The sequence below is a fragment of the Bos javanicus genome, chromosome 11 (assembly GCF_032452875.1).
Source record: "Bos javanicus breed banteng chromosome 11, ARS-OSU_banteng_1.0, whole genome shotgun sequence".
Taxonomy (NCBI): Eukaryota; Metazoa; Chordata; class Mammalia; order Artiodactyla; family Bovidae; genus Bos; species Bos javanicus.
The window spans coordinates 8,770,715-9,059,072 of record NC_083878.1 but is presented as its reverse complement, the minus strand read 5'-3'; the positions used below and the strand labels follow the sequence as shown (position 1 = coordinate 9,059,072).

The window sequence follows — 288,358 nt, the reverse complement described above, 5'->3', positions numbered from 1 at the left end:
GGGCTCTGGCACTTGTTGATTTGTGTAAGATACTACGTGAGTTATGTGCTCTTGTGGGTTCAACTCTCCTTGTCTCTACAATGGGTATGAACATGGATGGGTGGGAGGGTGTGGGGGGATGCACAAGAAATACCCCCACCAGCCTCAGGGAGTGTGCACAGCAAGGTACATGGTGCACCAAGGATTTAGTCTAGACCCTCCCAAACAGTGCAAATATGGCAGCTGGCACGCATTAACCCTCCAGAGCAGTTAGGTTTGGGACCTCCCTGGGGTCCAGTGGTTAAGACTTTGCCTTCCAAGGCAGGGGGTGCAGGTTCATTTCCAGTTTGTGCAGCTAAGATCCCACATAGTTTGTGGTCAAGAAAGCAAAACGTAAAACAGAAACAATATGGTAATAAATTAAATAAAGACAAAAAAGGGTCCACATCAAAAAAAAAAAAAAAGAACAATTAGGTTTATTATATACCGTTACCTTTGGCCTGTGTAAGAGTCTTCCCAACACTGACATGGGTCATAGGAAGACTAAAAATACCCCAGATCTCAGAGATGCTGACCTGGGCTTTGTCCTTCTAACTTTTGAATTTCAGCTGTAACCCTTACAAGTTGTCTGATTTTAGAAAAATTGTTATTTTTTTTCCAGACCTCAGCTTCATCATCTGTAAAATGGTTCCAATGAAACCCACCTTGGGGAGAGTTTAGCAAAAAAACTGAATGCAAACAGTCAACTCTTGGCACAGAGTGGGAATTCAACAAACAATTCTTTTTGTTTTTTTTTTTTTAATTTGACTGCTCCTGTGTGGCCTGTGGGATCTTAGTTCCCCCACCAGGGATCGAACCCATGCCCCTTGCACTGGAAGCACGGAGTCTTAACCACTGGACTGCCAGGGAAGTCTCCAATTCTGCTTTCTTAACATCATGATAAATGAATGCCTGTTCATAAATAAGCTCTGATCACTTTTCGAAAAGAAATCAAGGAAGATTCTGTTTTTCCTACTTTGTTACTCAAAGTATTATTAGATTTTAAAGAAAACAGAGTATAGCCTTCATCCCATAAGAAGACTGTATTTACTGTTTCTTGGCAAAAGAGAAAAAGGCATAAACACAACTGACATCAATTCTCCACGCATGTTGCATTGTCTCCCCGGTTTACGGTTTCTGAAAACCGAAAGTCCATCTGTCGCTAAAGACCTTTCGAGTTTCTAGAAAATACTTTCTAGATGTGGTCGTGCTGCTTAATCTGGCTGACTTCATGGTGCCTCGCACGAGTGCCTCCTGCTGGCACGTGTGGCCAGGATGCTGACTTCCGGCCGCTTCTGCCCTGGAGGGTTAACCCCAGCACGGGTCCCCCGTCCTGTTCACTTAATCACAACCTCCCCTGCCTGTTGGTGCTGACATCACAGCAGAGGCAAGCATGCGGCATGGCACATGGTGCTCGCTTATGCCCACCTGGAAAGAACAGCCAGGATGCCCTGGACTCCTCAGCACTTACCTTTGTGGTGTTCACACCATCCTACACTCGGGCCGCAAGCTACCCCTCCATTAAGACTGTTACCTGGACACACGCTGTATTCCCTGATGGAGAGTCTTGCGCTTGAAAACAGTAAAAATTTGACTTATTCTTTCAGCACAGGCTTTTTTGGTCCCCCTTCTCTCATAACTTCTAAATGATACACTTCCTATTTCAGTGCAAATGTTCTCTTACTCTGTAAAAGGCAGAGACAGCAGACTCTCATGCATTTTGGCCATTTGTGGCATTTACCACTTACGCTGTAAGCAGAAGAAATTCTTCCTGTTTTCCATCTTTAATGATAAAGCCATCAAATGACCAAAGTAAGGCAGATTGAATTCAAATTTCAAGTAATTTCTGGGCCCTCAGAGAGGCAGGAACGTGATGCGTCAGCCCCAGGTCTGTCTTGTGTGGGGTTGGCCCCACCTGTGAAGACTGAGCCTCCAGCCCTGAGCCTCCACCCCGAGCTCAGAAGGCAGGAGGAAGGCAGAGTGGAGGGGTGCCCTGGAAAGCTGCTGCAGACGCCTCCCCGCAGGCTTGCATCACAGCTCCCCAAGCTCACCTGTCCTGCTACCCCTGGGCAAGGTCTCAGTGAAGCCCAGTCTTCCTATACACATGCTTCTCTTGTGGTGTGGTTGGCCATTCTCCTCCATTGGAAACACCAAGAATACCATCTTTCATGGCTTCTGTCTACAAGCTCTTATGAAGAGGTGACTCAGTAGTACCTACTAAGGCTGGTAAAAGAAGACAACAGTGTAACTGTACAGCTATTTACAAAAATCGCTGCCAATTAAACAATAGATGAGCTGGAATCCCTGGACAAACTTGGGATGCTCAGCAGTTGTAGTCACAGGGAGTGGGGGGCTGACCCCTGTCAGATGGCCTCCCATCAGTCTTGGAGGATAATGGCATATGGACCAGCTGGGTGTTGAGGGTCACCTGGCTGGAGCTATTCCCCACTCCTTCCTTCCATGCTTCTTTGCTAGCCTGGGTGTGTCAGCAGGCGTATTTCTCAGACCCATCCTGGACAGCCCTGTGAAAGTGAGAGGTGGGTCCTGCCCTCCTGGCTCCTTTCTCTCTTGAAGTTTTGGTGGCTGGCAGGCTACAGAGAAGTGAATCCGTATCTTCAGTAAGAGAGAGAGGGCATGATGGCTGGTGAGGAAAGAGGCTTGACCACCCCTTGGGCCTCAGGGTTTTCTCTCTGTCCTATGTATATATATATATTTTTTTTTTTTAATTGAATTTAAAAAATATTTTATTTATTTATCTTTTGGCTGTGCTGGGTCTTCACTGCTGTGTAGGCTTTATCTAACTGCAGTGTGTGGGAGCTACTCTCCAGTTGAGGTGTGCATGCTTCTCATTGCAGTGGCTTCTCGTCTTGCAGAGCACGGGCTCTAGGGCCCTCGGGCTTCAGTAGTTGTGGCTCGACGGTTGCAGCCCTTGGGCTCCAGAGCACAGGCTCAATAGTGTGGTGCAGGGGCTTACTTGGTCTTCCCTGGTGGCTCAGTGGTAAAGAATCTGCCTGCGATGCACATTTTGTGGGTTTGATCCCCGGGCTGGGGAGATCCCCCAGAGGATGAAATGGCAACCCACTCTAGTATTCTTGCCTGGGGAAATCCCACGGACAGAGGAACCTGGTGGGCTACAGTCCATGGGGTCGCAAAGAATCAGATACGACTGAGCGACTAAACAACGTGGGCTTAATTGCTCTGCAGCATGTGGAATCTTCCCGGATCAGCTATCAGACCCGTACCTCCTGCACCGGCAGGTGGATTCTTCACCCCTGAGCCACCAGGGAAGCTCTTTTCTGTCCTCCACTCTCTGATGCTGTTCCTGAGGACAAGGGCGTTCCAGCCACAGAGGGGCAGCTGGTTGCATTTGGAGGCCTTCATTCTAGTGATGAATCCGAACTGCTGGTGAAGGGGCACGGGGGCAGCCCACTCACTCGTACCATCTGCGGTGCGTTTAGAAACCCCCTTGATAGAGAGGGAAACACCAAGGAACTCTGGGCTAGAGAGTGTTCTTCTTTAAAAAGGAAAGCTCTTTCTAACTGCTGGACAAACAGCCAGGGGGTCTGTCTCACTAAATGCCACCTTTCTCAGCTGATTTTCGGAATTTCATTTTCAAAGAAGAAGACTGTCCTGAGCTGACACCTAGTAGAGAGGTAAAGGCTGGTTTTCACCCCTTGATGAGGAGCGTCAGGCTCTGTATGTGGATTAGGTGACCCTGTCTTTGGCAGATGAACGTTCATGGGACCCAGGGGCTATGACATTCATTTTCCGGGTGGGCGGGCTGGAAATGAGACATTTACTTGTCTTATTGAGAAAAGAGAGCAAATAAAAAAAAATCTTTCCCTTTTTTTTCTCCCTGGAAAGAGTCCCAAATGCCTGACTCAGAAGAGCAGCCGCCTGTGCGTGAGCCTGTGACCCTGGAAAATTTCCTCTTCTTTCTGTAATATCTTGTGACGGCCACATTTTCCACTCGTGTGACATCCTCTCAGCTTTTGAAATGGTTGACTAGAAACTAAAGCTATTCTAGCAATGACTGTGTGGTCTTGGGGTTCCCACAACGAGTTTTCCTCCAGATGGGTGCTGGAAAGAGTTTGGCAGCGAGCTTTGTGACGGGGAAGGAGCATTGGGGGAGGGGTCAAAAGATGTCGTAAACAGGGGCAAGTACCTCACTTCTCCGAATCTCAGTCTCATCAACCGTTGAGAGGAAGGCAGACTGAACAAGCTCCTAACTACCAGATCGGATAAATCTTAAGAGAGCAGAACACACATACTGGAAAACATGCATTTGTCCGCTCTTGAGGTGTGATTTTGTAGACTGGTTTGGAAGAGCTCTGAATTCACTAATTACACTATCTTTATTTCATAGGAAGACAGTTTCAATAACTTAACCATAAGATCTGCACACTAGCTGGCCTCTAGCCTTCTCCCAGCAAAGTAGATTGATTAATCCAGACAATTACTGTCAGGCCTCCACATCACAAAGCAAAGGAGAGAGGTTGGAAATTTTCTGAGAAATTTGGTTTTTGTACAGCTGATATGGTTAATATGAGAGACCTCAGTGGAATATTTTCATTAAGGATTTTGGTAGCTATTGTATTTAGATAGTGCTGATTGGGTAGAAATCTATTAAAATTATTGTATTTGTCAATTTATCAATGGAAGGAGAAGCATCATTTTAGTCATCTTTTTTTTTCTTTCTAGCTCCATAGCAATTAGAGGAATCATATCATGAAACTGGGCTTGTAAAGTCAGCCAATCTCAGTCCAAAAGTAGTTAAGAATTAAACCATTAAAACCATCCCCAAATCAAACAGAGGCTTAATGGAACATAATGTGTTAATATAGCACATTTATGAATTAAAATAGGATATAAAATTTCCATCTACAATCCCTCAGCAAGGGCTTTTCCTGTGTATGTCTCCGTTACCTTGATAAAACTGAGAATGGACCAGCAGCTAGCTAAATTTAGAGTAAATATGGAGAATTAGGTCCCCAGGGTACATCCTTATAACTCCCTTACTCAGTTTAGAGTCATAATTTTAGATTTTTCTTTATATTTCCATGTTTATGGTCCTTAGGGGAGGCTGAATACTGCTTTTTAACAGAGGATCTGGAAAACCTACAATTCTAATTCTGTAAAATTTTTCTTGACCATAGACATGTCTTAGTTTTTCCATTGATCACTGTTCCATTGGTCAACCTCTTTCAATGGAAAATATGCTTTATGGAAAGGTCAATCCCCAAATTTTGTATAATTGAGGTGCTTTTCACATGTTCAAATTATGGATGGCTTACTTTATGTACTTTATCCCCAAATGAAAATTCTGGCCTTCTCATTATCCTTCTCACAAAGCAAGCCCTTTAAAGCTTCCCAGCACATGTGAAAACCAAATTTTATGAGGCTCCAAGACCAGCCAGGAAACTTTAACAAAGCCTAGATTTCAGAGAAGCAAACTTGAGTCGTGTAAAGGACATTGGGTTGGAAGGTATCCTCATCTACCTGGTTCTGTTTATGAAGCTGCATATGTGCTTTGCAACTCCATTTAGATCCAGCTCCATCAGCTGGAGATGGAAACCATATGTGTGTCTAGGGCCCGTATGTTAGGGTTTGGAGAGCCTTCGACTTTTTTGATTGCCAGCTCAGCATCATTTGCAGATTCAGAGGCAACCTGGCCACATTCTTGACCCCTCTGTGTCACGAAGCAATATTTTTATTATCCAACAGTTTTCTTCTGAGATGAATCCCATTTCATATGCTTAGAAAGGTGTGGTCTTTCGTTCTCAAAAGGTTGTTCTAAGTGAAACGGAGATTTGTGGTAAATTGGTGAAAACTTCAGGCTCACAGTCTTGTACTTGGGTAAAATAGCGTTTTGTTTATTGTTTATTTGAACTCATTAGATCCTCTTTCCTTGATTTCCTGTAGCTTTTGTGTAGGGCGGACTCCTGGTCCACGTTCTTGTAACCAAGAATTGTGGGTATATCCTGGTGTGAAGGTGGTTGGCTGCTCACCAAATCTATTTTCCCATTCTTCCAAGGTGATAATCTAGCTGTAGGCATGTGTGTGGCCTCTGGGCTGGGGACTGTATTTTAAGTCTTAGTCTTGTGTTTAGGTTCTTGCCAATGAAATGTGAGCAGAAGAGATGGGAGACATTTCTAGGTCTGTGCCCTATACAAAGCCTTTCTCTTTGTGTGTGCGTGCTCAGTCGTGTCTGACTCTTTGCAACCCCACGGACTGTAGCCCACCAGGTTCCTCTGTCCATGGAATTCTCCAGGCAAGAATACTGGAGTGGGTTGCCATGCCCTTCTCCAGGGGATCTTTCTGACCCAGAGATCAAACCTGAGTCTCTTATGTCTCCTGCATTGGCAGGTGGGTTCTTCACCACTAGCACCACCTGGAAAGCCCATGCTCATTTCAACTACTGCCAAACAGGAGTGGGAGAGAGAGGTGAGGTGCATCACTGCGGCCAGACTCTGCTGAGTCTGTTCACCTCTGGAATGTGGGATTTCCTCCTGATGTCTTCTGGGCAATCACGATTTTTTCATTAGGCTCCTGTCCTAGGAAATCTCATCCATTCCAGTGGTTTCTATTTCACTTATATTCTAGACCTGACCCCTTTTGTGGGAAGCTTTCCCTTAAAATTCAGGTGCATCTTCAGATTTCCTTCTTTATTAAGATCTTCATTTGAATCTCTCATAAGCCCTCAAATTCAGGGTCTAAATCTCACTTTATCACTTTATTTTTCGCCTCTTCCTTCTAAATCCACACCTTCAACAGTGTTCCTTCTCTGTCTAGACAGCCAAGAGTTCCCTTCTCTCAACTCCCCACAGTCCATCGGTTGATGGATCAGCTGTGTATCAGTCAGACCCTCGTCTCCCCTGAGACCACTTTGTCTCAGGCCTCCATCATTACCTCCTGGCCTTTCCTTAAAGTTTCCCACTTCACCTCCTGCCCAGACTTTCCCTCCATAGCATTTACCTTGGTTTATACACATGGACATCACCAGATGGTCAACACCAAAATCAGATTTATTATATTCTTTGCAGCCAAAGATGGAGAAGCTCTATACAGTCAGCAAAAACAAGGCTGGGAGCTGACTGTGGCTCAGATCATGAACTCCTTATTGCAAAATTCAGACTGAAATTGAAGAAAGTAGGGAAAACCACTAGACCATTCAGGTATGACCTAAATCAAATCCCTTATGATTATACAGTGGAAGTGAGAAATAGATTGAAGGGACTAGATCTGATAGATAGAGTGCCCGATGAACTACGGACGGAGGTTTGTGACATTGTACAGGAGACAGGGATCAAGACCATCCTCATGGAAAATAAATGCAAAAAAGCAAAATGGCTGTCTGAGGAGGCCTTACAAATAGCTGTGAAAAGAAGAGAAACAAAAAGCAAAGGAGAAAAGGAAAGATATAAGCATCTGAATGCAGAGTTCCAAAGAATAGCAAGGAGAGATAAGAAAGCTTTCCTCAGTGATCAATGCAAAGAAATAGAGGAAAACAACAGAATGGGAAAGACTAGAGATCTCTTCAAGAAAATTAGAGATACCAAGGGAACATTTCATGCAAAGATGGGCTTCATAAAGGACAGAAATGGTATGGACCTAACAGAAGCAGAAGATATTAAGAAGAGGTGGCAAGAATACACAGAAGAACTGTACAAAAAGAGCTTCACAACCCAGATAATCACGATGGTGTGATCGCTCACCTAGAGCCAGACATCCTGGAATGTGAAGTCAAGTGGGCCTTAGAAAGCATCACTATGAACAAAACTAGTGGAGGTGATAGAATTCCAGTTGTGCTCTTTCAAATCCTTAAAGATGATGCTGTGAAAGTATTGCACTCAATATGCCAGCAAATTTGGAAAACTCAGCAGTGGCCACAGGACTGGAAAAGGTCCGTTTTCATTCCAATCCCAAAGAAAGGCAATGCCAAAGAATGCTCAAACTACCACACAATTGCACTCATCTCACATGCTAGTAAAGTAATGCTCAAAATTCCCCAAGCCAGGCTTCAGCAATACATGAACCGTGAACTTCCAGATGTTCAAGCTGATTTTAGAAAAGGCAGAGGAACCAGAGATCAAATTGTCAACATCCGCTGGATCATGGAAAAAGCAAGAGAGTTCCAGAAAAATATCTATTTCTGTTTTATTGACTATGCCAAAGCCTTTGACTGTGTGGATCACAATAAACTGTGGAAAATTCTGAAAGAGATGGGAATACCTGACCACCTGACTTGCCTCTTGAGAAACCTATATGCAGGTCAGGAAGCAACAGTTAGAACTGGACATGGAACAGCAGACTGGTTCCAAATAGGAAAAGGAGTACATCAAGGCTGTATATTGTCACCCTGCTTATTTAACTTCTATGCAGAGTACATCATGAGAAACACTGGGCTGGAAGAAGCACAAGCGGGAATCAAGATTGCTGGGAGAAATATCAATCACCTCAGATATGCAGATGACACCACCCTTATGGCAGAAAGTGAAGAGGAATTAAAAAGCCTCTTGATGAAAGTGAAAGAGGAGAGTGAAAAAGCTGGCTTAAAGCTCAACGTTCAGAAAACGAAGATCATGGCATCTGGTCCCATCACTTCATGGCAAATAGATGGGGAAACAGTAGAAACAGTGTCAGACTTTATTTTTCTGGGCTCCAAAATCACTGCAGATGGTGATTGCAGCCATGAAATTAACAGACGCTTATTCCTTGGAAGGAAAGTTATGACCAACCTAGATAGCATATTCAAAAGCAGAGACATTACTTTGCCAACAAAGGTCCATCTAGTCAAGGCTATGGTTTTTCCAGTGGTCATGTATGGATGTGAGAGTTGGACTGTGAAGAAAGCTGAGCACTGAAGAATTGATGCTTTTGAACTGTGGTGATGGAGAAGACTCTTGAGAGTCCCTTGGACAGCAAGGAGATCCAACCAGTCCATCTTAAAGGAGATCAGTCCTGTGTGTTCTTTGGAAGGACTGAAGCTGAAGCTGAAACTTTGGCCACCTCATGCAAAGAGTTGGCTTGTTGGAAAAGACTCTGATGCTGGGAGGGATTGGGGGCAGGAGGAGAAGGGGATGACAGAGGATGAGATGGCTGGATGGCATCACTGACTTGATGAACTCCAAGTTTGAGTGAACTCCGGTAGCTGGCGATGGACAAGGAAGCCTGGCGTGCTGTGATTCATGGGGTCACAAAGAGTAGGACACAACTGAGCGACTGAACTGATCTGAACTGAACTGATAATCATAAACTTGCTGCTGATCTCTCTGTAAACGTGGGCTCCCAAGAGCGGGAACTGGGCCCATTTTGATTCTCATTGTCCGGCTATCTGGCATAGAATAGAAGTTAACTTTGTATTTTTGTTGGAGAAGTAATTGAATCAGTTTGACTTCTTGCTATGGCCTAATAATCCATCTCTCTCTGGGGTCTTGCTCGTCTTTTTAAATTTTTTATCAACTTTTTTTTAATTTTAAAAATTTCGTTTTTAAGGAGGGTCTTGCTCTTCTTTTTAAATTTATTATTTTTAATTTGTTTTAAATTTTTTAAATTCATTATAAAGGAGGGTCTTGCTCTTTTTAAATTTTTAAAATCTTTTAATCTAAAAAATTTTGTTATCAAGGAGAGTCTTGCTCTTCTTGACCCCATCTGCCATTTTGCAAAACGGAATGAGCTTTTGAAGCGCATCTAAGCTTGGCCTGTCCTTCTGAATCATCCATCAATGCATGGTGAAGTCTGAACCTCTCATGGTTTGGAGCCCACCAGTGTCTCCAGCCTCATTTCTTTTATTTTTGTGGCTGACCTCTTTCCCATCTAACCCTCCCAGTCTTAGAACCTTAGAACCTTCTTTGCGTCTCCTAGGTCTATCTAGGTGTCACCCTCCAGGAATCTTTTCTTGACTTTCCAAGGTGCTTCACAACCCTGCTTTGTGTCTCTACCATAATTCACGTGTGTCCCAGCACCTTGGAGGATGATTTTGATCTGTTATGTGTTTCTCTCCCCATGCTACACTTGAGGGTGGAGTCCAAGTCTGGGAAAAAGCAGGCAATCAACACGTTACCAAGTAAACAACAGATGGATGCCTGGCTCTTAGCAACAAGTTGCTTGGTGCTCTGGTGGCTGAGGGTTCTGCCTGAGAGGGAGCTGAGTTAGGCTGGTGTTGTGGCCGCCTTGAGTCAGTGGGTCTTGGAAAGGTTCTCTTAACTTAAGTGGGTTCTCCTGATTCTGCTAGGACCCCTACTTTAATAAATTAATAAGAAAGGGTGAGGAGTGAGGGTAAGTAATCAGTGCTGGAAGGGGAGTGGGGGTGGAGCCCAGATAAAAATACACAGCCACAGCAAAGGAGGCAGTGATAAGGAGCCAGGTGAGTCATCACCCCTTAGAGTCTGGGTGATTTGTGACCCAAATTGTCCCACCTTGAGAGCACGGCTGTGTGACAGCGTTCTCCGACTGTGTTATGGGGATGGGACTGCGAGATGGAAGTGGCAAAATTCTTTGTTACATTTGGGAATAAGGATCTCAATTCCAATTATTATTCTAATTCTTAATTCTAATTCTGGCAAATCACAGAACGGCCCGCTGCCTCCGTTCCCGCTTTTTCACGGACGGGCTTAATTAGAGTTGGGTTTGCAGCAATAACTTGCCCTTCTGGTTCTCAGGTTAATTTTCAGAAAAGCTCAAGCTTGGTTAATATTTAAAAATTTAAAGTAACAGGCAGCAGAACTCCCGTTTTCACTTCTTGGTAACTTTCAGGAATTTATGCCACTTGACTGACACTTCCATGCTTAGTCACAGACCAAACTAATAGTTTTTAGGAAATACAGAGTAACCTTAAATACTACACAAGGCTGAAGACTTGTCCAGTGTCATATAGCCAGATAGTAACAACACCAAAAGTAAATGGAGATCTAACCCCTTGCACAAAATCTTTCTTTATGTATACCATGTTCACAAAGTGTGTGTGTTTATCCCAAGATCAAGAGACAACCTCAAAAGTCACCCATGATAGAAAATAACTAAGCTGTCTGTTTTTTCTGAAGCAGATATCTGATGACAGTATTAATAAAACAATATATGTTTTAATTTGTAAAACAATTTTAGTCTTATAAAAGTGGTTATCTCAGAAAAATTAAGTTGGTAAAACAATTTTTTAGGAAATCAAGAATTCACCAATTTCAGATACTTTTTACTTACCTCAAAGAGGGATAGTGTTTGTGATTTACTAACATTGCAGAGAAGGCCCCTGTACCCCCTCCCCTCCCTACCCCACCGAGTCTCCCCAGCTAGTCTCCTCCACTAGTAACATCTTGCATTAATGTGGTGCATTTGTTAACATTGATGAGCCAATATTGATTGGTTCAATAATATTGATAATATCAATGATATTATTAACTAAAGTCCACAGCTTACATCAGGGTTCACTCTTCGGGTTGTTCATTCTTTACGTTCTGAAAGGTGCATAGTGACCTGTTTTTCTTTTTTGAGATTTTCAAAGCAATGGAAAAAACCCCTCCATGATATTTACAGTGATGCTTGCCCCATGCCGTTTCAATGCCATGGCCGTTGCTAAGCTCTGCTTCATGCCCACATGCTCTGCAGCCCCACCAATCACAGACCGGAATCCCAGCGCCTGTGACAGCACAGGCATCCTTACTGCCATCTGACTGGCTGGTTATCCAGCTCCCAGGTCTTCTTCTGAGCCTCTGCTCTCCAGGGCTGCCCTGTCACCAGCCATCCCAGCTAAGCCAAAACCAAAGGCTGACATACAAGTTCTTTCTGGGAGCAGGATTGGGAGGTTGTGGGGAGAGAGGCCTGGTAGGGGAGAAAGAGCTCCCACCAGCAGCTGAGGCTCCAGGACCTTAGGCCATGCAGGATCTCAGAACTGGATGCCTCTGACCCAGGGTGGTCCGTGCTCTCGGCTTCTCAGTTGCATATGGCGAGTGCTGAACTGGGTTCTGTGGGCTCTCCTTGCAGCCTCAGGGAGGGCCTTGGGGCCAGAGGTCAGAGGTGTGAGGAGCGGGAGTGAAGTGCTGCATCCACGATGAATGGCAGTTGGGCTGGAGTGGGGATGCTGCGGATGCTCACGGGGTGGTGTACAGTCAGCAGGTAAGTGCTCAAAGCACTCTAAAGCAGCGGTCCCCAGCGTGTTTGGCACCAGGGATGGGCTTCATGGACAGTGTTTCCATGGTCCAGGACAGGGATGTGGTGGGGGGGGGGGGGATGGTTTTGAGATGACTCAAGTGCACTACATTTCCTGTGCACTTTATTTCTATGATTATTACATCAGCCCCACCTCAGATGGTCAGGCACTAGATCCCGAGGGTTGGGGACCCTTGCTCTACAGGAATGTTAGCTGTGACGGTGATGATGAAGGTGTGGTCACTATTCACACCTGGAGCAGAAAGAGCCAAGTGTCACTGGACAGACTGCGTGCATGTCCCTCCCCTGGGAGGTGGTCACACACTCTGGAAGTATCCTGGGTGCCGCTTCCCGATGTCAGCCAGTTGGGCAGTCCCCTGTCTGAGTGCCATCCCCACTACAGGTCAGATTTGTGACACATGCGGCTCTGAACCCGCACGGTCCTATCTACGGGGCTCATCAGGCTCTCTGGCTGTATGGATGCTTCACCCGTTTGCCCTTAAAGGTCATGCACACTGACCACATCCAGAGGTCACACTGGGTGTCCGCAGCAGTTGCTGGTTGTGTAGAAGAGTTAAAGCTCATGTTGTCTGGGGTTGCCCATACACCACGTGATTCTGAGTGCAGCTCAGGGCACTGGGGCGGTCACCACAACACCCTTCCTCCAGCCTGTGTTTAGGCCTGAGCCTCTGAGCCGAGTCTGGGTCACCTGGGTGGGGAGCTGTTCCCGACCTGCGCTCTAGGGGGCGCCATGCACGCTAGACTTCAGGTGAAGGGCATCTCGGGAGGTCAGCGGTGGCCAGTCTGGGCAGGTCGCAGGAATACCTGCGTTTTTCTGGTCCCCTAGGTCTTGTCCACAGGACTCAGCAGCACCCTGTGCCTTCTGTTTTTTGTTTTTGTTTTTTCTGTCAGAGCCAAAGAGGCTTCTGCTGCCATTTCAAGGGAAGGACAGTGGATTTTTTTTCGGGGGTGGGCTACTGCTGTGTGGGCGTTTCTCTAGTTGTCCAGAGCAGGAGCTGCTCTGTAGTAGCTGTGTGCGGGCTTTTCATTGTGGTGGCTCCTCTTGTCGTGGAGCATGGGCTCGGGGGCATGTGGGCTTCGGTAGTTGCTGTGCACAGACTCAGTAGCTGCAGCTCCCAGGCTCTAGCTCAGAGTTGTGGCGCATGGGCTTAGTTGCTCACCGGCACGTGGGAGGTTTCCGGGCCAGGGATTTCACCGGAGCCTCCTGCATTGGCAGGCAGATTCTTTACCACTGAGCCATCAGTGAAGCCCTGCCTCTGTTGCTTTTGCTCTTTCAAGGTCTTCTCTTTCATGGCCAAGTAGCTAGCTCCAAACCCTCATTACAGACAGTATTTTGTTTCTTCTGGGTTTGGGAATTCTGGTATTCTGTGCTGTGGCAAGTTTTTGTTCATCAGAAAAAGACCAAGATTGGAAGACCACATTATTACTGAGTTTTTTTATTTTGGCTTAATGACATGCAGAAGCTAACTTTTTAAAAGAATATTTTCAAATATTTCTAATTTTCTTATGATGAACTTAATCTAGTGGATTGCTTTTTAAAAACTAAGTTTATGAAGAAATAAAAACATGTCATGGTTCACCACTGTAGGCATTAGTTCAGTTCATTTCTGTTGCTCAGTCGTGTCCGACTCTTTTTGACCCCATGAACTGCAGGACGCCAGGCCTCCCTGTCCATCACCAACTCCCAGAGTTTACCCAAACTCATGCCTACTGAGTCGATGATGCCATCCAACATCTCATCCTCTGTCGTCCCCTTTTCCTCCTGCCCTCAATCTTTCCCAGCATCAGGGTCTTTTCAAATGAGTCAGTTCTTTGCATCAGGTGGCCAAAGTATTGGAGTTTCAGCTTCAACATCAGTCCTTCCAATGAACATTCAGGACTGATCTCCTTTAGGATGGACTGGTTGGATCTCCTTGCATCCAAGGGACTCTTAAGAGTCTTCTCCAACACCACAGTTCAAAAGCATCAATTCTTCTGAGCTCAGCTTTCTTTATAGTCCAACTCTCAGATCCATGCATGACTACTGGATAAACCATAGCCTCAACTAGACGGACCTTTGTTGGCAAAGTAATGTCTTTGTTTTTTAATACGCTGTCTAGTTTGGTCATAACTTTCCTTCCAGGGAGTAAGTGTCTTTTAATTTTATGGCTGCAGTCACCATCTGCAGTGATTTTGAAGCCCCCAAAAATAAAGTCTGACACTGTTTCCACTGTTTCCCCATCTATTTGCCATGAAGTGATGGGACAGGAGAACCTGGTTAAATACAAATGATAGGAGTTTAAAGATTAAATACAAATTGTAGGAACTTAAGATGTATGTGCTCACAATACATTTTAAAGATATAATATATAAAACCTGTGATATAAGATAATTTGATTTTAGATCATATTGTCTAGATCAGTTAGAAATCTTCTTTGCTGGTGTTAGAAGAGTTGCCAGGAAAATAGAAATCTTCTGCCTATTTCACCAAAATACTGTTTCTTTTTTTCTGTTAAAGAAAAGAAGGAAATACTTTTGTTAGCTATAATGAGTTTTAAAGCGGGTCTGTAAGTGCAGGTATGCCTCGAATTAAGAAAGTCAGACATTTAAATAGTTGACCTAGCAGAGCACGTAAATTAGAGGGTAATTACTTAAATGGTCTTCAGTTTGTGAAAGGATTTACAACAGGTTTCCTCTAAATAGCTAACTCTCTAGTGAATTTAAATTATTAGTGTGTTTTTTAAAATTAATTCCTTTTTCCTTTTTTAAAGGAACACACCTGTTGCATTAGACAGGGTGTGTCAGAATGAAGAACAGCAGAAGGGTTTGTCAAGCACATTTGTAGACTGAGTTATAACTCACTTTACTAAGCTTTCTTTGGGAGGGGAGGGTTTCTCAGCAATGAACTGTAAAAGCTGAGCTCACCTTGGCTCTGGCTTCTTAGAATTGATGGGGGGTGGGTATGCGGGGCCTCCAGGTACATATGGGTGGTGGGGCTGCCCTGACTTCCTGCTTTGGACTGGGGAGAGGGGAGGGCAAATGTCTGTGGACCCCAGGGCCACCCCAGGCTGATCTTTCCCATCCTGAAGTGGGAGGGAGTGTGGGGTGGGCATGATCCCAGCTAGTGTAAGAGCAAGAGGGGGAGAAATCTTGATTGGATCTGACTCTGTGACCTGGAACAGAAATGTTACCCCACCTGGCCTCGGTATGGTTGTTGTTCAGTCACTCAGTCGTGTCTGACTCTTTGCAACCCCATGAACTGCAGCATGCCAGGCTTCCCTGACTTTCACTATCTCTCAGAGTTTGCTCAAACTCATGTCCATTGAGTCAGTGATGCCATCCAACCATTTCATCCTCTATCACCCCCTTCTTCTCCTGCCCTCAATCTTTCCCAGCATCAGGGTCTTTTCCAATGAGTCAGCTCGTCACATCAGGTGGCCAAAGTATTGGAGCTTCAGCTTCAGCATCAGTCCTTCCAGTGAATATTCAGGGTTCATTTCCTTTAGGATTGACTGGTTTGATCTCCTTGCAGTTCAAGGGACTCTCGAGTCTTCTCCATCTTGGTTATGCTGCTGCTGCTGCTGCTAAGTCGCTTCAGTCGTGTCTGATTCTGGGTGACCCCATAGACAGCAGCCCACCAGGCTCCCCCGTCCCTGGGATTCTCCAGGCAAGAACACTGGAGTGGGTTGCCATTTCATTCTCCAATGCAGGAAAGTGAAAAGTGAAAGTGAAGTCGCTCAGTCATGTCAGACTCTTTGCGACCCCATGACTGCAGCCCACCAGGCTCCTCCATCCATGGGATTTTCCAGGCAAGAGTACTGGAGTGGGGTGCCATTGCCTTCTCCTATCTTGGTTATATAACCCTTCAAATTGACATGGAAATTCAGCTAAGATGAGAATTTCAGCCACAGTCTTTCCTTTAAGACTATGTTTCTCAATATATGCACTTAGATGTACATTTCATCTAAAGATGAAATCCCATGAACGTTATTCCTCAGTCTTGACATATTCCTGCCCTCGGTACCTTGCAAATAGTTCCTGGGTGTGCCTGTGAGATGTGTGTCTAAGTTGAGGCTCTGTGAGGCCATGGATTTAGTTCACCATGCATGCATTCAGCTGGACCAATTCTGTCCTTTTGGTTGTAAAGAATGATTTCAGCTGTGCAGCACAGGGAAGTCTACTCAGTGCTCTGTGGTGACCTAAATGGGAAAGAAATCCAAAAAAAGAGGGCATATATACACATACTTACAGCTGATTCACTTTGCTGTACACCAGAAACTAACACAACATTGTAAAATAATTATATTCCAGTAAAAATTAAAAAAAAATGAGATGGAGATAGAAAATAAAATTACACCATTTTATGTATAGAGTAAGAACTTCATACTTGAATAATCATCCTTAAAAAAAAAAAAAAGAATGGCTTCAGGTTGAGGCCCAAGATCACTGTTTTGATCTTTCATCTGTGGCTAATTACCAACCCAAGGTAATGTGTTCATCATTCATTCATTTGAGGAACGTTTCTATGTCTCCTACTTTATATTCATGACTGTTGTTGCCACGGGGTATCTAGCAGTCAGTTAGAGACAGAATACCTGTTCTAGCTGGGGTAATAGGTGATGGTAAATAAAGCCAGCAGATACAGACTTGTTCTTGGCAAAGTTAGAAAAACAAGGAGAAAGTAATGTGTTTTTCATATAGCTGTATGAAATTAAGGTGGAATATTGCTCACATATCAGTATTATATTTTAGCATTTTATAATTAGTTTCATCTGTATTTATGAAGCAATTGTGACATCAGATATTAATAAAAGATTCAGCAAAATGAAAATTTGGTGCGCTTGCCAGGCTCTAGGATTGCCCCCGATAAGCCCCACCTCATGGCGGTGCCCCAGTCTTGTGGAGAGTTGGCATCAGGGTGGGTCTGCATGAGCAATAGACCCCAACAGAGTGATGGTGGTCAATTTTGAGACTTGTGTCTAAGACACTGTGGTTTCCATCATGGTCACCTGCTCTTTCTTGGGTCATCGGATGGGGTGTGAAGCCAGCTGCTCTGTGGCCAGCAGTCCTGTAGGGAAGGCCAGGCAGTGTGGCACTGAGGCCTCTGTGAACAGCCAGGGGAAGACTTGGGCCCACAGCACCTGGGTATGCATGGGAGCTGGTCCTCTGCCCCAGACAAGCCATCAGTGGACACAGCAACTGTGTCCTCACAAGAGATCTGGAGCCAGACCTGGCCAGCCGACTCCCTCCTGGATGCCTGAGCCTCAGAAACTGTGAGATGATCAGTGTTTGTGGGACAAAACCATAATTCGAAAACATACCTGCACCTCTATGTTCATAGCAGCACCATTCACAGTAGCCAAGACATGGAAGCAACCTAAATGTCCATCAGCAGAGCAGCGGATGTGGCACAAAGATGCGGCACATACATACGGTGAAATACTACTCAGCCACAAAAATGAAGCGGTGCCATTTGCAGCAACACAGATGCACCTAGAGACTATCATACTAAGTGAAATGAGCCAGCAAAAGAAAAACACCGTATGATGCTGCTTGTCTGTGGAATCTAACATATGACAAAATGAACTTATCTGTAAAACAGAAACAGGCTCGCAGACATAGAGAACGGACCTGTGATTGCCAAGGAGGAGGGGCTGAAGGAGGGATGGAGTGGGGGGTGGGGGTGAGTAGATGCCAACTATTATGTAGAGGAAGGATAAACAACAAGGTCCCACTGGAGAGCACAAGGCACCATATTCAGTACCTTGTGATAAACCACAATGGAAAAGAATGTATATGATAACTGAATCACTTTGCTGTACAGCAGAAATTTACATCGTAGATCAACTACACTTTACTTAAGGATAAAAGAAGAGAAGAAGATTTGCTGAGAGGGTCCTAGGTTTGCAGAGTAATAGGGGTAAGGAAGGTGGAAGCAGACTTAGCTTGGGACTATGTTTTAGGAGGGCTCACCTACGGAATTCATCTATGAAGTTTTAGCAAGAATAAAAATTTCCTCTGAGCTTATCAAGGCAGACATGCTCAGGTTGAAGGATCGATGGAGCTATTTCCAACTAGGACAGAAGGCAGTTGGTTCAACTCAATCCCTAATTGGTAGCTCAGAGAGTAAAGAATCCACCTGCAGTGAAGCGGACCCGGGTTTGATCCCTGGGTTGGGAAGATCCCCTGGAGAAGGGAATGGCTACCCACTCCAGTATTTCTTGCCTGGAAAATCTCATGGACAGAGGAGCCTGGCAGACTACAGTCTATGGGGTAGTTGTACAAAGAGTTGTACATAACTGAGTGGTTAAGATATATAGCCTGATTGTTAGATCACTGTAAGTCAAGAGCATCAGCTTATAATACTGGGGCTGCTGCTGCTGCTGCTAATTCGCTTCAGTCGTGTCCGACTGTGTGACCCCATAGACGGCAGCCCACCAGGCTCCCCCGTCCCTGGGATTTTCCAGGCAAGAGTACTGGAGTGGGGTGCCATTGCCTTCTCCGAAAGGTATTGAAAGGTATTGACATAATATTTAGTTATGAATTGATATATTGCTATGTAATCAAGAGAGCAGGTAATATCTAGAACTGTTAAATTGGATAATTAAGTGTAGTTACAATTAGGATGGGCTTCCCTGGTGACTCAGTGGTAAATAATCCACCTGCCAATGCAGGAGATGCAGGTTCGATCCCTGGGTTGGGAAGGTCCCCTGGAGAAGGAAATGGCAACTCACTCCAGGATTCTTGCCTGGGAAATCCCATGGACACAGGAGCCTGATGGGCTACAGTCCATGGGGTTGCAAAGAGTCAGACATGACTTAGCAACAACTATTGATATTAGATTATTGCTCTGTGATCATGTTATTTTTTTCTGGAAGATTAGTCCTTTTCATTTACCTTTCTGTCTTTCATTTTAATTAGCTTTTTAATTTTGTTAACTTCTATACTCATTTAAGATCATCCACAGAATCCCAAGTCACTTACCGTGTGCTAATTAAAATAAACATTATAGGGTATGTTATATCTATGGAAAATACATTTAGAAATGCCCATGTGTTTTAAGTAATGCTATACACTATGAGCACTTTCTATTGGGTATAAAGTCTTTATTAAAAGAAACTTTTTGCTGTATAGCACAGGAAGCTCAGCTCAGTGCTCTGTGACGACCCAGACGGTGGGAGGTGGGGTTGGGACGTGGTGGGGGAGGGAGGCTCAAGAAGGAGGGGCAAATGTATACATTGAGCTGATTCAGGTTGTTGTACAGCAGAAACAAACACAACATTGCAAAGTAATTTTGTTGTTATTTAGTTGCTAAGTCATGTCCTACTCTTTGTGATACCATGGGACTGTAGCCTGCCAGGCTCCTCTGTCCATGGGATTCTCCAGGCAAGAATACTGCAGTGGGTTGCTATTCTCTTCTCCAGGGGATCTGTCCAACCCACGGATCGAGCCCACACCTCCTGCATTGGCCCATGGTTCTTTACCACTGAGCCACCAGGAAAATCCCAATTATCCTCCAATTAAAAATTTTAAAAATAAAAATTTAAATAAGACCAGAAAATGAAAGAAGCTTCTGAACCATAGAAAACTCGGCTGTGTCTTAATTTCTGAGATCTTAAATTTCATTGAAATAAAATACGACGCCATTTGTTCAGGTCAGGTTCCCTATCAACACCCTGTGCCCTGGGACGGTCTGTCCAGTTAAAAGACTTTATTAATTTCTCTGTTTTCAGAGAGTCAAATCCAAATCCGTGGTGTAAAAGTAATTAGATATTTTAAGCAGTGATAAGAACATCACAAATAATCAATTTCTATGGCATCACCAGCTACTTTGTCAAGAAAAAGCCTATAAACACAAGAATTTATTACTGAATATCTGCCAGTCTATCAGGCTTTGATTCTCCAGTCTGCACAGACTGCCTGGTGCAGAAGGAGATCTGTGATGATGCTCACCTCTCATTTTTCCCTCAGATATAAAGAACAAGAATGCAAGTTGCCCATAGAGCCCTCAGTATAAGGCATAAGTGTCTTTATGGTTTTAAAGATGTATTGTGAGACTTTGCACAAAAATAGGAAACCAGCGAACTGCTAGGGAGTAATTAGACGTAATCTGATGCGTGCCACCTTGTAAGAGGCAGAGCTAATTACAATTATAATACACCATGCTTAGAAACATATTTATTATGCTTATTGCATAGATGTTTATTTCACCTGAAAGAAAAGGACTACAAAGGCATTTCTGTGTAATCAAAACAGAGATCATCTTCTTTTACCGACCATATTTATTTCAATTTCGCAGGTTCATGGCAGACAGCATTTTTATATGCTTCAACCTTTGGGCTCCTTACATACATAAAAAGAACATAGCTTAAGAAAAAATTCGCACATCCACCCTCAGCACCCTCTTCCCCGTCAGTGGAGACAGAATGAAATATAATAATTTGACACAATAACTTAGCCATAGTTTCCAAAATAAATTCAACACTTACATATTCATTAAAAGATGAAACACACAGTTAATTCTCAAAACTGAAATGAATCACAAAGATCCAATAGAACTTCCCCAGCACACTTTTATATGTGCTGCCCTCATAATAAAATGTGAAACATTCATTACCCTAATTAAAATAACACCAATCGGAACCAAAATGTAAGTTGTGACTTAAAGTAGAAAAGTGGAGATAGATTAATAATATCCCCATTATTCAGGTTGACTTTGACTTATTAAGATGAAATATAAGGCAAAAAACGTCCATCCTATGCTTCAAGTTAATTTTCCTTTTCATTCAGTCTGGAACGTGACTTCCGTGTTATATAGAAGATATCTGAAATTAAAGTTTAAGTAGTAGAAGAAGGAAATTAAAAGAGTTAAAGGGGATAGTCGTAACTTTATAAGAATTTGGTGGTGATGCTTTTCTTTTCAGGGCATGATTTTCTAGGGCTGGAAGCTGGGCAGGAGCTGAATGTTTGTGGTGACCATTCTTCCCAGGGAAGCAGGGGCGTGTGCTCATAGGCAGACATGTGTAAGGTAGGTCCCTGGGGGTCCCAGACACCCTGATCCTGGAGTGCGTGGGGTGTTTTTGTACAGTAAGGAGGAGAGCTCTGTAGTAAAATGCTCTGGGACCTTCTGATTTCATGTGACCTTTGCTGTGATGTAGCCTTTGAGACCTGAATTAAAATCTGCTCCCTGGAAAGGGCAAATCAGTGAAGTTATGTTTAGTCTAAAAATGCACTTTTCAAAAAGCATAGTTTTGGCATATGCTAAGCTATTCCTTTATCAATCCAGGTGGCCCTAGTGGTAAAGGACTTGGCCTACCAATGCAGGAGACACAAAAGACGGGGGTTCCATCGCTGGGTTGGGAAGATCCCCTGGAGGAGGGCATGGCAACCCACTCCGGTATTCTTGCCTGGAGAATCCCATGGACAGAGGAGCCTGGTGGGCTATGGTCCATAGGGTCACATGAGTCAGAGACGACTGAGGCGACTTAGCACGCATGCAAGCTATTTCCTTACACAGAAACCTCCCCTTTGCTCATAAACATCAGCATGCAGATTGTTGCCAGAGGATGAGAATTCTGTGTGTCCTTCTGATTCTGGAGAAAGTACCAGCCATGTTGAAAGATGCTGACCAAGAGTTGTGACCACAGGTCTACTTCGGGGTTCTCCCCACGTGTTTTTGCTAAGTTACTCAAACAACTGACTTTTTTGTGATCCCATGGACTGTAGCCTGCCAGGCTCCTCTGTCCATAGGATTTTCCAGGCAAGAATATTGGAGTGGGCTGCCATTTCCTTCTCCATGGAAGATTTTAATTTAAAGCTCATTAAAAAAAAAAATTTAAAGCTCATTGAATTAACATTTTTAAACAGTGTTTCATCGGTAGTTGCACGATATCTCTCAAGTTTATCAGTGACTGAACCAAAGGATGTGTACAATTTCTCCAGTTTTGATTCTTAAAGATTTAAGTTGACAGACATATTTTCATAACAAAGAGCTACAATAAAGCTCTGGTTGAGTTTACAAAAATGTCAGGATATGCAGCAAAAATCCTTTTCAAAATACTACAAGCCTTGTTAAAATATCGGCCCCCATTTTTTTTAGGGGATTCTTTGGTTTATTCAACAGTTACATTCTAAAACTGTGGAAATGGTAGAACCCGCTTCCACAGTAGTCCTGAGTAGTGAGAAAAACAGTTTTCTATAAAGCACCGGTACCACCTAAATCCGCTTTAGGTCAGCACTGAGACTGCAATAAGTCAGAATTCAAAGAGCCGGGCTCCACTCGGGAAGGTCCGGGCTGGCTGGGAAGGACACGCTCCTCACCTGGAGAAGCAGGGCTGCGGTGAATACATCAGACAGAGAGGCAGAAACGACCCCTGACACCCAAAGCCACATAAATGGGAAGCACTCTAATGACACACACAAGATTCCTGCCCCTCTCTGCGTGTTCTCAGTAGCACACATGTAACACGACAGCCTGGACAGAGCTTAAACTGCCGGGAGAAATGAGACTGTCTGTGCTGCTCAGGAGTCATGAGTTTTCCCCAGCTGTCTGGATCTGTCCGGACATGTTCCATTGCTCATCCTGTTACGACTGGCAATTAAACACAGGGTTCCAGCTAGGAGACCCCAAATTTCATTCCATATTCTCTTCCTCTTTGTGGAACCCAATTTGACTTTTTTCCCTACTAAAATACTTCATTTGTCCACATAGCTGTCTATGTGTGTTTATGTGTATTCCTAATACACCTGAAGAAATGTGACAGCCCTATAATAAAATATGGATTCCCTACTCTGAAAGAAAAGGGAGTTTACAAAAGTACAAATTCTCCATGGTTAAACACCCATGTGTTTAAAAATACACCTACTTTGATATGCTCTTTGAACTCTGTCTTACCTACCTTTGTTGGCACAAGAAGTTCCAAGATGGTTAACCCTTGAATGTATGGAGAGATGAAGCTTGAGCTTCAGGAGGCTAGAAAGGAAAACAAATAGCGTATATTAATGCGTATATGTGGAATCTGAGAAAATTGGTATAGACAATCTTATTAAATATTTACAAAGCAGAAGTAGAGACAAAGATACAAAGAACAAATCATGAATACCAAGGGGGAAGAGGGAAATGGGATGAATTAGGAGATTAGTACTGACACATGCGCACTATTGATACTATATATGAAATAGATAACCAACAGGAACCTACTGTTTACCACGGGGAACTCTACTCTGAGCTCTGTGGTGACCTAAACCGGAAGGAAATATAAAAAAGAGGCATATATGTGTACGTATAACTGATTCACTTTGCCATACTTTAGAAACTAACTCAACACTGTAAAGCAACTATACTCCAATAAAATTTAAAAATTTTCTTTTTAATTAAAAAAAATTTTTTTAAGTGTTTTTTTAAAAAAAATTACAAAAGAATAGTAATCCAAACACAAGTCAGTAAACAGGAAAGTCTTGAGAGGCAACATGTTGCAAAGAGGAAATACAAGAAAAATCTTGGAAATGGTATCAAAATATGAAAGGAAACTTGGGAAGGAGAACACTGAGCATTTACTTAAGTCAACTCTGCATTTGCTGGCATGAAAAATGCATTTTATCGAGGGCCTGTTGGGATCTGGAGATTGTCAGGGGAGCAGGAATGACCACCGTTAAAGAGACCTGATGACTCGTGACGTCTTGCATTAAAAACAAACCCCCCAGTGGGAAAAAAGAATAAATACCTTCAAAAAAAAATCACTCACCAATTGGTAACTCAGATTTTGCTTTATGAGTGCGGACAAGCCAATTTTATGTGATAGTTTGTTGTATTTAAAGACAGTGTAAAACTCTCATCGCAAACAGTTGTTTACAGTGCGTTTTCCAGCGCCGAGCTGTTTTAAAGCTCAATTGTGCATTTTGCAGATAAAGTGGGAAAACTAACTGAAGGCTGTATTGTAAGCAGTGGTTGCCGTGGAAACCCCAGTTTCAAGAGCTGGTTCTCCATTACCACTTAATTTAGGCTTCCTAATTGCATTCCACTAAATCGGTAGCGACAATATCTGCAGAGCAAAACTGCATGCCCAGTCTAGCGCAAACCTCTTTGAAACAGGCTTTTTGAAAGCCAGGAACTATAAAAACTCAGCAGGGCGCGGACCATATGAGAAACCTGCAGTTCAAATGCACTCCTGTCTGCTTTCTCATCCTTGGTAACTTTAGCGCGTTCCACACCAATCTATTAGTTCAGTCTACCTTAAAGATCATAAAGCTCTGCCATGTGGAAAGTCATCTGTCCGGCCACACATTGGTGCAAAATAGATTTAATTGTCCTCCCAGCCCAGTATCATGTCCATCTTATTTTACTCCACACCAGCAGGTAGCCACGCACAGTCTCACTTTCCCTGAACTGCCCTTGTTCCACAATGCAAGGAGAACAATCCTTTCTCAGTGGAAAGGATGGGCCGCCGTTGGGCTGAGCAGAGAGCCAGACCGCCCATCTGCGACTCGGGGAGAGACTTGTCAGAACCACTAGATGTACAAGCATCCCAATTATCGACCGCGCTGCTTTAATAGAGGAGGCAACTAATATGATAGTGCAAGTGACGCTCAGGCGAGGAGCTCTCCGTCACTGTCAGATTAACACTTGAGTTAAACTCTTGTAAATCAGTCACATTATGTGGCCGTGGGAGAAATACACACAGATCTATTAGGCTTCAGATTCCACAAGGCTCTCTCCACCCCAGGACCGATGCCGGATGCTCTATCAATCTGAATTTTGTCATGTTTATTATTTTGCAATTACTAACATGGGCCTTATTGGAAAGATGGAAGTTGCCTGTGATGCGATTCTGAAAGAGAGCTGTGTATCTTTGGTGGCAGAGGAGGAGGAGGTCAGCTCTCCCGGGAGCATGCGGTGGCACCCCCGTGTAATACCCAGTGGGAGAGGCAGACGGCTCACCCTTGACCAACAGCCGAGTCCCACAGTCCCTGTCTGCTCTCTGAACAGCAAGTGCTTTCAGGCAGAATGCCCCACTGTCCTGCGGTCCACGGCTTCGTGCCCATCCGCGGCAAAGCTCATCATTTTCTAGGGGTCCCTAGGATCTGGCATCTTTATTCCAGGCAAAGAGATGCTTTTGCTCCAGAGAGACCAGTAAACAACCGTGGCGTTTATCTGCTCCCTGGCGTTGGCGCACGTTGCTAGAGCAGCCTTGGGGCCGCTGCCAAGACTCCACTATTGTCCTCCAGCTCCCAAGGTTTTCAATGCCCCTGCTCACCCAACTGCGGGGCTTCTGCAGAAATGAATGAGGCATTTCCCAGGACAAGACTTTATGAATGAGACAGACTGTGTATTACAAGACAAGGGGCTCCGTGCATCCCTTAGATTAAGAAAGCAAATGTTAATGGTGTCTTGCCTCTCTGTTCTAGCAGGAGTGTGCAGGGAAGGGAAATAACATTCCTGATGAGGCTTTGCCAGAAGTCTCTCCACTGAGTCACGCTATACAAAGGGCAGGCATCTGCGAGCCCTGGTCCAGGTGGACTCTGATATGCGAACACGCGTTGGTCCCATGTAGCCAGGAGGTATCATGTTCTCGGACCAATTCAAGCTGCAGGAGAACAAGGCCACTGTGTGTGCTCGTGGCCGGCTGCCCTGTGGTGCAGACTTACACGTTACCTTTGCTTTAAATACACTGACAGGCTTCTGTGAGTGGGAACCTGTTATCTCGGAGATGAAGTTCCAGCAAAAGCATGAGTTATAGCTCTGGGATTTTTGCTACCCTCAGTCATGAAGACCTAAATCAGTGCATTCCTGTCCAATCCCCGAAAGGACTGGTCCTCAACCTTGTTGGCACCGGAGACTGGTTTCACGGAAGACAATTTTTCCACAGACTGGGGGCGTGCGGAGGATGGTTTTGGGATGATATGAGCATGCTACATTTATTGTGCACTTTATCTCTATTATTATTACATTATTCCCACCTCAGATCATCAAGTGTTAGATCCTAGAGGTTGGGGACCCCTGCCCTAGAGCACCTTGAAGCTTCCTAGGCATGCACCTTGAACTGTGAACACACCTCTCCCATTCTGCATCACTCTGAGCTTCAATATCCTTCTAAGTCCGTGTCCTTTCATTTTGTCCTCACCAGAGAGAGGGAAAAGTCACTGAGCACGTTTTGTGTCATCACCTTGATGTTGCCATCCTTCAACTAAGCCAGGAAAGCCGAACCTCTCCCTCAGCCTGGCTCCCAGATCCCGGCCCCGTGTCCTCATCTGCAGAAATGCAGTAGCAGCTCCCAGACGAGCCAGCAGCCTTGAGGTCAAGGAAAAGTAAGAGACAACTTTGTTCAAGCATCAGATTCCTGCTCATTTCCTCTCACTCTGCCCTCATGGAAATGCTCTGATTTTATCTGCGTTCTCCCACTTTGCCACTGCTTATCTCTGATCCACCTCACGAAACTAATAAAAGACTAATGTTTCCTTCTCATCCTTAACGATGACTTCTAATTCTAAAACTTCCTTGATCAACTCTCTGATTTCCTAAAACAAAACCCCAAATCTTTGGGCTTAAAATCAAGCCTCGTTTCGGGACACATTCTCAGTACTCTATGGAAAGCAAATTGCAACAGCCACAGACAATGATTCCTGCTGAATTATAAATCATGGGGGGCTGCATAAATAGTTATGAGGGAAAATTGCAAGCTAATACTGCTGATAGGATCAATAGCATCCTTGATAGTAACATACCCAGGGGTTCTATAAATTATCTATCCACTGAAATGTCAATATAATAAAACCTCGAGGAATTTATATCAAGATCCATTCTCTGTTAATTCCCAAGTGAATAATACATCAAATTGGATATCTTAAAGATCTTCTCTAATTGACTTAAGAAACTGGTTGAATTGGTCATCACACTGTTTCAACTCATGGCTGTTAGCAAGCCTTTTCCTCTCTTTTCAAATTTATACACTGTTTTAGCAGAATACCCAGCATAGCAAAGAAAAAAAAATGGACCCTTGGAATATTCCATAGGTTGTTAGGACCCACTCAGTTATATTTACTAGGAAATATTTTATATTGATATTATTTCTTTCTGAATCTCAGTGTTTAGTTAAGGGTCTAGAACATAGAAAATGTTATTGGAATAAGCAACTATACATCTGAGAAATGGAATATTTCCTGCCGTATCAGTAAACAAGGATGTCACACTCATCAGCTATTTCAGCCCCCTAAGGTGAGCTAGTGAGCTCTGAGGGCACTCAGGAAGGAGAATACCTGCCATCTAGCAGCCATCAGACTTCAGCCACTCCCTACAGTGAGCCCCAGGGGAGGTCAGGATGAAAAAAAAAACAAAAAAACCACGGGATACTGGCCCAGGATTTCTTTGATGTCAAAGGAGCCCAGACTCTTACATCTTCCCACACACAGAAAACAACTAAATTCCTTCAGTTGGGAATTCTGGTTTTCTTTAAATAACAATAATCTTTCGATGTTCAGACTACCTGCCTTTTATTATGAAACCTCTATATAACCTGGCTCCTCCCCTCACCTCCTCTCAGGGTCACTTGAGATGCTGTGTCCTGGGCTTGAAGTCCTGAAGCCTAACTCTCAGCTTTTAGGTTGTAACTATTTTTAAGTTGACCCATCGATTGCGCTTTTAAAATCTTTAACTGATGCTGTTCATTTTCTCTCTCTCTTTTTTTCCTCTTGCCATCTTTAAATTAATTACTCAGTGAATTTTCAAATGTTAGATTGCAACCTATACACATTTTTGGATAAAAATTAGAGCTACACTGTAAGTGGAAAGCTTTTATGATCTTAAGATGACAGTCAGACTTCTCTAGGTCTCCCTGTCATGTCAGGTAGCTTTCAAAGTGGCAAGGACTCTCCTTGCTCACTGGCAAGGTGGGGGGAGGGGGGTTAGTGGGGGATGGCTGATTAAATCTTATGGACACAAACAGGGCTTTCATATATGGTTCTTTATTAAAAAAAGATTTTAGAGCTCCGTATGATGGTCTGTCCATGTGTGGAGTCTTCTCTTTTGTTGTTGGAAGAGGGTTTTGCTATGGCCAGTGCATTTTCTTGGCAAAACTATTAGCCTTTGCTCTGCTTCATTCTGTACTCCAAGGCCAAATTTGCCTGTTATTCCAGGTGTTTCTTGACTTCCTACTTTTGCATTCCAGTCCCCTATAATGAAAAGGACATCTTTTTTGGGTGTTAGTTCTAAAAGGTCTTGTAAGTCTTCATAGAACCATTCAATTTCAGCTTCTTCAACATTACTGGTCAGGGCATAGACTTGGATTACTGTGATATTGAATGGTTTGTCTTGGAAACGAACAGAGATCATTCTGTTCCAACAACACAAGAGAAGACTCTACACATGGACATCACCAGATGGTCAACACTGAAATCAAATTGATTATATTCTTTGCAGCCAAAGATGGAGAAGCTCTATACAGTCAGCAAAAACAAGACTGGGAACTGACTGTGGATCAGATCATGAACTCCTTATGGACAAATTCAGACTTAAATTGAAGAAAGTAGGGAAAACCACTAGACCGTTCAGGTATGACCTAAATCAAATCCCTTATGAATATACAGTGGAAGTGAGAAATAGATTTAGGGGACTAGATCTGATAGATAGAGTACCTGATGAACTATGGATGGAGGTTCGTGACATTGTACAGGAGACAGGGATCAAGACCATCCCCAAGAAAAAGAAATGCAAAAAAGCAAAATGGCTGTCTGAGGAGGCCTTACAAATAGCTGTGAAAAGAAGAGAAGCAAAAAGCAAAGGAGAAAAAGAAAGATATACCCATTTGAATGCAAGTTCCAAAGAATAGCAAGGAGATATAAGAAAGCCTTCCTCAATGGTCAGTGCAAAGAAATAGAGGAAAACAATAGAATGGGAAAGACTAGAGATCTCTTCAAAAAAAATTAGAAATACCAAGGGAACATTTCATGCAAAGATGGGCTCAATAGAGGAAGGAAATGGTATGGACCTAACAGAAGCAGAAGATATTAAGAAAAGGTGGCAAGAATACACAGAAGAACTGCACAAAAAAGATCTTCATGAACCAGATAATCATGATGGTGTGATCACTCACCTAGAGCCAGACATCCTGGCATGTGAAGTCAAGTGGGCCTTAGGAAGCATCACCACAAACAAAGCTAGTGGAGGTGATGGAATTCCAGTTGAGCTATTCCAAATCCTGAAGGATGATGCTGTGAAAGTGCTGCACTCAATATGCCAGCAAATTTGGAAAACTCAGCAGTGGCCACAAGACTGGAAAAGGTCAGTTTTCACTCCAATCCCAAACAAAGGCAAGGCCAAAGAATGCTCAAACTACTGCACAATTGTACTCATCTTACATGCTGGCAAAGTGATGTTCAAAATTCTCCAAGCTCAGGCTTCAACACTATGTGAACTGTGAACTTCCAGATGTTCAAGCTGGTTTTAGAAAAGGCAGAGGAACCAGAGGTCAAATTGCCAACATCTGCTGGATCATCAAAAAAGCAAGAGAGTTCCAGAAAAACATCTATTTCTGCTTTATTGACTATGCCAAAGCCTTTGACTGTCTGGATCATAATAAACTGTGGAAAATTCTGAAAGAGTTGGGAATACCAGACCACCTGACCTGTCTCTTCAGAAATCTATATGCAAGTCAGGAAGCAACAGTTAGAACTGGACAACAGACTGGTTCCAAATAGGAAAAGGAGTACGTCAAGGCTGTATATTGTCACCCTGCTTATTTAACTTATATGCAGAGTACATCATGAGAAACGCTGGGCTGGAAGAAGCACAAGCTGGAATCAAGATTGCCGGGAGAAATATCAATAACCTCAGATATGCAGATGACACCACCCTTATGGCAGAAAGTGAAGAAGAACTAAAGAGCATTTTGATGAAAGTGAAAGAGGAGACTGAAAAATTTGGCTTAAAGCTCAGCATTTAGAGATCTAAGACCATGGCATCCGGTCCCATCACTTCATGGCAAATAGATGGGGAAACAGTGGAAACAGTGTCAGACTTTATTTTTGGGGCTCCAAAATCACTGCAGATGGTGATTGCAGCCATGAAATTAAAAGACGCTTATTCCTTGGAAGGAAAGTTATGACCAACCTAGAAAGCATATTAAAAAGCAGAGACATTACTTTTCAACAAAGGTCCGTCTAGTCAAAGCTATGGTTTATCCAGTAGTCATGCATGGATCTGAGAGTTGGACTATAAAGAAAGCTGAGCTCAGAAGAATTGATGCTTTTGAACTGTGGTGTTGGAGAAGACTCTTGAGAGTCCCTTGGACAGCAAGGAGATCCAACCAGTCCATCCTAAAGGAGTTCAGTCCTGAGTGTTCATTGGAAGGACTGATGCTGAAGTTGAAACTCCAATACTTTGGCCACCTCTTGCGAATATTTGACTCATTGGAAAAGACTCTGATGCTGGGAGGGATTGGGGGCAGGAGAAGAAGGGGATGACAGAGGATGAGACGGTTGGATGGCATCACTGACTCAATGGACATGAGTTTGGGTAAACTCTGGGAGTTGGTGATGGACAAGGAGGCCTGGCGTCCTGCAGTCCATGGGATTTCAAAGTCAAATATGACTGAGTGACTGAACTAAACTGATGATGGTCTGTGCTCAGTCTCTTAGTCGTGTCTGACTCTTTGCGACCCCATGGACTGTGTAGCTCACCAGGCTTCTCCGTCCATGGGGATTTTCCAGGCAAGAATACTGGAGTGGGTTGCCATTTCCTCCTTCAGGGGATCTTTGTGACCCAGGGATGGAACCCATGTCTCTTGCATCTCCTGCACTGGCAGGCAGATTCTTTACCACTAGTGCCACCTGGGAAGCTCCATATCATGGCCCACATATTAATACTCAAGTTAATAAAATTCCAGGAAAATAAACATTTTCCTTTTTCCTTTTTTAAAAAAACAAACCCTGTATTAGGCTTTCTTGTTTTTTAAAAGGTTTCTCGCCTGATTTATACAAAGGAGCTATGTCCCGCATGTTTTAGACACTGAAGAATATTATCTACGGGGATCATCAGGTACCCACCTGCTCATGGCCCAGTGCTGGGGCCTAAATCTGGAGAGGCAGTCAGAGTTCCCTGAGGTGGGTGTCAGGGTTTTCAATGCATCCGACCATTTTTTTAAACAGAGCCTAAATTATCGATTCTATTTGAAACAAAATATGTTCAAGAAATCTTGCTTCAGTACATCTTGATTTGGTACTTTAATTCTTAGAAGAGAAAACATGGAGTTTGGATGGGTCTGATTCTGTGGTTGGTGGGGCTTTGTGCAAAGAGCCTTTTTTTCCAAAAATAAAAAATCTAAACAAAACCCAAACCCAAACCAAAAAACAAAACAGCAGAGTCCAGAACCAAGCGGGGGTCCTTTTAAGTGTGGGCTGGTGTGTCTGTGGTCCTGGCTGGCTTCATTGCACTTCCCTGGCGTTGGTTTTCTGATCTTCTCCTGCATCCTTTATTTTTTCCCCTTTAAACATTTACTCCCTTTCCCCATAATCCAAAATAATTTTTTTAAGTCTTTATTGAATTTGTTACAATATTGCTTGTGTTTTGTGTTTTGGTTTTTTGGCTGGGAGGCATGTGGGATCTTAGGTCCCAAGCTAGGGATCGAACCCACACTCCCTGCATTAGAAGGTGAACTCCTAGCCCCTGGACTGCAAGAGAAGACCCTGCCTGAATGTCCTTTACACTTGCCTCCCGCACACTCATCTCCTTGGCGTGAGTAACACTGTGAAAATGCTTCGTGGATTTTAAAACACAGTACAGAGCTGTGTCTTGTGATTTCATTTCTTTTTAAAAACATTTTTATTGCACGATATTTGCATTACAATATTGTGCTGGTTTCTGCCATACATCAGCATGAATCAGCCACAGATATACATATGTCCCCTCCCCCTTGAGCCTCCCTCCCACCCGCTCCCACCCCTCTAGGCTGGCATAGAGGACTGGGTTGAGCTCCCTGAGTCACACAGCAAATCCCCACTGGCTCTCTATTCCACACGTGGTGATGTATGTTTCCACGCGACCCTCTCCATTCGCCCCGCCCGCTCCCTCCCTCACCGCGCCCGTGAGTCTGTTCTCCGCGTCTGCGCCTCCACTGCCGCCCTGCAGACAGGCTCAGCAGTGCCATCTTTCTCGATTCCACGCATGCATGCATGCTTAGGTGCTCAGTGTGTCTGACTCTTTGCGGCCCCATGGATTGCAGCCCGAGGCCCCTCTGTCCAGGGGGTTCTCCAGGCAAGAATACTGGAGTGGGTTGCTATTCCTTTCTCCAGGGGATCTTCCCAACCCAGAGATTGAACCCGGGTATACTGCATTGCAGGTGGATTCTTTACTGTCTGAACCACCAGGGAAGCCCCTAGATTCCATAGACATGTGTTAATATACAATATTTGTCTTTCTCTTTATGACTTATTTCACTCCATACAATAGGCTCTAGGTTTGTCTACCTCCTTAGGAATCGTGGGCTCATGTGTAGGGCTGAAAATGGACAAGGTGATGACAGTTGTATCCATGTTCTTTCTTTCTCTGGCCTAAATGTTATCTCCCTGGGCTCCATGTCACCTGAATATGACATCTATTTCCTGTGGAACAGAAAGGACAGCCATGACACACTCTTTCTGCCCGTCATCCTAGGGCTCTGCTCCTGCGGTCACTGGGCTTCAGCATGTTAAAAAGCAGGAACAGTTAGCATGATCCAAGGGTGGAGTTTTCAGCTCCTGAAATCAAAAGGTTGCCAAGTGCCCAAGAGCTGAGCCTGGTTGTCAGCTGTAGTAGCTTAACTGAGTCTATGCAGCAGTTTCTCAGACTTTTGCACAGAACCTCACTGGTGTGCTGGCTTGGCCAGAGGACACTGGGTGTCATCTCAAAAACCCACAAAGGCTTACCGTATGGCACAGGGAACTCTAGTTAATATCTTGTAATAACCCACAATGGAAAGTAATCCGAAAAGTAATATATGTGTACATGTATAACTGCATCACTTTGCTGTGCACCTGAAACATTGTAAGTCAATTACACTTAAATAAAATATATATATTAAGGACAAAAAAAACCCCATGTGGTCAGAACCCACCACACACAAATTCAAAAGACAAACATGGCCAGCTGGTATCCTAAGCAGCTGATACTGTTAGTAGCAAAGAGCTCCTAAATTCTGAGATAAAAAAGATGAACAATCTGATGGCAGAGTGGGTTAAAGAGTTCAGCAGACACTTGGTAGAAAAGATGAAATGGCCCTTAAACACATGAAAATGTGATCAGCCTCCTTCATGGTGAAAGAAAAGCAAAGTCAGACAATGTTTAGACATAACTAGCAAAAAAAAAAAAACCAAAAAAACTGTGTCAGCATAATTTGTGGGTGAGGCTGTAAGAAAACAGATAATACATTCATGATAAAAGTATAAAGTGGTATGCAACCCAGCTGTCTCCATTAACAGGGCCTGTGGGAATAAGTGGGCTTCCCAGGTGGCTCAGTGGTAAAGAATCCGCCCGCCGATGCAGGAGATGCCTGAGAGGTTCGATCCCTGGGTTGGAAAGATGACCTGGAGAGGGGCATGGCAACCTACTCCAGTATTCTTGCCTAGAGGATCCCATGGACAGAGGAACCTGGTGGGATGTATAGTCCATGGGGTCGCAAAGAGTCAGACAAGACTGAGCAACTAACACTTTCACTTTCCTCTAGGTCAACTATATTCAACTAGAAAAAAGAAAAAAAAAATGACTGGCTCTGCCTAGAAGCAAAGGCTTCTCTAGATGGTGGTCTCGAAATGAAATTGCCCATCAGAGGGAAACCAGTTCTGGGACAGAAAGCACACCAGTGAGACGGGACATTTTGGTGTGCCAGGAAGAAAGAAAGCTTTTGAAGACTATTGGACTCATGGCAAAATGACCCACTGGATATTGTGAAGGGGCACCACTGATCCAAGTTACAGCCGTTGAAGCATCCAAAAATCGTGACCTGGGATATATTCATACAGGGAATATGAAAATGCATTAATTGTCAGTGATACTAAATATAGCGGTGGGAGCCCAAATCAGCAACAGAACGGGACAAAAGAAAAAGCACACGTGTTCAACAAAACACAACAGTTTCTTGGTAATCGTTCCAGGTAGTTAGGACGGCAAGTGGTCTATCTGAGCACTGGCAACAAAAGAAAAAGAATCATGTGCGTATCCTGCTTTTTGTGCACAAATGTAGTAGCTTTTGTGGATGGAGGAACACTCTACAAAATGTCTGGAATACTGGCCTGAATTAGAATGTCACCATTTTGCAGCGTATAATGAATGATGTGACTCAGGCCAAGGTCATCCATGGAGGAAACCACTCGGTCAAAGTGTGATGGGAACTTTATGCTGGAAGGATTAGCCTGTCACCACCTGGTCCACCCACACACTGCTGTGACAGATTGTGCTTCCAAGGGTGGCCTCAATAACATCTCCCAGCCTCTTTGGCAGGGTGGCCTTGTGAGAGAAGCTCTTTCCAGCTCTGTTGATCTAGGCTGGGCTCAGGACTGGTTCTGACCAATAGATGAGGTGACAGTCATGCTACGTGGCTTCTGGGACTGGCCCTTCAGAGACCTGCAGCTTCTTTGTCAGCTGGAACCCTCCGTCTTCAAAACCAGTAGTCTTGTAAAGCCAGGAGTCTTGTAAAACCAGTAGTCTTCAAAACCAGGAGACTTGTAAGTCTCCCCAGGGACCAGGGTGCCATGGGAAGCCCAAGCCAGGCATGTGGAAGGAGACACCAGCTGCATGAGAGCTAGGACCCTAGCAGTGTGTTGACCTCTCCAGCCCAGCCCAGCTGAATCTGGTAGGATGAATGACCCCAGCCAGTGCCACGAGAATGATCAGGAAAAACTGCCTGCCTGAGCTCACCCAAACTGTCATTCATATTAAGGTGAGCAAACAAAATGGTTGCAGTTTTAAAGCCACTAAGTTTGGGGTTGTTTGTTATGCAGTAGCAATAACTAATTGTAAAGTCACTGTTTCGTGGTCTCTCGTGACGCATCCAGTTCAGGCACAGAGTATCAAGGAGGAAATCAATATGCACATGAAAGGTGGGTAGGAATTTTTACTCTGGAAAGAGCAGACTGTCACCATCTGAACATCAGATGTTCAGCAACTAGGTGTGAGGCAACAAGAAGGAAACAACCCATGAAATGTTCTCGTGAAAAATGCAAAATGCAAAAGATTTGGAGTTGACCTGGATGGGAGGGGAGTCTGGGGGAGAATGGACACATGTATATGTATGGCTGAGTCCCTTTGCTGTCCACCCGAAACTATCATAACTTTGTCTGTTATTCGGTTATGTGTGTGCTAAGTTGCTTCAGTTGCGTCCAACTCTTTGCAACCCCATGGACTGTAGCCTGCCAGGCTCCTCTGTCTATGGGATTCTCCAGGCAAAATTACTGGAGTGGGTTGCCACTTCTTCCTCCAGGGTATCTTCCTGACCCAGGAATCAAACCTGTTTCTCTTATGTCTCCTTCACTGTGATGGGTTCTTTACCACTGAGCCACCATGTTATAACCCAGTACAAAATAAAAAATTTTAAAAAAGAAGCAAAAATTCTAAGGAGCTCAGAAATATTTGGGGGGGTGGGTGGTTGTCTGGTTCTATCACTGATGTTTAATAAAATCTTACTGCATTAAAAAAAAAAAAAGATTCAGAGTTGAACCTGAACCTGATGGATTCCCTGGAGCCCACTTCTGAGTTAGAGAAAACACAGCCTTGGAATCACAAATTCAAAGACGGGAAGAAGTGAAGAAGTGAATTTGGGGAGAGAGACTTCTACAGCATACAGACCTGGCTGATCTTCACAGAGCCAACCACAGAGAAAGATGAGGGATGATTCTAGATGAAAAGAGGGACTCAGCCACGCTGTGTACAGATCTTGTGGGAACACCCGAGACACTCCAAGAGATAGAATATGGATTGTTTCATGACACCAAGAAATTATTTTCATTTTTTGAGGTTGTGATAATGACATGGTGGTTAAGTAAGATGTGTCTGTTTTTCTTTTTAATTTTTTTGTGTAATAAAGTTTTATTAAAGTATAAAGGAGATAGAGAAAGCTTCTGACATAGGCATCAGAAGGGGGCAGAAAGAGTACCCGCTTGCTAGTGTTAACAATGAGGTTATATAATCCAAAGAATGTCTGGAGGTTGTAAAGACCTCCTCAGACCTACTCCCATAATTTACATTTTAAGATAACACTGTCCTCAGGCAAAATACATCCTTGTAAAGACCAGGTCTACTCCCATAATTAACATTTTAAGATAACAGAAGGTTGAATCCAAAGACTGTCCTTAGGCAGGATACATTATTGTTATATAATCCTAAGGAATGTGGAGAAAGAAAAAAAAGTTTGTCTTTTCTTCCTCCTTGAGAATTCCAGACCCCTCTTTCCTTGGGAACCCCTAGACTCCTTATCAACCTGCCTAGGAACTGACTCTCTCATTCCCCCCTTTTCTTTTAGGAGAATTATGTTGCCTAGGGAAAAGGGGCGTCGTTCTCGTTCCATAACTGCTTCTGAGCTGACAAGGGGTGTTGTCTCTAAATTGGTGAGGCAATATATTCTCCTAATCCTCATATTGAGGAAATCTTATCCAGGGGCCCCAAATAGTAGTTGGAGGAAGCTACAGCAGTAGCAGGAGTTTGAGCAACCATTTGTAACTTAAAAGCTTTCATGCGGCTAGAAACAAATCCAGTTATACAATTACGGATGCAGGGAGCAAACAGCAAAAACACAACATTCAGAATCAAAATTAAAAGAAAACAGATATATGCTAACTGTGTAGTGGTAAAAGGATCTGCCTGCCAGTGCAGGAGACATAAGAGGTGTGGGTTCGATTCCTGGGTCCGGAAGATCCCCTGGAGGAGGGCATGGCAACCCACTCCAGTCTTCTTGCCTGGAGAATCCCATGGACAGAGGAACCTGGTGGGCTACAGTTCATGGGACTGCAAAGAGTTGGACACGACTGAGCAAATGAGCAGGAATGAAATGACATGAGGATTGAAATTTATTTTGAAATTCCTTTTTTTTTTTTTTAATTTATTTTTTTATTTTTAAAAGAAAATCCATCCTGAAATTTTGAAATTCTTTACCAATTAAAACAAGAAGAAAGGGAGTCAGGAAAGGAGGGAGAAAGAGAGAAAGGAAGGAACGAATGATAGAAACGTCTTAATTTTTAAAAAATTTTGGCCAAGCAGAGCAGCATGTGGGATCTTATTTCCCTGACCAGGGATTGAACTGCACTCCATGCATTAGAAACGCAGAGTCTTAAACACAATGACCACCAGGCAAGTCCCCAAACGTCTTGATAATAGTCGAGTCTGTAAGGATATACAGGGATTTATTATATTGCAAGCCTCTCGACTTTTGCTTATGTTTAAAATTTTTCACAATATAATTTATGTAATGAATAGCTACAAAGCATGAAAATCCATGTATCTTTTACATTCTAGCTTGAAACATGTCAGCACATGTTCTAATCTTGAAGTGTGACTTTGCCAATGAAATAACCTGGAGTTTTTCCCCAAAGATTTGAGTGAAACTGAGCTTCCAGAAAGACCTGCGACTGTTGATACTCAGGATAAGAAAGCCAAGACTTTCCTCCTCAACACAGCTATTTGCTGTCTGTTGCTCACTCTTGTTTTAATAGTTTTCAGTGTTATGTGTTAGTTGTTTAATTAGTTAATTGTAAAAGCTTGCTGGATATTGTTAGGGTATGAAGAGGAATTCAATGTCAAGTTGACAGTATTTGACAGCCTTACTATCTCTGCGTTTATTAAGTGGATCAAGGCACAAATCGATGACTGATGTGGGTTCGGGATTCCATCAATGCTGGAATCTTTTTTTTTAAAACTGCAGTAAAATATATATTGGGCTTCCCTGGTGGCTCAGTAGTAAAGAATCCACCTGCAAATGCAGGATGCGCAGGTTCAATTCCTGGGTAGGGAAGATCCCCTGGAGAAGGAAATGACAACCCACGCCAGTGTTCTTGGCTGGGAAATACCATGGACAGAGGAGCCCGATGGGTTACAGTCCATGGTGTCTCAAAGAGTTGGATACAGCTTATTGACTGAACAGCAACAACAAAATATATATAACATAAAACTGACCTTCGTGATGATTAAGTATACAGTTCTAAAAAATTAAGTATATTCACACTGCTGTTCACATCATCACTATCCATCTCCAGAACGTTTGCATCTTCCCAGACTGAAACCCCGTCCCTGCTAGACAGCAACCCCAGGCCTTCTCTTTTCCTCAGAATCACCATTCTCCTTTCTGTCTGGGTGAATCTGACTGTTCGAGGGACCTCCTATAAGTGGAATTCTACAGCATTTGTCTTTTTGTGACTGGCCTATTTCACTGAGTATAATGTCTTCCCAAGTGGTGCTAGTGGTAAAGAACCCGCCTGCCAAAGCTGGAGACATAAAACACTCAGGTTTGATCCCTGGGTCAGGAAGAGCCCCTGGAGAAGGGCACGGCAACCCATTCCAGTATTCTTGTCTAGAGAATCCCATGGACAGAGGAGCCCAGCAGGCTATGGTCTATGGGTCACAAAGAGTCAAATACAACTGAAAGCAACTTAGCACACACCCACAATGTCTTCAAGGTTCATTTGTGTTGTAGTCTGTGTCCGAATTGAATTCTTTTTTAAGACTGAGTAAAATTTTAAATGATGAAATCTTGACCTGGTAGTAAGTCTGAGGGGTGGAAACTTGGGGAGTGTGGGATGGCCTCTCTTGGGGAAAGGGTATGTTTTTTGGAGGTTCATAAATTACACTATGGAGTTAGTGGTCTATTTTGCTGCTTTCTGAAACCACCCCTGGCTTAGTTTTCAGAAAAAAGTTCATAGCATTTGTGAGGTATGGAAGATGGAGGAATTTACAAGGGGTCATTGAAACAAGCATGGATTGAGGACCGCTGTGTGCAGAGTTCACGCCAGCCTGCTCTAAGGGCTGCAAAGAGTGAAGCCAGCTTCCTGATGTCACACTTGCTTCTGACATCACACTTTTTCAAAGGATGCCTGTTCTTGTTGGCATTCAGCGTGCTTACATACATTTCAAGACAATTTTTGGTCATGAGAGCAAATATTTACCAGGTTATTTGCCAAATGAAAGGAAAACAAAACAGGGCCTTTCAGGGCTGAGCCCATATCCAGGGTGTGAATTTAAAGCAACATCAGCTCCTCCCCTTTTAAATCTGATTCATTTGGGTACCGGGCCTGAGTGAATCAATTGTGTGGGGATTTTTTTCCTCCCCGTGTCACTAATATTCAAGAAAAACAATGATGTATTTGAAAACCCAATGAGATTAGACTAAAACCCAGAATAAACAAGGATTTTGGTATCATCCTTTCTGGACTCATGTCTTGCATGTTATAAATTCTCCTGGTCCCATAAACACATTGCAACTAATTACGGCTGAAGCTCAGAAGGCTTGGGGGCTGAGTTCATAGTACTCATGGTACTCTTCATTCCAAGGCATGAAAATGGAGCTCAATTTCTTCACATTGGCAAGGGCATGCTCTTACTCAAGGTCCAAAAACACTGGGAGGCAATGGAGTCTATGCAGCCAAACGCAGGGGAAGAGGAAAGAGAAATAGAAATCAATCATTCCTCATCACTTGGGGTTTTGGTTTTCCTTTAGTTTGTTCATTTATTGCAACAGCTGGAAGGGTGAGCTCAGCTGATTTAAAGATATTTTGTGATACAAACGTATTTGGTGACAGTTCAACTGTTGGGTGTGTGACAAAAGCAGAGAGATTAAAATCATGGCTCTAGGTTTGAGAATTCTCTGACATCATAGAGAAGTACTGGAGGTTTTCATTCTTTGAGCTTACATACGGCATGCCTGCGATCAGTTATCAGTTTTGAGGACGGAAACACAGCAGCAAAGAGCCACGGGGAATACGGCCAGAGCAGGGACCTCCCGAGGCCAGGCCTGAGGACCCTACTAGGCACATGGGGATGAGGGTGGGGAAGGGGAGCTGTGCCTACAGCTCACAGGGCTTTCAGGAGCTCACAAAAATGTTTTCAGTTCTTAAGTTCAGAAGAAAAAAATAATGAGCTTTTGAGTCAAATAAAGTATTTGGCTATACAGTATTAATATATTTGTTTGGGGGCTTCCCAGGTGGCTCAGCAGGTTAAGAATCCACCTGCAATGCAGGAGATGTGGGTTCGATCCCTGGGTTGGGAAGATCCTCTGGAGGAGGGCATGGCAATCCACTCCAGTATTCTTACCTAGAGTATCCCATGAACAGAAAAAACCTGGCGGGCTGCAGTCCATGGGATCCTAAAGAGTCAGACACGACTGCAGTGACTTAGCATGCATGCATATTTGTTTTTATATTAAAAAACAGTTGGGAAATGCAATTTTTTAATCTTATTTTTCTGGAGGAAAAATCCTGTGAAGGCAAAAACGTCTGATCCCCTGAGGGCCACGATGAGCTTTTGTGGGATGCAGAACCACACGAGCTGAGGGTGGGCTACGGAATGAGAATGTAGGTAGAGTTTGGCCACCAGTCCTGGACCCAACGCTCTGTGGATACAGAGGGGCAACTGCAGCTGTTCTGTGTGCTTCAGGGGTGCTCTCACTATTTGGCATATACTCTTTGAGAAAAATGGTATGAACTCTCTTCCTTCCTGCAATAAATATTTATTGAGCAGGAGATAGGACTCAGGAATCTGAGATAGTCTTCACACTTAAGGAGCATACAATCCAGTAAAAACACACAATACTTTTATGTAGCCACATGACTTTTTAATTTGTCTTGAAAATTCCAAATGTCACAAGCAAATTTCTCTGCAAACTAAAAGACAGTTTCTGATGAGTGTTCAGGCATTTTGTCTTGAATTTATATTATCAACTTGATCTCTCTGCTGTGTTAGGAGATACTCATGAGGCAGCTGAAAGGGATAATATTAAAATAGATTAGGTGATTGTATTCAGTGTCTATAAAAAGCTATAATCTAAAGGCCTAGAAAGTTTATTTCTATAACTACTAAAATGTAAATGGACATTCAAATGTGGCATTCATATTTTTAGCCAAACATGGCTTTTATCACATATAAACAAACAAGTAATCCAAGATTGTCAAAGAAGTTGTTAGAAGTAGAAAATGACTAATTAAAATAAGAAATACCGGTCTTATTACCCTGCAGTGGTCTGGAACTGAATTGAATGCTGTTTGATTTAGGAATTATAGCAATTCATATCTTAAGGGCTCTGGAGTCTTCATCAAACCATGGAGAATATGGCACATTAACTCTGGAGACCATACAGAGGGATGCTAAGCTAAGGAACATTCTAACCAATGGGAATTCCTTGGGGGGCGGTTCAGCTTCTCTCCTGCATTCCATTATTGATCTGCTTAGTTCTGCGTAACCTTTGTTCAACACCCACCATTTTAGTCAAATTCTTTTTCAGGATTGGTAGCAAATACTCTTTATTTTCAGGATGCCACCTATTCAATAAGCATATTTCTTTGTTCCTCCATATAGGGTTTTTGTGGACCCGAAAATGAACAAGGTGATTATAAACTTGCAGAGAAACTATTTAAAGTTTTCTCAGGGGCTGAAAATGTAGGCTTGAATTGCCAAGAGCCACTCCCCAAATTTCTATAATTTGATATACTTTGAGTTATACCTATGAATAATCAGTCATAGATAACAATTTTGAGAAACAGAAGAAAAAAATTAATCCCTTAGAAAGACATCTAAAAACATTTCCCTTGAAGTCTGTGGGTAATAATTCCTGTAGGAAATCCATCATTCCTTGTATTTGACTTAGGATTTGCTTTTCAAATCAATTCAATTTATTCCATTTTTATTGAGTCCCTACTATGTGATAGATAAGGAAAAGAAAAACAATGTGTCCGAATGAAATACTTTTGTATATCATTTCAGGAAATGGTGCATGCCTTACTACTGACAGTGAAAGGAAGTTTTAGTTGCTCAGCCATGTCCGATTCTTTGAGATCCCAAGGACTATAGCCTGCCAGGCTCCTCTGTTCATGGTGATTCTCCACACAAGAGAGTACTAGAGTGGGTTGCCACATCCTCTTCCAGGGGATCTTCCCGACCCACAGATCGAACCCAGGTCTCCTGCATTGCAGGCAGTTTCTTTACCATCTGAACCATCAATGAAGCCTACTACTGACAGTAACCTAGTGCTATTTAGAAAATATTAAACTCTGTAATTGTAGAAGTGGTTCTTTTAGAGGGAGCTCTGGTGTGTGTTTTATCGGGCACACCTCGTGATACTGCAAAGAGCTAATGAAAAATGGCACCAGGATACCACCATGGGTTGAAGAGCCGTATATAGTTCAATCTTTAAATCTTTGCTACTTACACCTAATCACACCAGAAGCCCAGAATCAATGGGCCTCAAGAAACAGCTGATCACCTTTAGTTACCTGTACTCTGAGTGGTATCCTTGGAAAGGATTCTTAGAAATGTCTTTGATTTCAAATTTAACACATAGCACATTTAAAAACTTACTTTACTTCTTCCTCATTTTTTTTTTTCTGGATCGATTCACAGGTGAAATTTCATGTTTTTATTTCTTGCATTATTTGAAAGTATCTGCAGATGTTAACGTTTTCCTTGCACCCAGGATTCAGTTAGAAAGCAAATATTAGCAGATATGTGTAGCAAGGATGTAGCTGAACCATGTGTAAAGTAGATAGCTGGTGGGCAGCTGCTGTATAGCACAGGGAGTTCAGTTAGGTGCTCTGTGATGACCTAGAGGGGTGGGATGGGGGTGGGGTGGTGGGAGGGAGGCACAAGAGGGAGGGGATGTATGTATACATATAGCTGATTCACTTTGTTGTATGGCAGAAACTAACACAACATTGCAAAAAGAAAATAAATAAACAACAAAGTAGTTGTGAACAAATTCAGTCTCTAGGGTCCAGCTGCCTCTGTTTGTATCTTGATTCTTTCACTCACCAGCTGGGCAATGCTGGGCAAGTTACGGACCCTCTCTGTGCTTCTGCAAGATGAGGTTAGAGATAGAGCTCACACATAGGGTTGTGAGGATGAATATCTGGAAAGCTTTGAAAGCAATTCCTGGGACATAGCAAGTGCTCAATAAATGTCTACTGTTATTATATTTAAATGTAAAATGTAATTTTTACTATCATGTATTAAAATATACAGGCGAATTTAAATCTCTTACTTTATTTTTGGCTACACCGTGTCTTCCTTGCTTTGAGAAGGCTTTCTCTAGTTGCAGTGCAAGCGCTTCTCATCGCCGGGCACAGGCTCTAGGGTGCTTTGGTTCTGGAGCCGTGGCACACAAATCTTAGACGATTCAGTGTGTGGAATCGCCGCAGACTAGGGATCCAACCTGTGTCCCCTGCAATGGCACGTGGACTCCTAACACTGGACCATCAGGGAAGTCCAAATCCTAGTGGATATAGTCAAATTTATTCTCACAGTCACACTTCAGAGAAGAGAATGGATTGTGGATGAGGAAAACTGACAGGGACTCTATTCATTGTTACCAATCACAAAGGATATTTAAATACAGACACTTAGCAGACGGCAACAGAGGGAGGTCAGGAGTTCTGTCTTGATTTCCACTGTTTTGCCAAAAGTTTTTCTCACTGTGGAGCTACTTGGTGACACTGAGGTCCTGGATCTTGAAGGAGGTTTTTGCTCCTTATTTTCAGTGTCTAATTTTTCCATCAACTTTGCATCTCCTTCAAGGTCTAAAGTGGTCTCCTCACTCCATTTGGTTCCTTTATGGTCACCTTCTTTCAGCCCGGAGCCCTCCCCTTACACTCTGCCTGTTGGACTGAGCGAGGGGCTAGTAGCGCTTCAGGGACTCAGCCAAGGAGCCTGAGGTTCAGCTGCCTTGCTCGTGATGACTGTCTGTGTCTGATCGCCAGTTCTTGCTGCTAAGTCGTTATCAATATGTTGAGATGAAGGAGTTGGATTCACCACGTGGACAATTGGAACTGAAGAAACATTGAATCCCAATTTTCTGAGCTTGACCTCAGGGATCTCCACATTGCTTCTAACTGGCTCCTATGGCTCTTTGGACTGAGAATTACTTGGGATTGGATCTTAGTTTTTGCCGCATCACAAAATTACTTCTTGGCAAACACCAGAACAGTGGAGCAACCTTAGGGATGTATGGTTACAAATCCTAGCGGTACCTTGCCTGTCTCTGCAGTACTTCTCTGTTAACCCCCTGCCTGACATTATTGCTATGTCTCTCTCTGCCTTTACAAGATTTATACTTCAGTGAGGCAATATGATTTTGTTCTTTACTTGATGAATTTCATAAAGGTTGGGTAGAATTTTCCCTCTTTAAAGTTAACATCCTTTTAAAAATGTTTATATTTTATATACAAGCCATTTTATATTAACATTTTCAGTTTTGTAGTTAGTTTGATAACAAAGCTAGTGGAGGTGCTGGAATTCCAGTTGAGCTATTTCAAATCCTAAAAGATGATGCTGTGAAAGTGCTGCACTTAATATGCCAGCAAATTTGGAAAACTCAGCAGTGGCCACAGGACTGGAACAGGTCAGTTTTCATTCCAAGCCCAAACAAAGACAATGCCAAAGAATGCTCAAACTACTGCATGATTGCACTCATCTCACATCCTAGTAAAGTAATGCTCAAAATTCTCCAAGCCAGGCTTCAGCAATATGTGAACCGTGAACTTCCAGATGTTCAAGCTGGTTTTAGAAAAGGCAGAGGAACAAGAAATCAAATTGCCAACATCCTCTGGATCATTGAAAAAGCAAGAGTTCCAGAAAAACATCTATTTCTGCTTTATTGACTATGCCAAAGCTTTTGACTGTGTGGATCACAATAAACTGTGGAAATTATTCAAGAGATGGGAACACCAGACCACCTGACCTGCCTCTTGAGAAACCTGTATGCAGGTCAGGAAGCAACAGTTAGAACTGGACATGGAACAGCAGACTGGTTCCAAATAGGAAAAGGAGTACGTCAAGGCTGTATATTGTCATCCTGCTTATTTAACTTCTATGCAGAGTACATCATGAGAAACGCTGGGCTGGAGGAAACCCAAGCTGGAATCAAGATTGCCGGGAGAAATATCAATAACCTCAAATATGTAGATGATACCACCTCTATGGCAGAAAGTGAAGAACTAAAGAGCCTCTTGATAAAAGTGAAAGAGGAGAGTGAAAAAGTTGGCTTAAAGCGCAACATTCAGAAAACTAAGATCATGGCATCTGGTCCTATCACTTCATGGGAGATAGATGGGGAAACAGTGGAAACAGTGGCAGACTTTATTTTTCTGGTCTCCCAAATCACTGCAGATGGTGACTGCAGCCATGAAATTAACAGACACTTACTCCTTGGAAGGAAAGTTATGATCAACCTAGATAGCATATTCAAAAGCAGAGACATTACTTTGCCAACAAAGGTCCGTCTAGTCAAGGCTATGGTTTTTCCAGTGGTCATGTATGGATGTGAGAGTTGGACTATAAATAAAGCTGAGCACCGAAGAATTGATGCTTTTGAACTGTGGTGTTGGAGAAGACTCTTGAGAGTCCCTTGGACTGCAAGGAGATCCAACCAGTCCATTCTGAAGGAGACCAGTCCTGGGTGTTCATTGGTAGGACTGATGTTGAAGCTGAAACTCCAATACTTTGGCCACCTGATGTGAAGAACTGACTCATTTGAAAAGACCCTGATGCTGGGAAAGATTGAGGGCAGGAGGACAAGTGGACGACAGAGGATGAGATGTTGGATGGCATCACTGACTCAATGGACATGGGTTTGGGTTGACTCTGGGAGTTGGTGATGGACAAGGAGGACTGGCGTGCTGTGATTCATGGGGTCACAAAGAGTCAGACACGACTGAGCGACTAAACTGAACTGCACTGAATGACATTAAAAATTATATTTCAATGGAGCCTGCCCATCTAAAGAGAGATGCTCTCATCGAGTGTTGATGGAAGACCACTTTTGGAAACACCAAAGCGATAGTGTCACTGCTTGCAGTTGTGCTGCTCTTTTCTCAAAGCTCAGAGGCAGGTTCAAACCTCGTTTATGCTCAGTGTCACTCAACGCAATGACGTGAATGTCATACTGATAATCATTGAATTTGATCCATCACTGGGGCAGAAGAGAGCCTTCCTGAGATGGATTTGGAAATAGAATGAGGATACACAAATTAGCCAAAGCCAGCACCCCAGAACTGAAAGTGAACCTGCTCTGAGAAACCAGTTGCTGGTGGAAGCACACAGATCTCCAAGTGGTACATGTATTATGAGAGTAACATGGAATATTACTCAGCCACAAAAGGAAGGAAACAGTGCCACTGGCAGAGACGTGGATGGACCTAGAGACTGTCATACAGAGTGAAATAAGTCAGAAAGAGAAAAACAAATGTCATATAGTAAACATATATGTGGACTCTAGAAAAATGGTACAGATCAACTTATTTGCAAAACAGGAATAGATGCACAGATCTAGAGAACAAATATATGGATATCAAAGGGGAAGGGGGTGGGTGGGATGAATTGGGAGATTGGAATGGACACATATACACTATTGATACTATGAATAAAATAAATAACTAATGAGAACCTACTGTATAGCTCAGGGAACTCTAATGCTCTGTGGTCACTGAAATGGGAAGGAAATCCTTAAAAAAGAGGGGATATATGTATACCTGTAACTGATTCACTTAGCTGTACAGCAGAAAGTAACACAACGTTGTAGAGCAATTATACTCCAATAAATGTTTAAAAATGATATTAACAAAGCCCTGTATTTTTCAAGATCTCTGTCCTGTGCCAACATCACAGTCTGGGTGGGTTGGGTGGGGAGGAGAATGACAATTCTACCAAGATTGGAAAGGAAGAAACCAATTTAATGGTAACTGTCTGGTAATTAGTTTACTAAAACCTAAATTGAATCATGTAGACACAGGAGTATGTTGAAAAGATTTTTAGCTTTCGAGAAAGGAAATCCATTGCAATAAAAAGTCAAACAGCCTCTTCAGTGGACGGCAAGAATGCCTCTCAGTTTTCTATGTGTGAACACAGTCCCGTCACATCAAATTATCCAACTAGTTAATAAAAGCAAATTCCCTTGAAACTGCACATTATTTAAGCCCTCCAAACGAGCAGCAGTCAGCTCAGTCTATGCTTGATGGTCCCCGGGGGGTGGGGGGTGATGGATTTACCCACTGGCTGGCTCCACTGCAGGCTACCTGGGGGCTGTCTGGGCCACAGGTCCAGTAAGCATCCTTGATGGTATGGAGAAGAGTTTCTTTGTGCCTTCCCACACCTCACCCACGAGCCCGAAGTTAGCCGGTTCACACACTTCCCTGAGTTTCTCCATCTCCTATGCCACTGGCCTGGAACCAGAGTTTACATCTACAAATCCCCACTCAAAACACAGAAGGGACAGGGCCACTCACTGGGGAAAACGTTTACTTTCCTCCTTCCTTTGTACTGTCCGGGGAAGCGGCCAAAAATGTGCTTTTTGTTTACTGGTAATGGGTCCTGTTGGATTAAATGACTTAAGAATGTGTCTATTGCAATTAAAAGAGGTATCATGTTTATATTAACATTTTAAAGTTTGGTTACTCTGGGAGCATCAGTTTACACGAGTGTAAATGGGCTGTAATGAATACGATGAAGGATCCACATTAAGAGTGTAGCCCTCTAGAAAATACCCTGTGTTTAAATAGCCTCCCCAGGAGCAGCTGGAGGATGCTGGAATGGAGTACTTCAGGGTGTGGGTCTGTATGGCTTTGTTGTTGTTGAGTTGCTAAGTTGTGTCTGACTCTTTGCAGCCCACGGACTGCAGCACACTAGGCTTCCCTGTCCTTCACCGTCTCCTGGAGTTTGCTCAAACTCATATCCGTTGAGTTGGTGATGCCATCCAACCATCTCATCTTCTGCTGCCTTCTTGTCCTCCTGCCCTCAATCTTTCCCAGTATCAGGATCTTTTCCAGTGAGTCAGTTCCTTAAGCAGTAGGTAACAAAAGATGCTCTTGAAATTCTTCCCCCGTGAAATCTTCATGACTGTCTTGGCTTCAGGTTGCTTAAGATCTGATTGTGCAGAAAACAGATGTAAGAAATGGTTGTGGGGAAATAAAACTAAGTTTTTAGATTTAAATATTTTGCCAGAAATGTTCAGCTTGAATGGGAAGGGAGTTTGGGGGGAATAGATACATGTATATGCATAGTTGAGTCCCTTCACTGTTCCCCTGAAACTATCACAACATCGTTAATAGGTTATATCAGTTCAGTTCAGATCAGTCGCTCAGTTGGGTCCTATTGAGGTAGAGGTTATATACCTCAATACAAAATAAAAAGTTTAAAAGCAAAATAAAATAAATATTTCACCAGAAATTTTGATTGAGGTTATAGCATTCAGGAGAGGAGGAGGCTAGGTCTGCCCTCTGGATTTAGGGCCCAGGGTTCACGGCATCTACTTCTCTGCTTGGTGACTGGTTGTTGTTCGGTCTCTAATTCATGTCCAACTCTTTGCATCCCCTGCGTTGGCAGGTGGATTCTTTCCCACTAGTGTTACCTGGGAAGCCCTAATTTCAATCATTGTGTCAATTACTCTCTATACACCATGATAAACTTTTAAAAATCTGGTTACAAAAGTAAAATGCTTATTGAGAAAATTTGGACAGATACAAAAATAATAGGAGGGAAAAAATAAGCACTAGAACGCAGGGTGGAGAAGGTTATGTAGGACTTAGATTGTCTAGCATTCAACACTGACTGACTGCTCATTAGCTGTGTGATGCTAGACAATTGAATCTCTCTTTGCTAGACTTTCATCACTGTTGAAATAAAAAGCAGAAAAGTATCCCTCCTGTGACTTATTTTCATGACTAAAAGAAATAATTCCTTCAAAGTTCTATCGTATTCTTTGGTGCTTAGGAAACTCAGTCTGCTATTTTTATCCTTTCTTCCAGTTTTTACATGTGCATATTGCGTATGATATACATGTGTATGTATTTACAAAAGAGGGGTCACACTGCAGTGAATGTGCCATGGCCTGCTTTTTAACTCAGTATTATCTCGTCAGCATTTCCCTGAGCTATTTCATATTCTCTGAACACGTGGCTTTTAATGGTGGAATAGCATTCTATTCTATGTATTTAGTATAATTTCCTTAACTCAGTCTCTATTGTTGGTTAATTAGGCAGTGACGATTTTTTGCTATTATAAATAGCATCGCAGTGAACATCCTTGTACATAATTCTTTGTTTCTCTGATAATTTCCTTGGGATAAATTCCAAGAAGCGTAATTATTAGGTCAAAGGATCAGAACATTTGTAAGAATCTTGATCCATGTGCCAATCTGAGTTCCAGGAAGTTTGCCCTAAATTTATATTCTCTGCAGTAAGACAGAGGAGTTTTTATCACACCTTGACCGTTAATGAGCAATGGACAGAATCTGATTTTGGAGGCCCAGATGGGTCAGCAGTAAAGAATCCACCTGCCAATGCAGGAGACACTGGTTTGATCCCTGGGTTGGGGAGATCCCCTGGAGGAGGAAATGACAACCCACTCCAGTATTCTTGCCTGGAAAATTCCATGGGCAGAAGAGCCTGGTGTGTTACAGACCATGGCATCATATGCATGCACAGCTTAGCGACTAAACACACACATCATCTTCACGACAAGAGACCTGATAGAACTTTCCATTTGTCAGTTTTGATTCTAGGAGTGACTTTTGGATGATCTCAGGAGAATAGACCTTCAGGACAGGTTTCCTTTGGAAAATTATTCTGGAGTACTAAAATGAACTTGAAAGTCTATAAATATGTAAGTATGAAAAAAATAAATGCAGCTTGCAATTATTTTATGAACAGCATTCTTATTTTTTAATTTTTTCATTATTTTTAAATGTTTATTGAACTACTATCGTTCACTTGGTGATTAATCTGCACCCCTTGGCCCTAGGAGTCCCACTTTCCCTGTTGCGTGTGGGAGGACAGTGCATCCCCAGGAACTAGGGAGCATGGTTTCTGCTGCACGGAGACCCCCTTTAATCTCACTCATGCTTGGGTACCAACTCTGGGTCCATGCCATTGGCTTTGCCTAAGAATTTGCTCTTGACATTTAAATAGGAATCAAAAATGACATCTTTTTTTTTCTTTTTTCTTTCTTTTTTTAAATTTACAGTGCTTCCCAATAATCCATGGCAGAAAAGATGCTGGTAATAGAGTTAGAGTAGTTGAATTGAGGAGCACTGCCCCTTGTCGTAAGATGCTGTACTTGCTACTTACAGATGCCCTGATATTTTTGAGTCCCTCTGATCACCTGCTCTTTACCTGATCAGGCTAATATGAAAAGTTAAATTCACCATGATGATGGTGCATTTTATATGAATATATATTGGGTTGGCCAAAAAATTCATTGGGTTGTTATGGGATGTTATGAAAAAACCAGAAACAAATTTTCGGCCAACCCTATACACTGTGCATTTATTCGGCCAGGGCTTTTTGTTTGTTTGTTTATTTGTTGGAAGGAGTGTATACTGTTTTTTTCAAAGTTAATTGTTGATGTATATTTTTTAAAGGTATTCAGCAAATATTCTAAAGCTGAGGTAAGGGAAAATCTTTACATTCTCAGTGCCTGGCACACAGTAGGTGTGTTGAATTACTGATATCATTTTCTTATAGCTTTATTTTAAAAAATTTTATTGGAGTATAGTTGAGGTACAGTGTTGCGTTTCAGGTGTACAGCAAAGTGATTCAGCTATATATAGAGATACATATGTGCATTCTTTTTCAGAGTCTTATCCCATATAGTTGTTACAGAGTGTTGAGTAGGTTCCCTGTGCGATACAGCAGGTCCTTAGTAGTTATCTATTATATACAGCAGTGCGTACACGTTAATCTCAATCTCCTAAGAGTGAACACCGTTCAGAAGAGACAAGACTCACATGGGACCGTGAGATGGAGATTTGTGTTGAATCTCAGCTTGTGTACAGGGCAGGGTGAAAAGGAAAATCCCTCCTTTTGCTATGAGTGTGATGGCTATTCATACATTTGTGTGAACCAACGAGGAGTGGTTTCTCTGTGCTGTGAGCAGTGATGGGCACCTTGCCCCCTCAGACTGGACAGTGGGTGGCGTGGGGGTGGCTGGCGTGGGGGCCGCCAGTGCTCATGTTGGGCCTGACAGCCCAGGGCAGGCTGGACTGGAACGTAAATTCTTCAGGAGGGTGAAAAGCCACGAAACAACCCATCACCGAGACGCCAAGGAGAAGGCAGAGCGTGGGTAAACAGAACTCAGGGCTGGATTGGTTAACAAAACGGTGCTGTGAAATTAGATTTCCCTGGTTTCCTTCCTACTTTGCTTAACTTGTGTAACATGTTGTTTTGGTCACAAGTTTGAGTTTCTTCAGTCTACAAAGTTTTATGAAAATGAAGCCCCCAGTTAGATGTTGTCTTATATCAACAGGGATGAATTTTTTATCTTTATTTTTTATTGGAATATAATTGCTTTGCAATGTTGTGCTAGTTTCTGCCTTACAACAAAGTGAATCAGCTGTAAGTATCCATAGATCCCCTCCCTCATGGACCTGCCTTCCAGCCCTCTAGGTCATCACAGAGCACCCAGCTGAGCTCCCTGGTGCTATACTGCAGCTTCCCACTAACTAACTGGTTTATTCGTGGGGCTTCTGAGGCGGTGCGTGTAGTGAAGAATCTGCCGGCCAATGCAGGAGACATAAGAGACATAGGTTCAATCCCTGGGTCAGGGAGATCCGCTGGAGTAGGAAGTGGCAGCCCACTCCAGTACTCTTGCCTGGAAAATCCCATGAACCGAGGAGTCTGGTGGGGTATGGTCCATGGGGCTAAGAGTCGGACACGACTGAGCAACTTCCCTTTCACTTTTCACTTTCATGCATTGGAGAAGGAAATGGCAACCCACTCCAGTGTTCTTGCCTGGAGAATCCCAGGGACGGGGGAGCCTGGTGGGCTGTGGTCCATGGGGGTAAGGGTGGAACAGGACTAGTGGCTGAGCAGTTGGTTATGCATGGTAGTGTATATGTGTCAGTGCTATTCTCCCAAATCACCCCATTTCCCCTTCCCTCCCTGCAGTGGGGCTGGATTTTGACTTGAACTGTTTGGTGACAGTCGTGCTTCACCTGTGAAACAATGACTGTTTCCCAATCACACAGTCATCACTGAGTAGCGAGGGCAGGCTGGCTCACGCCGCAATTGCTGTGCGTCTTTGGTAGCGTTGTATGGCAAATCTTCTAGAACACGTGACGCTTGGACGAATGCTTTGATTTTGGTGTAGACCGTGTTTCGACTCGGTGGCTGCCGGGGACCGTCGTCCCTGTTGGCTCGCTGTGTGCCCCTGAGGCCAGCGACAGCGGGGCGCTAAGAGGCCCTGTCCCGGGGAGAAATCGCGTGAGTCGGTTCAAGCTGGGACTTGGGACTCTGAATTCCTCGCTCAGCCTTGAATTTCTGCTTTTGGCATATGAATCCCTCTTGATTCTTATCTCAGTCTGTAAATAGCACAGAAATTGCACATGGAAAAATGGAACAAATCATACTTTCTTTCAAAGGGCAAATTAAACATTCCATAGAATAAGAGAAGAGTTGTTAGCAGGGGGAAAAAAAATGCACCCTTACTAGCACCAGTGTGAAAAGAGAACGGAGTCAATTGGACTCCGACTCAACCTTCAAGAAAGTTTTGAGCATTTGCACTTTTTTTCTTTAACCACCCTCTTAGCCCTCCTGCCAAATATCAAATCCTGAGTTTTCCGAAGGTTTGAAAATATTCCCATTAATTTTTTTTTTCTCTCCTAGCCCTGTATTTACCAGGGCTTGAAATGGAAATACTGAAACCTAGTAATAAAGGGCACTATGGTATTCCTGGTCTGTCTGAGGCCAAGCACTCCTGGCAAAACTCTCAGGAAGTCCCATTCCTACCAGGCTACAGTGGAGGTTTCAGTTCTGGACTGTTTTGAAAATTCAGGTAAATTTAGAAGAAGCAGTTTACTTAAAGAAATGAAGTGAGGTATTTCTTTGACTGAAAAACAAATACGTTTGTGAAGGAGATTCAGAAGCTATCTTCTTGAGAAGAAAGAGGAGATAAACCTGCTGTGAGGTTGACCTTGTAATTAGAGCATCTTCTCCTCTGTGGACAGGAGACACTAAATACGTTAGCTATGATTTAGCCAGAGTTCATGAGCACATGCGGATTGCTGCTCACCTGTGGGATCTGAGAATGCCACCATCTTATTCTGCCCATCATGCCTTCACGAAGAAGCTGTTATGTGAATGCTTCAGGCGGGGGGGTCTTCTGACCGTGACCGTTGCTCAGTGGATGACTAGACAAATTCGGATGAGGGAAAGATGAGGGGGCTCAGCGCAGCTTTGTAAGACAACCATACTCCAATAAAAATTAATTTAAAAAGAAGAAGAAGAAGAGAAGACTCAAAAAGAGAATGCCTGGCTCTAACATGCATGAAGCTGCCATTCCGGAGGCTGGGTCTTGACGACGTTCCCAAAGCTGGCTAGTGGTCCCTGCTGCATCTCTCAGCTTCTCCTGAGCTGCATTTCTTCAGTACCCTCACTCCGTGCCTCTAAGCAAAGCCCCTTCATCCATTTGCCCTTTCTTTCTGGGAAGGGCGTCCCTGTTCCTCTCTAGGAAGGAGATGCCTTCAGTGAGGGTCTCAGCCCCACCCTTCTCCTCCTTGCAGGGTAAGGGCCCTCCTCCTTCCAGGGTAAGGGCCCTCTCTCCCTCTGGGCCTGTTGGGTCCCGAGTCATTCTCCCGAGCAGGCAGGACACCAGCATGCAGCTGGGGCTGCTCAGGCCTCCACTCCTCTGCAGGGAGACCTCCCCTAGAGCCTCCTTTCTCTTTTGCTTATCTATGATTTCATGAACATTTGCTCTTAGTATGTAAATTTATATATTAAGCAAAAATTCCTTTTAGAAAATATGGGGAAAACACATCATACGATAAAGAAAACTCACCATAGTCTTTTCCCAATGTTCTCAGTGCATTTAGTCATTGTACAAAATTAACTTCTGTCAGTGAATGAGGTACAGGGGAATCACAAAAGTAGCAATAACTAAATAAATAACAAGGGAGATGTTATTATTATCACAGAGGCTGTTTATGCACATTCTGTTGCAGGCTATTACAATAAATCAAATATTATAAGACAGTCAATCTTATGAATTTTTTGGTTTGCCAGTGCATACAAAACTTATGTGGAGGTAGGCCTGTCATTTGTCCATATTTTACCAATGAGCAAACTCAGGCTCAGAGAGGCTAAATGACTAATAGCCACACAGAGACAATGTTAGAACCAATGCAGAAGAAGCTGTGGTACATATATACAATGGAATATTACTCAGCCATAAAAAGGAAAACATTTGACTCAGTTCTACCAAGGTAGAGCCTATTATACAGAGTGAAGTAAGTTCAGAAAGAGAAAGACAAATATCATATATTAATGCACATATATGGAATCTAGAAAGATGGTACCGATGAACCTTTCTGCAGGGCAGCAGTGGAGATGCAGACACTGAGAAGAGACTTGTGGACACAGCAGGGGAAGGAGAGGGTGGGGCGATTGAGAGGGTAGCATGGAAACGTACACATTACCATATGGAAAATTAGATAGCCTGTGGGAATTTGCTCTGTGATGCAGGGACCTCAAGCCCAGTGCTCTGTGACAACCTAGAGGGGTGGGATGGGGTGGGAGGTGGGAGGGAGGTTCAAAAGGGAGGGGACATATGTATATCTGTGACTGATTCATGTTGATATATGGCAGAAACCAACACAGTATCGTAAAGCAATTATCCTCCAATTAAAAATAAATACATTTGAATTAAAAAGTTTTTAAAAAGTTGAAAACAAAAAAATGACAGAGGTTCTAGAAAGGCAGTGATGGGAGGAGATGTTAGCTTTGATAGAGGTGGCATTATGAATTGAATCTTGTGGTGAGTAGGTGAAAGAGTAGAGAGGCTTCCAAGGTGGAGAGCCAGAGTAGCTAGGATGGCCGGGCTCAAGCATGGAAGGAGAGTAAGACATCTGGGTTTGATCAGATATATGGGCAGAAAGGCGGAGTCACTTTTCTTATGAAGTTTGTAATGCCCGCTCCTCCAAAGTCAGCCATTGGCTCCTGTGTCTGAGCAGCAAACCACATTACTCTCTGCTCCTTCAGAATCTACTGCCCTCCTTTAATTCCAAATTCAGGGAGACCAGAATACTACCACTGAAGGAATAACAGAGGTGATGAAGGCAAAGAATGAGCAGAGAAATCGGGTTGCCCATGGTTATTATGGGAAGGGCTTTCATCACCCATATTTAAGTTAATATCTTTTAAACAGTTAAAAAAAAAGCCTTGAAAGTATACTTTTAGTGCATTTATATTCCTTTAAAAACTGTTTTACTCTGAAATATTATAAAATTTACAAAAAAATAGTTGCAGAAAGAATACACATTTCTGTATATCCTTTGCTGAGCTTACCCAGATTTTAACCTTTCACACAGTATAATGATCAAACTCAGGAAACTAGTATTGATATAATAATGTTAATTAATCTAGGGGCATTATTCAAATCTCAGCAGCTGTCCCATATATGTTCTTTTTTGGTCCAGGATCTAGTCCAGTTTATTTGTTGCATTTTGTTTCACATCTGTAGTCTTTTCCAAACTGCTACAGTTTCTTAGTCGCTCATAATCTTAACAGTTTGGAAGAATCTGGCCGCTTAGTTGATAGGATGTCTCTCAATCTAGGTTTCTCTGATACAGCCTCATAGCTCAGGTTATACATTTTTCTCAGGAATACCACAGAAGTGATATGTTGTCCTCAGTGTATCATATGGGGAGGTACCTTGTGTAAAAGTAAAATAATTATTAGTGATCTTAATCCTCACTGCTTGGTTAAGGTATTGAAGATCTGAGAACAATAGTTTACAAATGAAATCATTTAAAATGATTGATTTTGAAGGTATTTTGCTTCCCTAGTAGTTCATTTGGTAAAGAATCCGCCTGCAATGCAGGAGAGCCTGGTTCGATTCCTGAGTTGGGAAGATCCCCTGGAGAAGGGATAGGCTACCCACTCCAGTATTCTTGGTCTTCCCTGATGGCTCAGCTGGTAAAGAATCTGTCTGCAATACAGGAGACCTGGGTTCAATCCCTGGGTTGGGAAGATCCCCTGGAGAAGGGAATGGTAACCCACTCCAGTATTCTGACCTGGAGAATTCCATGGGCTCTCCCTGGGGTTGCAAAGAGACTGAGCGACTTTCACTTTCACTTTCACTTTGAGGCACTTAGTCTAGCAGACGTGATGGAAACTTTTGACTTTTCAATAGGAGGGAATATGCAAAAACAAATCCTTTATTGAGTGCAAACATGCACATTATCAGAAAAATGTCAAAGTTAATAAGAGGAATTTAGAGAAACTATGTAAGTGTAGATGAAACACCCTTTAAGGTTTATGTATGAGAGTCGTACACGTTGTGGGGTTTTGTCAGGTTTTAAATATATGAACCACAGTCTGCTGTTAGAATTCTGCAAACTTTCAAGGCTTTTGCATGCCTAATGCACTTTGTAAGTGTTATCAATTAATAAAATGTATGTCATAGCAAACATTTGGTAAATATTTGCTATAATTATTGAATTGTACTTACCTCAAGTTTTTTTCTCCTTCCACTTCTGAAAAAGCACGATATGATTGCCGTAGAAATTGGCAGCCACACAGATGTTGAAGTGTGAATTTTGGATGTTTGCAGGTTGTAAATATGTGGAATTTTGATCTTGAATGGGAGTTTAACATTAGAACCTTACATGGTTGGAAAAATTCTGCAATAGCCACAATTTCACATTTGCATAAACAGCTTTATTATCGTTGGAGTAATATATATAGAAAGAACACAAATTACTCTGACCAGAGTTAAACCTATAAAGCAATCACATTTGAATGAGGATTTTACTTAAAATCATAGACTCATCAACTTTAAAGTGTTTTTATCTTTCACAAGAGACAAATTTAGCCTGTTATGAATAAAATCCCGTAATATTGGCATTTTCTGGCGGCGTATGTGTATTGCCTCCGTGGAACTTTAAAATCAGACCACACATATGAAAAAATTAAAAAAGAGGCAGAGAACCAAAACATTTGACCAGATTTTTTTTTTATTCCACATAGTAAAATAATTGAGTCTAAAGTGTTTACTTTAATTGAATTTTAAGCCTATAATCCATTTCAATTCTTGATTTCACTTTGAGGTGCACGGTGCACAGAAACTGCTAGAATCTTCTGAGGTTTATCCTCCTCATCCTGGCTGTTGGTACTGGCACTGTTCCTGTCCCTTTGCTCCGTGGAGGTACAGTTCTGGTGGTGTAATTTTACAAGTATTTTGTTAAAATATTCAGGGAGTTAGGTACCTACATTCCAAACATAACAAATTACAAGGTGTTCTTCTTGATTAATCAGAAAACTTTACGACACACTTTTTTTAAGCCTAAGGCTGAAAACAATTTGTATATCACCATCAAAGGTGTGATAGTCATTTGAAGAAGTCTGTACTTCTGTTCAGCGTCATGGACAAATGTTGGACTAATTATTTGGCTCCTAGGAAGTTTCACTCAGGCATGTCTTAGTTGCCTATAGTTTGAAAATAAAAAGCAATTGAACTGAGAAATGCAAACATAGTCTTGCATGATATTGCTATTTTTATTGTAACTCTAAGTCGGTTTTATATAGCAAAACTCCAAACTTCAATTGAGGAAACCTTTATTTTTAATATGTTTTAATGCAACTGGTTATTAATGCCACCTCTTAAAAATATTAATTTGTAAATTTGGAGGGAATGAAACAAAATTGTCTAATCGTTTGAAAGCTGGTAAAACCATTTAAAATGAAAACACTCATCTACAGAATTTCATTTCTCTAGTCTCATTCAAATTGATGTTAACTTGTCAAAGCCATTCTAATTTTTATATATTCTATTCACTCTTAAAACACGGAATGGTGCTTGGTTTCTTAAATTCAGCAGTGGAGTGTTGATTTGGGAGATAGAGCTGCAAAAATGTGAAAGTCTTTGTATTTTTCTCCTTACAAATCAGTGGCTTGCGCAAATATGAAGAGGGGGAGGGGATAGTTCCAAGGTAGAGTTCTTTGTCTTTCTGATTTATTTTTAATTGGAGGATAATGATTTCACAATGCTGTGCTAGTTTCTGCTGTGTTGTGCTACTGTGCTCAGTTGTGGCCGACTCTTTGTGACCCCACATGACTGTAGCCCATCAGGCTCCTCTGTCCATGGGATTCTCCAGGCAAGGGATACTGGAGTGGGTTGCCATTTCCTCCTCCAGAAGAACTTCCCAAACCAGGCAAAGAATTTGCCTGCAGTGTAGGAGACCTGGATTTGATCCCTGGATTGGAAAGATCCCCTGGAGAAAGGAATGGCAACCCACTCCAGTATTCTCGCCTGGAGAATTCAATGGACAGAGGAGCCTGGTGGCCTATAGTCTATGGGGTCACAAAGAGTCCCAAAGAGATGGACACGACTGAATTTCTGCTGTACAACAACACAAATCAGCCTTGTGTGTACATATGTCCCCACTCTCTTGAACCTCCTACTGCCTCCCCTGTTCTCCCACCCCTCTAGGTCATCACAGAGCACCTGGCCGAGCCTCTGAGTTATACAGCAGTTTCCCACTAGCTATCCATTTTACCCATGGTAATGTACATGTTTCAGGGCTACTCTCTCAGTTCGTCCCACTCTCTCCTTCCCCTGCTGTGTCCACAAGTTCGTTCTGCAAGGTAGAGTTCTTTTAAGGAGGAAGGGATGAGAAAAGATGGAGGAAATATACCATCGTTTCCCTAAACATCAGATGGAGATTGGCACATAGCTGGCTGACTTCAGTCTTTATTTTGAATTTGAAAACAGGATTTTTGCTTCTTTAGAGATTTGGAGTTTTACACACAGCCCTGTGGAAACCATAGGGATATTATCCCCATTTTGTGGATGGATCAGTAGAGGAAGAGAGGCCACACAACCTGTCAAAGATCGATCTGCCAGCAATTCAGACCCCAGTGGTCTGCCTCCAGATTCCTGGGTGTGTTACCCTGCTGTCCTGGAGCTGAAATTAGTATGGCTGTGTGTTGTTTCGAGGCCTTTGCAAAGGATGTGGCAAGCAATCTTGACCACTATTAGTTTCTTAAAGATGATCTGAAAATAAAAATAAGTGAAAGGAATGAATTTGAAATCACATGGGGTCCCATTAGCAAGTGATGAAGACAAGAAAGCTTCTGGAGGGTGTAATTCCAGGTTTTTCAGTATGTTTGGACTGATCAGAACACAGACGTACATTTGCTGAGTCTTACCAGTCCATCCTAAAGGAGATCAGTCCTGGGTGTTCATTGGAAGGACCGATGCTAAAGCTGAAACTCCAGTACTTTGGCCACCTCACGCGAAGAGTTGACTCATTGGAAAAGACCCTGATGCTGGGAGGGATTGGGGGCAGGAGGAGAAGGGGACGACAGGGGATGAGATGGCTGGATGGCATCACCGACTCGATGGACATGAGTTTGAGTGAACTCCGGGAGTTGGTGATGGACAGGGAGGCCTGGCATGCTGCGATTCATGGGGTCGAAAAGAGTCGGACACGACTGAGTGACTGAAATGAACTGAACTGAAGCTTTCGTTTGGGCTTCCCAGGTGGCTCAGTGATTAAGAATCTGCCTGCTGATTCAGGAGAGGTGAATTCGATCCCTGGATAGGGAAGATATCCTGGAGAAGGAAATGGCAAACCACTCCAGTATTCTTGTCTAGAGAATCCCATGGACAGAGGAGGCTGGTGAAAGTGAAAGCAAGTCCATGGGGTCACAAAAGAGTCAAACATGACTGACCAACTGCACAACAGCAACGACAAAGTTTTCTTTGGGAGAAGTGGGGCCATCCATCAACCGGCCGATCCCCAGTGTGTCTGAGGGTGAGTATACTATGGGGACGTGCCCAGGTTAGAGAGCAGTTCACCAGCAAAGCAGACTGAGCTCTCTGCAGAAGTCTGCCCGTGTATGTGTGTCTTACATTTTTCCTTTCAAATTGTTGCTGCTCCTTTTTTCCCTTCTCTATCCTGGCTGATATCCTTCTTTCTTTCCTCAAAATAGGATTGTACCTTTTGCCTTGTTTCTCTCCAGTTTTCCATCTAACACATTTCAGGTCTCCTTCCTCTCAGCATGCATTCTTTAAAACCACGGCATCTTTTCTTCTCGTTAGATAATAGTTATTTATACACATGTCATGGTTGTGGTTTGCAATCACACAGTACAACAGGCAGTGCTGGAAGAGTCATCCTTATAGTTAAATCTCGGGGCAAAATAATATTTTTTAACATAAACTCCTAGAAGTGAAGGAGTCAGAATAAAGGCCCAGCACTTTTTATGGTGTTTAATAACGACTTCTGGTTAGTCCTCAGAAGGTGTCAGGGTATTCTTTTGCACCCGAGGCGTGGCACAGAGTATTTTAATTATTTCTTATTAAGGTTAACATTTTTTCACATGTGAGTTAGACAATTGTACGTTATTTTGTTAATTGCTTGTTCATGTCAGTTGCCCTTTTTCCCCTAATACATTATTCATTAAAAAAATCGGTCTGTAATAATTCTGCCTGCATGCCTGCTGTTAACTTTTAGTTGTCATAAATAGTTAATATGTTCCTAAGTTGTCATTTGCCTCAAAATTGAGGTTTTTATAAAAATAGAAATATGTGACTTACATTGTGCTTTTAAATATAACTTGCCTTTAAATCTGGTAATTTTGATTCTTCAGAAGTAAACCCAAGTAAAACATTATAGAAGATATAGTTAATCATTAAATGGTCTTTCATCCGCTTAAAAAGCTGCATGTGAAACCCTTCTCACTCACAGACTAGATATGCATTATAAGTACTAAACAAGATCTCATATTTTTAACAGAAAATTCTTTCTCTAATTGCATATGTATCTTCCACATGCAAACATAAAGCACCCATCCAGTATTTCCACAATAATGTTAGATTAACTGTATTAAAGATACCTCATGGTTTGTTGTGCCAAAACTGTTTTTTCGACAATCATTTACATGAAAGAAATGAGAGTTCATTCTCCTTTTCCTACCACTGACTCATCATGAATTCTTTCTAAAATATCCTCTTGGTTCTAATTTGCTTGGTGGCCGCTTATTCTTGTTATCATGCCACGCTTGCAACATCCTCTTGTTTCTGGAAAAGTGTATTGTGAACTACAAGCTTATGCTATTTCTTAGCCCTTGTATGTCATTCTTAACACACACAGGATGATTTGCATTCATTTGTAATCATTGTTCTTTGCAAAATACTGGTAAGAGTGCTATTATAATAACTGCCATTTTGCCCGTGGGGAACCTGAGAGCCAGAAAGGTTAAGTGACTTACCCAAAGGCATACAGAGCACTGCCGGCAGCTCCAGGATCTCGGATGGGAATCCTTAGAGGTTCCCTATTGTTTAGACCGAGCAGCAGTAGGGCCCCTTGGCTGCGTTTCCTTTCTTCCACCTGTCACGTTTTGTTACTCCTTCACTCTGCCAAGGATTCTTTAAGAACACGTGACATGCTTATAATACAAGGTCGGAATAATAATATCCTTTCTTCTATTTTGTCTTTCTCTTTTAAAATGTATTATTTCAACAACTTGGAAGTAGGTGGGAAATGGAGAAGTCATTCAAGCTTTTTTACATGGAATGCTTGAATGGAATCATTGAAGAATCCAGAAGTGGATCTAGTCTTTTTCCCGAGCAGATGGGAAATGCACTCGAGTGAGAAAGCTACACATGCACTCTACTCACATATGCTTAAAGAATAGAGGGGAAGAATGAATATTAATGGTGTCACAAATAAGTGCTGTGAGTTCAAAGGTTCTTTTAATTGTTTAGAGTCACTGCAGCAGAAGTCTGTAGGAATATGAATTTCCAGTTACCTTTCAGGTTTATTTTGTAATATAGCGTTTTAAAAAGCTACTCCAGGGTACAGAAATACTATTAAACTGTTGCATAAAGGTTGTTAGTTGAAAAGGATTTCTTGGCTTCACGTCTCAGAGAACAGACTCTTTTCGATGTCCTTCTAAAAGGAACACTGGAGCTTTCAGTGTACGATTTTGGGAATGGTTAGAGAATTCTGCATTTGGGTATGTTTTGGAGAAATCAATACTGTATTCATAAATAATGTGTGTGTGTTCACTTGTGTCTGTCTCTTTGTGACTCCATGGACTTTAGCTCACCAGGCTCCTCTGTCCATGGGATTTCCCAGGCAAGAATACTGGAGTGGCTTCCCACTTCCTTCTGCAGGGGATATTCCCAACCCAGGGATCGAACTGTGTCTCTTGCAACTCATACATTATGAGGAAATGTGATTTTTATAGGGATCTTTGAAAAGCATCTGAAGAATGTGAGGAAGATGGTTATTCAGCTTAACGTAGGGCCCAAATGTGGAACACAACCCTTGTTTTTTGCCTGTTTTTTTCAGCAATCCTTTCCCTGAGAAGATTTCAGTTATCAGGAAGCAGCCATGTCTTTGAAGGTAATCATATTAAGAGGGGAACCCAATCCTATTTACCTTGGAAGTAAGTTTTCTTTTTCAGATTTCCAGAAGTAAGACTCAAACACATATTTAACTAATTCACTGGCTCTGTATGAAGAGAAGGAGGGCCCATCTCTTCCTAGAGAAGCTCCTCCCACCTAAATTCTCTTTCTCTTTATTTCAAAGTGCTCTTCCTGCACCAGGAAAATTGGAGATAGAAAGAAAAACTCACCTTTTTTTTTTTTTTTTTTTTTAAAGCAACCTTAGGCCTTTGATTTCAGAGAGTTATAAAACTGGAAAACCAAGCAAGCAAGCAAGGCATCCTTCAGCTTATCCCTAAGTCAAGAAGATGTGGCACACATGTAAGACGGAATGTTACTCAGCCAGCAACAGGAACAGAGCAGAGTCATTTGCAGGGACGCAGATGGACCTAGAGTCTGTCATAGAGAAGTAAAGCAGCAAGAGAAAAACAAATATTGTATATTAAAGGATGTATGTATGTGGAATCTAGAAAAATTGTACTGATGAACCTCTTTGCAGGGAAGGGACAGAGACGCAGATGTAGAGAACAGACTTGCGGACGCAGGTGGGGAAGGAGAGGGTGGGGTGAACTGGGAAATCAGCACTGACATATATGCACTGCCATGTAAAATAGATAACTGATAGGAAGCTGTTGTACAGCACAGGAAGCTCAGCTCAGTGCTCTGTGATAACCTAGAGGGTGGGATGCGGGTGGGAGGTGGGAAGGAGGCTCAAGAGGGAGGGGATATGTGTATACATATAGCTGATTTACTTCATTGTACAGCACAAACACAAACATTATAAAGCAATCATATTCCAGTAAAACAAAAGCATAACTCCCTTCTTTAGCTACCAATCCCCTCCTGCCTCTTTGCCTCACCACTCCTAGCTTTTCATGGCCACACACCCTCTCTACTTGACAAAGGAGGGAGGTGAAAGATGCAGTTTCCAGTGGGTTTCCCCTGCCTTCATTCTGGGGGGTGGTGGTGGGGATAGGAGGGTAGATGACATCACATCCCTGTCTGCCTCCCCTCTGCCTGTGTCCTGTGCTAAGGCAGGTGCCTGCAGCTGCAGGTAGGGCAGGGGAGGGGTCAGCTGCTGCATTGTCTGCACCCTGACCCAGGGCAGTGGAAACCTGTGGGTCCCTTTACCCGGGAGACAAGGGAGGTCAGTGTCTGCAGACTCATGTCTCAGCGGCGTGATGTGAGTTATACCCTTTCAGGGGAAAAGACACGGAGCTGGGTGGGGGGGTGCACAGTGCTCAGTACTGGCCTGAGTTGTTCACACCCAAGTCTTAGTGTTAGGGCTTCCCAGGTGGCTCAGTGGTAAAGAATCCACCTGCCAACGAAGGAGATGTGGGTTCCATCCCTGAGCCGGGAAGATCCCCTGGAAAAGGAAATGGCAACCCACTCTAGTATTCTTATCCAGGAAATCCCATGGACAGAGGAACCTGGCAGGCTACAGTTCATGGGGTCACAAAAGAGTCGACACAACTTAACGACTAAATAACAAGAACAAAGGTACAAGAAACCTACACTGTCATCCCCACGTCCAGTTCTCAGCTGACCCTTTGTCCTCCAAGGGTCACATTCTCATCCCCAAAAGAATGGGATAAAAGAAGATGCCTCCTCTAGCCAGAGCGTGCAGACACAGTTTCAGAGATAAACACTTACTATGTTCAGCAATCAACTCTTGGGCTCATTTAACTGACATTCCTGAGTTTGGGGACGGCCTGGTGTAGGATTTTGGAACTCCTCCCATCCCCCACTCCCCAGCCAGCAATAGATTGAAACACCTGAATCATCTTATTTAAACCAGCTATCTGGCAACATTTATTGATGTTGTTTTGGCAAACGTTTTAAAAAACCCACTTTTTCAATGGGTTGAAAATCTCACTTAAATCCTCTCCCTGTAAGCTTCCCCTTCTTTCCCCACTGTTTCTGCTTCTTTTGCTCTTTCTGTTCCCTGGAGAAACAAAGACCCCTATTGATGCAAAATAAAAACCAGAATGAGCAACCTGTTGTCATATATTTCCCTGAGATTGAACAACAACAACAACAAAACAGTATTTTTTCCTTAGAAAACTGTTTTGGTTTAAAATAAAAACACTTCAAAAGGTACTTCACATTATATGTATATCTTCCATAAGGGGGAAAAAACCCCACATACAACACCCAATCTAGTGATTTTTCCCATCTTGTCCCTGTCGGACAAGATCTGTACTTAAATACTTTTCAAAAAAAGACTGGGCAAAAAAAGATAGAAAGAAAAAGGAAACGAAAAGAAAAGAGAAGAAACCCTCTTCGAGCAGCAGGATTCTCCTGCTTAGACTGGGGCCAAGCTTCCTTGGGGTGGCGCAGAAGGCTCACCCCAGGCTTTGGGGCCAGGATGGCCCCCTTGGTCCCTGGACTTCAGCTGTTGTCCTCTGCATTCTGCTCGACCTGGGAGCCCAGGGGGCCCGCTTCCCCCGGGAATTCGCTCTTGGATCCTGCAACTGTCCCTCCTGTCTAACCTCTGCTGCTCTAAGTCCCAAGAAGGAGATGTGGAAAAGCGCCGCTTCTTTCCAGGCAGGCGGGTCCTGACTCGCCTAGTCATGCCCTCAGCGGCAGTTTTTGGTCCCTGGACTACCGAGACCTCGGCTTTGCGCAGCCAATTTCGAACACGGGAGGGGGTGGGGCCCCCGAGGTCCCCGCAGCTCCGGCGCGCCCCCTGTTCCCCGATCCCGGCGGTCAGGCGCGCGGGCATCTCTCCTCGGCGCGCGGGGCCGAGCGCGCAGCGGGGATGGAGCCGGAGGCTGTGTACCCCGCAGGCGCCGCGCGTCTGGATGCGGGCTGCCCACCCCCGGCCCCGGGCAGTTGGCCGCTGTGGTGGTTCTTACTGGGGTTTAGTGCCAGTGCCCACCGAAGATCTGCCGTAAAAAGAACTGAAGCACAAGGGACCAAGAACCAAAAGGCAGCCGGTGAACGTGGGCACAGGGGCTAGGGCGGCCCAGATAGGAAGAGGGCTGGGCCCCGCTCTGCGGGAGAGGGGCCGTGGCCCCGGCGGGGCGGGCAGCGGTGGCTTGGCCGGGAGATGCGCGACTGCAGAGCTTCTAGGAGGAGGCGATACTGTGGGCAGCAGGGTACCACTCCAGCCTCGCCTCTGGAGCCACTAGCTTTCTGCTTCTTAGTGGTTGTCCGGGACGTGTGTTGCTGCGGTTCTGTCCCCGTGAGAGTGTTTCCCAGAGAAGCGAGGGAGGCTGGCCCCAGATGCCACACTCTTCACTTTTCCTCCTGGAAACGAGGAAACCAGCCCAACTCACTCCCCGCGCGGTCCCCCGCCCGCGCCTGTGGCCTGCTCCATTGAAAGGGCCTTCTCTAAAACTGCAAAGAAAGAGCCTAGCTTCAGAGAAACCGGGCAGAGGCTCAAGGGGAAGGGACAAAAAGGACCATCTCTGTCGTCCCCTCTTAGATGTACACAAAAGGCTATGCTTGGATTCTTAGGTCTGTGAAACGCTGTTTGAATTGAAACACAATACCCGCCTCACAGGGCGTGCATGGGAAGTGGTTTCAGGCTCGCGATAACTTAGGGTAATTCATTTTATTTTATAAACATCATTAACTCATGCTATGATGCAAAAATATTTGACATTTTTCTTTTGCACTTTTCTAAAAGGCGGATTCTGGAAGTCATTGTATTTATTAGCAGGTGATTCAAAATTGTGCACCAGAAGGAAAACCGACTTGAAGTTCAAGAAAAAAAAAATGCAGTTTCCATTTTCACTTTGAAACTCTTCTCAACACAATGTTTTCAAATGGCGAGTAGGTTTATTCCTGTAGTAGGATGTAAAATTAGTATTGAAAAGAAAAAAGACTTTATATTTCAAGATGCTATTTGTGTAAAACATATATTCAAAGATATCAATTGTCTGTATTTCAACGACATTTAAGAACTCTAAGTACTCCAGAATTGTAAATTATTCCTCAAGCAGAACTAAAGATACTTTCATGATTGCAAAATAATGCGAATTAAACTTCTTAAAAAAGATCAAGTCTCATCTTTGAAGTGTGTCTTGTTCTATGATTTTGTCTAAGCTACCAAAGCTTTCTTGACAAAATAGAAAGATTAATTTGGTTGTGGCAGTTTTTCTGTCTTGCTATTTTAGCAGATGGCTGTCTGTTAAGCTTAGCGTCAAATGTGTAAAGCTTTTTTTTTTTTTTTAAATCATGGTCTTAAATTGAGGCACATTGTGTGTGTTCTTAAAGTTGTGATGGCTTTTTTTTTTGGTGGGAGGGGCAGTGTTTCTTTTTAATTTTTAGATTTCTCTAAGTCTCTTGAATTTCACTGTTCTTGTAGCTCTGAGCTTGTAAATCTGCACTTGATCTGGGCCCAAACATATTTTGATTGTAAATAAAAAGTCTTCTTTTATGAGGATGTTCACTTCACAGCTTGAGCAGTGTAATTTTTATACAGGTCTCAGCAATCAATAAAAAAGCCACAGGAGGAATGATTTATCTTGTTGGTTACAGAGACTGTCACCGAGAGAAATTGTAAAAGATCAATTTACACAACCTGGTGTGAGAATGTTATTGATATAACACGGTTGATCAGTTTCTGGTTGTCTATGCACGGACACTGCAGAGGGGGCACCTCCCCACGACAGGCCAGCTCACCAAGGTCTTAATAGACTCCTGCTCCATAAAAGGACACAGAGCCAATGGCCCCGAAGATGGCCGGGTGGCTCAGGGCTCAGGGGACCAGCCCTGGCTGTGCTCACATCCTGCATTAAGGGGTGTCACGCTTGCTCCTCTTCCTCCTCCTCTTCCATCTCCTCCCTTTCCCCTCTTTTCCCCTCTCCCTTTTCCCCTCCTACTGTGAGAACCAGTTCACTTGGAGACCCCCTGTCTTAATTACAAAGAGCCCTTTTAACCACAGGTCACAGGACTTGGCTCTCTTGACAGGAAATAAGGAAAGAAGTTACCTTCCTGGAAAAAAAAAAATTAAAACTTCCACTTCTCAAATTAGTTAAATGAAGCTTATCAACGGTTGAGCCTTTGACAGTTGGCTAATTGCAGTTGGTACATTAACTATGTTTTAACCAGAGCTGCTTGGGATGTAAGAAAATAAAAAAATAAAGAAAGCCTAGGCTCTTACAGTGAACGGAGAACTGCTCCAACAGTGAAAAAAAATTTTTTAAACACACTGAATCTTGGTCTTAATTGCTAGAAATACTTCAATACAAAACGGAGTCCTAGGCCTCTAGTAACTTCAATTAAATAGATTTATAAGCATTAACATTTAAAAAAATGACACAAACTGTTTCTTTATATCTGAGTCCTCTCTCTTTTAGTTCTACCTTCAAAATATTCTCTGCTTAAACTTTTATATTAAATATACTGCAGAAAATCTACCTAGTGAATGTCTGGTTCCAAGTCTGTGAGCACCGTTCTCAAATACTGAACTTTTAAAAATGAAGATAAACCTTAGTTGAACTGGTTTATTTTCTGACTCGTATTTCTTTAATATTATTACAGAAAATGAAATACAAAATAACAGAAAACACCCACTCTAGTGGTTTCCTTACTGAAAAACTGTTATAAGGTGAACAGAAAAAAAAAAATTTAAAAATATAATAGTGTTTTTGTGTATTTAATTTGCTACTTACACAAATAGTTAATGCCAGAATGGTCATTTTAATGTGCCCTGAGTTATGGGAATATAAAAGAATGAAAAGTCTAAGAAGAGAAATTATTTCATATTTCTACCTTTGACTTTTAGCTGTGACTTCAGTAATATTCTCACGCTGTTTTGCTTTCTAACAGATTCATTTTTTATATCTCTCTCCATGTGTGTATATATGTATATCAGATACCCATATATATATATTTATATATATATAATATTTGAAGCCTGACTTTGCTTTTTTCATTTCTTCAGAACACACATGCACACACACCTTTCACTCGGAAAGCAGATGAATCCCATACTTTCTGAACACCTATTTAAAAGGTAAGAATCAACTAGTTCTACTCATTCTCTTAGATTGAATTTTAATTGCTGAATGTCCAATTAGTATTTATTTGCTTTTGTTTACAGAAGAGTGAATAAATGTGATGCTGCTTTCATATTCCTGTATATTAAAGTTCCCTAACAGCTCTCATTGTCTTTTCATTAGCTAAAATTAGTCCTCAAGTCTCTTACCACATTCATTAGAAATTCAGCACAAACAAAAGACCGCTCACAAAAATATGCTTTCCCTTCATTTCTCCTGCATGCTCCTTCCTGGCACAAAGATATTCCTATCTCAGTATCAGTGAGGCCTGAGATCTGGCATCAAACAACTCTGCTTATTTTCTCTTCGGAACTATAACTGAGTCAGCTCTCCTATGACGTAGCTGGTAAGGAGCCCCTGATCTACAGGGGGACCCGTGTTCCCCTCCAGAGCTGAAAACAGCTCCTCAATTTCTTCCCATCTGGAGAAGACAATCTCGTTCACATCTTCAACCCAGGTCTTCTGTTTTGTTTTTTAAAGCAGTTTTTACTCCTGCTGAGCTTCTCATTGCCTGAGGCCCTGCAGTGGTCTAGCACTGACTGTTCTCTGCCCTGGTCCGCCTCCCACCTCCACCCCCCTCACCAGATCAGCCCCACCCTGGCAGGCTTCCTACAGATCCAAGTTAAAATACAATTTCCTGCTTTTGATAAGCAGACACTATCCAGCCAGAACAAAACAGAACACTCTGATACAATTGTCTCCCAGCCAACCGGGCCACCAGCTCCCACCCTTCAAATCTCCCCTCTTGGATGCCAAGGAGGAAATGCAATTTCTGATCTCTATTCCTGTATTTTTCACCAGACTCTCCAGAAACATATTGACAGGGTCTGTCCATGCAAATCAGTCAGAGAGCTGAGGCCAAGAGCTCAATCATGGGCATGTCATAGACCATCCAATCCACCCTAATAATTTGAACATGTATGGATACGTACAATCTTAAGTAGGCAAATAATCAGAAGAACTCTAGCTCAGCAGCTCCAAAAATGTATTTTTGGACCAGACATCATTTTCTATTAGAGTGAGGGTGTCAAACTGCCTACAAACGTGGCCTGACTTTTTGCCAAATGACTTTCCCTTGGAGCGATCCAACTGTGTCTCTCTCCGGAAGATGGTCAGTTCTCGTTCAAGGATCGTTCACATTATTCGCTGCCCTCTACTATCCTTGGGGGACCTAGTGTATACAGCAGGACAGTTGGGAGGGAGCTGAGGGATGTGTGTTACTCAGCATGTTTCCTCCACAAGCAAAGTGCTCTGGGTGCCCCAAAGTAGAATGTAGAACGAGGACTCTCATGTGAATGAGTTTATGAATGGGTTGGCAAGAAAGTATACTTGATGATAAAGGGTCAGTATGAGACTGGATTGAACTGATTCAATGTTTTCCAGGGGAGTGTGATGTCAACAGTGTTTGGAATTATCAGGAAAGTTTTCCCAGGTAGAAGTGATTTGGATTGAAGAAACAAAGAATAGAGAAGATTAGAGGTGAAGAAAGAGAAGAAGAGATGGTGTTGGAAGCAGAAATGAGTTCAACATGGCCGTGAGTCCCTATTATTAGAGTCCATATTATTGTGGAGCCCTTATTATGATGGAGACCTTATTAATATGAAGCCTATTTTATGGTGGCCCATATTATGATTGAATCCATATTATGGTGGGGTCCATATCACCTTTTGGGTCATGATGAGAAGCAGGCTGGAAAGACAGAAATTGTAGGTATATCAGATGTTTAATAAATGGCCAGTGACTAAGTAAATGAGCTCAGATTCCACATGGTACAATGTGAATGGATGGATCTGGTAGTAGCCTGACTTAACAAGAGACCTTTTCAAGATACTGTTTAGCCATGGGTGGATTTGCTGTCTGCTGGGGTGTGTGGGGGGGGGGGGGGGGGGGGGCTTGGGGGATGGAACTGAAAAGGCAACAATTGCAGGAATCCAGCAAGAGGGGATGGGAACCCGAATGCGAATGACAGGAGGAGTGAGGAGAAAGAGATGGGTTCTAGAAACTTCAGAGGCAGAATGAGCCTGGTACTCCCTAGACAGTACACTGGATCAGTGACAGACTGATGTCATTGGTCTGATACTGGGATTAAGGAATGAATCCAAGAGGGCACGAGATTTGAAGACTAGGATCACAGTTGTGTCCTCGGAGGGGACAGACTTCCTGATTTGGTTGGGGAACATACCCACAGTCTGGGACATGGATTGGGAAGGAATTGTAGCCATTTTCAGCAAAATACCCAACAGGAAGTTAAGCATTGACTGAACCTTGGTTGAAAGACTAGGACAGATGATACCCATGTGGAGTCACAAAGATTTTATTTTAATGGGTAAATTCAACAAGCCATGAAGGTAGGCTGTATCTGTATGCATTTATTCTGGGTTTCAGAGGGAAAGGGATATATTTAGTGGCATACTTTTAATGTTTAATTGTAAACATAGTGTATGTAAATTAAAGGGGCAGAGACATAGCATACAAATAGAATGTGTCATTTAAAATAAGTAAAATGAAATCTTTTGAGACCAAATTCTTTGTATGACGTTGTTGAAAGTAAGGAACTCATTCTGTTCTAGCACATTTATTTTTTTAAACTGTAAAGATGTGTGCACAGACAAACGTGAAAAAACCTGCCTCTCTTCCCAGTAAACAAAGTTCCACATCATATGAGGTCTCCACATGGAACTCATGTTTCACAACCAGGAGTTTGTGAACACTGAAAAAAAAATCTTTTGAGGAAAAAAGGAGTTGTTGAGTGAGTGATTGATGTAATAAAAGCAGGACTTGGGGTCAAATGATCAGGCAACAAATTTCAAGCATGTAACTGGGCACCAGGGTGCTTGTCAAAGGCTGGCTTGTTTCGGAGAGCTAGGAAGATTTTCCTCAAATAGTACCTTTAATTTGATCTGTGCCAGAATTAGCTATGAAAATAAAGAAAATAAGCTCTATATGTAACAAACATTCGAATGACAAAGAATTTAGCTATTGATAGCATTGTCAGCTCAATTATGAAATTATTTTTCAATCACGTGAAGGATACTTTAATTGACTTGAATTGGCGTGGCACAAAACAGCCCCAAGAGATGTCGTCTGAGCAAACTGAGAGCTGAGCATAAACTAGTTACAAACATTGACTTTGGAACCCCTTGCAAAACCCATGTATAACATCGTAAGTGGCGGTTTGCTCCTTTCTAGAAGGTTTGATCTGGTTTTGGGTGACAGAACTTTAAATCATTTCTGAATTAATGCTGGGGAAACTAAGGCTATGGTAGGCCTGCTCTAGTGGATATAAGTACCAGAATAAGGAAACAAGGAAAGAACAATTTATCCGTGACAAATGTTTCGGACTCACGGAAAATTCTGACAGTGGATGAGGACATTGACTTACGGAAATTGACAATGCCTTTTTAAAAAAGGATTGTTTTTTTTTTTGATGTGGACCATTTTTAAAGTCTTGATTGAATTTGTTGCAATATTGCTTCTGTTTTATGTTTTGATTTTTTGGCCTCAAGGGATGTGGGATCTTAGCTCTCCCACCAGGGATGGAACCCATACCCCCTGTTTAGAAGGTGAAGTCCTAGCCACTGGACCGCCAGGGAAGTCCCCAAAGTGCTTTCATATGACTAATCTAGAGCTTATTCTAAGTGTGAGAAAACTAGGTCATATGAGTATCTGAAGAATCTTCATAATCAAAAACTGAAATCATGTGAATCCACAGAACGCTGGTGTCCTCAAAGAGGAACAAATACGTTTTGATTCATCAGTTTAATGGAACCAACTGTCCCTGCTTAACGTGGATTTTTAGTACATTGGGAGTAGCGAAAGTGTCCCAGACTTAAGGAGGACTTTTGAGAAACTAGCCCTTGGGTTGTCTAGAGGCAGCTTCTTTAGAGTCAAGAACAAGACCAGGAACCCTCTCAACACTGCTAGTGGAGGTAAGGCAACAAGACAGATGTGGCCAAAGAGAGAACAGGAAACAGAAGAAGTGACAAAAATATTAACTTGGGCTTATCATCTTGGGCACACTTTTATTTGGATCAAATAGGACGATCTACTCACACTGGATTTATTTTCATCATGAGATTTCAGTGAGAGGTGGCATTGGTCCTTTATTATTGTGGAGAAATATGTGTAACATAAAATGTACCAGTTAAATCAGGTTTAAATATACAGCTCAGTGCCATTAAAGATGTTCACATTGTTGTATAACTACCACCACAATCCAGCTGAGAACCACTTTCTTTCCAGATTGAAACTGTCTGTTAAACACTCTCCGTGTCCCTTCCTGCAACCCCTAGCACCTACCCTTCTATTTTCTGTCTCCGTGGATTTAACTACCACGGGTACTTCATATAAGTGGAATCATACAATATTTATCCTTTTGTGACTGGCTTATTTCACTTAACACAATGGTCTTCAGGGTTCATCCATGTTGTAACACATGTCAGAATTTTCTTCCTTTTTAAGACTGAAAAATACTCCACGCTGTGGAACACATACTGTTCATTTATTCACCTTTCAACAGACTTTGGGTTGTTTTAACCTTTTGGTTCTGGTCAATAATGTTGCTGAAATGAGTGAAAGTGTTACTTGCTCGGTCATGTCTGACTCTTGGTGACCCCATGGACAGTAGCCTGCCAGGCTCCTCTGTCCATAGGATTCTCCAGGCAAGAGTACTGGAGTGGGTTGCCATGCCCTCCTTCAGGGGAACATCCTGACCCAGAGATGGAACCTGTGTCTCATTTTTTCTTCACTGGCAGGTGGGTTTTTTACTGCTAGTGCCGCCTGGGAAGCCTATATCTATATATTTATTTATTTGACTGTACTGAGTCTTGAAGCTTCCCCTGGGGGCTCAGGTGGTAAGTCTGCCTGCAATGCGGAAGACTCGGGTTCAGTCCCTGGGTTGGGAAGATCCTCTAGAGAAGGAAATGGCACCCCACTCCAGTATTCTTGCCTGGAAAATCCCATGGACAGAGGAGCCTGGTGGGCTGCAGTCCACGGGGTTGCAAAGAGTCAGACATGAGTGAGCAACTAACACCTCCACTGCACCGAGTCTTACTGTGGAATGTGGGATCTAATTCCCTGACTAGGGATTGAACCTGGAGCCCTTTGCATTGGAAATGCAGTTTTAGACACAGACCACCAGCGAAGTCCCTTATTTAGGTGTATTGTTTTCTTTGCATGATTCTATACCAATTCCCAATATTCTTTCAGTCAAATGACCACAAAGTCGAGCTGAAGCATGAGCTCAATATCAAAAGTCAGTGTATTTTGCCACAGAACAAGAAACTTTCTTCCATTTTTTTTGGTCCCAACTGTATCTTTATCCAGGAACCCTGGGAATCTAGCCATTCTGACCAGCCTGGGTGCCTGGTGCATGAGGAATTCAATACGTTACTTGGAAGAGAATGTGCTGGTCCAAGAAATGATGGAGAGGAGGCAGAGGGAAGGGGTAGAATCTGATGGGGAAGCAAAAACATTTGTGGAGAGTTTTGAAAAACAGAATCCGAAGCCCCCAGGGAGAGACCTCTGTCCCTGCTTCTGATGTTTGAGTCAGGGTTAAGACTTTCCAAAAATGAAGACTTTAAATCATCTATCATATGAAAAAGGGCAAATTGGGTTCATAAAGAACATATAAAGATCAGATATAATCCTTTGTCTCACAAGTCCACAGTGTAATAACTAAACGTCCACATCCAATTGAAGTCTTGCTAGGCATACTGGGTCACAGAAAACTAGTTTCCATGTAAATTCTTAACACAACATTTAACAAGTACAGATAAAAATCTACTTCCTTGAGTTGTGTAATTGAAGCACATCTTAGGTAACAATAGAGATGAATTTTTAAAATTTCAGTTTCTTCATCATAAAGAAAGGTTGTGTTTTTGAATACTTATGAATGATATTGATAATACTGTTATAAATGTAAATCTTTTGTTATTGTTTGTGCATTTTTTTCAACATGGAGAACCATATTGGAGAACTTTTGCCAAGCTATGCCTTTTATCACCAAAGAGAAATAGTCAATACAATCATTTAATAAGTGTATTTATACCAAATGTTTAAGAAAATAGTTGAAGGACTTCCCTGGTGGTCTAATGATTAAGACTTTGACTTCCAAGGCAGGGCGTGTGGGTTCGACTCCCCATTGGTGAACTAAGATCTCACAGGCCTCGTGGCCAAAAAAATCAAACCATGAAACAGAAGTAATATTATAACAAATTCAGTTGAAGACTTTAAAAATGGTTCACATCAAAAAAAATCTTAAAATAATAGTTGAAATAGTACCTTGCTATTTTCTCTATGAAACTTGAGAATTGCATTAAATATGGCAGATAAGAATGATAGCTCTTATGTAAAAAGAAATGCATGACATTAATGGGAAATGCTGATTCCGTTTATTTTAATAGCACAAACATTTAAACCTTATTTCTAAAGATAAGAGAGGAAGAGAGTTAAGAGAGAGATTTGGGGGATGGGAAATTGAGGAGGCTACCAAAAATCTTTCACTTCCAATAGGTCTTAATGTTTAAAATCTCTGAAGTTTCCTTGTGTGTTATGAAAAGCTACCAATTTATCTTTTTCCATTTTCCCAAAGGAGGTTGACCCAAATCCAACAGCAGCAGTTGAAAAATTTCTCGCAGCTTTATCAAATGGCCCCTACAGAGCCCAGCTTAAAATTAAAAGCTCCTCTTACCAGAGGGAATATATGTGACTCTAATAACTGAAATGTGTTTTTACTTTCTATTACAGAGGTCAAAAGGTTTCTAAACAAACTGAATTTATCAATTATTTAGAGTTGATTTCGTCTGAAGTGGTATTTCTGGGATATTATTTGGGGGATAAATTCAATGTTCTAGAGCCAACAGCAGTATTTTATTCATAACAAATTTCCACGAAACTGAATTTGCTGGGGCAACTTAATTTCCACTATCGTGTTTGCACTGTAGAAATATCAACCGAGGTGTTATAGGGCCTAACTAGTGGGCTTTTCAAAGGAAAAATTCCATCTAAACACGTTTATTCAGCACCTCCCTGCTCTCTGTTTATTGCTTAAGAAATGAACTAACCTCTCTATCTACTGGGATTAAATATATATATATATATACACATATATATTTAGGCCCTGAAACAGTCTTCAGAACAACAGAGATATATTGAAAGTTAAAAACAATATCTTAAATGACATTGTCATTCTAGCGGCCAAAGAAGATGAGATTGTTGTCAAGATTTTGATTAGAGTTTTCCTTTTTTTTAAATGAAGGAGATCCAGGTCTGTGTGCTTACATGCACATGCCAACAAGCATGTGTGTGTGTGTGCATGCGTGTGTGTGTGCGCGTGCATGTACTTGGGGTGGGCCATGTCTCTCTGCAAAAATTCTCCTGGGATCTTGATGGACCACTTGGTGTAGAGCTCTATGTTATAGAATTCAATGACAGTTTATAGAGCATCTCCTCTAGATTCTTAACACAGTGCATCGCCCATGTAAATATTATGTTTATTATATACTAACTAAACATATATTGGGTTTCTGCCTAAAGCCTGCCATTTGGTGTATGCAGAAAACATTATAGAACAGTTCATAAATTCATTTGAAGCTGTGTTAAATGAAAGCAGCCATCCAGAAGCTGAAATTTTTTCATCTTTAAAATAGCAGCTTTCCCAGCTCACAAGCAGTAGGTTTATTTACGCCGGTGAATGCAATGCCCCAAAGAAACCTAGGAGCAAGGCTGTGCGTCCTGTTTTCATGAAAGCCAAAGATTTAGTGAGAGTTCCCTTATCAATATGGGTCTTTATTTTATTGTTTTTATTATTATAATTATTTATTTTATTTTTGTGGGCAAATTTAGGGAGAAGGGGGGAAAAAAAGCTTTTCCTTTCCTGATCCTTATTAGCCTGTTCAAGATGGAAATAACAGCAATTAAGTTTTCCAGACATGCACTGATAAAGATAAATGAGAAATGAAGGCAGGAAGAAGGATGGGCATGCACAGGCCAGCCATTCTACCTCTCCGGGAACTGGAGGGCTGGGGGGCTAGTTGGAGGCAGAACAGCTTGCACCTCTGAATGGCTGGCTGGCATCCAGCTGGTACTCTCGGAGACCCCCAAAAGCTACAGGCCACCCTTCTGAGGGTGTTGTCTGCAGAGGTAAGCTGCGAGATTTTCGAATATGAAGACGGACAGAACTGGTCCCCACGTGGAGACTGACTGGGGGGTTTGAACCCTTACCTGGGCACCTCATTCCTGGAACTGGTTCACGGTAGGTTTGGCTGAATTCAACTCCAAACATAACATTTGGGATTTTCACTGGTTCACTGCGCTGACAATTCCAGCCCCACAGAAATAGTAGACTAGTGTTCTCTGTCCATGTTGCCATTTTTAATCAGCACATCTTGAAGTGCTTATTAAAGTGCCTTTGATTGTAAGCAAAGTTTGGAGGCCAACACTGCGTGAAAAAGGAATTGGGTGGTTTTGGTTAACAGTCTTCACAGGAATGCTGGGGTTGTGGATGTTGTTGTTGTTTAGTCGCTCAGTTGTGTCCGACTCTTTGTGATCCCATGGACCGTAGCCCGCCAGGCTCCTCTGTCCATGGGATTCTCCAGGCAAGAATATTGGAGTGAGTTGCCATTTCCTTCTCCAGGGGATCTTCCCAACCCAGGGGTCAAACCCGAATCTTCTGCATTGGCAGGCAGATTCTTTACCACTGAGCCACCAGGGAACCAAATCAATAACCAATATCTTTTGCTCCTTGAGCAAGGGCTTCTGCCTGTTTGGTTCACTAACTTATCTCAAGCACCTTGAGCAGAGGTGGATACACAGTACGTGCTCAACCAACAGCACAGCGACGGAAGGGTCCAATTCCTTGTTTGAACAGTGATTTTCAACCTCAAAGCTATGAGTGTCGCTTTCTCCAGTGTTCACCTTTGCTCTGGGAATTGGGAACTGAGCACTTCTGGTTCAGACTTCAGAAGAGCTGAGCCTTTACTCTTTGTACGGAAAAAGGGAACTTAACCCTATGTGGATAGATCTCTTCTGACCCTGTTTGTGGAAAGTCATTTCTAAAGAGGCACAGGGGCCGTCGGTTACTGGCGTATCAGGTCAGTATCTGATAAATTCTCCTATGTGGAGAACTGAGTGGTAACAAAGGGGAAAACTTCAGCTCTTTCTTTTCTGGTTGCTAACTTTTTTAAGAATGGACATTTGCAACTGCTCAGATATGCAACTTGGAGTCTCATGGGGGTGGTTCCTTGTGAGGTTATAGCAACTGGGTTCCTAAAAATATTTACTACAACTCAGAGATTCCAGAATTTTTACTTTTTTTTCCACTGATGCTCCTCCCACACATCATTTGAATGCTCTGGTAGAGTAAAATTCATCCTGAGAACTGCAGACTCCAAGTCCTCAATGAGCTAATTAGGAAATAAAGACTGCACTCTTTCATATACAAAATAGATAAACAAGTTCTTACTTATAGCAGGGGGGACCATAATCAATATCTTGCAATAACCTATAATGGGAAAAGAATCAGACTGTGTGTTAGCTGCTCAGTCTTGTCTGACTCTTTGTGACCCCATGGACTGTCACCTGCCAGGCTCCTCTGTCCATGGGGATTCTCCAAGCAAGGATACTGGAGTGGATTGGTAGCCTATCCCATCTCCAGGGGATCTTCCCAACGCAGAAATTGAACTGGGGTCTCCTGCATTGAGGCGGATTCTTAACCAGCTGAATCACTTTGCTGTATACCTAAAACATTGTAAACCAACTTATAGTCAATAAAATTATGTAAAATAATTATCCTCCAATTAAAAATAAATTAAAAAAAGATTCCCATAAGGCCAAAATCAAAGAAAGTTCTAGGAAAGTCCATTTTAGGGTTCTCACAAAAATAACTCAAGAATTCTAAATAAAGTAATAGCAAAGAAAAAGAATAAAATAATTAAAATGGAAAAAGTTATGAAAGGCTTTTTAAAAAAAGAAATACACCCTTTTAAAGCCAGGAAGAGTATCCAGGGGCTAGATCTGAATGCTCTTAAGATGCCACATGACTTTGGGTCCTTCCCTGTCCCAGTCTAAGGGTCTGCAGTGCCTACACTCCTGAGTGTTCGATTTTTGAGATATGAGCAAAGATTGCGAATGGAATGATTGTTTTATCCTCCACAGCTCTTGCAACTGTGGTCCACGACTGTGAACAGGGTGTGGGCATGCGGGGTGCAGGCCATACCAGTGCTTTCAAAGTCTCAGTAGAAGAACAATTTATCTGAGCAACCTATGCCTTTTTTGCTGCTTTAATAGGAAACACTACATCCCAAACAAGGATGACCAAGGTGGGTGGGTGAGGACCCATCTTGGTTTATGAACCTGCTGGCCATGTGACTGCAGGACAAACAGAGGGAAGGCATGGCCCCCACCTATGATTCCCTGCTCACCAGGTCTGTCCTCAGGGGAGGACTCAGAATATTGAATATATTAACTATTGTTACTATGTAGACAGTTACTATACAGTTGCAGCTATAGGCGCATCTGGTTAAAATCCCCATGTTGTCCCACTGCTTGTCCTAACAACTCCTATGGAATTGTCAGTCCTCCTCTGGTAGACACGGCAAATAGAACTAGAACCTGAAAACTGGAGGTTTTCATAAATTCTCACCTGCTCGCTCAGTTAATCCTTCTTTTCAGTCTTGATTGTAGGTACAGAGAGACTGGACCCTGGACAATGTCATTTGTCAAGGTGGAAAAAATGAAAAGACATGGGAATTCATTGTTAAGCAATGTGAGGGTAACTAGACAAGGCAGTGTGTGAAGACAAAATTGAGATGTCAGCTTTTGGAGTGATGCTAATTATTTTTATTATTACTCTTATTATGATTTTCCATGGAAAGAACAGTGTTCCTAAGTATGGGGGAGAAAGTCAAAGATTTGCGGTCATTGGGTTTAAAAATTATCTTTAGTTATCTAATCAGTAAATAGTTAATTAGCATATTTATGCCCCAGCATGAAGAACACATGCCCCCTCACCCCAGCCCCCGTAACACACACTTGCAGACACACAGGTCTACTGTCAGGACAAATATATTGTCCCACCATTATATATAAAGAGGTTCTTGGAAACATACACAGCCTGTGAACCTGTAAAGTGCTGACATGACAGCCCCTGTCAATGTGAATTCTTACTCTTTATTTTTGTTCTCAGATCCAGTTTACGAAACATGTCCCCGATATTTATAACAGGGGAAGATGCTTGCTTTAATGGAGATCTTATGCTGCATTCCTAACAGTTTGTAAAAGTTGTTCAGTGAGTGTTTTGGTGTCTTTGGATTGCACTTTCTACTGATAAATATTTTACCCAGTTGTCATGATTATCTTAATGTGGAGACAAGGAGATACTAGATTAATCCAAGTGTTTTTGGAGACAAGCTGATATCGTCTAGAGAGGTGTTGATTTTATTTGCAACACAGAACCTGTAAGCCATTCAGTTTTCTAAGACTTCCATAGTGGAAATAATAAGTACACAGACACCAGCCAAAACTTCCTATGCCGTTGTGCTTTGCATGTTTTTAAAAGTGGTAGGAATTCTGAGAGAGTATAGCTTTGTCTTTCCTTTTTATCAATTATTTAGAAAAAATACCCCCAGGTTGGATGCTATGGACTCAATGTTTGTGTCCCACCCCAAATTTATATGTTGAAGGCTTGTTTGTTGTTTTAGTCACTCAGTTGTGTCTGACTCTTTGTGACCCTGTGGACCGTAGCCGCCAGGCTCCTCTGTCCATGGGATTTCCCAGGGAAGAATACTGGAGTGAGTTGCCATTTCCTTCTCCAATGGTTTTTCCAGTAGTCAGGTATGGATGTGAGAGCTGGACCATAAAGAAGGCTGAGCACCAAAGAATTGATGCTTTTGAATTGTGGTGCTGGAGATCAAACCAGTCAATCCTAAAGGAAATCTATCCTGAATATTCATTCAAAGACTGATGCTGAAGCTGAAACTCCAATACTTTGGCCACCTGATGCAAAGAGCCGACTCATTGGAAAAGAGCCTGATGCTGGGAAAGATTGAGGGCAGGAAAAGGGGAAAGCAGAGGGTGAGATGGTTGGATGGCATCACTGATTCAATGGACATGATTTTGAGCAAACCCCAGGAGAGAGTAAAGGACAGGGGAGCCTGGGGTGCTGCAGTCCATGGGGTTGCAAAGAGTTGGACACGATTTAGTGACTGAACAACAGAAACAACAAGCCTTAATGTGATGGCATTTGGAAGTGGGGCCTTGGGAAGGTGACTGGCTCCTGAATGTGCAGCCCTCATGATGGAATTAGGATTAGTAGGCTCAAACTACTGCATTTAGAGGGTGTCCCTGATAGCTCAGCTGGTAAAGAATCCACCTGCAATGCAGGAGACCCCAGTTTGATTCCTGGGTCAGTAAGATCCTCTGGAGAAGGGATAGGCTACCCACTCCAGAATTCTTGGGCTTCCCTTGTGGCTCAGCTGGTAGAGAATCTGCCTGCAATGCAGGAGACCTGGGTTCGATCCCTGGGTTGGGAAAATCTCTGGAGAAGGGAAAGTCTACCCACTCTAGTATTCTTGCCTGGGAAATCCCATGGACAGAGGAGCCTGGTGGGCTACAGTCCATGGGGTTGCAAAAAGTCTGACATGACTGAGTGACTAAACACATTGTATTTAGAATGGATAACTAACCTGATCCTACTGTGTAACCCAGGGAACTATATCCAATCTCATGGGATAAATCAAAATGGAAAAGAATACTAAAATAGAATACACACATACAGACACAAATTGGGAAAGGAGTACATCAAGGCTGTATATTGTCACTCTATTTATTTAACTTATATGCAGAGTACATCATGGGAAATGCTGGGCTGGATGAAGCACAAGCTGGAATCAAGATTGCCAGGAGAAATATCAATAAGCTCAGATATGCAGATGACACCCCCCTTATGGCAAAAAGCAAAAAAGAACTAACGAGCCTCTTGATGAAAATGAAAGAGGAGAGTGAAAAAGTTGGCTTAAAACTTAGCATTCAGACCATGAGGTATCATCTCACATTGGTCAGAACAGCTATTATCAAAAAGTCTACAAACGATAAACGCTGGAAAGGGTGTGGAGAAAAGGGAGCCCTCTTACACTGTTGGTGGGAATGCAAACCAGTACAGCCACTATGGAGAACAGTGTGGAGATTCCTTAAAAAACTGGAAATACAACTGTCATATAACCCAGCAATCCCACTACTGGGCATACACACTGAGGAAACCAGAATTGAAAGAGACATGTGTACCCCAGTGTTCATCGCAGCACTGTCTACAATAGCTAGGACATGGAAGCAACCTAGATGTCCACCAGCAGATGAATGGATAAGAAAGTTATGGTACATATCTACAATGGAATATGACTTAGCTATTAAAAAGAACACATTTGAATCAGTTCCAATGCTGCTAAGTCGCTTCAGTCATGTCCGACTCTGTGCCACCCCACAGACGGCAGCCCACCAGGCTCCCCCGCCCCTGAGATTCTCCAGGCAAGAACACTGGAGTGGGTTGCCATGTCCTTCTCCACGGTTCCAATGAGGTGGATGAAACTAGAGCCTATTATACAGAGTGAAGTAAGTCAGAGAGAAAAACACCAATAAAGTATATTAACACATATATACAGAATTTAGAAATATGGTAACAATGACCCTATATGTGAGACAGCGAAAGAGACACAGATATAAAGAACAGACTTTTGGAGTCTGTAGGAGAAGTCGAGGGTGGGATGATTTGAGAGAATAGCATTGAAACATGTATATTTCCATATGTGAAACAGATCACCAATCCAAGTTCTATACATGAAACAGGGCACTCAAAGCCAGTGCACTGGAACAACTCTGAGGGATGGGATGGGGAGGGAGTAGGGAGGAGGGTTCAGGATGAGGGACACATGTCCACCCATGGCTGATTCATGTCAATGTATGGCAAAAACCAGTACAATATTGTAAAGTAATTAGCCTCCAATTAAAATAAATAAATACGTTTTAAAAATGCAAAAAAACAAAAACAAAAAAAATGCTCAACATTCAGAAAACTAGGTCATGGCATCTGGTCCCATCACTTCATGGCAAATAGATGGAGAAACGATGGAAACAGTGAGAGACTTTATTTTTGGGGGCTCCAAAATCACTGCAGATGGTGACTGCAGCCATGAAATTTAAAGATGCTTGCTCCTTGGAAGAAAAGCTATGACCAACCTAGACAGCATATTAAAAAGCAGAGAGATTACTTTGCCAACAAAGGTCCATCTAGTCAAAGGTATGATTTTTCCAGTAGTCATGTATGGATGTGAGAGTTGGACTGTGAAGAAAGCTGAGCACAGAATAATTGATGCTTTTGAACTGTGGTGTTGGAGAAGACTCTTGAGAGTCCCTTGGACTGCAGGGAGATCCAACCAGTCCATCTTAAAGGAATTCAGTCCTGAATATTCATTGGAAGGACTGATGCTGAAGCTGAAACTCCAGTACTTTGGCCACCTGATGTGAAGAGCTGACTCATTTGAAAAGACACTGATGCTGGGAAAGACTGAGGACAGGAGAAGAAGGGGACGACAGAGGATGAAATGGTTGGATGGCATCACTGATTCAATGGACATGGGTTTGGGTGGACTCTGGGAGTTGATGATGGATAGGGAGGCCTGGTGTGCTGCAGTCCATGGGGTTGCAATGAATCGGACACAACTGCATGACTGAACTACACTGAACTGATGTAAGTGAGTCACTTTTCTGTATAGCAGAAATTAGAACTGCATTGTAAGTCAACTGTATTTCAGTAAAAAGAGAAGACACATAAGAGAGATGACCACTCTCTCCATCACATGAGGACGCAATGAGAAGACAGCCATCTCCAACCCATCAAGTGGGTCTCACTGGAAACTGAGTCTTTTACCTGAACCCTCCAGCCTCCAGAATTGTGAGAAATAACATCTGTGGTTGAAATCTCCCAGCCTCTGGGTGGGTGGAGGGGGGTGGTTTTGTGACTAAGATGCTGGCTAAACTTGGCTTGGGTTGAGAGGTCCCTTCACAGAGGACCACACTCAGGTATAGCAATCTGAAGGTCACTCTCATTCAGGGTGCTCAAAGAAGTGAATTTGCTTGATCCCTTTTATTTGGAGAATGCTCTATTAATATAATGAGATCATTGTGATTTCTTCACGGTCATGTCCTGAGTACCCTGCAGGCGTCAGGTCCTGGGGACCTCTGTGTAGGGATAAAGGTCCACGCCCCACGTCAGCCCTCCACCTCCTTGCCCCCAGTTCACTGCCTCCAGGAAGCAGCTGTTAGATATTGGTCTTATTGTAGAATGAAAAAAGCAGATAAGACCACTGCAAGTTATTAATAAAACTGAGGCCCATGGATTCATTATGTTCTTTCTTTCCTGCTGGCTGCAGAAAGGGTGCTCAGGCAACTGGTCTACCTTCCCTTCATCAACCCTGCCCCCACACCATTACACACACACACACACACACACACACACACCTGGTTCAGCCTTCTCACTTCATCTCTTGTATCTGCTGCTCTCCTTGGAGGCAGCTTAGTCTGACAGATGGGTTTTGAGCTCCAGCCTCACAGGGTGTAGGGAGGGGGAGGGTTATTTTTATTTGCTACTGTCACTCAAACATATGTCCCTCAGGGACTTGGAAGAGTTACTATGGAAGAGTTACTATGTTTCAGGCAGGATCTAGGCATTCTTGGAGGCTCTTGGGCTAGTTCTGTCAAAGACTCATCGAAGTCTTTATAGAGTCTTGATCTTCACTCTCCCCTAATGGTCTAACAAGGTGTTGGCATCTCCATTGGATAGGTGAGAGAGAGCTGAGGTTTAAGACTTGCTCAAGCTCACCTACCTGGGGAAACAGAAAACAAAGAAGCCAACAACCCCAAAAATACAGTTTCAGTATTTATCAGTGCTATAATAAGATGGGCAAGGGCAGAGTCAGTGAAGGGGTGGGGTTGATTAGTGTGGGCTGTGGGGGAAAGCTTGGAACACATAAAAGATCATTCTGGCTTTCAGTTGAATGGGTCCTGTGTTGCGGTTACATTGGACCAATTTAACCCTCAGCAGGGCAATTCAGTTAATAAATATTTCCAAAGAATTTGATCCACCCACCAAAGTATAAGCTTTGCTTTCCTTCATGAAAACTTTCTCACACGTGAACATTTATATTATTGTGAATTAAAGTTTAAGGCTAGAGACTTCCCTGGCATCCAGTGGTTAAGACTACGAGCTTCCAGTGTAGGGGGCCCGGGTTGGATCCCTGGTCAGGGAAACTAAGATTCCCACATGCCACGTGGCATGGCCAAAAGTAAACAAATAAATAAAATCTTAAATAAATAAAATTTAAGGCTGTGTTTTCATGGGCTAAATAAATGTTTCTGCTCAGTGTTGTGTGGCAGCCTGGATGGCAGGGGAGTTTCAGGGAGAACGGGTACATGTCAACATGTGGCTGAGTCCCTTTGTTGTCTACCTGAAACTACCACGATATTGTTAATTGGCTATACTCCAATGTAAAATAAAAAGCAAAAAAAAAAAAAAATGAAATAGGAAATAGCATTCTCAGTGATATTCTATTCCAGTTAAATTATCTCTTAATGAATCACGTTTTTAACCAAGATGCAATTTTCTAAGGTAGTATAAATTGGTGTCAAAGGCCAATATAAGGTATCATGGAAGTGGGTAAAATCTCAAGGAGTTATGGAAAACACTCAGGAATGGAATGATTCCAAAAGCTGTTCTTTATTTTTCTCTTTTTTATTTTTTAAATTATGAAAGTATGATAACGCATTTACAGAAGACTTGGAAAATACAGAACAAAGTTACACATAGTTCTACTTTATATTACAATTATTTTTTAAAGTAGATAAGAGTTTTTAGTTGGAGTTTCAACATCAAACTCTCAAAAATTAATAGAATGAACATACAGAAAAGTAGAAAGATATAGTAGACCTGAAAAGTACCATGAACTGATTCAACATAATTAAGATTTATACAATTTTCACCCAACAGTAGGATACACATTCTTTTGAAGTTCCCAAAGACTATAAACTAGGAGACACTGGAACATATCCAGGGACTTAAAACAAGATGCAAAAAATTTCATGGTCTAAAGGTATTGAAATAATATAGGGTCTATTCTCTTATCACTGTGGAATTATGTTAGAAATCAATATCAAAAGATATTTGAAAATAACCCACATATTTTCAAGTGCAATGTGATATTTACCAAGAGAGATTCCAAAGCTGTTCTGACAGTTTGCACATTTGCACACCCTATTGCTTCCTCGTGTGGTGCCTTTGTGCAAATGAGGAAAGTATACCCCTTACTCCTGGGGTGACCCAGCCCCTGTCCCATCACATAGCTTGGTGAACCAGGAAAGTGCTGTATTTCCACTTACCATTCCCCTCCTCAATCAGAGACCCTTAAGCAAGGCAGATATAGTGTCCATAACCCTGCAACAACCCCTGACGTTTCAGGCAATAGTAATAATAATTCCTTCTACTCCGTGGTGCATCAAAGCAACTGTACAAATACCCTTCATTAATTTCCCAAATCACCTTGAGTGATGGATGGAGCAAAGATCTTTATTTTACAGTCATGGAACAGAAGTACAGAGATACTCTGTGACTTTCCCAGAGTAACACTGGTCCTAGTTAGCTCTGGTCAGAGGCAGAGGTTAGTGACCCTTGGTCTTTTTCTTTCTGATGTATTAGCATCATCCAGGCTAGAGATATCCATGTGTTCACAGCCTTCATCATCAGTCATTCAAGATTGCAAGTTGTTGAGGAAGGGCTCTCTGCCTCCTTCATCTGTGTGTTTCGCAAACCCATCATAGTATTTGACACATACCAAATATGCAGTGAATGTTGGTTACATGAATGACAGAAAGCATTGGTTGTTCGGGTTGTGTTGTTACAGACGTGTTCTGCTGAGAATGACTGCAATGCTTCACCACCTTTTTCTGCTGCTAAACCTGGAGGCGTGGTCAGCACCCCACAGGTTTGTCTGTTTTCCTGCAGAAGCCAGCTCACAGCTGCATCGGTCAAAGCTCTATGGGAAATGGAGGAAGGCAGGGGAAAGATCACCCTGTGACAGAGACGAATGCAGGTCTGAGAGGCTGCTCGGCAAGTAATGAGTCTACACCTTCTGCTGCCTTCAGAAAACTGATGTCATAGAAGGGATGACATCTGAGAGCCTGGGCTCCTTTAAAGATGCCATGTGATCACTGAGGTTTCCTCCCCTGCTTATTGCCTGCTAGTTTCCCTGTGATATCCATCAGGCTCTTTAGAAAACAGAAAAAATAAGCTTGCAAGGCTCAGAGTAAACTGGCTCAGACCCCTCCCTCAGCCATGGGTTGTGTTATTAATAATGTTCAGTTAGAGACTTTGGAGATCCCATGAGGAGATTTGGCTTCTCCTGGTGTCCCCAGCATCATGAATTCCCATCTGAAGATGCTTCCAAGATTGCAGGGTGAAGCATCAGAATTCATCAGCCAAACGGGTATTGTCAATCCTTGTAAAAACCAAGGGCCTTCTGTGAATAACTCCCAGTTGAAATCATGAAAAATCACACCCAAGTTGATTTTCCATAGGTCTAAAAATACGGGGAGCCAGTGAGTTACTCTTATCCAGCTCAGAATAATGTCATAATTGAACGATCTATAAACGGCATTATGCAAAGGAACATTGAACAAATGCAGCTGAATGCTCTTCTATTGGAATCTTTTCTTTCTCACAATTAAATGTCATTATGAGGGATTCTACTCCATTTTATACGTAATCAGGACTTGTAAAGTCTCAATATAAACACCATTTTTATTTGATCAGAGTTCATTATGAGAAGCAACTACTGTATAGAAAAATGTCTTAAATTATGCTCTGGACTCCAAGTCAGGATTTAGTAAATGGGAGGGAAAAATGGCTGCCTTACCAGGCTAGGCATACCTTTGCAATCTGGTACATTTCCTTACGTGGCCTTGCTCAGGCTTATAAACCCCTGGAATCAATTTCTTTTAAAAACACGTTTTTCAGAAACTTATTACGCACTTTAGAGATATATTATATACCTTCAGCAGCAAAAGAAGAAAAATTACAGGTGCAAAAGCAGCCCATTTTTCTAGCGGCTGCAATGATGCGGTGTACCATTCCCAGGGGAACAGTAAAAATTACGCTCCGACAGCAACAGGGCAGAAGCCCACAAAGGCACAGCCGGGCGAGTGGCACGGCCAGGGAGTGTGCTAATAAATCAAGATAATTCTCTGCCTGCCTTGAACTTAGACCCGGCTACAATTCACTGGTACAGCCGGGAAAAAAAAAAAAGTCTGTTAGTGGAATTCAGCTTTACTGGGGGGACGTGATTAGTCACTGGGCAGATTGAGCCTCGATTGCATCTAAATGGTCCACTTTATGAACCATTTATCTTCTGCTCAGACCATTTTCATTACACCCAAAACTGATGCTGAGCCACCAGCTGTAAGATACAGCCTGGTGAAAATTAATAACCTTTCCCCCCCTCCCCTTCTGCAGGACTCCTGCATATGTGAACAGGAGCATTTATCCCTGTTTTGTTGCTATTTGCATCCCAGCTTCCCTGGCACTCTTTCAATTTTCTCAAGTCTCTTAGCCTTTGCCCCCTGTTTTGCTTTTGCAACACAAACAATCCATCCTGTGCATTTAAAATTCTCTTAGCGCCCTGACATCGCGCTCGAGCCCTAGAGCAGGAAGCAGTTTGCACAGAAAGGGCTCTTATTAATTCCTCTGTCCTGCTTTCCTGCTAAAATATAGGGATCTTGAGATTACTGCTGGGTCCCTTAAAGACCATTTAGAGCTGTGCAATTTAAAAAAGGAGACCTTTATTAATACCTGCTTAGGCTACTGACTGCGGGGAGGGCAGAGGAGGGCTGGCTGTGATGGAAGATAGTCTCGTGCTGAAGCAGAGTCATGTGACCTGTAATTCACGGCAGCCTATTGAGCGTTGCCTGGCCACTGAGATATATGCTGATATGATTACAATAACATACAATGAAATTATGGAGTTTTAATGGTGCTTAACCACTGTCAGGCATTAAGCAGAATTAACAGAAGTCTTTCTTGGAGCATACATAGTTTTGAGAGGGCTGATTAAGGATTTGGTTACCTAAGGAAGCTTGTTATAGTATTAATTGGGACACAGTGAGCCCAAACAGTGCTGTTTTGGCATATTTCTGCATGGGGCCATGTGTATCGGTGAGGAGTTTGAGGTTCATCGCCTGTGCCCCGGAGATGAGGGGTGCCATACAACTTTGGTTTCCTGGAGCAGGTTTTTGTAGAAGCTTCTATCTGTTTTTTTTTTTTTTCTTTTCTTTTGCTGTCTGGAAGCTCACAGAAAAGATTTTGATAACTAGTTTTCTTTATCTGTAACAAAGGCTAGCCTGGTGCTAGATTACTAATAAGTTTACATAGAAATATTTTATGTATGAGAGGAGGATTTTGTGTTGGTTTTTGAAATTCTTCAAAAGAGATTTGTTATTTTTTTTTTAAGTAGTGTAAAGTTTAGGTCAAAGGCAGAATGATCTGTTCAATGGCATTTTAAGTTTGTGACTGTATTGCACTTTGCAGTTTTAAATTCGATATAGGACACCAATTAAAGCGGTTTGAGCAAACTCAGAGAGATAGTGAAAAACAGGGAAGCCTGGCGTGCTGCAGTCTATGGGGTCTCAAAGAGTCGGACATTACTTAGCGACTAAATAAAGTGGTTTGGAGTGGAAAAGCAGATCCTGGAAAGTATACAGATAAGGATATCTTTTTCTATTTGCAATAATATCCTTTATGTAGGAGAAATTACTATTCCAAGGAGGGCAGATTGAGTGGATAATGTTTTGTGTGTCACTGAGAATTTTCCTTAAAGCATTTTAAAAAAATTAAGTAATTGTTAAATGCCCAATTTTGCTCTGTGTTTACCTGAAGTTTTCTAGGTGGACTTCTAGAAACCAAACCAGTACTTGGGGAGATTAGATGTGTGTGTTTCCAGGCTTGGTGTGTAAGAGAGGTTTTGCTTGCTTTTTGGTTGTATTTTCCTGAGGAGGTTTGAATCTTAATCAGTAATTGTGCATCTTTTTTTTAAGTGACTTTTTTTTCCCCCTCAGGTAAAATTATGAACACTTTCAAGGTCAGGGCATCAGTTCTAGAGATTGAAGAGTATTGTAGATTGTGCTGTGTCTTCCTGATGTGTTTCTGACTACAGGTTTTTTGTTTTTTTTTTTGACAACTTGAAAACTCAGAAGGGACATTTGATTAGGTTATATACTGTACATCAACATATGCATAATAAATGCATAAATGGCTGTTTGTTTTCTTGAGCTTAATTTTTTTTCTGTTTTTGCAGAAATTTTTTGTATTGATTGGTTCATAAATGGTCAATTTTATACACAAACTAAGCAATACAGAACTTGGTCAGAAATTAGTGTCAGTTCAGTTCAGTCGCTCAGTTGTGTCTGACTCTTTGTGACCCCATGGACTGCAGCACATCTGGCTTCCCTATCCATCACCAACTCCCGGAGTTTACTCAAACTCATGTCCATCAAGTTGGTGATGCCATCCAACCATCTTATTTTCTGTCATCCCCTTCTCCTCCTGCCTTCAATCTTTCCCATCATCAGGGTCTTGTCCAATGATAAGTACAGCATTGCTTAAACTTTGTGTATTAACACCAGTTAGACAGCATCACCTACTCAATGCACATGAGTTTGAGCAAACCCTGGGAGATAGTGGAGGACGGGGGAGCCCGGTATGCTGCAGTCCATGGGGTTGCAAAGAATCGGCCACAACTGAACAACAACAACATTAACATCTGTTCTTTGCAACTGGGCTCAGTGGTGTATTTTGCAAACTCCATAACTACCTGGAGTTACGGTTTTTAATCTGTCAGTAAATGTCCTTTAACTTAAAAAATATGTATATGTCACATGATGACAGTTGGGAGAAAACTCACTACTTCCTGCTTTTAAAAAAGTGTTCCTTTGACATATACACACTATTGATATAATGTATAAAATAGATAACTAATGAGAACCTACTGTACAGAACAGGAAACTCTATTCTATGCTCTGTGGTAAACTGAATGGAAAGGAAACCCAAAAGGCAGGGGATATATGTGTATGTAAGCTGATTCACTTATACATATTGCTGATTCACTTTGCTGTACAGTAGAAACTAATACAAAATTATAAAGCTGCTATACTCCAATAAAAATAAGTAAGTTAATAAAATAAAAATATTCCTTTTCTATCATGGCTGATCTTTGATAAGGAGATTCTTGCCTTTGGAATGTTCATTTAGTTTCTTCTAACTTCTTCTTCTAAAGCATCCTTCTAACAAGATGCTTTCAGAGATCACATAAGGAGCATGCTTTTGGAGATGGGCCATTTGGTGATGGGACCCGAGGCCAAAATGAGTCACTGATCAGCATGGACGTGGACAACAGGCTTTGGCTTCAGGCCTTTTCTTTGTCATTACTCTGCATTAAGCCCACCCCGGGCAGCTGGCACCACGGGGTGACTGTCAACTCCACTCTGATGAACTCCATGTCCATCTCTGCAGAGGTGATGAGCCCCAGGCTGGTCTGCAAAATGGCCACATGGAGACCAGGAGCTATGTCATTAATTTCATCTAGACGTGGCCTCAGTTGACCAGCTGGGGTGTGTGGTCCTTCCACTTGACAACTGCTAATTGTCAATGGGCCACATGAAGCTATGGAAAGTTGCAGACTTTGGGACACCCAAGGGCATGGACCAAGCTCCTTGGGGAGAGAGGTTTTCACAAGGATGTCTCAGGACTCAGACGCGCCTACTCTCATTGGTCTCCTTTTTCATAAACTTCTGGCCAAAAGGAAAGAGCTGAGCCCCAACTCAAAACCTTGGCTAACAAACATTGTCAGAACTATGTTATGTATTAAAGTTTCCAAGTTGGGGAGAATTCGGGAGATTGCACACATGTTGAAGTCTTTGTTGTGCTGGCCTCAGATGTTTCTTCAAGAGTTTAGATCTGGTTTTAAGTTTAGAAGTTGAAAGAGAGAAAGACAACTTTTTGGACTCTCAACATACCAAACTAGCCAAGGCTGTCTCCAGTGAAAGAGTGTGAATGACTATATTTTTTTAAAAATAAATAATTACAGCATTAGATTGAGGGATGTGAAGAAAGGATTAGCTTTGATCTTGCTTTTTGGGGCCAATGCTTTCCTTTATATCAAGTTGACAAAACATGAGGGCCACTTCCAAAGAATATCTCTGCTGTGTGATACAAAATATGACAATTGAGGAATTATCTTCCAGTAGCTATTTTTAAAAATATTTTATATTTTTGGATGTAATGGTGCATAATCTTGCTATAGAGTTTATAAACCTATGTAGTTGTAGTATACATCCATTTGAAGTTCTGATTTCATTTCTTTTGGATAAATACTCAGGAGAGGAGTTGCTGGATCATATGATAGTCCAATTTTTAATTTTTTTTGAGGAACCTCAATGCTATTTTTCATAACAACTGCACCAGTTTTCATCCACACCTACACGGCATGAGAGCTCCAATTTCTCCTCATGTTCGCCTTTGTATTTTTGATAACAGCCATTCCAACAGGAGATAGCTCATTGTGGTCTTGATTTGCATTTCCCTGGTGATTAATGATGTTTACATACCTGTTGGTCATTTGTATGTCTTTGGAGAAATGGTCCAATCAAATCAGGTTATTAGTTATTGTTGCTATTGAGTTGTAACAGTAACTTGTAGATAATTTTAAGCTGCAAAATTTCCTGGAGAAGGAAATGGAAACTCACTCCAGTATTCCTGCCTGGAGAATCCCATGGACAGAAGAACCTGGTGGGCTACCGTCTATGGGGTCAAAAAGATGACTGAGCACCTGAGTACATACACATAACAATTTTAAGCTTGGCCTGACAGAGTGGGCCTTACTCTCATAATTTAAGTTGGATACTTTAAAATTTTAAGTTTTTCTGTTATTATAAGAAAAAGCAAAATATTTGTGGCAACTCACTTATCAAAACTTTAAGTGCCAAGGGCCATGTTGGATGCTGGGTGGAGAGAAAGCAAATAAAAAGGTTAGTGAAGGTCCGAGGCACAGCTTTCAATGACTCAGCCTCCATGCCATTTATCCAAGAGGACAGCAAAGGTGTAAACTTAAGTACCCTCACTGAAACCAGCACAGACTATGGAAGACAGTTTAACAAGGAACCCAGCATATATTTTGCTTATTGCACTGTGTGCTCCTTCATTAGGTTTATAACGGAGGGTCTTCCCTTAGAGATCATACCAGCATTTATTTCAAATCAATGCTGAAAATTAAATGGTAATCCTCAAGGGGAGGTAGTCTCTTCCATAACCACTGCTTTCTATTGGAAATCTTTCTTTCATGTTTCTGCTTAGTACTCAATCCAGGGTTTGAAATTAATTAAAAGATATCCTTTCTCTAATCTTTAGATAATTAGCTTCAAAGATTTTCTTCCAAATGCTGTAATAACTTTATCTTTTATGTGTAAATTCAGAACTGTTTCTATCTGGACAATGGTAATTCAGGGGTAGTTCATATGAAGGGAAAGAAATTTTTGTCAGTTATTTGAGGGGTTGGGGTTCAGTCATGGAAAATAAGTATTTATTAGGAAGCAGTTTTAGATTTTTTGTACAAGACTTTACATACAAAGATGAGTAGAGAGTCCCAAATAACTCCTAAACATTGGAGTTGAAAAGCACTACCTAAGTTCTAGCATCTCATTTTGTGGTTAGGGAAAATCTAATCCAGATAAGATGCAGACACCTTTCACTATAGAAACTACTGATATCAAAGGAAAGCTTTCTACTAATGTCTTGAGTATCTTCAAGAAGACAGAATAAGGAAATGGCTTTAAATTACAATAAGAAAATTTCAGTTGGGTGTATAATTCAACCGTTATTTTTTAAATTAATTTTTATTGGAATATAGTTACTTTGCAATGTTGTATTAATTTCTGTTGTACAACAAAGTGAATCAGCCAGAAGTATACCAATATCTCCTCTTTTCAGAATTTCCTTCACATTTAGATCACCAAGTGTACTGAGTAGGGTTCCTTGAGTCTACAGTGTGTTCTCATTAGTTATCTGTTTTATACATCTATCACTAGTGTGTAAGAGGCAATCACAGGAAGTCCAGCCTTTTGAAGACATTTTTCCCCCCCTTAGAGAAGATGTGAAGGATGAAAGTGAAGCGAACATTTTTAGATGCTCCTCTTAGTGAGAGGCAAGGTCTAGCCTGTTCCCATTCCCTTAAATCTATTCTGACCTGATCGGCACAAGGAATGCAGCAGAGAGGACATTTCTGAACTTTGGAGACCAAGTCATAACAAGCCTTGGGATTTCTGCCTGGGTCGCTGAGAGCAATAAATTTGGAGCCAGTGTCTTCCAAAATCTGATTATCCCAACACTGCCATAGTGTGGGGGAGCCCAAGGCAGCCACATGGAGAGGTTGTGTGGGGCCATGCCAGACGTGTGAGAGCTAAAGCTTCCAGAAGACCAAGCCACAGTCACATCTACATGTAAGTGTATGAAGGCCCCCAATGGCTCTCTTTGTTTAACTGGGAGAGTTATAAATAATTGATGATTTATGCATAAATGTAAACTAATTAATGATTAGTTTATAAATATAAATTTGTTGTTCAGTCATTAAGTCACGTCCAACTCTTTGTGACCCCATGGACTGCAGCATGCCAAGCTTCTCTGTTCTCCACTATCTCCTGGAGTTTGCTCAAACTCATGTCCATTGAGTTGGTGATGCCATCCAAACATCTCATCCTCTGTCATCTACTTCTCCTCCTGCCCTTATGCAAATGTTGCACTGGTTTGTTATGCAACAATAGATAACTTGACTAGTAGGCATTTTGAAAACTCAGAAAAATATGTTTTGGAGGAGACATGGTAAAATGTCCTTACGTGGAGGTTAGGGATGAGTAACAACATCTGACTTGAACAGGTAAAGCATGGCTTCTTCTTATCTGGGGTAATTTGGATAGAATATTAATGATTTGAGATGATGGTCATTTTTCTAAGGATGTCTGCACAAGAAATGTTGATTTTAGTAGGAAATAATGAAAAACATTGGAAACAATATAAACGACTACAATTAAGCAGAACTTGGTTGCTTGTGATGGGATACGAAGAAACTTTTAAAAAATATGTTTTTGATATGTTCTTTTAGCTATAATCCCACCTTAAATAAACTTCATTGGCTATAAAACTGCCACTGAGCAAAACTTGATACTTTCCTGATGTCAGAGAAAATGGCTTTGATACTACGTGTAACAAAAAAGTGGTATTTATAATAGCAGCTGTACCATGATCTAACCCTTAAGTAATTATAAAAATATGCAAAACTTAACTTTTTTCACCAGTTGATGGATGTTTAATAATGATTTTACTTATATCTTTATACACTAATGTATGACATATGTTCAAATATTTCCAAATCAATTTGTTTTACTTTAATCAGAAAAATGCAACCTAAAAACATCGTAACTGAACAGATGCTTGCAGAGTGTAGGCCCAGTGCCTGGCATGGTGAATGCTGAATTCACTATGGTGGTGGTGGAGGCGGGGTGCACAAGTTATCAGTGTTGTTGTTATCACTGGAACTTCAAAACCAGCTCATCAGCTCAGCTTTGTTTAACTTGAAGATTAAAATTAACCTAGGTTTGTTGACCTGGGTGATGCTGCCTTAATGGTTTTTGTATTTGGCCAGTTAAAGCAGGAGTCCAAAGAACTGTGAAACATTGAGCCTGGGACCGTCATGTGCTTTAAAATTTCATCTCATTTTATGCTTTGAAGCAACATCATTGCTGAGTTCTTTATCATAATAAAAATGCAGGCCATAAAAATGAAAAAGAAAACAGCATATTAACAAATAATCTTTCACTTCAGTTCAGTCGCTCAGTCGTGTCTGACTCTTTGCGACCCTATGAATTGCAGCACGCCAGGCCTCCCTGTCCATCACCATCTCCCGGAGTTCACTCAGACTCATGTCCATTGAGTCGGTGATGCCATCCAGCCATCTCATCCTCTGTCGTCCCCTTCTCCTCCTGCCCCCAATCCCTCCCAGCATCAGGGTCTTTTCCAATGAGTCAACTCTTTGCATGAGGTGGCCAGAGTACTGGAATTTCAGCTTTAGCATCATTCCTTCCAAAGAACACCCAGGACTGATCTCCTTTAGTATGGACTGGTTGGATCTCTTTGAAGTCTAAGGGATTCTCAAGAGTCATCTCCAACACCACAGTTCAAAAGCATCAATTCTTCGGCGCTCAGCCTTCTTCACAGTCCAACTCTCACATCCATACATGACCACAGGAAAAACCATAGCCTTGACTAGATGGACCTTTGTTGGCAAAGTAATGTCTCTGCTTTTGAATATGCTATCTAGGTTGGTCATAACTTTCCTTCCAAGGAGTAAGCGTCTTTTAATTTCATGGCTGCAATCACCATCTGCAGTGACTTTGGAGCCCCCAAAAATAAAGTCTGATGCTATTTCCACTATTTCCCCATCTATCTGCCATGAAGTGATGGGACCAGATGCCATGATCTTCATTTTCTGAATGTTGAGCTTTAAGCCACCTTTTTCACTCTCCTCTTTCACTTTCATCAAGAGGCTTTTTAGTTCCTCTTCACTTTCTGCCGTAAGGGTGGTGTCATCTGCATATCTGAGGTCATTGATATTTCTCCCAGCAATCTTGATTCCCGCTTGTGCTTCTTCCAGCCCAGCGTTTCTCATGATGTACTCTGCATGTAAGTTAAATAAGCAGGGTGACAATATACAGCCTTGACGTATTCCTTTTCCTATTTGGAACCAGTCTGTTGTTCCATGTCCAGTTCTAACTGTTGCTTCCTGACCTGCATATAGGTTTCTCAAGAGGCAGGTCAGGTGGTCTGGTATTCCCATCTCTTTCAGAATTTTCCACAGTTTATTGTGGTCCACACAGTCAAAGGCTTTGGCATAGTCAATAAAGCAGAAATAGATGTTTTTCTGGAACTCTTTTGCTTTTTTCATGATCCAGTGGATGTTGGCAATTTGATCTCTGGTTCCTCTGCCTTCTCTAAATCCAGCTTAAACATCTGGAAGTTCACGTACTGCTGAGGCCTGGCTTGGAGAATTTTGAGCATTACTTTACTAGCGTGTGAGATGAGTGCAATTGTGCGGTAGTTTGAGCATTCTTTGGAATTGCCTTTCTTTGGGATTGGAATGAAAACTGACCTTTTCCAGTCCTGTGGCCACTGCTGAGTTTTTCAAATTTTCTGGCATATTGAGTGCAGCACTTTCACAGCATCATCTTTGAGGATTTGAAATAGCTCAACTGGAATTCCATCACCTCCACTAGCTTTGTTCATAGTGATGCTTTCTAAGGCCCACTTGACTTCACATTCCAGGATGTCTGGCTCTAGGTGAGTGATCACACCATTGTGATTATCTTGGTCACGAAGATCTTTTTTGTGCAGTTCTTCTGTGTATTCTTGCCACCTCTTCTTAATATCTTCTGCTTCTGTTAGGTCCATACCATTTCTGTCCTTTATTGAGCCCATCTTTGCATGGAATGGTATCTCTCATTTTCTTGAAGAGATCTCTAGTCTTTCCCATTCTGTTGTTTTCCTCTATTTCTTTGCACTGATCGCTGAGGAAGGCTTTCTTTCTCTCCTTGCTATTCTTTGGAACTCTGCATTCAGATGCTTATATCTTTCCTTTTCTCCTTTGCTTTTCATTTCTCTTCCTTTCACAGCTATTTGTAAGGCCTCCTCAGACAGCCATTTTGCTTTTTTGCATTTCTTTTCCATGGGGATGGTCTTGATCCCTGTCTGCTTTACAATGTCACGAACCTCCGTCCGTAGTTCATCAGGCACTCTATCTATCAGATCTAGTCCCTTCAATCTATTTCTCACTTCCACTGTATAATCATAAGGGATTTGATTTAGGTCATACCTGAATGGTCTAGTGGTTTTCCCTACTTTCTTCAATTTCAGTCTGAATTTTGCAATAAGGAGTTCATGACCTGAGCCACAGTCAGCTCCTGGTCTTGTTTTTGCTGACTGTATAGAGCTTCTCCATCTTTGGCTGCAAAGAATATAATCAATCTGATTTTGGTGTTGACCATCTGGTAATGTCCATGTTTAGAGTCTTCTCTTGTGTTGTTGGAAGAGGGTGTTTAATCTTTAAGAATGGCAAAATGCTTACCATATTTATTTATTTATTTTATTGTATTTATTATTGCATCCCTGGTGGCTAAAGATTCCACGTGCAGGAGACTTGGGTTTGAGCTCTGGGTAGGGAAGATCCCCTGGAGAAAGAAATGGTGATCCACTCCAGTATTCTTGCCTGGAGAATCCCCATGGAGAGAGCAGCCTGGCAGGCTACAGTTCATGGGGGTGCAAAGAATGGGACACAAATGAGCACACACACACCCCTGCCCAAACACATCTATCTATTATCTATTTATCATCTATCATCATCTGTCATCTATCATTTATCTATTATCTATCATGCATTCTCTATATTATCTATCCATATACATATCTATCTTCTATTTATCATTTATCCATGCATAAATTGTATGTCAGTCTGATAGTTACCTTGGGTTTTTTTGCTGGTTGAAGATAAATGAAAACTTCCCCCCAAATTGTAGAAATGATTTTGCAGGTATATTTCTCATTTTAGAAAGGCTATTCTAGTTAACATTGATATTAATGGGTGGTGTTAAAAAAGTCACTGACAAGAAGTTCTTCTAAACAGATAATGGGACTCTTTCACTCTGCCCCAATCCTTTGATAACCATGGGATGAAAATGAAGTGGTTTGGTTCACATTCAGTCCACAGTAGCCTCCTGGTGGCTAGCTGGGCTTTGGAATTTTGTTGGATACTGGGAACAATGATGTGGCTGCTGTTGGCTCCTACGCTGAAGCCTGGTAGAGTGTTTAAGACCTTCTGAACAAATGGCAGTTCTCGAAGTAACATGTCACATTAGTGAGTGTGTCAGGGTCTCCTGGGCCAACTATTTATCTGATCAGCTATTAGGAGATGCTGAATTGTATGCACAGAGAAGGCATAGCAGTAAAGTCAGGGTGTTCCTTGGAATAGATGGAAAGATTCTAAGAAGTGATTTGTATTGCATTTTAGATCAACTTCCCAGGAGTAATCAAACCTGAAACTATAATAGAAATCAAGGTGGAAATATATCTTTTGCTCTCTGTATTTTGTTTTATATGTGATTTCCTCACTATTTTGACACAGTCATCTGTAAGCATGGTTGTCTCCCTCTTTTTCCCAAAACAGATTCTTTTCTTTTCCATCCTGAGCTGCTCCATGAAGCTTTTAAATACCTGAAACTCAAAAGGTGTTACATAATTAAATAAAGCTGTCTTCTCGCTTCTCCTGAAACAGGCAAGAGAGGGAATCAAAAGAAATCAGAATCGAGGTCTCGGTTTTGTGTTTTCCGCCCTCAGGCAGACCACTCTTCTTAGCGTGAAGTTCTACAGTGAGTGGATGATGGAATATTTGGCTGCAGTAGCTTCTGGTGTTGTATGTGACAGCCTATTTTAGAATGCTTGGGTTTTTTTTTTTTTTTTTTTATAGTTTCTGGGACTCATATTTGTGCTGAAACAAGAGGCCACTTTCCTAGGACAGACTAATTTGATTGCATAGCTTTGGAGCTGGCCACCCTGCCTGTACTCTTCTGCCCACTCTCATCACCCAAGGATTCATAAAAGCTCAGCATCACATCAGCCATTCAGCCTGTGTTGCTGTTGTTGTTCAGTCATCAAGTCATGCCTGACTCTTTCCGACCTCATGGACTGCAACACGACACACCCCCCTGTCCTTCACCATCTCCCAGAGTTTGCTCAAATTCATGTCCATTGAGTAGGTGATGCCGCCCAACCATCTTATGCTCTGCCATCCCCTTCTTTTGCCTTCAATCTTCCCCAGAATCAGGGTCTTTTCCAATGAGTCAGCTCTTCACATGAGGTGGGCAAAGTATTGGAGCTTCAACTTCAGTACCAGTCCTTCCAATGAGTATTCAGGATTGATTTCCTTTAGGATTGACTGGTTTGATCTCCTTGCTGTCCAAGGGACTCTCAAGAGTCTTCTCCAGCACCACAGTTTGAAAGCAGTGTATCCTGCTTGTGTTTGCACTCTTCAGGCCTGGGAAGAATCACACTCTGTGAAATACAGCAATCTTTGCATTCACTCATGCTTTCTGAATACTTTTGGACGTGTCCAGTAGAAGGGACAGTAGAACGGCTTGTCCCATCGCAAAGACAAAGATTACACAACTGAGGGCTGTGCAGCTTTCAGTTAAGAAGCCATATGTTGGAATTAGCAGAGAACACTGCTGTGATGACCTGGGTGTGTGCTTAGTCACTCAGTCATGTCCAACTCTATCCAAACCCATGGTCTGTAGCCCGCCAGGCTCCTGTATCCATGGTATTCTCCAGGCAAGAATACTGGAGTGAGTAGCCATTTCATTCTCCAGGGGATCTTCCCCATCCAGGGATCGAACCCCAAGTCTCCTCTGTCTCCTGCATTGCAGGCAGATTCTTTACCTGTTGAGCCATCAGAAGAGGGGGTGAGTTATGTTGTTAAAATCTCAGCCTGATCTGTTACTGTTCCGGCTACTGTGAACCCAAAAGCGTTTCTGCCCTCTTTTGATTCCCTGTATGAATTCCTCTTGGGCTTCCTGGTGGCTCAGTGATAAAGAATCTGCCTGCCAATGCAGGAGATGCAGGTTTGATCCCTGGATCAGGAAGATCCCCTGGATAAGAAAATGGAAACCCACTCCAGTATTCTTGTCTGGGAAATCCCATGGACAGAATATGAGCCTGGTGGGCTACAGACCATGGGTTTGGATAGAGTTGGACATGACTGAGTGACTAAGCACACACAGGTCATCACAGTCTGTGGGGTCACAAAGAGCCAGACACGACTTAGCGACTGAGCACAGAATGAAGGGAACATTCCATCTTATAAAAAGAAAAAGTTACAATTTCAAAACTATGCAAGTCAAGAGAGGAATGTGGTCTGTATAAAGCTACAGCATTAACAGTATATTTTTATTCGGTTTTCAAAGTGCTTTCAAGCATTCCTCATGGTTTACCTGTGTGTGGGGTAATGTTATTTCTACTTTTAAGTGAGGGAAACAGGTTTCAAGAAGACAAATGGCTTGTTTAAAGATTTCACAGTCACTAAATATCAAAAATCAGAATTCAAACTTGGGGCTTCTGATTTCAGATAAATATATCTCCCCTCTTGAGTGTAATAGATCCCATGAAAACACAAATGTAACGATAGACACAGCATCTTCTCCATCACGAAAGCAGTAGATTTAAATGAAAAGGCCCCCAAGCGCCATACATCCTGTTTCTCAAACCCAGTGTGAGTCCCTTCCACCGAGAATAGACTTCCCTGTGTTACTAATTGAAGGAGAGGGGGTGATGCAGGGGGACATTCACTCTGAGATCCTGGGAAGACCTGCAGCTTTGGCATTAGGGTCATGGTACCCACACTCTGGAGTGAGGCATCCTCTTAGAAGGAAATTTGACCATGCCAAGGTCACCGTGCCAGGAGCAAGTCCAGCTCCTAATCAAGGGGCCACACACAAAGAGAAATAGCTGATTCCAGTTCATGTGTCAGACTTGGAAGTGAAGAAGCCTCTAAAGAACTCAGCCTTTGCTACCACGTGGCAGCAACCACAAGAGAGGTTCTGAATGACATTCAGATGAGCCATGAAAAACAACAGTAAACTAAGTCATTATGTTGTGGGTAGCTTGAGAAATAGCCATCGATAACTGGCAGAGTGATATGAATGAGTTCTCCTATTTTCCTTTGAGAATGCCATCAAATTTCTATTCTATATAGTTTCAAACAGGCAAACATAAAACGCTAAATGAACATTTTCCCAAGTTATTTTTTTAACCACTTTTCATCCATAAAAGGTATATAACCTGAACAATTTCAGAGCACACGGAAGGCTAAGAACTCTGAGTCATAGTTTTCAGAGTATCTAGGCTGGGCACCAGTTCTCCATGGGCTCTTGTGTTTTGGGACATCGTGTGAACAAAAGCATTGACTGCCTTCCTTCTGGACCATCTCTTCAAGGATGTTGTAGAGCAAACAGCATCTCCATCTGGAGCGAAAAGGAGATTTCCTCTCACTGGTAAGCTAACAGATTAGTCCACCAGCGTTTCACAAATACTGGTAATAAAACGAAGGTGGTTTACTCTGGAGCAGAGAGCAGGCTGGCTCAGTCGTTGTTGTTTAGTTGCTTAGAAGGACTGATGCTAAAGCTGAAACTCCAGTACTTTGGCCACCTCATGCGAAGAGCTGACTCATTGGAAAAGACCCTGATGCTGGGAGGGATTAGGGGCAGGAGGAGAAGGGGACGACAGAGGATGAGATGGCTGGATGGCATCACTGACTCGATGGACGTGAGTCTGAGTGAACTCCGGGAGTTGGTGATGGACAGGGAGGCCTGGCGTGCTGCAATACATGGGGTCGCAGAGTCAGACACGACTGAGCGACTGAACTGAACTGAACTGTGCTGACTCTTGGCAGCCCCATGGACTGCAGGACGCCAGGCTTCCTTGTCCTTCGCTATCTCCTTTAGTTTGCTTAGACTCATGTCCATTGAGTCAGTGATGCTATATAACTGTCTCATACTCTGTTGTCCCATTCTCCTGTCTTCAATATTTCCCAGCATCAGGGTCTTTCTTTTTTTTTTAAATTAATTTATTTTTTTTGATTGATGGCTAATTACTTTAAATATTATAGTGGTTTTTTACCATGTGTGCGTGCTCAATCATGTCCGACTCTTTGCGACCCTATTGACTGTAGCCCGCCAAGCTCCTCTGTCCCTGGGATTCTCCAGGCAAGAATACTGGCTCGCGTTGCCAGTTCCTTCTCTGGTTTCTGCCATACGTTGACATGAATCAGCCATGGGTGTACATGTGTTCCCCATCCTGAACACCCCTCCCTACTCCCTCCCCATCCCATCCCTTAGGGTCGTCCCAGTGTACTGGCCCTGAACACCCTGTCTCATGCATCGAACCTGGACTGGTGATCTATTTCACATGTGGTAATATACATGTTTCAGTGCTATTCTCTCAAATCTTCCCACCCTCGCCATCTCCCACAGAGTCCAAAAGTCTGTTCTTTACATCTGTACATCTTCTGCTGTCTTGCATATAGGGTCATCATTACCATCTTTCTAAATTTCATATATATACTGTATATATGTATATATATATATACTGTATTGGTGTTTTTCTTTCTGACTCACTTCACTCTGTATAACAGGCTCCAGTTTCATCCACCTCATTAGAACTGATTCAAATGTATTCTTTTTAATGGCTGAGTAATATTCCACTGTGTATATGTACCACAACTTTCTTACGCATTCGTCTGCTGATGGACATCTAGGTTGCTTCCATTTCCTAGTTATTGTAAACAGTGCTGGGATGAACACTGGGGTACACGTGTCTCTTTCAATTCTGGTTTCCTCGGTGTGTATGCCCAGCAGTGGGATTGCTGAGTCATAAGGCAGTTCTATTTCCAGTTTTTTAAGGAATCTCCACACTGTTCTCCATAGTGGCTGTACTAGTTTGCATTCCCACCAACAGTGTAAGAGTGTTCCCTTTTCTCCACACCCTCTTCAGCATTTATCGTTTGTAGACTTTTTGATGGCAGCCATTCTGACTGGCGTGAGATTGTACCTCATTGTGGTTTTGATTTGTATGTCTCTAATAATGAGTGATGTTGAGCATCTTTTCATGTGTTTGTTAGCCATCTGTATGTCTTCTTTGGAGAAATGTCTGTTTAGTTCTTTGGCTCATTTTTTGATTGGGTTGTTTATTTTTCTGGAATTGAGCTGCATGAGCTGCTTGTATATTTTTGAGATTAATTCTTTGTCAGTTGCTTCATTTACTATTATTTTCTCCCATTCTGAAGGCTGTTTTTTCACCTTGCTTATAGTTTCCTTCATTGTGCAAAAGCTTTTAAGTTTAATTAGGTCCCATTTGTTTATTTTTGCTTTTATTTCCATTACTCTGGGAGGTGGGTCATAGAGGATCCTGCTGTGATTTACATCAGAGAGTGTTTTGCCTATGTTTTCCTCTAGGAGTTTTACAGTTTTTGGTCTTACATTTAGATCTTTAATCTATTTTGAGTTTATTTTTGTGTATGGTGTTAAAAAGTGTTCTAGTTTCATTCTTTTACAAGTGGTTGACCAGTTTTCCCAGCACCACTTGTTAAAGAGTTTTTTTTAATCCATTGTATATTCTTGTCTCCTTTGTCAAAGATAAGATTTCCATAGGTGCATGGGTTTATCTCTGGGCTTTCTATTTTGTTCCATTGATCTATATTTCTGTTTTTATGCCAGTACCATACTGTCTTGATGACTGTAGCTTTGTAGTATAGTCTGAAGTCAGGCAGGTTGATTCCTCCAGTTTAATTCTTCTTTCTCAAGATTTCTTTGGCTATTTGAGGTTTTTTGTATTTCCATACAAATTATGAAATTATTTGTTCTAGTTCTGTGAAAAATACCATTGGTAGCTTGATAGGGATTGCCTTGAATCTGTAGATTGCTTTGGGTAGTATACTCAGACACTCAAGACACTTCTCAGTTTTTGAGAATCAGTTGAGCTCATTTGTTAAATTAGGTAAATGCAAGGCCAACTAATTTTAGGATTTTAAAATACACTTAGAGACTATCTGGCTCCACTCGAGTTCTTTCAGATCTTGTTCCACTGAACTTAGTGGAAATGGGTGAGCGCTTGAATACTTAGCAATGCTAATGAGAAAAATGAGTCCCTTCTTGGACTTTCTATCCCAAATGGTGAGATTCCCTTTAGTGGGACTCAGACCAGACTTCTAGGAAGCTGACTAGACAAGTTGGGTTTAAAGAAAGGTAGAAAGGGCAGTGGACAGTGAAAGTAGGAAATCAGGACTTTCAGTGAAGAATTTCATCTCTTGTCTTTTATATTTCCCATGAGCTGACTTGTTTTCAGATGCTAAGAATTGCTTTAGCTTCATCCTACAAAGGAAGCCTGCTGTGCTGCAGTCCACGGGGTTGCAAAGAGTTGGGCATGATTTAGCAACTGAAAAACAACAAATTTTGCTGATTTTATTACACATTATACATATGTAACTTGGGCCTCTCTTATGGTTTAGAGGTAAAGATTACCGGCAATGCTGGAGACACAGGAGATGTGGGTTCGATCCCTGGGTCAGTTCGATCCCTGGGTCAGGAAGATCCTTGGAGCAGCAAATCATAACCAACTCCAGTATTCTCTCCTGGGAAATCCCTTGGGTAGAGAAGCCTGGTGGACCACAGTCCATGAGGTCACAAACAGCTGGACACTACTGAACAAGCACAAATAGATTTTTCCAGAATTGAAGTTCCATTAGCATTTTTTAAAGACCTTTCCAGGTACAATCAAGTTTGAGAACCTATGACTTTCATAGAGGGAGATTTCATGTCAACAGATTTTTGAAGGCTTTTCCTTATTTATTCATTTATTTTTAATTTATTTTTTGTCCGTGCCAAGTGGCATATGGGATCTTAGCTCCCACAGATTGAACCTCACCTCAAGCATTGCAAATGTGGCGTCTTAACCACTGAACTGTCAGGGAAGTCTCCATAGAGATTTTTTTTTTTTTTAATTTTGGTTGACCAGGGCTTGAAGCTGCACCCCCTGCACTGGAAAAGCGTGGCTTCTCCACCAGGGCCTTTCCTAACTTTGTTACTAGAGTCAGTACATCTGGTGGGTTCTTTCCACAGCAGCCCCTTTGGGAATACACTCATATCCGTCTAAGGTGCTGCATGACTCTGTGGTGCTGTAACTAAGTTCTGCCTGCAGTATCTGCATCTCTGGGTGCTTTTTCCACCTCATGGTAGTTTCCTGCCCAGAGGTCCAGGAACTAAAATTCACAGAAACAGTCCTCAACTACCAGGTTGGAATGGGTCTATACATATCCCATCTTCTTCAGTCCTCTGTTGAAATAACTCTAGGTACTTCATTTTCCATAATTTTCCTGCTGGGGTGTATGTGTGTGTGTGCATGTGCATGCATGCAAGTGTGCATGGTGAGTCATGTCTGATTATTTGAGATCCATGTAGCCCACCAGGCACTTCTGCCCATGGAGCTTTGAGGCAAGAATACTGGAATGGATTGCCATTTCCTCCTCCAGGGGCTCTTCCCAACCTGGAAATGGAACCTGTGTCTCTTGCATACCCTGCATTGGCAGGCAGATTCTTTACCACTGAGCCACCTGGGTAGCTCTTTCCTATTGGATTAAGCTTCATTTGCCAGAATGGCGGTTGTTTGGTTATTTAAAACTTTTGTTGGCTGCCTTGCCCTCTGTGTCTCCTGTCCTCATTCCACAACTCACGTTTCTTGCACCTCCCAATAAACACCATGCCTTTGAGCCCCTGCCTCAGGGTCTGCTTTCCAACTTTCTATTCCACCCCACTTCACTAGATTCAGGCAGTATCTCAGTGGTTCGCACCCTGGCTTCTGTTTTTGTGGAAACGATGAAAAGTCTTTCTCTTTCAAACACAGAGATGTCACAGATCCAAGCTAAGGTGAACATGTTAGAATCCTGGTTTCTCTGCTAATTTGCTACATTACTGTGGGGATGACCCTGAGCATTTCTGAACCTCCATTTCCTCATTTTAAAAATAGGGATAATAATACCTGCATCTTAGTTTGAGAGGTTTCAATGAGATAATGGTTTTAAAGTACATAACATAGTGTCTGGTACACAATAATTGCTCTGTAATACTACCCTATATTATTATTAGCATTCATGCTCATTTCTCATCCTGTCCCATCACTTCATGGCAAATAGTTGGGGAAAAAGTGGAAACAATAACAGATCTTATTTTCTTGGGCTCCAAAGTCACTGTGGACAGTGACTGCAGCCATGAAATTAAAAGACCCTTGCTCCTTGGAAGAAAAGCTATGACCAACCTAGATGGTGTGTTAAAAAGCAAAGACATCGTTTTGCCCGGTAAGGTCTGTATGGTCAAAGCTGTGTTTTTTTTTTCAGTAGTTGTGTGTGGATGTGAGAGTTGGACCATGAAAGAGGCTGAACACTGAAGGATTAATGCTTTCAAATTGTGGTGCTGGAGAAGAGTCTTGAGAGTCCCTTGGACAGCAAGAAGATCAAACCAGTCAATCTAAAAGGAAATCAACCCTGAATATTCATTGGAAAGACTGATGCTGAAGCCCCAATACTTTGGCCAACTGATGTGAAGAGCCGACTCATTAGAGAGTCGCCAGTCCAGGTTCAATGCACGGTACTGGAGGCTTGGGGCTGGTGCACTGGGACAACCCAGAGGGAGGGGAGGGGAGGGAGGAGGGTGGAGGGTTCAGGATGGGGAACGCAGGTATACCTGTGGCGGATTCATTTCGATATTTGGCAAAACTAATACAATATTGTAAAGTTTAAAAATAAAATAAAATTTAAAAAAAAAAGGAAAAAAATATTAAATAAATATTAAATTTAAAATAATAAATATTAAAAAAAAAAAGAAAAGACACTGATGCTGTAAAAGACAGAGGGCAGGAGAAGGGGGCTACAGAGGATGAGATGGTTGGATGGTGACTCAATGGACATGAGGGCATGAAAGTTCTGCACCCCCACCCCACCCCACTCTGTACCTTGACCCATGTATCTCTTCTATTTCACTGTTTCTGAGTTGCATCTTTTGTAATAAATCACTAATAGTAAAATAAAATGCTTCCCTAAGGTTTCATAAGTTGTTCTAGTGAACTGTGGAACCTGAGGAGGGGTAGAGGAAATCCTTAAATTTAGAGCCAGTCAATCAAAAGTATGGGTGGGTGGCCGCAGGGACTTTTGAGTGGCTTTCGAAGCTAGGTCAGTCTTACGGAGTTGAGCCCTTAACCTATGAGGTCTGGGTAGTTAGTGTCAGAACTGAACTGAATGGATGAATTAGTGTCAGAGAATTGGTGTGAAAACATGACAAGTATTTGATGTCTGATAAGAACCTCACACATTTGGTGACAGAAGTAGTTGCATAAAGAAGATATCACAGATAAATAATCAGACTTTCTCTAAACAAATTCTGCAGCCTTAAAAAGGAAGATCATCAGACTATACAAGAGATAGTAGGACAGAATATTTTGGGAAAAAAGAAAAATACATTCAAGAAATAGAGATAAAATTTGGATAACAAAAGCAATTTAAAAATAACTGTGCCTGTAAAATAGGAAGTAAAAGATGAGAGAATAAGAAAACATTGAATTAAAAAGTAATTTCATTGAGATGAAGAAAATATTTTCTGCCATAGCCATAGCAGAATGGGGGGCAGCTAAGAACACTGATATTGCAGAAAATTGATCAGTTTTATGGAAGATGAATTTGAGAAAATCCCTCAGGATACAGAGGTAAAGAACAACCATACGAAAATAATATGATGCAAATGAAGGCAAGGTAATGAAGAACAAATTTATATATAAAAAGGGTGGCCAAGAAATGAAATGGAATGAATAGAAGAATTGGAAGGGAAACACTGTTCAAAGTTTTAATCAGAAACTGGATGTAAAAATGTTTTTTCTCAGCTGACATTTTTCCATCAAATGAAAAGATATACAAAACCCTAAAAGGGAGTCAAAGGATAAAAATGGAACTGTGAGGACCGAAAAAAGGCATCAGAGGCTTTGAAGGTCTGCATTTCATCCTCCTGAATCTTTAATAATCTTCATTTAAAAAGGCTTAAGTGAAATACCAAACAAACACTACAACTTAGAAACATTTTGCTGAAACAATTGAATTTTATGGCCATAGCAGTCATTCAAGCAGGGAAAAATGGTAAAATATGATAAAAAGAGGTTTGGAAAAATGTGAATAGTCTCAGTCTAGCCATAATATTCTACACATATTAAATGCCAGAAAACCAACAGGGCTTTGTCTGCAGAGTTTGAGGAAAAAGTGATCTGATTTCTAAAATCTATACCAACCAGACTGTGTTTATGTGCTAAAAGAACAGAAAGACATTCTCAGATGTGGAAGGAACCTAGGAGGAAGTTTATCAATAATGTTTCATTTCTGAAAAAAGTATTTAAAATATAATAAAGTCAACTAAGACATTAAGCATAATACATTTTGAAACTTGTGAATTAAGAAGCTATAATGCATAAGAACCTGTGGTAAACATAATACCACCTAAACAAATCAATAAGCAGCACATTTTGATATCAGGGACAGAAGAATACAAATGTTACGAAGCTTGAAAGAAAAAGATGTAATAATAGAAGCATAATAAGTCTGGATAAATGTCTCAGAGGAAAAAAAAACCTGTGAAGGGATCTGGGGGAAGTGGGAAGCCCTACGGTGATGCTGAGTTTATTTTTGTGGAGAATGATCTCTGAAACAGACATGTGTTTTTAAAAATTTTACAGTGTCAGTGACTAAAGATAGATACATGAATCCAAAATTATAAAGAGGAAGAAATTAAAGAAAATACTGACCAGATTTTAAAAATGCAGAAAGCAGGAAAATATCAAGAAAGCATTAAAAAAACCAAAGACACAAAATATGATGTAACAGCCATACGCTGATAAGTCTATCTGTCATGGCTTTAATATGAGGGGAAAACTCACATTTTAATACAAATAAAGCCTTAATTAAAGGTTAAGATGTTAACTCTATGTTGCTTATGAGTTATACCTAATACAAAGTGATAAAAGAAAATGTTATATTAAAGATGGCTAAAGATATACCAAAATATGCATTTGTTATGAGACAAAGTATGATAATTTGGATATGATCTAATGTGAAATGTTAAATATTATGAACCTTTGTTTGTAAAATCACATAGCACTGAAATATGTGAAAAAATTATTAACTGAAGGAGAAATGGAGAAATACAGTAATAGCAAGGAATATTGGTATACTTATTTTTCTATCTTTTCACACAAAGAGCTTACAAGAGAGGTATAAAATGTAAATAAAGAAAGGCCAAAAATATGTCAACATAAAAAATAATTTTTGAGATAACAGTGTTGCTAATTATATCTGATAAGAGTATAGTAAAAATTTGTAATTAAAAATAAAACTATAGAAACTATCCTGGTTAGTTTTTTAAAGCAGTCAGAGGAATAAAATCAAAGTGTATAATACCTTAAAATAATGGTGGTAACATTATTACATCACATCAGTTCTTACAAAACATAGCCATAATTGTACTCAGGTAAAAATTCATAGTTTTTTATACTTTTCCATAAGTAAAAATGTGAAAGTATAGTAAATAAATGATAAACATTTTACACATACATTAGTATTATAAATAAGCTCAATGGAATAAAAATAAAAGTGAAAAATGAACTCAATAGCTGGCTTTTTGGAATAGACAGTACATAACAGGGGCTATAGACAATTAAAGAACTGTAAGAGAATATTTGTGCAACTTTATACAAATATATTTTAAATACTGAACAAAGTACATATCTTTTTCAGGGTTCAAATTATAAAAGAGTATTCAGTAAGAATTAGAAATATTAAAAAAGTCAGTAACCAAGAGGAAAAGAATGGAAAAAAGCTAGTTCTAGGCCCAAAGGGGTCTTGCTAAAACTTCAAAGAACAATTATTTTCCAGTTCATATACACTGTTATGTATTAATAGAATAAAAATGAAGCAAGTTTTTATTAATTCTTTTTATCAAGGTAGCATAACCTTTTAATCAAATCTTGCCCAAAATTGAACAAAAAAGAGAAAACAATATATCCATATCACGTTTGAATATAAATGAAAAACTCTTCAGTACATATAAATAGAAGGAATTCAGCAGTATTTAAAAAACATACCCACCTTGACCAATTAAGGTTTATTCTGGGAACGTAAAAATGTCTTCACATTTGTTAGTATAACTCATGTCTATAGAAGGAGAAAGGAGCTTCTTTGATGGCTCTGTAATAAAGAACCCACCTGCCAAGGCAGGAGACTTGAGTTCCATCCGTGGGTCAGGAAGATCCCCTGGAGGAGGGCATGGCAACCCACTCCAGCATTCCCGCCTGGAGAATCCCACGGACAGAGGAGCCTGGCGGGCTATAGTCCTCGGGGTCTCAAAGAGTTGAACGAGATTGAACAACTAAACAATAACAACTACACAGGAGAAGAAGAAACATTATCTTATGAGGTCCAGTGAACTGTGCTTGATTATAACAACCTGAAGCAAAACACACATAGAATATCTCAAACTATAAAACAGCATCGTGTTCTGTGGAGAAGAACTGAAAGTATTTCTTTAAGCACAGGAGAAGGCAAGGCTACCCATCAGTACCATTGTTCTTTATTTTTCACAAAAAGTCAATGAATGCAATTAGGTAATAAATAAAAATGTGGGGTGCAAATACTAAGAAAGGAGAGAGAAAATTATCTGTCGATGACATGATTATGGACCCTGATGCTGGGAAAAATTGATGGCAAAAGGACAAGAGGGTGGCAGAAGATGAGGTGGTTGGACGGCATCACCAATTCAGTGGAAATGAACTTGGATAAACTCTGAGAGATAGTGAAGGACAGGGAAGCCTGGCATGCTGCAGTCCATGGGATGGCAAAGAGTCAGACATGACTTAGCGACTGAGTAGCAACGACAATGATTGTGGACTGGTAAAATTGAAAGGGGTCAATCAGGGACAACAAGCAATCAGGATTAGGAAGAAGCTTTGGCAGGTAAGAAAATAAAAATCAAATGTGATAACTTTTCCTAGAATTATAATAAGTATTAAAAATGGTATGATAATCTCATATCCAGAAATATGCTTGGAAAGAAAAGTAAGTGGCTGACATGAAAGAGTAAAACTACTGAACAACATGATAAAAAAGGCTTGCATAAATGAAAAGATTGCAGGGCTCTGAGATGGGAAGACTCAGTAATAATAAAAACACTAACTTCTTCCAAAGTAAAAAAAAAAAGTAAATTGAATAAAATTTTAATAAAATCTCAGAGATTGGAATTTACCATTATTCTAAATAATCCACTAGTAAGACTTAACACTCCAGAATGCAAAGAGAATTTGGAAAATAAAAATGAGGAGAGATTTGCTTTAACAGATACTAAAATATACTATAAAGCTGAAGATAGTATGGGCCTGGTGCAGCCATAGTCAGATTATTCAGATAAACTGTTAAAAGAAAATATAGATAAATATGCAGTTTTGGGGTGAGTGCAAAGTCTACCTTAGCAGAGTACTGAAGGCAAAGTGTGCAGGGAAACACAACACGTTTACCATATGGTGTTGTTGTTCGGTTGCTAAGTTATGTCCAACTGTTTTGGGACATCATGGACTGTAGCCTGCCAGGCTCCTCTGTCAATGGGATCTAGACAAGAAGACTGCAGTGCGTTGCCATTTCCTTCTCCAGGGGATCTTCCCAGACCCCTGGGAAGTTCAGGGATGGAACTTGAGTCTCCTGCATTGGCAGGCAAGTTCTTTACCACTGAGCCACCAAGGAAGTCCTTACTATATTAAAATAAACACAGATTAAGCAACCCACTCCCAGGTTCTATATCATTATAACAAACTAAAACATTAAAAAATAGTTAGAAAGCAAACAACAAAATTGAAGAATGTTCTTACAACTAAATAATAAAAGTTAACATGCTTAATATAATAAAGAGCTTTACTATATCAATAAGAAAAAAGCTGAACATCCCAATAGATCCATGAGAAAGTCATAAAGTATCCATCAGAGAAAAATACATGTGAAAATTTCAAACTGTGGCTATCAATGAATTACAAAAAAAAGGCACAATTTATCACAGATTTAAAAGAAAGAGAATAATCAGCATTTTCCATGTCTGGGAAAAAAGACAGGCCCTCCTAATTGAATGTGAGGAGTATTAACTGGTACAAGCTTTTAGGAGTATCCAGATGTAAATGTGTGTGTGTGTGTACATAAACAAAAAGTACTCTAAGAACGTATTTTTTTTGTTCATCCAGCAATTTCATCTATAATATTTTTTTCCTGAGGAAAACAATTTAAACAAACTAGTTAACTAGTTTCTTTATAAATACTAATGTCTTTTACCTCTATGTCTTTATTTTTTGTAACATTTCAGGTAAATTTATTTTTAGTCATACCACCAATACAATTCTGAATGACATTTCCTTCTTTAGCATTGTTTCAAGGGCATAAAAAATGCTAATCCATGCAGCTCAAAATCCATGGTTTATAATTTCCCAGTATTTTCAGTGATGTTCATTGAATGAGAATTACAAACATAAAGACAATATTAAAAAACAAATCCAGGAAGAATCTAAAACGGTTCTAAAAAAAAAATAAAGTCTATTAAGAAATGCACCAGGATGTGATCTGGGCTTTAATATGAATTAAAAAACTAAACTAAATTTAAAACAATGATTACAACTTAACTTCGGCGCTGGACACGGGGTACTAATAAGTGCTTGAGTTAGAGAGGTGAGTGCCAAGACTATCTCTTCTCTGTTACACAGGGACATCAAGTGGGCACATCCTAGGAAAGAGTCCATCAGAGGGGACAGCAGAAAATAGAAATCCACGCTGGTGACTCAAACTCCAGGAGCTGTAAGATTTTGAGTGACACCTGTCACCCCCTCTTCATGAGAGAACTGCAGGGTCCACCTGGTGGCCTGTTGAAGGCAAAAGTACAGCGGCATGCAGGGGTGTCCATCCCTGGTGGTGTGGTAGTGGGGTATGGCAAGCAAACAGCTATTACCAGCTTTCATAAACCGGACAGTTAATGGTATCGTTAGCTTTTTACAAATTTTCAAAATAAATGGCCACTTAGTAGTTGTTTTGAAATGCTAGTGAATTACCTCGGGATCCTCTCCAGTGAGTCAAGTTTATTTCTCCAGTTTTGCAAACCCTGTTTAAAACCCCTAGTGACATTGCTCTTATGTAGACTTTTTCAACAGATATTAGGTGGAAACAAAGGGGTCTTGGGAGGAGGAAATGGCAACCCACTCCAGTGTTCTTGCCTGGACAATCCCATGGACAGAAGATCCCACAGTCCGTGGGATCGCAAGAGTCGGTCATGACTGAGCAGCTAAACCCCCAACCCCACCATCACCCCCAAAGGGGTCTTGATTGAAGATCCTTCCTTACTACCTCCTCAGGCAGGGTTCCCTCAACGAAGTGGGAGACATTTCCCAGTTGTTTTTAAAAAAACAGATTCCATATTGAAAGATAATTTGACAAAATGATCTATAAACTGGGGACAGAAGGGAAATAAAGAATAAACACACGAGTGGCATGGTGAGATGGAATTAGCCTTTGGGAAATATGATGGTACTTAAATTGGGGGCATTATTTTCCCTTCAAGTGTTAGCTAAACACTAACCCTTCCCTGTCTGGTTGTTTTGGGAAAGAGGTGCCTATAAGGAAGCTTTCATGGGGTTTGAAACTGTGCCCGTAAATCCCTTCTTGTCCCTGCACAACCTCTACCTCCTTGCCAGTTGCTTCTAGCTCTCCTCCCCGAGTTCACAAAACACACACATATATTTGAAAAATTAAATAACCCCAAGCAAACAGAGTTAGTGTCCCTTCTTCTCTCTTCCCTGTTGCTGTGTCTCCCTCCTCCCTAGCCCACCCACCTCACCGCCCTCCCCACAGAACCAAACGAAGGGAACAGGCTCACTCCTTCTGGAGTCGCTGATGCCAGGGTAGATACATCTGTGAGTCATGATGTTAGTCTGCCTTGGCCAATCCACAGCACAGGCATAATGGGAAAAGGGTTTGTTTGGAGTCTCTTGGACAGCAAGGAGATCAAACTAGTCACTCCCAAAGGGAAAAAACCCTGAATATTCATTGGAAGGACCGATGCTGAAGCTGAAACTCCAATACTTTGGCCACCTGATGCGAAGAGCTGGCTCACTGGAAAAGACCCTGATTCTGGGAAAGATTGAGGGCAGAAGGAGAATAGGGTGACAGAGGATGAGATGGTTGGATGGCATCACTGACTCTATGTACATGAGTTTGAGTAAACTCTAGGAGATAGTGAAGGACAGGGAAGCATGGTGTGCTGCAGTCCATGGGGTCTGCAAAGAGTCGGACACAGCTTAGCGACTGAGCAACAACAGAAAGATGTGGCAAGGACCCCTATTTGACTGTCTGAGAGATGAGGCTGGTGTGGGAAGTGGGGAGGCCTGTCTCACTAATTGACTTCATAAAAAAACTCTATTGCCCTTTCCGGTATCAAAAATGGCTTTTAACAAAATTCTGTCACAGAAATGTCTATAACTGAAAAGAAACTCAGAAAACCAGGGGGTCTCCATTTGTCTGATTTTTAGTTTTCTTCCTTTATTGTTACAGCTCAATAAATTAAAACATACTCATATTTTCAAATGTTTAGATTTCATGATAATGTTTCCAAACAAGAAATTTTAAACTCATTTTCACTTGCTGAGAGCTAAATGGATATTTTTGAATGTGCTTCATTTTTAAAAATAATTTTCAATAACTGACTTTAAAGAGAGTTTTCATTTTGAACTCTCCTGTTTATGGTAAATGTACATGGGCACACAGACACACACACACAGACACACACACGCTTCTCCAACCACCCGCTCAATCCTTTCTCTCACGTGTTTTGAAATATTTCCCCCACTTCCATCTATTTCAAAAATCAGCGCTTTTGTGCAAACCTATTCGGTAGAGCCAAGGCCTCACTGTTTACCATTGAAGAAATCTGAAATAAACAACCTTGTCCCCAGCCCCCTCTGGCTCCTTCAAACCAATTACCAGTTGAGCACAAATATGCCCAGTGAAAAACAAATAAACAAACAAAAAAAAACTCAAACCGTGGAGCCATCACTTCGGGGGAAGCAACAAAAGCTTTTATTTGCAAAGGCCCAGAGCTGGAGAGATTTTTTTTTTTTTTTTAAATGAGCAAAGACACACTGCTCCCTGGGAACAGAGAGGAAGCCAGGAGCCCCTGGGACACGGGGCCACTTCCCTTACCTCCCTGGCGAAAGGAAAAAGCCGCTTTAATTGCCCGAGTTTATTTTTTCACAGCAGTCTTTAGAGGAAGACCCTTGGCAATCTGCACTTTGAAGATTTATACATGGCAGTTACCAACTCTACTTTTATATATTTGAAATAAAAATAGCTCAGCAGCAATTTGCTTCTTTCTTACCCTTGTTTTAAAACTCATTTCTCTCCTACCTTTGAAGTGAAGAGGACTCTCTTAGTCACCAGCCCTTTTAGATGGCAAAATGTTAATCATAAGAATTTATTTTCTGTGCTAACAAATGTTCTCCTTGGAGATTTTTTTTTTTTTGTCATTTAAACAGAACTTTAAAAAAAGATATAAATTAAATCAGCTTGTTGAGAAACTTGCCTGGGGAGCAGCGCCTTCTTTTATAAGACTCTCCTGATCTCTGAAATGCTCAGTGAGAGCTTAGAGTTCCTACAGAGAGAAGAAAACACTCTTCGCTGAGACCTGAAGTCAAGGAGTATTTTCTTCTAAGGACATTTTATTCCAATGATCCAACAGGCAAACAGTAATAATGATAGCAGTGGTCGTAGTGGTTTAGTTGCTAAGTCATGTCTGACTCTTTCTTTGACCCCATGGACTGTGGCTATTAGGCTCCTTTGTCCATGGGATTCTCCAGGCAAGAATACTGGAGTGGGTTGGCATTTCCTTCTCCAGAGGATCTTCCTGATCCAGGGATCGAACCTGAGTCTCCTGCTTTGGCAGGAGGAGTCTTGATCTCTGAGTCACCAGGGAAGCCCGATAATAATAGTAATAAAGTAAAAATTTTCAAAAGAATCACAAATCACCCCACACATTTTCAGGGCGTCCCTTCTACCCAACGTTTCTTCAATTACACATGAAGATAGTTAGGCACTTCTCCAGCTTACTCCAGAGCTCTGATCAGCAGATTTGATACGTGGATTTAGATCAATTTTTTCTTATGGCAAATCTATATGCTATTCTCTGTCTTCATTTGGCTCTATTTGCTGAGTGGCTGTTACCTGGGAGCAAAGGTCGCTCCCTGGCGGGTGAAGCAGCCCTAGTAATCTTTTACTCCTCCTGAGAGGAGTGTGAGATATTAAATCACACTTGACGTACCTGAAGCATAGCACCTTCATCCATATTTTATCTGCTGTAAATTTAATACCACAGCACTTTTTAGGGTGATGTATTTATTAACTGGCTGGGGATGAGCAGTACAGAAATTCAGTTTGTTCAGGAAAATAAAATGAAGACAGTCTGACAAGTTTATGAAGTAAGCACAATAGCTATTTATTACTTTTTAAGCACACAGTTTGCTGAAATGTCTTTAGCAGTGTTTGTTCAATAAATGCATAATGCTTTCTAAATCATCTCGGCTGATTTTTTTTTTCCTTTGAATTTTAATCAAATTCTTTTCTCTTAAGGCCATCAGCAGGCCCCCACTCCAGGTGGCTGTTGTCGATGGCTCACCTGAGCTCGTCAGAGAAAGAAACGCATCTTTGTTCACAGGGGCCGCCCCGTGGGACTGTGGGAAATGGAATCACACTTAGACCTGCTGTAACTGGTCTCTGGCCCCGTAAGTCAGAAGATAAAGTATTCCAGAGTGACACCAGGAGCAGGACTGCTCTCAACCTTTTTTCCCCTTTGCTTAACTTTTCATTCCTTTTTTCATTTGCTTTCTCTCTTCCTCCTTCTCTTCCCTCCCCTCCCGTGTCCCCTTCCTTCTTTCATTCTCTCTCTCCCTCTTTCTTTCACATTCCTCTTGTTTCACAGCATTTGTGCTCCAAATTCCCTCTTCTCCCTCCAGATTAATCACAGGCTTTGCTCTCAGGACCCACAGCCTGGCCCCACTCTCCCTTCCTCTGTCTGGTGTCCTGAGCTGTCAGCTACTTGTTGAAAGGAAGAAGGAGGTCAGCTCTGCTTATTTGTATAGACATTCAGTCTGATAAAGCTTTTTCCTTTCCCTTTTGGGGACGATAACATCTTGAGAGCCTGGGCTGAGTTTTAAGTCTCTGTGAGTTCTAGCGGAGCAGGGCAGCGTTCTCACGGCTGCCTTCCTGTTTTCATTTGTGGGTCACTTTCATTGGTGCCCCTAGCTTTCCGTCAGTATGCTCATTATCCTGAAGCTGATATCTCTATGGAGATCAGGACGGCTCCACACTTAACCTCAGGATGAAATTTAAGGGTGCGAGTTCCACAACATGGGACTCCAGCAGCAGTTCTCAAAGTGTGTTCTGACTGGAGCAGCATTAGCCTAGCTTCACCCCCTGCAGACCTGTTGGATGTGAAAATTCTCTAGTCCTACTCACTGACTCAGGACTGTCGCTGGGCATGGGGGAGGACTCAGTGGTCCACATCCTAAGAATCCCTCCGGGTGATCCTGATGACTGTCCAAGCTTGAGAATCACTGGACTGAAGTCTTGATGTGTGCTAGTCGTTCAGTCATGTCCAACTCTTTTCGACCCCATGGTCCAGGCAAGAATACTGGAGTGGGTTGCCATTCCCTTCTCCAGAGGAGCTTCCCAACCTAGGGATCAAACCTGTGTCTCCTGCATTCCAGGCAGATTCTTTAAAATCTGGGCCACCAAGGAAGCCTAAGTAACCATAAGTTTGTTTTTGATATCTGTGGGTCTGTTCCTGTCTTGTAAATAAGTTCATTTGCACCATTTTAAAAATTAGATTTCACATACAAATGATATCATATGATATTTGTCTTTCTCTGACTTACTTCACTTACTACAATTGTCTCTAGGTTATCCATGTTGCTGCCAAAAGTCCATTGATAGAGACGGATAAAAAAGATATGGGACAGATAGACAATGGAATATTACTCAGCCATAGGGGTGGTTAGATAGCATCACTGACTGAATGGACATGAATCTAAGCAAACTCCAGGAGATGGTGAAGGACAGGGAAGCCTGGCGTGCTGCAGCGCATGGGGTTGCAAAGAGTCGGACATGACTGAGTGACCAAACCACAAATAGGGAAAGGGTTTTGAAGACCAGGAGTCAGTGAGAGAAATGCTGGGGTGTGGACTTTCACGATGTGCAGTTGGAAGGGCTGCTGCCCTACAGGGGAGGCCGGAGGAGGGACGAGAGGAGTTGGGGTCATTTCATGGGGGATTTTATTCTGCACACTGGGTGGCTGGGATGAAAGGAGACACTCAAATGCATTGTTTTATGAAGAGGCTTTTGCTCTAGCATCTACACTAAAAGAGGAGATGTGATAAAATGCAAAGTAAAGTGTTGCTCACCTGCTCACCTGCTCAGCTCACTGGGACCCTTGACCCAAAGTGACTTTAATCTTAAGTGTGAGGCCAGGTCTTGCTGGTCCATGAAGAGAGGGAACCAGGGTGTCATAAATAGAAGAGCCCCACAGATGATTGAGTTCTTTTATTGTACCATCAGTTTTGACCTCTTTCTTCAACCAACCTTTGACAAAAAACTGCAGATGTGCAGCAATACAGACTCATGTGAGCCTCCTCTCTGTTTTTCTGAGTCTTTTGCAGAGGTGCTAATAAGGACTCATCATTCCAAACGTGGGCAGTGGTGAGGGGCTTAGGGAGAGTGAAGGAGCCTGCACTGTGCCCTAACACAATCAAGGTGTTTTCTAAGTTCTGTTTGCTTTTAATTTTGTTTTTAAAATATTTATTTATTTGGCTGTGCTGGGTCCTAGTTTGGCACTCAGGATATTTAGCTGTGGCATGTGGGACTTAATTCCTTGACCAGGTATTGAACCCTGGCCCCTGCATTGGGAGCTCAGAGTCTTAGCCACGGACCACCAGGGAAATCCCAACTTCTGTTTATTTTCAGAAGATAATCACAGTGATGTAGAAAGGGCTGCTGGTGTGAATATTGGCATTCTACCATCGTTTGTCCTATCAGGCTGTGTTTTCCCATTGATGCTGTTGGACCACTGAGCTCAAAGAAGAGCTCCCAGGATGGATGGCTCCCATTGGGTCCATGTCAGAGTTCCTCCAGAACCTGTATACAAGGTTGACCCTTGGAGGGATCCTGCTTCAGGCTGTCATCAAGACTCAGAGCTTTTACACACCTGTTCCCTGGTTTCCCACCAGCTTTCCTATTTTGAAATGGGGTGGGATCTGTTAAAACGCAGGAGGACGTATGGATGAGAGACCTGAGGAATGGCTGTAGCTCGAACGGCACCCCGCCCACATCACTGCCCACGTCCTTACTTTGAATGGTCTCCTGTTTGACTTTCAGAACCAAGAAATCTCTATTTCTGATGGTTTCAAATGGCAACAGCTACTGCACTGTACCTCTTATGAAGACATCGATTGTTATTGTTCAGTCACTGTGTCCAACTCTTTGCAACCCTCTGGACTGTAGCCCGCCAGGCTCCTCTGTCCATAGTATTCTCCAGGCAAGAATACTGGAGTGGGTTGCCATTTCCTTCTCCAAGGGGATCTTCCTGACCCTGGGATGGAACCCCTTCTCCTTGGTCTCCTCCATTGGCAGGCAGGTTCTTTACCATTGAGTCACCAGGGAAGCACTGGAGACATCCATAGAATAAAACAAAAGGCCGATTTGAAGTTAATTCCTTTGGGCAGATACAAACTCTGAAGGGATTCAAGCAGTTTAGGGCCATCTTCTCCTTGGTTCATGATATTTCCAGTAGCACGATGTGAATCTTCCTTGATGATTGGATGTTGTAAACCCTCTGGGTGAAAACGTGAGTGAAACCATGGCACAGAAAGTCCTGAATAAAGGAGTGTACAAACAGAAGCAATATTTTAGCAGGATTTCTAGGAGGAAGGCAAGTGCGTAGAGGTCAGGCTTCTGGAGAAGACAAGGGAAGATGAGCCGAGAAAAGGCAGCAGACCCTTTGTTAATGAGCTTTCAGGGCAGCAGCTGAGGTCCTGCCATCAGCTCCACTGGCTGGTGGCCGACCACACCTGGTGAAGAGCGGCAGGTTGGCACAGGTGGCGTTGATCCTGGCTTTATTCTGCGCTGCAGCCGTGGCACTGATGGCCCCAGCAGGGCACATGAGAGGGGGTCTTTCCGCTAATCCTTCTATCACGTGTCCACTCCACAGAGAAGTGCCTCTTCCCACCTCCTAGATCCACCTGAGCAGCTGCAAGTGTAAACAGAATGGCCGTTTTTGTTAAACAGAGCTTAACTATTTCTGAAGCAGCCATTTATTTGTGAAGACTATTTTATGTTAATTTAATTATAAGAAAATCGAAAAGTGTAATACATAGCTAAGCCCTTGAGGCCGGTTAATCTATTTGGATTGTAACAAATATAATTTTTATTAGCTCAGCCTATTTGGATGGAAACGAGTATAACCTTTCCATAGACATTACAGACTCTGAGTTATGGTCTATTTTTATGTAAAATCAGCCTTGAGTAGAAGAGAAAGAAAATTCTTTTATCTGTCATCGTGTTATGGAATCATTACATTAATGAGAGTGGAAGCTGAGGCATCCTTATTATCTTAGAGTGGAGCTCATGTCTTGTCTAGGTGTGATAGGAAAAAAAATCAGGTAGTTATTAGAAAAAATGATCAGCATTATAGGGAGGCAAGGTATATTCTGAAATATCCCTTGGGTAAAATATGTTGATTTTCAAGAGGAAAAATGTGTCATTTTTTCAAACAATAGGACTATCTCTCTAGAACCTCAGCTATCTTGGAACACAAATGAGAACCTGGGAAGAAGCTGAAGAAGATACCAAGAGGCCAAAATGGTGATAGGAAATTTGAGTGCCTTGGAAACTATTTTCTTTCATAGAAGAGCCTCCTATCATACATGGGTTCCCAGCCCGGGACAGGCAACCAAGAGGGTAACCACTAGGTTGGGATTTCCGTCCTGAGCGCATTCAGCAAGACCAGAGCACAGTCTGAGGAGACAGACAGGCTGGGCTGCAAACCTAGCATCACTGCTTCTGACCGGGATGACCGTTTACTCCTCCGTAAGGTGAGAATGACGACTGAGTGGGGTGAAGATGTGGAGGGGTCAATCCATGTAACACACATTGAGCAGCTCCACCACAATGAGAGTCTGTATGCATTAACAGTATTGATATATTATTAATGTCACTGTGCAAACAAAGGCAGTATTATTGATATTTCCTTCTTTCCAAAATGCCTTTTTGTTTTATAGGCTCTGGTGCCCACAAGGCCTGACAATGTTGCACATTTTGGAACTTTTTTTTTTTTTTTTGCTAAAAACAGTTTTGAAATGTAAACGTTTTAGAAAGTTAATGAAAATCATAATTGAAAAGACACATGTACCCCGATGTTCATTGCAGCGCTATTTACAATAGCTAAAACATGGAAGCAACTTAAATGTCCATTGGCAGATGAATGGTTAAAGAAGTTGTGGTACATCTATACAATGGAATGTTACTCAGCCATAAAAAGGAATGCATTTGAGTCAGTTCTAGTGAGGTGGATGAATCCAGAGCCTATTAATACAGAGTGAAGTAAGTAAGAAAGAAAAACAAAGAAAAACAAATGTGTTAATATATATTAACATATATATGGAATCTAGAAAGATGGCACTGATGAGCCTAGACATAGAGAACAGACTTGTAGACACGGTGAGGAAGAAGAGGGTGAGACGAATTGAGAGAGTAGCTTTGTAACAATCCTGGTGCTGTGTGACAACGTAGAAGGATGGAATGGGGTGGGAGGTGGGAAGGAGGTTTGAGAGGGAGGGGAAAAATGTATACCTATGGCGGATTCATGTTGATGTACGGCAGAAACCAACACAATATTGTAAAGCAATTTTCCTCCAATTAAAAATGAATGCGTTTTTAAAAAGTTAATGCAAAATTTGGGGGAATTTCAGTATATTAAACCATGGTGCCTAAGGGAGCATGCACTGTGTGTCAGGCCTGGAGCTAAGTATTTTTGAAAAATATTTATTTATTTGGCTGCATTGGGTCTTAATGGCTGCATGTGAGATCTTGTTCCCTGACCAGGGATTGAACCCAGGCCCCCTGCATTGCAGCACAGAGTCTTAGATACTGGAACTAAGTGTTTCTGATATGAGGTGGACAGATTGTATTTTACACAAACTGGAAAGCCTCTGAGGGCAAAAGCGAGTCTGTGGATAATTACCCCTGAGCTCCCCTGAGGGTAATTGAGACAGGAACTGTGTGCAATTCTTACCCCTGCTCTGAATGGTGGGCAGTGTCTTATCCATTCTGCAGATGAGAAAACGTGGGTTTAGAGGAATCACATTTTGGCAAAGAGATGGAGAAAAGGAGGAAAGAGCGGAAGATTTTATTTTCTTGGGCTCCAGAATCACTGAGGACAGTGACTGCAGCTGCAGAATTCACAGATGCTTGCGTCTGAGCACAGTGTCTGACTCCCAGGAAAGGAGTAACGCTGGCGTGTTGGAACATTCCTGGCACATGCGAAGGGGCCAGGGTGCCATGGAACAGGCACAGACACAGAATGAGAGGCACACAACGGCCTTTCCTCAGCCTCATCCTTAGCAGGCGTGTGGAGCTGAGGGTGCCAGTCCTCCTTGCCCCCTCCATCAGGAATGGAGGCCACCTTGCAACCACGTGGCCACAGGGCTTGGCTGCAGGCTTATCTGGGCCTTTGGGACTTTAGCAAATGCACAGCAAGGAGCTGCGTGGTAGATGCCAGCCCAGAGGCCAAGTGCAGGCTGGGTTGCCCTGGAGAGAGACCCACGGGCCCAGCTGGCACAGCCCTGAGCACCCTGCAGGTGACTCAGGAGGCTCTTGGAAGCTCAGGTGAGATCAGCAAAGTCACCCAGAAAACCACACGGCGGGGAGGAGTTACGCATTGTTCGTCAGCACTCAGTTTTTATTCTTCGAAATTTAAAAAATTGATTTATTGGAGTCATGAGGCTGTGGGCATTTCATTCTGGTTTCTGTCCATGTGATTGTGATCAAATTTCTGTGCCGTATATATTTTTTCTTCATGCTTTAAAATTTATTTTTAACTTGATTTTTTATTTTTGAATTGGAGGGTGCTTTACCAATCTGTGTTGGTCTCTGCTGTACAACCTGAATCAGAGATGTGTTCACACATATCCCCTCCCTTTGGAGCCTCCTCCCAGCCTCCCCCCGAGCTCCCTGTGCTATACAGCAGCTTCCCACTGTCTGTCTGTTTTACACATGGTCGTTAACACATATGTTAATGCTACTCTTCCAATTTGTCTTACCTTCTCCTTCCTTCTCCATGCCCACAATCTATTCTCTATGTCCAGCATTCAGTTTTGATGTGGTTTGCTACACTCCTATTCTGTGCCAGACTTTTAAATCCTCATAAACACAAAGGAAAGGGGACACTCTTCTCCCCGTTTGACAGACCAGAATGTGCTCCGTATGTCATTCCTGGTCAGTGACTCTTTCACATCAGGACAGCCTGACTCCAAACTAGGAATTTCTGCTCTCTTCTATATTCTTCAGAACATGACTGTGTTTTCATTAAAAAAACAAAAACAAAAACAAAAAACCTCCAGTAGGTCAAACCTGTTTTTACCTTGGTGAATGTAATCTTTTCTTTCAGAGGGTTTCTAAGCAATTTAAAGTTAATTTTCTCAGTAGTCATCCTGGGTAAGACAGGGAGAATCAAGTGTTGCTCCACAGAGGTCAACAGGATGTTTAAAAAAATTACTGCCAAGTGGATAAGGGCTGTCTTTATAAGAACCTGTAGAGAGGGTAAGGGGTAGAGACCTGTCCGGGGAAATGGACACCCTTAGTATGCTGGGTTTGCACTGGTCAGGGGCTGGCTGGTCTTGCTGTCAAAGGCTAAAGAGTAAATATTTTAGGCTATGAAACTCATATGGTCTTGGTCAGTGATGCTACTCAGTTGTGCCCATGTAGGAAAACCACTCACAGACAATACATAGATGAATGGTTGTGGCTGTATTCCAATAAAACTTTATTTGTAAAACAAGCAATGAGACAGATTTGACTTCCAGGTCTAGATGACAGAACTCTGCTCTGGAGAATCTGAAGCAGCAGACACACGTTTGATCTTGAAGAATCTTTCTTTTTCCCACCTCAATATGACGGGACTTTGCTATGATTTTTCCCCTGTCCCTCTCCCTTTTCTCTGGTTTTTCTTCTTATTTTCCCCATACTCTTGCCTTGAAAAGTATGGGCAGGGCTTTACCTCTGGTGACCCTCAAGGTTAAAGGATGTACTGACCCTGTAGCAGCTAAGCTGCTGTGTGATTTTGCTGAAATCTGTCACCATAGGTGGTGACTGATTATAAGGCAAAGTCCTTGCATCCTCCTCATCAGCACCAAATTGTCATTCAGGAAACAAACAAACCAACCACAGTTGCCTTGTACTTGACCCTTTGTTAACCTTTTTTGCCCCTTCTGGGTGCTCTCTCAATCACTTTTTTTGTTTTTAAACTACTAAGTCCCATTTAGGAAAAGCTTTATACCTTGAAGCCATTTTGATCAATTTTGGCTTTTGGATTCTGATAGGGGTAAGCTGAGGACTTTGTTACCTCATGAGTTTAAGAAATTTCAAACGTTTTTAGTAAAATCCATGATCGATGTATTTCTCTGGCATAGATGAAATAAATAACCTGTTTTAATAGTCTGTGGCTTTGGATGAAGGGTTAAAAATGCCATAGCTCAACAAATTAGATGTAAATAAAGGTGATGTGAGAGCAGAGTGATTAGATGATTCTAAAGTGGCCGGTCTAATGATGGAGATGGTAACGAAAAGTTTGAATCTTTTTTTCATAAAGTGTGGGTTTGAAAAACCATAATATTTCTTAATCAGTATCTTGTTTTCTGTAAGACGGTTGTCACATCAAGAATTCTGATAATGATACCTATTTCATAAAGTCGTTATTAAGTAAGAATTAAATAAGATAGTGAATATGGAGCATTTGACATTTAGGAGGTGTTCAGTACATAGCAATGCTGTTTTTCTTCCCTTTAATAATAAGAGATAATAAAAGGAAACACCCAAGACACAGCTTAACCCAGGGTTTGAGTCAGAGAACTAGTGTTCCGTAGATGGTGATTTGGGAATTCCTATGGTTAATTTTATGTGTCAGTGTGGCTGAGCCATAGTGCCCAGATATTTGATCAGCATTATTCTGGTTGTTTCTGTGAGGGTGTTTCTTGGGCAAGATTAAGTCAGAGGACTTTGAGTAAAGTAGATTACCATCCATCATTGTAGATGGGCCTCACCAAATCAGTGGAAGGCTTAGAACATAGTCTGACTTCTTCTGAGCAAAAAACAATTCTGCCAGAAGATTTTCTCTGGATTCAGACTGCAACTGTTCCCCAGGTTTTCAGGCCCCCAATCCCCCTATCCATGCAGATTTTGCATTGACCAAACCTCCACTACCATAAGCAAGTTCCTTAAAATAAATCTCTCTCTTTCTTGCTCTCTCTCTATACATACATACAGACATACACACACACACACATATATATATTGGATGTATTTCTCTGGAGAATCCTGAGTAGTAACCATCTAGGTAATATTTAGGAAGCAGATTAGGCTAAAGAGAATCAGGAGCAAATAATGAAGGGGTTGAGAGGAAAATCAAACTTCGGATTAAAAAAAATGCTTTCTCTGCATCCAACAGTCATTACAACTTTCTAAATTCCTGTAAAAATAGTTAAATTATACTTGACTACTACTGCCTGGATCCATGTCTTCTCTGATGAGGGTGCCCACTGTCTTCCATGACAATCAGATGAGGAGATGAAAGAATAGTTGTCTTTTTCTCTGAACCTGAATTCATCTCAGAAACTGTGTGAGAGAGAGAGAGAGAGAGAGAGAGAGAGGAAAAGAAAGAGATTATTTTAATAAACACAGGAGGGAAGTGTGGGGAGGAGGGAAGTAAAGGACGTTTGGAGTTTCATATTTCCAACTTGAAAACCATTGTGGGAAGGATCAAGGTCCTTCAAAGGAAAAAGGATACAAACTTGAAAGGGGGCAGGATATGAGAAAGAGGGAGCGTAATGGGCTGCTGAGTGGAGGAGGAAGCCGGCCACATGCGGTGCCCTGAGGGGAGCGTGGATAAACACAGCTAGAGGACGCTGGCTTCCGGGAGTGGACAGGAGCCGAGGGGGGAGCAGCTGATACAGAGATCCCTCCTGAGGCAGCGAGGGATGTGGGCAACTTCCCGCCGATGCCCCAAACGTCTATGAGCCACATGTGGAAGAAAGATAAACCGTGAAAGCACTTAGAGTAGAACCCACGTAGGTCACAAGTTCTGAGGGCAGCTGGCGGGAGCAACTGAGTAAAGACATTCAGGATTTGGAGTCTTAGAAAAAGGCACATGGGATTTTCAAAATCCCCTGGAAATCCCGGGTGACAGGGGACCAGTTTTAGCACCATTGGACAGCTGTGCTGGTGCAAACTGACCAATGAGACTAACTCTTAAAGAGCATTTTGCATGTTAATGCCAAGCCACTGCTGTATATAAAATGGATAATCAACAAAGACCTACTGTGCGGCACAGAGCGCTCTGCTCAATACTCTGTGACAGCCGATAATGAAAAAGAATCTTAGAAAGAATAGATATTGTATGTATAATTGGGCTACTTTGCTGTATCCCTGAAACTTTGTGATTCAACCATATTTCAATAAAAAATAGATTTTTATCATATGATATCACTTACATGTAGAATCCAAAAAACGTACAAGTGAACTTATTTGTACAATAGATCATTAATAAGGACCTACTGTATAGCACTGGGAACTCTACACAATACTCTGTAAGGACATATAAGGGAAAAGAAGCTGAAAAAGAATAGATAAATAAATACGTATAACTGAATCACTTTGCAGTTCACATGAAACTAACACAAAATTGTGAATCAACCATACTCTGATATCAAATTTAAAAATTGAAAATAAATAACAAATAAAATAACTTTTTCATGGAGGATGTGTTAGGGAATTTTAGCTAGAAGCAAAGGACAACATAATACTTAAACTCTGGAGTGTAAGTGCAATGACCATACCCGTTAGAAACATTTTAAGTTAGCTTAGATGATGTTGAAAAGTAACCTGTCCAAGTTACCTATTACCTGTTAATATGTCCAGCTTACCAGTTAAAATATAGGCAATATAGGCAATTGTTAACTGTGGATGTGCTGTACCTCAAGAAGAGATGAATGGATTCTGTGTTTACTTCAAAGGATGCTGACCTGTATCAATGGATTACATATGACCTTGAAAAAAATAACTATAAGCCTAGTAAAAATAAGTGGATGGCAATCTTTCCAAACACTCCACAGTACTCTAAACGCAATGCCTCCTGGCAATTTAAAAATCTTTGTAGGACTGTGTACTTGAAAGGCAGAACAATTGGGGAGCATGCTTGAATATCATGAAACTAAAACCTGTCACTGGGGTGACTTGACATTGAAAGAAAAAACAACCCAGCCTTTTCTGTGCTTACTGATATTTAAACCTTGTAAATCTTGAAGTTGCACTGACATTTTATTTTTAAAACTGCAGAGGTGAATAAAGCCCAACACCGCTGGGTTAGGTTTATGGTTCCTCCTTGTCTGTGTAAGTTTCTGGAAAAAAAATTTTTTTTTTTAAAAAGGAAGAAAGAAAAATACAATGCACTCTATCCAGCGCATCCTTTTATGTCGCAGTCTGTGACTGAGCACGATGTGGATGTAATCTACTTCTGTAGGTGAGCGTCAGTGTGTGCAAATCCTCCCCGGAGAAGTGTTTTCCTTCTCATTACGGGTCTCATGCCAGGACGTCCCTAATATGTGTGTTTGCTTCGGGGCTGGTGAGCAGAGCAGCTTCCTGCTTCGCGGAGACATTGCTAGGCTGTTACCCCTGGCATATACTGTGCTGCGATTTTAATTAAAGCATTTGAATGCTGGCAGGTCAGTATTGTTAGGAGAGATGTCTGATTAATTGCTTACTTCTTTGTCACAGCTATAAATGGGATGTTGTGAGGGTGCACGTGAGAATCCAAACAATTCCCCTGGAGTGGAGGGTAAATGGACTTCAGAGCAATCAGCTCCTTTCACTTGGAGCCGGAGATAGGACAAAAGCACTGGTCAGCCAATGATCCCATTTAAAGATGCTGTAGGTTAAAAAAATGCTTCCCAGTGATGGATGGTGGACCAGAGCAACTCTCTATGTGCGATGCCGCCAGCCCCAAGGCACAGGGAGGATCGGCAGGTAAAGAACTCTGCTCTCCGCCAGCCAAATTAATAAATGTGCAAATTAAAAAGGATGTCAGAGCACTAAAGAAACATCTGCTAACTAAAGTAAAAAAGTAATGATGATGATGATAAATAGAGAGAGACAAAAGGGATTTCTGCTTCGGGCAAATTTGCATCCAGCTGCACCCTACTGCAAGGAGCCATCAGAGTTCCCACGAGATTCTTTCATGGGAAAGATGTTTTAGAACATTTTCTTTGAGTGACTAGGTGATAGACAATTGACATTTGAGAAATCTATTCTCCAACCCTGGTCACTGTCCCGGCTCGCCCTGACTTAGGGTTTCTCAGATTTGGTGTTCTTGACATTTGGGGCTGAATAACTCCTAGTTGTGGAAGCTGTCCTGTGCATTGCGGGATGTTTCGCAGCATCTCTGGTCTCTGCCCAGTAAGAGGCCTGTGCTCACTCTCCTCCTCCCCAGTCATTAAAAATAAAAACATCCTCAGATTTTGCCAAATGTCCCATGGGGAGCAAAGCTGACCCTGGTTGAGGATCACTGCCTTAGCTCAACTTGCTGAAACATGGTACCCTTCACTGGATCATGAACTGATGGACAAACAATATTCACAGTAGCCCAAGGACAGAGACAGGGCCTTAAGGACTCACTTTTAATATTTCTGTATGGTAACAATTGGCGTTGAATTGCATCCAGTGAACCATATGTTATACGTAAGAGTTAGAAGGGATAAACCCTCAGGAAATTAAACATATTCACCTCTTAGAAATCTGGGCCACAGTGCGCACTCGTACACACAGTTCTCTTTTCAGTGCTCTCTCTTTGCTCCCTTCTGCAGGAAATTTGGAGCAGAAGTGATGCCTTTTCCAGCAACGTGATGAACAGTTTTGATTTTCATGAGGCAGTCCATCAACGACTCTTTTCATGACATAAAACGATGAAAAGAATCATGTAGCTAAACAGAGCATCCTAAGATCTTCCTCATGAACTTCCTGTTTAGAAACAACACAGTAATTACTAATCGTAATTATGTCCCGAATCTTTACAGCCAGCTGTCTGCTCTTTTTGTTGTTGTTCATGAAGCAGGTGAAGTCAATACTCATTTTTGGAATTTGCAGGAACCACTTGGGAAAATTCATTGCTGATTATTCACTGAGACAGTTTGCTTCACCTGTGTATTCATCTTTAGCAGACAGACGTTTTCTATATGACATCGTTTATAATGGCGTAACTTATAATTGATATCGGATGATGAGATTGTCACTTCGTGAAACTAGAAGAGAGTCAATGAAGTGCAGCAGTAGATAAATGCTTAGGATATTATATTTAGTACATTTCTGTTGCCAAAAATCAAGTCTTGCCAGTTATTTCTGTAAATAAGGGCTAAGTCTACAGTCAAATCCATCTAATACAATAAGCTCTAAAAATATACTGTAAGCATGCTTAAGGATTCTCTCTTCTTCATACAGTTTTTCTATTTTCAGTTTACTAAAATAGTCATCATAAAGTGGAATATTGACATGTGAAAAGTATAACGAATAAATGGGCTTCCCAGGTGCTTAGTGGTAAAGAATTTGCCAGCCAATGCAGGAGATGTGGGTTTGATCCCTAGGTCAGGAAGATCCCCTGGAGAAGGAAATGGCAACCCACTCCAGTACTCTTGCCTGGGAAATCCCATGGACAGAGGAGCCTGGTGGGCTACAGTCCATAGGGTCCCAAAGATTCGGACATGACTGAGCGACTAACCAACAACAATGTGATGGATAAATACAATTAAGTTTCCAGTCCTCCCAGTGGTCCACATACTCCTGTGTGTGCATGCACGCACACACACACACACACACACACACATACACAGTCATGAGCTTCAGTAAAAGTCACATTTCAAAAGTTTCAGATGAGACTTTAGAACTAATCAGAGCCTTTCTTATATCAAAGACTTCCTTCTGCAAACACAGCCCCGACCTTTTCAATATTAAACAGTTGGAAAAACATATTCTATTTCCCTTATTTTTCCTATGATAAAATAGGATATTTAGCATTCCCACTGTGATATGCTTAATTTGAAACCTAACATGGCCCATTTTGTATCATTCTTTCCTTTCACTTGGCTTTGGGGTGTGTCTCCCAACACTTTCTCACTTCCCCGAGCCACCTCCAAGTTTATTTTACAATTTGATAGGAAAAACAGCAGATGAAAAGGCACGTCAAGGTCCATAATATTTACAGGCTAACCCCTCGCTTCAGACCAATTCGGCAGTCTACAGAAATTTGCACAAGATTTGAATAAGCAGCCAAATTTCAGGGTTCTTGTCCAAATGCAATCTTACAGTCTTTCTTAATTCATCCAGCTTTAACAGAAACCAGACAGTTTCTCCATCTTGGATTACAGAGCAGCGGAGGGTGCCAGTGTATTTATTACCGAGATTCTGAGTACCCTTTGTATAGGACGGGGATACTAAAATTATGCTCGAGTTTTTTTCCAATATACTGTTCATAGATACACTGAATATTCATCCATGCATATAGATGTGCCTTTGGTGACAAGATCACAAAATTTTGGGAGAAATGACAATTCAAAGCAACTGCCGGGAGAATCAAAGAGCCACAGAACTTAAAAGTTCTTTGGAAGATCCCTTCCCATTTCAAAGGGAAAACTGTCCTCTTTCTGGAGAGAGTCTCTAGAGAGGACGCTGCTCAGGCCTCTTTCCTGTCTCTGTGACGTTGGATGACTTGCTTTTGTTGCGATCTAGAGACTCTCCCTCTGTCACCCATCTCCTTGTCAAGAGGCAGAGAAACATGAGGTCTTCCCTGAGCACTGGTGGGCATTATTTATTGTAGAATAACAATACAGTTGGGAAGCATTTGTGCTGACAGGCTCTGAGCCATTACTGGCCACCAGAGAGAGCGCCTGTGAAAAGAGACGAGGAACAGCTGTACAGATGTGGGTCAGTGGCCATATGACCTTCCTTCGTGCCGACTGGCCAGGGAAACCACTTTCGTCTATTATAATTAAATGATGATGCGAGGTTAGAAGAAAGGTATGCCGTTCAGTCAGTGGATCCCAGGTCGGATAAATTCTGAAGTACATCCCAACCATAAGTCTAATTTAATCGACTGAATGTTCTCATGAGAAAAAGTAATACACGCAGCGTGCCACACACAGGAATCACAGAGTTCTCGGCTAAGCAGTTAAGGGGCAGAGAGAGGGTCAGTTTGGCAGGATGGGTGCCATTAACGGTAGGGGTTGGAAGACTGGGAAATGGATGGGCTTGGGAAAAATAAGTCTTTGGTAGAGATTCGTGTTCACACTTTTCACACGAGTGGCCAGTTTGTTGTGCTGGATGGACTGGGGCCTGGGTGTGAGAACACCTGAGTTCCAACTGGACTTTGAACAAGCTTCTTTTTTCTATATTAATGTGCTGGATGATGTGAAACCAGTGGTCCTGTCCTGCCTTGGTCACTGTCTCCCTCTGAGTGTGTGAGATTGAGAACAGATACACAATCATTGGTCTTCCCTGGTGGTTCAGGGGTAAAGAATCTACCTGACAGTGTAGGAGGTGCAACAGATGTGGATTCAACCCCTGGGTTGGAAAGAACCTCTGGAGGAGGAAATGGCAGCCCACTCCAGTAATCTTGCCTGGGAAATCCCATGGACAGAGGGGCCTGGGTGGCCTATGGTCCATGGGGTCACAAAGAGTCAGACATGGCTGAGCATACACAAACACAATTATTACAAACACGCCTGCTGTCTCCATGCAAACCTCGTTGTAGAAAGGGATCTATGTATATCCAGACTCTATCAGTGAAGACTAGGACTTCGGTGGTGAACACGATCTAATTTTTAAAAATGCATAAACAGGGATGTATCTCCATGCGCTGCATTTGGGTAATGTTGATTTATTAGTACAGTACAATCCCGCTAATTAACACTAATGACGGGAGGACCCATTGTGGATTGTAGAATTTTGCAAATTAGCGAGTACATGAAAAAACAATAAAAATCAGGAGTCCTGCACTGCAAAACGTCCTCTTCCACTTATTTTGACAGGAAGGTATTTAATGTTGATTATTTACAGTAATTCTTCATCATGCATTGCTAATGTTAGATTCTGTTAAAAGAGGCATTTGTGAGGATTGATGGAATAACGCTCATAAAACTGTTGAGTGGAAGGAGGAGGATGAGTGCAAAGCATTAGGATGACGGTACCTAATGGAGTCGTAGTGATGGAGAGAGAAAACTCAAGTGTTAGACGAGAGGCACAGGAGGCCAGCTGGATGTTTGGGGGGGATTATTAGAATTGTGAGTTTGTGCATGAGAATTAACCATACTTAAATCTTAAATGACTGTGTAAAACAGATTTCAGCCTGGGTTTGTTATCCAGAGACTCAAGTGATTAAATGTGTTATGTTAGCTACTGTGAATGATCTGATTTTACAGGTGGCATCTTCTAGCAATAGTAAATGTATCGCATACATAATGGACATGAGGTTCTCCATTGAAACAGTGTGGAAATTTTAGAATTTTTTTCTACAGGGAATTTTTTACACTTATGGATTTGGATGTTTGATACTGAGTATTTATGTACTTCAGAGAAGGCAATGGCACCCCACTCCAGTACTCTTGCCTGGAAAACCCCAGGGGCGGAGGAGCCTGGTAGGCTGCAGTCCATGGGGTCGCTAAGAGTCGGACACGACTGAGCGACTTCACTTTCACTTTTCACTTTCATGCATTGGAGAAGGCAATGGCAACCCACTCCAGTGTTCTTGCCTGGAGAATCCCAGGGATGGGGGAGCCTGGCGGGCTGCAGTCCATTGAATCACAAAGAGTCGAACACAACTGAGCAACTTCACTTTCACTTTTCACTTTCATGCATTGGAGAAGGAAATGGCAACCCACTCCAGTGTTCTTGCCTGGAGAATCCCAGGGACGGGGGACCCTGGTGGGCTGCCGTCTATGGGGTCGCACAGAGTCGGACACGACTGAAGCGACTTAGCATAGCATAGCATTTATGTATTTACCAGGGGGTTCAGTGGTAAAGAATCTGCCTGCCAGGGTAGGATACCCAGGTTCAATCCCTGGATGGAGAAGATGCCCTGGAGTAGGAAATGGCAACCCACTCCAGTATTCTTGCCTGGGAAATCCCATGGGCAGAGGAGTCTGGCAGGCTACAGTCTATGGGGTCACAAAGATTCGAACATGACTTAATGAATGAGTATTTAATTATGGAAAATATCTGGAGGACTGGGGACAGTGTTGAAAGTTGGGTCATATGTGGACTTGGTAATAGGAATAACTGATCACCTAGATTTAAGTAATTATGCTTTAGTGATTGTGATTTAGGATCTAATATTATATCTGTGAATAAATACCCAAGTGGAAGAAGAGTTATTCTGCTAATTATAGATGTAAAGGCTTGTAATTAAGAGTAAAATTTCAGGCTTCATCAGCCTTGAAATAGGTTTAAAAGTATATCATGCTACATTACAAAATTTTGAATCCCTCCTAAGGAAATACCATCAAGTTGTTATCTAGCTGTTAAGTCGTGTCTGATCTTTTGCAACCCCATGGACCATAGTCCCCCAGGCTCTTCTGTCCATGGGATTTCTCAGGCAAGAATACTGGAGTGGGAGAGTGTCAGCCGGACGGAGGGCGCGAGGTCTGGCCGCGGGCCGATGGGCGGGGAGGGCGCGGAGGGCTCGGGCGCACTGCGGCCCCTAAAAATTAAAAAAAAAAAAAAAGAATACTGGAGTGGGTTGTCATTTCCTTCTCCAGGGGATCTTCCCGACTCAGGGATCAAACTTGTGTCTCTTGAATTGGCAGGCAGATTCTTTATCACTGAGCCACTAGCTGCTGCTGCTGCTGTCACTTCAGTCGTGTCCAACTCTGTGTGACCCCATAGACGGCAGCCCACCAGGCTCCCCTGTCCCTGGGATTCTCCAGGCAAGAACAATGGAGTGGGTTGCCATTGCCTTCTCCAATGGGAAGCCCCCAAAATACCAACAAGAAGCCTCCTCAGGCTGAAACCTTGATGTACACAATTGTTTAAAGTGTAGCTTGATCATGCCCAGCTCTGTTTGTTCTCCAACTCCTTCATTGGCATCTTTTAAGTCTTGGTAACTTACTGAGGGGCTTCCCAAGTGATGCCAATGGAAAAGAGCCCGCTTGCCAATGCAGTAGATGTAGAGACATGGGTTTGATCCCTGAGTTGGGAAGATCTCCTGGAGGAGGGCATGGGCAAACCCCTCTAGTACTCTTGCCTGGAGAATCCCATGGACAGAGGAGCCTAGAGGGCTGCAGTTCATATGGTGGGAAAGAATCGGACACTACTGAAATGACTTAGCATGCACTCATGTGCAACTTACCTGACCTTTGTAGATGAAAGAAATACTTCTTAAAGCATGTGGAACTAACCTAGTCCAACCCCATTTCAGAGACTCTGATCTTCAAGAACACAACAGACACTTCTGCTTCAGCTTCCTGCTCATCTACAAGCTGGCACTTTTCACATTTACCAATCAGCAGGCTTGATTTTCCAAAGAAGCAAGCAGCAAAAGTCCCCAGAAATAATTGCAATTAGGCATTTCTGAAGGACTAGGAATCAAGGTTAAGAGAAGGGACCCAGGAAGACCTGCAATTCTTCATCCCTGCTGTTGCTGCCTAAGCACTGATAACAGGTGATGCTACTCACAAACCAGACTGGACAAGTTATTGTATGCAAATCAGTTCTTGGGAGTTTATTTTAAATTGCCCAATTGTGCTCAGAAATAGATTAGACACCTGTCAGTTTGATCTAAAATCTGGTGAAAATACGAAATCCTTTTTTGGTTTTTGGGTCTCACATTTCGAAGCAGTTATCCTAACACAGAATTGAAAGGAAAAAACAAAAAAAAACCAAAAAAAAAAAAAAAAACCAAACAAACATGTCCTGAAGAGCCTTGGGAGTTTTGCATTCCAAGACTTCCTTCTGCTTGGCTTGTGTGCATTTCTGATCCAGGAATGGAAGGGTCTGGGTTCACTCTGTGGTCCACTTTGACTCATAAATGAAAACATTTTTTGATGATGAGTATAACCCTATTCTAACTCAATTTTAATGACGGCACTAGTTTGCCAACTTTTTTGCTTCTTTGATCCATAAATAAAAATCACTACACATGTCAAGATACAAAATGGAATCGCTATGACTCAGAAGGTTTCTTTCAAATATAAAAGCTGAAAATTATACTTGGGTTTTCATTTCCTTTCTGAACCAACCAATAAAGAAATAGAACCCAACTGTCATACAAATAAACCAAAGGATATCTCAGAAAATTCTGCGAAAAAAATCTTGTGCATGCATGCTCAGTCCATTACTTGTGTCCGACTCTTTGCGGCACCATGGGCTAAGCCCACTAGGCTCCTCTGTCCATGGGATTTTCCTGACAAGAATACTGAAGTGGGTTACCATTTCCTGCTCCAGGGGACCTTCCTGACCCAGGATCAAAACCAAGTGTCTCCTGCATTGGCAGGTGAATACTTTACCACTGTGCTACTGAAAAATCTTATATACGTTTAAAATGTCTTTTCATAAATCACAGTTTCAGTTAGCAAAATGCTATAATTTAAGCATTTTTGGATCTTAAACACTGATTGCTCCTGAGAAGAAAGTATAAATATTAGATGTCTTCACTGATTTTTCCAGCTGCTTTGTCTGTAAAGTTTTTAACTATTCTTTTTTTTTTGACCATGTATAGTGATTTACAGGAGACTGTGACCCTGAGCCTCTGATCCATTTATGTTTAACTCAACAAAGCATCACCAGGGCATTTCCACTGGATGCTCTGTCTTTGTTTATCATGCGCTCCACCTCGGAAATTAGGAAATTAGCAAGAATAAATGAAATCGAAACCCAAAGGGTAGTAATCAGATCCAGTGCTTTAGTAGCGTGGGAAAGTGGCAAAATTAATTTTTATCCTGAATGTATGTGCTTCCCAGGCCTGGTACATTTTCCTAGCAGGCTGTTGGATCTCAGAGAATCACCGATAAACAAGCAATTGCCAAAGAGAAACAATGCCTTGAAACCCATTGACATCTTCAAATAAAACATTAAATTTTACTCATGAGTAGCAATGCCATAAGCCCGGTAAAAGAAATGCCTCGTTTCCATCCCTTGGGTGTTGTTAAAAGAGATTACCTCAGAGCTGGTGCTTCTGTTTTAGTGGCGTGCGTATTATTGCTACCTGTGGACACCAACTGGGGCCACAGGTTTTCACATCCCCGCAGGAGTCAAGGTTGCCAAAACATAGCCTGTCATCTGAAGTGGGAAAAGCGAGACAACAGGAGCGTTTGCTTATGTAGTATGCGCACGCACACATACAGCTCCCCCGCCCAGACAGCATCAGATACAGGAGGAATTTACACCTGCCGTGTGTGGTCCAGGGGTCCAGAGCATGCTTGAGTGTGGAATGCTGGGAATTTCACCTCTAGGAGCAGAACTCAGAGCTTTCACCCGCAGCCAAAAGCTTCCCTCTCCTTAGCATTTCAGACTCAATTCCAAGCTTGAGAAACAATATTTCTGAGGAATGTTAGAGCTTTTGAAATGGTTGGGCTCCTTTCCAGGTATACCGTGCATGCATGCGTGCTCAGTCTCTCAGTCGTGTCCAACCCTTTCAGCCCCATGGACTGTATCCCACCAGGCTCCTCTGTCCTTGGGATTTCCCAGACAAGGATAGTGGAGTGGGTTGCCGTTTCCTTCTCCAGGGGATCTTCCTGACTCAGGGATCGAGCCTAATTCTCCTGCATTGGCAGGCAGATTCTTTACCTCTGACCCACCTGGGCAGACCTGACACTAGTGTGCAAGAGTCCAAGCATTCACCTTGGCCACTAATCCTCCAGGGCTCCCCTTCCTGTCAGAGCTATGCATCCTTATCCACAAGAGTGACCAGCACTTCATTTTCTCTTTTTCCACTTCTTAAAGCATTTGGTGTCTTAGGTGACAACTGATGCGATCGGCCTGCCTTCCTGCCTGATGAGGATCACGCTGGCTGCCTTGGTCCCATCCGTCTCTGCCTTGGGGGGCATCTCTGGCTATTACCACGCACACTAGCTCCTGTGGACTGTAGTCTATTTGTGTCCTGACATTTCTCCCCGAGCCCCAAGTTTAAGAAAAAGGTCTTCAGTTCTTTGAAGTGCTAAGTGCCTCTGTTGGCATCTCCCAGCCACATCCATCTCCAGTCAAACCACAAACATGGAGTCCCCTCCCAACTCCCACCCAACTGGGACCATTCCAGGTGTGGCAGGCAGGTACCTGGTTCCAGGAGGGATAGGCCAGGCCTCCTGTAGTCACCCTTCCAGCTGGAGGTCCCCCTCTGGTTGGGAATGCTGGCAGGTGTGGGCATGCCTGATGGTGGGGTTGGCACTGGGGAGTGTGTGTCTCAGAGACGGTGCTTCCTCTTTGCTGACACTGCCCTCCACAGTGAATGAGGTTCCTCTCATTTCTCAAAGGGGAATTTGGGAAAGGGGAAAGGGATGAACAGGTGGTTCTGACGACTGACTTGTCTCTGTCTGTAACACAGTCATCTGTCATAAACATTTCAGAAGGTTCATATAAAAATCCCAGAAGACCTCCATGTTCACCTGCCACAGATCCAACTCATCTGATGGAAGGTAGCACGATGGCCACCCTCAGAATTCCATTAGGGCCCATGGGAAGCTTTGGCTGGTACACCACACCCAGCGGTGGAGTTCTGGGCCAGTTTCATAACTTGAGATCAAAAATACCCACCTTAGTTCAAACCCTTCCTTTGATCTAACCTGATGTCTTGGATGTCTGTTACAAAGAGTTGGGCTGAATTATATGCTCCTTCAAAAGAGTTGAGTATTTGGTGGGTTAGTGCAGAGAATTACGTCTTAGGAAGGATCTAGGTGTTAAATTATTTCAGGTGCTCCATTCAGAATAAAGCCAGTGTTTCAAGATCTGAAAATGAATTTTTGGTACAAATACTGGGGGAAAAAACCCGTTATTTGGAGTTAATTGTAGGATCTGGAAAGAGTTAGGCTATGCAGAGGTGGCAGACTTAAACGGCTTCAGGGAGGTAGTCAAGGTGAGATGTGGCAGGTGGCACGCTATCTAACACATCTTGACAGCCAAGCAAAAGCTTCTACAGGCATTTCATCTGATTGTCCAATCCACTGTTTACACACCCCAGGCAAAGGCCAGGTCATTCTGTGAGTAGCCCAAGATCACCAGGTCATGAATCAGAGCCACCTGGAACCCAAGGCTTCTGACTTTAGGCCACGGTGCTGTTCACTCTCCTTCACCTCTTCACATCCCAGCAAGAGGGGACGCAGGCACTGATGGCTTCGTGTAGCTCATCATTCTCTTCTTCCTAGGCTCTAATTCCCTGAGCCTCTTACTCTCATGTGTAAATGGGTATAACACTTTTTCCCCATAAGGTGGGGCTTTCCAGGTGGCTCAGTGGTAAAGAATCCACCTGCGACACAGGAGATGAGTGTTCGATCCCTGATCCGGGAAGATCCCCTGGAGGAGGAATTGGCAACCCACTCCAGTATTCTTGCCTGGGGAATTCCTTGGACAGAGGAACCTGGCCGGCTACAGTTCATGGAGGTTGCAAAGAGTTGGACACGGCTGATGAGACTTAGCATACACACAATTGGAAGAATAATAGTCCATCTTTTTTTTTTTTTTCATCGCACTGAGCGGCTTGTATGATTTTAGTTCCCCAACCAGGGACTGAACTTGGGTTCTCAGCAGTGAGAGTGTGGAGTCTTAACCACTGGACCGCCAGGGAATTCCCACCGTTCCATCTTCTTCATCCATTTATCTGTTAGCATATACTGAAATTCCGGGTCCCAACATCTAGAGGTATCTTAATCTGGCCTTGCAGACGCAGCACCACGTCGGTCCCCCAGGATACCTTGGAAGCTTCCTTTTCCCTCTGCGTTCCTTCCCTTCCCTCACTCTGTCACCCCTGTGCCCAGTTTCACCCTTGTCTTTTCTCTCCCTTCCTCTCAGCTTCCTTTTCTGTGTAGCTAGGAAGGAAATCATGAGCAGGTGAGAAACAACTCATCCCACTGCTTTTTCATCACTATACAGCATGTGAATTATCTCGTGTTTACCTGCATTTGCAAAAATGATGAAGATTGGGGAGAGTCTTCTGGGAGAATATTTGGGAAGTGAAAACGAGATGGTAAATGAGGTTTGGAGACAGCCTGTTCACCAAACAGACATTTTTCAAATTTTAATAAGGGGATGTGTTTTCTATTCTTAAGTTCAAAGCTAAAGAAAGCATAGATGTAGTAATATTTGCCAGATTTTACATTTATTAAAAGCCAGGACAGACAGGGATAATAGCATAACTCAATATTTATGATGCTGCAGCTTCCACATAAATATTAAAATAAGACAGTTATCATCAGAACTATTTGTTGTTTCTATTTACTTTCAAATTTTAATGAACACAAATGCCACTATGTGGTAAAGTTCAATAACTGAAAAAATAGCTCATTTGTCCATCTGTGAAGCCAGCCATAGAACTGTCATGAGACAAAGTTATTTTTAAACTAAATCATAATTTGAGAAGACATCAGGAAAAGACTTCTGCTTCTGGGAAGATGGAGTAAATGTACCTTTCCCTCCTCCTCCTGCTGAGAGCAGTTGAAACCCAGGGACCTTATATATGAAACAAGCCTAGAAACAGTGCAAGGTGGAGAGAAGGCAGCTGCCTGGCACCTGCAGACTCTGGAAGGACGTGTCAGTGTGTGTACTTGGGTTTCTTTGTGCCTCATGATGCTTGCTCCTTGGAAGAAAAGCTGTAGCAAACCTAGACAGTGGGCTAAAAAGCAGAGACATCACTTTGCTGACAAAGGTCCGTATAGTCAAAGCTGTGGTTTTTCCGGTAATCATGTATGGATCTGAGAGTTGGACCATAAGAAGGTTGATCACCAAAGAATTGATGCTTTTGAACTGTGGTGCTGAGAAGACTTTTGAGAGTCCCTTGGACTGCAAGGAGATCCAACCAGTCCATCCTAAAGGAAATCAACCCTGAATTCTCATTGGCAGGTATGATGCAGAAGCTAAAGCTCCAATACTTTGATCACCTAATGCAAACACCTGACTGATTGGAAAAGACCCCAAGCCCTAGAAAGATTGAGGGCAGGAGGAGAAGGCGGACAGAGGATGAGACGGTTGGATGGCATCACTGACTCAATGGACATGAGTTTGAGCAAACTCCAGGAGGTAGTGGAGGACAGGGGGGCCTGGCGTGCTGCAGTCCATGGGGTCGCAAGGAGCTGGACATGACTTAGTGACTGAACAACAACAACATGAATCTCAGACCAGATACTGGCGAAGCTGGCAACCCGAAAATGCCAAAGTGTTCAACCATGAAAGCACCGGGAAAAGCTACAGGTTGGGGAAAGGGGTGTCCAGCTGAGTCAAACACAAACCTTTTATACAATTAAAGTTGTACTCTTGACAAAAACCACAGAGCATATGTGACTCCACCCTCCTGCCACCTAAGCTGAAGGGTGTCTAGACTTTCATACTCGCGGGGGTGCAGAAAGATGCCCCAAGCTCACCCTAGTTGTCATCAGACAAGGCGGACAGGAGCAGTTCGTTCATCCTGTGAAAGTGAAAGTGCTCAGTCACATCCGGCTCTTGGCGACCCCATTGACTGTGCTCTGCCAGGCTCCTCTGTCCATGGAATTCCCCGGGCAAGAATACTGGAGTGGGTAGCTGTTCCCTTCTCCAGGAGATTTTCCCAGCCCAGGTCTCCTGCATTGCAGGTGGGATTCTTCACCCTCTGAGCCAACTTGGCCAGCCCACTGGGTGGTTAATGAATGACTCTTAACATCCACACTCCCTTCCCCATGCTAAGGACTCCACACCTCACCCCATGCACCGAAAACAAGCCCCATCTAATCACTGCTTTATCTACATATGCGGATTCACTGAAGAGATTGAGATGCTCCTGGCTTCTAAAGCATACCTGCTTAAAGAGTCTTTTCAGAGTGAAGTCGGAAAGAGAAAGACAAATATCATATATTAATGTATATATATGGAATCTAGAAGGATGGTACTGGCGATCCTACTTGCAGGGCGGCAAAGGAGACACAACATTTTGGACACAGTGGAGGAAGGAGAGGGTGAGGTGATTGGGAGAATAACATTGAAACATATATATTACCGTAAGCAAAATAGATAGCCAGTGAAGTTCGATGTATGTTGCAAGGAACCCAAAGCCAGTGCTCTGTGACAGACTAGAGGGATGGGATGGGGAGGGTGGTGGGAGGGGGTTCAAGAGGGAGGGGACCTATGTATACCTAATGAGATTCATGTTGTTATGTGGCAAAAACCATCACAGTATTATAAAGTAATTATACTTTAGTTAAAAGAATAAGGAATTTCAAAATTAAAAAAAAAACCTGCCCCCAAAAAGTCTTTTCAACAACTTCCCACTAGCTATGTGTTTTACACATGGTAGTATATATATGTCTATGCTTCTCTCTCAATTGTTCCCACCCTCTCCTTTTCCCTGTGTCTGCATGTCCATTCTTTCCTTCTGCATCTCTACTCCTGCCCTACAGGAATTTTTGTACCATTTTTCTATTAACTGACTCCACAAAAAATGTATTAAAGTATGATATTTGTTTTTCTCTTTCTGACTTAACTTCACTCTGCATAACCTAGAGGGTGAGATAGGGAGGTAGGAGGGAGGCTCAGGAGGGAGGGGATATATGTATGCTTATGGCTGATTCACATTTTTGTATAGCAAAACCAACACAACATTGTAAAGCAATTATTCTCCAATTAAAAATAAAAATAAATTTAAAAAGTTCTTTTCAAACGTAGCCCTAAGGCAAGCCTTCCTCTTTTATTCCTACTACTTCACAGATATTCCAAAGCCTGGTATGGGTGGCTCGTTTCCTGCCATCTACAGCAACTCATCCGTATATGAAACCAGCAGCTGCAATCCAAATTTCCCACCTTCTGAGAGGTCGTAAATGTTTCCCGGAGCAGTACCATATCCTCTTAAAATCACACTGCCCTGGCTTATGACACACAGCCTGCTCTAGGGTGCCAATCCTCAGAGCCTAGCCCTTAAACTGCACACGTGTGCACTCAGCTAACAGGCGGTTACTCCCTGGGCCAGGACCATCTCCCCAAGGGTGTCAGTCAAAGAGCCAAGCTCTAGAGGCTCGTGCAGTTCACATCCTAGTTGGCTTTAAGTTTTTCCAAGTAGGACTCGGACTCTATTCCTAATCTGTGATTTCAAAAATGTTCATCGCAGCACTGTTTATAATAGCCAGGACATGGAAGCAACCTAGATGTCCATCAGCAGATGAATGGATAAGAAAGCTGTGGTACATATATACAATGGAGTATTACTCAGCCATTAAAAAGAATACATTTGAATCAGTTCTAATGAGGTGGATGAAACTGGAGCCTATTATACAGAGTGAAGTAAGCCAGAAAGAAAAACACCAATACAGTATACTAACACATATATATGGAATTTAGAAAGATGGTAACAATAACCCTGTATACGAGACAGCAAAAGAGACACAGATGTATAGAACAGTCTTTTGGACTCTGTGGGAGAGGGAGAGGGTGGGATGATTTGAGAGAATGGCATTGAAACATGTATAATATCATATATGAAATGAGTCGCCAGTCCAGGTTCGATGCACGATACTGGATGCTTGGGGCTGGTGCACTGGGACAACCCAGAGGGAGGGTATGGGGAGGGAGGAGGGAGGAGGGTTCAGGATGGGAAACACATGTATACCTGTGGCAGATTCATTTTGATATATGGCAAAACCAATACAATATTGTAAAGTTAAAAAACAAAAAAACACAGATTCTCCTGTGTTGTTCAGTCGCTAAGTCATGTGTGACTCTGCGACCCCATGGACTGGAAGCCCCCAGCACACCAGGCCTTCACTATCTCCCAGAGTTTGCTTGAATTGAATCATTCAATTCACATCCATTGAATCATTAAAGCCATCCAATCATCTCATCCCCTGTCACCCCTTTTTCCTCCTGCCCATAGTCTTTCCCAGCATCAGGGTCTTTTCCAGTGAGTCAGCTCTTCACATCCGGTGGCCAAAGTATTGGAGTTTCAGCTTCAGCACCATGCCTGCCAATGAGCATTCAGGACTGATTTCCTTTAGGATTGACTGGTTTGATCTCCTTGTAGTTCAAGGGGCTCTCAGGAGTCTTCTCCAGCACCACAGTTTGAAAGCACCAATTCTTTGCTGCTCAGCCTTCTTCCACCTGATCAAATAAAATGAGCTTGCGTGGCTGCTGTCATATAGAGCAGACAGTGTGGGAAGGGGAAGTGTTTTGTTCACCACAATCATCAGGTATGATTACGGACAAAGCGGAACTGCTAAGGTGATGCCTGCAACCTCCGTGAGAGTTAACCCTACCCAGGACACCTGGGCAAACTTTAAAAAATGATTGCTGTGATCAAGGACATGTCATACTCGGGGATATATCTGTGGCACCGAAAGAGCTATGGCATCTTTAAATTACCGGGTAACGGACAGAGCTGGAGCCCTGCCAAGGTAAAAGTTGTAAAACTGGATTGATTTTTGCTACAGCTTGCTGAGGGCTCCCCTGAGCCAGGATGCAATGTTCAAATATAATAATTGATAGCCTGAAAAAATATTTCTGATAAGTGTGCAGAGCCCTGCCGGAGATGAAGTGAGCCTTTGTGCTCGGGCAAACGCTACAACCAAAGTGACCCTAGCACCCGATTTGGCTCTGATTAGAGCCACCCGGCTTCCTGCTCCCCCCACCCCCACTCCCCATCATCCTGCCTTTCCTGAACATCCTCCAGCTGTAGAGAAAATGGTCCTAGCCTTCAAACAGGAGCGTTTGTTAAATGCTGTTGTGGAAAAGTAATTATCCAACAATCGGACCTTGTACGTGCAGGGGAAATCACATTCGTTAATACCACCTTGGTAATCCCAGGGGGCGGGAGGGGGTTCCCGTTAATCTGACCCCTTTTCAGTCTTTCCTTGGTGAGCTGACCACCCCAAGCTGGGAGTGTGTGCGTCTAAATTGCTTGGGATTCAATTGAACACATTAAAATTTAAAAAGGATTTAACTGAAATTTTTCAATAGCTTCTGAGAAAGGGGATAATTTATTAGCTTGGAGTAAATTAAAATCTCAAGCAGGGGTAAAGACTTCGAAGATTGCTTTAATACATTTTATATGCTTTCAAAAGAAATGTTCTTTTAAATGGTCCAAAAATCAGCTAATTTTGTCCTATTTAGCAAATTACCTCCTAAGGCCACAATGTTGAAAAAACTTAACAATTATTTTTTTTTTAAAGGGAAAATCAGAGGAGGGGGTGAAAAAAATCATACACATTCCATAGGAAACAACCAAACTCTAAATTGCTATGTCTTTTATAGGTCGCAGTTAGGGTTATTTTTTGTTGTTGTTGTTCCTTCATTCAAAAATCAGTGAAACATTTGCGTTAGCTTCCACCAGGCCACACATAGGACCTTTTTTCCACATGGTGATTGTAGGCAGAGGAGGTTTGAGGTTAATGAAGGGGCCTTGGAAGGTTAAATCCCCATGTACCGTGCTGATAATTTGTACCTTTATTTCAGGCCACATTCACCTGTGGAGCAGCAAGCCTGCAGAAGGGAGTTCAAATGGATAACCTACTCAGCCCAGAGGCGATGCCTGTCCAGACGGGAGATTTCTTCTTCTGAATTATCTGAGTAATAAAGAACTCCTGCCCAGCTCCAACGGGCGTTCTGAGGCTGAGTGGGGAGGATTCGATTTTTTCCCCCTCGTTTCTTTTTCTCCTTCACTTTTTCTCTGATGGTAACTAATATTCTGTGGTTTGTATTTGGGAGAGTTATTTATTTTAAATGTGCTGCTTTCAGTTCCTGGCTTGTGGTCTACTGAGAGCTGCCAATCTTCCTCTAACTGGGGTGACCAGAGAGTGAAAAAGAAACCCACCCTCCCTTCTCCCCCTTCTCCCCCCACCCCCGACCCCCGCACCTTTCCAAGGAGTGCCTGTACTGTGGAATTCACTCTGGAGCATCCTGTCCATGTGTTGGGGCACTTTGGACATGAATCAGTTTGAAAGCATAGCTGTGATCATTTTAGATTAGCGCCAAGACTGACTCTTCTGATTCTATCATCGGTCATACCATGTTTGTCTATCTCTTTATATATCTATCTTTCTATCTATCTATCCAGCTATCAACCCTATCTATTTATCTACTATATCTGTCTGTCTATCTGGGGGCTTCCTCAGTGGCTTAGTGGTAAAGAATCTACCTGCAATGCAAGAGACACAGGGACCTGAGTTTGATCTGGGTAGGGAAGATTCCCTGGAGGAGGAAATGACAACCCGCTCCAGTATTCTTGCCTGGAGAATACCATGGACAGAGGAGCCTGGTGGGCTATAGTCCCTGGGGTTGCAGAGTTGGACAAGACTGAAATGACTGAGCACACGCCCATCTATCTATTTATCTATTATCTGCTATTTCTATCTAAAGAAAAAAGAAAAGAAAATGAAGGGGGGAGGGGGGGGTGGAAAAAGAACTGAGAACTAGCCAGCCAGATCTTTCTAATCAAGAGCTAATTATTTAAGTGCCACATCTCTAGTCTGCATATGTGTGAGACACAGCTTGGAGGGCAGGCGATAAAAACATACACTATACACAGCTTGTGACTTCCATGTCTTTTCTCCACTTCAAGCAGCACCCGCCTCTCTCTAGGGTCCCATGGAGAAGATAAAAGCCCTCAGGATGTTGGATCAATTTTGAGGTCTGAAATGATCACCCAGTAGAAAAAATACAAATGACTTGTGTGGTTGTTTGACTCAAAGGATATTTGCAAGTTTGCTTGCTTAGAGGGAAGAGAAGTTCTATGGATTTCAAGCTTAACCAGGCAGTCCAATTCTAGAGCTCACCTTGTAACTCATCGTCAGTGTTGGTGAGGGGTGAAACACTGGTTAGCTGTGAGCTCTAGCCAGTCCAGTAGGGAAATAACCAGGGTTTTAGCTGAAGTGGTAATAAGGAGAGTGGGGAGGGGCAGACATGACAACCATGAAGGAGCTAAAACACCATTTGACTTCTTATGGGTTGAAGAAGGGCTTCCCAGGTGGCGCTAGTGGTAAAGAACTTGCCTGTCAATGCAGGAGACATAAGAGACGGCGGATCAATCCCTGGGTCGTGAAGATCCCCTGGTGAAGGTCATGGCAACCCATTCCAGTATTCTTGCCTGGAGAATCGCATGGGCAGAGGAGCCTGGTGGGCCGCAGTCTATGGGGTCTCAAAGAGTTAGACACGATGAAGCGACTCAACATGCATGCATGGGTTGAAGAAAAGTCTATGGGTCAGGGAGGATCTGAGAACCATTTCCTGACCTCTGGCTTGTTTTGGATTGTACAGCTTTTACCCAAAATGAGGAGTGTCTAAAGTGCTCCCAAACATGGACAGGATGCTCCACAAATCTAGGCTTTGCTCTATGAGAGAAATACACTGAAAAGTTTTGTTCAGTTCAACAACTGTTTAATAACATTTCATCCAGGATTTGCCAATTAAGAACTCCAGAACATTCAAGGTTGCTTTTAGTCAGATGAGCTTTCTGCAGACTGAACGCTCACCCATCTCTATGTCAGTAAATACTCACTATTTTATCTAATACATTCACATTCAAATACGTATTTCCCAAGGATATAAAATCTAGTGACAATTTAACATCATCACAAAATCCACAGAGCGTGAATGTCTTGAGTGTTATGCTTGCTGTCCTTTTTAAATAAAGCTGACCATCCTCATCAGCCATCAGGAACTCTGAGAGGAGTTGGTTACCCAGAGTCATGATACATGTGCAACAGTCCATCCAGGCCCTTCCACAAGGCTCCTCCCTCTGAATTCATTTCCAAGACAGGTGGCCCATGTTGGGAGTAGTCTGGGGATGTGAACGAGACAAAAGCTGTGGTCCACGTGCGCACTGAGCTCCTAACCTCTGCCTCATTAGCACGAAGCTCTGACCACCTGAGCTTACCCGCCACAGGCTAATGATGTGTATGGAGACACGGCCCCATCAATCACATTTTCTGAACAAAACTTACCACCCTGAAAGTAAGCAGAAGAAGCAGCCACAGAGAGCTCCTCACTGGGAATGCAGAATGCTCCTTGAGGATGGCTGGGGTACTTCATTCCTCCAAGCCTCCCATTCGTCATCCTTGTCCTGAGAGGACTTGAAGATTCTAGGATTCATGTTGGTTAATTCACACTTTTAAGAATGTACCTCTTCTTCCAGGTTGCTCTATCATGGATGCAGCTTGTGATTCTGATACAAGTGAGTAAAGCTTTGAATATCCCTCAGGGATGAATGCTTAATTGTTCTCATAGATCTGTGATAGTTGTTCCTCAGCCCTTGGAGGATCTTTAACTCCTGAAATTTCATGTAAGAAAAGTGTGTATGTGTGAATGTATATATAGGTAAATAATATATACATAATTATATATATATATATATATAAAAAATGTATATATTTTGGAGAGTATTCAGGGTTTTATTTATTATTGAAGTGTAATTGATTTACAATGCTGTGTTAATTTCAGGTATACAATAAATTGACTCTGTAAAACATGGAGCAAGATCTAAAACACACAATCATACATATTTAATTGTTGGACTTCCCAAAAATTGGCTCAGGGGTAAAGATTCCACCTGCAATGCAGGAGACGCAGGTTTGATCCCTGGGTTGGGAAGATCCCCTGGAGAAGGAAATGACAACCTACTCCAATATTCTTGCTGGGAAAAATCCCATGGATAGAGGAGCCTGGTGGGCCACAATCCATGGGGTCATGGAGAGTGAGACATGACTGAAGTGATTGAGCATGCATTGTGTTTCAAAGATTTATGCATATCAAAAGATTTATGCATATCAAAAATGAGGGATCAGGGAGGACAGGATTGAAAATGGGGTTAAAGGGAAAATAATAAAATGAGACAAGAGAAGGGCCTTTTGACAACTGATGTTCATAACATGCCTGAACTGAGAGTTCAGTCAGCTGCCTTCATTATCTGAGGTCCAAAACACACACCATCCTCAGAATTTCAGAGTGCTCAGGAGGCTCCAATTCAATGCCTGGATCGGGAAGATCCCCTGGAGAAGGGATAGGCTCCCCACTCTGGTATTCTTGGGTTTCCCTGGTGGCTCAGATGGTAAAGAATCTGCCTGCAATGCGAGAGTCCTATGTTCGATCCCTGAGTTGGGAAGATCCCTTGAAGAGAGGAATGGCAACGTACTTCAGTATTCTTGCCTGGAGAATTCTATGGACAGAGGAGCCTGGCAGCTTATATGTAGTCCATGGGGTTGCAAAGAGTCAGACACACCAAGCGACTTTCACTTTGAAATTCCTGTTGGAGAAGCATAGCTGCCCGTTAAGATGGCATCCCTCCCACTCCCCCGCTCCCCACCTACAATCACCACAAATTCAGCCTGCCAACAGCACTCTATGGTTTGCAAAGCAACTTCTCATGTATTAGCTTTTTGGATCCTTGCAGCACACTAATACTGTTGAAATTATTAACCTCATTTATGGACAAGAAACTCAGAAAGATTGAAGTAATTAAGCAATCAACAACAACAACAGAAATATGCCAGAACTGAGACTTTGAGCCAGGTATTCTGTCTTCTGGAATGCTTTTTTCAGCCAGAAAGGTCAGCTTCACAATGGAATGAGGTTCATCACATGTTAGGGGTGACAGCAAAATTAAGAAATGCTTGCTTTTACAGAAAACGACTGGTGGCATCTTGAAATGCACTCACAAATGTAGACGACATTTTCCCCCTGGTCTTTACCTCTTCCTCATTGTTTTCCTTATCCTCATTAGGGAGCCGAAAGCGACCCTCAGAGACAATTCTCATATTGCTCCAGTGAAAGAACAAAAGTCAAATAATTGCAGAGTGGCTATGGCTTGTGCCTGCAGTGATCTAATTCTGCTTCTCTCAGAGTCCTTAGTGCGCGCGTCACCTCTGCAGCCTTGCAGATGGATTGTTGTTGCTCACGGCTACCTTGAATCTCTCCCAGTGCATTGTCATACCGGTCTCATCCTCCAAAAAAACAGCTGTTCCTCTTGCATTGCAGACATGAAGACTGTCATTAAGTTCTCTGTTAGCTGCCTTGCTTTAGGCTAATTAAACCAAGATCCTATTGCATTTTTTTTTTCACAAAAACTATCCCAAGACTTTCATCATTTGGGGTTTTCATTCCTCTTGCACTCACACTTTCCTGTTCTCTACTCAGGCATCGCATGGCATCTCCAGATGCCAACAGTGAGAATTTAGATCAGTGGTTTTCAAAGTGTCGTCTCTGGATGAAGCAGCATCTGTACGACTAGGGGATTTGTTAGGAAAGCCGATCGACAGGCCCCAAGCTAACAAATCAGAAACGCTGGCACTGGGACCCATAGTCAGGCTTAACAAACAAACCCTCCAGGAATTCTGACGCATGGGAAAGTGAGAGAGGTATTTTCCAGCTCTCTCTTTCCCCTCCCTTTGTGGGGAAAAATGCTTTTGAGGCTCATTCATGTTGGTTGTGGCCCCATGACTTGCCCTGGCCAATGGAATGTGAGTTGATGTGAGACAAGAGTTAAGTGTGCTGCTGTGGCTTGGGTTGACTCTTGCACACAAGTGACTGAGCATAAGAAAGACACACCCCTGGAACAGAACAGTTTGTTTCAAAAAGAAGTGGAATGAAATTATGGTTGCCATGGGGGACAAATGGGGTAAGGGTTACCTAGGGAGTGTGGGAAGGACGTGCACACACTGCTGCATTTAAAATGGATAACCAACAAAGACCTGCTGTATAGCACAGGGAACTCTGCTCAATGTCATGTAGCAGCCTAGATGCAAAGGGAGTTTGCGGGAGAATGGATACATGCATGTGTATGGCTGAGTCCCTTTGAGGTCCACCTGAAACTATTACAACATTATTAATCAGCTATTCAGTTCAGTCACTCAGTCGTGTCTGACTCTTTACGTGGCATGCCCCATGGACTGCAGCATGCCAGGCTTCTCTGTCCTTCACCATCTCCTGGAGCTTGCTCAAACTCATGTCCATCAAATCTTTGATGCAATTCAACCATCTCATCCTCAGTCGTCCCATTCTCCTCCTGCCTTCAATCTTTCCCAGCATCAGGGTCTTTTCCAGTGAGTTGGTTCTTCGCATCAGGTGGCCAAGGTATTGGAATTTCAGCTTCAACATCAGTCCTTCCAATGAATATTCAGGACTGATTTCTTTTAAGATTGACTGGTTTGATCTTGCAGTCCAAGGGACTCTCAAGAGTCTTCTCCAACACCACAGTTCAAAAGCATCAGTTCTTCAGCACTCAGCTTTCTTTATAGTCCAACTCTCACATCCATACATGACCACTGGAAAAACCATAGCTTTGACTATATGGACCTTTGTTGGCAAAGTAATGTCTCTGCTTTCTAATATGCTGTCTAGGTCAATCATAGCTTTTCTTCCAAGGAAATTTAATCAGCTATACTCCAATGTAAAATAAAAAATTTTTTCAAAAAAGTAGTGGAAGCAGAGATGAGATCTTTAGAAGTCTGTCTCCTTACAGTCTTGACTCTACGATGAACAGTATATGACACATGAGGACACACGCACGCATCCAGTGCACAGTCTATCACACGGGCTGCTAAAGCAAACAAACAAGTGAGAAATAAATAAATGGGGAGAAGTGATTAGATGAAGTACAGTGTGCATTTTAGGTTAACTTTGTTTACAGAACATTTTGGATTCTTTATGGATAAAATAAAACCCTGATCACAGCAGATTCAATGAATATAGCAGATTAAGTAAATAACTTTCTCACCTTCTGTGATGCCTGGAGAGAGATGGGAGCTGTCATTGGCTGGTTCAGTAAGATGAACATTCGACTCCACTGGGTTCTCTGAATATGCCTCGCAGTTGTCCCTTTTTTATCCCTCTGGTCCTTCATGATGTTGCTATATCTGAAGGGGATCATGACCCTCATGTCATTTTCTGCACTTCTGATGTTTGCATAGTCATCTCCTTTATTGCTGCTGCTGCTGCTAAGTCTCGTCAGTCGTGTCCGACTCTGTGCGACCCCATAGACAGCAGCCCACCAGGCTCCTCCATCCATGGGATTTTCCAGGCAAGAGTACTGGAGTGGGTTGCCATTGCCTTCTCTGATCTCTTTTATTAAACAGCTTCTATTTGAAACACCTAGAAAGGGGCCAACCCAGCCACTTCTGGAGAAGCCCAACTAACCCCATGAAGAAAGACCAAATGGAGAGCCCTCGAGACTACAGAAGAGAAAAAGATGCCCAGAAAGCCCCCAGCTGTTATGTCTCCTGCAACTGCCTAGGAGGTCCTGAGGCAGAACCATTGAGCCTGTGTGTCAGGAACTAGCCCGTCCCTAATTCCTGACCCAAAGACCCCACAAGAGAGATGACAAGGGGAAGGCTGCTGCTTTGCACAGCTACATTCTGGAGTGGTTTGTTACACAGCGTTGGATGCTAAGGCACCACCTGGGGACCCAGTGCCATTTCGTGTGCTGAGGTTCATTTGTTTGAAAACACAGAAGCCCTTGGTCTCATGAAGGATACAGAACAGGTAGAAACAGAGAAAACAGAGGTAAGTAGACTCAACACCTGTCAAAGAGATAGGATGGGATGGTCAGGAAGAATGGCAGAGAATAGGAATGACCACCGGTGGCCAGCACTGTCATGGCATTTTGGGGTGAAGGAGAGGAAGTTGCTCCTTTCCCCACTTACTTGCTGCTAGTGGGATGGGAATTAAGGTGAAGAAGGACCAAGACAGAGAAAGGAAGAAAGATAGAAACTTAAAGCCTCACTGAGAACAACTGTAACTTGAGCAACACAAAGACATTTTAAACCAATTTCTGTATGTGTGGGCATGTTAAGTTGATTCCGTCATGTCCAACTCTTAGTGACCCTATGGACCCCAGGGTAGCCCACCAGGCTGCTCTGTCCATAGGATTCTCCAGGCAAGAATCCTGGAGTAGGTTGCCATGCCTTCCTCCAGGGGATCTTACCGACCTAGGGATCGAATCTGTGTCTCTTGCATCTCCTGCATTGGCAGACCTGTTCTTTACCAGTTCCTAGATATGAGCTAAATGCTGTTACAATAGTCTCCCTTTTGGGGGCACTCAGGGGTCACACTTCCTTAAAGGTACTCATTGTTAAGCCATGGGCATAACCATGCCTAGCCCTAGACACTTTGTGGCTGGAACAAAGAGTAAAGTAAGTGTACACTCCCTGCTACCTCCACCACATAATTTGTAGCAGTTTAATCTTCCTACTTGTCTCTGTTTATGAATTTCTTATAGAATTATTTAATGATGTGCGTTCAATGAGCAGTTTTAAAATGTACTTAATTTTACCATTTCTTTTCTCAGTGATGCAGTGAGGCTGAATGCCATACCTCAAAGGTAGCGGGTAGAATGTGGCTGAGAGAAAAATCATCTAACGCCAGACAACTGACACCGAAGCGGCTGCCAACACTCCATCTCTGGATCCCAATAACCTTGACTGGATGCTGGGAACTTCACAGATCAAAGGAAGAATGGATCACGTTAAAGAAATAGCATCGGATGAATCTCATGCCTGGTCTTGAACGCCCCCCCCCCCTCATGTCTCTCAACACCCTATCACTTGAAAGGAATGAGCTTTACAAGGCAGATTCAATACAAGCAGAGGATGGAGGATGAAATCTTAAATTGAGTCAGTAGTTTGGGAAAGGAGACCTGAAGAATATGCCCGGTAACACTGCAGGAACGTGTTACTCTGATGAGCTCAGGAATCACCTGTACATCTGACATCAGTGACTATTAGTAACTTCCCCAACAGCTCAGTGGTAAAGAATCTGCCTGTCAATAAAGGAGATGCAGGAGACGTGGGTTCCATCCTAGGTGGGGAAGATCCCCTGGAGGAGCGCATGGCAACCCACTCCAGCATTCTTGCCTGGAAAATTCCATGGATAGAGGAACCTGGCGGGCTACAGTCCAAATGGTTGCAGAGTCAGACATGACTGAGCAACTGAGCATACACATCAAACAACACCATCAAAAAAAAAAAAAGAAGGAAAAATAAACTGTCATATCTTACCTTATACACACTTCAGGAGTTCAGGTATTTTTAAATGTAAAACTTTTAAGTGTAATACAAAAAATTAGTTGAAAGATATAAATATGTTTTTGACTTCGTGAAAGAAACACTTCATAGTTTACACCATCCATTCTTGAGGAAGAACCTCACCACTCATGAATTACTGGTTTCTTCTCGTGGCTAAATATTCACTCTCTATCTGTCTGGTTCATATTTTTTCCATTGAGTTTTTAGAACTCAGAAATAAAGAGTCCATTTGAAATTCTGTGCACAAGGGATTTTATTATAAATTGTGGTAAGCTGGCAAAACTCGTGTTAACTTCTGCCAACCAGTGTGGGAAGTTTGGTTGGTTAGTTCGAGATGACTGACTGCTCCATGGATAATCTACTAGAATCATATCACTTAAAAAGAATTAAATTCATTTAATTTTCCTCGGAAAAATATACTTAGAACATTTTAGTCTTAAGATTTAGGTGTTAAAATTTACGTGTGTGAATTAAAAAAAAAACACATTTATTTATTTGGCCCTTTCACTGTGGCTCTCGGGCTTCTCCAGTTACGATTCCTGGGTTCAGCAGCTGTGGGGAGCAGGCCCAGTTGCTCCTTGGCAAGTGGGATGTTAGTTCCCAGAGCAGGGATTGAACCTGCATCCCCAGCACTGGAAGGCAGACCCTCAACCACTGGACCACTGGGGAAGTCCCTGAAGCTTTTTTTTTTTTCTTTTAAATCAGTACTACTAAGTTACTTTAATGTTTAAAATAGTATTCAATTGAAAACAATCCTCAAACAATAGTTCCTAGAAGCTTGCCTGAACATTATATAAAAAAGCCCAAATTGTGAACTTCACAGGTAACTTACATACCACTTATGACTGCAAATTCATGAACTTTGTTAATTTTTCTCGAGTTTGTCTCTATACAGTTCGCATTTGAAAGTGTGAAAGTGTTAGCCACTCGGTCATGTCCAACATTTTGCGACCCCATGGACTGTAGCTTGCCAGGCTCCTCTGTCCATGGAATTCTCCAGGCAAGAATACTGGAGTGGGTTGCCACTCCTTTCTCCAGGGGATCTTCACAATCCAGGGATTGAAGCCAACCTAGGGATCGAACTCAACCTAGGGATCGAATCTGGATCTCCTGCATTGCAGGTGGATTCTTTACCATCTAAGCCACCTAGGAAGTCAGTTCACATTCATAAAAACAAAAATAGGTGTAAAGATGCTCTGAAAAGCTTGGTTTGGGAACAGATTGGAATTTGGGTTTTACTCATTGAGGATAAGCAACACTGGCCACTAATGTAGAAAACAGATTGCGCTTTTTTAATGGGACATTCAATAAGACTTTATTAGCATCTATTAGGTTCAACAAAAAGCTCAGGAAATCACATTAATGAGCATCGTATATCAGCGTGTCTGTTATTAAATGACAGTATTCCTGAAAACTAGCAAGCCATATAGTACTTTAGACTTTTTTTTTACCTTTATCTTTAGAATTAGCTGACATTCTATCCTGTTACACTGGCCTGACTATTAGTAATAGTGAACCAATTTATAAACCCATTAGTGACACTTTTTCCAGAAGATAAAAACAGTCAAAATTATCTGGCAGCAATTAATCTTAATGGCTGTATGCAGTAAACAGCAATGGGCTAATTCCAGCTCTGTCAGCCCCATCAAACAATCCTGCATTAGGCCGCCTTTCAGCGATCCATTAAGCATATTCAGAACAACAACAAATTCAATGCTGAAGGCATATGCACTAAACATTACAACAGTGATCTTCTGAAGCCATCATTATCTCTTAAATAGTACTTCCCCCATGTATTATCATTATGCTGTACATTAGAAATACTTTGATTAAACTCCCTTAATTCATAACAGACAGCTGCAGACCATTTATGCAGTTAATCTCAACACAACAGCTATTGAGGAAATATAACCAATGAAGGCTGTAAACTGGAAGTCATTACTATGAAAGATACTGGTTTTCCAGTCCTCTTAGAGCAGAGTGCATCATGAGGATGGGCTTGGGGTCTACAAGGATGGGAGAAGCCGTTAAGTACCTTCCGCTCTTCTCTGGAGCATCTGTCTGGAGGGTTGTTGTGTTGTAGGCTGGGTGTGTGACCAGTTTAGACAGAGCTGTTTCCTGGGTGCTGACCCTTCCAAGGGTCTGACTGAGAAGAACCAGTGCTTTGGTTGACTTCTATTTCTCAGCATTGGTAACAGGAAGTCAAGGCTCTGGTTATACAAATAATCTCATTGATTTCACAGAATTGTTACCGCAAAGATGGACAAAAGCACTCTGCTTGTGTCTCATCCTCAGCAACGGTTTCTGACTTCCTTTCCACACGCCGTTGTCTGTGAAGGTTTAATTCATAGTACTTGAGTTCACATACTTAAATGATCTCTAGAGACTTCACTGGTAGTCCAGTGATTAAGAATCCTCCTTGCAATGCTGGGGACATGGGTTCGATCCCTGGTAAGGGAACTAAGATTCCACGTCCCATAGAGCAATGAAGCCCGAGGCAGACAAAAAAAAATATATATATATATATATAATCACATGTGTGCGTGAACACACACACATGCATAAAACTTTAAAAAATGATCTCTACCCAATTTAACCTGGATGTTTTCTTTGCCATGTGTGTGGTATCTTCACTGAACAATTCAGAAAAATCCCGGGCAAAACCCCACCCCAATCTAAGAAGCCACACCCAAGTTCATGTTCTGCTGAGTAAAATACGCACTGGCTTAATTTGATGAACAAGAAACCTGTGTAAATTTTCCCCAAAATATACCTTCACAAACTCTTTCCGTTTCGCAGGTAGAGAAACCATAAACATGCACATGAATGGGTTCTATGTGCCTGGTGATTTCCCCCTCACATAGGGTTTGTTTCAAAGTCCTAAACCACAGACATCGTGTCTACCGTTTGATGAAAGGGCCAACTAATTAAAACATAAATTTCGCATCCCCTTGCCAACTCCGACAGTACATTCAGTTTTCAGGCTGAGTGTTGATGAATTAAATATTGATTCCAAATGTAAAGCACCCTCATTGTAGAGCGATAAGGGTTTAGCTTCCAGAGGCAGAGACCAATCCCCGTGGCGGTTTACACTGACCGTTTTGGGGGATTTCAACTCTGTGGTTAAGTCAGCCCGTCCCTCCAAGACACCCGTGAACTTGAGATTGTTCGTGCTTGCTGTTCGTCTACAGAGAGTAGCTGGGCTGGGTGGAGGTGACTCAACACATCTCTTTGGCCCCTTGGTGACTTCTGGTGCCCTCCATCCCCGCTGTCGTATCCCCATCTACCCCCTCCTAGAACACCACACTTTTTACAAAACGGCAGTGCTGAAGAACTTCCCTTATTTTTTTCTCACTTCCCTTAAATTTGTTTGAAAGCCATGGATATAGTGACTGCTTGTTCTCTTATTTCTCAGACTTGCATTTGTGACCCAGAAAAAGAACTGCACTTTAAAAAACAATAATTTTTATTTATTTTTGGCTGTACTGGGTCTTTGTTGCTGCAAGGGCTTTTCTCTAGGTGTGGCAAGTGGGAGCTTCTCTTTGTTGCAGTACACAGGCTTCTAACTGATGGCTTCTCTTGCTGTCAAACACAGTCTCTAGAGTGCTCGGGCTTCAGTAGTTGTGGTGCCTGGGTTTAGTTGGTCCACAGCCTGTGGATTCTCCCCAGACCAGGGATCGAACCTGTGTATCCTGCATTGGCTGGTGGATTCTTATCCACTGGACCAATAGGAAGTCCAAGTTCTTGCACTTGTGATGAAATCTCCAAATCTCCATTTGACATCCTGAGGTCAGTTTCAGGCCCTAGGTACAGTTTGGACCAGTTGAGCTTTCATCCACGTTGAAAGGTCTTCCCATCCTGAGACCTCGCTCCCTGCCACTGCCAACTGACGAGGCACAGATCAGCTTGAGAAGTAGTGTCTCATCGTAGAAATTCACAGCGCCCATCAGCATAGCAAAGTCTCCGAGAAGTTCTAGAAAAAAGAAACCTGTTTCGACTGTGATTGACTCAGCAGTCTATCCGGTAGATTTTTCCATCTGTGGAATAACTGTTCCCATCTCACAGGGCATCCATCTTTTATAGTCTATATTTTGGGGACAATTTTTTTTCTAAATCCAAGCTTGTAATATTATTGCCTCAAGATTAATCTGTGATAGGAAAGAACCAGTCTGTGACTTGATTAATTATTCTTTCTTCTAACTTTCGTTTGTAAGATTTGGTTGAACTTAAAGATACTCCACTCTGGACGAGTGTGTGTGTTAGTTGCTCAGTTGTGTCTGACTCTTTTGCAAATGTATCAACTGCAACCCGCCAGGCTCCTCTGTCCATGGAATTCTCCAGGCAAGAATACTGGAGTGGGTGGCTGTTTCCTTCTCCAAGGAATCTTCCCAATCCAGGAATTGAACCCGGGTTTCCTGCATTGCAGGCAGATTATTTACTGTCTTAACCACCAGGGAAGCCTGTTGTTGACAAGTGGCCATCCTCAAATGCAAGTGTGTTTGGAATTCACAAGCCTGTTATACTTCGACTGACGTTGCCATTCACTCCAGGAATCTAACTGCGTCAGTGTTTATAGAGAAATTTTTTTTTCTGATGGAGTGTAAGTTTTTCTTCAACTAATGATTAGATCTTTGCAACTGATGTTAAACATATGGATAATTCACGAATGTGCTAATTTACCCTGCTGTGGAACATTATCTTAGCTACAACACAATTATATCGTGCATCCAGAGTTCTATCTAGACATATTTACATACATCAGTATCTATGTCTATTCAGGAAACTTCAAATTATGAGCAGGTAACTTCTACAGGCTAATTTGAAGTATGCTGCTGGGGAGCTTAGTATACACTTTTGAAAAGAAATGTATTACAAATCGTGTTTATGTTTCAGATCTAACCTATAAAAGTCTGTTTAATCCACTGCATCTGCATGGCTGAAAAGCTCCATACGGTAATAAGCCAGATATCAGTACAGTTGCCATGCTGGTAAATTAAACCAAGTAGAAAAATCATAAGGTGACGAAATTAACGAAGAAATCCTTGTCAAGGTTTGATCTAAAATGCTAATGCTTGAGGAAATATAGGTTTAGTTTTAAAAGATGAGGTCGTAGACTGAAATATGTGTGTGTGTGTGAATGTTTGTGTGAATGTGAGTGTATGTGTGAGTGTATGTGTGAGTGTATGTGAGTGTGTGTGTGTCGCTTCTGATGTGACTATCTAATTGCATTATTTCTAATTATTCTTTTAAACATCCTCTCCAACCCCAGTGCCCCGTTATAGACACCTCACAGCAAGTCTCTTTCCAGGAAAAGGAGTTGGAGTCCTGTACAGACAATAAGAGAAACAGATAATGAGAGAGTAGAAAAAAGATTGTTCCTTAGGAAATCTAGGTAAGAACTGGCAGCAATAAGGAACGGAGAAGCTAGCTTTTTTTCTCTCTCACACACGCACATACACACAGAGAGAAGAAACAGAGTTCCATTGATGGATTTAGGTGAAATGTGAAGAGTGACATACAGGTCATCTTGGGAACAGCACATGTGCGGTCATTTTTCTGCAGGTGGAAGAAGAGGAGAAGGGGTCAAGGGTGGGGAGAAAAGTCTGGCCACCATGTGCCTGGTGTCCAGCTTGTCTCCAATTCTGCTGCAAATACCTCCAAGCCACCCAGCTCCAACTTTTACAGAGATCCCTGCTGTAGAGTTTGCTTGCTGTGACTGAGGTCTAGCTCCTCTTTCCCACTTTGCTGTCTAGCTCTCCACGGAGTAGTTGCTACCCAGACACCTCAGCCCTCATTAGCCCTTTCCCCAAGGAGGCTGGCCCCTGTCTTCTCTGTCCCACACGCTGCCTTCCTCCCAACACGGACCCTTCTCCAGCCCCACCGCCACCTCCTCCTCTCCCCAAGGCTCCCAGTTGCTTCCTCTGTTTCGGATCCTATCATCTGGGCTCAAGTTAACTTTCCCTCCTGTCCATGCTTCTACTTGCCCCCGTTCATGCTTTTGCTATTCTTGGAGTAGCTTTAATAAATGCCAGCTCAGCCTCAGCAGAACCCTCCTGAATCCCACACCCAGTGAGCACCACCCATCCTCTCTTCTCGTCTCCCCTCCTGGGTGTCAGCTCTTCTGACCTCCTGACTACTCCTCAAATGCACAGTGCTTACTCTCCTGGCCCCCTCCCCCTCACTCCTTCCCTATTAGCTGCCTCCTACTCACCAATACGGAGTTCATTTATCACATCTCTGGAACTTCTCAGTCTCTAACTAGGTAAGATGCTCCTACTCACTAAATTATAATTCATGGAACTGTAATGACTTTCTTTTCTCCTTTTGACCTGCTTGAAAACAATGATGGTGTCTCTTAGTTTGCATCAGGAGCTTGCAGACTACTTCTTGGAACATAGTAGGTACTTAAAAAATATTCACTGGATGAATGGACCAAGGAGTAGACAGAAATGCTAAATACAGTTGATAGCACGTCTTTCAGGCATGCCGTAGAGCTGCAGAATTCTCAGATGGTTGACAGTCAGTTATTAGTTAGTAGATGTGAACTACATTATATGGAGAAAAATATATGTGTAACATTCACATAAAAGATGAATAATGCTGGTCTGCTTGTGGTAGGATTATGAGTGGTTTTATTTGACTTTTGCAGGTATGAGTGTCTTGGTTAAATTTTTTTTTTTTTTTTTGGAAAAGCTTGGGTTATTTTCATTATGAGAAAAACAGAGATAATGGGAAAAATGCAGTGTCTGCTTAAACATGGTTCATGACTGCAAAGAGACAGGGCACACAGGGCCCACTGCTGCCTCCTGTGTGTCCCTTGGGTCTCTGGTCTCTTGGGCTCTTCTTCCCGTCTGTCTCCCTCAGCTTCTTATTTCCTCCATGGTGTCTGTGATTGGAGATTTGGCCTTGACCGGGAAGACTGGGCTCAGGTTTGAATGTGGCTGGACTGCTTCCAATATCAGTATGATGGTCCATGCTGGCATTTCTCTACTGAGCTGTTGTTTTATTGTTTAGTTGCTAAGTTGTGTCCCGCTATTTTCGACCCCAGGGACTGCAGCATGCTAAGCTTCTCTGTCCTTCACTATCTCCTAGAGTTTGCTCAAACTCATGGACATTTCGGGGAAGGCAATGGCACCCCACTCCAGTACTCTTGCTTGGCAAATCCCATGGATGAAGGAGCCTGGTAGGCTGCAGTGCATGGGGTCACTAAGAGTTAGACACGACTGAGCAACTTCACTTTCACTTTTTACTTTCATGCATTGGAGAAGGAAATGGCAACCCACTCCAGTGTTCTTGCCTGGAGAATCCCAGGGACAGGGGGAGCCTGGTGGGCTGCCGTCTATGGGGTCACAAAGAGTTGGACATGACTGAAGTGACTTAGCAGCAGCAGAAGCATGTCCATTGAATCAGTGATGCCGTCCAACTATCTCATCCTCTGCTGCCCCATTCTCTTCCTGCCCTCAGTCTTTCCCAGCATCAGGGTCTTTTCCAATAAGTCAGCTCTTCACATCAGGTCGCCAAAGTATTAGAGTTTCAGCTTCAGCACCAGTCCTTCAGGTGAATGTTCAGGGCTGACTTCCTTTAGGATTGACTAGTTTGATCTCCTTGCAGTCCAAGAGACTCTTAAGAGTCTTCTCCAACACCACAGTTCAAAAGCATCAATTCTTCGGTACTCAGCTTTCTTTATGGTCCAACTCTCACATCCATACATGACTACTGGGAAAACCGGCAGAGTAATGTCTCTGCTTTGTAATGCCATATCTGGGTTTCTCATGGCTTTTCAGCTGGACCTATTGTTGATTGGCTGGTTGTTGTTGCTGAGGTTCTCGAAAGTTGTGGTGAAGGGATGCTCAGCCTTGCTTCTCCCAGTGTTCATAGGGATGTATGTTTGCTGCAAGGGGAGCGTCACGGTCAGTCCCTTACTTGCTTCAAAATACATCGTACCAATTTTTCATTAGCAGGCAGAGTAGCTGGTTTGCTGAGCTCAGTTGCTCAGTAGGGTCAGACTCTTTGTGACCTAATGGACTGTCACTGGCTCCTCTGTCACACCCACCAGGATCCTCTGTCCTTGGGATTTCCCAGGCAAGAATATTGGAGTGGGTTGCTGTTTCCTACTCCAGGCTTGGTTTACCAAGCTAAAATAAAGGAACCCAGCCAAAGCCCCCACACCAGCCCCCTCCAACAGCCACGTGTGTCCCGAGCTTTCCTCTGGATCATTAAGACAGCACCTTTGCCCATGGCGGGGCCAAGCACAGAGCCCACCCCATAAACGCTGTTCATGGGCTAGTCCTTCTGAGCCCCAGTGAATGAGCCTTTCATTCCTATGAAAGTTAGCAAATTCTCTCAAATAGCAATGCAATATTTAATGTTTTTCCCTAACTCGACATCTACAGGCATTTTTTAGGAAAATTGGTGTGCTAGTCTAACACTATTAAAGATGATCAAGAAAAAACATAACGATACTTGAAATGGGCCAACCTTCTGCATTCATGAAGGCTTCAGGTGACCGAAGGCTTTGTTTTAATGACAGAGTATACTGATATGCTAAATTAATTGAGTTCAACATTCATTTAGGGGGCAACTCATTCATTTACAGTACCATGCACCTATGCTAGGGGCTTTGGGGGAATAAAACTGAAATGAAACCTGGTTTGTGGCCTCAAGGAATTTATAATATGGTGCTTGTAAATGAACTGAGATATAAATCCTCTCCTTCTGATCATAACTCAGTAGAATAAACATTTTTATTTCCATTTATTGGAGGGTTTTCTTTTAGCTGAGATTGACTCTGATCCTCTCCTTGAAAATTTCGGTAACTTACAAACTGCATTATCCATAACTTTTTGGCGTGCTTCTATTTGCTCATTGATCTCTTCATTTACGTCCTCACTCAACAAATATTTATTCAATGCTCCTCTAGGCCAGGAACTGTTCTAGGAGCTTAGATATAGTGGTGAGCAAAACAACATGTGCTCACACACACACACACACACACTCCTTACCGGGAATGAATACTGGCTTCAGAGAGACAGAAAGAGTCTGGAAAGGTGAGGAGCCCTTCTGAATCAGGGTGTTGCAGGGGACTCCCCAAGAATCTGGCATCTTAATGGAGATGTGACAATTCTAGAGGGCAAGCAAAGGAAACAGAAGTCCCAGCAAAAGCAGAGGCCTGAACCACAGCATAGGAAGAGGGTCTGCATGACAATGAAAAGGGCAAAGCAGCCGAGATGAGAGGAGTGGGTAGAAGGTGAGGGCTGAGCCATGATCAGTCTTCAGATGTGAGGGGCTTGTTGGCCAGGAATCAAGGCCGAGGGGCCACATCCCAAGCGGAGGAGGTTCAGCTTAGAAGAGGCTCAACCTGATCTTCCTTAAAATTGTGAATCACTGTATTGTACACCTGTAACTTACATAATGCTGCTGCTGTTGTTTAGTCGCTAAGTCATATCTGACTCTTTTGAGACCCCTCTGACTGTAGCTCGCTAGGCTCCTCGGTCCATGGAAATTTCCAAGCAAGAATACCGGAGTGGGTTGCCATTTTCTTTTCCAAGGGATCTTCCCGACCTAGGGATTGAACTCAAATCTCTTGCATCCCAGGTGGATTCTTTACTCCTGAGCCACTAGGGAAGCTGAACTTATATAATACTGTTTATCAACTGTACTTCAAATTTTTAAAAAAGGAAGATCACTTTGACTCCTCTGTGGAGAAGAGCCTGTAGAATAAGTTAACAAAAAATAAAGGGGGCTTAGATGGTAAAGAATCCACCTGCCAGGGAAGGAGATGCAGGTTCTATTCCTGGGTCAGGAAGATCCACTGGAGGAGAAAATGGCAGACTACTCCAGTATTCTTGCCTGGAGAATCCCATGGACAGAAGAGCTTGACAGGCTATAGTCCATGGGGTTGCAAAGAGTCTGACACAGCTGAGCACGCATACACGAGCACACCCCTGATGTGGGGTTTTAAGGGCCTGACCTCCTTGCTCCACACTGGGGTGACTTGGAAGGGCCATGCCGGCCCTAGAGCCCCTTGAGTCCGCTGGGACATTGTTGGCACTGAAGCCTGGTGTTCCCCTCTGTCCAGTCCCACTCTGGACATGGACCAGTCCCACTTAGTGCCGATGCATCTCCCTACTGACACTCCTGCAGCCCACACTTCAACTCTGTCTGTACTTCTTGGGAGAGCATCATTGTGTGAGAAAGCAAAGTGCCTTTGAGGCAGCTCAGGACTCCTGGGAGCATTTTGAGAATGTGAATCTTCACAGGGACCTTCGGGGCGCTTCCGGCTGACTAGGGTCTCTCAAGCAGTGTTCAGCAAGAACGTGGGGTTTCTACCCTCGCTCCAGGGTTAGTCAGGGAATGCAGGGCTGGGTCCACAGTGGTGACTCAGTTAGCATGTATTAAAAGGCATAAGCTCCCATCACAAACCTTTATCCCAGTCACATGTGAACTAACCCTGTGCTCTGGGTTTGGAAGGTTCCCAAGGAGCAGCTGGCACTGGATCTGGAATGACTTGCAGCTCCTGAGGGCAAGGGTGGAGTTTTCCACACCCATTTATGAGGGGCCAGGTGAGAAAGAGGTCAGGACTGTGGTTCCTCCTTGGGGTCAAGGAGGAAGAATGGTGTGACATGCTGTGCAAACTGCCAGAGACCTGGACCATCTCCCAGAGTCAAGTGAGAAAACAGAACAGCACAGAGAAATGAGACAGAGCAGCAAGGGAAATTCAGAGATCACCTAGACACGGAGAAGTTCCTTTCTCAAGGATTTTGAGCCAGTACTAAAGTTTATAGTGAAGTGTTAGTTGCTCAGTCTTGTCCAACTCTGCGACCCCATGCACTGTAGCCCACCAGGCTCCTCTGTCCATGGGACTTCCCAGGCAAGAATACTGAAGTACGTTGCCATTCCCCTCTTTAAGGGATCTTCTTAACTCAGGGATTGAACCTTGGTCTCCTGCACTGCAGGCAGATTCTTTACCGTCTGAGCCACCAGGGAAGCCCTTACTATAATTTATAACTTCATCCCAAATAATTTTATTTATTCCTCTATTTTATTATTCCTTTCATATCTCTTCCTAAAGTGCTTCAAGAATAATTTTTTTGCAAGTATCTTTCATATGAATTGGCACATTGACATAAAAAAGTTACATTATTAATTTAGCTACAATAAAGAAGTATTAAGTATCAATATATATAAGCATGGATGTTGCTGAATCTAAGTCTATACGTTATTGTATTTCAGTCTGAGGGTAGGCAACAAAATTTGTTGTTAATTTGAAATCTGTGTATGAAATAATGAAATGAAATGAAAATCAAGAGAAAACAAAAGCATCCAAATAGGTTGTATTAAAAAGAATAAATAGAGTCTTCCCTGGTGGTCTAGAGGATAAGACTCCCCCTTCCATTGCAGGGGATGCTGGTTCGATCCCTGGTCGGGGAGCTAAGATCTCACATGCCTTGTGGCCCAAAAAACCAAAACATAGAGCTGAAACAGCATTGTAACAAATTCAATAAAGAGGAAAGAATGGTCCCCAGCAAAAGTATTTTGAAGAAAGGGATAACTAGTTGAGTCCATTTACCATAGGGTTTTAATCAGTATTTCCTAGTTTCTTGCTGCCATGGTCTGGGATGGGTCTCACTCTAACCAACTGCCATTGCTTTCGCAGGAAGCAGAGTGGCTCAGTGGTCCAGGCTCATGAAGCCCATCCTGGGTTCAGATCCTGGCTCCATTCTCCAGCTGCACGGCCTGGAGTGAGTCACCTAGTCCTTGTGGTTCAGATTCCTCATTCATAAAATGGGGATGAAAGCAATGCTGTGTGTATGCCTGTGTGCTCAGTCACTCAGTTGTGTCTGATTCTTTGCAACCCCATGGACTGTATCGTGGAAGACTCCTCTGTCCATGGGGTTCTCCAGGCAAGAATGCTGGAGTGGGTTGCCCTTCCCTCCTTCAGGGGATCTTCCCAACCCAGAGGTTGAGCCTGTGTCTCCTTTATTGCAGGTGGATTCTTTACCCACTAAGCCACCTGGGAAGCCCTGAAAACAATAATGCATACTTTATAAGGTGGTTTTGAGCAGTTCATATACATCAAGTGCAAAACATTGCCTGGCACCCAATCAGATCAGATCAGATCAGATCATTCACTCAGTTGTGTCAGCACGCCAGGCCTCCCTGTCCATCACCAACTCCCGGAGTTCACTGAGACTCACGTCCATTGAGTCAGTGATGCCATCCAGCCATCTCATCCTCTGTCGTCCCCTTCTCCTCCTGCCCCCAATCCCTCCCAGCATCAGAGTCTTTTCCAATGAGTCAACTCTTCGCATGAGGTGGCCAAAGTACTGGAGTTTCAGCTTTAGCATCATTCATTCCAAAGAAATCCCAGGGCTGATCTCCTTCAGAATGGACTGGTTGGATCTCCTTGCAGTCCAAGGGACTCTCAAGAGTCTTCTCCAACATCACAGTTCAAAAGCATCAATTCTTTGGCGCTCAGCCTTCTTCACAGTCCAACTCTCACATCCATACATGACCACAGGAAAAACCATAGCCTTGACTAGACGGACCTTTGTTGGCAAACTAATGTCTCTGCTTTTGAATATGCTATCTAGGTTGGTCATAACTTTCCTTCCAAGGAGTAAGCGTCTTTTAATTTCATGGCTGCAGTCACCATCTGTAGTGATTTTGGAGCCCAGAAAAATAAAGTCTGCCAGTTTCCACTGTTTCCCTATCTATTTCCCATGAAGTGGTGGGACCAGGTGCCATGATCTTCATTTTCTGAATGTTGAGCTTTAAGCCAACTTTTTCACTCTCCACTTTCACTTTCATCAAGAGGCTTTTGAGTTCCTCCAAATAATTGGCTATCACTCACATGGAGTTCTGCTTTAAAAAAGAGTGCGCCCAAGATATTTTGAAGGAGTTTGTGTGTGTGTATCACAGTTGGTTCTTCTCACTTTCAAATGTCACTGAGAGGATCATAGCACACAAACTTACAAAGGCTCTTTGGGAATCAAACACAGCGACCAGGGAAGACTGAGGCCCACCACCACCACCAGGGGAAGTGCCCCTGGCTTTTCTCTCATTTCCAGCTGTGCAATTCATTCATCCTAGCCTTGGAGAAATATTTTACTTTATGAATTTCATTTCTCAAATCTGTGAAATGGGCACAAAATACTTAACTCTCTAGAGTTCAGGACAAAATACTTGCTGAAAAGTCAGATCACTCAGGACTCAATAGGAGCTGGTCAGGTAATATCTCATATGGCAGCTCATCCTTGGTTTTAAAAGAATATTCTGGATGAGGGGTGGTCTCCTTTAGTCAGTACAGTGGCATTGCTTCTTTGCCAGTGCCTGCAGCATGCTACTGGGGCATCTGGACTTGAGCCTTGATTATCCCTTTCCCCACTGGCCAGCTCAGGCTGTGAATGAGTCTTGCTTTGGAGTCCATCAGACCAGGGTTCAATTCAAGCTCTGAGAAAGCAGAGAGACAGGCAACCTCCTATGGGGTCTGATACCCCAGCTCACCGATGGCTGTGAACAAAAAGGAAGCATCAAACAAGACGCAGGACCCAGCCTTGGTGGCCTCCTTCTCTTCTTTCCTCTGTTCAGGGCTGCTGTTCTTACATCTGCAAAGCTCCACACTTGGTGTACCATAGGTGCTTCATCCAAGGAGGCAGAATTGGAGATTGTGATATACAGGTGCGATGCAAGCATGCTCAGTTGTGCCTGACTCTCTGCGACTCTGTGGACTGTAGCCTACCAGGTTCCACTGTCCAAGGAATTCTCCAAGCAAGCATACTGAAGTGGGTTACCATTTACTACTTTAGGGAGTCTTCCTGTCTCAGGGATTGAACTGCATTGAACTTGTCTCCTGCATTACAGGCGGATTCTTTACTGCTGAGCCACTTGGGAAGCCCCATAGTTACACTACCCTCATTTAATTTGAAGAATTAACATGGAGAGGTTTGGTGGTACTTATTTCCAAAGTCCAATCTGGGAACACATCTTTCAACATGAGCTTGGATTGTGGTTTTTCTGTGGCGCATATGTCTGTTTCCGTATCACTTCTTATCTCAATGTCTTCATTACTCAACTAAAACAAGCAGACAGACAAAAAAAAAAAAAAAAAGAGAAGAGGTGAGAGATTGGTTCATTTCCATTCCCACCATATATTTAACTTACAGTGAAATTTCAGAGGAGTTTTCTCATTTTAGGTACCTCATTTTCCCATTCTCTGAAATGGGTACAGAGTTAATCCCAAGAGTTAGAATTTAGTGAAAAGTATTTGGACAGCTGATTGCATTTTGTCCATTCTATTGGAATTAACTCAGAAATATATTTATTGATTTTAGCATTAGAGATTTCATGATCATCTAAAAGATTCAACAGCCATGTCCACAAAAAGATGCTATTAGGGGTTACCAGAAAATTTATGGCCCTGGGCGCATTACCCTTTCCATTTTATTCTTCTCCTACAAGTTTACACCACTGTGAAAATTCTTTCAGGGTTAGGTAGCATCTCATGTAACTCCTAACTCAGACATCGGGTATATTTATTATGATATCTCTACACAAATGGAGTGGACACAAACACTCAGATTACTACATGTTTGAAAAGAATATAACATGCTGCAGTAGTATTTTCTGCCTCTATACACATTGTTGTTGTTTAATCGCTGTTGTGTCTGACTCTTTGCAACCCCATGGACTATAGCCCACAGGGCTCCTCTCTCCATAGGATTCTCCAGGCAAGAATACTGGAGTGGGTTGCGATTTCCTTCTCCAGGGAATCTTCCTGACCCTGGGATTTAACCTAAGTCTCCTGTATTGGCAGGTGTTTTTTTTTTTTTTAACCACTGATACCTAAACTCAAAACCACACTTGAATTACTTTCTTTAAAACATCCCTTTTTAGTAAAGAAAATTTCCACTACATCCCCATACTTTTTGGACTTTTTATGCTGGTTTCCCTGTAAACGAGACCTTTACACTGCACCAAGAAGGAAATCTCTAGAAGGCTGCGTTCTGAACTGTAGTCTTCTCTCTCAAGTCAAGCACATTTCTTTCTTCCATGTTTTTTCAGTTACAAAGCTACAACAATGTTTATATTCATATGAAGTATTTCAGCAATTCATAGCCAATTTATCAATGACCACGCAGCTGCAGGCCCTGCAGTCTAAAAAAATATACCAGCTCACTTAGTGTTTATACAGTCTCTGAAAGCCCCCAGTTGAGGCAGGGGGATGGAGGGCCTGGGGGTCGTTAGAAAGGTACAGTGGAGATCCTGCGAGTGATGGTGGAGGGATGTTTGCATTATAGCCCAACACATCATTAAGGACACAATTGTTATTTAATGTGGCCCAATCATCTCTCTACTCTTCATGAAACCCACTTAAGTAATTACCTTCGGAGCTCATTGGTTCCATGAGCTGCCTGGTTACAAAGGGTTATATAAAAAAAAAAATTAAAAAATGGGCTCATTCAATTGCCCCTTCAAGCTGACTTTTCCTTATTAACATATTCAATGAAGACCTTTTTACCTATCCTGAGACTCTGAAAACTTCAAGGTAAATAAACACTCTGAAGCACTAGAAAGATTTCAAGAGAATGAGAACACATTAGCCAAAGTGTATTCTTCCATCAGGAACGCTTAAAAAGAAAAGCTGATACACGCATAATGCCTGACTTCTTTGTATTTTCACTTTGACATCTGTTTTAGCCAATCAATTTTTCATTAAAGCCAAAATGCTGTCTTCAGATTTGCCTCGGCTTTTCTCCTTTTAAGACAAGAACGAATTTATGAAGAAAATATTCCCTTACAAAACTCAACGCCAGCTTACCATGCTGTGTGTATCTTAATAAATGGCATAGTTTTGAAGACTCGATTTGAATAGTCTAGATATTAAGATGGAAGATTTAAAGAATCCACAGAACTTATTTTCAGAGCACATTTACATGTCTTTTAAACAGATTTTTTTTTTTATTATGACGTGTCCAAGATATTTAGCACCATTTAAGAGGAGCAGCTCTGAAGCACAGAATTGAAATCGCTTGATAGCACACATCTGCATTTTAAACTTTAAGCTAGCTTTCAAAATACACTGTACCATCCATGTTTACTATAAATACGGCGAGGTAAGTCTGGAATACCTTTATCTTATTTGGTAGCTCTGTGTTGGAGCCTCTTTGTTTGAGCAGAAGTGTCAGCTGTATTTTACTTTATTATATAAAAAAGTTTCAGAATTTAATTAAGGGTCAAGTACCAGCGGTAGATAAATGCAACAGCGAAAGCATATTTCTGATCACTCTGAAGTCTGCAATCATGAAAATTATTATCATTGAGTAAAACTGGTCTCAATGATGGTGACTGGGAGATGGAGTCTGTGTTACTCAGCTGTCATTTACATAATAATGGGTTCCCGTTTTCATCAGCACCTTTTGTTTGCACAGTGCTTACTGCTATAGTAAATTGTCAAAATGTCATTCCTCTCCAATCAGCCTGAAAATATCAACAGTAAACAAGGCACAGGAAGAAATTCTCTGATTAGAAGTGTGGCAGAGGAAGAGTGGAGCTGAAGTCTTCGTGATCGCTGGAAATGTGTTAGCTTGGTGTCCCCAAGATACTGCCACACGGCTTAGGGAGATGACTTCTCCCTTCCGCCCCCTTCAGCAGCTCTTTAATGAAGAAATTCCACTGTGCTACGAAGGTCGTTCTGAAACCCCAGGACTGTCACTGGGGATTAGTAGAGTTACATATGTGTCCATTCTTGCCACTCTGTTCCCTCTTCCTGGGATCGGTCTTTCCTTTTCCTGGCAGAGCTGGGACTGGGCTATCCTAGTGTTCTCTCTCTGCTGTTTCTCTGACTGCTGGCTGGTGGCATTCCAGAGAAGAAAGGGGCCCTTGGACACACTGCCATCACACAGGCTGCCACACACAGGCTCCCATCAGCTAACCAACTGATGCCCAGTTCCAGACTGAGGACAGGCTGAGAGACGGCTCCCTGGGGAGATGCGTCGGGACTCAGGAGCTGGGGAAGAGCCCCAGGGGGCGCCCCTCACCTTTCCACCTGGCCATTAAACTTGGGGACCAGGGATGCGGAAGGACAAGATGTCAAAGCTAGTGTCAGCATTTAAGGCACAGAGCCCTGAAGGCTCAGCTTCAGATTCTTGTGCTCTCCGGTCTACATTCTGCTCAACTCTTCAGCAATATTTTCAAGTATGTAAGACACATGAAATCAGGGCGTCTTTCTGTTCCTCAGTGGAATCTTCCCAGGACCAGAAAAGGATGAGGATGAATTAATACAGTATATGCCTTATAACCATTATAGTTACAAAGTATATTAAAATTAAAGACTTCACATTGTGTTTGAAATAAAAATGAATATAGTGGCATTCTGCCAAGAGTCCCAGAAACCACTCTTGTGTGGAATTGAAACATTTGGCTCATATAATACTTAATTTATTTTTATGAAATGACAAGTTATATAAATGTATGTTTAAAACAGAGGGGCACAACATTTTTTTTTCTAAGTTTCTTTGTATTCTGGCTTATATAGCTACACATAGTTAGGAGTTATATCTACACAGAAAGAAAAACAATAAACTTTCCCCAAGGAATTTTTTTTTTTTTTAGCTACATGTTCCCCGAATATCTCAAAATGTGATCGTGTTAGGTTAGATCCCCAGTTAGGTTACTTGGGGAAAGGCTCATAGTACCGTCTTTTGGAAATGAACAGGAGTTTTAAAATCTATTGAAATGAGGTGTTGACATCAGGGGATATTTTATAGCGCTTTCAGCTTTCTTACCATGCACTTGATTTTGCTTGGCTACTTTTAATTCTGCACCCCTTACCCCCCGCCACAGACACACTTCTTCTTTTTGAAAATCCAACATTGTCCAAACCTTTTCGATTAAGAAGCTCAGCTGAATGAAAGCACTGTGGTTCTGCGTTGGTGCATCTGTAAACAGAGGGGCTCGGGAAGCCAGGCGGCGCACGGAGAAATAGGGCTGGTCTTCTGTAATTACCTTGACACTTCATGCAGTACAGGGAATTAACTCCTAGGACTTTGGGCCGAATGAAGAAGTTGATGTTTCATGTTGTGAATGCATCAGCGCCTGAACCCATTACCAGTTTTAACAGAGATGGGAATTTACTATACTTCTTTTTTTTTTCGTTAGGCATGTAGAGTGATGTGTAGAAAATGAGCGGAGAATTGAGGATGCTGAAGCAACAGCAGTGTGTATTTTTATTATAGCCTCTTTCTTCCGATTCTGTACCCATCTATAAAACATAAATAGAAGACGAGACCTATGGCAACCATTGTCTTGAAAGGGGGAGTCCTCTGTCTTAGAGGGGAGAGGTGAGTGTGTCACTAAAGTGGGTGAAGGTGTTCCGGGACAGACCTAGAGGGACAGAGTGCTTGAAAACCCAGAGCAGGTGGGGAGACATAGCTCAAAAGGCAACTAGTTAGCAGCTGGCACTCTGACCTTTAACTGCATCCATGGTAACTGGGCTAAAGATGGAGCTCCGTTTTATTATTCTCACACCCACGATGTTAAAGCCCGTGAATCCCCATTGCAATTTAATGGCTGAAATCAGAAGGCAGATCTGTGTGCATTGGACCACTGCCGATACCCTCTTAGCTAATGAGCGCAATAAACATTCTCATGCCAGGAAGCCAGCACAAGTGGAAATATTATGCCATACAGAAATCTATACCCAAACACAAAGAGATGGTCAGAGAAGCCGGTCTTTTATGTGTATTTTGCATATTCTAACATGCAAAGCCTTTTAAGGAAAGGATTACAAAAAGCAGCTAGACTATTAAAGACTGTGGCATACCATGAAGCTCATTGTGAATGAGAAATCTCAAGTTATGAATTCTCGACTTAATGAGTATTACTGCCACTTCTATTATTTTCCTTAATGAATCTTATTATTTGTAAATGCATACTTCCTTTTATGTGGCTTTAATATACTAGGTGTCTTTTCTCTGACTATATGCTATACCTACAGTTGAATGGAGCACAGTGTAAAAGCAACCCACACTTTTTGGGAACAAAAGGAAGGGATTTTGTTATAACTTTGACTTGGCAGCCATTTAGTCCATAGTTTTTTAAGAATTAATGACAAAAGTGTCTTTCCGTTCTCATGGACTCTGCAGCCTACAGGATACATAGATCACACTGGTTTGTTTCAAAGCCCCAGAAAAAAAAAAAAAAAAACAGTAAAGGCAGCTAACTACCAAGTGATGAAACTTTGCACATGCACTGCCTTTTTAACAAATGCTGGCAACACTTTTGATGCAAACACACACACATTTAGGTTTAAAAGGAGATGAAAATTGGTTCTGAACCCCTCAATCCAAGAAATAGCCAATTGCAGAGGTTCAAGTGTAATCAGCCCATTATGTGAATTTCATGTGATTTTTTTCCTGTTATTTGCTCTCCCCAACTTCTTTTTACAAAACTTACTTTTTCTACTTTCAAGTTTAGTGATTTAAATGTGCCACAGGGTATCAAAATGATGCCAACAATTATCCTGGATATGTATTTTACGCGATTCAAGAAACACAGTCCAAGTTCTAAAACTCCATGAGAATCTGCAGAAAATGTAACCTATGAATTTTTTTTTTGCCCCTGTGTGTGTTAGTCTCTGGTCATGTCTGAGTCTTTGCAACACTCTGGACTGTAGCCTGCCAGGCTCCTCTGTCCATGGGATTCTCCAGGCAAGAACACTGGAGTGGGTTGCCATTTCCTTCTCCAGGGGATCTTCCTGACTCAGGGTTTGAACCTGCCTTGCAGAGTCTCCTGCCTTGCAGGCAGATTCTTTACCATCTGAGCCACCAAGGAAGCCCTTCCCTTCAATTGCTTCTTCTGTAGTTCCTAAAATACTCTTCAATTTTATTTTGCTTAAATGGTTTTCTGAGAAAAGATGAGGGCTTAATAACTTTCCTTATCAGAAACAATAAATGTTTTTCTTGTGGCACGATGCCAGGAATCCTTTGTAAGAAAAAGCTTGAACTCTTTTGCTAACAGAAGCTACTTGTTCAGCAAGCGATAAAGGTCAGGGAGAAAATAATTTTGGTGCTTCTTATCATTTAAGACAATGTCACTTTTATCATTATCAGAGAGTTTTAAGAGGGTTGGAGGGGGGAAAGAAAAAAGCAAGACAAAGGAAGTAAGAACTCCGAGCCCTGAATAATCACACCTGTTTACTTGACTTATGAAAGGGCAGGGTGTGACTTGATCCGTTTAATAAAAGATGTTCTATCAATTTAGACAATTATACCAAAGATTAAGAATGTCAGGAAGCTGATGAAATCTCCTAGGTAACATTAAAAAATAATACGCTTTTAGATCACATCATATATTAAATGACAACTGCCAATTTTTTTTAAAGGAGTCCTCAAAATTCTTTCCTGAATAACAATTTGAAGTTAAAATACTTTGTTCTTAACTGTTAACTTCACTGACATGACACTTCTACTTCTTGAGTTGGGGAACTTGGCAAAGAAGAGCTTTTTGTTTACCGAAGTCAAAGCAGACTGCGATAGAGATACAGTGTTTTATGGCCTTTATGCATCTTTGCCTAATTAAAGAATAATAAGAAATATTTTTCTAGCATATTACTTGGTTAAAAATATCTAAATACGACTTATGTTTAAATCTTTATCATCCTCTTGACTTATTTAGTTTTTCTGGCTTCTGAACAATTGCTTTTATTATCATCAGCCTATTAAAGTTAGAAATTCAAGCTTTTATGAAAAGACTTGTCATGGGAAGTTTCGAAAGATGAGCTCATGGTGACCTTGGGGACAGATCAGCTCTGTGGAGGGCAGATGGTAAGACCAGAGGTGAGCGGGTTAACAGAGATCTTCTGCTGCCTGTCTCCTGTTTGCCCACAATGTTATGGACTGCAGGTCTGTGCTTGGGGAAGGTTATAGAGACACCCAACAGCCACGGGGAACCGGAGAGACTCTCAACACAGGAGCTATGGAAAGGCCTAGAATCACTTACCCACCTTTAATGTGTGGTGTGTAACCACCACCCCTGTGTATTTGTATGGTCTTTGTACCTGGGTGGGAAACATCTCCAGTCCTGTTCGTCTCTATCACTGGAGTCTCACCTCTAATAAAGGTCCATCTCTCTGCATTTGTGAGTTCCCAGGTGGCACTCGTGGTAAAGAACCCACCTGTCAATGCAGGAGACATAAGAAATGCAAGTTTGATCCCTGGGTAGGGAAGATCCCTTGAAGGAGGGCATAGCAACACACTCCAGTATTCCTGCCTAGAGAATCCCATGGACAGAGGAGCTTGGCGAGTTACAGTCCATAGGGTTGCAAAGACATGGACACAGCTGACGCGATTTAGCATGCATGCAAGCACTCTCTGCGTTCAGCCGAAGTGGTGAAGGGGCAGGGCCTGAGCTCCACTGACTACCAGGCAGATTCAAGGCCTGGAACTCGCGCACTGGTACAAACTCCAGGGGAGCAGGAGGTCACAGAGCTATCACCTGCCAGCAGTGATGCTGCTCTATCTAAGGAAGTCTGCTGCCACTGCTCACCGCAGCCCAGCTGATGCTCCCCTTGCTCAGATCTGCCCAGAGCTCCTGCTCCACCTCCAGCCTCACCTTCTGGTTCCCAGCCAAGTTTCATAATTTAGCTCTCTACCCAGCACGGTAGACACCAAATGCTGCTGACTTGTGACAAGCTGTAAAAAAACCCATTGTCATTCTGCACTTCTCAGCTTCTGGGTCCTGGTCCATGGATCCTTTCGCTTCTGAAGTAGCTGCAACAGTATTGTTATCAGCAGCCTCTGCAGGAGCGATACTCATTTAGCAAGCTCTTAGCCTGGGCACGTCATAAACACCATCTCCTTTAATCCTTACAGCAAGTCTCTGGTTAAACTGATTCTGGGAGGTTAGTTAAATTGTCAGAAATTGGATCCCCTGGAGAAGGAAATGGCAACTCATCCAGTATTCTTGCCTGGAGAATCCATGGATAGGAAGCCTGGTGGGCTACAGTCCATGGGGTCGCAAAGAGTTGGACACACCTGAGTGACTGAACAACAATAACAACATTTTCTCACTTCGTACCTCTGTGTCACATTTTGGTAATTCTCTCAATGTTTCAAACATTATTATTATTTTTATAGTTGTTATATCAATAGTATATTTACATTATTATATTTATATTATATTTACATTGTTATATTTATATTACATATTGTATTACACTTATATTTCCTTATATACATGGTGAGCTGTGATCACTGATCTGTTTTTTCAAGTCATTAATGAATTTGCTACCTTACTGCTTCTGTTTTATGTTTTGGTTTTTGGCTCTAAGACATGTGAACTCTAGTTCTCTGACCAGGTATCAAATCTGTACCCCCTGCACTGGAAGGCAGTCATAACCACTGAAACGCCAGGGAAGTCTCTGTGAGCATTGATCTTTGGTGTTACTTTTGCAAAAAAATTTAGGACTAAATGGAGGCTCAGGTGATAGTGCTTTTTAGTAATAAAGCATTTTTAATCAAGGCATGTACATTCTTTAAAAGACACAGTGCTTTTGTACACTTAACAGACTACAGAACAATGTAAACCTAACTCTTCCACGCACTGGGAAACCAAAAACTTTCTGTGACTTACTTTATCGAGATATTCGTTTTATTATAGTGGTCTGAAATGGAGCTTGTAAAATCTCTGAGGTCTGCTTGTAATGTATACATAATAATTATGATGCAACCCGTAAGAGAGGTTCAAAACAAAAACTCTCAGAACTAAAAGGAGAAATAGATAATCACAGTTGCAATGGAAAATTCATTACTACTTCATCAGTAAATGACAGAACAACTAGAAAAATCAGTTGTTTCTAGAGCATAAGTCAGTAAAGATATAGAAGATGTGAATGGCACCATCTTGACCTAACCGACATTTACAGAATAAAAGACTCAACAACTATAGAATACACAGTCTTTTCAAGTGCACACAGAATGCTCACCAAGGTTGTTCATGTACTGGACTGTAAAAAAACCTCACATTTCAAAAGCATGGTATATTACATAAAGCGTTAATTAAAAAAAAAAGAAATCAAATCAGCACCAACAAAAAAACAGTTTACAGGTTAAAGTCTTGGACACCAGACTCCTCATTGACGATAACGCTGGTAGACAATGGACCAATACCTTGGGTTCCATTGAACTTGAATTCTACACCCAGTAGAATTCAGAAACTTATTATTCATTAAGGAGATTTTTTTTTTAATTCAGAAGTGCAAAGATAGAGTTAACTATTTGCAGAACTTATTGAAATAATTCCTTATGATGTACTTTACAAAGAAGAAAAATAAACGTGGAGAGGAGTAGGGCCGAAAAATAACAGTAAAACTGACAGTGCAGTTGTAAAAACAAATCATTTTTTCTTTTGTTTTTCAAGATGGAACTTATAAGTGATGAAGGGCTTCTCTGCTAGCTCAGATGGTAAAGAATTTGCCTGCAATGCAGGAGACACAGGTTCAATCCCTGGGTCAGGAAGATCCCCTGGAGGAAGAAATGGCAACCCACTCCAGCATTCTTGCCTGGAGAATCCCATGGACAGAGAAGCCTGGTGGGCTACAGTCCATGGGGTCGCGAACAGTGGGACACGACTGAGAGACTAGCAGCAAAAGTGTATTAAACTGCAATAGTAGGACAGAGGGAATGATGGGAGACATACAGTGAGAGAGACTGAGAGAGACGGTGGTGGCCGAGGGGGTTTGAGGCGGAGGAGGGGGCCTAATCAGGAGACAGTGTGAGCTGGGACCCTTGTTTTTCAGAAGATGAGAGTCTTCCATAGATCTTGGAAGTCACCATAGATCTTGCTTGTGTGTGTGTGTTGCTCAGTCGTGTCAGAATCTTTGTGACCCAGTGGACTGTAGCCTGCCAGGCTCCTCTGTCCATGGAATTCTCCAGGCAAGAATACTGGAGTGGGTTTCCATTTCCTTCTCCAGGGGGTCTTCTGAACCCAGGTATCTAACTTGGGTCTCCTGCATTGCAGGAAGATGCTATACCGCCTGAACTACTAGGGAAGCCCATAGATCTTGCTTAGAAAACATTTATAGTCAATTTTCTGGGACAAATGAATGAAAAGAATACTGAAAACTTTGTGTCAAACACACAGAAATCACAAAAATAGAAAGAAAAAGGAGGGGCAATGAAAATGAATTTCAGTAAAACAAATTCCAAATGTATTGGTAGTTGCAATAAATGTTAATAGATTAAACACATGTATTTCAAGATTGACACCAGCTCAGTGGGTTTTTTTTAAAGTTACTATATCCTGCTTATATGAAGCAAAATCCTAGAAATATTAAAAATAAAAGAACAGAAACAGATTGAATAATTTCCAAATGTTGGTAAGCACCATTAATTGGGGACAAAATAGAGTTTATGGCAAAAGTCATGGTTATAGTTAAAGAGGGAGATTGTCTGCTTGTGATGATTGAAGAGGCGAGCTATCTAGGTGAGCAGAGCATACCTGCAGCTGTAGAATTTGGAATAACTATGACCTTGACATCAGAAGGTGGCTGAGTCTCCGCCCTTCCTCTCCCCACCACACATCCCTGACACCAAGGCATTTTATGAGATTAAATTCTTTTCCTTCTGAAATCCTGGCTATTTTGATGTTCAATTTCTATGAGTTGAAGGAGGAAGTAATTCTTTTTCCAATTTTGTTTTTTATTGTTATAGTTTAACTCTTTCCACTTCATTGCAGGCATGGCAGAGAAATCAGGGAAAAACATGTACAATGGAAATGAAAAATGAACGAGACACATGAAAGGATTTCCTGAGGTGCAAGAGAGGAGTCGTCGTGTTGGACGATAAGGCAACTCTAAGGCAACTCACTGGACAGAGTGCACGGTCTGCAGAAGAGCAGGCAGCTTAGGTGCCGGAGCAGTCCTGGGTTTAGAGGCCGGGAATTGACTCAGAAAGTCACAGGCCATGTGTAGTGAGAGCTGCCAGCCTGTCACTATCCTCCTTGCAGGACCCCTGAGACAAAAGACTCATTCCTCCTTAACGTGCCCAGGATGGAAAAGAAAATCAGATACAGGGTTAAAAATGTCTTCATTTTTTTTGTTTTTAAGATTTTTTTTTTTTTGATGTGGACGGTTTTTTTTTTTTAAGTCTTTATTGAATTTGTTACAATACTGCTTCTGTTTCATGTTTTGTTTTTTTTTTGGCCATGAGGCATGTGGGATGTAGCTCCCCAACAAAGGATCCAACCTGCATCTCCTGCATTGAAAGGTAAAGTCTTCACCACTCGAGACCGCCAGGGAAGTCCCTGCCTTCATTTTAAAATGTGAAATGTGGGTGTAAGCCTCGTAGAAAACAGTTGAAGGACTCTTTCCACTGTTGCCAGAAAGATGTCAACTGAAGTCCTTCCTGAGACTTTAGAAGATTCTGGGCTTCAAGGGAAAGAGACATGGTTTGGTTGTAAAATATTATTAAATGTAAAGGAAAAATGCTTTGGGGTGACTGAACATACACCTTCAAATTAAAGTAAGAGTCAAATTCAATCTGAAGCACAAACATGCATTAGACGGGAAATGATTCTTTATATTTTAAAGAGATACTTCCTTGCAAAAGCTTAAAATCTAGAATACACTTCCGTTTTAGCCACGTAGAACACGTGGTTTTGGTAAAGTTGAGGAAGAAGACGAGTGGTTCTCTGGATTCTCTCTCTCCCAGCCCTGGAATTTACAGAGACCCACTGCTTTGCATTGGAGTGTTCCAAGCTCTTGTTTGAATCTTGCTTAAATGACAGAGTAAGCTGACTGCGAGAAAATCCTCAAAGGACCTTGAATTCTCACATTATTTTGCATTAATTTTTGAAATATTGATTACTCTAAGTACTTTGACGCGGATTAATACTCAGCTCTGTTTTATGCTTCCTCCTTCCTCAAGTTTCTTTTCCACCTCTTTCCAGAAGAACCACAGCCATCGCGGAGGGGGGTGGATTGTGAGGGGTTTATGCCCTGGAGATAAAGGAGGTGCTGTAACCAACCTCTGAACACTATTCTTGTCTGCAGGCATGCCTGGACCTCGGGCCAGACTCCCACTCCCCAAAGCCCAGATAAATGCCTTTTCTTTCCCATGACAGCCCTGGAGAGGGAGGAGGGAACCAAACGCGACTTGTTTTTCACATACCATTTTATTTGAAATTGTCAATTTTATATTATTGCTAAGCCATGAAAGTGGTTTTGGTCACCCGCTTTTTATTTATTTATTTGTTTATTTCTAAATTAATTTTTACTGGAGTAGAGTTGTTTTACAATGTGGTGTCAATTTCTGCTGTGCAGCAAAGTGAATCAGCCACAGGTTTACATATATAAATATATATATATATCCCCTTTTTTTTTTTACTTTCTTCCCATTTAGGTCATGACAGAGCACTGAGTAGCATTCCCTGTGCGCTACAGTGTGTTCTTATTAGTTATCTATTTTATATACAGTATCAGTTGTATATCTGTCAACCCCAATCTCCCAATGCTTTCCTCTCCCTTGCTGTCAATACATTTGTTCTCTGTGTCTTAGTCTCTGCTTGACTGCCTGTGTTTTAAAAAGCCTTGCTACTTGGCAAAGTATTTTTGCATCCAATTCCTGATTATTTCCAATTTATAATGACCCATTTGGTTAATAGCCATTCGATATAGTGTAATGTAGCTTCTCTTTTGTATGATAATTTTACACATGTATTTTTAAAGTACCCTTGTAGAGGAATAGGGAGAAATCTACTCCTGCTTTGAACAAAATGGGGGCGAGTGCAAATATTTGCTGTAAAGGAAATAAATGTTATTCAAGTGATTTGAGTTTTGGGATTACTGAGAAATTCGTATTTTTAAGAAAAAAAAAATCCTGAGCTTAATATCCTATGTGGGATATGTTAGGTGGTAAATATATATTTGTATTTGACCTTGTGATCCTTACCCAAACTTTACCAGCTACTTTAGTTTTTTTTTTTTTTTCCCCCAGAGGCAGCCACCTGGGAGTAAATCTTTTTATATCTTTTGGACACTGGAGCTTCTATAAATAACTTTGTAGCATTACATCAGGTAAGAATCCAATATTCAATTGCATGAGCAATGTGGAATTTTGTATTTTGAATTAACTAGTGTAAATGGCATTTTGGTTTCAGTAGTGAAATTAAAAGCAAGAAAGAAATCATAGATGAGGGACAAACAGATGCTTCTCTGATAGTTGGATTCCTTAGAAAACGGACTATAAATTCAGAAAGATAATTATTAACACTGGATGATATAATCAGGATGATCTGGCTGGTTATCTACAAAGTCATTAAAATGTGTCAGAAGAATCAAATGTATGTTGTATACGAAGCAGGACCTGCGTCTGGTCTTCACTGAAATCCCTCCTGCCTTTCCTTTGCATAACTTAGTTAGCAAAGTTAAAATTAAGACGAGACTCCAGTATGTTTAGATGAAACAGTTTCTATGAGAGCACACTTCATTAAAACATTTAACAATGCAGTAAACTCTCAGCTATCTAAGGAATCTCTTAAAACAATTCTTTCCAATGAATATAATTATTCAATCTAAAATATTTGTGTTGTTCAGGAAAACTCCAAATACTGCCCCTCTGCCACGGACACGTAGCTTGGGCACTTGTTGTATGCTCTGCTTCCAATCAATGCTTTCCAGTGTTTGTAGTAGTGTGGTCACGAGAGTCAGGGCTTCTCAGTTGGCGCAGTGGTAAAGAACCTGCTGCCAGTGCAGAAGATGTAGGTTTGATCCTTGGTTCAGAAAGATCCCCTGGAGGAGGAAACGGCAACCCACTCCAGTATTCTTGCCTGGAAAATCTCATGGACGGAAAAACCTGGTGGGCTATAGTCCATGGGGTCACAAAGAGTCAGACACGAAATGACTGAGCCTGCACGAGAGTGTATCTAACATCTGTTTCTGAGGGTCTAGTACGTATTCTATATATTCTATGCTCTCTGGGATTAACAGTGAATGGGACAAAGTTTTAAGACCCACTCCCATGAAGCTCACATTCAGAAGAAGGCAGACAATAAAAGCAGAAACTAAGCAACATAGGTATTTCGATATTCACAGAATTGTGCAACCATCGTTAAAATCAGTTTGGGAAATTTTCACCACAACAAAAGATCTATCCTCTTTAGCTTTCGTTCTCAGTTCTCCTATCCCTCTTAACCTTAGGCAACAACTAAATGTGTGCATTTTTAACCTGAAAAACTACAGCGATGGAGTCTCCTATCTAAGATGGGGAGAGATGGCTGAAACCAATGTGGGGAGGGACCCTTTGCTTAATAATTTTGTTTGCTTACTGTTTGTCAAATACTAAAGTAGTAAGTTTTCAGGGAATTAACATTTAGTCAAATATGTTTGGCAATAATAATCTACTAAACTTAACCTTGGTTTAATGTTTAAGGTCTTTCAAAATTTCATGGTTTTAGATGTTAATGTGATATTGTCCTGATCCTCTGAGAGATGATGAGGATCTTAATTTTAATAATAAATCCTTGACTTGAGCTAGTAAGGGTTCTCTATTAAAGAAATTGTAGAACACGTGTTTTTAAAGTCTTTATTGAATTTATTACAATAGTCCTTCTGTTTTACGTTTTTAGTTTTTTGCCTGTGAGGTACTGGGGATCTTAGTTCCCTGACCAGGGGTTGAACCCACATCCGCTGCATGGGAAGGTGAAGTCTTAGCCACTGGACAGCCAGGGAAGTCCTTAAAACATGATTTAAATGACTGTTTTGAGCTCCTCAATTTGGATTTTGAATAAAAAGGGATCTACTGTGCATAAGTGACCCTTGTTTATGAATGACCAACACTCTTAAACAGTAAAAATCTTTGGTTGGCAAAGTTAAATAAGCCTTTTAAATATCCAGATTATATAGTTCTCTAGGAAATATGAAATTTAGGTAACAGGAAAGATCTTGTCTGTGACATTTTTCACCTACAACTTATGGTTCTGTAGTGGATTAATATGTGTATTAACCCCGGTTGTATATCCATGTATTTATCAACCAAAAGAAAAACCAATTTTTAATGCCTTTTCTTTTTTCTACTAAAGTGATTTCTCTGGATGAGAAACCTCCAGCTTGACTATCACACTCCATGACCTGATTCCCCTGGCGGGTGGCTTACTGGGGGGCCCCGTCGTAGTGGTTGGTTCACACCTCATTTATAAGCACCATCACATCATCACATCATATTGGATTGTGAGCTCGCCCATCTGTTCCCTTGGGGCTATCAGGTGCTTCTGAGAGCAGAGAGTCACAGTCTGTCCACTTCCTACTTCCTAGAGACTGACTGATTCCTGGAGTATGAAAGACATTCAGCAGATGTTGAATGAATGAAGATGTCCATGAATGAATAAGTTCTTCCATCAGTTCAGTTCAGTCATGTCTGACGTTTTGTTACCCCATGGACTGCGGCACGCAATCCCTGTCCATCACCAACTCCTGGAGTTTACCCAAACTCACGTCCATTGAATCGGTGACGCCATCCAACTATCTCATCCTCTGTCGTCCCCTTCTCCCCAGGCCGTCAATCTTTCCCAGCATCAGAGCCTTTTCAAATGAGTCAGCTCTTCGCATCAGGTGGCCAAAGTGTGTTCTTCCATAGGCTGTAACATATTTAAAGGCTGTGTCTGAATTCTCACCTTGAGAAGTTAAAACAATGACAGCCCCAAAGCAGCTTCCCCCCTGTCCTTCACTGAAGCAGAATCCCAGATTTGCGAGGGGAAGTACTTGTGGTATTCCTCCATGGCTTGCTAAGAAGCCCAGGAAACTCAAAGAAGAGAACAGGTCAAAGTCACCAAAGCCCAGGAGTAAAAATGAGCAAACCTTGTGGTCCCTTCTCAGAATCTCTTTTTCCTTCTTGCTACAGGAGTCAAAGTTTTCCTGCTTAGCTTCAACTTGGAGGTGCTGATTCTATGACAAAATGTGTTTAGTTTTTCAGGGACTAGACCCAAACTTGGAGAAGGAAATGGCAACCTACTCCAGTATTCTTGCCTAGAGAATCCTATGGACAGAGAAACCTGGCAGGCTAAAGTCTACAGGGTCGCAAGAATTGGACATGACTTGGCGACTAAACCACCAGACCCAAACTAATACACATGCAAAGAGGTTACATCCCTTTCTGGCTATTGAAGGACTCCACAACATTCTGGGTAGTAGACTAAAGCTATAAAATTCCTGCTTTCTGATGCCTTAAAGGACAGCCAGTAGTGGGACAAGTATGTCCTTCTCGAAGTCTCTTGTCTTTACAGCCACATCAGGCCTTTGATGTCACGCACATCATCAGTGTTTTGAAGAGTGCCTATTCAGGCACTCAGCTGAGAGGAAGTGTAGCTACCTAAGTATTTGCACAGGGCACAAGACTAATAGGAAAAAGAAAAAAAAAAACCAACCCACTGGTCTAGGATTTCTCCATTGCTTTGAGGGGACCAGGGAATTTTCCAGCAACCATAGTTAAGGGTCACTTTAGCAATAGAAAACAATAATCAAGCAGCAAATTGTTGGCTGGGGAAATCCAGACAGAAGGAAGCTTAAATTGATGGCTTCTGTGGACGCCGAGGGAATGTGAAACAGAATTTGCCTGGGATTTTCCTTGCCCAAATCACTTTTACGAAAGAACCATGATGCCCAGAAAATGCCCACACCCCACTTGCAAATAGGTTATATCCCTTCCTGGCTATTGAAGGTCCCCACAACATTCTGGGTAGTAGACTAAAGCTATAAAACTTCTGCTTTCTGATGCCGTAAAGGACAGCCAGTAGTGAACTATCAGATTCAAATTCAGATTCACAAAACTGGCATCAGGAGTTCCTAAATAAATCAGAGTCATTCTACAGGGATGAAGTAACCATCTTCCAAAAACAGGTTTCTTAGATTTATTGTCTCAGTTTGCTCTAAGTGCATTATTATTCTCCAAATATCCCAGGGTTTCATTACTTGGTGTTATCAGGTGCCAATCAACTCCAAAGAATCTTACACAAGACTTACATGAATTTAAGCTTTGGTGGTGCTAGTGGTAAAGAATCGGCCTGCCAATGCAGGAGACTCAAGAGACAAAGGTTCCATCCCTGAGTTAGGAAGATCCCCTGGAAGAGGGCATGGCAACCCACTCCAGTATTCTTGCCTGGGAAATCCCATGGACAGAGGAGCCTGATGTGGACCGTAGAGGAGACTACGGTCCACAGAGTCACAAAGAGTCAATCATGACTAAGCGACTGAGCATGCATGCATGTTCACACACACACACACATTACATCTAAGACATACATCCTTTTTGTTAGGAAGCAAAATGTGAGGTTTTTAAACAGAATCCTATCATTTTCCTTCTCACCTGAATCTCACTTCCACTTATCCTAGACCATCACCTCTATCTGCATGACAATAGCTTTTCTCACCTTTTCAAAATCGAATCTTGAACTTTTAGTAAAATAAAAATATTCAGGTCTTTCACCTATTTCAAGGAAGTGGAGGAAAAGAAATACTGTAAGAATTTTTTTTTTTATTATACCTAGAGGGTAGCAGATGATGAGATGGTTAGATAGCATCACCGACTCCATGGACATGAAGCGGAGCAAACTCTGGGAGATGGTGAAGGACAGATGGTGTCCATGGGGTCGAAAAGAGTCAAATACGACTTAGTGACTGAACAATAGCAAAACTGTTCATCTTACCTGTGTCCTTTGGATAAGAATGTTTGATTTCTGTGAATGACACACATAAAACCCTCCTTTATGCATTTATAAAGGTAAATATGAATTAAATCTAATCCTACCCAATTAGTTACTTAATTATTAAGATTAACATTAATAATCCTAATAAACAGAGACATTGTTTAGTTTGTACAAACACTGGTTTTTAGAACCCATGCATGCAAGACGATTTTATAGGTTACTTTCACATCAGCTCCTAGGATGCAGCAATGCACTGCCATGGCTAAGTCTGGGTGCTCCAAGGCTTTCATCTCCCCCTGAATTATAACTGAGTTTTTTTGGGGATAAGATCACAGGAGTTCATGATAGAGAGAGTCAACTAGAGCCATGCTTCCTGGCAATAAAACACTCTACAAAATTTTCCTCTTTTTCTATTTCCTGGCACTATAAAAGGAAGGTTAGATTAGGTCTGCAACCACAAGGAAAATTCCCTGGGAGGGAAACGTTTCTGTATGGTAGTGAAAAGTACTACTCAGAAGAGTCAAAGAGATAGCCCTCTCACCCCAAAGTCAATAGGAAATTCAAGTCCATTGACATTGTGATTGGCAAAGGGAGTTTTCAGATGATTGACATAAATTGCTATCTTGGAAGAACTGTAAAGAAATGTCATTTCCAAAATTAAATAGCTTGAAGCTCTGCGGCCAGGGGCTGGGTGGCGGGTGGACCCTCACTGCCCAGCAGGGAGCTCGCCTGGCATTTAGCTCAATTCCACGGATGCGCTGAACATAAACATCTGAAAAGGGAAAAAAGACAAGGAGAGGGGCAGAGGGATTCCATCGCTTAGGAAACCAAAGCCTCACTACACCCAAATCAGACAGAGAGACGGATGGGTCCTTTGTACACTTTGCCTTGGTTTGAATCATGTTTTCATCTTTAAAGAAAGGAAAGAAAAGAGGAAATATTCTGGTGAGTTATCTGATGTGACAAGAGAGTGAAACAGGAGCCTCTCTGAGAATCTCTGCTGAGGAGAGGCAATCACCTGTGTTTGCAGCGTCTCTAGGAAGGAAGGAGGAAGGGACTCAGAAAGATGACTGGTGGGGCTTCCCTAGTGGCTCAGTGGTAAAGAATCTGCCTGCCAACGCAAGAGGCGTGGATTTGATCCCTGGTCTGGGAAGATCCCACGTGCCGAGGAGCAACTAAGCCCACAGGCCCACAGCTACTGCACCTGTGCTCTAGAGCCAGAAGCCACAACTACTAAAGCCTGCATGCCCTAGAGCCCATGCTCTGCAGCAAGAGATGCCACTGCTCTGCAGCAAGAGATGCCACTGCAAAGAGAAGCTCACGCGGGGCAACTAGAGAGTGGCCCCTGCTTGCCGCAACTAGAGGAAAGCCCATGCTGCAACAGTGAGCTAGCACAGTCAAAAATAAATTAAAAAAAAAGAAAGAAAAGTAACCAATGATACTACCTTAGCCTACAATTTGCCAGCTTTGCCCTGTCCTACAAGACATGGAACAAGGTAGAAACACAACATGGGCTGTTTTCAGAGGCAGAGTCTGGCAGCTGCGGAATCAGTATTGTTGTATTTACATGTGAACTTAGTGCTTTGCTTGCTTGCTAATTACATTGTGTCAACAGAAGCCATTTCTGCTACAAAAACACCATAACGGTGATTTATCGATGATAGTCTGAATCGACATGTCTTTGAAGAATGAGAAATGCTATAACAAATTGCTAACATTTAAACTCATGGAAGGATGTGCCATTAGAAAAAATGTGCTTAAATCATCCCAAAGTGTCGATGGTTGAAAAGAACAAAAAATGCCACGAGAAACAGTATTTAGGGGTCCTGCAAGATGCTTGGGGTTTTGGTTTCCTTTCAGATCTTTGGAATAGATTGGCAGGTGTACCAGGGAGTCAGGTAGCTATACACTTAGATTGGTCTTATCCTGCCCTTCTGGCTAGTACTGTGTCGTTAGACAACGTTGTCCCAGCCTGCCAGCATTCTCAAAATCCCGATTTCAGGGTCTTATCATCTTCCCTAGATGGACGCCCTTCAAAACTGTTAGGTAAATTTTCCATTTATCTATGACTGGGCTTCCCAGGTGACACAGTGATAAAGAATCTGCCTGCCCAATACAGGAGATGCAGGTTCAATCCCTGCAGGAAGTTTTGCTGGAGAAGGAAATGGCAACCCACTCCAGCATTCTTGCTTGGAAAATTCCATGGGCAGAGGAGGCTGTTGGGCTACAGTCCATGGGATTGCGAAGAGTCAGACTGAACATACACACACATACAGCAAGTTATTTATTCCCAAACCCAGTCCTTAAAAATAGCCACTTTATTATGCTCAGAGTTTCTGTGGGTCAGAAACTGAGAATGGATTCAAAGCCGGGTGGGGAATGCGCTTGCCTTGCTTCCATTTGTCTGGGCCTCAGCTGGGTGATCTTAAGTTTTTCCTTGTTGTTCTAATTCCCTGTAGTTTTAAAGGATATTTCACCTTTTATTTTACAGAAAAGGAAGGTAAGCTATATTTTGACTCTTCTGTTTTAACATTCAAGCACAACTATTGAAAGATGATAAAATTGAAAAGATGATAAAATAACAAGGTTGATGATGGAGGATTTGCCATCGTCACCAAGACTTCGAAGGGAATTTGTTAAACATTCAATGAAAGGACCTTGCCCTGGGGACACTCATTGGCATTCTAGGTGGGGAGACTGAGCAGGATTCCTGCCTAGAATATGGAACTGGGACCATCAGAGGTAGAATCTGGGAAGAAACCTGCCATGTTCTGTATTTGAACCTGTTTCCCATTTCCCTAGCTATTGACACTACTATTGAGAGCACTTATTTATTTATTGTTTTTGAGAATCAGAAAGCATCACTTGCTCTCATCCAGGTTGCTTCCACGTCCTGGCTATGGTAAATAGCGCTGCAGAGAATACTGGGGTGCATGTGTCTTTGTGAATTATGGTTTCCTTTGAACTCTACTCAGTACTCTGTGGTGACCTAAATGGGAAGGAAATCCAAGGAAGAGGAATATACGTACACATGTGGCTGATTCACTTTGCTGTACAGCAGAAACTAACACCACATTATAAAGCAACTATACTTCAATACAAATTAATAGAAAAACAAGCGGTGCATCAGGCAAATTTGCTTTCATATAATTTAGAAAAATTAGGAGCTTTGGATTAACACACTATTATGGATAAACTAGGTAACCAAGAAGAAGCTACTGTATAGCACAGGGGACTTGATACTATGTATGGGAGTATATGGGAGAAGAATCTATGAGAGAAGAATCTGAAAAAAGAGTGGCGATGTGTATATGTATAACTTACTCACTTTGGTGTACACCTGAAGCTAATGCAACACTGTAAACCAATATCTGCTCTAATATAAAATAGAATTTAAGTTAAAATAGTAAAAAGTCCCATCAGGTGAATTTACTTTCACATAATTTGGAGAAGTTTAGTACTCGGCACAAGAGCTTTATTTCAAGAAGCATGCTAGCAAAGTAAGGGTCCAGTTAGTGAAAAAATTCCAGCAAGCACATCCTTGTTTGGAAGACTGAGGATTCATCAGAGAAAAGGCAAACTGATTCCCTCTCCCCAGGTGAACTGTTCAGAGAATATTGTAAAGAGCCGACAGATACAACCATCTGCCAGGAAAAGTCAGATGGTGGCAGTTTGTGTGAAGAGGTGCTCACACTTAAAGCCAGCTAGGCAATTATTTGTTTGACTTGACTTGGACAGGCTTCATTTGGAATCTGGGCTTTGGGTTCTGAGGGGAGCATCCAAAATGATAAAGAGGTTAGAAAATATGACCCAGGAGAAAAGGTTAAGAGAACTGGACACATTCAGTTTCCCAAGGGAGCCATAATAACTATTGTACTCCTCCATCAAAGGATATTATGAAGAGGATGGGGCCAGTTATTCTCATTAGTCAATGGAACAAAATAAGAAGTAATAGGCTTATACTGGTGGCAGGGCAGATCGAGGTTAAATATCAGGATGGGTTTTAACAGAATCAGAAGTTAGAGAAGACGAAGGAAGGTCTGTGTAGTTTCGTCTTCCTTTGAGATGGCTGGGGATGAATTGACAGTGTGATTCACTGGGATGGGTTTGGATGTTTTTGAATCAAATCCTCTTTGGTAGGTGCAGCATTTAATCCTATCCCTCCATTTGCATAATAGATCTTGGAACCTGTGTGAATGTGGATGGATATCTATGTCTAAGGATTTCCCATCCTACATCTGTATGTGATAGTGTGGAGAGAAGGAACACTATTCTTAAATGAGCGTCAAAATACATTTATTACATCTGTTATTAGAGAGTGCACAGTGTACTATTTCCTAATTCGGGAAATGTACAACTTCCATCAACCTTTGAAATGTTTTACAGAAACATAACACTCAATAATGTCTAAACAAGTGTGTGACAAGAACATTGAAATGTGCTTTCTATAAGGAAGAAAATCTTATTACGGGTAGGTTCTCTTTCTCTCTCTGTCTCCTGTTCTCTGTCCCTCTCTGCCTCTTTCTCTTCCTCTGTTTTTCTCTTTCTTCCTCTTTGCCCATATCACTCTCTCTCTCCCTCTTTCTGTCTCTTTTCTCTGTCTCTCCCTGCCTCTCTATCTATCTTTCTCTCTGTCTCTCCCTCTCTCAATCTCTCGTTTTCTCTCTCCCTCTCTCTCTTTTCTCTGCCCCTCTGTCTCTCTTTATCTTTCTCTTTGTCTCTCTTTCCCTCCCTCTCTGTCACTTTCTGGTTTCAATCAGGCTGTAGAAAACCCTTGGCACCTGAACCGAGGGCCGTAAGGCTGCCAGCACCGCCCCCCTACTGTGGCTTATTGGGATTTTATCTGCGTACAGATTGGACCAGTTTACCTCATTATTTCTCCACTCTCTTATTGGTCACAAAGTTTGTAGCCCTTGATACATCTTTTCATGGAGCCATTAAGTGAAACAGCCAGTAATGAGTGTCTCCATAATGACTCATTTAGTTCATTCCATTGGAAAAGATGCATATTATTTCCGCAACAGCTCACCTATCCCATTCAAGAGACGAGCAGCCCTGGTTAGTTGCCACTACAAACTTAACTTCTCTTGAAAATCACCGGTGCTACAAAATGTTCCTTTAACGTCCCGTCATCTTGACTTTTAAAATATGTGCTATCTCATTTATTGTGAAAGCAGTGAAACAATTTTCGAGATTCCCGCGGTTTTCCTAGGTTTATATTTACCTCAGACTCTTTCAGCTGCCAATTGTTCGTTTAAATCGACTACACTGGAGTCATTTATAAGAAATCAAAGCACTTTAATACTATACTATGTCTACCTTACCAGGATGTCTTTGTGAAAATAGCATACAGCAAAATAATTCTGAATTTCTAAATGGATTGTTTAAAGACAAGCTTTCATTCATTCGTAGCTGTTGATACTATAGGTACCAGGCCTGCCTTTCCTGGTAAATTGAACCTAAATTTCCACCCAGGCCCTGAAGATGAAGGTCATCTCAGCAGCACTGAGCACGAGTTCATCAGGTACAGAAATGTATCCAGGAGGTACACCTGAAACAATTCAATGTTCTGTTTCTGGGCTTTGAATATGTTTCCAATATCCAGTAAGAGTAATGAGCTTTGTTCTTAAAGAAAGTTCGTAAGAAAAATTGGAGTCAGATTTCACTAGACTCGTATTTACTCCAAAATTTTGCTAAAATTTTGCATCAAAATATATTTCAACCTTTTAACTATATTTGGAATTCTGAGACCAACATAAGCAGATATTTGAATTAAAAAATTTTTGTTAGGCAGTCTTATGGAAGTTACTATGGGCATTAAAAAACAAATAAAATGTTTCTAAATTTCTGATCATAAGATTATCCAATTCCAAGTCCTTTATACTTTTTTGGAGTTACCACCACCTCTAACCTCTTGTTCTCGTTGCTGCCAAGTTCATCTTCTAAATTGCAAACTGACAACCCAAGTTTTCTGTTTAAAAATCCTGATTGTACATTATTACATTTATATGGATAAGCAACAAGGTCCTACTGTATCCAGAAACTATATCCAGTCTCCTGGGATAAACCATAATGGAAAAGAATATTAAAAAAGAATATGCATATATGTAAAACTGAGTCACTTTTTTATCCAGCATAGATTGGGACAACATCGAAAATCTACTATACTTTAAAAATCTCCCCCAAACAAAAAACAAACAAAAACACCTTACTGACTCTGCATTGTCTCCAGAAAAAAGCCCAGACTATGCTGGATCTCTCTCTTGTCAATCCTTCTTTGCTGTTTTGAGGATTAGCTCTTTTTACTTTTGGTTAAGAGAGGTCTGAGCGCTGAAGAATTGATGCTTTCAAACTGTGGTGCTGGAGAAGACTCTTGAGAGCCCTTTGGATAGCTAGGAGATCAAACCAGTCAGTCCTAAAGGAAATCAACCCTGAATATTCATTGGAAGGACTGATGCTGAAGCTGAAACTCCAATACTTTGGCCACCTGATGAGAAGAGCCGATTCATTGGAAAAGACGCTGATGCTGGGAAAGATTGGGGGCAGGAGGAGAAGGGGGTGACAGAGGATGAGACGGTTGGATGGCATCAAGGACTTCATGGACGTGAGTTTGAGCAAGCTCTGGGAGACAGTAAAGAACAGGGAAGCCTGGCATGCTGCAGTCCATGCGGTCGCCAAGAGTCAGACATGACTCAGCGATTAGACAACAACGATGAAACCATCCTGCCCACCGTAAATTTTTACTAAGCACTGATCCTAGTTTTCACTAAGTTTGATGAGCTTATCTGTTGTAAACTCCATGAGGAGTGCCATTGTGTTCATTCTCTATGGAGTCAGGCATGGTCAGCACCCACTTAAGTGCCAGCAATAAATTCTCACATGAAAAAGTTTGAAGTTGGCATTTCTCATTTGCAATGCTATACTTGTGTTCCATGACAAGATTGGTTCTCCGAATTCAAAGAATTCCAGCAAACGAATGATTAGAAATACATAATTTTAGATGACAACCATAGGTCTGTAGTAGAAGGCTTTGATATTTGAATAGAACAGTTATCTAGAGAAATATTATTGTGATGTGGTCCAGTAGGTTCAGAATTAAGGAAGGGAGGAAATCATTTGAGAATCTTGCAAAACCACTTGTGGCAATAGATTGGTTGTTTCAACTCTGTCTTGAAATATTACCATGGGTTAAGCTCAGAATGAAAAGGAGGCTTAAGTCATGTGTAATCATTTCTGTGCTTTTCCACTGATAGATGTGTTGTAAGAGTTTTAATGTATGTAGTCATGTTAACGTACAGTTTAATCAGTGTGCTGTTCTCATTTGGGGACCTCATCTTTTTGTTTCTTGAAAGGCCTTGTGTACATGTGTGCAGTGAAGTGCAGCACAGAGAAAGCCGTGCTGTGGGTCCCACAATTTTCTATAAATACCTCGACTATTCTGTTCTTCTTAGCTCCTACTTATCCTATATTGTCTTCGAGGTCTCTTCCAGCTTTACCACTGCCTGCATCTATTTCCTGTGAGGTTTTTATGGTTCTCCTATAGGGATAGTTATTGTTCTTAAGATAATTTCACATCTTTCTATAAATTGGGTTCCTGTCCTGAGTGTTGGCAGAGAATCATCTAAGTGGTGCCTACAACTTTGATGTAAACATCTGGACTGCATTGGAGATTTTTGAGTCCTTGTTGTTATTGTTTAGTGGTTAAGTCATGTCCAACTCTTTGAAACCCCATGGACTGTAGCCCACCAGGCTCCTCTGTCCATGAAATTTTCCAGGCAAGAATACGGTAGTAGGTTGCCATTTCCTTCTCCTAGGACATCTTCCCGGACCAGGGATTGAACCCACGTCTCCTGCATTGACAGGAGGATTCTTTACCACTGAGCCACCAGGGGAGCCCCAGGGAAGCCCTTACGGTTCAGTTAATCTGTTCATGGAAATGCATGATAGGCCTCCGGAGAGCCCTGAGAGCACATGTCTGTGGAATCAATAAGGGGCATTCATTCTCCAGGCCCTTGATGCTCTGCGTCCCCTGGGGTCCCAGCACAGAGCTTTCTGTGGTCCTTGTCAGCCAATTGCATGGCCCCTGGAGAGTGGAGGGAAACACAGGAAGCGTGGGTTAGAGCTTTAGGTGCCAAGCCAGTGTACCTTCAACTGAGATGTGCAGAGGCCCTGTGTTATCCAGCCTTTGAAAGAGACAAAGGCTATTGTGTGCTTATGGCTTATTTTCCTCCAAGAGAAAAACTTAGTAAGCGTTTTCGACACATGGACGCAATATGTCTGCGTAGCAGCTGGAATGATACAATGGATTCTAATAGCCATTTCAGGTTTTTCATCCTCTTTGAACACCCCATCCCTCCTCTTCCCTCAGAATATTTGCTTACAAACCACTACCCTGGGCAGGGTTCAGATTTGGATATTTACTGAGCGAAATACAAGAGCCCAGTAGCTCTGAAGACCCATCCCCTTAAGGAAGATATTTTGCTCTTCAGTTTCTTCCTTGGCAAGTCCACATGCTGCCTACATGTGAGATTATTTTCCATTTTGGATGGTGGTGGGGTTTATGATGCACAGGTATTAGGTCACTCAAGTCTGTATTTGTCCCCCACTTCTGTTCCCTGCTGGGCATACATCCTGCTGCTGCTGCTGCTAAGTCGCTTCAGCTACAACGGTGAGGGTTTGGGGGGCAAGGGTGACCACATGGCTGTGACGATGTCTGAATTAACACAGCCATGTTATGAAGTTTGGAGAAAAACACATTTCCCAGATGAGCTGCATTTGTGGCTTGTAAGATTATAAATGGAGTAGATGAAACAATGACACCCTGTTCCTCTCCTTTCTCCTTGTGTATTTGCTGGTTCATTTGCTGTGTTTTGGATACCAGAAAATGACAGACAGGTAGCGATGTGTGTGTAGATGTTTATCATTTATAAGCAGAGTGTGCATTACACATGCCATTTCTCCATCAGCTGTGACACCAGTGCTTGGTGTTAGAATGCACTCCTCCCCAAGTGATCTTCTCTGTGGCTTTGTTTACACCGTCTTTTTTGCTTTCAGTGCTCGTGTGTGTGGGGGATGAAATTAGAGAGTTACAGCATTCTGATGGCCACTTTCTTCTCCAGCAAATTCTTGTCACGAGCCACAGGCACATTACTTTAAATAGATCCACAAGAAAGAGTTAAAAAACATTAGGTCTTTTTGTTCTTCTGTGGTAAAATAACTTCAACTTGTATTTCAAGATGCATATTTGCTGTGTTGGTTCTAAGGACTTAAAAGTGAAGTTGAAATCAATCTCAGATGGATTATCTGTGTGATATAAACATGAGGGCATGAAATGTATGGAGTGTACATATGGCAACCCCATCTGATATAAACAAGTGGGGTTGAGAAACATACATACATGTCTTGATTGATTTGTTAACTGTGTCTGTAAATGAAGCTGAAAGCCCATTTTCAAGCATGACCTGCGATAAGCCAATGCATATAAATACACAATAAACTGAGATAACACAAGAATAACATCAATTAAAACAATTACGACAACTTCCACTCATCACGAGGTATTGTTTCAGCTCCCTTTTAAAACAGGAAAAGCTTCCAATTGTTCTTAAATTGACTGGTGACTGATTCCACATTTGTGGAGCCCTGACACAAAGGGGTTTGTGTCCCTCGTTTGTATTCACCAAGGACATGTGAGTTCCAGACCTTCAGGAGGGAGGTTCTGTGTGGGTCCCTGTTTGACAGGTTGACATGGTGCCTACCAAGAAGACGCTCCCTTTATTTAATTGTTGGAGATAGGCATTTTCTATTTTCCTACCAAGCTGAAAAGAATTGAGCCTAAGCAGTCCCATGCTTAATGATTTCCTTAAAGTCTACAGGCTAATAAATCTAAAACTCACAATGTATACTTTGGTAAATCAATATGCCTTATTCAGTGATGCAATCGAATGGATTAGAAGGCATAGTCACATACCTAAATGTGTAAAATGAAAGTGAAAGGTGCTCAGTCGTGTCCGACTCTTTGCAACACCATGGACTATAGTCCATGGAATTCTCCAGGCCAGATTACTGGAGTGGGTAGGCTTTCCCTTCTCCAGTGGATCTTCCCGACCCAGGAATTGAACTGGGTCTCCTGCATTGCAGGCAGATTCTTTATCAATTGAGCTGTCAGGGAAGCCTCTAAATGTGTAAGGCCAAGAATTACTAAAGATCCGTGCTCCCCTAGGTGATGGATCACTCACCTAGAGCCAGATATCCTTGAATGTGAAGTCAAGTGGGCCTTAGGGAAGCATCACTGTGAACAAAGCTAGTGGAGGTGATGGAATTCCAGTTGAGCTATTTCAAATCCTAAAAGATGTCAATGTGAAAGTACTGCACTCAATATACCAGCAAATTTGGAAAACTCAGCAGTGGCCACAGGACTGAAAAAGGTCAGTTTTCATTCCAATCACAAAGAAACGCAATGCCAAAGAATGTTCAAACTACTACACAATTGCACGTATCTCACATGCTAGCAAAACTCTCCAAGTCAAGGTTCAACAATATGTGAACCATGAACTTCCAGATGTTCAGGCTGGATTTAGAAAAGGCAGAGGAAACAGAGATCAAATATCCAACATCCACTGGATCATCAAAAAAGCAAGAGTGTTCCAGAAAAACATCTACTTCTGCTTTATTGACTATGCCAAAGCCTTTGACTCTGGATCACAACAAACTATGGAAAATTCTTAAAGAGATGGGAATACCAGACCACTTTACCTGCTTCCTGAGAAATCTGTATGCAGGTCAAGAAGCAACAGTTAGAACCAGACATGGAGCAACAGATTGGTTCCAACTTGGGAAAGGAGTACATCAAGGCTGTATATTGTCACCCAGCTTATTTAGCTTATATGCAGAGTATATCATTCAAAGTGCCAGGCTGGATGAGGCACAAACTGGAATCAAGATGGCCGGGAGAAATATCAATAACCTTAGATATGCAGATGATACCACCCTTATGGCAGAAAGTTAAGAAGAACTAAAGAACCTCTTGATGAAAGTGAAAGAGGAGCATGAAAAAGCCGGCTTAAAACTCGACATTCAGAAAACTAAGGTCATGGCATTCAGTCCCATTACTTCATGGCAAATAGATGGGGAAACAATGGAAACAATGAGAGACTTTATTTTTTGGGGCTCCAAAATCACTGCAGATGGTGACTGCAGCCATGAAATTAAAAGATACTTGCTCCTTGGAAGAAAAGCTATGACCAACCTAGACAACATATTTAAAAGCAGAGACATTACTTTTCCAACAAAGGTCCATCTGTCAAAGCTATGGTTTTTCCAGTAGTCATGTATGGATGTGAGAATTAGACTATAAAGAAAGCTGAGCAGCAAAGAATTGATGCTTTTGAACTGTGGTGTTGGAGAAGACTCTTGAGAATCCCTTGAACAGCAAGGAGATCAAATCAGACAATCCTAAAAGAAATCAGTCTTAAGTGTTCATTGGAAGGACTGATGCTGAAGCTGAAACTCCAATACTTTGGCCACCTGATGAGAAGAACTGGCTCATTAGAAAAGACCCTGATGCTGGGCAAGATTGAAGGTGGGAGGAGAAGGGGATAACAGAGGATGAGATGGTTGGATGGATCACCAACTCGATGGACATTAGTTTGAGTAAGCTCCGGGAGTTGGTGATGGACAGGGAAGCCTGGAGTGCTGCAGTCCCTGGGGTTGCAAAGATTCAGACACGACTGAGTGACTGAACTGAACTGAACATGCTCCCTTGACATGAAATTATTTTGTTCACATGCTGGGGTGCATGTGTAGCCTCAAGAAGTAAGTTTGACAAAACATTAAAATATTTTGGAATAATCTATCAGGGAAAAGGGGGCTTCCCAGGTGGCTCAGTGGTAAAGAACCCGCCTGCCAATGCAAGAGACATGGGTTCAATCCCTGGGTGTGGAAGGTCCCTTGGAGGAGGGCATGGAAAACCACTCCAGTATTCTTGCCTGGAGAATCCCATGGACAGAGGAACCTGGTGGGCTACAGTCCATGGGATCACAAAGAGTCAGACATGACTTAGCCACTAAACAGTAACAACAACAAATAAGGGAAAAGAATCTGAAAAATTATATATATGTATATATGAAAATCACTGTTTTGTACATTTGAAACTAATATGACACTGTAAATCAACTACACTTCAACTGAAAATAAAAGAAGCAGGTTTTATGGTCATAGGGCCAGGGTACTGGCACTGGCCATTTTACATATTTTCATCTGGGTCTTTGTATGAACTCTCCTTTTGAATCAGCACTTCCTCCATGGATGCTGAAGAGGTGATTAAAACACCTGCTCTCAAAGCCTGGCTGATTCCCCAGGCAGAGTATTCTTCTCTCCCAGCTTCTCCCCTCCTGGCCTCTGCAGCCAAGACCCCTCCCTGGCCTTGCGTTGCTTGCCCCTGTGTGTCCAGTTACACAGAGATTGTTCATGGACCTGTCTCCCTGCAAGGCTGCAGTCTTGGGCAGAGAAAAGCATCTTGTGTATCTTACTGACCAGTCTGTCTCCGCATCAGGATGGTGTCCACCTAGCAGATTCTTAACCAGTGGATTTGCTGAATGGCGTATACCATTCTAGAATCTACAAATCTTTACACAGACTGAGTTTCAGACATGTCCTAGATTATCAACAGATTATCATCCTAGCAAAATAAAAGATACTTAACACCTGGCAGCTGCAACTGTTTTTTACAAACGACTGGGGCCAAATAACCCTGGTTTAGAATCTGCAGAGCATCCCTGATTTGACACATCCAGTGAAGTCTTGACCTGGACAAGGAAGGTCTTGATCCTACTGACCCAGTCATTCCTCTATCCCCTGAGCCCTTCTGGCTCTGTGGCTCCACGGGTCACCTCCTGCTTAACCATTACATTCCAGGGTCGCTGTTGGTAGCTGGCTGTCCTCTCTCTCCAGGAGAAAATACATTTACGGATTTTTAAGTCTAATTATCTGAGTGGTAGACTTGAATTATCCATTTACTATTTTTTTGTGAAGTACTGACTGAGTGACAAAGCGGTCTTGGGTATAAATCCTCTTTCCCATAAAATTGTTAAGTCAGGAGAAAGGGTGTGTTAGTCCCTCAGTCATATCTGACACTTTCTGACCCCTTAGCCCTCCAGGCTCCTCTGTCCATGGAATTCCCCAGGCAAGAATACTGGAGTGGGTGGCCAATCCCTTCTCCAAGGTATCTTCCTGACTCAGGGATGAAACCTGGGTCTCCAAAACTGCAGACAGATACTTTACCATCTGAGCCACCAGGTAAGACAGGAGAATTGGTACTTAAATTGAGCTTCTATATGAGACATGATTAAGTAATTTCTGCTGAAACTCATGTAACACAACCATGCAGGGAGATATTCTGTCTTGTGACTCAGAATCTGACCAGTTAGCCCTTTGACACAGCTGTACTGATCCCCTTGTGTGAGTTGGGTGGCCTAGGTTTGCAGCAGCTTCATGCAGGGCTTGGGTTCCCAACCAGAGACAGGCTGTCGGGCAGTGAAAGCACCAGATCCTAGCCACTAGACCAAGGGCCCTGGCATTTTGGCTTTGCAGAAAAGAATTTCAACAAAGATGGAAAGTAGAGAAGCAAATAAAATATTTATTAGGAGGAAAAAGAGCGCAGTGCATGTGGATTGAAACAGGTAGACTCAGAGGGAGAGTTGCTGAGCTGCACTCGTATGAGAGTTGAATTACATATATGGGGCATGTCTTCCAGTTTCCTCTGGCCAATCATTTGGATTTGCCTGGTTCACAGTCCGTTTTTGGTGTACCTCAGGATCCTCCATGTGTGTGCATGCTCACCTCTTAGCCAAGATGGATTCTACCAAAGCAGACTATGGGTAGAGCATCCCTTGACATAACTCCCCTTTGACCTCCAAGGAGCCTTTTCTGCGCATGTGTGATTGGGGAGGTCCCCTGACTTCAGGAATGAGAGATATGTGGTCTGGACAGGGCCCAGCCTCCTCCCTTGATTGCCCTGCTGCTCTCATCTTGGAGTTTCTGTCCAAACAGAATGAGTCTCCCATTGCTTTACAGTGGGGGAGTGGGTACATCTACCTCTTGCCTCGGACTGACCACCGCAGTGAAGAAAAGCTACGGAAGTGTCTTCTGCGCTGTGGCAGTTTCTTGTCTCAGTGTCTCAGCTCAGTGTGTTATTATAAGATGTAAGTAGCTGTGTGGGGGTGGGGGAGGGGGTCCCTTCACTTCCCTGAGTCTGTTGGCTCCTCTGTGAAGCCGGGGTCTGGACCCGGCGATGACTATGTAAGTGCCTTTCTGACCATAGCAGTGCATCTCTGCAGCCATGGAGCCTAAAACACACATATTCTAATTGGTGAATGTAATTCTCTAGGTGGAGTGACACATTTCCTCCCTAGAAGGGAAAAGTGTGGCTTCATGGCAACAGGTCCTGAGGTTACTGATCAAAGATGCTTATTTTAAAAGGCATTAGCCACCCAGGTTTCCTTGATTGTCGCCCAACAGACTGGCCAGTTTTCAATGACGCTCAGCCACGTGGCTACAATGACTGTAAGGACTCCTGCCTCAATTCTGTCAGGAGGGGAGATGTGTCTCCTGTGGAATTTTGGAAAAAATTTTGGAAAAAACCTATGTGATGACAGTTGTACCTGGATTCCCTGGAAGCCAGGGTGATGTCATGATGAGTTGAGGGAGTGACGGACAGGAAGGAAGATTGAACACAAGGCAGGGAGTGGAGGAGATGAGGGTGAACACACAGAGACAGGGCTAAGGGAAGCATAGCTCAGAGTTAAGACATGTGCTGGGGACTTCCCTGTTTGTCTAGGTTAGGATGTAGGGGATCTGGGTTCGATCCCTGGTCAGGGAGTTAAGATCCCACATGCCTCCTGGCCAAAAAAGCAGAATATACAGTTCAGTCTCTCAATCGTGTCTGACTTTTTGCAACCCCATAGACTGCAGCACGCCAGGCTTCCTTGTCCATCACCATGAGCATTTTTTGGCATTGCCTTTCTTTGGGGTTGGGATGAAAACTGACCTTTTCTAAATTTGCGTATTGAGGGCAGCACTTTCACAGCATTACCTTTTAGGATTTGAAATAGCTCAACTGGAATTCCATGACTTCCACTAGCTTTGTTTGTAGTGATGCTTCCTAAGGCCCACTTGACTTCATACTCCAGGATGTCGGCTCTAGGTGAGTGATCACACCATCATGATTCTCTGGGTCATGAAGATCTTTTTGTATAGTTCTTCTGTGTATTCTTGCCACCTCTTCTTAATATCTTTTGCTTCTTTTAGGTCCATACCATTTTTGTCCTTTATTGTGTCCATCTTAATCATCACTGATTAAATGTTTAATTAGAAAGCACATGAATACTGTGGATAAGCAAAATTACAAATAAAATGTGTCCTGATGTTTGAGGGCAAACCTATCATCTGGCTTTTGAGTTCAGATATCTCAGCTTCTTTTGATCTGAGTTATTCAGGGAACAAACTCAACTTTCTGCCTCAGTCCTGTTTTGCTTGGAAAACACAAATGCTACTGACATTATGACTCTTTCATTACACAAATCAAAGAACTTCTCTGGGCCAAACTTTCTCCTCTATAAATAAGATAGTTTGACAAATGATCTCTAAGTTTCTTTCCAAAGCTTACTATGATTGTATTATTTTGTGCATGCCTTTTAGAGTGAATTAATCATAGGAAAATAAACTTTCACTTGTACTGAAGATTTCAAACAAACTCCTAACCATTACAATTCAAAAACATTATAGTAAAACTGTAAATAAGACTTCAATTAGATGGATAAAGATAGGAACACAAACTACTTTGTTTAGGTGCTGTTTTGATGTTTGTTACTTTGGACTTGAAAACAGTGCAAGGTATGTGAAGAGGTGCGAGTTGCCTTAAAAAAAAAAGAGTTCAAACAGCTTTGTTTGCAGACCAGAGAAAAAGTTGTGTGCTTCATTTTGACCTGCATGAAAGAAGCTGTCAGAATGATAAAGCTCTTTACTAAAGAGTTATTATGTTGAAGACATTTAACTTTAGCAGAATTTTTTAGAGATACAAAATGCATGGCCTTTGTAAAATACACAGATTCTGAGTTAGAAAAGTTCTCAGTCTAAGGTATGTTTATCCCCTTTAAAAGAAACCTGAAAGTCACTAACAAATAGGGTTATGAGATTTGATCATTTAAATTATTCTAGAGAAATCCAAGAGAATATATAAAATTACATAGATTACATTGTAATTGTGTTGATTTAAGAATATGATTCTTGATCCTACTATGAAACAATATTTTTATGGTAGTTTATTTTACCTTTAAAGAATCCTCCCGTGGAGGGATATCAAGTAAAGAAGGATTTTTCCACGGATTTTAACATTAAGCTTGAAAGTGTGAAGATCAAACAACCCTATCTCCATTTGGGATACAGAATTCATATTCTTAAGTTGTTCTTATATTAATTATATATGGAGATATACTTTTTAACTTAAGATTTTAATTTAAAATTTTTGTTGGAGTATAGCTGATTAACAATGTTGTGTTAGTTTCTGCTGTATAGCAAAGTGAATCAGTTATATATGTATATATATATATATAACCATTTTTTAAAGATTCTTTTCCCACATAGGTCATTACAGAGTATTGAGCTGAGTTCCCTATGCTGTACAGTAGGCCCTTATTATCTACTCGATATGTGGCAGTGTGTATATGTCAATCCCAGTCTCCCAACTTATCCCTCCCCCTTCCCTCCTGGTAACCACAACTTTGTTTTCTACATCTGTGAGTCCATTTATGTTTTGTAAATGGGTTCGTGTGTACCATTTCTTTAAATGCCACATATAAGCAGTATCAAATGACATCATATGATATCGTCTTTCTCTGTCTGACTTACTTTAGTATAGGGAGTTCCAGATATGAGAAATTAATGGTTTTGAAAGCTCAAATGGGATTTATTGTTTTATACAACCTTCTATAGTTTGACTTCTTGCTCAATATATCCCACACATGGCTTCAAGCTTCAGTGAACCTTCCCTCTGCAGATTCCAATTCAGATGAGCAAAGCAATAGAAAAACAGGAAGTGTGGTGGGGAGGAAAGTGGAAGTGTTAGTTGCTCAGTCGTGTCTGACTCTTTTCGGACCCCACGGACTATGTAGCCTGTCAGGCTCCTCTGTCCCTGGAATTCTCCAGGCAAGTTTATTGGACTGGGTTGTCATTCTCTTCTCCAGGGAATCTTCCCCACCCAGGGATTGAACTTGGGTCTCCTGCATTGCTGGCAGATTCTTTACCATCTGAGCTAGCAAGGGAGGACAGGAGTGCTGAAAATTAAGGTTGTGTTACAGAAACATTTAGAAATTCAGGTCAGACATGCAGCCAGACTAGATGTGATGAAGACCCCCAAGAGAAAACTCTTAGTTTTCCTTCCACAGAAAGAAGTGTGTTTCAACAAGATATAAACAGAGAGTCTGTGAGAAACCCAATTGCACCCGTTTGGAGGGGCAAGAGCAGGTCACAAACGAGAAAGGGAGCGCCACTCCAAATCTGTTTTTCTAGCTTTTAATAACAGTATCGAAAATGGAGATCAGGCATGGCTACACTGAGCAGCAGAGCAGCAGATGGAGCCAATAGCAGGATGGCACGGCCTGTGTTTTCAAGGCATCTGGTAGTAATATTAAAATAAGATTTATCACTTCAAAATTACTAGAGAAAACTGATCAAATAGATCACAGTTCATACTGCTAAAAAGACTAAAATAAAATAATAGAAAGAAGGAAAAAACATGGGTTTGCAAGGTGGCTCAGTGGGTAAAGAATCCGCCTGCAATGCAGGAGACGCAGGAGATGCGGTTTCAATCCCTGGGTTGGGAAGATACCCTGGAGAAGGAAATGGCATCTCACTCCAATATTCTTGCCTGGGAATTCCCATGGACAGAGGAGCCTGGCGGGCTACAGTCGATGGGATCACAGAGTCGGACACAATTGAAGTGACTGAGCACGCAAGCACATACACACAAAAATGTATAATAACCAAAAGGGACTAAATATATCACTTAATGACAACAAAATAAAAATGAGATAATGGTCCCTATTAATATCTGGCAACACATATTTGAAGGCAAAAAAAAAAAAAAAAAAGCTATGACAAATCCTACAGGGGCATTTTCTCTCTTTTAAAAATTCAGAGTATAATCACCAGATAAAATAATGCTCATGAAAGTTTACATACAGAATTACATAGCAACAAACTATGTAAATAACTATGGTTAAAAACAGGAAAGTCTGTTGACAGAGAAACAATAGAAGTGAGAGATTTTGACATGTTTTTTGAGTGCTTAACAGATAATAGGCCAAAAAAATTGGATGCTTAAGATTTAAATCATGAAACCAATTTGATATGAGGAAATAAATATGCAATTATGCTATACGTTTCAAATGTCTATGGATCACTTAGGGCTTCTCTGATGGCTCGACAGGTAAAGAATCTGCCTGCAATGTAGGAGACATAGGAGATGCAGGTTCGATCCCTGGGTTGGGAAGATCCCCTGGAGGAGGGCATGGCAACCCATTCCAGTATTCTTGTCTAGGGAATCCCCATGGACAGAGGAACCTGGAGGGCTATAGTTGAAAGGGTCGCAAAGGGTCAGATATGACTGAGCAACTAAAACACACATGGACCACTTAAATATGATTATATTGTTTATAGAGCCACTCTCAATATAGTCAACAAAACAAATTTTCTCACACAATATCTGACATCAGTGCAAAAAATCTAGAAGTTGATAACAAAAATATAAATAAATACTCATAAAATATTATCTTTTTTGAAAAATAAAAAGAACATAAATAATGCTTAACAAAGGGGCAAAAAAAATGGCTTTGGATTATTTAATAAACAATTACAATCAAAACGCACATATAAAAAATCTATGGGATGTTGTCACAGTTTTAATTACACATAAGTTTATAGGATAAAATAATTTTGATACTAAACAAGAAAGAATAACACAAGTTAATTATTCATATAAAGGTTAGAAAAATAAGCATGAAACAAAAACAAACCAGGAGTAAAAGAAAACAAACCAGGAGTAAAAGAGAACGGATCCATTACTATAAAAGCAGGTTAGATAAAGAAACCTGAGTTTTCCTTTTTAAGAAAAATGTTATTTTCAACGTCTTTTTAAGAAGAAAAAAATGAGAAAACGCATATATTTCTAGATTCAAAGGAAATTAAATTTACGAAAATTACAATGCACTATTTTATTTTCTTTAGAAGAAATACTGATTAAACACTCAGCTCTCCCCTGTTTTACAACATAATTTTTGTGATATACCAAATACTTAAGTGTTTTATTTCTGGAGTTTTATCCCATGCTTTTAATCTGCCTGACTTTTCTAAGATCATCATCACACTGTTTTAGTTACTGCAACTTTTAAAGACAATTAAATGATAAGTAGGGCAAGTCTTTCATCATTCTGCTGTTTCTAAATTTTCTTAGCCCTTCTTACTCTAAAATAACTTTGGTTACAAATTTTATTAAAATTACAGTAAATATGTTATTTGACTTTAAAAGTATTATAATATTTTCAAATATCTATTTTTTTAGTTAAAATCATAGTATGTCCCAATGTTTTTATGGATTTTTATTTCAAGCCATTGAAGTTTTGAAGATTTTTATTTCCTTGTTTCTTTTCTTTCATTTGATGAAGCCGTGCAACATGTGGGATCTTAGTTCCTTGACCAGGGATTGAACCCATGCCTCCTGCACTGGAAGCACAGTCTTAATCACTGGACTGCCAAGAAAGTTTAGTTTTGAGAATTTAAAAAAAAATGTTTATTCTTAGGATTTTTTTCTATTGTTAATTTTATGTTTTCTACTAGATTTTTCGCTATAGGAATCTGTTTACTTCCGTATCTTTATTTTATAGCTAGTCACATAACTGAAATATCTTATCAATTCACAAATTTGAATTTCTTTCCTTGGTTTTCTAGGAAGTCAATCAAAGGATCGGAATATAAGAAGAAAAAGATAAATCTGACTCTTCAATTCCAGGTTTGATTCTTTTGTTTATTTTCTTATCTTTATTGCATGAGGTATAAGTTTCATTAAAAAGTCCGCTATTAATGATAATAACATGCATTTTTGCACTGCCATGACTTTAACGAAACACTTTGTGTTTTGCTCTGATGCCTGATTTTGAATTATTTTAAGATATTTTTATTATGTTAGGAAGTTAACCATTCAATTTTACTTTACTATGACATTTAAAAAAATTAGGTTTTGATAGAGCAACCATGAAGATAGCTATACAAAAAATATACTCATATGATAGAGACAATATTATCTATCATAATACTTAATGCTGAAAGACTGAATCCTTCTCCTTAAGATCAGACACAAGAAGGAATGTCTGTCTTCATCACTCATATTTAACATAGTGCTGGAAGTTTTACTGGGTGGTGGGAGATAAAGAGCATGCATGTTTAAAAGGAAACAAAAAACTGTGTTCCTATTTGTAGGTCACATTATAACTGTATTGTCTATATAGAAAACCCTCAAGATATCTCAGCTATCTCCTAGAACTGATAAGTGACTTCGGTAGTTTCAAGATACAAGATCAACACAGAAAAATCAACAGTATTTCTATAAACTAGCAACAGACCAGCAGAAACCAAAACTAAAGACAAAATATAATCTATAATTGTGCCAAAGCAAAGGAAATAGTTACAAATCTAAAGTTTGATTTAATGATCTATCAGTTGATAGATGAATAATATTAGATTTATAACTATTTCATAAATAGATAGATGATCTCTGTGCTGGAAGTTACACAGTGCTAATAAATGAAATCAAAGAAAATCTAACTAAATGAAGAGACATACCTCATTCACTGATTGGAAGACTCAACATAGTAAAGATATTAATTCTTCCCAAATTGATCTACGAGTTTAGTGCAATTCAAATTCCCAGCAACATTTTTTGTAGACTTAGACAAGTTAAATTTATGTGGAAAAGCACAGGCTTTAAAATAATTTAAAAAATTGAAGAAAAATAAAGTGAAAGATCTCACTCTACAATAATAAGGCTGTGTATGTTTAGTCACTCAGTCGTGTCCTACTCTTTAAGACGCTATGGACTGTAGCCCACCAAGATCCTCTGTCCACGGGATTTCCCAGACAAGAATACTGAAGTGGGTCGCCGTTTCCTTCTCCAGTAATCTTCCCAACCCAAGATCAAACCCAGGTCTCGTGCATTGCAGGCAGATTCTTTACTATCTGAGTCACCAGCGAAGCCCAATAATAAGTCCACTAAGAGTGGAACCGAATACAGACCCCTAAGAGAGTCCTACACAAATAAGTCCAATTTATGTCTGACAAAGGTATAAAAATAATTTGATAGAGGAAGGATAGCTTTTTCAATAAATGATGCTGGAGAAACTGGGTATCCATATGCAAAAAGGACAAATCTTTATCTAAGTCTTCAACAAAAAATTAATTTAACGAATCACAAACTTAAATGTAGTAAACCTGTAAGACTTTCAGAAAAAATACCTTACGAGAAAGCCTTCAGGATCTAGGGCTTGCCCAGGAGTTCCTGAACACAACACCAAAAGCACAAATCATAAAAGGACAAATTGATAAATTGGACTTTGTCAAAAAGAAAACTTTTGTTCTGCCCAAACTCTGTTAAGATAATGAAAAGACAAGCTACATACTGGTAGAAAATATTTGCAAACAAACAAACCAATTAGAAAATGGGCAGAAGACATGAAGAGACATTTTACTGAAGAAGATACACAGATGGCAAATAAGCACATGAAAAGATGTTCAATATCATTAGCCATTAGGGAAATGCAAATTAAAACCACAAGGAGATATTACTACACACCTAGAAGAATGGCTAAAATAAAAAAATAGTGATATCACCAAATGCCAGTGAGGATACAGAGAAACTGGAAAACTTGTATATTGCTAGTGGGGATGTAAAATGAAAATGAGTATGCAGTGGATGACAAAACTAAGCATATGCATACCATATGACCCAGCCATTGCACTTAAAAAAACATTTTGGGAGGAATCGAGCCATTTATTCAAGAGAAATAAAAACTTATGTTCACAGAAAAACCTGCAGATAAATTTTCATAGCAGCTTTGTACGTAGTAACCGAACTACACCGAACAACTCGTCTAAGTCCTTCAACAGGTGAATGTTAAAAACAAACAAACAAAGCAAAAACAACTGTGGTTCATCCATACCGTGAAATAAAGTTCAGCAACGAAGGGAATCAACTATTGGTGTGTGCAACGACTTGGATGAATCTCAATGGCATTAAGCTGAGTGAGGAAAGAATATATATTGCATGATTCATTTACACAACATTCTTGGAAATAAAATGACAGAATCCTAGAAATAGTGAACAGGTCACAGGTAGTCATAGGCTGTGTCTGCGGCTATAAAAGTCAGCATAAGAGGTCCTTATGATGAAAGGTATCTGCATCTTGACTGGTGGTGGTCATGCTAGTGGTAAAATTGCATAGAACTAAACACATGTAAATGGGTGCATGTAAAACTGGCCGAATTTAAATAAGACTGATAGATTTCATCAATATAAATTTCTTGATTGTGATGCTGTACTATAGCTGTGTAAGATGTTAATTGGGAAAACTGGGTGTATTATTTCCACATTATTATTCTGCTTTATTTCTTATAACTGTGTGTGGACTACAATTCACTCAATAAAATATGTTTTTAAAAAACAGATCTTTGGTAATGGTTTACGCTAATCACATAAATTCTCTACTGATTTAATACCTAGATTTCCCATAAGGAACCATTTGTGAGAACCTCGATTGAAACTCAACTGGGTGTGGGATGTCAATTTTTTCTCTGTATTTCTAGATTTGATTGATTTGGTCTTCTAACATCGTTTGGGAATTTTTACATTCACGTGCACATTTGACATTAGACTGTAGTTTTGTTTTTGAGTGTGGTACAAGGTTTGCAAATGTAGCCAGAAAACTTGCCATCTTTTTCTATGCTCTGATGCAGTTTATATACCATGGAACTTCTTTGAATTTTTTGCAAGAATTCTCCCATAACGCTATTTGGATCTACATTTCATTTGAGACAATTCTTTGAGAACAATTCAAGTTCCTTCCATGTTTATTGTTATATTAAGTTTGTCAACTCTCCCAGCCAATGTTGTCATTTTATATTTTCTTAGATTCTTTAATGTTTCCAAATGTATTAGTATTGAATATATATTTGGTATTATATTACAATTTTTACATCTTGTTTATGTGGTAATAGTTCACATTTCAGTTCCAGCTTACCCTAACAAAAATTTAAGTGTTCTTGTTCTTTCAGTTTTAATTTTTCCATGCAACCTTTAAAATCAATGGGAACCCCTTTGGTTTAAGGAATTTTGTAATTTTCTAATTAATTAAATATTTTATATATCTAAAACTTCCTGGGGAAAATGTAATTTATTTGATCTCTGTTTGGAGAAGCCTTTTCTAAGCATAAAAGCAAAAGGGAAACACGTAAAGATTGATACGTTTAACTGAACCAAAAAGCTAAAAGAAAAACTGTATATATCAAAGCACTGTACATATTTCAACACATGGTGAAAAAACAATTAGATATCTATAACCAACAAATGAACTTTGAGCCGTATAATCTAATATATGAAGAAAATTAACTTAAAGCATATCATCGACTTAAATGTGAAACATAAAACTATACAACACTTGGAAGAAAACACAAGAGAAAAATCTTTGTGACTTTGCTAGCCTACAGATTTCTTAGATACAACAGCAAAGTCACTATCCATAAAGGAAAAAAAAAGTAATACATTTAAATTGAGCTTCATCAAAAGTGAAAATTTCCTCTCTCCAAAAGACACTGTTATTAAGAAACAAGGACAAGCCACACACGAAAGAAAACATTTTCAACGCAAATATCTGAAAAAAGAGACGTGTTTGGAACATAAAGAACTTTCAAAACTCAGTGATAAGAAAACAAAAACAAATCAATTACAAATGGGTCAGATATTTGAACAGACACTTCAGGAGGGAAGACATACAGGTGACAAATGAGCACATGAAGAGATGCTCAACATCATTATTGGTTGCTGCTGCTGCTGCTGCTAAGTCGCTTCAGTTGTGTCCGACTCTGTGCGACCCCATAGACAGCAGCCCACCAGGCTCCCCCGTCCCTGGGATTCTCCAGGCAAGAACACTGGAGAGGGTTCCCATTTCCTTCTCCAATGCATGAAAGTGAAAAGTGAAAGTGAAGTCGTTCAGTCGTGTCCGACTCTTCGGGACCCCATGGACTGCAGCCTCCCAGGCTCCTCCGTCCATGGGATTTTCCAGGCAAGAGTACTGGAGTGGGGTGCCATTGCCTTCTCCGCATTAATGGTTAGGGAATGCAAATTAAAACCACAATGAGATACTACAACATACATATTAGAATGGCATCTGGCTAGGATTGAAAGCACTTGTCCTCATATGATGTGATGAGGGTGTGGATGAATTACAGCACTGATACCCTGCTGTTGGAGAAATAAAATGGTGTCAATCTTTGAAAAATTGTGTGATATTTTTCTTAAAATGGTAGACAATCCCCTGCCATATGATCTAACCATCTCACTGCTAGGTAGTTATGAAATAAAATGACACTAGAAATATAAATCCATAAAAAATATGTACACAATAAATAATTGAATGTTTATTGATACTATTCAAATCTAGAAATAACCCAAATATCTGTAAAGTGTTTTGTGGGTAAGCAAAATGTAATATATTTATAGAGTGAACTAGTAGTCAGCCTGCTAGTGGTAAAGAATCTGCCTGCCAATACAGGAAATGCAAGAGATATGGCTTTAGTCCCTGGGTAGGGGAGATCCCCTGGAGAAGGGAATGACAACCCACTCCAGTTTTCTTGCCTGGGGAATCCCATGGACAGAGGAGCCTGGTGGGCTACAGTCCATGGGGTCGCAAAGAGTCAGACACTACTGAGTGATTTAGCATTCATGTTATAGATGGTTCTTAAATAATGTGTATTGATATTGCGTGTGTAATATTTAAACCATTCCATAATTGTTATGCTGATAGTGTGTCTCAGATTCGAATTTCTAGGTGAATCGAATCAGAATTCCTAAGTAGGAATCTGTTTCGTGATCCTCCACAGCTGGGAAAAGCTGTGCTTCTTCCCACGTTCTTTTTTCTGATTCTGCTCCTTCTCTTTGAACTAGACTGTCTTTTCCACGGCAGGTCACTCCCCAAATGTATTTCTCTGTCCATGGACAATTCTACATTTTCTTTCTTAGCAAAATAAATATCTTCATTTCACTAGCCTTCTCCCCGCCCCCAAATTCCCCATCTGAAGTAACTTTTTATATATAAATATAAGTGCACTGCTTTAAAAATATTACTTATTTGGCTGCACTGAGTCTTGTGGCATGTGGGATCTTTAGCTGTGTCATGCGAACCCTTAGTTACAGCATGTGGGATCTAGTTTCCTGGCCAGGGATCAAACCCATGCCCCCTGTACTGGGATCACGGAGTCTTAGCCACTGGACTATCAGGGAAGTCCCAGGGCACTGCTTTTTAAATCTTGCTTGATTTGTGTTGATTTATCCCTGTTACTTCTACCTGCCTCTATATAATTCCTTTATTCAGCAAGCATTCATAATATCCTCCTTATATGCCAATCACTGTTTTGGGTTGTAAAGACACAAGGTGGGGTAGAACATGTTGCTATTTCTGAAGATAAAATGGTCCACTTGGAATAAGGGACAAGAAGCGAGGATAACACCAAGGCCCAGAGAGCTACAAAGAAGATATGCACAGAGGGTCCAGAACGAAGGTGGTGGGGTTCATGTCCTGAAGTGTTCCAGTTTCTAAACTTGAAATTTTGTGGCTAGCTAACAGATGCTATTGACTAACTATTCAGATACTGTTCCCTAACTGGAATATTACCCACATGGAAATAAAAACACATATCTGAAATGTATCACTGAGTATAGAAATATATGTTCTATATTCATTCAGAGTATACAAAGATAAGATTAAGAAGACTGCTTTAGTCTTTGAAAATCTCACCGTTGTTTTCACTGCACACCTTTGCTACATGGTACCCGGCTAAGATCTGATGAGGGGATCCTAAGAGTTCTGGTTCTAGTAGTGTGATACCATGGATGTCCTCTGGGTATGAATACCAGAAAGCGAGATGTAATTTACTGAAGATTCTTTAGGTGTTGACATGGAAACTCCTCAGCTGGCAGAAGGAGGGATGGTATCTGAGGGGAACTGGAAGAATGGAACCAAACAGTCGGCAGAGACTGCTGAGTACAGATAAATAACCACTGAAACTAGACCTGAAATTCAAACGTTTTCAGACAGAGATTCAGAGTCTACCATTCACAGGCATCATCGAAAAAGGGTTACTCAAGGAATTAAAGATGTATACAAGGGAATATTATTCAGCCATAGAAAAGAATGAAATAATGCCATTTGCAGCGACATGGACGCACCTAGAGATTAACATACTAAGTGAAGTAAATCCAACAGAGACAAACAGAATGTGATACTGGTTACAGGTGGAATCTGAAAAAATGATACAGTGAGTTTATATACAAAATGGAAACAGACCCTCAGACACAGAAAACTAACTGATGGTTACCAAAGGGGACGTAGGGGGGAAGGATAAATTAGGAGATTGGGATTAACATATACACTTTACTGTATATAAAATAGACAAGCAACAAGGGCCTACTGTATACCACAGGGAACTCTGCCCAATATTTTATAATTACTTATAAGGGAAAAGAATCTGAAAGAAATTAGATACATAGGTATATATAACAGAATCACTTTGCTGAACACGTGAAACTTATGCAGCATTGTAAATCAACTATACTTCAATAAAAACAGTAATGACAATATATCCTCGTTTAGATATATACTCAGAATGCATACTCTGAGTTTTGCCAACACAAAATAAATCTCTAAAACAAACATTAAACAAAAATTAACCCTCAAGTCAGCAGAAAAGTACAAGAGGAACTTAAAAATCGTGTAGACCAAAGAAATACATTCATAAAAGAACATTAATAGAAAGGAGGAAAACAGGTACTCAGGCTTATGCTAAAGCCATAGCGACTAAATCATTGTGATGCTTGTGGAAGGGTAAATAAATTGACCATCAGAACAGAATCAGGAGCTCATGAACAGCCATCTACACACATGTGTATATACACATAGGAACCCCTATATTGAGTTGGGACTGCAAATATAGAAAGGCATAATGGGTTTGTCAATAGAAGGTAAAGAAAAAAAGAGAAGGAGGGACTTCCCTGGCGGTCTAGTGGCTAAGGCCCTGCACACCGAATGCAGGGGGCCTGGATTTGATCCCTAGTCAGGGAACTAGATCTCTCATGCTGCAGCTAACATCCAGTGCGGCCAGATATTAATACATACATACATGCATAAATAAAAATAAATATAAAAAAACTGGAAGAAGGGACTGAAAAGATAAAATTAGATCTCTACCTCACACTCTTTTCACACAAATATATTCCAGATGGGAAAGTGTATTCAAAATGAAAAACAAAACATTTCAGAAGAAAATATGAGAATATACTTTTGATGCAGAGTTTAAGTATTTCTTAAATGATAGCAAAAAAGAACATACTACAAGGCTTTTCTACATAAAAAGGTAAAAAAAAATTTAAACAGATGGCTACATAATCATTAAAGAATAAGCATCCATAATATACAAAGAATAAGTTCAAGTAAGAAAATATAAGCCTTAAAATAAGTAGATATAAGAAGAAAATCTATTGATAAGAGTAAATTAGGAAAAGACGGTGATGTGATTTAGCGGAAAGAATAAAGGTTTTAGGGTCCGGTTGACTTGCAATGTCATATTAACTATACCACCTCACTGGGATAGAATAAGCTTGAATTAGAATAGAGGTGGGGCTTCCCAGGTGGCCCTAGTGGTAAAGAACCTGCCTGCCAATACAGGAGACATAAGAGATGTAGGTTCGATACTTGGGTCAGGAAGATCCCCTGGAGAAGGGCATGATACCCCACTCCAGTATTCTTGCCTGGAGAATCCCAAGAACAGAGGAGTCTGGAGGGCTATGGTCCATAGCGTCGCAAAGATTCAGACATGACTGAGCACAAACATGTAGGTATAAGTGCATACATATTGTATATATGTGTATGTGTATGTATATGGCGTATATGTATGTATATAAATGAATACGTGAATGTATATATGTGCATAGGTGTCTGTGCATGTATGTGTATGTGGGTATATATGTGTATGTATATGTGTAGGTGTGTGTATATGTATACAGTGTGCAGACTGTGTATGTGCATGTGTATATAAGTATATATGTATGTTTGTGCATATGTGTATGTGCATGTGTGTATGTATAAGTGTATGCACATGTACACATGTATATTATGCATATGTATATGTGGATGCATATTATATATATGTATATGCATTGGTGTGTGTATATTGTATATATGTATGTGCATGTGTTTATGTATGTGTGTGTGTGTAGTATATACCATCAAATATATGCCAGCAAGATTAGTAGAAATTTATAGAATAATTAGGATTTTTTAAATTAGAAGATTTTGGATATTTGCCCTTGGAAAATGCTACGTATTTTTAATTTGTAGGATAACTCAAAGTACTTCTGGGGTTTTCCTCTAGGAGTTGAAAATGATTCTATTGAAAAATATACACAAATTCTTTCAAAAATGCTGTTATCTAATAGGAATCCATGAGAAGTCAGTCCTTAAAAAGAAGATTCTTGTTACTGAAGAAAAGAAAGTTGGCAATTTACCTCAGTAATTAAGTTGGAAAAAGCCCTCTTGCTTCAATAACAAGCAGAGAGCATACTTTTGAGACCTTTCCTTTCCAACTTTATAAATGAACTAAAGTAGACAAAACCGCTGGTGCACAATTAACAGTACACGTAACAGCCGGATTCCGGGGAGCAGGCCTGACTCCCCAGCTCTGCCCCTCGCCGCCCCGGGGGCAGCTGCGTCTCGCTGGCTCCCAAGCCTCTGGACCACGAGGGTCTTAGCGACACCTGAGGGCCTCCCCATCGCTTTACACCTGGGAAATAATTTGAGGTCTTCGTCTACACTCTAAATTCAACATGCACATCAATTGTTAAATCTCACAGATATTTGAATCCTTATGGCAGTAACTCTGATTTGTAGAATGAATATCTTTTCCTTCCTCTCATCAAAGAAAGTCAGTTTTGAACTGGAGCCTAAGTACGGGGTCTGCTCCTAACTTTGAAATTATAGGTAAACATGGTTTGTTTCAAGGTGTATGTGTGTGGAAGCAGGTGAGAGTGGTGTCCTTGGAAAAGAGAGGGAATGTCTTCATCAGCCCTCTGGCTGATGTAAACACCGTCTTTCTCCTTTGTGTCCAAAATGCCCAGATGCCAGGGGCTGGGAGCATGTATTTCTGAGGTCACATGCCTCCTGCATTTCTCTATCATCTCAGCTTTGGGATGAGTCTCTGTGCTCAGGCAGCTTCAGGAAAGAGTGGTGGGGACTGGAACCACTTCCTTCTATGTGCTTATGGTAGGAGCTTAGGTACCTACTGACACCGAGGCTGGCTGGACTCACTGGGGGCTTCCAACTGGGAGGACAGTCCAAGCCTCTATGTATAGCTATGCCTGTGAACAGCTTTCCTTCTTACTAATTATCCTACAGCATCATCCTGGGTAGCCACACTGTGCCCTCCAACATGTCAGCCTAACAGTCTGGGACCTGCTATCTACACCAGCAAGCGATGCACGGACTGTCATCATATAGCACTCCCCACCTCCCCTCTCCTGTGTGAGCAAGCAGAGGTAAAAACTGTGACGCAGCGCCATTTGTTAAGAATATGTGTTCTGAGTCAGAGAGGCCTGGGTTTGCACACGTCCCAGCTCTTCCTGTGTCATGTTGGAAAGTTATTTAAGCTCGCCTTTAGCTTTCTCATCTGTGAAATAAGGATAATAGCAGCTGCCTCAAAGTGTTTCTCGAAGAATTAATTGGGACAATGCATGTGAAGTGCCTGGTACACAGTAAGTACCCAATAATAATAGATGCAATCACACAGCATCGTCATAAGAACCTGCCTGACATGATAGTCTGAAGCACTAAAAAACATTCCTATATTCTGAGGTCTTAAAATAGAATGTTATTAAACTATGTGATTTTAAAAAAAGAATTTGGAGATCAAAAATGGGTTAAATACGTTGAATTTGTAAAATTTAAATGTAATGATTTTTAAAATCATTAAAGCATACTAAAGAAATAGCTAATTAATAAGTATTAGTAGCATTTTATAGGACAGAAGTAGCTAATAGGACAGGACAGGTTTAGATTTGCAAAGACAGACTAATCCTTAATTTGATCTGTAATAATATATGCTTTTTTGAGCAACTGTTTATAGTACCTCCTGCCTTTTTTGTCTTACTCCATAAAAGGTGAGATTTACAAAGTGAATAAAGGTTCGCTGGGGAGAGAACAACAGAGCAAACCAAAGGGTCTGAATAAATCGCCGATTGGATAAACCAGTTACTTACATTCACAGATACAGTGTCCCATGGTTTGAGAGCATCCATTATTCATGGCTTATTTATTGGAACAAAGTTTTGGCAGCACAAGTTTCCCTCAGAACTGCCCAAATGAACTATTGTGCCTTTTTTTTTTCCTCCCTAAAAATCACAATGCAAAGGGAAAGCCTAGAAGGGACAGGTAAGGGTAAAGTTGGTGTTCAACTAACATTTTTGTTTTAAAAGCAAAAGGAGCAGAGATTTCTGCAGCTTGTTTGAAAAGCTAGAACTTTCAGCTCTCTGCCAACAACCACAGCTGAAACTGACAAGGTCTGACATCTCCCCCTGCTTTTCCTGCTCCCATTTTCTATGAAAATACTGTAGACACTGGATCAGGAAAGACAGTGGAGCCTTAAAATAATCACTCTTTCAATTTGCCCCGTGTTAGTTTCCATAGGAGACAAAAGCGGGAACTGTAGCCGGCAGCGAGCAACTGTCTTGTTAGAACCTCTCTTGTCGAGTCAGCTGAGGCTGTTGGCTGAAATCTGAAAGTGGCATTTTTCAAAAGGCCTTTTGGCTTCTGACTCTGTGGAGTTTTCAGTTTGGAAAGCAATAAAAACGAATGGAAAAAAGCGAAAACTACTTCCAACACCAAGTTTTCATATACCTAAGATCCTATTTCTCATGCAAAGAACTTTTCATTTCTCTGCCTGAGTCGTTTATGTATGAGAAGTGAAACCCATTTTTATAAAAGCGAAAAGATACATCAAGGAAAAAAAAAAAAAAAGAAAGAAAGAAACTGTGCATCTTTGTAAGGTTAAGTCCTAGATCTTTGAGGTGGGCCACCTTGACTGTCAACCTTATCTTGTGAAATTGCTCACATAAACATTCCATTTCGGGAGGTAGCTGAGTTTTCCTTAGACACCATCCGCGGTTCCTTCATATTTTACAAACACATTCCAAGTCACAAATGCTAGACAGTCTTTCACAGAAGAGAGGTAGAGAGGATTTCTAGAAAACACAGGCAGCCATGGAATTTAGATTGTTCTTAAAAATATATTCAAATGGAAAAGAATATTATTCAGAACTTCACAATTGAACAGGACCTCAAGGATTAATTCTTACAAAAGTTTAAAATAAAGAAGCCTCCAAAAAAGTCCTCAACAAGTGGGGTGATGATTTTTTGTGGGGAATACAATTTACAAATATTCATGGTTATGAGTGTGCAATCTAAGTGAAGTAGTAATTCTTAAATAAAAGTTTTATCAAAAATCTCTGAGGTTTGAAAAATATCACACAAACATCATGCTGTTAATAGTGTATTCTGGCTTCTCTGCTGTGGTCATTAAATCTATAATATGTTTATTTTAAGAGAGGGAAAAAAATCCTACTTTATTGTGAGAAAGGGAAATAATGAAAAGAATATAAAGCAGAAAAAGTTACTGTCTACATTTACACAGTGTAAGTGGAAAGTGATCCATCAGATACACACTTAACCCAAAGAGTAATTCATCCACTAGATTACAGCACGTTATCTAAATCATCTGTGAAACCATCTACACTTGCGCTTTCTCTTTGATTTTTACCTGCAACATCAACGACCACAGCAAAAGGACGCTGGCCCTGACTTTTTAATAAAAAGTTTAACAGAAAAGTACATTGCAATTTTCACTTTTAACCTTTTTCAACATTTGAATATTTATATCTAAAAAATCATGTCCCCATTTCCCACTCCCATCACCTGGGGGCATTAGTGCTCACATATTTTGCTCTTTTTTTTTTAATCAAAGAAGAGCCGTATTTTTAGATACATTTATGTATTTCTCCATTCGATTGAAAATTTTCAGGATTTTTATTTATTTATTTATTTATATTCAAGGCTCGATGTTGGAGCAAAACTCAATATTAGGATCGGGGTGTGAGAAAGATCCTGCCAATGGGAAGTTACAGATTTAAAAACAACAGACAATTCTGGAGGAAAATCTTCCTGCTTAAATATATGAGGAATCTGGTGTGCTTTTCGAGTGGTTACTAAACGATTTGTTTGTTAAGTAGCATCTCAGTATTGGAAACACTGTTCAACTTGCCTTCTCTTCCTTTATCGCTCATTAATGCCTTTGCCATGGCTTCTTTATGGGGCATCCATTAAGAGTGTACACTAATAACAGTTTAATCCCACTACACCCAATTATATATCCCCCTTAACCAGTGTCTGCCGCCTTCTTTCTCTCTTCCTCTGAATTATGTCTAATAAAATAGAATATGCTAACACAGAGTATTATAAAGACAACAAACCTCTCCCTTCCCAACATTAAAAATTACAAATAGTAACTGTAATACAGCAGAAATAGCCAGAGAGTGGGCTGAAGTGGATAATGATGTACAGAGGGGACCACCGGCCCCTCACCCCATCTCCTGTCATTAATAACACCACACCTGACAAAAGACAGTACCCGCTAGAACAAAACTACATAAACACCCAAGATTTTATGAAACAACCTGTTTTAGAACTTAAATCATTAACCTGCATCTCCATGGGCTCTTCAAACAGGCTGTCTGAGAAAAATAATGGATTGTCTGCAAACTTTTATGTTAGCTATTGGCTCTAGAGTTGTGCTACTTAATTATTAAAATGCCGGGACTAATGAAACATGCAACCCTGGAAAGGAAACTACTTTTATCATCATGCATGAAAGGCAAAAACAAATATAATATCCCGCATCTACTATATACACCCTAGAAATGTATTTGCATCCACCTTCCAAACAGCAAGCACCCCCAGCTTCCCTCCTCCCCTCCTTTACAGCTGCTCAGTCTGCAAGAATGTGCTGAAGTAATTTATCTGAAATGGCCACTATTGTTCTTGATTCTGATTTGATTCCAAAAAAGCCAAATAATAGAAACCATTTTGAACATCTATTTTGTGCACCTGTTGTGCGGCACTATGATATTCCGCGATTTCCATTTACGTCACATCTCTCGACTCGCCTTTGATGCACCACGCTGCTGTGCTCAACAAAAATCCAGGATGCTAGAACCAGCCCCATCCTTATTTTATTAGCATAATGGCCATGGTGAATGCTCCTGAATGTGAGCTCTGGAAGAAAACAAGAGCCCGTCCATCTGACTACCAGCCAGACGCCATTTAACCAACATTAAGTAGATTCAAAGTAGTTGAACAGCCTGAAGGGACTCAATAAAAATACACTATATTAATATCATTAATGATTATGTTACTCAGGCAAAACAATAAGACCCGGGTAGTTCCATGGGTCCCTTGTTTTGGTCCTTGTGAGAATCTCAATAGTTTTTCTGCTCTGACTCTACCTGTGGGCTGGTTTCTTTGTTGATCAACTCAGGGACGCATGGGATTCTTGGCTGCTTTTTATCTCTGTAGCCTCTTCGTAATGTGCATTTCAATATTATGGCTTCAGCATTTCAAATTCATCCTCAGTAGCTTCTTACCTTAGCCTCTCTGTATAATGATGCCGCAATTATATGAAGACTTACAGTGACCACAAAGGGTTGGTTGTGATAGCTGTGGGTTAGGGGACTGTAAGCTTTGCATAGCACTGACGGACACGTGGATTTTCAAGTAGTGAAATACCCAACCCCCCTTGACTGTCTTGCATGTTTGTTAACAAGCTTCTTCCATGCTGAGTGGAGTCATATAAGTGCTCATGAAGCCCATGTATCTTTGGCCACCTTTATTTATGTCAAACAATGGCAATGCCAAGATTTTTTGACAGGGAGATGATCCCTTTAAAGTGACAATGTCGAGAATGTTGGTGTGCCTCCTAGGTCGTATTAACGAATCGTATAAAGTGACTCCTTTAAGAAATTTGAAGATGATGAAAATTGGCAGACTCATAGAATTGTAGCATGAAACGGGACCTCTAAAGCCATGTCTGGCTCTGTCCCAAAATGGGAATTAATTTCTCCTTCAGCGTCTCTGGCAGGTCATCTTCCAGGTTCTGTGTGAACTTTCCATGGAAGGGTAAAAGCTGTGTAACAAAGCTGGCTGCTCTATTTGTAAACAGCCCTAATTGTTACATAATCAATTCAATGAACATGAGTTTGAGGGAGCTCCAGGAGATGGTGAAGGACAGGGAAGCTTAGTGTGCTTCCGTCCATGGGGTTGCAAAGAGTTGGATACACTGAGCAACTGAGCAACAGCTAATTGTTATATAGCTTCCTTTTGCCTTGAACTGAAATCCGGGCCTTTGGAAGCAGAATCAAATGACACTCAGAAAAGTCAGTGGTGACAGAGGCACCCTTCATGTGTGTCAGGTTTAACACTCTGCCATCATCCTCTCAAAATTTTAAGCCAGTTTTTTTTTTTTTTTTTAATGTGGACCATTTAAAAAGCAGAGACATTACTTTGCCAACAAAGGTCTGTCTAGTCAAAACTATGGTTTTTCCAGTACTCAGATATGGATGTAAGAGTTGGACCAGAAAGAATGCTGAGTGCCGAAGAACAGATGCTTTTGAATTGTGGTTTTGAGCAGACTCTTGGGAGTCCCTTGGACAAGGAGATCAAACCAATCAATCCTAAAGGAAATCAGTCCTGAATATTCATTAGAAGGACTGATGCTGAAACTGAAGCTGCAATACTTTGGCCACCTGATGAGAAGAACTGACTCATTAGAAAAGATTCTGATGCTGGGAAAGATTGAAGTCAGGAGAAGAAGGGGACAACAGAGGCCGAGATGGTTTGATAGCATCACAGACTCGATGGACATGAGTTCGAGTAAGCTCCGAGAGTTGGTGATAGACAGGGAAGCCTGGGCATGCTGCAGTCCATGGGGTCACAAGGAGTCAGACATGACTGAGCTTTAATTACTGAGTTTAATTACTGACAACAGCAATTTTTAAAAAAATTATTGAATTTGTAACAATGTTACTTCTGTTTTATGTTTTGGTTTTTTGACAGTGAGGCATGTGGAACGTTAGCTTCTGGATCAGGGGTTGAACCCACATCCCCTATGTTGGAAGGTGAAGTCTTAACTACTGGACCACCAGGCAAGTCTCTCAACTATTTTTAACAAGGGCCCCCACAGGTTCATTTTACCTGGTCCTACAAATGACCAGTTGATTGTTTTTGTTTAGTCGCTCAGTTGCGTCTGATTCTTTTGTGACCTTATGGTCTGTAGCCCGCGAGGCTCCTCTCTCTGTGGAATGCTTCAGGCAAGAATACTGGAGTGGGTTGCCATTTCCTTCTCCAGGGGATCTTCCTGACTCAGGGATCAGATCCACGTCTCCTGCATTGGCAAGCAGGTTCTTTACTGTTGAGCCACCAGGGAAGCTGCCTGGAAAATGTGTTATGTGATTATAATTTGGTAATTTGCTAGAGTCTGTTATTATGACTACATTTGTTATTGGATATGAATTTTGTTGATGCATAACTTGAAGTCTACATTTCTTCTACCAGTTGGTTAAATAAAATAAAGCTATAATTAAATTGCTATTGACAATAAAAATTGAACATTTCTTAAAAGATAAAATGAAATAATATGCTTGAAAGTGTTCTGAAATTTTATTTATATGTAAAGTAGTATCGTTCTAAAAATAAATTGCAATGTTGGGGTCTACAGAAAAAAAGTATCTCCTAATTGAACATAAGAAGTGAGTATGTGGATATTTAAATAATATATACACTCAATTTTGACAGTAAATGTAAATGACTTTGTACACATTTCTCAGTAAGAGTTGTCTATAAGGGAAAAATTTGGGTATTTATTTCTGATGAATAACACCATATTTTGAATTTAAGGTACCCTAACTGGCAAACTCTGGGAGATAGTGAAGGACAGGGAGGCTGCAGTCCATGGACTGCAGGATTAATGCTGGAGTCCAGGGGTGTAAAGAATTGGGCATGACTGAACAAGAACAACTGGTGATTTGGGGATTTCTAAATGCTTGCTCCTTGGAAAAAAGGCTATGACAAATATATATAGCATATTAAAAAACAGAGACATCACTTTGTTGACAAAGCTTCATATAGTCAGAGCTATGGTTTTTCCAGTAGTCATGTATGGATGTGAGAGTAGGACCATAAAGAAGGCTGAGCACTGAAGAATTGGTGCTTTCGAACTGTGGTGCTGGAGAAGACTCTTGAGAGTCCCTTGGACTGCAAGGAGATCAAACCAGTCAGTTCTGAAGAAAATCAACCCTGAATACTCCTTGAAAGGACTGATGATAAAGCTCCAATACTTTGGCCACCTGATGTGAACAGCTAACTCATTGGAGAAGACCCTGATGCCGGCAAAGATTGAGAACAGGAGGAAAAGGGGGCAAGAGAGGATGAGATGGTTGGATGGCATCACTGACTCAATGGGCATGAGTCTGAGCAAACTCTGGGAAATGGTGAAGGGTAGGGAAGCCTGGTGTGCTGTAGTCTATGGGGTTGCAAAGAGTCAGACATGACTTAGCAACTGAACAACAGAACACGAGCACCCTTGTTCCTTCCCTGGCTAGTCTCTAGACAGGGAAAACAACTGCTTTCATAAAAGCACTTCACTTGTTTCCTTATCTAGAAAACTTAGTGTGTCACTTATTAACCTCTCTTGTCAGCTTGGCCACAAAGTGAGAAAAGAAAAGGGACGTGGTGTCTCTGTACCTCCGCTCTTAAGCTGGTATCACCTTTCCTTGGCTTATGGTGTAAAGATGGTCCTGCCAGCTCGGCTCTCCCGAGGGAGCCACTGTCATCAGTCCGGCTCTCTGACCTCGGCCTCAGCCTAGGGCTCAGCACACATCTGCCAAGTACCCAACACTTGCACTCACAGCATTGGACCTAGATTCTCTCCGAATGCCATTCCTGTGAAATAAGCATCGCATGGATGTGATTTCAAGAACAATCACAGCAATGGATTGCATGGAAGTGTCTGAATTCAGAAACGTAGTTTTCATCTTGTACAATCACAAGTTTCTAAAGAAGCTGTTTCCCATGGTAGACCAAAAAAAAAGATTTTTTATTTTTCTGGAAAATGTTCATTTCATGTGTGAAACCAACTGGTAGGAGTGAGAGATTTCTATTGAACATCTTCAACTACAGCAATTTTGCAATCAGTTAAAACATTAAACTCATAAATAGGGAAGGAATTTACCAGATGGAAGGGATGGGAAATGAAGACAGAGCGTGTAATATGAAAGGTACCATTTTAATCTTTTTCTCTGAACTCTCTCACTTTTTCCCGGCATCGTTTTTAGAAGACAAATTGAAATCCTGCATTATACGTATCTTCTACCATCCCAAATTTTCTTTACTGAAGACCAAGGATGACTTTTTAACTATTAGTCACTAGAAAGTTAAAGAGTGAAGAGGAGGAAGAGTGATGGCCTCCTTGGTGGCTCAGTGGTAAAGAATCCACCTGCCAACACAGGGAGCACCGGTTCAGTCTCTGGTCTGCGAAGATCCCACGTGCCCTGGAGCAACAAAGTCCATGTGCTGCAACCATTGAGTCTGGGCTCTACAGCCCAGGAGCTGCAAATACTGAGCCCATGAGCCACAAGTACCGAAGCCCAGCCGCCTAGAGCCCATGCTCCACAAGAGAAGCCGCTGCAATGAGAAGCCTAAGCACCAGCGCTAGAGAGCAGCCCCACTCACACAACTAGAGCAAAGCCTGTGCAGCAGCAAAGACTCAGCGCAGCCAAAAACAAACAAACAAAATCTTCAAAAGAGGCAGTGTGGGATCTGTTGACCTACTTGGTTTGACACACTGGTTTTGCCTAATGCAGACTTTCAGGGCACACGCGCTCTCCGCCTTCACCATCCTACAACCTTTAGCCTCCTCTGGGCCACCTCTAGTAATGAGGGGATATTGGGATTTGGGTGTCTGATTGTCATTGTTCTAATGGACACTCTGAATCCCACTGTCCACTCAGCCCAGCAATTTACACAGACATGCTTATAACCTCATGCCTGTTTTCTTTTGGGGATTTATGAGGCTAGGCATGTTTATTTAAACCAGAATAAAGAGATATTGTGCAAAGATATGGATGCCATGTGGGTATGGTATTCTTTCTTTTTTTAATAATGATTTACAGAACCTCCAAAAAGTATAAAGTACTACTTCATTAAAATTAGAAGCTGTAACTATCTTTTCTAACATTAATTTCCAGAAATGTTCTCATTAAGATAAAGACTGTTTTTTTTTTTCCTGAAATGAACTTCATACCATGATGGACTCCCAGGGAATAGAAGAAAATATCCATTTTTTTCATGTGATTGGTGCCACCTAATTTTATATGATGCCGGAACACAGTGCAATGCTCACTGATTGCTAATTAGCTCTGTTCTTTCTCCGTCTGTAGCATTCCCTCTCATTCAGTCCATCTCTTTATCTTTCAAGACTGAGGGAACTTTCTTGTGATAGCCATATTATTAAAGTATTGTTTACCTGGTCACCCCAATTTTTACTTTCCTGAAAAGCAAAGTACCATGAGACATAAGATGCTGGTTTTCTGGATCTCAGAAAGGTGTCAGCTTCCTAGGTAGAAAGGATACCTTGGGAAGGTCTTTGTGGACAAAAAAAAAACCCAAAAAAACACTGCCTTTTGGGGGGTTTCTATCAAAGGGTCAGAAAGACGGTTCTAGATGAAAAGCAGATGAAATATTTAAAAATGATTTCCCTGTCTCTCCCTATGGCATGTGGAAGCTTGAGCCTATAAAGGCAACCAAGGTGAACAGGCTCATTCCACACAACAGGGTGGATCCTTCCCCACGGGGTGCTCTTGATAGTGCTCTGTCCACTCTAATTTTAAACATCGAAGCAATGGGAGTCCCACCACTTCCCTTGGAAGATTACCCTACAGTCTAATAGACCTCAACATTAACAAGATTTTCAATTGGTAATTGGTAATCAACCTAATTTTCCCTTTTCTTAATTTCATCCCATTACTCCAAACCCTATCCGCTCGTTCCACGGAGCCCTTCACCCTCATTAATGTTTATGCTTTTCAAATACTCATAGATTGCTGGTAAAAAAAATAAAAACACTCTTGGTTACCATTTAGCTAGACCACGGATAGTCACTTCTTTTTTGAGAAGCATGTCAGTTTCCATATATACTGTTCTCCTCAAAAGCATTCTTTAGTGGTAAAAGATTCAAGTATTCTTTTAATAAGCAAAGAAAATAAAAAAGAGTCTGTAAGTGAAAAGCACAGCAGTCTGTAATGGACTAGAGGGGAATAAATGCATTCTTAATGTGGGTGGGTGATAATGGGATAGCTAAATTCACCTTCTTTTGCCCTTTACACAGACACAGAACACCACTAAAATGATCAGGTGAAGACTTTTCCCCAAGGTTATCTATTTCTACACTAGTTCTTTTATAATAGGATCCTTGCATATTATGAACTGAAAGAGTGTTTTCTTGGGTGACAAAAACATCACCTGATAATACATTGTTAGTCACTCAATTGTGTCAGATTCTTTACGACTCCATGGATGATAGCTCACCAGACTCTTCTATTCAGGGAACTCTCTAGGCAAGAGTACTGGTGTGGGTAGCAATTTCCTTCTTCAGGGGATCTTCCTGACCCAGGGATCGAACTGAGGTCTCCTGCATTGCAGGCAGATTCTTTACTGTCTGAACCACCAGGAAATTACCCATCAATAGTCATTAATAAAACCATTGACATTAATACTAGTAATCTGAGTTACTGAATGCTTATATAAAATATTGTAAGGGAGAAATTCTACAGGTGAAAACCAAGCCTTAATTTATGCCTTATTCATAACACAGCTGTTCTTTTTTTATATCTAGATCACTTCACTAGTTTGATGTACTGGTGAAGTCAAAGATGGTGTTTTAGTAGCAAACCTTCAAAATAATGCATGTTTTTTAAAATTGAGATTTCCATTTATTTTCCTGCACTGTTTGAAAACTCCAGCCCCCTGGTCTCTGTTTAGAGAAATAATTAGATCCCTATTGTATCTCCATCCCTATAGTAGCAGCTTGGTTCTGCCTCTGTCCTTGAATGCTATGATACTTCTCGAGTCTTTTGACTTTCCTCTTGAATTTTAAGATAGTTTTCTGCTTACATTCACCATGCCTGGTGCATGTTTTACATGAATAAACAAGCCAATGGAACAGAAGGAAGATGGCATAACTTTTGGAAAGTTATTCTACATGCTGTACCCTGGAACATTTAATTCTCAAAGATGGCATCTCCCTGATGTGAAGTATTGGCATTCCTGAAGACATTTATGTACCTTTCTAGAACACTTCTGGTTGACATCATGAGCATTTTCAACATTTGTATTATCAGATTCAACAACACACTTCAGTTTCACTACGTGGATCTGAGTCCAAGACTGTGTTCTCGGTTGCTACACTTCCTCTGTGAGGCCGCATGGTTGAATGCCTAGGACGTTTCACTGATTTCTAAGAATTTCCTGTTCACATATTTGTTGGCACCACATGAGATTCCTTTAAGTTGGAAACAAGAGAAATAAATTCTAGAAAACTTAAGCAGAACAGGGGGACTGATGGAGATAATGCTGTGGCATTTCATGGCATCAGACATAAGGAGTTGATGAATCCAGTCTGCAGAAGGAGCAGAAAGATGACGACACTTAGGTCTTTGGGAGGACGTATCAAATCATTTGTCTTTTTCCACATCCACATTGATGTCATCAAGTTCCAACATCTCCTGAAAAGTGGGCATTTCTGTTTCAAACATTAAATTCTTGGGAGGAATAATGTGGCTTTATTTGAGCTCCTATGGAGTCTGGCCCATGAACTAGGTCAGGACTCAGGAAATTTGCAGATGAGTTAAGGGCTCACCCTTCTACATCAAGGATTCCTCCCACAAATGGAGAAATTGCTCTGAGAAATCCATGCAGAGGTGAGGTCTAGCCCTCTGGTGTTAAAGTATGGTGAATATTTGTTGTTTTTCAGTCACTAAATCATGTCCAGCTCTTTGTAATCCCATGGACTGCAGCACATCAGGCTCTCCTGTCCTTCACCATTTCCTGAAGTTTGCTCAAATCCATGTGCATTGAGTTAGTGATCCCATCCAACCTTCTCATCCTCTGTTGCTCTCTTTTTCTTTGCCTTCAATCTTTCCTGGAATCAGGGTCTTTTCCAATGAGTTGGTTCTTCCCAACAGGTGGCCAGAATATTGGAGCTTCAGCTTCAGCATCAGTCCTTCCAATAGCAGGTATGGAAGAAGATTAATCTGACATATTGCAACCAATACTTGTTCAATGTTATTCCCCCTCTATTTTGAGACCGGGATATAGACTTTCTAGTATTTCCTTAGGTCATCGACGGGAAGTTCTATGTAAAAACCTAGAATCTTTTGAGCGTAGCTGTTGCAAAATTTCTGTGACAATTTGACTTGTATATGAAGTGAAAGTTCAGTTTACTTTGGTTGCAGCTCATCTCAGCTTCTTCCTGAGCCCTCAAACAGTAGCAAAGGAGGGTACAGGAAAGAAATTAATTAAAAGTCCAATCAAGTTTGGAGCTGTCAGGTCAGGCCTGACCATCTAAGCTGCCCTTCTCAGTTGGTGTTCATTCTTTCATTTGAATAAAACCCCCAGTTTCTTGGGTGTTTACCCCCTTCTCTGCTTCTTCCCCTAAGATGACATGCTAGTGTGTGGGGAAAGGTGGGTACAGTTCATGCATCCGGGTGGCCTTGGGGATAGGGCAGGAATCACATTGTCTTCTGGTCCTCTCCTGACTGAGATCATTGTCTCTGTGGTCTTTAGATGGCTACTTGCTTTCCTGCGAGCAGTCTGGAGCTGAGGAACTCATGATGTTTTATTTTGTCTTGAGCAGAACGACAAGGGAAGTGCATAGGACTCCTCCTGTGGGTATGACCTCAGTTTACTTCTCCATCTGGAGAACCCCATGCCCCTGCCCTGTACTCAGTCCAGCTCAGTGGCCAGTGGTGACTTCCCAGTCTTTGCTGTGACAGCAGCTCCCACCCATTGAGTAATCATGAGCAGCCACGGAAGCCCAACCACAGGACTCCCCTCTGGTTAATCACTTGACAAGTCAGTGATCAGTGCAATGTGGGCTTTCTAAGAAACATTATGTCATTTTTTTCTGAGGATGACCATTGTATGGAGAACATGTATTGCTCTACATTTAACATTCAAGTTCTTTAATCTGGATGCTAAAATCTACTGAAGTTTCATAAGATGAAAATATTGAAGTCTAGGATTATTTCCATGTGCATGAAAGCCACAGTTTAGAGACGTTCTCTGACCATACAACTTTTGATGTCATAGGTCAAGTAGAAGTCTTCTCTCCAACAGGACAGTTGGATGTCCCATTGTCCAAGGACTAATCTTGCTGGAATCGCCTCCCTGATCTGCTTCTTTGTAGGGGTTTTCCAAGGTTACCTAACTTATCACAGAAAACCTAATTGTTCACAGTTCTTCCTGTACTTTCTAGATCAGAAATTTTCTTTATTATCACATACGTTGAAAGAGTAGAGAGTGTTTTGCATATTAAGACTGCTAAAGTGAATGGCCTTTCTGTTAAATATAGCTATTTTTATTAAAACAACATTAGCAGTTTATTTCCAAGTCCAGTGTGAGTCTCTGAAAAATAATGCCAAAGGTGTTTTTTTAATGGTACCTCCCCAGAGACCAAAGTCTGGATTCTAACTTGCATTCTCTTTATTGTTTTGGTTTCTGTTGTCTATTAGCACACCTGCTGAAATGTAGAACAAAATTTCCCTATAATTTTGTTTTTTAGTATTGTTCTTTTTTAGCCTCTCTACGTTGCATGGAGTAACTATTTCCTCTTTGTAGCCAGGAAATAGTTGCAGAGAGTAAATAAATTGTACTTCTCTTTCCAAGCTTTTCAGAGAATGTTAAGCTTTCCCGTTGCCTGCCACTTGTGACTGTTTTCTGGCTGGATATTCTTAAAATCCTAGAGCCCTAACATTCAGAGGTTTCTAGTTAAATCTTTTTGAGGTTGTCATGCAGTTTAATTTTTGGGGGGAAAAAGATGTGCATGTATTTTCAATGGATTCTCATGCCTAAGAAAACTGTGGGCCCCAGGTGGAGAATCCATGGCTTTCAAGTCTTCTTCCTTCCTCATGTGTGATGACCGCTGGATGTACAGGAGATGGGCTCCAAGGATGGAAAGCTCTCCTGTTCCTCTCCTCCTGCCCTCAACCAGGGTCACTCATTCACTCATTTATTCTCTCAAGGAGGATTTCTTGTGTATCTACTGTTTCCCAAGAGTTGCTGCTGCTGCTGCTGCTGCTAAGTCACTTCAGTCGTGTCTGGCTCTGTGTGACCCCACAGACGGCAGCCCACCAGGCTCCTGTCCCTGGGATTCTCCAAGCAAGAACACTGGAGTGGGTTGCCATTAGGAGGGGTCAAAAGAAAAAATTGTGTCTTTGGCTACAATTTGCCTTAACTCCAGCCACTGTTCCATCTTTCTCTTACTTGTAAAGAAATCCAGATAATGAATTATAGAAGGTCAGACTGCTTATCACAAACATTGGCAAATAAAATACTGGAGAAGACTCTTGAGAGTCACTTGGGCTGCAAGGAGGTCAAGCCAGTCAATCCTAAAGGAAATCAACCCTGAATATTCAGGGATGAATATTGAATATTCAGAGTATTTGTCCCAGCTGAAGCTCCAATAATTTGGCCACCTGATGCTAAGAGCTGACTCATTGGAAAAGACCCTGATGCTGGGAAAGATTGGAGGCAGGAGGAGAAGAGGGTGGCAGAGGTTGAGATGGTTAGATAACACCACCAACTCAATGGATATGAATTTGAGCAAACTTGGAGAGAGAGTGAAGGCCAGAGGAATCTGTTGTGCTGCAGTCTATGGAGTCACAAAGAGTTGGATACCACTTAGTGACTGAACAACAACAACAAACTAAGTTCACATGCCAAAAGCCAGCATTACAGTCATTATACCTTCAATACTTCTACCAGTTACAGTCAGGGCTTGCAGGCACACTCAACTGTCATATTTATGGAGCACATGGATTGAAACATGAAGGCCAACAGGCATGGCAGATGCCAGAAGACTGGAATGAAGAGGCTGATGCTAAGGCAGCACCCATTCTTCTTTGAGGTCATTTCCCTAAACTACAAAAGAGGTTAAATCTTCCTTTAGTAATCTGATTCCTACAGGCAGACTTTGAGATGAAGACATGAACTAATAAAAATATCCCATGCTTTAACGCTAAACTTTGGTGATAATTACATGTATATGATATATCAAATCATAGCATAGAATTTTCTCTGCTAGATGTATTTGTTGTTTTTTTTCCTCAAGATAAACTTTGTGGCTCTAAAAACAGTATCATTGGTTCATTCTCTCTCTCTCTCTCTGCATATATGGTGGTGGTGGTTTAGTGGCTAAGTCATGTCCAACTCTTTGCGACCCTATGGACTGTAGGCCTGCCAGGCTCCTCTGTTCATGGGATTTTCCAGGCAAGAATACTGGAGTGGATTTCCATTTTCTCCTCCAGGGGATCTTCCCAACCCAGGGATGGAACCCTCATCTCCTGCTTGGCGAGCCAATTCTTTACTACTGAGTCACCTGGGAAACCATGCATATACATGTATACAAATATGTATATATACACATAACATACACATAAATTCCCGTATACTTTTATGGACAAATAAAATCTTGTTATTCAAAACCAGTGTCCATATTATAGATTTTTTAAAAAGGTATTTTATAGTTGCCAAATAATCATAATTTTAAAAAAGCCAGTGAGGTAATGTAGTGGATTTTACTTTTTGATGTGTTCACTTAGTCAGCAAAAAAGCCCCTATAATGCCAATAAATGGTTCTGTGAAAACATTTACAAATTAGACAAAACACAAACTTGGGCTTTTTAATATAATCAACTAGCAGCTGTAAAATAACTGAGTTGACTCTGCCACTGAGGCTAGAGCAAAAAGACATGCTGATGGAGAAACTATGCCCCTGTCCAGCGGAACACTGCCAGGCCCATCTGACACCACCGTCTTCCTTTTCCTTATGAAGATGGTGCCATCTTTATCAGACATGTTGTGCTGTTTTCAGGGTATAGTTTCTTCGATGTCTTCTTTAGCTTTAACTTTGTTCTTTAACCTATTGTACATGACAAGCAGGGGTCTGTCAACACATTAGGAAAATTTTTGATGGCTCTTGGCCAAATGATGCAACAGAGTGAATTTGGAGATTTAGTTACAGAAGGACAATTCATTGTAATAGCAAAGACCTCACCCACTGAATTTGAGACATGGCATCAAGAATGACCCCTAGAGGTGCACTTATCACAGCACACGGGGGTGACTGCAACAGTGCAATAGTATGGAGCTATAAAGTTAATTTCCGACCCTTTGCAAAGTTCTGTGACATTTTGTTTCTACTTCCGGTGGTGGGGGTGGATGAGATCCCTATGCAACTAATTAGCATTTTTTTCTACTCCTCTGTCTCCTCTTTGGAATTACTTACGTCAAACCCAGAGTCAGAGAGCAGCCCCTCCCTGCTCTTCTCTTAATTTATTTTTTATTTAATACCCACCTTTACCAATTTGCTATTATCTAGTTTATATTAATAGTTTCTCAGCATATTAACCAGGGAAGAACTTCTTTCCCTCATGGAGCCATAAGAATTGATCAAGGGCAATGACAAATCCAAGGAGAAATTTGGGCTTAAAAACTGACTTCCCCCACTGGCAACCTCCCTGGCACATCGCCATGGTTATCTGTAGCCTCTTCTGAGAACATCAGAGCAGGTCGTTCCCTGATCACTATCCATTCTCCAAAAGGGGGGACGACAGTCTCTGACACCATCCAGCCTCTTGTGATGAAGGTCACCGTTTAAAAAAGAGTCACTTTTTGCAGCTCTTCAGGCAGATACCACAATACATTTTACAAAAAACATACCAAGATGGCAAAACAGTTCAGTCCTATTGGAAGAGTTGTTATTTTCTGTTTTCCCCCTTTCTTTAAAATGGGCGATTGCTTTTCTGCCAAGGAGGCTCAAAAGGGCTGTGCAAACGAAAGTCTTTCAAAGCTGTCCACCGCAGCTTCCAATTTACAATAAAATTCAGCATGACAAAAATCTCCCAGGAAAATCTCAGGAGCATCCTAGCCGCAATACACAATTTTTCTTTAAGTTCAGATTTTGGCATTCAACACCTTGAGAAACAGGGACAGCCAGTGTGGGGCAGGGAAGCAGAACAAAACAAAAACCAAATGAGAAGAAGAAGAAGAAAAAAACCGGCAACAAAGACAGGGAGAAAAAAAACGAACACAGCCACACAAGCTATTAAGCATCTGCCAAAGTAAACCATCGGTGTGGGTTTGTCCCGGCTCTGCCTTGCAGGTAAAGGCAGGCAGTCCCGGAAGCAATGGAAGGGGGAAGAGAAAGACAAGCAGAGTCTAGGAGCTGGGAGCCCGCCTGAGCAGGAGCGGGCTGCAGGAGGGCCTGCCTGGGAGCCGCAAGACACACCATCAGCCATGCAAAACAGGACATACCTTTCTGGCTCGCTCGTTCTGTCGGCTGAGACAAAGCAGTCCCATTCGCAGCAGGAGGCCAAATCAAAATGAAATTTTATTTAGTCTGCACTGTCCCCAGATTGGGTTTCAGAATGACTGCTTTAGGAGATAGCACGGATGGGGCTCTGCATGCTTTGCATATGAAACTACGGCAGGAAAAGAAATCTACATAATCAAAAAAATCTGTGCTCTGCCTGTGTGACAAAAACCCTGGACTCCAGTGATTGTACTGCAGTGTATGTTTGCAGGCAGGCCCTTTTGGGGTGAAATGCAGGTTTTTTTTTTTTAATGTCTTATATAATGTTATTAACAAATAGTGGTAAATCTGTAATACTCCAGTTTATGAAAATATATAGGGGCGTCATTACAACTCTGCCACGTTGAAATAATTGTGATTTCTCAGTATGTTTATGAATGCTTCAGAAATTTGTGTGAGAAAATAAATCAAATTTTAAAACATGTGCAGATCATTGGAGGCGGGGTGAGGGGGTAGCGTTCTGACAATTACTCTACCTCTGAATCTCAACAGAATAAATGAAAAGCTTAAGTCTGATGCGAGATTGAAATAAAGGCTCTGACTTTTCTCTGGGAAGATGCTTAAGTCATTCATATTTAGATAGCTATTTTTTAAAATGGGGGGGAGGATCTTTCAAAACGCTCTTTAGATCTTGGAAATATTTTTGCAATCAAGAAAAGACATTGCAAAATAGAGAATATGTATCATGGAATCTTTGAAAAAATATGTATTTATTTGCATACAGACACGGTGACTATATTCTTAATACAGGGTTATCACTGGTCTGATGGTGGGCGGGAGTGGTGTGCCAGGTACAGGGTTACAAGGGGGCAGAACAGAGTCTGTTGGTAAATATATATTATTTCTCAAGGAAATACTTATCCCAGCTTGATTTTGATAGATCAGTTCCTTGAGGTTGAGTGCTGCCAATCATTTTCCTTAAAGAGGGAAAAAAAAGAGAGAGAAAAAAGAAATTGAAAGTAAGAAAACCTACCTGTATAAAATGAGAGCAAAAAGGCCAGGCAGGCTTTCCCACCCTGTTGTTTTGCCAAGTGCTCCTAAGAATAGGAGGAATATGAAACCTGACCCTTGAAGCTCTGAGGACGGAGTCTCCAAGCCACCACTAAGGCACCACGGACCTTGTCCCAATAAGATATACACAATGTGCTTGCACACAGCAGAGATCACCCAAGTGGAAACATGCGCCCACACCCCTCAGAGACACAGGTAGGACTGATTCTGTGATTCAGGCTTGAGCATCATTTTCTTAGCAAAGGTCTCCCCTGCTCCAGCTTGGACTGGCGACCAGTCAATAATATTTACAGATGTAAGGTCTCCTTCAATTGATAATTTTGCATTCGGGATGACGGCATCATGGTCTGCTGCACCTGCCACCAGCATCATTAAAGTCCATATTCCAAGCAGAACATCGCATCCAACTTCCTTTATGCTCTGGGACCACCACATCCAGGTCTCCCCGCAACGAGGGCAAGCCCGGTGGGTTCTCTGCTGCTTTTAGGAAAGACCTTCCTTTTCCTTGGCTTTCTATCTGATCGTGATTATTCAGAGAGTTATTAAGCAGGAGTTTTGCCTGCATCTTATTTTTAGTGACAAAACACCTCTTTTCCGAGGAGCGGAAAGATGGTTAATGCTTAACAAATCCTGCATCCCCCAAATTCAGTGCACCTGGCATTCATACCTAATAAGCATCTGTGGATATGCAAATGTGCAGCGTCTCAGTAACCTCATTAATTTACTCCTCAGGCAATCAGAGAACATGAACCAGTCCTGGGCCACTAGTGCTCCTCGGGCCAAGGGGATGAGAGGCTGCGGTAAAAACACTGTTTCATTTTCCTGCCGTCCTTTGGTACTCATATTCAAACAAAGACTCGTCCTCTACTTGGGAGACAGCAAAAAGCAAAAGTCAAAAAAAAAAGAAAAAGAAAAAAAAATTACCGAGGCATAATAACCAAGATATCCCCTGCACCACCCAAGACAAACCAGAGTTGATTCAGGGTTTGAACAAAATATCTGCAGCAAGACAGTTTCTCAACTGCCCGAGTTGTCGTCTGATTTTGTGATTTACTGGGGGCTGGCAGGGGGCTGGGCGGAGGGCGACCCTCTTTCCAGACTGCAGTATAGTCAAATCATTTTTTTCTTTGCCCACATTAAAAGCCCTGAATAATGTTTATAAAATGTTAGGGAATCCCGGTAGGTTTCCTATTTAACAAGCCATGTATGACAAATCACAGTGTAATGTACTGCGTTCTTAATCTTTAATTAGAATGTGAATATCTGCTAGAGAACGCAGTTAACTTTGACACGTTAAATCTTCTGGTTAAAGTGCCTTACAGGAAGAGCAGAGATGAAACACTGGCACAGTCTCCCGCTTCTCTCCATTCACCCAGACAGTCGGGGAAAGATGATAACATCTTGTAATACCTGCTCTGGAGTAATTAATCGCTGTGGTATTTAGGACCATTCAAGTAGACAAATATGACAGAGACAGGGACAATTAGGAACCTTGTTCAAGCTACATTAACTTTTCCAGCTATTACAACACAGCAGCTCAAGTTTGCTTGTAAAGCTGCAGAAGGAATTGCTATGCATTAGCCGTGCGATTATTAATGAAAGAAAAGGAGAATTGTGTTTATTGTAGTTTGAAAATTGCAAATAAATTTCAATTATCTGCTATGTCATTTTGTTCAACATGCATTCTGGAAATGCCTTTGTATTCTAAATCATGAGCTACTTATAGCAAACTAATACCAGGGACCCTCCGGGAGATAGGAAGTCAATATTTTTGCGAAACTGTCTTTTTCGGTCAGTGAAACTGGAGATGGGCAGCATCACCTGAACGGCTTTCAGGTAACAGGCTCCCTGGCACCTTGGAATTCATCTGGGCCGGGCATCTACCAACAGACCCTGAGCAGATTTCTAGGCAGACACAAGAGCCATCAAGACCTCATTGCTAAAAGAAACTAGAGAAGCTCTCCCTCCTTTGGGGAACATCCTCAAAAGAATTATAAGAAATCAATTATTATAAATAAATAACAGTCTGCCATCTTGCTAGCTAGGCTCCTTCTGATAACGACCTCAGTTTTGGGGGAAAGAACCTCAGAGAGAGGGCAGTTTTCTCAGTTGTAGAGATGCTGGAGAGTACACAGTTCAGGAGAATGGCTCAAGTCTGTTCTCTTTCACCAGGATAACTGCCAGTCACTTTGAATGGCAAACTTGATCTTGGGGAAAAAAACAACAAAAACAAGGAACCACCCTTGGGAAGTGGCAATAAACACCCCCGTCTCTCTGCTGCCTCCTGAGAAATGAAACGTACAGACACACTTCAACACCAACTCTCCATTCTATGCGTCCCGCCCAAACTGTGCCCCAGGCCCACGTTTAAGGGGAGGATGAGATGTATGTCCGGTGGCCCAGAGAAGGTCCCAAGCCCAAACTTCCATGTACCCTGCTTTCTTCTTTCTCAGGACTGGCCCATGGCCCGTGGCCACCCAATTTATTATCCAATTTTACTGGTCATCAGGAACTGAACATGTTAAAAAAAAATTCTGGTGTGTCCTGGAGCCGGGGACCTGATCCAATTGTCTTCTGTAAATCAAAGAAAGACCAGCTTAGCATGGCACAAATCTGCATTCTCCACCCCAGAATCTGTTGTCACACTCACAAAAAAAAAAAAAAAAAAAAAAAGCCGTTCAGACCTCAGGAACAATCTCCCCTCTCAGCCGAGCGGCGATGATGTCAGCTTTCTGATTACAAACTGCTTATTTATGCTTCAACAGCTGCCAAGAGCAGCAAATAAGTGGCTAAAAGAGTGTCTAGACCAGGCTTTCAGGCCTCTATTGTCTGGAGGTTGTTACCTGGTTGACAGCCATGGGTCCAGCTGCCTGGTGTGAAAGGGAGCAGAGATGGGGAGGCTGTGATTGACAGCCAGGCCCTGGGGGTCAGCCCGGATGGCCCCACGTCTTTATCCTCCCGACTCTAAAGTGAAAGCCAGGGCCCTGCCTTGAGGTTGGAGGTGAAAGGAGATGTTGGAGGGTAATGAAAAAAATCTTTTGGCCAAATTTGCCATCATGAACACCTCCCCCAGAGGGGAATCGAAGCCAGTGCAAGTGGCCACCGAGTAGCCAGGAGTGGGCCCCCAGAGCCAAGGGGGGCAAGAATTTCTGATAAACGTCGGGGGCCCCTGGAGGAACCATCCGTCAGCACACACACACTCACTGTCTTCTTTTTTTTTTTCATTTTGTTCTCTGATATGGGGTAGTTAATCTCCACCAAATGCATTTGTGGTCACCTTTTAAATTCACCATCCTGATGGTTCCACAAGCATTTCAGAAGCTTTCCCTGTTAGGACTTTTCAGTCGAAGACTGACACAACCTGAAACACTCCAACATTTGGGAAAACAAGGAGCTTTGTAAGCTGACGTAAATGTCTCATTAGAATTTTCCACCACCACTTGCAACCTTCGAATCTTCTTTCCCGTTTGTTTCCAGCCATGCACTCCATCTTAGCATTTCTGGGGTGGGGGGGTCTGAATGTACCAGTCTCCCCCTTCACTGCCCAGTCACACGATTCATGGCTGTGATTAGCATCAAACATTTGTGGCTTTATTTCTGCTCCTCCTCCCATTTCAGAGTTTGGGTTTCCTGAGAAGAAAAGAATGCTGCTAAACAATCATCAGTGAGAAGCACTAATTTGAGTATAGTAATAATAATAAAACAACTTCCTCCACATTACACTCCCGCCCAGGTATTGCTACTCAAATGCTCGTGTCATCTTGGAAACTGTAGTGTTATTATTTAGACACCCTTGTTTCTACAGAGACAAATAAAAAGTCTAACCCCCAGGGAGTGGCAACTAAGACTGATCCTTTCACATTTTTGATCTGATTAATTTTTTCCCCAAGCATTAAAAATAATATTTCTTCCAAAAGTTGGCCATGATCAATGATGCAAATAGTACAACTCTGATGGTTCGGTAGGCTTAAAAATTGTTAAGTTAGGAAAAAAAAAAAAGACGACGACGAAGAGATAGCTTTCCACTCTGTGAAAAATAACATCCATTTAAAACATGATAATTCCCAGAAGCTTCCAAATTTGAATGAAATGCAAGGGGGCACCTGAGGAGTCAGAACTTAATTTGTGTATACAGTTGGCTTTCTCTATAATATCCGATTCAGACTCTGGAACGAAAATGAAATCACGTTAAATTAACTGTAAAAAATAAGTTGATTTAATTAAGCACAGAAAGACTTAATAGATATAATAAAATGTTAAAAAGTCAAATGATGTGCAGTTACATTTCAGTTAACACTGCTCAACAAATGTATTAAATTTATTCCTTTCAATAACGATGTGTTTTGAACATTTAATTAGATAAATAATGTCTAATCACTTCAGCAAATCTGAACTGGAAGAATCCTTGTCATCAGAGGTGACTCAAGCTCGTCACATGTACCTTTTAAGGGAAGGTGAGACAGACAAACTTCAGCGCTTTTCAAGGAGATGAGCAGAAACTACGATAAAGTCTGTCTTTCAAGCCTCATTAAAATGCAGGGTTTGCTAAACAAACTAGTATTTACAGTCGGATGAGTGTTCTTCGGAATAGACTTTTGCTTGTTTGTCTTTTTTTTTAAGCATCAGAAACTATAAGCAGCTGATAAGAAAAGGTATTCAGTGCAAGAAGTCCTATAATTCATCGTAATACTGTTTCCTTTAATAACTACTTTGCTCAAGTGATTGGCATGATTACAAGAAAATTACTTCAAATTATTCATCTCTTATCTTTCCTCTAAGATGTCCTAAGTTGGGTGATAGTTAGCATAATGGGGCTCTATTAATTACTAATGTGGAAAGTCCTTCACAATTTGGATAGAGTTTGTAGCCCAAATAAAGAGAATAGTGTCAAGTACGAACTTGTATCATCTGCTTCTTAAGATGGTGCCACCCACCGTCTATTAAATGGAACGTCAAGGACATTTATTTCTTCATTGGGTATTTGCTATGATGAGCCCAGCCTGTTTAAGGAAAAGCGTTAACATCTAGAGCTGCAGACACACACCTATGCCTATGTGCATGCGCGTGCACACACACACACACACACACACAAGCACACTAGTGCATTACACAGAAGTATCTATGCATTCTGAAACACAGAAGATGATTAACATAAAATTACCATTTCAAGTCTATGGTGTTAATTCATCCATATCTTTCCGGGGAAAAAAAATCTTGGTACAGAATCTTTCCATTTATGATATTGCCTCAACTGATTTGTTTTGGGAAATTTACCTATAAATCTATTTAGTGCATTCCAAGCCATAACATAGTATGAAATTCCGTTAAACTCCAAGACTATTTTGAATGTATGGATAGATTATTGTTAAAAATATCTTGTATTTCTTCCTTTACTTTGAGAGTGGCTGCATAAATAGAACCCCAACTAAACACACAAACTCAGAATTTTCATACTGTTTCAAGTTATGTTCCTATCTATATGATGCTTTGTGGAATAATTTCTTTTTTAGCATTGCTTATTTTCTATTTCAAAAATTTTTTTTCCTCTGAGTATATAAGTTTTATAAATCAATGCTGAGAATGCAAGCTTGTGTAAGGTCAAGCCTAGCAAGGTTAGCATTTTAAATATAAAGATTATTTTTGAATGTAAATAACAACACTGAATAGTTAGAGCTAATTTTATCTGCCTTGAAAATTTTCACCTTTTTACTGTATAAACTTAAAACATTCAAAGTTGCATTTGTAACACATATATATGTATATGTACATATACATTTAAAATTATATTGTAAAATACATTGACAAAAGTTTTACTTGTGTGTATGTTTCATGGCCTTCTTCACCAGAATACAATCAAGATATAATTAAACAGGAATATTTACCTTTATGTATGTATATATATATATATGTATATTTACACACAAGCATACTTACATATACATAGAGTTCAACATAAAAATCAAGAAACCATGACCAATATCAATTGGAAACTAGAAAGAGAAATTAATTATCCCTGATTCTATTTACTGGAGGTAAGTGTTTTACTGGGCTTCCCACTTTGCGCTAATGGTAAAGAGTCTGCTGGCCAATGCAGGAAACACAAGGACTTGGATTTGATCCCTGTATTGGGAAGATCTCCTGGAGAAGGAAACGGCTACCCTTTGCAGTATTCTTGCCTGGAGAATCCCATAGACAGAGGAGCTCGTGGGCTACATTTCGCAGGGTCGCAAAGACTAGGACAAGACTGAACATGCATTCAGTAAGTGTTTTACTAACAATGTCACTTCTCTGGGTCTACTTCCACCCGCAGCTGTAGTTAGAATGCTGTCTAAATACACTTCAAACCCTGTACAAACCTTCAGGACTAGGACATCCCACCGCGATCCCCCGGAACCTCCCCTACCAGGGACTAGATGAGGAGACCACAGGCAAACAGTATTTGACCTAAGGTCAGAATTGTTTGGGGTCAAAGGCCTTCCTCTTTCCTCCTGTGTCTCTTTCATTCCTCCTCACCGGGTCTGTGACTTTGTCTGCTTCTGTTGTTTCTGACCAGAACTTCTTGATGCTTATCTGCATTAGCTTTGTAGTCATCACTGGGGTTTTAACCTGGGGGGCCACTTCTTGGGGTCTCACCCAGGTGTCTTATCTTGCTACAGTGTTCCCCATCTTTAGGCTGGGACAGAACGGTGAAGTGTAAAATATACTCTAGAGTAGACATCATGATCAAATATACCGTACAGCAAAACATTAGGAAAACTGCAATGTGAGATGCAAACGCAAGCTCCTGTTATGGTGGTTTGTTCAGATGTCTGTCACTTAGGTAACATTTTGCTAAGAGTAAGGGTGAACTCTGTTGAAATTTTAAAGTTTATTTATGGTTACCAGGGGAAGGGATGGGGAGTTTGAGACGGACATGTATACACTGCTGCTGCTGCTACTGCTACTAAGCCGCTTCAGTCGTGTCCGACTCTGTGCGACCCCATAGACGGCAGCCCACCAGGCTCCCCCGTCCCTGGGATTCTCCAGGCAAGAACACTGGAGTGGGTTGCCATTTCCTTCTCCAATGCATGAAAGTGAAAAGTGAAAGTGAAGTCGCTCAGTCGTGTCCGACTCTTAGTGACCCCATGGACTGCAGCCCACCAGGCTCCTCCATCCATGGGATTTTCCAGGCAAGAGTACTGTATACACTACTATATTTAAAATGTATAACCAACAAGGTCCTACTGCTCAATGTTATGTGGCAGCCTGGGCAGGAGAATAGTTTAGGGGGAATGGATACATGTATCTGTATGGCTGAGTCCCTTTGTTGTGCATTTGAAAATATCACAACATTGTTAACTGGTTATATTCCAGTATAAAATAAACAGCTAAAAAAAGAAGAGCTCTGTAAATTGTTTTAAGTTCATAACTGAACATGAAACACGTACAAGGTGAATATTGATACTTAGTGATGTCTTGGGTGTATATTAGTAGTGAAGGCATGAAACCTACATACAAGTAAAAAAATTTTTTTTAATCTCCTAACAAGCACAATGTATCTTACAATATATTTAAATATTGTAAAGAAGGTGTTTTTCATTCTCATTCTCATCATCATTTTCCAGCTTATTTGTCCATCTGTGTGCCTATACTATAGGATTTTTGCACAGTAAAACTTGGAATTTTATGCTTACTTGCAGGCAATTTGAGACTTCTATTTAAAATTCAGGAAAGTAGTCTTGTTTGGGTTGCCTTTTCATGTGTAAGTTGCATAGTCTGGAACTTGGCCCTTCTCTGGAATAAATTAAGCTTCCAAAGTCCACGGGAGCCTGGGCTTAGCCACGAGGGGCCCTGAGAGAAGGGCCTCATCACTCTCTGCCTCAGTCTTTCCATTTATAAGTGACCCACCTTTCTTAGCAAGGCTGTTTTTAAAGCTCACACTCATGAAATAGTAATATGGCTTGGAAAAAAGATAATATGTATTACTAAAGCTTGCTATTTTAGAACACAAGAATTGGGGAAAAAATTACATAGAAGGAAAGAAAGAACTGGATTTTATCTGTCTTTTGAATGGGCTTATTTAAACATCTTAGAGATTCTGCCCAGACCATCCATGAATTAAAGAAAGAAATAAAAGAAGGAAGAGAGAGATAGAAAGAGAGAGGGAGGTAGGAAGAAGAAAGAGAACATATAGGGTTTGAATTGGACATGACGTGGACACAAGATGATTTAGGGGCAGAATTCTGAGCTGACAGAAGCCCAGGTCTTCTGCTCTGAAACCATCCAGCTGGCTTTGCCCTTGGAAGGGCACTACCCTTCTGGGAAGCCCACTCCCCCACTGTACATGCTGCTTCAGGAAAGATGTTCATAGTATCTGAGCTTCAGTGAGAAGCAGAACCTAAGGTGACAAAGAGGCAGAAATGATGGCCTTTTTTCCCCTCAAATTCAATTGGTTAGAATATTATTGTTTTGGCCTTTCTGAGTAAGACCACAGGAAGAATATTTGTGTTGCCCAAATCAAGGATGTGGAATGTACAAGAAACACAGAATAGCTGTGATTCTTACAGAGTCTACTAAGAGTACTTTGAAATATCCATTTCAAATTTGTGGCCGGAGGAGGCCTTCTGGGCACAGTGCAAAGTAAGAAAGGCAGAATTTCACCTCGGACCCTCTTCCAGACACCAAATCTGGCAAACTTGGGGCCATGGCTATGACTCCGCAGTCTTGGTCCCACTAGCATCGGTCTTTGGGATACCAGGGAAAAGTACCCAGGGACACCCTAGTAGAGGCAGTGGTGGTTTAGTTGCCAAGTTGTATCTGATTCTTTGCAATCTCATGGACTGTAGCCTGCCAGACTCCTCTGTCCATGGGGTTTCCCAGGGAAGAACACTGGAATAGGTTGCCATTCCCTCCCCTAGGGAATCTTCCCCAACCAAGGAAGACACTGCTGCTGCTAAGTTGCTTCAGTCGTGTCCGACTCTGCGCGACCCCATAGATGGCAGCCCACCAGGCTCCCCTGTCCCTGGGATTCTCCAGGCAAGAACACTGGAGTGGGTTGCCATTTCCTTCTCCAAGGAAGACACTGGGATCCTTCAAAGCCAGAATTCAATGCACATTCCTCGTGGTGCGGAGCCCGCAGTAAGACTGTCAGCTGCCAATGGCACCACTATGGTGGTAACAGGGATGAATGAAGACATGTAAACATTTTCAATTATTGAAACCAAAGGGGTCATAAAATCGGTGCAAAGTTTTATCTCAATGTTCTTTCTTCAACTGTGAAACAAGTTTCCTCAGGTCCTCCCTAGGAAATTAATAGCACCCTCAAGCATTAGAAAGAGTCCACTTATTTGAAAAATGAAACTTATGCAGATCAACCATTATAGAAAATTTTAAATCTGTGCATTTTATTATCAAGCTTATGTCTTCCATTAATGTATTAGCTCATCTAGATAATTGTATTTTTAAATTGAAGTATAGCTAATTTATAACATTGTGTTCATTTCAGGTGTCCAGCAGAGTGATTCAGTTATACACTCATGTATGTATATACATAATTTATTCTTTTTCAGATTCCTTTCCCTTATAGGTAATTATAAAAACACTGAGTATAGGTCCCTGTGTTATACGGTAGGTCCTTGTTGGTCACGTATTTTGTATATAGCAAAGTGTATCTGTTAATCTCAAACTCCCAATTTATTTCCCTTCTTTCCCCTTTGGTAACCATAAGTTTGTTTTCTATGTCTATGAGCCTACTTTTGTTTTGTAAATAAGTTCACCGGTATATGTTTTTAGATTCCACATATAAGTGGTATCTGGATAACCATCTCACAAGTGTTAAATAAGTAGTAGGATTTCCACATATTTAAAATGTACATGTTGACTATCCATTGATAGTAAGCTGACGTTATAGAATTTATATTTGTAACATCCTCAAAAGTCTGATTTAAACAATATTATCTAAAATTAGCCAAAATGATAGATCCAACTTAAATAAATTTTTGTCTATGAATTTGGCCAATGAAATATGGAAATATGAATATTTTAGGGGAGCTGGTTACATAAGGTCCATAAGTCAGGCAGGCTCAACAAACATATACTGAACATCTATAATTAACAGCCTCTTGTATACTTCTGGGACTAGAGTGGCATTTCTAATTTTTCCTTTTTTTCCTGTTGCTCATGGCTTGTGAGCCAGACACCAACAAGTCTTTACAATATAATGCAATAAAAGTCAAAATAAAGGTATATCTCTGTTGTTTCAAGAACAGAGAGAAGGGTTGTGAGCTCTGAAGTCAGAAAAAGATGGTGTCCTGGTGGGCCAGGGGAAAGTCAGCAACTGGAGCGAAGTCAACTCCAGAGAGGTTAGCCATCGAAGAGAGAAGGAGCCAGGTATCTTAGACCTAGGAAAGCCACCCAAAGTCTAGGATGTCTCTGCAAATCATGATCTGGTTAGGAAATTGGCATCCAAAAAGGGCTGGGTTCAGGGAAATTTTTGGCATCAAAGGAAGAGAAATGAACTCAGGAAGGTCCAGGCAAGGAGATGAAATCTCAGTGGGAAGACTGGGTGGTGGATGAGAGCGTGCAACTTGGTAACCGTGCACTGGAGAACTTCCTGAGCTGTTCCATCCTTTTAGGAGCTTCCTGCTAGGGCCTCTGTCTGAACATGTTTGATGGGAATTGTCTACCTAGAGAACCCCTTCTTCTAGGGCGATGGTAGTAACCTGGGCCAGAGGGATGATGCTGACTCACATGGGTCTCAATTCAACACAGATGTAACTCCTAGGAACTGGGTGGTCTCTCCTCTCCAACCCCACTGCAAGTGGAATTATTGCCCAGGAAAACCCCTACAGTCAGACCTAAGTTCTTGAAGCCTCTCTGATATTAACATTTGGATACCCACCCATCCACATCTTTACAGATGGATCAATATCCTTTGTGAGCCCATCAAATCTGCTACCTGTACTCTCCCTAAAGGCTCATGAAGGATGGTGGTGTGTGTGCTTAGTCATGTCCAACTCTTTGCAACTCTATGGGCTGTAGTCCACCAGGCTCCTCTGTCCATGGGATTTTCCAGGCAATAATACTGGAGCAGGTTGCCATTTCCTACTGCAGGGGATCTTCCCAACCCTGGGATCAAACCTGAGACTCTTGTGTCTCCTATATTGGCAAGTGGCTTCTTTACCATTAGCACTGAAAACAGGGAAGAAAGATTCTCTGAAGATTAATAGACTTGGCGATTGTGTAAGAAGCATACAGACAAACATGGGAGGCAGTGTAGATGGCTGTGTGTGACAGAGAAAGAAGACAGTGATGGTTATTTCCACCCAGTAATGATTGTGAGAAAACTCTGGCCCTGAGAAACTATTCCGCATAAAAATCTGAAAAGAACAGGTAAATATCTGATAAGGCTAAGTAGAGCTCACAGCTCTTTGTTGATTGGCCAAGGTCCCTGATGGCCCAAATTTAGTAAGTGCTGTTGGTAGGCTTTGTCTGAATAAGGGAGTCACTTCCTTCCTTCCTACACCACCTACTGTCTTAAGAGTGTTAAAAGATTTGGAACAGGACAGAAAAGACGTTTTTGACAGCATAATGGTTTTAAGGTAACAATACAGCTCAAAAGAAGTAAAGCAAATAATAAGATGGATTTTCCAAGGACCAAAGCCTTCCTCTCCTTTAGATAATTTGGTGGCATTGAGGCTATTGTTTTCCCCACACAAGTCAGAGAGGAGGGTGCCATTCCCATGTATGAGCATGTCCAACATAGAGTAAGCCTCTTGTGCTATTGATAATTATCTTCAGCTGGTGATGGAACCAAGTCACATCTACAGAAAGGCATGTTTTGTGAAGAACACAAAAAAATTATTGCAGTGATCCTGCTAATTCCTTGAAATTCTAAGACGTTTCAAAATAGTCACCGTTTTTAGAGAAGAATACTTGCTCTAAAACTTAAAAGCAGCTATGAAAAGCCACAAGGTCAAAAGGTATAAACTTTCACTTATATAATAAACAATTTCTAGGGGGATGAGTCCAGCATGCTGACTGTTTTAACAATACTGTTTCCTATATTTGAAAGTTGCTAAGAGATTAGGGCTTAAAAGTCCTCAACATAAAGGAAAAAATTGTAACTGTGTATGTTGAAGAACATTCACTACACTTGTGGTAATCATTTCATGACATATTTACATATCAAGTCATTATGTTGTGAAACTTAAACTTATACAATGTTATGTCAATTGTATTTCAGTAAAACTGGAAAAACAGCTATTAAAAAGGAGAAAAAGAGACTAATGAATTACTGTAGTAATTGTATGTACACTATGTACATACAAATGCTTCTTCTTGTTCAAATTCAACAGTAATTCTAAAAGTGGTAATTGCTGTGTGGTGCATACATAGGCACACACATATGTGTGTGTGTGTTTGTATGCTGTGAAGGAAGAGATATTAGAAAGAAACAGGAAAACACTTGATTCTTTGTTACTTTGTTCTATCTGCCCATATTGTTCATGTTGCCATTGTTTAGTTGCTCAGTCCTGTCTGACTCATTTGTGACCCCATGGACTGTAGACTGCCAGGCTCCTCTGTCCATGGGATTCTCCAGGCAAGAATACTAGGGTGGGTTGCCATTTCCTTCTCCAGGGACTCTTCCCCACCCATGGATCAAACCTGAATCTCCTGTGTATTGTGCATTGGCAGGTGGATTCTTTACCACTGAGTAACCTGGGAAGCCCTATTTGTGAGTGGCCATAGACTGACTCATTGGAAAAGACCCTGAAGCTGGGAAAGATTAAAGGCAGGAGGAGAAGGGGACGACAGAGGATGAGATGGTTGGATGGCATCACCGACTCAATGGACATGAGTTTGAGCAAGCTCCAGGAGTTGGTGATGAACAGGGAAGCCTACCGTGCTGCAATCCACGGGGTTGCAAAGAGTTGGACATAACTGAGTGGCTGAACTGAACTGATAGATTGTTTTGAAAGTTTAACTGAATGTCAACTTAATAATCCCAGGATATACAGGCCAGATGGTTTTCTAAGAGGATGTGAGGCCACATGGTAGTGAGATGCTATAGATGACACTATTCAGAGGTGTATTCAGGGCCAATGAAGGTGGTCAGATCCACCTGCTCAGATCTCTGAAACAGAGCCTGGTGGTACCCAGGAGCCATGGGGACAGGAGTGGGCTAGGGCATGGTTTGGAAGAGCAAAGTTCTACCTAGAAGGAAAGGGGTTACGCCAGAAAGAAAAAAGACTAAATTAAAAATCAAATAAATAATATAATATAATACAACAGAATTTCTTTCCTTTTGTTGCTCTTGTCTTATCCTTGCTTCAAGGATGTAGTCTCAGAAAACATAGCCACAGCTATTTCACATGGTTCTTCCCCACTTTTCTGTGGGCTCAATCCTAAAGAAAATCAACCCTGAATATTCATTGGAAGGATTGATGCTGAAACTGAAGCTCCAATACTTTGGCCACCTGATGTGAAGAGCCGACTCATTAGAAAAGACCCTGATGCTGGAAAAGATTGAGGGCAGGAAGAGAAGGGGGCGACAGAGGATGATATGATTGGATGGCATCATAGACTTGATGGACATGAGTTTGAGCAAGCTCTAGGAGATAGTGAAGGACAGGGAAGCCTGTCAAGCTGCAATCCATGGGGTCGCAGAGTTGGACGTGACTTAGAGACTGAACAACAACAATAAATCAACACCTTGGATTTCTGGGTATTTTGCATCAACACACTATGTCGTGTTATGTTCTGAGGCTGTTTCCTAAACAGTGCAGTCATGACCTCAAGAGAGAAGGTAAACCCCAAATCATGCCTGAGCTACCCTGAGGAGGCTGGGCTCTGCAGGCAACCTTGAACTGGAAGAAAACTTTCAGGTTAACCAAGTTCTTGCTTAGAGTGAATGGGATTGCAGCTAGGTCATGGAACAGTAGATAGGACCTGCGGGTCACACCAAGCAGTCTCCTTGTCGTGTCGGGGAAGCTGAGGTCCGAGACACACACCTGTGAGGACAATCAAGGCCCCTCCTTGGCATGACTTCCTCTCAAATGCCTTTCTGGATTCCTGGATTACAGGTAGACATCTCCAGCCTCTCTCAGAGCTGAGCAGTGTCTGAAAGGTAGCCTGTGGAGTACTCACTGATGCTTCAGAGTGGGTCAGAATGTGGCCCCTGAGCAGCCCTGCCCCCAGCAGAGCCCATGCAGCTCAAGGACCTCACACCTGCCCGCCTCCAGGGATGCTCATGGCCAAGGTCAGAGAATGGGAGGAGGTGCCATGAAGGGGAATGTGCCCCTGTGGACATACCAACCACAGCCCAAACCAGGGGAATGAAGGAGGCCAGGGAAGATATAGTTTGTATTCCTGAAAGTAGTGAATGAAAATAGAAGGTTATAAAAACAACAGTTCTGAGACAGAATTCTATTTCAATTTGGCTAAAAATCACTTTATCAACTTTTTAGAAAGAGTTCCAGATTACCACCTGCTACAATTATCATCATTTCCCATCAAAATGTTACAAAGAGGTTACAAGTCTTTGACCATAGTTCTCTATTATGTTATCACAGTATTCATTTCATTTTCAGATTGGTGAAAATTTCAATGGCTTCATTAAAATATTCACTTTTTTGCTTTTGAAAATATTTATTTTTCTCTTTTTTCCACGTTCTTGAAGAACAATGAATTTAATAACAGTTAGGAGAAGGAGAATTAAGTGAAAAAAATCACAAAGCAAACACCGGCCATCAAATGCATCTCTTAAGAAAGCACTGAGGCGTCCTCCTGCAGGATTTTTGATGAGAAATGAGGAGGTCTATATTCCAGCAGCTCCCTTCGCTCTTGTACACTAATGGGTGAGCTTTCTCATTTCGGGTTATTCAAACTGAGGCCACTGTATATTTCACAATATCACAGCATCAAATACGTCCTGACCTCCTGAGAGAGACCCAAAAGTCATTTTTAAAAAAATGAGTAAACGATCAGTGAAACCGATACTGCTTTTATTTTTTTTTAATATAAGTTTTCTATCATGTCTCCCACTGTGACACCTCGGTCCCCCCTCCCCCCAACCCCTTCGCCCCACCCCCATGATGGAAAGAAAAGCCGGGGGCCCAGCCGTCACGGAGCTGAGCAGGCTGAGGGGTGCGGGGTGCAGCCTGGAGCCTTCACCAAGGATGATAAGCCTGCATGAATTTTACGAGTCTCAGTATCAAGGTTGCCCTAGCCCAAGGGATTTAAGAATAAGGGGGGGAGAAAAGAGAAGGCAGATGTATGAATAACTGGCATTGTAAATCTTCACCGTGGCAACCCACAGCTCGAAAAAGTCTGTGATGGGTTCATGACTTGGGAAGAAAGCGACGCAGCAGAATGTGAATGGATTTTCTTCAGCTACTTAATACACTGCTTAGAGCAGCTTAAGGGGGTGCCTGTAAGGGTGTGTGTGTGTGTGTGTGTGTGTGTGTGTGTGTTTGTCTCTGTGTGTGTGTGTGAGAGAGAGAGAGAGAGAAAGCCTGTGTAAGAGGAGGAGCTCTCTGGAAATTCGTTAGAAGGAATTACCAGTGTTCTACAGCTCGCCAGCTTTGGGGGCAAAAAGAGGACCGTTTAGCCTCAGAATATAAATGACCGGATTTTGCTTGGGGGAGGGAGAAAAAAAAAGGGCCGCGGGGGAGGGGCACAGGATTATGAAGCGAGTCACAGTGAGCAAATTGGGCCCTCCGCCACACAGCGCAAGGTCACAGGGAAAGTCACGGTGTTGTTGGTGGTGGTGGTTGATAGGAGAAAGTGGCTCATGATAAATCGGTTCCCATTTTGCAAAATCTGGCAGCTAATGAAAATAAGATGCATTTGAGTAGTCTCTGTGAACACCTGATTTTTCCTTCTCTCTCTCTCCCCGAGCACACACGCACACACACGCACACACACGCAGGGCCTGCTGATGTATGAAAGCAGAGCCCCGGCTCTAATTGTGCAATTATAAAACGGAAATGATGCAGGTTTGGCAACGCAGGGAACGAAGGAAGCTCAATAACATTGTTTAATAACAAGCAAATAAAGCTCAGAGGGGAAAGAGGTGACTCTCTCTGCTTTAGACTCATTAAGGAGCCTGAAACATATTGTAAAAGAGTGATATTTAATTATGGGCCGGACTGATAACAGAGAGCAGGGCCTCACTGGGAGAAAGAGACCCCGTGCTCCTAGGAGCTCGCAGCTCCAAACATCAATTACCATGATTATCTACCCGGTGCTTACAAAATGCACGGGCTCCGTGTTCCATCAGCGACCCGTAAACAGGCTTCGCATAGGCAAATTTATGGGCACAGGCAGCCAGGGCCAGGTGGGAAAGCCAGCCTCCCATTGGTGGTTCCCCAGTGAAGGAGGAAAGAAGCAGAGGAAAGAAAAATCTGTCTTTTGCACTGCTGAAAGAACAATTTATTACAGAGCATTTGTGGAAGACAGCGTTGGTTGCCCTGCTGTTTGCTTTCTTTCTTCTTTTTTTTTTATCCTCGGCTGCCTGTCTGGATGAGAAATGAAGGAATATTTAGCAAGTCCTGGTGACAGGGGACCATGTGGCATGTCCCATCAAACTTTCTAGTACTCTAGAGACCATGAGTGAAGGACAGGGAAGCCTGGTGTGCTGCAGTCCATGGGGTCGTAAAGAGTCAGCCATGACAGCCACTGAACAACAAGAGACCATGATCCAAGCCACCAGGAATTAGGAGTGAAATGCTGTCTTCTCCCTTTACCCTCAGATTCCAGGGGTGGGGAGCTGGACCTGATAGCTTGTGCACTTGACCTTAGGATTTGGTAGAATGACAAGTGCCCAGAGGAGGCAGGTGACTTATTTTGCAGACCTTGGGATGTATCTTCTGGGGGTGGTATGATTTCCTGGTGTAGTTTTCTTTTCCAGTGTGGACTGTGGAAATTCTGAGGAATTAAAAATGCTTGGAGATTGTTGCGCTATCCAATCTATTATTTTTTTTTTTTAACTTTTTGTATTGGAGTATATTGGTGCCACTGGTAAAGAATTTGCCTGCCGATGCAGGAGACGCAAGAAACTCGGGTTTCAATCCTTGGGTGGGGAAGATCCCTTGAAGAAGGAAATGGCAACCCACTCCAGTATTATTGCCTGGGAAATCCCATGGACAGGAGAGCCTGGAGGGCTACAGTCCATGGGGCCACAAAGAGTCGGACATGACTTAGTGATTGAGTATAGTATAGTTGATTAACAATATTGTGCTCTTTCCAGGTGTACAGCAAAGTGACGCAGTTATACATATATATCTATTCTTCTTTAAATTCTTAAAAAAATTAGCTAAATACTAACACTCTGTGGGTCTATCTGTCCAAGGAAATACTCAGTCCCTTTATGTTCAAATCTTTCCAACAACTGGCAGAAATGTTGACACAGTTACTCAGATATTTTTCATACTCTGAGTTTATATTTCACAATAGAGAGTGTCTTCCTACTTTAACCTTTACAGCACAATTTTGTGAGGTGGTAGTAACCTCCTGACGCAAGGACATAGCACTTTTTCTCTCTTTGTAATTGGAATATAGTTGATTTAAAATATTGTGTTAGTTTCAAATGTATGGTAAAGTGATTCAGTGATATACACATGCATTTAAAGATTATTTTTATTATAGGTTATTACAGATATTGAATGTACTTCCCTGTGCTATACAGTAGGTCTTTGTTTATTTTATGTATGGTAGTTTGTATCTGTTAATCTAAATTCCCAATTTATCCATGCCCCTCTTTCCCCTTTGGTAACCATAAGCTTGTTTTCTATGTCTGTGAATCTGCTTCGGTTTTTTTTTTTTCCTCATTGTGGTTTATCATGGGATATTGACTATAGTTCCCTCTGCTCTACAGTAGGACCTTGCTCTTTATCCATCCTACATATAATAGTTTGCACCTGCTAATTGCAGACTCCAAATCCATCACACCCTGCCCCCATCCCTCTTGGAACTCTAAGTCTGTTCTCTGTGTCTGTGAGTCAATTTCTGTTTCATAGATAAGTCCATTTGCAGAAGACACACCACTTAAACTTACTCATGCTCCTTTGTGACCGCTTTGAATAAGATTGTCTCTGAACCATGTATGCTGAGCAGTGGACACCAGGTGACTGGACAGAGCCATGGTGGCTGTAATTGGTCAGCAGGGCAAGTCCTACCTAGTCCTGCTCTACTTCCACCATCTACCTCTGGAGCCGGAATTTCTTGTGCTTTGCAACTTGCTAAGGACTGGGGAACACTGCTGGCTGTGAGTGTTCTTGTCAGCCCCAACCCGAAGAACAAAGGAAATTTGGGCTACTTTTTAATTCTGCCCTCTCAGCTCATCAACACTTGGTTTGCATTAAAATGTAAGAACATTACACTCCACACTCTGCTAATAATCAGAAAGTACTGCTTTGAAGTTTCCCTATTTCTCAGCTACTACCCATGACAGATGTTTGCCAGAGAAAAACTCAGGGGGCATTTTCTTGCAAGCATTTTGGCTTAGAACGGTACCCATTGTGCCACTTAATATTTCAGTGATCTCTAGAGTAATCAGGAAATAGCAGTGACTTATTTATCTCACGTCTTACTCCTTGCGAGCCCCCCACCACCACGGGCACGACCTCTGAAGGCACACATTAATTTCACCTCTGTATTTCTATAGCATCAATTAATAAAAACTGACTACGTTTCTAACAAATGCACATGTCCTGATAAATGAGGGTCCTGACTTAATTGCTCTGTAAATTAAGAGCTCACAATAGATAGTGTAGGTGGTGACAATAGGGAAGAGTTTTAATATTTAAAAACTCATTAAATTGGTGTACTTTTTGAATAATTAAAGTCACAGGACCACTTTAAGGAGCTAATTTCAGTTTCATTCTTAAATGTTGTGATGACAATTCACGTGCTCCAAAAAAGTTAGAACTGTTCTTGGAATTACTACATTGAGTTACTTTTTGTCCTGATTTGTAATGGGCTCTGGTTTATTCCTCTTCTCTTCTTTCTCTTCTTCCTCTTCTTCCTCCTCCTCCTCCTCCTCTTTTTCTAATCCTAGTGACAATGGCTGAATTAAAACCATTCAGATAAAAGGTTTTAAGGTCAAGTTATCCATTTACTCAAAGATATAGATCAAGACAAATGTCACCTGGTTGGTTTTTATCTTTTCTATCTCAACCAAATCTTTTCGTTTCCATTCCATTACTTTCATTTGACATACGTGCACATTTTTAGGTATAAATATTTTTCAGGGAAAAAGGTTGTGTTGTTTTTATGATTGACAGCTAGGGAGAGATCTAAATGCTGACGTATGTGTCGTGATGATAAGCCTTGAAGGAGTCCGGGCTGACCACAAATCTTGAGGCTTATGAAAGGGAGATCCTAGAAAGAGCTCCCATCTAAGCTGGGAATCACCACGAACACACAGAGTGGAGATATTTTCCCCCTTTGACTCAGAAGCTTGACTTTCAAAGTGATGATTTACACTGAGAATGATATATGGTTCCACAGCCCAGTGTTAACAGTTGGAAAGTAGTCTAATTCTGCATTGACCAGGGCTCCATATTATCCTCACGCCTTTTTTGCTTCTTACTTTTCACACGTGTGCATCACACTGCCTAGCAGAGTCATCGGTATTCAGCCAGCGATTAAGCTGCCTGTCCTGCTCAATTTTCCAAGTTCCCTGGATGTGAACTCTCTGGAGAAGGCAAACATAAGGAACTCCGTCTGGCATTTGTTTCCGGAAACTTAGAAGCCATTTTTTAAAGTAAATTCTTCTTCTTCTTCTTTTTTTTTTTTTTGACCATGCCACTCAGCGTGTGGAATCTTAGTTTCCTGACCAGGGATCGAACTCTTGCGTTAGAAGCTCTGAGTCTTAACCCCCGGACCCCAGGAAATTCCAGGAGCCATTTTTTTTGAGAGAATTATTTTCATGTGAACTTGAGACTTCAGAAAATACAAACGAAAAATACTGGGGAGGGGAAGTGAAGTGAATTGAATGTCGCTCAGTCGTGTTCAACTCTTGGTGACCCCATGGACTATAGAGTCCATGGGATTCTCCAGGTCAGAATACAGGAGTGGGTAGCCTTTCCCTGCTCCAGGGGATCTTTCTAACCCAGGGATCGAACCCAGGTCTCCCTCATTGTAGGCGGATTCTTTACCAGCTAAGCCACAGGGGAAGTTTTGATTAAAATAGAACATTGATCGGTCTTCAAACAACACTTTCCATGGAAAAAAGGCGTGTACAGAGAAAACAATACTATTCATAAAGCACTGTTGTCTCACAGATCAGAGGAAATGAAGTGGTTTTTTTTAGGATGTGGGATCAGAGGTGGGGCTGGGGGTTGGGGGGACTGGCATTTTATTCTTGAAACAAATATTCTTGAAACAGCATTGTCTCTGTAAAGAACTAAGTGAAGGTGATAGCAATTCAAAGTTTGTGTGCCTGTGTTCTTCTCATAGAAGCAATTGTAAGGAAAAAAGAATCAGTTGTAAAATCGTAGTGAAAAGCAGGCAGAAAAAGCACATGCAGGACGGAAAACATAAAAGACAAAGCATTTTTTACTCCATCAATTCATTAACTCAACGCTGCTTCCTGCCCCTCTGTCTTAGATGAGGGTATATCAACCTAGAGTTCTCAACTCTGAGAAGACTATTATATTAAAATGCTCTCACAGTGCATCTCATGGGATTGGGGAAAGCTGGGTTGCAAATGGGATTTTGAACCGTGTGAATTGCCAATCCCCAAAGATTGTGAAATCCTGTGGCTAGGCACCACGTTCAACAAGATGTGCTTCTGTGACAAGGCAATATCACCCCAACATATTATTTTTACCTTTGGCGAGAATTTTATAACATTTGAGAGCACAGCACACTCAAACGTGCTTCTCTAAGGGTGACCCAAATGGAAATGAAGTCTCCCTGGGTGCACTACCATCGTCCATTTATTCATTTGTTCTAATATTGTTTTTATTTGGCTTGGAAAATACATGAACACTTTAGGCTGGGGCTTCCTTCCTGGCTCAGATGGTCAAGAATCTGCCTGCAATGCGAGAGATCCGGGTTTGATCCCTGGGTTGGGAAGATCCCCTGGAGGAGGGCATGGCAACCCACTCCAGTATTCTTGCCTGGAAAATCCCATGGACAGAGGTGCCTGTCGGGCTACAGTCCGTGGGGTCACACAGAGTTGGACGTGACTGAGTGACTAGAACTTGAACTTTCACTTTTAAGTCGCTAGTTCTTCAAAGTCATTCATCTGTTGATAGTTGATAGATTCATCTGTTGACAGCACTAGTGTAGCCAATACTACCCCAGGACTGGAGAGGAAACGATGAGATAAAGGAGGAAAATCATCAAGGAGGGATGCCAGAAACAAATTCAGGGAGGGAAAGAAGCAGAAATCAAAATATATTTTCTCTTTTTAGCATCTGGTTTGGCTATGAGCTGAAGAAGAGAAGGGAAAAAGAAAACGATGGGGAGGGAGAAAGCCATGGTGGAGAAGACCCCAAGACCACAGTGCACACAGCCACGTACCCCCAAAATGTCTCTTCACATATTGAAAGAGACGAAGCACAGAATCGCCCATATTAAATGGTTGCTTTGTTACAAAGCATTCACTAGGAAGAAAATTGGTTAAACCTGACCACATCATAGTTTGTGTTTTTCAGAAATCTACTTTCAGAAATTCAGTGAAGTGCCCAGTTTTACAAAGAACATAATGTGGCTGAGCTGGTAAAGAGTCTGCCTGCAATGCGGGAGACCTGGGTTCGATCCCTGGGTTGGGAAGACCCCCTGGAGAAGGGAAAGGCTACCCACTCCAGTATTCTGGCCTGGAGAATTCCATGAACTGTGTAGTCCATGGGGTCTCAAAGAGAGGGACTCGACTGAGTGACTTTCACTTTCACTTCCAATGGGCCTGTAGAAATGTGTCTCCATCTACCAGGGGGCAGAAAGGAACCCTTTGATTGGACAGAGGTCTTAGACTTCAACTTTGGTGTTTTTTTTTTTAATTTATTTTTTGATTGAAGGATAATTGTTTTACAACAACTTTGATTTTTGAGCAGTGGCAATTTGCATAGCCTTTTTACTGTCAGATATCACTCACTGGGGATGGATCCACAGAGGCATCTCTAAGAAACCCCATCCTTTAGTGTTAAGCTCTGAGCTTCACTTTGGGTACAAACTCTCTTTCTTTGCACTAAAGAGATTGATGGAAGTGTTGGTGCTCTGTTGGGTGGTCTTCATCTTCTGGTAGGTTTGTTTTTGGAGGCACAAGATATATTTCCTCTCCGTGTCTTTTGCAAGAACACAGATAGAAATGATTGAATTAATAATTTCAATGTGTGCCACTTTATACAGCATTTTGCACTGAATCTGGTCTCTGAAAACGTCAAGTTCTTTGTCCTTCTGTCCTCCTCAGAGGGTTTTGTTCTTTTCATTCATGATGGATCCTTACTTGTGGTTTTGCTTGGGGTAAGCAGTTTTTTTGAAAGAAGGGACATGCCGCGTGCCCTGAAGGGATATCAGATCATCCTGTGCTGGCCTCAGTCTGTCCAGTGTGGGTTACTGGTCATGGCTTACCTCAGTGGCAGAATCAAAGAAAGAGTAGCCATTCAAGAGAAAAGCTAAATGTTGGAAATCATTAAAATAACTACAACTGGTATACACCCTGGGGAGCCATAAGATGTAGTTTTCTCTGCTGGTGCCAAACGTCTATCTGAACTGAAATGTAAACCTTTGACAGCTGAACAAGGAAAAGAAAAAACAAAAAAACAAACTCTGCCTTGGGAATGGTCATTGCAGTTGGTTGCTTACCACATTGGCGAACAGTGTACATCTGTTGACCAGCCCGGAGTCCTACTTCACATATGAAATCTGATGAGAGATCGCAGTCTGAATTAATAGATGTGAAATGCTTTGAGTTTAATTAGCACATCTTTATGATTCCGTGTTGAGTATTTGGCATGTAAAGAAAACTAGAGCAGCATTCAGTAGCACAAACACTCTAGTACGCAGAGATTTAAAAATAAATCATAATAAGAAACACAAAGCCTATTGAATGCCACTAAGAAGCCAAACCACATGGAGGTAGCCAGTTAAAAAGTACAGCCCCTGGAACTGAGTCTAAAAATCTGCCGTAGTGCTCTGTCTCTACTGCCAAATCCCATATGACATCACTGTGATCTCTGCAGAAGAAATAAAACAATAAAGCAAATCCAGGTGATTTCAGAACCATCCCGATGTCCCTCAAAAACAAGTTTAAAATGTATTCCTTTGGTTGTTGGTGCTATTTCCTGACAGGGACGGGGTTCTCTGGCCCCAAACTTGAACTCCCTGCAAAAGGACACCATGCGTATGCACTCAGGTTCCCCTTGCTCCACTGCCTGTGACCTGAAGGCTCCGGTGACACAGCTGTATCTTCAGGACTTTCTGGGATGACGTTGATTAGACACACATTACATTCACTTCAGCATGGCATTCAAGCTGTAGAATCTATAAGAGATAAATCCTCCAGTAACCTAAGGGCTTCCCAGATGGCTTAGTGGTAGAAGAATCCACCTGCCCATGCAGGAGACATGGGTTTGATCTCTGGGTTGGGAAGATCCCCTGGAGAAGGATACGGCAACCCACTCCAGGATTCTTGCCTTGAAAACTCCATGGACAGAGTCACTTGGCAGGGCTATAGTCCATGGGGTCACAAAGAGTTGCACATGACTGAGCAACTGAGAACACACCAATAACATATCCATAGGTAAGATGGCCAGTAGCTCAATCTTTCCTAAAATTATATGCTCACGTACCCAGTAAAAGTTTGCTACATTCAGGGTGTTTTCTGTCTATCATCATTCATCTCATTTCTGTTTTTTCAATATTCTAACTTTATGAATGTGTTACTATGATGTGACAACTCTTAAAGCTATCCAGCTTTCAGATTTTGATGATCAGTGATTTTGGTTGTCTTTGTCACATAATCAAGAGGAGTTTCTAAGAGCTCCAGCTTTGTAGGTGAAAATGATGCTACCATTGGATATTAGTAGGCTTTGAGGTGTTTTTCCAGATGGATTTATACCGATAGTTTCATTTTTCTCTTCCCTGGTCCTCCATTTCTTCTCCTCCACTATTGCTTTTTTCCAAGAACAATGGGCATATATTGTGTTGTCATTAGTCTTTGTAACAGTCTGAAACTTACAGACCTGTGTGTGTGCTCAGTTACTTCAGTAGTGTCCACTCTTTGCGACCCCATGAACTGTAGCCAATCAGGCTCTTCTGTCCAGGGTATTCTCTAGGCAAAAATACTAGAGTGGGTTGCCATGTCCTCCTCCTGGAGATCTTCCCTACCCAGGGATTGAACCCATGTCTCCTGCATTGCAGGAGATTCTTTACCCACCGAGACACCTGGGAAGCCCCTCACAGACATAGTTTGATAAAAATATTCATGTCTTGGGCCTCCACTGCCCAGTGCTCTGTTCAAAAATCAAGCCAAGCACAGAAGCCGTGTGCTTCTGGTGCTCTCCAGAAGTATTTTTAATTTTATTTGGCTCCCTATTAGACACTGCAGAATTATGCAACATCATATGTTTAAAAGTTATCTGTGTGGTCCAAAATCTATCCGTGAAATTTTTGAAGGTAGTTTCTCAGTGTGGAGAAACAGAACAGTCATGTCAAACCAATTAAAATATATCTACCTAATGGCTTGCACCTTTGAGGCCACTAGGAACTGTCACTTAAAGAGACAGAAGTAGACCTTTGGTGTCCTGTGGCTGCCATGAACTTGTAGCTGATGAGGATGGACCTCTTCAATCTTACAGTTCCAGAGACGTTTATATCTACTTTAGGGGGAATGCTGGATTCTCAGTGTTAAAATTTTAAGTAGCTTAATATTACCTGAATGAAACAAGATTGAAAAACCTCAGAAAAGAACATTTTTCTTTGATCTAAATACAAATCCTGCTTGAACTCCAGGAATGTAGATCAAGTCCATTATAATGTAACCAAAAATTATATTCTGATGAAAGTCAGAAATTTACAAATCCTATTCAGATATGGATTCTCAAGGTACATCTGGGATCCTTGATGTGAAGGAAAGCACAGGCGCTGTTTTAAGCTCTGGATAAGTGACAAATAATGCAAAACTCTATTTCAAGGAAGAAATTTGATCAGCACAAGCTTTGAATATAAGAATGGCTTAACTGTAATTCAGACAGTAATGAATGTCAGGTTATAGTAGCAACTAGGTATTGTTATGATAAGTTCTTTAAATGCTCTGCAGCCTGAAGTGAAGTGAAGTGAAGTGAAGTCACTCAGTCAGGTCTGACTCTTTTCGACCCCATGGACTGTAGCCTACCAGGCTCCTCCCTCCATGGGATTCTCCAGGCAAGAGTACTGGAGTGGGTTGTCACTTCCTTCAGCCTAGGATTTTGTTTTTTGCTTTTTTTTCCAAAACTAGAAGTCAAGTTCCAGTGCAATCTTGGAGATTTTCTTCAGAATATCACCCATGACTATATTTTGCTTTTTATGAAATTGTGGTGTGTCCAGTCCTTCCCTGATCACACATGCTTAACCAAATAATGACTAACAGATTCAGGGCTTAGTAAAATCCTAAACTATCCATCATTTGTCTTTCTGCTTCCTCAGTCTTCATCTTTTGGGTCTTCCATATCTTCCTTCAACAGAAATCTTCTGAAGGAAACAGTTTGCAGATTATCATCTGTAATTAACTTAAATTCAAAGATTCAAATACACTCCTTTAATTTCTTTTGGGGGTATGATCAGGGAATTCATTAGTAATCAATATATTTAATAAGTGTGTGGTGTGCCTATTGGCTATCACACACAGCATTCTAAACAACATATCATGTAACTCCTGCAGAGTTTCCAAATCTTGATTATTTAAACAAAAGCAGATTTACCTCTGCAAATCTTTACAAAGATTTCCAACAACCAAAAGAAAAAAAAAAAACAAATGGTTATTTGGTTTCAATCTAACATGTGCATCTATCTGGACTTAATAATTTCCCTCTGTTTATTTTCCATTAAAGAGGAGGTGGTTATACAATCCAGTGTGAGTATTTATAAAAACTCAGAACTTTGTTTGATAGAGTATGTTATTTCATAGCATTTTTCAATCCATTCAGCTCTGAGTGTTTTCTATCACACAAATTGCTGTGTCACTGAATGTCATTCCAAAGCTGGTGGTGTGAACCCCACATTCGTTTCAAAGACTCTCCCTCCCCATCAGGAATTTCCTCTTTTTAAAGATGCACAGATAAAACAGTGATCGCTTAGAAACCAAGTTGCAATGTTCATCACTTTGTAAGTACCATGACAAATTACAGAGCATTGTTGTTTAAATTAAACGTTAAAGTAGGTTAGTTCAGACATTTATAATGGTGCATGTAATTAGCCCCAACACCGAAGAAATATCAACAAATTAACTGTTTTCGAAGAAAAAAAAAAGTCATCTTCAAAATATTCCCGTATGAGCACTGGGGCCTTTAAACAAATGATGTCACCCAGTCTGGGAGGGCTTTGTCATGTTCAGTAAATTAGCACGACCTAACCACAGCAGAAAATTTCCTTGAGCTGCAATAAAGACTAAATGCTTTCAGACTCCCATGATCCTTTGTAGTCATCATTTTAAAGCACTGCCTTAGTGAGCTAAACCTGTAAAGTTTTCTTTGGAGCGGCTGTGAGTTGATTAGATCTATTTCAGCCTAGTAGTGGTAATAGGCTCCTCTCTGAGAAACTGCTTACCCTCTGCTCCCCGGCAGCTGGAGAGACTGGAATTAATCAGATCTGCTGGGGACTTCCTCTGCGTCTCCACAGGCCAGCAACTCTGGAATCATTTACCGCGGAATCTGACTGTCAACTCTTTGTCATTTAGGCTTTTGATTATGCTTTCTTTCTTTCGTTTTCTTTTTTTTTTTCCCCCAAGGGGAAAAAAATGGAAATGGATGACAGATTATCCTAATAAAGAAATTTACATGTGACTTATACAGATATCCGTGATCACCTTTGATCTGTCCTTTAAAAAAACAGAGGTGTGTGATAAGGTAGGGAGGATCTGCTATTAAAATTAACTTTCCCCCCACCCTTTATTAAGATATACATCCAACCAAAAGAAAGCAGACACTGATAGGTACACTGTGTTTTGGAGAAGGGTATATTTGGAGATCTCATTTTTGAAGGACCTTTACGATTCTCTTCGGCAGCTTTCCGTAAAATGGTTGGTCTGTGTGTCTAGCTCAAATTTGTCCGTCTCAACATGTATAGAATCACTACCTATAACACAAAGCCTATTAACATTCATGGCAAAGCACTACCAAGTACCCACTGAAATGACAAAGAAACAGATTCAAGTCCACATAAAAATCTATGAGTCTAATTTCACTACTTGATTTTCTCAGATGCAAATATCTTGATAATTGAGTTGCATGATTTTACGCTTAAAATTAAAAAAATATATATATATTCCCATAATGTCATAACAAAAATAAACCACCCAAATCGGAGGACAATTTTACATTAAGAATTTTTATCTTGGGGCAACTTTTTCTTCAATTTAGAAACCAAGAATATTTTCTCTTATTTCAGCGTTCTAATTGTTTGACAGGGTACTCTTTCTGAGGGAACATATACCCAACAGATAGGGTAAAGACATTTAAATATCTTCTCTAGGGTATAACTGTAATAAGTATATGTAAATGCTGGGAACTAATGTTTCTAAAATTGTGATACATAATATTCTAGGATAAATGTAATCCCCCTAAAAGTATTTTTGCAAACAATATTTTCTTTCACCTAATTGGTATGAAGACTGTAATGAGTCAAATCGAGAAACTGTATATTGTACATGCCAAGATGTTATGGATACATTGGGATACGTAGCCCAGACCAACAAAAGTGTTACAGAAACAGACAACAGACTAAATGTATTTACCTTACAACATGAATGTCCTGCTTTCTGTACAAGTTTGCAGGGCAGGGCAGCGGATTTCAATAAGGAATTGTGTGTTACATGGGGCTTGTGGACTCTACATAAGGCATAGCCTTCTTGTCTGTCCTTCTGACGCTGTTTAAGGCTGGCTGAGCCACGGAACAGCCACAAAACGAGTGTAGATTTGAGGGCTCACTCTATGTGTGTGTCTGGCAGGTGGAGAGTGTGTGTACCTAAAACATCCCTTCCAAGAAGAGGGAATAATGTCTCAGTGGTCCAGCGCTCAAAGGAATGATGGGAAAGGTACGTCGCTGATGAACACGGCGCCAACATTGTGGGCTTATGTCGTGTTTTTGAGAATTGTATTTTCTTAAGGGATGCAGGCTCCCTTTGGATCATTCAAATGTGAACAACTGAGCAGAGCGTCTGCTTTCTGGCCCACACTCCTTCCCCCTCATCTCCTCTCCTCACCCACTCCCTCCCACCCCCGTCTCTGGCTGTGGCTGGCACCTTGCTCTTTCTTCTGTTTGGGTGGGCAGGGTGCCCAGGTGCCTCCCAAGGGGCTTCACCTACATTGCTCATTAGCCCCCCTTCAGAAGGAAAAACCATCCTGCCACGATGCTCTCTGCTGCCTCGCGGTCCCCAAGGCCCTGAGATGCTGACTTCTCTTCTGCTCTCCATGGTCCCAGGCACGGGGGCTACAAGAGGATGCTGCTGGGGTTCATTTGGCACAGCCTTTTGCAAGAATGCAACTTGCATTTGGCCAAATTCAATGAGGAGCGGAGAGAGAGAGAGAGGGAAAGAGGAAGAGAGAGAGAGAGAGCCCTGCTCACTAATTGAGCTATTTAACAGACTGCAGAGCTACCTGGAGAGCAGCCAATCATTACTCAGTGTCTTAATAGTGCTGAGACTCTAGCATCATTCCAAGTAAGTTTCACATATTTGTTTGTTTGTTTTATTTTAGTTTGTCTTTAGTGGTGGTGGGATGAAGAGAGGGTGGAAATAAGAGCAGAGATGGGGGAGGATATGAAATGAGGACCACTGTGCCTTGTGTGTTAATCCAGACACTGAAGGAGGAAAAGCCAGTGTGGTTCTCAGACTAGCAAGGAACAAATTCAAAATGGCAAAAAAAAAAAAAAAAAAAAAAAAGTTTGAGATTTATTTACAGGACTTGGTCTTCATAATTTTTTTTTTTTTCTCGCTTCCCCTTACGTAGGTCACCTTCCCCATCCTGGGGCATCTCTTTGGCTGCTTGTCAATGGCCCTTTCCCAAGTGGCACTGACCTGTCAGGCTGTCCTTGCTGACCTGGCCTCAGGCTGGGGCGCTGCTCACAGGCTGGAACGATTTCCTTCAGAACAGCCCTTGGATGCAGAGGGTTTGTTGATTGGCAAGATGGCTGGAAAGGGAAGACCCTGCCAACCTGGAGCCTGCTCTTCTTTCTAGACTTGGCCCCAAAGCTCTCTTCTCCTGGAATCCTCTGGGACGACTCCCTTCCGATGTCTCCATTCCGTACTTTGTACGCACAGCTTACATCAGTGTGTCCACGTGGCATCTATTTTGACGCCTCCATTTCTTTTTGAGGCCTTGGTGTCTGCTTTATCTTCTTGATCAGAATAGAAGCCCTCCCAGTGTGGGAACCGTATCTTCCAATTCTTCATTTCTTTCTTCTACCATACTTTTTCTCATACTTCGTGAGCTAAAAGCGTTTATTAAGGTTTATTTTGACACGCAAAGAGTTGGACACGACTGAATGACTGAACAACAACAAACAGGTTTATTTACTGAATGACTGTGAGGAAAAGTAGTTGTTAGCTGAAGCTTCCATTTCGTGGAAACCTTGGCCAGGCATTGACCATTCTCTGTGCCCCACTTGATCAATATTAAGAACAAACCACAAGGATCCATTTTCAAACGTTCTGTGAAAATTAATAGATACTGAGTGGCCATAGCCCAAGATAGTGATTAAGAGGGCTGGCTCTGGAGCCAGGATGCTTGGTTTGAATCCTGGCTCTGTACAGACTAACTGCTCAATAATTATAACACTCTAAATTTTCCAGTTTTAGGCTCAACAGTTACTGAATGTTTACTCTGTGCCAGCCACGGTGACAAGCACTTCATCAGCATTGCCATGGCACCCCTAGGAAACAGATACAGTTATTATTCCCATTTTACACATGAGTAAGGTCAAGTGGTTGACATGGCTCTTGATGTATGGTGGGGGCTTAATGGTGACATTGAAGCCATGTGATGAATTCAAAGTGTACCGAGAGCTGAAAGGAGAGGAGAGGACCAGCTTCCAAGCTCCTCTCGCCCATCTTCCTCAGCTCATACCTGGGGCCATGGTCTAGGCTGCAAGGCAAGCCTGGGACGGTGTATCTGCAACCCCAAGCACAGTTTACAGCGATGGCAGAAATAAACAGAGTGAAGCCTGCTTGCGATCTCGCCAAGCCTGTTCTCTCTCACGGCACATTCCTATCTGAATGTCCCAGCCAAGGACCCATAAAAGGGTTTTACCACTGAGATTGGCTTTTCCTCAAACTGTCAGAGCTATTGCCAAGTGTTGCTGTCAAACAGTGGCACATCTTCTCCCTTTCAAATCCGGCGATTCTCTGCGGCTTAAAAAAAAAAGTGCATTTGTCTATGTATGTGTTGTTTGTATTTCTTTGTGTGTGTGTTCTCAGACACCAGGGGTGACTTATGTTTTGGTCTAATTTATAAATGATTATATCAGTAACTGAACTTGTCTGAACACTAACGCACTATAGATGTGTCTAGAATTTAGTGAGCAGTTGGTGTGCTTTAAAAATGCTAAAAAAGTGTTTTCTACAGTTTAGTATTTGCATTGTATGACTTTCTTTTAAATATTACAATAATTTTTTTGTTTATACACTTCAGTGATATATTTTCATTTTAATATTAAAAATAGACATGCCATCTCCTTTATTTCTAAATTATTTGATTGGTTTTCTAAAAATGTTAAAGTATACAGTATAAGAGCTTGTACGATCTAAACTTATCTTTAAAAAAATGTTCCCAGTTTTATTTTAAAAAAATTACCAAGATTCAAAGATGATTAACATGGTCTCACAGAAATTCAATATGGCATTATTGATTATGTTTGATATTTTAAAACAAGAACACTTTCTAAAATAATTATATCTTCCACTTACTGAGCACTTATTAATTCATTCAAAAAGTGCACATGCGCTCAGTTGAGTCTGACTCTTTGCAACCCTGTGGACTGTAGCCCGCCCGGCTCTTCTGTCTTTGGGAATTCTTCATTTCTGACCCAGGGATCAAACTGGCAACTCTTATGTCTTCTGCACTGGCAAGCAAGTTCTTTACCACGAGCGCCACCTAGAAATCCCACATCCAGCTCTCGTCTATCAGTTATCATCAGGGTGACATCGGACAAGTTAAATCACTGAATGCCCTATAGGTCTCCCAACGGGTAGGGATCTCTAGTTATTTCTGAGAGTTTGGGGGGAAAAAAGACATTCTTGATTTGATCCAAACTTTCAGCACTTCTACAGAAATGATTACATTCCTGAGAGAGGCCATAGCCATCACTTATTTTGCAATCATCATGAGAAATCCCTGGGTACACAGTGCAAAAACTAAACTCAGGCTCACTGGAAATGTCCCAGGTGGCGCTAGTGGTAAAGATTCTGCCTGTCAATGCAGGAGACACAGGGAACTTGGGTTTGATCCTTGGGTTGGGAAGATCCCCTGGAGAAGGAAATGGCAACCCACTCCAGTATTCTTGCCTGGAGATTTCCATGGACGGAGAATCCTGGTGGGCTACAGTTTGTGGGGTTGCAAAGAGTCCTGAGCAACTGAGCACTGGGAGCTTCAAATGCCTGGATGCCCAGCCTGGCTGCCCAGCCTGGCCACCTCCTGGTCATGGCTTGGACCCCATTGTGGGATGAGCACCAGGCTTGGGTGTTGAGATGAACATCACTGTGGGGCCAGATCTGGGTTCAAGCACCCTTGGGTGGGGTGGGTTCCAAACTTGTTTCCTCTTCTGTAAACTGTGGATAAGAGTTACTTGGTTAACAGGGTTGTAACAAGCTGTCATAGAGCTTCAGTCATGGCAGGGATTATTTTCTTAGAGGTCCTCCAGTAGCACCCTCATTAGAGTCATCATTATGAGCACTAGCACCACACCAGCACAGGTATGCAGGTTTATTGATCAGGGTCTTAGGAAAGTTTCTTGAACTCTTTAAAGCTGTGCTGGCCAGTAACCTCAGGTGACCACTGAGCCCTATAAATGTGACGTGCTGTGGCTGTACAATACACACTAGATTTTGAAGACTTAGTATGAAAATGAGGATTTAAAGCACCTCATGGATTAAATGTTTGTATCATTACAAGTTGAAATGATAATAATTTGAAAACATCTAACAATAAAATATATGATTAAGATTATTTTTACCTGTGTTTTTTGACTCATTTTGAATGTAGTTGCCAGAAAATTGAAAATTTTAGTGGTGGCTCCCATCTGTGCTAGTATTATGTTAATATCAGACAGAGCTTCTCTAGGGATCCAAGTTATTGGATTGGACAAAAAATTTGTTTTGATTGTTATGGGAAAACCTGAATGAAATTTTTGGTCAACCCAATAAAAGCTTAAAAGGAAATGCAACTCAGCTAAACCCTTTCCTTTTTTGTTCCAGTCCTCCCATCCTTTATCTCTGTGTTCTGGGAGGTTTTGTCCTGCACGATATACTTTAAATAGACATATATAAAGAGGGTGAAAGAGGAGAGTGTAAAAGCTGTCCTAAAACTCAACATTCAAAAAACGAAGATCATGCATCTGGTTCCATCACTTCATGGCAAATAGATGGGAAAATAATGGAAGCAGGGAGAGACTTTATTTTCTTGGTCTCCAAAATCACTGTGGACAGTGACTGCAGCCACGGAATTAAAAGATGCTTGCTCCTTGGAAGAAAAGCTATGACAAACCCAGACAGCATATTAAAAAGCAGAGACATCAATTTGCTAACAAAGGTCTGTGTAGTCAAAGCTATGATTTCTCCAGTAGTCATGCATGGATGTGAGAATTGGACCATAAAGAAGGTTGAGCACTGAGGATTTGATGCTTTCGAACTGTGGTGCTGGAGAAGACTCCTGAGAGTCCTTTGGACTGTAAAGTGATCAAGCCGGTCAATACTAAAAGAAACCAACTCTGAATAATCATTGGAAGGACTGAGGCTGAGGCTGAATCTCCAATACTTTGGCCACCTGATGCAAAGAGCTGACTCTGGGAAAGACCTTGATGCTAGAAAAGATTGAGAGCAAGAGGAGACGGGGGTAGAGAGAAGATGAGATGGTTGGATGGCATCACTAACTCAACGAACATGAGTCTGAGCAAACTCTAGGAGATAGTGAAGAATAGGGAAGCCTGGCATGCTGCAGTTCATGGGGTTGCAAAGAGTCAGAAATGACTTAATGACTGAAAAACAACAACAATACATATTTTAAAATATATATATATTTTCTCTACTAAATGGGATAAAGCAGAGCTAACAAGGATGGAATATGTAAGACACTTGGAAAACAAATGTTGCGAACACAATTTCATTCATTAAGAGAAGACGATTGTTACTTTGAAATATTTTTAAAGCCTGTAACCAGGTTAAAGATTTACATCTGGATGTATTTTTTGCTTCTGACACATCAAGAAACCTTCAGTGTAAAAGACAAATTGCAAAGTGTACCAAGTAGGATGATACCACCTGGACATTTACTGAAAATGTTGCACCGTTTTAGTATTGGTTCGTCTACTGAAAATTCATGGAGGAATAATTGAATAGCATATGCGTGATTGTATGACTCACAATTTAAAAATTCAGTCTGTATTTGTGAGCCAGAATTCCACAGTCTTTCCAAATTTTAAAGTGGAGAAAACGTAGAAATATCCACCACTTACTCTACACTGTAAATAAACATTAACGTTTGTCTTTACTTCCTAGGAATGTGAAATTCTGGTGAAGCATTTTTTGTGTGTGTGATAAACAGAAATGCTACAATTATTTTTCTGCTTCACCTCTTTGCTCTGTGCAACGCTGTTGAACTTGCCCTTTTAAAGATTAATCAAAATCTGCATTTACAATCAGTTGAAGGCTGTCTCTATAATTTTGAGCTCACGTAATGTGATAGGAGTTAATTTGATTAAAACAAAATTAAAGCATGCATAGTCCACAAAAGCAGAACACATTCACAGGCTTCTTAGTGCCAGGGCTGGTGCTGAAAGACTTGCCAAGGGAATGGTTTTGAACTAGAAAGATCTTGCCTCTTAGTAGATGTGAAAGATAAGTGGATGTGACTGGGTGTTTTACTGTAACATTTGATACTCCCAGAATGATCACATTTTATTAAGAATTGTGAAAAAATAAAAGGGGTAAGTAGTTTAGAGAAACCCGTTGTTTTTTCACTCCCCAGCATTGCAATTCTTGGAGTGGTTGCTGATCTGCTATCCACGCTCCCCTCCCTCACTTCTCTGGTTTGGTTGGACCATATAAATTTGGGATGGAGTCAGGGAATGAGAGGGCTTCCCGGGTGACTTAGTGGTAAACAGTCCGTTTGCCAATGCAGGAGACGATTGGATGTTCGATTGGAGACGAATGCAGTGTTCGATCCCTGGGTCAGGAAGATCCCCTAGAGAAGGAAATGACAACCTACTCTAGTATTCTTGCCTGGAGAATATCATAGACAGAGGAGCCTGGTGGGCTACAGTGCATGGGGTTGCAAAGAGTTGAACATGACCTGGTAACTAACAACAATAACAGGGAATGAGAGTGTATTCCTATATACATGCTGTCCACTAGGCTTGAGGAGTTAGCTTGGTCTTCCACACTTGGTCTTATTTCTGATGTTAATGGTTTCTTCTGCCCATGTGCTGGCCCCTGAATAGATGCTGTGCATGTGTGCTTTCTCAGTCGAATCTGACTCCTTTCTGACCCCATGGACTGTAATCTGTCAGACTCCTCAGTCCATGGGATTTCCCAGGAAAGAGTACCGGAGTGGCTTGCCCTTTTCTTCTCCAGGTTGTCTTCCCAACTCAGGAACCGAACCCACATCTCTTGTGTCTTCTGCCGTGGCAAGCAGATCCTTTACTGCTGAGCCCCCTGCATAGATGATGTGAAGTCTGCACTCAGCTGAGGACTCCTCCAAAGATAGTCAGTCCCAGCAGTCCCTCCAGTGGTCCACGGCCCCAGCTCTATCTCTGGGAAGGGAGTCCCCTCTTCATCTCTGAGCGCCTTCTAGGGATCCATGTCCTCTTTTCCTTCCTCTGGGGGCCAAGGGGGGCTTCCCTGGTGGCTCAGATGGTAAAGCGTCTGCCTACAATGTGAGAGGCCAGGGAGCTGGGGAAGTATTTATGTCAGGTCTACTTTGCTGCTACAGGCTCCCCCAACAGTCCTCTCCCGTCCCCTCCCATCCCAAAACTACCAGACCAGTTGTAGATACCAGCTCTGACATTTTCTCTGCCAATTTCAGCCAGGTTATATAACCACCTGTATATAAGCATGTATATACTTATATAAGCATGTATATAAGCACACATGTGACAGTGTACACCAGACGTGTGAACTAACTTACGTGATCAGACATGTGAACACACATTCTCATCTCTGGAAGTTTGTGACTTGAAGGTTCGTATGTGGGGCAATCAGTAGAGCTCTGGTCGCTTATGTGGGGAATTGCCTTAAGTCACAATCTCCTCCCCTTTAAAAAGTGATGAAAACCATTGCATGGCTATATCTTTCAAAGCCCACTGGAGAGAACGAAGGTGTACTCTGCTCACCTGTGTTCTACACTCTCAGGTAGGGTCTATGGGGTTTGATGGGCACCAGGTCAGGCGGTTCATACCCAAGGTCTAAGAGTATTGCTCAACTTACCTGAGAGTTGAGCCAAATGTCTGGTGGAAACCATCCACTCTTTCATTTTGTCAAACTCTTAAGAGGAAACATGCAGTAAAACATTCTAGATTTTTTAACATGGGTGTTACACTCTAGATGTAAAATTGTGAATCACATACTTGTGAAATATTCTGAATACTGGCAGTTTCAATGGAAGGTGGCTTTGAGTAAAAACTACTTACAACACAATAATTAGGGTCTGATGAGTCCTGACCCCGTAGAACTAAATCTGGGAGAATCTCAGGTCTCAAACTGCTACTTAAGTGCCCATGGGCTAAAAGTTGCAAAATGGAATAGGCAAGGAAGGACAGTCATTAAAATTTAAGTAGATGAAAATTGGATAATCGCACGCTGCTTTTTATCCTGACACACATTGCATTAAGAGTTACTGTGTAGAACCATCTTCTTGAGAAATAAAGAGATGAGATGGTTAAACAAGTGACTATTTCTGAATCGTATCAGGGAGAGGGGCGCATTTGAGACACAGTCTTACAGCTCATTCCATGCTCAACTCAGGGTCCCTCATGTAACCAGTGCTCCATAAATATTTGTGGAGTTTATTAATGTAGGAATGTAAACAGATATCTTATCTTTCCCTTAAAACTGAGTACAATGGAAGACATTTAAAAAGGTAACCCAGAATCAAACACAAATCATCGAAATTTAGCCCTTAATTAACATGAAGAGTCCATTGTTGTTATCAGTTTTCAAGATTTGCGTAGTGATCATGAGATAGTTGGGCATCTTTGTAGTGTGTTCTCCAGGTTTAGTTAATGAGGAAATAATATTCTTCCCCACTTCATTCATGTACTTGGCATCCTTTCTGTGAAGTGCTAAAAATACCATTTTGGGGTACATTTTAGAGAGGCTAAGGAAAATATCTGAACTATAAAATTCAAATTGCCACCTCCTTTTCAGCTTCAAGCTGCAGAAAGTAGTTCCCCATTGAATATACATGTCCTCTCAAATCTTCCAGGGCTTGGGTGTGTTGGAGGTTGTTGATGTAATATATGCAGTTTTGTGTTCAATGAAGGCTTTCTGACTGACAGATTGATGAAGGGAATGTTGCAAGGCGGTGTGTCTGTTCATCTAATTGTCTAGGTGATCTGTAGGAGTTAGAAAAACTTCCCATTGCTGAGGAGGGTGAAACTGGGTAATCACAGCTTTCAAGAACTTGAATTTCCAGTTAAAAAAAAAATTCCTCAGAAAGAGAAGATGACTAGCCAAGGGAAAACCTCTAGGGTGACCAAGGAATTCAACCAAAAAAAATGGAGAGGACCTAGAGCTCATTCACTGTAGTTGCTGCTCTTCATAGAGAAACTCCTCTTTTTTTCATATATATATATCTATCTTTCTGTCTTTTATTGAGTGTTCCCTCACTCAGTCATGTCTAACTGTTTGTGAACCCATGGACTATAGCCCTCCAGGCTCCTCTGTCCATGGGATTTCTCTAGATTTAGAATTTTAGGGAGTATCAAATTTCCAAAGCAGTAATTACTGAACATTCACTACCATTCTCTGTTTTCATTTTCTCATGCAACGCACTTAGATGTTGAAATATACTTATGCACTTAAATAAGATTTTCCTCTGACTAAATTGCCAATCTCCTGAGAAAAATCTGATAAACTAAATTTTAATTAATCTCTGTTATACCCTTCTCATCTTTCCTCAAATGAATTAATTTTTTTCCCATAGCAACTTAATACCTAATTCACTCAAACACTGTTTTACTTTAGAACCCTCGCTTTTGCTTACGTTTTCCCTGCTTGTATTTTTTCCCCCAAAGGTCACAGCTTTTAAACACAGGTGTTTTTTTCCCTAAGATTCAGGGAATGTTTTATTTTATTGTCTAGTTTTTACATTTAATTTATTCACGGAAAAAATATGTACTAAGCATCCTTCATCACCTTCCCTCTTAGAGGTGCTGAGTGACCTAGCATCACTGACCTGTAAGTAGCAAGGCTGGAATATGAACTCATGCCACGTGGCTGTAGGGTCTGCCATGTGTCTGTCTGTGTATGGGTCTGGACTAGAAAGGGACATGAGTAAGGTGTTTCTTTAGCACCATTTGCCATCTGGTAGTACAAGGAGAAAAGGCAAATGGATTGATGGTGTGAGCAAAGGTGATGAGCTTCTTGGGTGAGATATTAGTGTTAAATGACTGGTTCAAAAGACGTAGAGTGTAGAGGAAGATCATGAGTCAAAAGCCAAGAGTTAGTTGTCATTTAAACAATCAAGGTATGACAAACCTAGACAGTGTACTAAAAAGCAGAGCTATCACTCTGCTGACAAAGGTCCCTGTAGTCAAAGCTATGGTTTTTCTAGTAGTCATGTACAGATTTGAGAGTTGGACCATAAAGAAGGCTGAGCACGGAAGAATTGATGCTTTCAAACTGTGGTGCCAGAGAAGACTCTTGAGAGTTGCTTGGACTGCAAGGAGATCAAACGAGTCAGTTCTAAAAGAAATCAGTCCTGAATATTCATTGGAAGGACTGATGCTGAAGCTGAAGCTCCCAAACTTTGGCCACTTGGTGCAAAGAGCCGACTCATTGGAAAAGACCCTGATGCTGGCAAAGGTTGAAGGCAGGAGAAGGGGATGACAGAGGATGAGATGGCTGGATGGCATCACTGACTCACTGGACGTGAGTTTCAGCAAACTCTGGGAGATAGTGAAGGATAGTGAAGCCTGGTGTGCTGCAGTCCATGAGTAGTCCAAAGAGTAGGACACAACTTAGAGACTAAACAACAACAACATTAATCAAACCCCAAATCAAATGAAAACAAACAATTACTGATCCCCTGCCAAGTATCAGATACAGTTAGCAGCCCCAGGGCTACAAGCATTCAGAAAACATGGTCTCATCCTCAGGAATGTGGAATGTTGAGTCAGAGTCCTGAGTCACATAGATGACAAATAGTGACATGTGTGACCTACCAAAGGCAGGAGGGCAGCCTACCTGAGTCTGCCAGGTCAGAGAGGCTTCCTGTAGGAAAAGCCACCAAGGTCACTACAGGAGAATGCATAGGATGTGTGACTCTGAACCTTTTGGAATTCAGATGCCTCAGTTTTGAGAGGAGGATCAAAATAGTCTGACGCTGACTGAGAATCAAATGTGGCAATTCAGTGTGAGCATTTCCACTCAGGGGTTTTTCATAGTTGTAAGAGACATTTCTTAAGATGTTAAATATTTTCTAAGTCCTACCTACCTCAATAAGCATTTCTCTAATTCTTCAACCTTCTTTCTAGAAGCCTATGGCTGTTGCTTAGATTTCACAAACAGCAATGATCTTATTTACTAACCAGTTCTGAAAAATCAACTCCATATTAGGAAATTGTAGAAGTTGAGCATGACACCAGGGACTTCCCTGGTGGCTCAGATGGTAAAGAATCTGATTGCAATGCAGGAGGTCTGGGTTTGATCCCTGGGTCAGGAAGATCCTTTGGAATAGGAAATGGCAAACCACTCCAGTATTCTTCCCTGGAGAATTCCAAGGACAGAGGAGCCTGGCAGGCTACAGTCCATGTGGTCACAAAGAGTCAGACAAGACTGAGTGACTAACACATACACAGCCTGACACCGAATTATTAATTGCAGGGAGCTCAGGAGCAAAGGAAACATTGGGTGCAAATATATTTATGACAATAAAATTTTATGTGATTTTTATTTAAATGCAATATTTTCCCCCAATCTGGTTATTTCATTGAGTAGCATCTTCAGACTCAAATATGTATTCGAATCTAAGACCGTGTCTTTCCTTGAGAAAGGAAAGTCATCTTCAGGAAGGAGCCCTGCCTTTGCAAGTAGAAATAATTGACTGAATAGGCATAATGTAATTCCCTTTTAAAGAATGTTCTTCACCATGACACTTGGGTAGTAATAGTAACGATCATTCTTATTTTATGCTCCACTAGGGCATATGTGGCCAATTGTATCGCCAGTGTAAGTCTGGATGACTTTCTATTACTTTCTATTGATAGTTTTTAATAACGGAAGACATTTGGAACCAGAAGGCAGGCAGCGGTGCTTGCAACAAAGCAGGGGCAATTAAGATGGGTAAGGGTTCTACACCCTACGCTGGTCTGTGCACACCGGGAGAGGCAAAGTCAGCCATTAAAAAAATTAAACCATTCGGGGCTGGGGTAAAGGTCTGTGAACTGTTTAATGTCATAATTGCCTGCTGCCTCAGTCATCAAACTGAATGAACTTCTAAGTTGAAATGTCATAAATGCTCAGCATAAAGATTTATATAACCCAGGTATCCGACCTACCGCCACGCTGTGCCTGTGGCAGGAAGTGTTTGTTATGTCTTACTCAACCTTTGGGGGAAAAAAAATAAATAAATCCGGAAATATGCTTGCTCTGGCAATGATCAAAACATTAAGAACTGATTCTGTTATCTGTGTGGTGCATTCAGAATCTTTGATAAACATAGCCATTCCTTATAAAAAATAATTTAGATCCAGATTCCTTTCATAGATGTATGTGTTTACTATAACAAATGAAAATGGTCAGTCTCATGTTTTCCCGCTGTACATGTTGCTGAAATGTGAGAGGAACATTGCTAGTTAAAGCTGTTTTATGAAGCTGTTTTATGATTCTGTTTTATGAAGAAGTGCAATATTCTGTGCTTATCACTTCTGTTTTGAGCCTTCCTAGAAAAGCCCCCAAATTTTGTCAGGTGTATAGGTAAAATGTATGTTAAATGTAAGAGTAATTTGTAATGAAACATTATTTGGAATTTCCCCCTTTTTGAAGATTTTTTTGGATGTGGATCATTTTTTTAAAGTCGTTACTGAATTTTGTTACATTTTCTGTTTTCTGTTTTGACATTTTGGGTGCCAGGCATTGTGGACTCTTAGCTCAGCCAACAGGGATCAAACCTGCATCTGCTGCATTAGAAGGTGAAGTCTTAACCACTGGACCGTCTGGGAAGCCCTTCCCCTTTCTGTAAAATGTAGGATTATTTTCAAGTCGGAGATTTACGTAACTCAAAATACTGGCACATCTCACTTAAAAGTTTAAAATCAATGAATTTCAGAGTCATAGTGATGAAAGTCCTGATGAAGCTCTATCAAATTTAATGGAATGCCAACCTATGAATTATATTTCTCAAATTATCAAAAGTGTTACACTCTTACAAATCAATAACAAAAATTTAAAAATAAATTAAAATGGGCAAAAGACCTGACTGAATCCTTGATAAAAGAAAATGAGCGTGTGCTCAGTTGCTTACTCATGTCCAACTTTTTGTGACCCCATGGACTGTAGCCCATCAGGCTCCTCTGTACATAGGATTATTCTGGCAAGAATACTGGAGTGGGTTGCTATTTCTTACTCTAGGGGATCTTCCCAACCCAGGGATTGAATCTGCATCTCCTGTGGCTCCTGCATTGGCAGGTGGGTTCTTTACCACTGCCATCTGGGAAACCCAATAAAAGAAAATATGTAAGTGGTTAATAAGTATGTGAAAAGATATTATACCATTCATTTCCAAGGAAATGCAAATTAAAATAACAATGAAATACTATGGTAAATCTATTAATATGGTTGAAATTTAGAGTGCCTTAAAATACTAAGATCTGGTAAAAATGTGGACCACCTAGAACTCTTATGCACTGAGGATAAGAACATGTATTAAATGTCTAATATTTAATATTTAATTCAGTTCACTCATGCACTGAATCTCTCAGTCATGTCCGACTATTTGAGACCCCATGGACTGTAGCTGCCAGGCTTCTCTGTCCTTGGGATTTCCCAGGCAAGAATACTGGAGTAGTGTGCCATTTCCTTCTCCAGGGGATCTTTCCGACCCAGGGATCAAACCTGCATCTCTGGCATCTCCTGCATTGGCAGGTGGATTCTTTACCACTGAGCTACCTGGAAAGTCCTGTCTAATATATGGGCTTCCCTGGTAGCTCAGAGGTTAAAGCATCTGCCTGCAATGCAGTCCAGTGGTTAAGACTTCTTCCCCTGGGTTGGGAAGATCCCCTGGATGAAGGAAATGGCAACCTACTCCAGTATTCTTGCCTGGAAAATCCCACGGAGAGGGGCCTGGTGAGCTATACTCCACAGGGTAGCAAAGAGTCGGACACAACTGAGCAACTTCACCAAGCCCTAAATTAGAGACAAACAAAAGCAAGGAAGTATTGATGTAAGAGAGTGGCCCTGCCTGTGAGATGGCTGGTCTGGTAAGGGAGCTGGTCAGGTGGGCAAGTGATCACCACCCTGGATCAAATGTAGGGATGCAAGAGGCACTCTCGGAGCCCATGGGGTGGTGTGTGCATGCCTGTGTGTGCTAAGCCGCTTCAGTAGTATCTGACTCTGTGCAACTCCACGGACTGTAGCCCACGAGGGTCCTCTGTCAATGGGATTCTCCAGGCAAGATTACTGGAGTGGGTTGCCTTGCCCTCCTCCAGGGCATCTTCCAGACCCAAGAGCCTCAACCAAATAGGACAGGGAGTAGAAGAGACAGGAGGTTTTAGGTGGTTTATCAACTAAGCCGGAGAAGATCAGGTGTGAGCCACGGAAAGAAAGGAGAAGGACAAATATTAAGTCAGAAGAGTAGACTTGAAGTGTAGATCTATGAAAGATGACCTGGGATGCTTCTGGTAACAATAGAATCAGAGGAAGGAGAAGTAGCAGGAATGTGACCACAGAGAAAGGTAAAAACCACCCATTCGAAGGACCAGGTACAATTTCATGCTAAAATATTTGGTCTTCATCTTCAAAGCTATGCAAAATCCATAAAGGCTTTAAGTGCCGTGATCAAATTTGGTTTTTGCAGTAACTGCTCTTTCAGCAGCGTTAAACATGGGCTGGGTGTAGGTAAGACTGAAGACAAGGTGATTAATGACTAAAACCCATTTATAACTCACCACCCATGAGCAGTGTAGACTTACCTTCATCAGTGATCCAGATCTTGGTATCTGGAGGTTTTGCCCAAACATGTGTGTCTGTTCTTTCAGGAATTTTTTTTTTTTCCTTCCTAAAAGTGCTGAATGCTCCTCAGCAATGCTGCTAAAGAAAGCTTAGGCAGATGATGACAACAGTATTTTTCCAAGAGATGATCACATTCCAAACAATGTTTCATCACAGAGAGACCCCCAGAAGCCAAGGCTCAGGCAGCCTGTTCTTGGCTCTGATGCCCTCCAGCTCTGCTCAGTGGGACCCTGAAACTCAGTGAGGCTGTAGAATCAGACCAGTCCCAAGCCTTCCTCTGTCAAGATTAAATATTGTCTCTAAAATTTCGGGCTTCCCTTGCGGCTCAGATGGTGAAGAATCTACCTGCAATGTGGGAGATCCAGGTTTGATCCCTGGGTCAGGAAGATGCCCTGGAGAAGGGCATGGCTACCCACTCCAGTATACTTTCCTTAAAGATTCCATGAACAGAGGAACCTAACAGGCTACAGTTCATGGGATCGCAAAGAGTCAGACACAACTGGGTGACTAACACTTTCACTTTTTTCTGAAGAGCTTGGATCAGGTAGCTTGTCCCAGAAGTACCCACTGAGAAGAGGTTCCCTGGCTGGTCTCAGGGTCTGTGCAGGGGACTTTGGGAAAACAGCCCCTGCCAAGGTGACTTATTATGGGAGTCAAACACAAAAGCGGACTACAGAGATACTGGAAGAGACTAAAATAGAGAGAAGTGGGAAAATCTAGAAGTCAACAACTGCAAAAGGTGGCTGCTTACCCAAGGACTGGAGGGGCCGGGGTAAGTGGGGTTGGAGACTTGGAGGGCAAGTCTTCTTTGTCGACAGACTTCTAGGAGAGAAGAAGCTGCTGCTGGAGAAGCCTTTGGAAATAGAAGTGGGGTGGAAATACTATGGGCTTCCCAGGTGGTACAAGTGCTAAAGAACCCACCTGCCAATGCAGGAGGTGCAAGAGATGCAGGTTTGATCCCTGGGTTGGGAAGATCACCTGGAGAAGGCAATGGCAACCCGGTCCAGGATTCTAGCCTGGGAAATCTCATGGACAAAGAAGCCTGGTAGGCTACAGTCCATGGGGTCAAAAAGAGTTCGACACGACTTGGGGACTGAACAGCAATATTCAGGAAAAGTAGTAATTTGAGGGTAAACACGGGTTTCTTGTACTGAATTTGTGTGTGTGGATCCTGGGTTCTTCAGCACAGGAGCAGGACTTGAATGGGAGACAGGATTCCGGGCAGCATCAGCATGTAGGTAACCGTAGAGGACAGGTCAACTCAGATGAGTGTGAGTGAAGGTGAAAGAGGACCACAGACAGAAGTTTATGGATGATAGTGCTTTTGATTCAGGCAGAGAAAGAGGAAGGAGCAGAAAATAACAGCAAAGAAGTTCAGAGAAACAGAAGCACTGAAAGACCTTAGTTTGTATGAGCCAAGAGAGGATAAATTTGAAAAAAGGAAATGGAGCAGTGTATTGGATTTGGCCAATCCAAATCTAAGGGACTATTGGTGACTTTTGACAGCAAATTCAGTGGAAGATGAGAAATGGAAAGTCAATTGCACGGGGTGGTGGTGGAATAAGGAAATTGCTTGAGAAATCAAGCAGAGTAAGGTGTGGGGGCATTCTGCTCTTCTTGAATGTAGGGGTTACCATGATTGTTGAGGGCAGTGTAGATGTGTCCACTGGGCCATGGAATCTGTGCAAAGAACCTGGGGGCTGAGGCTGGGGAAACCACATCAAAGCTTAGATAGCAAAGCTGATTATAAATAATTCCATACACCACCCCACCAAGATCCCAAAGTATTTCAGTCTGTCCTAAGAGTTCCAATACCCAAACCACAAAATAGCCCAGGGATGTAATGGCAATCTGAGACCACATACAAATGAGATTAGCCCATGTGCCACTCTATTCCTGCTCCTGCTGGCTGACCCCAGGTCTCTCCAGTAACATCAAATCCTTGTAATATCAGTGAAGTGAGTTCCATCTGGGAATGTTTAGATGCTTTAGTGATGGCCTTAGGCTGAGATAGATGGTAATATCCACCGAAATGAGATTCACCGTCGCAGGAAATTCCAAGGCCAAGTTTTCATGGGCCCCACATTTTCAAGATGGAACAAGCATGTGATAACTACGTTAACAAATTAGGCACATCACCCCAGTGATATCGAGACAGCCAAGATCATATTGGTCCTTGTCCAACCTGAACCTCCACTTTCGGCATCCTGCTTGGTCAGACCCTTTGGTGAATCACAGTTCATGGTCTACTGATCTGCTATTAATACAATTTCTGTTGCCCTTTGAGCTTTTAGCCCCACATGTGTAATTCCTCTGAGAAATTCAGTATGTTATCTGAAAGGTCTCTCAATGGCACTGCATCAATGCAAACCAGACCACACTGAGATGAACAAAGGGAATTTAACTTTCATAAGTTGGTTTTAAAAATGCATTTACTTTGACTGCACTGAAAGAATCTAAAAAAAGATGAAAAGCATCTTTAGCATGCCAAAAACATCTGGTTTCATATTTTCAGACCAAAAGGAAATTGCATGAAGACTCAAATCTTATGTTTTGATTTATATTATTATTGGAGGGCTGAGAAGCTGCCAGTCACTGAGTAACATTTTATGATGATAAATAAATAAGGAAAACAATCTGACAAAACATGTTGGGGTACAAAGCTGCGTTTCAAGTTTAATTAACTGATAACAATGTTTATGATGGAAGAACTGTGCCACCAATTATACAGTTAGTAAATGTAGGCTCCCAGCAAGAAGACGAGCCCATAAAACCATACAATGGGCTTTTTCCCCAACGCTTTCTTCCTCTCAGCATATCCAAGCAACGTTTTCCATCGTGCAGAAAATTGGGCATCAACCAAGACCCTCTCTGAACATATACATGAGGTAGTCTTTTAGAGGCGGTACCTCTTAGAGGTGAGCACGTTTGTTAAAATTTATTTTTATTGATTTATTTGGCTGCGTCGGGTCTTAGCTGTGGCATGCAGGATCTTTTGTTGCAGCATGCGGGCTTCTTTCAGAGTGGCATGTGGGCTCCAGAGGGTCTGAGCTCCAGAGCACGGAGGCTCAGTGGTTGCAGAGCCCGGATGAGTTGCCCCACAGCATGTGGGATCTGTGTTCCTCCACCAGGGATTGAACCCTCATCGCCTGCATTGCAGGACAGATTCTCAACCATTGGACTGCCAGGGAGGTCTCTAAGTAGCACATTTTAAATTGAACAGTAGTGAGAGTGATAATAAGCTGAGTAATGGTGTCTCCTGCAAGTGACAGGTGCTGATAAAGCAGAAATGTAGCAGTCAGGGAAGAAAGGAAAAAAAAAAACACACAGGAAAAAGAAAGGAGACTGTTTTCATCCTTTTAACCCTATGCTTTTCCCTCCTCCCTCAAAACCTCAGACAAAATTCTAACAAAGTGCTCCTGTAAGAAGGCGTTCCTAGAGCCTGCCGATCGGCAATGAGCTGGAGGTAGAAGTTTTCCTTAATCATATATGGTAGAACACGCTCTGTTTGCTGCTCTGAATCTTGCTTTTAAAAGCATTTCATACTCCATTGTTGCAAATCAAAGAATCAGGATCACAGCCATTGTTTGTTCCCAGAATAAGCTGTTTGCTTTCAGGTTACCATTGAGACAATCTCATGCCATGTTTCAGCATTTATTATATTTCTAGAGGGGAAAATTTTCTTAGCAGCTCTTAGCTGATTTACTCATAACACTGAAAGACAGAAACCAAGGCGGATACCTATAAGATTTTGTGTCTAATTTTCCTGAATTTTTGGAACTCTGGACTCTTAGAAGATTTAGGAAATACTGAACTCCCTTGACTTTTGGCCCATTAACCATTCTGCTCACACCCCTCATAGCAACCTTTCTACAGCAAAAACTCTCCCTGAGCATTTGGTCTTTCTGATGCTGACTGCCCACCCCACCCACAAATAAGATCAGTTAGCACAGTGAACAATGCATTCTGAAAATTAGGTACTTTCTTGATGGATGCCTGATGGAATTTAAAATACATATATATCTGATATCAAGGGGCGTAGTATTCAGTCAAATGCTTTTGTTGATAAAACTCAGTATTCTGTAGTCAGACAGAAGGCCCACAGAATGCCGAACAGTTGTGTAATATTCTTCCTGGAACCTGAAGCTCAGGTACCATCGCCATCAAAAACATTCTGAACGTTTGTGGATTCATAAGGATGTGCAAAGCATTTAGAATTTTTATTTTCCTAGAATTCATTCAAATTTGTGCATGGCCATTTCCTGTGTGAGTTTTATTTTCTTCCTTCCAGTTGTTTGTTCATGAGTTCATTTCATGGATTTAGTCACTTCTTATTAAAATAATTAGCAATCATAGGACTTCCCTGGTGACTCAGTGATAAAGAATCTGCCTAGCAATGTAGGAGACACAGGTTTGATCCCTGGTCCGGGAAGATCCGACGTGCCTCAGGGCAAATAAGCCCATGCGCCACAACTACTGAGCCTGTGCTCTTGAGCCTCAACTACTGAAGTCCACGTGCCAAAGAGCCCATGCTTCACAAGAGAAGCCACCGCAATGAGAAGACAGTATCCCACGGCTAGAGAGTAGCCCCCACTCAGCACTAGTAAAGAAAAGCCCACGCAACATTGAAGACACATCATAGCCAAAAATAATGAAGAAATAAAATTAAAAATAATTATTAGCAATCCATTCAATGGTTTGGTTGGCTCTTTTTTAGATGTTTCTATTCTTCAGGTGTGTATGGTGATTGTCATCTTTCCTTGATGAAATGAACCTTTCCCCACTCTGGGAAGCACGCTAGTTCATTTCGCGTCTGGCTGCAAGCGTCTATGTGCGTAGAAAAGTTAACATCCTGTCTTCGTGGCTGTTGGGAACTACTCGTGGCATGTTTTGACTCATTATCTTGAATCTTAATCAGCTGATGAAAAAAATTTAGTTCCATCCGCCGATGAAGGCTCAGGGTAATGAGTCAAAACATCCGGATGGAGCTTCTCTGCAGCCAGAAATGGGACTGGAGTATTCCACCTGACACAGCTCTCTCTAAGTGCTGCCCAACTCAGGCTTTCTTCAGTCTAGTTATCAGAATGCCACGGCCTCAGGATAGCATGGGAAGTGACTGGCAAATCATGAACTCTGTCTTCTTCTAGGAAGATGCCTTCTACTTTTTGTATGCTCTTATGGTGGTGCATATACAGAACCCAAGATGGCTTTCCAGGTGGCACTGATGGTAAAGAACCCACCTACCAATGCAGGAGACATAAGGGATCCCTGGATCGGGGAGAACCCCTGGAGAAGGGCATGGCAAACCACTCCAGTATTCTTGCCTGGAGAGTCCCATGGAGAGAGGAGTCTGATGGGCTACAATCCATGGGGTCACAAAGAGTACATGACTGAGCAACTTAGCACATACAGAAACCAAGAGGGCCATGTTAAGTATCCTTCAGTGTGGAATTCAGCAGCATTAAGCACATCATTGCGCAACACTCACTCCATCTCCAATAGCTTTTCCTCTGCCCAAGTTGAAATTCTGCCCCACTGAACAACAACTCTCCTTTTTTCCCAGCCCTGGGAGACCACTTTTTGGCTTCCCTGTGAATTTGACTGTTTCAAGTTTCTCCCATAAGTGGAGTCATAGAGTATTTGTCTTCTGGTGACCGGCTCATTTCACATAGCAGAAGGCTCATCCACACCATAGCAGGCATCAGAATGCCCTCCCTTTTCAAAGCTGCCTCAGATTCTGCGATGTGCACAGAACACATGTTGTTTATGCATTTGTCTGTCGGTGAGCACTGTGTTGCTTCTTACGTTTGGCTACTGTGAAAAATGCTGCTGTGACCGTGGGTGTACACGTGTCTGTTTGATACCCTGCTTTCAATTCTTTGGGTTAGGTACCCAGAAGTGGCTTTGCTGAATCACACTCTATTTAAACAATAATTAAAAGATTTTTTTAATGTGGACCATTTTAAAAGTCTTTATTGAAATTGTTACAATGCTGCTTCTGTTTTGGTTTTTTGGCCATGAGGTATGTGGGATTGAACATGCACACCCTGCATCGGAAGGCGAAATCTTAACCACTGGGTCACAGGGAAGTCCCTTTAAAAAAATTTTGGTGGAGCACAGTTTCATGCACAAGGTTGTGTGAGTTTCAGGTGTACAGAAAAGTGAATTAGTTATACATATGCTTGTACCCACTCTTTTTTTTTTAGATTCTTTTCCCACATAGGTACTTAGTACTATGAGTATAGGTACTCAGTACTAATTACATAGTACTGAGTAGAGATAATCATGTTGTTGTTCAGTTGTCATTAAGTCATGTCTGACTCTTTGTGACTCCATGGACTATAGCCCACCAGTCTCCTCTGTCCATGGGATTCTCCTGGCAAGAAAACTGGAGTGGATTGCCATTTCCTCCCCAGGCGAACTTCCCAAGCCAGGGATTGAATATGCATCTTGTGTGTCTACTGCTTTGGGAGGCGGGTTCCTTACAACTGCTGCTGCTGCTGCTGCTAAGTCGCTTTAGTCGTGTCTGACTCTGTGCGACCCCATAGACGGCAGCCCACCAGGCTCCCCCGTCCCTGGGATTCTCCAGGCAAGAACACTGGAGTGGGTTGCCATTTCCTTCTCCAATGCATGAAAGTGAAAAGTGAAAGTGAAGTCGCTCAGTCGTGTCCGACTCTTAGCGACCCCATGGACTGCAGCCTACCAGGCTCCTCCATCCATGGGATTTTCCAGGCCAGAGTACTGGAGTGGGATGCCATTGCCTTCTCAGTCCTTACAACTAGGGCCACCTGGGAAGACATATGCTGGACATTAAATCCCCCAAACCTATTTCTTTTCTTGGCTAGAAGTTCATACTCTTTGACCAACATCTGCTCATTTCTCTCCCCACTCTCAAGCCTCTGTTGGCCACCATTTTGCTCTCTACTTCTATAAGATCAGCATTTTCTGATTCCACATAGAAGTGAGAACATACACATTTTCCTTCCCTAACTTCATTTAACATAGTGCCCTCAGGTCCATCCATGTATGAGCTTCAGAGTGAGACACTGGGGCGTCTCACCACTAGCAGTTTTCCTTGTGGGCAGTTCAGTTAGAACTGACACTGCACAACAATTTTCCCCCAACACTGCGTTTGCTCACTATTATTTGTGACTGACACCATCGTTCCCTTTTCCTCATGTTTCTTTTCCAAATAGGCACTTTATTTAGGTCAGATTTCCTTGATGCAGTCATACAACCAGAAACTCACTCAAAAGAAAGATGAAATAAATGAGAACAGAGAAGGACTTCACTGACACAGTGAGGAGAGTCGTAGGAACGAGCAGTGGATGAAAAATAAAAGCAGTCATCAGTTTGAAGTAGAGAGATGTCAGCCAGGTCTTAGGAAATTTGAAATCGTGAATGCCAAGCTGATGATGGAGGTGGGGCGATGGCTGTCTATAACTTTAAGTTACAGATACCACTTCTTGAAATGTCGATGACAGAGTGTCATGGATGTTTCAGGCTGAAAAACTTCTGAACCTAAGGAACTGTCAGGAACACCAGGGCCCCCCTCTGCAGAGTTGGGGTTAGGATTAGGGTTAGGGTTAGCCCTAACCACTGGGGACCTGGATACCTTGTGGTCCGCAGAGTTGTTAAGGGCAGAGCTGGAGCTTGGAGGTGGCTAGAGTGTCAGGACATTCACCCAGAGAACAGACTGACTGCTTTTCGCTCATCTGTACATGACTAGAAATTATATTTGCAGGCTTCTCATGTTTTATTCTGCTTCCTCCTGCCTAAATAGGTCCCCAGGTAAGTTTCAATGTTTCCTCTGCTCCTACAGTTCCTTCCACGTGAGATGCCCACTCCATACCTGAGCCTTTCATCATCTACCCATCACAGGGCACCTGCAGGGTACCATTTTGGTTCTTCCTGGTTGACCGTTTTCTTTCTCTGGTGCGTTTCTGTGGCTCTTCGCTTTATGTCATTGCACTAATATGTCACTCAAATTATTTGGACCCTTATCTCTCCCCAGTACTTGTCCTTCTCCTGTGGGATCACAGTTTGAAACTCACTTATCTTTATAGCTCCTAACAGGTCTAATAGTTGCTTAGTGGGCAGTGGAGAAATGGAAAATATTTTAAAAAGAAGCCAAGGAGAACACCTATGAGAATCATAACTATCCTTTGATCTTCTAGTGTGATGGAAGGGAAAAAAAAAAAAACAAACTCTTGCCAGATTATACTAAGGTATCACTAAATTAGATTTTCTGAAAGAAATTTTAATTTTGACAACAAAGCATACATTCCTGGACTGCATTCCTGATCACCTTTTCCATACACACCTTTTAATTCACCATGTCATTAAGCAGAGAGGGACCCTAAGGATTGGGAAGGGGTGCCTTTTGATGGTGGGTCCCAAAGATCCATCTCTGGACAAGAAGGAACTCATTAAGCAGGTGAGCAGCTTTATAAACACACCTCAGGTACCATTTTTCTCTTCATGTTTCCCTTGGAATAACACACAGACATTTTCATAGCTCTCATGTCACTGCTCACGGCTCATCAGGATGTGCCAACAAGACTTGGTTCTCATGCCAAGACTGCATGGTCAACTCCAAACACTTTTAGGCCTGAAATTAAGGTTTGGAACTGAAAGAGTGATAGAATTTTGAGCAATGTGCAAAGTTCTTAGAGGTAAGATTCAAGTCGTAAAGCGTCGTCCTTGTCTCCAAAGGTGAGGCATGGTGTTGTGGCAATGTTTTCACAAGACTGAGGTCATTCAAGCCTGATCAGTGTGTGTATGTATATGTGTGCGTGTGTGTGTGTGTGTGTGTGTGTGTGTGTGTGTGTGTGCATGCCTGCCTGCATGTCCATACAAGCACAAACCCATGCCTCTCCACCACCATTAGCATCCAGCTATTGAGTCTCTCATCTTTTAGTACTGTGTAAGTGGTGTTATTGTTCAGTCACTCAGTTATGTCCAACTCTTTGTGACCCCATGGACTGCAACACACCAGGTTCCCCTGTCTTTCACTGTCTCCCAGAGTTTGTTCAGATTCATGTTCGTGGAATTGGTGATGCCACCTGACCATCTCATCCTCTGCTACCCCCTTCTCCTTTTGCCTTCAATTTTTCCCAGCATCAGGGTCTTTTCCAACGAGTTGGCTCTTTGCATCAGGTGACCAAAGTATCAGAGCTTCAACATCAATCCTTCCAATGAATATTCAGTTTGTAAGTATTGGGTTGGCCAAACATTTCATAAAAGATTTTCCATAAGATCTTGCAGAAAAACCCAAATTAACTTTTTGGGCAACCCAATATATTTTGGGGAAGCACCAAACAAGAAATGTATCATCTTTATTGGTTAACCCAATGCAATATCTGGAAACTTGGAGGAATGGGGAGCTTGACTGTGAAAGGCATATCAAATAAATAAATAGTCACAATCATCTGAATCAGCAATTATAAGTAAAGTTGAGCTTTTCAAGTTGAAAGGAAAATCAGAGTTCTAGGGTTTGCATAGAATTTGTTGGCTAGTTTGACCACTGCTTTATTTAATGGTTCATTCTATGTTTTAAAACAAGAGTTCTAAAATTTGTTTTCTTTTGCTGAATTTGTTCCCCTAGAATCATATAGTTCAATTCAGTCACACAGCCTTCAATCTTTGGCAAAAGCCTTTACATTTTCTGCTCTTTTTCTGATGGTGTCAGGGGAAAAAGCACTACCTTAATTGCCATGATGTATTTTTCTTGTAAAACCTTCCTCTTCTTTTTCAAGAAAACTCTCAACTTTGAAACTCTCTGAGATTATTTTGGCATAATTGCTATTCTTGACTCCAATATATTTTTCTGTGTTTATTATTCTTCTCAGGTAATTAAAAATGATACATCCTTTCTTATTTTGAAGAAAAAAAATGAAAATCTGTCCATAGAAGCTAGAATACCTGGGATGTGACGATAATCTGTGTTTGTTCAATTAAATGAACAAGGAGGACGATTCTTAATACTATGCTGCCAATGTTGTGTATTTGAAGAAGTACAAAACAACCCATATGATATTTCTTCTTTTTCCTTAAAAACATTTGATAATCCCCTCTCCACAAACATACACAAAGTGAGGACTAATAATACTGTACAAAGAATTAGCAGTTTGAAAGTATTTTGTTGTTCTTTATCTTACTTGTAAGACATCATTACTACTGAGTCTGAAAGATAATGATGAAAGTATGTGTAGATATTTTTGACTCTTCCTCTTCCCCAGGTGGCATTGGGCTTCCCTCGTGGCTCAGCTAGTAAAGAATTCGCCTGCTGAATTGAACCCAGGGAGACCTGGGTTTGATCCCTGGGCTGGGAAGATACCCTGGAGAAGGGAAAGGTGACCCATTCCACTATTCTTATCTGGAGAATTCCATGTCGCAAAGAGTCAGACATGACTGAACAACTTTCACTTCGTCAGGTGGCATTAGTGGTAAAGAATCTGCCTGCCAATGCCGGAGATGCAAGAGATAAGGGCTCAATCCCTGGGTCAGGAAGATCTTCTGGAGTAGGAAATGGCAATCCACTCCAGTATTCATGCCTGGGAAGTCCGGTGGACAGAGAAGCTTGACACGCTACAGTCCATGGAGTCACAAAGCATCCGACATGACTGCGTGCATGTGTGCGTGCACACACACACACTTCCTCTCTTAGTCTGTTACAAACCCATTAAAATTTCCACTCACTCTTTATTTTAATATAGCCCAGCCACAGTGTTGATAATGTGAACTTTGATTTATGACAGATAAATTTTGTATTGTGTAAGATGTTGTGGGCCCTATTCAGCACTGTTGAAACTGGCTTTGCTTTTTAATTAAAATAGTCTATGATGGCTCTTCAAACATCTTAGTTTATTGAACACTTTGAATAAACACTGATCTCATAATCTCATCTTGAGATTTCTAAATCTTTATTGTTTAAATAATTTGATTTTGACTTTGCACAACTTGGTAAGCTGATTTTGGAACTCACACATTGAAACACTTCCAATTGTAAATCAAGTATAGTTTAATAATTAATAATAATAAAAACATCTTTAATTTTCCTGGTGATTTCTAACAACATTAAAGACACTATAACATAGGCAAAATTTTACTTGTCATGGCTTCTTCTTTTTTGGGGGCGGCGAGGTGAAAGAGTGGCTTTATTACTTTGCCAGACAAAGGGGGATCATGGTAGGCCAGCACCTCAAGAACTGTGATCGCCTTATCCTGTCATCTAAACCAGAAATTTCTTTTCCTAAAAAGTAATTTTGAACAGACTCAAAGAGATAACAAAGGACAGGGAAGCCCAGCGTGCTTCAGTCCATGGGGTCGCAAAGAATCAGACATGACTTAGCGACTGAAAGACTGAACAGCAATTTCAAGATAAATCTACTTTTCTCATCATGACTTAATTCAGCAGACAATAATTTGTCTGAAATATTTATATCATAAAAAATAATGTTGGCTCCACAGTTACAATGTTTCAAATGAATTTTACTCTTTTTCTGAAAAGTTCCAGAGCTGTTTTCTAATCAGAAATGCTTTATGCAATAAGTAACCCTTTTCTACATATGTTTTTTGGGGTAAGAATCTGCCTGGTAACAGCACATAAAATCTTTATAACACTTTAAACCAAT

The 288,358-nt window shown here is 41.8% G+C and overlaps 2 long non-coding RNA genes across 4 annotated transcripts; one reads left to right on the top strand and one right to left on the bottom strand.

Annotated features, from left to right (window-relative positions):
* Positions 1 to 72,479: 72,479 nt before the first annotated feature.
* Positions 72,480 to 153,647, top strand: LOC133256765 (uncharacterized). 3 transcript variants are annotated; one of them, XR_009739293.1, is made up of 4 exons: positions 72,480 to 72,689; positions 86,706 to 86,786; positions 148,237 to 148,275; positions 153,382 to 153,647. It is a non-coding gene; the product is annotated as an uncharacterized LOC133256765 (long non-coding RNA). The 3 variants fall into 3 exon arrangements; XR_009739292.1 differs by lacking the exons at positions 148,237 to 148,275; positions 153,382 to 153,647 and adding an exon at positions 106,887 to 107,100 and having other exon boundaries at positions 72,487 to 72,689; XR_009739291.1 differs by lacking the exons at positions 148,237 to 148,275; positions 153,382 to 153,647 and adding an exon at positions 106,884 to 107,100 and having other exon boundaries at positions 72,489 to 72,689.
* Positions 153,648 to 155,405: 1,758 nt separating this feature from the next.
* Positions 155,406 to 233,256, bottom strand: LOC133256764 (uncharacterized). The gene is made up of 2 exons (XR_009739290.1): positions 232,873 to 233,256; positions 155,406 to 168,191 (listed from the first exon to the last, which is right to left on the bottom strand). It is a non-coding gene; the product is annotated as an uncharacterized LOC133256764 (long non-coding RNA).
* Between the last annotated feature and the right edge of the window lie 55,102 nt (positions 233,257 to 288,358).